This window comes from Ambystoma mexicanum, chromosome 7p (genome assembly GCF_040938575.1).
Source record: "Ambystoma mexicanum isolate Mex_15411 chromosome 7p, UKY_AmexF1_1, whole genome shotgun sequence".
Taxonomy (NCBI): domain Eukaryota; kingdom Metazoa; phylum Chordata; class Amphibia; order Caudata; family Ambystomatidae; genus Ambystoma; species Ambystoma mexicanum.
In genome coordinates this window covers 247,697,593-247,985,950 of record NC_090939.1, presented here as the reverse complement: position 1 = coordinate 247,985,950, position 288,358 = coordinate 247,697,593, and the positions used below count along the sequence as shown (strand labels likewise).

Below are 288,358 nucleotides of genomic sequence, written 5' to 3'. Positions count from 1 at the left end.
GGACTGACTTGACAACAAAATACATTAAATCTATCTAGAGAGGGGGAAGGAGGGTTTAGGGTTGAAGAAGGGGTTGAGTGTGTTGAAGCAGGGTCATACCACATTTTCTGATGATGGTCATCCCCAATCCCATGCAGGGATTCCTTCCCCATGTGATCCTCTCTCTGTGCACCACCCTCAGGGGAACTATTGTACTGTGGACTTAAGTGATTTCAATCTGGCACACACCCAAGTCTCGGACAGCATGTAGTGCACAAATGAAACCCTTATTTATTTTTATCTGTAAGTTCAATATTCTGAACGATGTACTACTCATATCACACCCTTCTCCTGAGAATCCCCCCACCCCCGGTCACACTGAACCAGGAATCAGACTAGTTTGCAAAGGTAAATACTTATTTATGTATTTAGAATTGAAATCACAATATATTTTAATAGGTAACAACAATCACCAATGCGGTGACAGAACATTGACTAATATCTTTAATGCACTAGGAATCAAATAATGAGCACAAAAACAAATGCAGCACAGAAACAGATACTTTTGGGTTGGTTTGGAACAGATAGCACTATGGTTAGGGGTTCCCCCTGCAACACCCCTCAACCCACCAATAGGCAATTTGAATAGATGTGAGGAGAGAGCAGGTACTCAGGAATAACACAGATCCAACAGAATATCACTCCCGCCTTCCCCCTTTAAAATAAGAGAAAAACGGAATTGACTTTTCAACTGTCAGGATGGCTTTGAAATTGGCTGAGCAAAAACACCAAATGTGGTCAAAAATGCTTAAATTATTATAAATTTCTACGGGAGCCGATTTGAACAGATGCAAGCAAGTACAAGCAATGATTTAATCAAAAGAAAACATTTGAAATCTTAAAGTCAGAGTAAGAAATTATTTAAAGCTAATTCACAAGTGTAAAACCTTTCAAAATGTCACTTCGCAGTAAACATTTCCTTATGCGATTTTTGATATAATGGGTGAATTGCAGTGTGGGAGCTGAAGTTTCGCTTCTATCTTAAAAATGGAGGGAGTTATAGAGGTTTTAGTGAGAGGTGTTTTTTCGAAAATAAAGACACGAATTTGGACAAGGACCTCAGTTTAGAATCGGAAAATATGGCTTACACTTTTACTCAAGGCTAGAGCATTTAGGCTAGGCACCCAAGTTGGGGCAAAATCAGCTCTGAGACTGATTCATGACTTCAGTAACAGATCCCCATCTCCTTCCCCGGCGGCACCATTCCAAAGACTCAAAGTGGGATTTATGGATCAGAGTTACATAATAAAGAAGACTATGTAAATGGCGCTTTAGCAACTAGACAGAATAAGCTAGCACTGCAGATTTTGACACTGTTACAGGTTATGAAAGTAGGGCTAGTTTAGAGATTAGAGTGGAACACGATAAGCAAGGTATACAATAATTCTCTAGCGTCCTATTAATACTCACAATCCACTGGGATTTAAGGTTTTTGGCCAGTCACAGTTCTGGTCAATGGATTGGGTCTATCAAGGAAGGACAGCACATCAGGCGTGGGACTGGATCAGCTAGGCCGGTCACCGGAATTGCACAGGATCTGCCCTTCTTGTTTCTGGGTATTTCAAATCAGCGGGATAGCGAGTTCATCAGGCAAGCCTTATGGTAGCAAGCCAGATAGTTTCAGGATGCTAGTTCAGGATGCTTTCCCACACCACAGCGCTCCAATGGATTGCGAGAATAAGTTTGAGGATTGAGGCCTTGCTAAAAATGGTTCGGCTCCTGCTTGGCAAGATTCCTGGCATCTGGATCTGGAAGGATGTTAAAGGCTGGATGTTGAATGCTGGAACAAAGTGCTTCGCTGGAATCAGAAGAGTCGGTGAGTGAGTGAGTTTTTTTATGTGTTGTCAGCTGTCTCTATTTATCCTTTCAAATGACATCACAAAATGGGTGTATGGGCCGGCTTGCCCCTGTGAATTGGGATTGAATCAGGACTGCATCTCCGCCTTGCATCTGAGTGATTGGATCAAGGACAGATGATGTCATATTTATGGTTTGGCTTTTACATTCCTTAGAAACCTCCCCTAGCAACTAGTATCAAAATCGAATTTTGTCTTAAATACATGTTTATACATTGGTAACCTCTACACAAATCACACAGAAAGATCTCATATGGTATGTAGTATCTTTTCATCAAAATCCCGCAGCTGTGCAACCTTGTTTCATCTTTTTGCAGAATTTTGTCCATTTCGCCATGAACACATTTTCCAAACTTTCTGCAAATGTCCACAAATGTGTGGGTTTACCATAGGGATGTGTGTGTAAAGTTTAACAATTCTAGCATTAATACAGTTCACATAAAACCACATAAATTGCCATTCCTGTCCAGGATATGTTATACAGTTCCACCGCCTCTTGAAACGTAAAGCCAAAAATCTGTCCTTTTAATCTTTTTCACCACTTTGCATAACAAGTTATGAGTCTGTAAAAATTGTTCATAATTTATTCTTAGCAGCAAATGGCCCACCTGTTGTCTCTCCCTAGAGTCAAGGAGCAGCCCCCACCTTTGGGGAATTCCTTCAAGGAGCAGTTTACGACCTTCCCACACATCCATTTCCTGGCCTGGAGGATCTGCCATTGTCCATTCTTTAGCTGTAGACAAAGGTCTGGCCTAACCCACGATTATCATATGTCAGTGAGTTTCTGCTGAGAGGATTTCCCTCCCCTTGGGAGAAACCTGTTTTTCCACTCCTTGCAGGCCCAGCCTGGCTAATTTATTCTTAAATCCTTGGCTTAAAATCCAGCGGAAACCAAACTTGTTGCATCAAATGTCATAGATCAATTACTTCTTAGCTTTAAACCTGTGGGATCAAAAACACAACTGAGATCTGTATTCTTTTCCACACAATCCTTTTATGTTTGCTAATCCAGCAGACATTTCGTTTAGATACTTTGAAGTTTCATCAATAGAACTCATCTGACAGGGCTGTCATTCACAGGTAGCCCAGTGTGCCGCACACAGATTTTGACAGGGCCTGTCATTTCACAGGCAATCCAGTTTTTCTGAGAAAATGTTTTGCTCTTCCCATTTTAGAACTTTGTACATTCACAATGCTTCATTAGATTAAATGAATTTTAGCGCCAAGCAAGATTTTGAATGTTGAGACGTCTTATGTACAGGCCTTTTGGAGTTTTGGCAGCAAAATAAATGTCATTTACAGGAACATTTTTGAGTTTAGTTTGCAAAGCGCTGCCTCTCCCTCTACACTCCATGTTTGCTTGTCATGGAGCCCACTTTCACATTTTCTGCAGTGTGTGCTCTATTCCACCACACATGCACCACGGGTGGCAGGTTGTGCATCCATCCTTCTGTATGTTGAAGAACGCGGTTTTGGCACGCACAAGAGTTTTGCAGCCCTTTTTGCTGTTTCATGTGCCATAAATAGCAGAGTGATGCTGCATAATATAGCAGAGTGGGTCAATACATCCCACAAATCGCACCGCCCTGGACCCATGAGAAAGGTCCACACCTAGGGAAGAAGGCACAACATCCTAAGATTTGTCACAACAGATACTCCTTCATAGTCCCAACACCCTCCAATGACATCATCCCAGACTGTGAATCGCTCGCTCTGACCTGCTCCATCGCCCTGACATTTAAACTAAGCTTCCTCTTAATCCACAGAGCTCCCTCCTAGAGCCCACACTTTGCTGACAAAGTTGCTGATGCCATCCTGTTTATAGATCGCCAACTACTAACTATTCTTGGATATTTCAACATCTAGCTCGAGAAATAAGAGAACACAATTACAAAGTCATGTGGAGCGTACCTTGCTGCATTGCACCTCAAACAGATGGTAACTGGTCCCACCCAAGTTGCAGGACACACTCTGAATGGCATTTTTTGAAATGAAAACATAATCACTGTCTGTTCCCCAGTGAGATCACTTATCTATCCCACTCAACAATATTCACATAGACACTACGCCTCTCCCGACCATCAAAAGAACCAGAGCCATAACCAGACCGTGAAAAGAAATAAATATCAGCTTGCTGCTGGAAAGAGTAGAAGCAACCAAATCTACTGTTTCAACAGATGGACAAACAAGCACACTTGATGCAAAACTCCACCACATTCACAACTGGATTATTTAAAAAGAAAGTTGCAAACTGGAGAAAAAATAATCTACACAACAGCAAAGTTGCCTACCGTCAACAGGTATGCCTTTACAGTGGTGAAGTACTCGAAGGAAAGAAAGTACACTACTCCAAATGCATTGATTTGGCAGATCACAGTGAAAGGGAAATGCATAAGATCTTCAGAGAATTTAAAATCCAGTCATCCTGCAATGCAACCCATACCCATAAACAAGAGCTCTTGGAGCAGATCGCTGTACTTCTCAATCAAAAGATGCTTGACATCCAGGATCACCTTGATAATAAAGAATGCTCCCTCCCACATGCTACCAACTCTCTATTGTCTTTCCACCTTCTGTCTGCAGAGGACCTACAAGCTACCATTGAGTCATGCAACCCATCAGGATCTCCTGGGGATGCATGTCCCCCCAATCTTTACAAATGAACCATGAAATCTCCAGGTTTGATGAGCATCTTCCTGTCCCTCCTCAATGACTCCATCAGCACCGCAAGAGTCCGAGTATAGATGAAATCTGCATAATCAGACCTTCGCTTAAAAAGCCCAGAGCTGATCCATATGACCCCGACAGCTATCAACCCCATCTCAAACACACCTTTCATTGCAAAACGTCTAGAGAAATTCATATATCGTCAACTCTGGGACCTTCTAGGAGTATAGAATCAGGTCTGTTCTCCATCTGGGATACACCTAAACAATGCAGATGAAAACCAGGGAGTATGCCCATCCTGCTAGACATCTCAGAAGCTTTTGACACCATCAGTCACAAGATCCTCCTTAAAGCATGAAGATATTGGTATTAAAGAAACAGCTCTACACTGGATCACCTCCTTCCTCATGGGTAGACCAGAAACTACTTCTTCTTGGACCCCTACAATTCCCAGCCTCGCCCACGTATCTGCTGTGCCCAAAGGATCCACACTCTCACCTCTACTTTTCAACATCTACATGACACCCTTACTGGACATCAACAATACATATGGTATCTCCTGCTACAACTAAGCTGATAACATGCAAATAATCTACACATTTGTGAATCATCTAGCACCAAATGCCTAGACATTAAAAACTGCCATGCATAGGTTGAAGCATGGATGACAGCAAACTGACTAAAACTCAACCCTAACAAAATAGAACTGATGCTGTGTAATCCTACAAGTTCTGAATCCACCATAACCCCTCGGCCTAACAAGATGGTCCCTTGCTCAAACCCATCAACTACAGTAAGGAATTTTGGAACAACAATGGACAACACTTTCACCCTTGATCCACAGGTCAAAGCCATCATCAGAAGCTGTTTCTCCCAGCTGTGAATGCTACGACGCATCTTCCCTTCCTTAACATTCACCCACAGGGCCATGGCTATAATTTTGCTAATACTGTACAAACTAGACTATGCAAACAGCCCCTATGTTGGACTACCATATTACCTAATGAGGGCACATCAAAGATTTAAAAATGCAGCGGCAAGACTGCTTCTCAGAACACAGCGATTTGAACAATTCATGCCGGCAATATGTAGTCTCTGCAGGCTACCCAAAAAAAGGGCCAATTTGAAAATCTTCTGCATCGCCCACTGTTCATACCACAGAGTGGGCCCTTTCTCCTTCAGAAGTAAGTTTTTAACACAACACTCCTTCTAGAACACTTAGGCCATCAATGCTGCATTAGTACTAGTCCCCAACTTCAACAAGAAACGACAAGGAGTATCCTCTTTTTCAGTTCTGGCCACAAAACCGTGGCACACCCTACCCAAACCTCTTCACCTGGAAGCGAAATATCTGACTTTCAGGAAATAGCCTAAGACTTGGCTTTACAACCAACCACCTTGAAAGAAATGAAAAATAATAGCAACTGACAAAAAACTGTCCACCAGAAACCTGGTCTACGGCACACAATTTTCAAAACTCTTGGCACCACCATCTGTGGGAAACAAATTTGATTCAAGGAACCTCTGCTTCATGATCCTGGTCAGCACCTTAATCTCAGTGAAATCTACAACCAAAAGCCAGGAACCACCAACACCCTCATTACACCTACCCTCACCCCCCTCCTACATCAACTAACTCCTCACTACTAACGTCTTGCATCATTACACCTCCCACACTCCTTCGGATGACCACCAGGTCTAGTGTATTTAACAGATACAAACCCTTTCCATCTTCTATCAACAACCATGCTGTCCATTATTGCACTCCACGATATGGGGGCTGCCCCTATGGCTAACCTGCCTGGTCGGTGCCAACCACAAACGATATTGGCATGCAGGTAACAGGTATTTCTGACCTGCATCCATCAACACCAAAGGTTTCTGCGTCTGCCTTCCTGCTATCTAACTAACACACTCTGCCTCATTTCTTACAGAGCCATGCGCAGCAAGGCCAACATTATTGGCAGAAGGTCGCCATATAAGACCAATTTACATTATAAGTGCTCATGTCATATACTTTACTGTGAATGCTTTTAACACTGTGCACATTTTACATTGAATATCTTCAAGGACTTTTGGACTTAGGCACTAGTGCCCTCAATAGAGTTTATGTGGAACACTTTCAATGGGCCTCATTACAAGTTTGTCAATGCAGGAAAAAAGTGGCGGTAATTATGCTACCCAGGTAAAATCACAACTATAAAAGGACACACACGGGGTAACAACATCTTGTTCAAATCCATCAATCAGGAAATCTATCATAATACAATCATCTGTCAACAATCCAACATTCATATTTTATACAAAACACTGAATAAAATTAGATATAATTTCATCTCAACATCAATAAACAACATGTGTATATTTTTTTATTCTTTATTCTGTCTTGGAGTGGATCGAAGTTGTTATCAAATGGAACACAATCACAATTCCAAGACTGCAACAGGACTGACTGGTTTCGACGTATATGTGTTGTTTCACCAAATCTTCATCAGTGGACAAAGGGACATTCTACAACAAAAATATATGTGATCAACCAATTACCAAATCCTGAAAGTGCCATACAGAAAGGCTATCTATTTAACCACATGAGTGACAAATACTGCCATACTAGAGTCACCACATGCAGGAGAAACCACTGTGACTACCAAGTGGTCCTCCAATAACTCTGGTGCCATGACCACCCATGCCTTCAGGAAGCCAATTATAGTACAAGATAGATGGAGTCCGACACCACAGCCTAGACATAGTGGAAGCTGGGAGGAAACAAGGAGATGTTCTACCTAGAATACTGGGCAATGTCTTCCTCTAAATCAATAGAGCATTGCAAATGGCATGCATTCACAACAGTAGCATGAGAGGTGCCCTGCTGCCATTGACACCTTCACCCGCAGCACACTGCACGCTGTGGATTACACAATATGGCAAACCTAATCCTGAGGAAAGGAAGGGTAGGTGATTAGAGTATGTGTGCATGTGCGCATATTTCAGTTATGCTTATAAAAGACCAATATGATTGATGGTAATAATAGACATGCCAGAAAAATCGAACTCACTTCAGTTATCATATTGCCGTTTCCCAACTGCTGCAGTCCTTGGAATTGGCGCAGCGCGTGTTGTGGAGTCAGCAATGTGACAGTCCTGCTCCTAAGGGAACAATAATGAGGGCAATGTAGGAATCTACATGATCCGGCTCAAGTGGTGCACAATATCAGTTATATTGTAAATAGGAATACCGCCCGTTCATAATAAATATCCTGGCTAGTGCGTGAAGAGGCATGTGCAAATGAGGACCCACCACGGGGTGAAGGTGGGGGAGCCAGAGGCCTCTTAGACCTATATAGTAAAAATACCAATGACAGGGCGGCCCCAGATGGGGCCCATATAATGAAAAAAGCTTCACATATGAATACTCTTCTACAAGAATTTCATTCTTGGATTTATCAATTTTTAATGACACAGGCCATCTTCAGGTTGAATTGTTTAGGAAATCAACGAAAGGAATACAACCTTACATTTAGAAAGTCAGCATCCAAAAAGTCTTCTTGAGAACTTACCCTATGGGATGTTCCTACGATTGTCCCGTAACTATACAGACATTGCAAGATTTAATGTACATGCAGACATCTTACAAACCAGACTGCTAGAACGGGGCTACCTGAAGAAACTAATCAAACGGTGTAGGAAGAGAGTGAGATTCACTAATCGGGACAGTTTACTTATCCTGAAAACAAAACCTGACTCAGGCGATCGCCTAGTTTGTGCATCCACTTTTGGTAAATATAGTGAAGCCTTCAAAGGGACCATTTAAAAAAATTGGAGAATCTTGAATACATCAAATGCGAAACTTGACAAACCACTATTTGCATTAAAAAAATGTAAACATTGAAAACAAAGACTTACCAGAGCCAGTCGTATTCAGGCCAAACGAATGATGACTCAAAATGTCTATCAGACTCCGGTGGTGGGCCATTATCCATGCATTTCATGCGTGGCATGCAAATATTCCAAAAAGACACAAGCCTTCAATCATGAGGGCAGAACTTGGAACTTGTGGACATTTACTACTTGTAAAAGCAAGAATGTAATGTACGCCATACAATGTCTGTGTGGAAAGCTATAAAATGGGAAGACCTCAAGGGAAGTTCATCTCAGGATCAATGAACATCGGTCCTAAATTCGAAACCGTATTTTGAATGCCCCAATGGTCCTACACTATCTGGAAATGGGGCACTCTCTGGAGGATCGTTCCTGGTTTTGTACAGAAAAAAATCTATGATTCCACAAGAATCCAGGAAGCCAATAAGATGTCCTATAAAGAACAGCTATGGATATTTAACCTCAAAACCTTTGAAAGAGGGTTTAATTCTATGGAACAATGGGACTTCAACTCATGAGGGCCGGTCCTGCTCTTATGTTATCAGCCTTTAGCTTCCCCTAGCTCCTCTGCATTGTCAGGCACCCCTTGAAGAGCTCCAATAGCTGGCCCACAGTTTGCCACCTGTGCCCTTCAATAAAACTGAGTGTTGGCAGTGCATTATTATGACCTAATTTTCAATTACGACCCATTTGTGCATTTTACAATGTGCATTGTCCACCTGGTTTAGCCTTCACAACTCATAGGCCCCAAACATTAATGGCTTCCAATTCAGCTTTTTTCCTTCGCGCATCTACATCACTTGTTGAATTAGCATCATGATCCGAGAGCATGCGAACATACTACACAATTCTTTATAATTAATTATAATGCCCCATACTTGCCAACTCTACAGATTTAGGCAGTAGGCTACTGCCTTTGAAGCAGTCCTACTGCCTACAGATTTCGGTGACAGATCTTACTGCTTTTTACAGTGGCAGGTAATTTATGTGTCTCTAAGGCAGGCTCCAGGGCAAAGCATGCAACACATTAGTCTGTCTGTACAGTGGGTTGGTAGGCGATTACTTTGATTGGGCTCAGACCAATCCACTGACCTGACAGCTACTTGACTCTGTCTTGCACTCTTGCTGGGACAACCCTTCAGTGAACCACCAGTGAAGGCAAGTGGCAGAGTGTAACACCATCACACAGCATCTGCTTATCAGACTCAGGGGGGGTATCAGTTGCCATGTCATTCAGTGTTCAACTTGCGATAAATATGTACTTGCTGGGCTGCTGGTACATAGCAGTGGCAACCGTTACCTACCAGCTCTGTGTGATTACCTTCTGTGAAGTTAGATCATTGAATTTGGTGTTAAGTTACCATTCTGAATTATACATTTTTTACATTTGAACATCTTTCCATGTTGTGCTGTTTGATGGGTTGTGCATTTTAGAATGCTTCAATGGTGCCAACAATGTATGTTTTGTATTTTCATGTGATGTCATTGTTATGGGAATTATTATTTTTGAAACTTCCTACATCTTTTTGATCACAGAATGTTGGCAAGTTTGATGTTCCCTTCTGCAGTCACACGGACACATTTGCATGCCCGGCCTCAACTGGGAGTTTGCCCGCACCTCCCCTCAGCAGGGTGTGTGTCACACTGATTGCAATTCTGGATGCTGGCTGTGGTGATGTCCCCGCCCACATGCGTGGCGTAACCTTGCACATGATTCCTTGAGGGTATTTAAATATTAGGGTTGTTTCCCTTCCGGGTTAGGATTTCCACCTGGCACTGCCGCCAGCACGCCTTAGAACGTCTTAACTCACTCAAAGCAAACTTCCATTCGGCTCCCCGGTAGGCTTTTTTCATTATCTGGGCCCCATCTGTGGCCGCCTTGTCATTGGCATTTTTACTATGTTGGTCTAAGCGGCCTCCTGTCCCCCCCACCTTACCCCTTGCGGTGGGTCCTCATTTGTACACACGTGTACCTATCCATGCACTAGCCGAGATATTTATTATGAATGGCCGGTATTCCTATTTACAATATAACTGATATTGTGTACCACTTGAGCCGGATCATGTAGATTCCTACATTGCCCTCCAAGGACTGCAGCGGTAGTGAGATACAGCAACATGATAACTGAAGTGAGTTTGATTTTTCTGGCTTGTCTATTTTTCCCATCCATCATATTGGTCTTTTATAAGCATAACTGAAATATGCGCACATGCACACATACTCCAATCACCTACCCTTCCATTCCTCAGGATTACGTCCGCCATATTGCGTAATCCACAACGTGCAGTGTGCTGCGGCTGAAGGTGTCAATGGCAGCAGGGCACCTCTCATGCTATTTTTGTGAATGCATGCCATTTGCAATGCTCTATTGATTTAGAGGAAGACAATGCCCAGTATTCTAGGTAGACCACTTCCTCGTTTCCTCCCACCTTCCACTATGACTAGGCTGTGGTGTCGGACTCCATCCATCTTGCACTATCATTGGCTTCCTGAAGGCACGGGTGGTCATTGCACCAGACTTATTGGGGGACCACTTGGTAGTCATAGGGGTTTCTCCTACATGCAGTGACTCTCGTATGGCAGTTTTTGTCACTCGCGTGGTTAAGTGGATAGCCTTTCTGTATAGCACTTGCAGGATTTGGTAATTGTTCACATATATTTTTGTTGTAGAATGTCCCTTGGTCCTCTGATGAAGATGTGGTGAAACAACACATATACGTCGAAACCGGTCGATCCTGTTACAGTCTTGGATTTGTGATTGTGTTCCATTTGACGACAACTTAGATCCACTCCAAGACAGAAAAAAGAAAAAAGAAAATATACACATGTTGTTTATTGATGTTGAGATGAAATTACATGTAATTTTATTCAGTGTTTTGTATAAAATATGAATGTTGAATTGTTGATGGATGATTGTATTAGGATAGATTTTCTGATTGATGGGTGTGAACGAAATTACTGGTGTTTTTTCCACACTGGAAAATTATAGGTTTTGGGATTTACCAGTGGCAGAATTAATGCGTGGCAAATCCCAAAATCCCAAGAAGTGCCATGGATTCCCGAAATGGGGCAATACACTGCCCTACCAACACTATTAATCCCATGGTAACTCCACAGGACCAAGTGGCAGTAACCGTAATCGAGTTTGGCAGTAATATGGTGGCTTTACCATCAAATTACCACAAAAGTCATAATGAGGCCCATTGTCATTTAGGCTTAGACAACTGAGCACTTAATTTATGGTGAAGGCTTTCAACGACTTGTGAAGTTTGTGTCCCAACATTCATCTGTCTTCCTAACTTGGCCTTGTCTAGCCCCATCATTATAGTGATTCAGCTCTCTCTCTGTTGGACAATGGACTACAATTGCCAATACGCATCAGTCTTTCTTTGCCTCAATGAGTATATGACTTTGCCTTGGCTTTGCCAGCGTTATATATATTCAAGGCTCTCTAATTGGAACCGCGGACGGCAGACATCAACGCGCATTATATTTCGTTCTCTTCCCATGGTTTGATCACTTGACTTGGTTGTTCCTGACATTACAATGATTCAAGAACTTTTAGCTGAACCATGGGCTACCTTAATCAATCTTTCTCTCTTTCAATGATTATATCACCTGGCATGGGCTTTCCCAATGTTATAAGGACCCAAGTCCAGGCACTAGCTGGCCATATGGGTCTTTGGCCAATGCCTGAAGTCGACAGGCCAGTGAGTGGACCTATTTGAAAATAAAGTGCACTACCACTGTGCAGCTTTTGATATTTTGCAGGATCCATGTTAGTGTTATGATGGTCCGCGGTAGCGGCCTGCTGGAGCACACACAATTTCGGAAAGCCAGGCTCACTGATATTCATGATCCCAGTCTGACAAGTATTTGCACCTTTGCTTTTGTGCGTGACCTGGGCTCCTAGGCCTGATGCTACCACTTATTTGCTGTGGTCTGTGGCAGAGACACAATAGCCCTATTGAAACAAAGGTAGTCATTTTGTGGCATCTGCATGGATCTTGTGGCGAGTTGACACTTTGTTTACATGACCTGCAGACTTCTGGGAGAGAGGGGGAGGGGCTGCTTTGGGAAATGAAGCCCTGAGGGCATGCCACTAGATCAGTGCGCAGTGAGCACCTGGTATCTGCAGACTCCCAAGGCTGACTCCTTCCATCCATCACCGCCTGAGGCCATAGGCTGTATTCAGGCCCCTTAATGTACATCATGGGGAGAAGGGAGATGGGTCTGCCCACCCAACAGACAGCAGTACTAGAAGCAGCAACCTTTGAGGGACTTTGGTTTAGGAGTGGGGGGGAGTAGGGACTTGTGGGCAAGTATGCAATTTCTTTTTCCAGTATCCAAATGTAAAAAGAAAAGCAAACCTCTATTGACATTATGTGATTTGGCACCCAGTGGTGCCACACTTGTCATTGATATCATCATAATTCATCAGTAGACTATTTGTGGGGGTGCGGGGAAGGCCGAGCAATTACACAAGCTACTTTAGTTTAGGCACATAGTTTTAAGTACTCATAAGTCAAGGGAGGGGTTGGAACACCTATAGTAAGTAGAGGAATCTGTACATTTAAAAAGAAAGTTCCTTTTAACAACAGAGTTAAGGATGGATCAACACAATTGGCCTCATCATGCGTTGGTCTTTAGCCCTTAGATGCGGCTGCAACGCTATTACCGTCGCATTTAAGGGTTGGCCCAATCATGGGTCATGCGGTAATTGGGATTTAACCTCCCTCTTTTTGCGGGAGGTAAAAATGTCCCCTTACTACCTGTTTTCATCGGTTTTCGGTGCTATTGGCCCCAAAGGGGAATGGAAAATTACTGCTATACAGCTACTGGCTAATAGCGCCCAAACGAGTAGCGGTAACTCTATTTTTGCTGGTGGAATACTGCCGGGATACCGCCAGACTCCTGATGAGGCCCAATGTGGGGTATTTCTCAGGTGTTCAAGACCTTCAGTGGAGTTCCTTCAAATATTACATCAGACTCCCTAGTCTACATTCTGGAAATCATGGACCATGAAGTGTGGGATCGTAGAGCTTGCTGCTGTAGAGTCTACCAATTTCACTTCTGGGTAGTGGGAGAACGTGCCCAGTACCACTAGAATGTGTTGTCAGTTGTAGAGTGAGCAAAGGCGGCACTGTTATTTTCCCACGGTTACCCCCCAGAGGACATACATCTCATCTGGGCCTGGGGTGCAGCAGCACCAGTTGCTTTGCAAAGGTTGCATCATGCTGTCAGAGTAACTTGTTCTAGTCACACCTATTTTCGGATGCACTGCTTATTATTCATACTCTTTGGTGTCCGATGTGAGGCAGGTGCATCACCTGGTTCATCAGGGAGGTGGGGATCACAATGCTACCGGTTTCCGAGGACGGCTTACTACTAAAGCGACCCATGTAGTAGTAAGTCGTCCTCGGAAACTGACAGCTCTTCCTTGCAACAAAGAAAAACTTTGCAGGCAATGTTTGCTGATTCGGCATGGTGTTGCTGGGCCTTCAGGAATCCTTTCCAATGGCTAAAGTTTTGTTTATGGCACTTAGGCATTTATCACAGAGTGTAGTCTCCCTAACTTCTTTCAGGGAGAGGCCCTGCGGGACATTCCTTGCAGCAACCGTGCTCACCTGTTTCTCCGGACGTGTGGCTGCTCACGCATCTCTAGCGGTAGCTTGTCTGGGGTGTCGGGACGAAGAGTCAGCTGGATTCTCGTGTAGCTGGTTGATATTTAATAATCAAGTCAGACTCTTGTAGTTAATGAGTCAATTTCTTTACCCTTAGAGGGTGTCGCAGGGACAACCCGTGGAAGATTGTGATGAGCGGTTTGTGGCCAGTGAGGATTTAGATTGACTGCCATAGAAGTATAAGTGGAAACGACAGCAGCCCCACACCACAACAATAGCTTTTTTCTCAATCTGTGAATTTCTTTTTTTGAGCAGTTAGCACAGGTCAAGGGGTTGATCTTGCCTGAGAGTGTGTGATGATCTTGCCTGAAGGCGTGCACTGCATCAACACTGCTCTGAGCCTGTTGGGGCTAGCGTTCACAACTAGTTTAGTGTAGTGCATGGGGCTGAAATAGGCTACTGTGGTGTCCTCTGACAGCATATTCTTTGTGTCCTCGAAGACCTTTGCTTGAACGTCCACCCACTCCCATGGGTCTGCTGCTTTGGTCAGCCTTCTGAAGGATTATGGGATGGTTTCAAGGCTAATCATGCAAAGGAAGCTCCAGACTTTGGATTGGTTTTTTGGGGTGGGCACCTCCTTAATGTCTTTGACTTTTTGTAGATCGGTGGGGAATCCTTCTTTTTAGAAAATAAATCTGAAAAATGTGAGCCGGTCATTGTGGAATTTACATTTGTTTTATTGAGTGTGAGGCCATGGTCCTTCAGTCTCTGCAGTATAGCACACAGCCAGCCGTGGTGCTCTGTGGGGTTTCTGTCAAATATGAAGATATCATCACTTACATTGATGACGCTGGGAATGCCTGCTATTACTGCTCTAATGGTGTTTTGAAATACCTTGACTGCCGAGGACATGTCAAAGCTCAACGGTTTATAGAGATTCAGCCCAATGTGTAATGATAAATTTAGATTCTTCATGTAGTGCGAGCTGATGGTACCCTGTTGTCGGGTCTAATTTTCAAAAGTGTTGTATATCAGCAAGTAGATCACCCATTGAGGGTGTTGAATGTCTTTCCCACTTAACTGCCTGGTTGGGGAGGTGCATATCCTTGTAGAATTCTGTCAGATTTCCTAGTTTCGGCGCCACTACTATGGGGGAACGCAGGGTATCAGGCCGATTGCTTTCTCGATTATTCAACCTCCTCAATCTTATGTACCTCCTCCTTGACTTTGGGTCGTAAGTGAAATGGTACCCATTGGTGCTTGAGGGCTACCGGTTGCACATCATCTATAGGTAGTAGTACCTCATTGACCGCAGGCAGCCAATTCTTTCTAACAGGTCTTGGAATTCCTCTAAAAGGTCTTCTTCTATCTCTTCTTCATGCATTCAGAATGTGGACGGTAAAGGTGTACCATCGATGTGTATATGGCACAGGGCTGTCGTCATCAACCGTTCTTGTAGTCTAAAGTTGATATCAGGAGACGGCATGTTTGTTGTCAGAGACATCCAGGTCTATCTATTGCACTGCATCTACATGCTGCACCTTTTGGTGGGTGGGTCTGCTGGATCTTGAAGGTGGTATGAAAGTTCCTGCGCGGTACAGCTTTGCGAAATGATTAAGCCTATTGTATTTTGAGCACTTCTCGCCTCGTGCCAGTCAGCGGGCGTTCTGAGGTAGGTTACCCCCAAAATAGTTGCACTCTTTTGTCACTTTAGTTGTCCTCTTTCGCTGCTCTCCTAACTGCCTTCTTCCCTCTTTCGTTGCTGTTCCTCTCAAGCCCTGGAATTTTCACAGCACTACATTCTGGATAGCCGCTTTCATCTTGTATGCTGTGACCTCCATCAGTATGTGAGAGCATCCAAGTTTGAGAATACCTTGCAGGGTAAGGCCTGACTCTCGCAGAATATGCTGACGTAATGTATGTGAATAGCACCACAGGATGTAAATCATCTTTTTCATCTACGATGGCGCATGTGGAGATGATGTAACACAGCCTGGCACAGATGTCTTTGATGGGTTCATGTTTGGCTTGCTTTGCTTGGTGGAGTTGAAATCACTTGAAATTCCTATTTGACCTGGGGTTGAAGAAAGCGGCCAGCGCCATTTTTGCTACTCTATATCAATTGTCTGTGGTTGCCAGAGTCTTAAAGATGTTATGTATGCCCATACCTGCATACAACACTCTTGCAGAATCTCTTGCGTCATTGGTGTGTTCCTTCATGGTAGGGAAGTAGAGATCTAACCTCTCTACCCACAGTACCCATTTGAGGCCCATGGCTGATAGCCCTCCTAGAGTCTCACGATCTTCGATCAGAATTGAGGTGGGGACAGCCCTGGGTGTGGGTGGAAACCTAGCAGTGCCTCTTACTCCTCTGAGTCCCTCATGCTGCATTGTTGCCAGATGTTCTATCCTACCTCAGCCTACACAGGCTTGCAGGAAGTTAGCTGCCTCCCTGTGGTGCAGTCCTATTCAAGGCATGAGGTCTGCTCGGAGCTGCTTCCTAACCCTAGTAGCAGACTGGAAGGAAGCCTGGAGCACAGCCTGCAATCGTACACAAGCGACTGGATGCTGAAGAGCTCCAACTTGATTCCCGCTCCTGCGCGTAGGGTCACCTATTTATTTGTGCGACGATGCTTCTCCACTCACTGAGTGTCTGCATGCGTGTGTGGCTGTCTGCACTCCGGCTGAGCGTCTAGCGTGTCAGCCATGCTACATCAATGTCCTCCAGAAACCATCACACAAAGAGAACAAAAAGGGTGGGCTCCACAGAGGGGGCAAAACAGTGGGCTTCATTCTAAGTCGGGTGGTCCGCTAAAAAATACCAGCACTTTACCAGACCCCCTCAAACTCCTCCCCCACTACAGGAGTGAATAAAAACAGCTGCATCAAGTACTGCAGGTGCTGTAGTTACGACTTGCGAGTGGGAGGCGCTATGACTCAAATGTAGTGGTCAAAGTGTACATAAAGAAGTAGTGGAACTATGTTCTCTGCCATTCCCCCAACCATGTGCATTCCAAGCCCCCAAGCAAACACACCTGCTGTTTAAGCGATTGTTCAGTGCATTGAAGTGCAAGTCTTAACTTCATCAAACACTTTTATTTTAAAATGAAACCATTCCAGAACATTTACATTTTACAGGAGCACCGCTCCCAACCGTTCCCGCCCACTACGACCGCTGCTCAAATGTGATTATTCGAAGTAACCACCTTAACCTCACTCCTAGCCACCCTTATTCCATAGTTACACGACATAATCCTTACCGTCATGGAAATAATGTCAACATGTGACTTTGAGCACCGCCATTGAAGAAACACGCGAATCTTTATTAGAAAAGCGAGCCAGCTGTCAGATGCGAAGTGCCACGTGCAGACTAAGACATAAAAGTCTTCAGGTTCTATCACCCTATTAAAAGTGGAGCTAGTTTTAGGCAGGTTTCCAAATTTGCAGTGTAGAAAAAGTCCTCCCACTGCATTAGTCACCTGCTGAATGTTTCCCCAAGTGTCAATTCTGGGTCCTTTAAAATGTCTTTTCGTACTGTCTGCCACGAATTAACCTACCGTCTTAAATGTCTTATTCTATTAATAACCCGTCCTGCTGCGTCTCTGACATTTTCAAGTTTGACACACATTCATTGAACACAAAAGGTAATAACCAAAATACAATTGTATTGTGAGTCGTTTAGATGTAAGCACATTCGCTTAAATTGCTTGCTTTTCTTGCATGACTGGGGCTTGAGGTACAGTTAGCACGAATGCTGCGTAATAATAACATTTGATATTACAGCACTTAGAAGCAGGGGGTCTCCAACATTAGGCTTTATATAAGAGCAATACACATTATTATCATTTTTATGGGAGTTAGGTTATGGTACGAAAGGATGTGCACAAAAAGAAAGGCCTCATTACAAGTTTGGCGTTGCCGAGAGAAAGTGATGGTTATTCCGTTAATGACACTTTTTTGCGTTTAGAGAATGACTGCAGTTTTCATACACCGCCGGAATAAAACTTTGGGGGTGAAGTGGAGGATTTACCTTCTTCCAGATCAGTATGGATCCATTGAGCTATGGTAAATTGGTGCTCATAGTGGATTCAATGGGCCTCATCAGGAGTTGGGCGGTATACCGGCACTAATTGCGCCCGGATACCGCCCAACGCAATTAGCGTTATCGCTACTCAGTCCGGCGCAATTTGTGCCGGATCACAAGTAGTGGTAAGGTGGTAAATCCCTACTGCCCATTGGACCAAATGGGGCGGGGGGCCTCTAATAGCACTGAAAATTCCCTTACTGCTGCAGAGCTGGAGGTGAATGCCCTGGGACACGTGATTGGGCGGGCAGTAAGCGCTGCGGTAATAGCGTTAAAGCTGCATTTTACCGCTCGGACCAACCCGTGATGAGGCCCTATGTCTAGATGTCCTTTGCAGATGGCAGAGGATTGGCCTTTTCCCAGAGAAATCTGCATAGGAATGAAAGAGGAGTAGGTGTTGTGGATGTTCAATGGATGTTTCACATAGATGCTCAAAAGTAAAGGTCAGAGGGGGGATCCCTGTGGCACTTTAATGCTATACCTTGGAGAGGTTATGGAATTGCCTAATGCCACACTCTTCCTTTTGTTTTCAAGGATGAAATTCAAAAATTGAACAGCTCTGCTAGAGACTCCTTGAATTGATTGAAATCTCTGCAGCAGGCTGGGTTGGTGGATGGTTTAGAAGACTGCAGAGGGGTTGAGTAGCTTCAACATAATTAAGTTACTAGAGTGAGATAGATGTAGAGCCTCATCGTATACCGAGACCAGAGCTGATTTGTACTGTGACGGCCGGAATCCAGACTACAATTGGCCAAGGATAGTTTTCTTTGACATATTTCTGGAGTTGGGCAGCAATGACATTTTCCTTAATTTTGGTTAGACAAGAGATGCCAGTGATGGGTTGGATATTTGCATGATCTTTCTGGTACAGGGAGAGTCGTTTTGAGCAGAGAGCCAACCAAGAAGCGTTTCGTGGATTGGCAAATGAGCCTAGAGATAAGGAGCTGTTGATGAAATTGGACATTGGAAGTGCCAGAACATCTCCAGAGATAGCCGCAATGGAAGAGGGCCAGGCGTCACTGAAGTCACAAGCAGGTTGAAGTACTCTGAGACACCTTTAGTTGTAGTCCGCAGTAAAATGTTACAAGTGTAGTGTCAAAGCTAAATGACACGGTGGGGATGGAGCAGTTGGTCTGCTGGAGGGGAGGAATGAGACAATAGCTTTTGTTATCATTCTTTTGGAAAAAGGAAGAGGATAGCTGGCCACAGAGCTTTTGAGTCTCTGTAATTGTCGAGGCAGTACAATCAGAAGAGATACATGACTGCAGAGATTCGAAGATCTCTCATGCAAGTTTGATCACAACTTTCACTTTAGAGTTGAGGTAGTCCCTTTTTGCTGCAAAGATGTCTTTTGGATGGGCAGGGCAAGCATCAGATATAGCTGGGGACTCTGTGTTTGTGCCATCCAGTTTCTAGTTTGCAGGAGTGCTTATGGAGAGATTTGAGTGAATCAGTGAGCAGGCGAGCCAGTTTGTGGAGTGCAGCCTAAATGAGGCTTTTCTGAGGGAGCACAAGAAGCCATGGTGTGATGATTTGGAAGAGAGAAATACGTAGGTTCACAGTTGCCGAAGAGTGGGTGGTGGAATGAGATGATAGGGCTTCAGAGAAGAGTTGGCTAAAGTTGGTTGAAGCACATTTTGTGCATGATCTAAAACAGGCAGGATTGTGCTTTGGCGTTGGTTTTTTGTAATGGTTGTGGCGATAGAAAGGCTGACTAGAGGATGGTCCCGTGACATGATGTGACTGATGGTAATGTATGAGGAGGTGATGCCTATTTGAAGTGTGGCATCGATATAATCTGCATGCTTGTGTGGAGGCATCAAAGATAAGATCTCGAGGTGTTGATGTCATGAACATTGAGTATGCTCTTGGATTCTGGGATAGCGTTGTCGTCTAGCCAATGGTTAAAGTCAGCCACAAACAGTAGATGATCGGAAGTCAAGAGGGGATTGGTGAGGATATTTGAGAAGTGATCCAAGAAGCTCTTGTGTGGATGGAAGGGGGGTCAAAGTAGAGGAGCATGAAGTTGAATGTGGGTGCCAATGAAGATTTCAAGGGCAAGGTAGCAGAGCTTTTTATAGTTCATTGCACAACTGGAATCATAGGATAACATCCGGAGAGGGGGACTCCTTTGTGTCATGGGTCTTCCTGGTGAAGCAACAATTGACCTTGAGACTTTGTTAGTGGACATGCTGAGAACACGCAATGAGTCAAGCTATCTATTCATCTCTCTATATAGGCTCCCTCCTAAGAGCCGCAGGCCAGGTGCCAAATCAGGAGGCACATCAATGGTGGTTCTGTGTTCTCATGAAATGAGAGACATGAGATTACAGGAGTTGGTTAAGTATAAAATTGCACTATTTAGCTGGGACCACATCCTGGTTTTTCCAAATCTGTACCCTGAGATGAGGTACTGGACTTGGGCCCTACTTGAAATACGAAAAGTGTTGATGGCGGTGCAGGGATCTCGGGGGTACCCAGTAAAGCTTAAGGTGTCCAAGTAGCAGGTGCCAGCATTTTTTCGGGGGGTGTCAGTGATGAGAGATCTGTTTTGATTATTCCTGTATTTTAGATAACAACAGGAATGTGGGCTTTCTGAATGTTGATAGGTAGATAGATGACTCTGGAACTCAGTAACCTAGTAATCTCCAAAGGGATGGGGCAGAGATGTCATTATACCAAAATGCCATGGGTAGCAGAAGTGACATCACATGACCCTTGACTCAAATGCCATCACAGGAAATGATGTCATTTGACCCAAACCCAAGTGATATCACAAGAAGTGATGGCTCACAATCTTCAGATACGTCTAACACCCGTGTTTCCACATTTGGAAAATAATCATTTGTCCAGCATGTAGAAAGCCTGCTTTTATCAATGATGGTCCCCACCCCAGTGATAGTCATGGCCCATCGATTCCTGTCCCTTTATGGCCCGAAGAACGAAAACAGACTGAGCAAACAAACAAAGCCTGCAAATGCGTGAGTAACGACAAGGTAAATAGAGCCTGCAAAGGCACAAATTAAACATGCAGATTAGGTCACCAAACCCATAGCTCTCAAACATTTGCGACACAAAGGCGGGTGAAATCACCCGATTTTGTTTTTGGCGGGTGAGGCGCCCATTGGAATGAATGGGTGTGCAGGAGACTTGGCGGGTGAGTCGGCCCTTTACAAGGCGGGTGACACCCGCCAAATGAGTGTGAGTTGAGAGCTATGCCAAACCCCTAGCTTCCCTCACCGAAGCTGGGGGCTCGGTAAAGCCTTTTCAGGACCCGTGCTGCACTTACCTGCCACAGGGACCCAATCACACTCAGTGCTCAGGCAGATGCCTCCTTGGATGGCGGGCTCAGCAGGGCACCCACAGAATGCTGCTGAAAAAGGCTCTGCTCTATGGCAGCAATAAGGAAAAGCTTCCAGTAGGGGGCATTTGCTTGATTATTGCCTCGAGAGCAGAGCTTAATTGAAGCAAACAAAACTGCTTCAGTTAAGAAAATGGATGCCCCCTAGTGGAAGAAAATCTGGACTTTTGCCGCTCATTTGCTGAAAACATTCCATTGCAACTTTTTTTTAAAAAATAAGCTAATATATATTTTATAATATGGGCAATCTTTTTAAAGATTAACATTTTTGAGTGAACTACCCCTTTAACTTCCCCCATAAGCTTGCTCATGAAAGTCAAGTCCTGATCTGTTAAGATCTCCTTCGGAAACCCCACCCTGGAGAAAAAGGGGAGTAGGTGTTTCAAGATCTGTTGTGTCATGTCGGCCCTCAGGGGAAATGCCTCCGGATAACGGGTGGCATAATCTACAATGACCAAGATATATTTATTCCCCTGTTTAGAAGTCCCCAGGGGTCCCACAATATCCATACAAATCCTGGAAAATGGAACCTCAATTATTGATAACAGATTCAAGGGAGCTGGTAGGGGTATATGTGTGCTAGTCTTCTGGCAGACTGTGCATGCTTGAATGGAGGCTTTAATGTCAGCGTAAATTCTGGCCCAATAAAACTTATTTGCAACATGTGCTTGAGTCTTCAAATGTCCCAGATGACCTCCCATCAGATGTGAATGGGCTATCTCTAATACCAACCGCTTATGACTCTTGGGGACCACCAAATGCGTTTTACTAGACCCCTTGCAAAGAGGTATCGCCTCTTTAAAGAAGTCCAGATTTAAAAAATAAGAAGGGTTTCTCTTTCTCACAACCCTTGGGTTCCGAAACTGCCTGCAAGAATTCCTCAGCCAACAAAGGGTCATTAATCTGAGCGAAAGCTAAAATCAGGAAGTGTCTCGGGCACTTCCTCGGTAGGTTTTCTAGTTTCAGTTTTGGGAGGGCCTTCAGTTTTCTCATTAGCCTCCCCAAAACCTTGAGTCCCCAGATTTGTCTTTAAGCCTAGGGAATACTGCCTTTTCAAGCACCCCTTGAGCAATCTTATCTCCTTGGTGGATCTTGAATGGATCCTTTCTGTGATTCTGTAGTAAAACCTTAACATCACTTCAGAAGTCTGGGTTTTTCCCCCTGCTAAGACACTAAATCTCCATGCTAACCCTGACTTGGGTGCTAGTCTGATGTATGTACATGCGGTGTAATCAATATTAAATCAGTAGCTATCAGTCTCCTTTCTCCTGAGGGAATTGTTTCATCCCTACTACAGATATCAAACCCGATAGAGCCATTTGTGGCTACTGAGGGGCTGATGTTCTGGTACTCAACTTCTGAAATGTTCTGGTCCCCCAACTTGTATCGGTTGCCCCGCATCCCACTCCTGACACCACCTGTGAAGGCATCATGAAGCAAGACACAGATTCAAAATTCAAAAGAAATACTTTTATTGGCTTAAATGTCAGGATGAACAAAGGCCTAACTTGCCCTATGCTAAGGTGGGATTTCCCTACTGTGAAGGCATTATGAAGAACAACACAGACAACAGACTTCAAATTTAAAGAAAAGATGTTTATTTGGCTGACATGCCAGAATGGTTGAAGGCCTAACTTGACCTATACTAATGTGGGGTTTCCCTATCTGAATGAAACTAAGGAAAGTCTGTGTCAAAGAGTTCAACTTAAAAGTCTGTCTGTGTCCAAAACCTACCCTTGCCCTTACAACTATAAGAAACCAATGTGTAGGGATGTCAAACCCACAAGAAACAGTGTTTAACTCACAGTTCTGAGCTTTCCCTCAGCTCCCCTTTCCCAAGCATAAGAAGGTTCCATGAAAGAAAAAGTCTCAAAGTTTACCTTCTCCAGTTCGGGGCAATATAGTTCATGACACATCCTTGGAGTTCCCTTCCCCAAGTTCTAAGTAGTACAATCCAAAATGAAAAGGGTCTCAGGACTCCGTTCCCAAGGTGACAAGTATAGTTCAAAAGTGTTTCAGTGGTTTTGCTCTAGGCACAGATGTCAGGCCACACAGTCCACCCATCGCAGGTCGCGCAACAAGGATCCCTGGACTCTCATTGGGGCTTGTTTCAGGGTGTCCTTAGCTTTCACCATTCAGTGCCCTCTGATCTAGGCATAGTTGCAAGACCATACGGTCTACCCATCAAAGGTCACGCAACCAGTGTCCCTGGACTTCTCGGCCCCATACACAAGTTCCTCAGCGCTTGTTCCTGTGCACCAAGTCACACTTACTTGACTCCTCTGTAATGGCTTCCAGGCTTTAGGGTACAATCCTAGATTTCTTTGTTTTCTCCTTGATTGCCTCAGGCCCCTGCCACCATTTATCACACCCCCTTCGCTGCATTCACTCATCAAAGTTCATAATTCATGCTTTCTTGAGCCTTTAATGTAATCAATTGTAAGGTTAGATGTATTTCATTGTGCAACATAGGTTTTCCATGATTTGAATTTCAGTTCACAGTTCAAAAGTGTTCCTATGTTGCTTAATTAGATTTAAGTTTTAAGGCTAACTCCCGCTGTCTTAATGTTAAAGCATTTTGGAGTTGGCTCTTCAATGTGCTTCTTTGCTTCAATGGGAAGTTTCCCTGTAATGCAGTATTCAACAGGCATTGGTTTTATTTCAGGGTAAAATTTCATATAGGTTGGTATTGCAATGTTATGTTTTCATATAGTTCAGTATTCAGTATACCTTGGTTTCTAGTAATGTTATGTTTTCATATAGTTCGGTATTCAACATACCTTGGTTTTTTGCAATGTCAAGTTTTCATGTAGTTCGGTATTTAATATACCTTGGTTTCTTGTAAAGTTACGTTTTCATATAGTTTGGTATTCAATATATGGACGGGCACTTGCCTGCGATCCAGTTCGGGGCTCTCCGGTGCTTGTGTGTCCCTCTGACACTCACCAGTGGTCTGCTCCTCTTGTCTGCGGATCTGTTCGGAGCTCCCTGGGGTCCGCGTGTCCCTCTGACACTCACCAGCAGCGTGCTCCTGTCAGCTTCTGATGCTGCCTCTTGTGGGGCGGAGAACACCGCCAATATGAGCCCTGTGACTTCCTAATGGGCGCAGAGAGTGTCCTCTGTACTTCAAATTAGCCGGCGTTCTAGTTTGGTGTCCAGTTCCACCAGGGCTGCTCCCTCGAAGTGGGGGTCCTCTGCTTCTCCTTCACGGTTCTCCTTGCGGGTTCCCTTTTGGCTTCTGTGCTGCAGGTATCTCTGCTCGGCTCTCTGTGGGTTCTCTCTTCAGGATTTTCTGCTCAGCTATCCACCGGATTCTCCTTTCTGCCTCTCACCTCTCATTTTATGTACCTGCAGCTTTCTAACAGGCTGCAGGTGTGCTTGGTCAATTGGATCTGCCTGACCATAGTTAGGTAGACATGCCTGACCTTTCCGGTGTTTGGGATGCAGCTTCCTCGTCCCAGTACCTAAGTGGTGAAGGGAGGTAATCTTCACTACTCTCAGTTGCCTCTTCTTCGTCTCAGTACTGTTAGTTGTTATGTGTTCTTCTCAACCCCCAAGGTCAGGATCCAAAAGCAATGGCCTTTCTCTGGCCACCTGCATAGAGGATCTAAGCGGAGTAGGAGTGAGAATACCCTCAGGTTTCTCACACTACCTAAACTATGGGAAGTCTGAGTCAAAGAGCTCAACCTGTGAATCTGTCTGTGTCCAAAACCTATATTTGCCCTCACAACTGAATACAGTGTGTACTGATGTCAGCAACCAAAATAAACAATGCCCAACATAAAGTTGTGAGCTTCTTCCAGCTCACAACTTACTTTCAGCTCCCTTCCCCAAGTATAAAATAGTTCCCAAAAAAAGTCTTAAAAGTTACATTTCTTAAGTTCAAGGTGATGTAGTTTTAACCAATACTCTGGATGCCCTTCCCCAAGTTCCAAGGAATATAGTTCCAAACACAAAAGCACCTTGAGGCCCAGTAGATGCTTCAGATCTCAGGGTTCCTTTCCCCAGGACTCAGCTTCAGTATCAATAAAATTATCCTTGATATTTTTTAAGAGTCCTTTATCACACTTGTGCCCTCTTTTATCAGTTGGTTTTCATGTATTGAAGTTTTCACACAATTTAGTATTCAATATGCCTTTCTAAAAGTTCCATTGATTTTAGAATGCAGCATACAATGGTTTTACTTGAATTTAAAGTTTCATTTATTTCTGAATTCAAGATATAACATTTCTGCTTATTGGTATTGTTTTCATTCAGTTTGGTATTCAATAAAGGTGGGTTGCATTCATAAAACACTTTTACTTCAACCTGTGGTTTAATAATGCTTCACTTTGCTTTAATTATAGAGCACAGGTCTCAGAGAGATAGTTTCCTTCAAAACGCGGCCACTCTGATACAAAATATTCAGAGTAATTTATTAGACTACTATGGTTCATACAGGAGACCTTCGAAATTGTGTTTCCTCCAACACACGACCACTCCGATACAAAGTATTTCACCAGAATGAAAAGAGTTCAAACTTTCGCGCACCAGGTTTATTACTTGTTAGAAAGTCACTGGTCACGTTCACAGCTTTCCCCAGCAGCATGGATCATACAGCCTTCTGCATGTGATGCCAGGCCCCCACTCCTGTCCGTCAGGCACTCCTGTGGCGACCTCCAGCCACAGGGGAATGAGTACCCTAACAACAAGGAAAAGGAACAGCCTATCCACACGGTTCCTTTTACAATGTTTGGTTTCTTCCATGGAGCCACAGCTCCTGCACAACGCTTCCATAGATTACCTCTCGTTGCAGATATCAGCGTCCCTGCATGTTTTCCAAATGAAGTTCCCTGCTGCTTACACCGTCCTTCCTGCTGCTGCTCGTATCGCTCTCTTTGCTGGTGAGCTGGTCTCCCTTTATACACCTGCAGCTCCTTGACAGGCTGCAGGTTTAGATGTCCAATCAGCCATGCCTGACTACAATTATGGGGACATGCCTGACCTTCACTGCTCTTAACAGGCATCTTCCTCTTCCTAGTACCAGAGTGGTGAAAGGATGTAGTCTTAATTGCTCTTAGTTGCCTCTTATTTGTCTCAGTACTGCCAGGGTTCATATGAGAGAAAACAAGGGGAGCGGACTCATAATAACCTACAAAGGTCGGGTAGGGGTTGGGTTGATCGTGAATAGGGAAAGAGGGATACCATGTCTCGCTCAAGGGCTCCCCACTCCCAGTCCCGAAGGACCCTCCACCTAGGTGATTCTCCCTCGCTTCTCTGCCCCGAGGGTTGGGATCCAATAGTGAAGGCCTTTCCCTGGCCACTTGCACAGAGGATCTAAGGGGTGTAGGAGTGAGAATACCCTCAGGTTTCTCACAATGCACACACACTCACATTCCTACTCACTCACCATTCGCTCACCGGTAGAGCTCTCACATCCACCTGCACTGCATTCTCCACAAAGGAACGCACCCACCCCCCAGAACATTCAAACACACACTATCACATTCCTACTCATTCGCCCACCACTCACTGACCCATATACCTCCTATCGCATCTACTTACACTGCATTCTCAGTGCACACAGACACGTACCCATCCAAAACATTGAAACACAATATCACATTCATACTCATTCACCCACCAGTCCCTCATTCATACACCTTCTCTTACAGCCACTCTCGCTGCATTCTCTACACAGGCACACACACACACACCCGGAACATCGAAACACATACTCATAGCAGATACATACTTCTGACATGCACTTCACACCTGCAAAATACACATCACATTACAAAAAAGCCTTCTTCCCTGTTTTTCCAGTTTCGGCCCGTCACTCCAGGCCACCCATGGCTCCTCTGTGCTGCTCACAAACAGGAACCAGGAAGCTACGGGAGCTTCCTGGTTTCTGTATATGAGCTGCGAGGAAGCCGGAGAAGGGGTTGGAGCTGAACGTGGCATCTGATAAGTGGCACATGTCACGGTGTTATGCTTGAGCTAAAACATGGCGCTGGTGCGCAGTGCATTCTGGGAGCGCTCGGAGCCATGATGGATATTTACTTCATGCCGCAGTGAAAAGCTGCACGCATTTTGCTGAGAGTTAGATTCACGATGCTGAAGAAAACATGCTTTCCAAACCTGGTATGCAGTCAAGGACATTTCTGCTGGGAAAGCTAACTTTGTTATGTCTCGTTATGAGCTATGGGATTGTTTTTCGTGGTGCTTGTTTTTAGAGGAGGGAGGCACTTTGCTCCTTGAGGGTACTGTCGGTTGACCCAGCTGGCAACCAACGGCTGCTCATCAATGCGCAAGTGCGTTGTCAGAAGGTTCGAGAAATCGCCACCCCTTTTGAAGGGTGCATATATGCGGAACCCCTGAGCGGTCAGGTGAGACTTCAGCCGGAGGGGGACGCTTTCGTCCGGCATACCTCTGGGTTGTTGTGCTCTCGGCCTGGCTGTTATCGGGGTCTTCCAGCCGCTTCTGGCGAGATGAGGAATCCAGTTCCGCTCACAGTGATGTATTTCCTTTTGAATTCTTTGGTTCTTCTGTGATTTATTTCTATGTTTCTTCTGTGATTTATTTCTATGTTATCACTGGTTGCTTCTAAGCTTTGAATAAATAGCCGTATAAGTGCTCATTATTTTCTAAGAGTGTGTGGTTGCAAGTTATTGGGCCTCATTACGACCCTGGCGGTAAGGGGTTAACGCCAGCGTTAGCTGCGCCGACCCCTTACCGCCAACTACGAGGTCCCTTAGCGCCATGGCGCTTTTAACACCTGCTTTTAGCAGGTGTTAAAATCCATGGCGCTAAGGGACCATGGAGTTAATTACGCCACCGTAATTTACGGTGGCGTAATTAACGCCTTCCCCACTTCCATTATGCCCTATGGGGCAAAAATGGGAATGGGGAAGGGTAAATGGGGATTGGGGACTTACCGCCCCGCCGACCTCGGAATGGGGCGGTAAGTCCGCCAACCACCATGGCGTAAACGTAGTTTACGCCATGGTGGTAAAGTCACTGCCCAGGCGGTAACTTACCGCCTGGGTCGTAATGAGGCCCATTGTGTCTTCCTGTGTTCAAAGTATTGGTTCTGTAATTGCATTGGTGATTTATGATTGTCCATGCATTCTGGAAGAGCAATACATTTTTGGCGTCACGAACAGGATATTTGTGATGAATTGTTCCAAATATTCAAGAATCTGTTTGAATGTAGATAGATTTCGGTTACCTTGCAAGCGAAAGTAATTTGGCAGTGAGTGTTGAACTGTGTTAAGCTGTTTTTTTTTCCTTTGCCTGTGTGTGCGTGCTCGTGGGAGTGATTGCAGTGTGGAAAGAAAAAAGATATATAGATATAAAGAGGTTTTGTTTTGTTTGCAGTAATGAGTAGTTTGTTCAGGAAAAAGAGCGTTAACGCTGGCGGTGAATGTTCTGATGTTATCATTCCAGGCTGGACTAAGAGTCCATATGATAAATTGGCCCAGGCGTGGGCATGCGGCGCAGGGCTAAGTGAAACATGGGATCAGGGATTGGGAGATGCTGATCCGTCTGATGTAATGGTGTGCTTGCAACAAGTTCCAGTGGAACGTGGCAGAGAATGCGCTGCATTAGGTGGGCGGGGTTGGGTTCTTTTGCATGCTTATAGTTAAATACATCAAAAGAATTTGGAAATGAAAAATGAGGTTTTGCGATTAGAAAGAGAGCTGGCTGCAGAAAGGCAGACTGCGTTAATGCAGCAGATTCAAATGAAACTTTTTAAAGATAAGGCTGACACATATCAGGCTGTGGCCGAGAGGGCAGCAGTCAGAGTAGCCCGGTATAAGTATAGAAAAAGACGGGGAGGGGTCAACAAAAGAAAGGTGGCAGCTGTAATCGCTACCGCCGGTGTGGACTGGGACCCGGATAAGTGGGATGGTGATGTTTTTGACTCCACCAGTCCAGAGAGTAGTTCAGCAAATTAGTCCGACCCCACGATGGAAATTAAGCAGAAAACAGTGGCGGCTAAACCCGTTAGACGACGGCGAGCCGGACCCCACCCGCAGAATCCAGCAGGCGGAGTGGAGGATTTAACCACGCTGGAGGATTACACCCAGCAGGAGGTTGCGGAAATTATTACCCGTTTGAGGCAAAAATCAGGGGAACCTTTATTGACATGGATGGTGAGATTGCTAGATGGGGGAGCTGCAGGGTTGTTGGTAGATTCCACGGACTCACCGCGTTTTCTACCCTTGTCAACTGACACCAATGTACAGGAGGTCCTAAGGGCAGGGCCGCCCCCTGATGACAACGGTCAAGATGCACAGGTGTCTTTGTTGCACCTAGCAGCCCAAGCATGTAACTGTAAATACCCATTACCACAGATTGGCCTAGTGAGGAAACAAAGTGGTATACTTTGAGAGAGGCAATTCAAAAAGTCAGAGAGCATGCTATGAAAGAGGCAATTCACGTAGATGCTCCAGGACACATGGGGGCCGTGCCGCTCTCAGTTTCAACTCGAAACATGGTGATTAGAACTGCGCCACCCGCATACAAAAGTGTCATTATGACTTTGCTCATAGGTATGACGGGCAAACCCACTGATGAGGTAGTGGATGCCATTCGGCAACTGGCAGATTTAGGGGAGTGGGACAAGAGTGATGACAAGCCACGGGAGAGAGAGGGGCATAGTGAGAGAAGAACTGAAGGCAGGAGGCAAGATAGTAGAGACTCCCAAGTGTCCCGAAAGGACATGTTTCTGGCTTTGTTAAAAGATGGTGTGCCATGAGAAGAAATTGATGGCATTGAAACCAGAGTAATGTATGAATTATACAAAAAAAGAGGACTTGCAGCCAAAGAGTGCTATAAACAGGTTAAGAAACAGGTAGTAACCAAGCCACAGGGGGACACCTCACCTTCCGCTCCTCCTGCTGAAGAACAAGAAGAAGGGTCTATGGGGACACCTTCCCCGTACCAGCCAACATACGCTGATTTGAGGAAGGTGGTGAGTGCAATGTTAGAGGCGGAGTCAAGTCGCACTCATTCGAAATTTGACTAGGGCTACGGCCAAGCTCTGGCAGCGTCTTCTCGCATAAAAGTTGATAGGCGGCCCCATGTTGATGTTAACATTTTTTGGGGGCCAGGAAATAAGCAAGGGGTACGAGCATTGATAGACACCGGGCGGAGGCCTCTCTGATTCATGGCAATCCAGCATGATTTAAAGGAAAACATTTTACTATTACAGGTCTTGGGGGAAAGGAGACCCCCGCAGTACAAACGAAAGTGGAGATGAAAATAGGCAATTTGAATAGGCAGAAATACCAAGTGTTGATTGTCCCGATACCTGAATATATAGTTGGCTTTGACATTCTGGAAGAGTTGACTTTGGGACTTGGAGCTAAAACGTACCAGTTTGGGGTGAGTGCATTGACCTGTACACCCATTGCCGTAGGCAAATTGAAGATGCCCCCAGCGCAAGTGCCTGTGGCAACCAAGCGGGTAGCAATGAAGCAATATCGCATTCCTGGGGGGCACAAGGAAATTTCAGACACCTTCAAAGAGTATGTGGAGGCGGGTGTGTTACGCCCTATCACCACCGCATGGAACAATCCTCTCTGGCCTATTAAAAAGGGGGATGGGTCGTGGAGGATGATGGTGGATTACCGTGAGTTGAATAAACACACTCCTCCCTTAGTGCCCGCGGTCCCAGATGCCATTACCTTGATTGAGAATGTCCAAAAGTTTGAGGGGACTTGGTATGCAGTGATCGATTTAGCCAATGCATTTTTCTCTGTGCCAATTGCTGACGAGTGTCAGGAGCAGTTTGCATTTTCTTGGAGCGGGCGTCAGTACACCTTTACAAGGTTACCTATGGGGTACATACATAGCCCGACTATCTGTCACCGGCTGGTGGCAGAGCACTCAGACAAGATACCGTGTAAACCTGACATACAAATCTCTCACTACATTGATGACATTTTGATTCAGGGCAAGGATGAGCACAGTGTGCAAAGTCAGTTAAATGTCATAATGGAAGGATTGAAGAAGGAAGGGTGGGAGATTAACCCGAATAAAATTCAAGGTCCAGCTGAAACAGTGATATTCCTAGGGATTCAGTGGCATCATGGGCATCGAGAAATGGTGCCAAAAGCCAGAGAGAAAATACTTGAATTCACCACTCCAATGACCAAAAAGCAAGCTCAGCAGTTTATAGGGCTGTTTGGGTTCTGGAGACAGCACATTCCCCATTTAGGGCAGATATTGGCCCCCCTCTACAAGGTGACACGCAAGAAATATGAGTTTCAGTGGGGGGAAGAGCAGCAGAAAGCATTTGAGTTGGCGAAAGACACAGTGCAGCAGGTGCTTGATTTATGGCCATTGAAGGAAGGCGAAGTGGAATTGAATGTGTCTGTACAAGACAATTATGTGGCAGAAACAGGACAGGAAACGTGTGCCATTGGGGTTTTGGAGTCGTAAGTTGCCCGATGCTGGTAACTCATACACTCCGTTTGAGAAGCAGTTGCTGGCATGTTATTGGGCCCTTGTTGATACCGAGCAAATGACGGTGGGCCATGATGTATTGATGAGGCCAGAAATACCAATCATGCAATAGGTACTGAGCTCTCCTAAAACACATAGAATAGGACATGCTCAAGAAGCCAGCATAATTAAATGGAAATGGTACATTCAAGACAGAGCCAAATCAGGGAAGGGTGGAGTTGCGAAATTACATGAGCAAGTAGCCAACATACCGCCCTCAGATTACATACCACTGGAAGTGCCTGAAAAACACGAGTCTCCCGTGAAATGGGGAGTCCCTTACAGCGATTTGACCGTGGCGCAAACAGAGCATGCCTGGTTCACGGATGGCTCAGCCCAATATGTGGGAACTGAGCGATACTGGAAAGCAGTGTCGTACAATCCCAAGACAAAAAAGATGTTGACAAAGTCAGGGAAAGGGAAGAGCAGTCAGTTTGCAGAGCTTTACGCAGTTTACCAAGCATTGAAACAAGAGACCCCTGGTCGATGTCATGTGTACACGGATTCATGGTCAGTGGCGAATGGATTGGCGGTGTGGTTGCCAACCTGGCAAAAGAATGGTTGGAAGATTCATTCAAAAGAGTTGTGGGGAAAAGAACTGTGGCAAGATATTGCAGAAATGTTATCACAAAGTGAAGTCACTGTGTATCATGTGGACGCGCATTGTGCCACAGACTCATTAGAACGTTGGTTTAATTCTGTTGCAGACGAACACACCAAGATTTCATCTGTGGATGCGGAGGCGCAGGAAGACGATTTGGGGGGTTTGGCCAAGTGGGCTCACCAGAAATGTGGGCACCTTGGAGAAAAGGCTACTATCAGGTGGGTACAAGCTCGAGGAATCAATCTTCCTTTAGAGGTAGTGAAAACGATCATTTTGCAATGTTCAGTGTGCCAACACCAACAGCATAGACCTATCCCTCAGATTGTTCGGGGTACATTGCGAAGAGGAAAACTACCAGGTCAAATTTGGCAGATTGATTATTGACATTATTTCGGTCCCATGCCAATCAGTAAAGGTTCGCAGTATGCATGCACTATTGTGGATACATACTCAGGATATCTGATGGTTTTGCCGTGCAAGCGTGCAACACATTGAACACCATCAGGTTGTTAGATCAGATCATATTACATTACGGAGTGCCTTTGCAGATTCAAAGTGACAATGGGTCACATTTCAAAGGCAAACTAATACAGGAGTATTGTCAGGAAAAGAGCATTGCGTGGCTCTACCATGTGCCTTATTACCCTGCTGCTTCAGGGCTGATTGAACGAATGAATGGGTTGTTGAAAGAACAGTTGCGCAAATCTGGAGATAGCAGTTTGGCAGGCTGGCGTGATCGTGTGTTTGATGCGCAGCAAGTATTAAACAATAGACCTGTGAATGAGCATGAAACTCCTTTGAGGCGGCTAATGACTCCTACTTTACAGATTCAACCCAATTCAGTCAGAGAAACCCTATTGTACTGGGAAATTACCCCAGGTTCTTTAGCTCCTTATCGGGCGACTCCAGAGTCAGCAGTGGTAGACTTGTATTCCCATGAAGAAATCAGGTTAGACCCAAGAGGGATTGTTGTAATTGAAACAGGGATTGGAGTACAAATTCCTCCAGAGCATGTGGGATGGATTGCCCCTAGATCTGGCCTAGCATTGAAGGGAGTTCAAGTTTTGGGAGGGGTAATTGATGCTGATTACCAAGGTGAGATCAAAGTCATCTTGATGAATAGTGGGGACCAATTGTTATCGATCCACAATGGTGATCGGGTGGCCCAATGATTATCATTCCCGTTAAGTTGTCCATGATTAAGAAGGGGGAGCCTCCTACAGCGTTAACTACCCGTGGAGATCCTGGTTTTGGCTCTTCAGACAGTATGGTACCGGGTGCGAAGGTGTGGGTGGAAAGGCCAAGTGGGCCACCAGTGCCTGCAGATGTCATTGCATCAGGCAAAGACCAAGTAGTTTTAGTAATGGAGCCCGGTAGAAAGAAATGGCAATATGTGCCTGCAGACAAATGTAAACTGAGAGAGTGATGTAGAACACTGATATCTCTTTTCTGGGTTTATCTTATAGATCCTGTGTCTGGCTGGTGTAATTGTGGTACTAAATGGACTCCATTTGGGAGAGTTAAACAGCATGCTGCTAAAAATGTCACATCTGTGCCAGTGATCAAGGGGATACTGATAGTGATGAGTAATGTTGTCCAAAAGCAGCCTTATGCCGATGCCGAAAAGCCAGCCCGAACGAAGACATGGATTCGTGAAATGCGGCAAACACGTCAGGAGGAAGTGAAAACAACTTTGATGCCAGTCATGCGAGAGGCATCTTCAGGACGGCGAAAAACATTCTCCTATGATTACACAAACAGAGAATATTTGGATATACCTGGCACAACAGGTGCTCAACATTAGGCACTTTTGCCTTACTAATGTGCCCAATGCTGAAGCCTTACTAACTACGTGCTTAGTAGCAGTGCTGATGCCAGTTCCGGTTTTAAACCATATTTTCGGCGTCACACACAATGATTCTTTGGTTCAAGATTTCGATATTAGGCAATCTTTTTCCGTCTATGAGTACTGCAGATTTTGCCAGGAAACCGATCGCAAATGGAGAAATTTGACACGTGTTATAACCTATAATATAACCCAAGGCGATGTGTGCAACCTTATGACATGCAATGCAAAAGAAATTGGCAAATGCCAACAGCTTGATTTAACCAAACAACAAAATCATACGAGGTTTGAGCAACGATTATGTGCGCGAGTGCCACGCACATGTACCAGTGTGAATAATACTATGTCTTGTAATCATACAGTGATAGCTGCCAGTCATTTGAATCATGTGAAACTTCCAACAGGATGGCTCTTTTCATGTGGGAACATCACATACACTTATATTCCAGCTAACATTTCCGGAGGTCCATGTGCCTTAACTCGATTAGGACTAATGATGTTTCCTTTACACCCAGCGATAACTCGAGGCAAAAGGTCAACTTTCGAGTCTGTGGGTCTATCTCCCGATTGTGATTCACATGTACATTTGTTATCAGAAGCTGAGGTTCTAGCATTAACCCTTTCATTAGTGGGAGTTTGGGGTTTAGCTGCTGGGGCTTACAAATCTTTGATTAAATTAGCATGTTTAGTAGTCAAAGGACTTAATCATACTTCTCAGGCATTAGAAGAATTACTCCTTGATAGTCAAGTTATTAGAAAAGCAACTTTGCAAAACAGAGCTGCTGTTGATTATCTATTGCTAAAGCATAATTTAGGGTGTAATGCAGTTGAAGGTATGTGTTGTTTCAATCTAAGTGACCATTCATGATCCACTGAAAGTCATATTCGAGGTTTGAGGGATCTCATTTCTCAAGTGTCCCAAGGGAATTGGTGGGATTGGTTATTTTCATGGATTCCTGATGTTGGGGGCACACTACGTTACGCTTTTGCTTGCATTTGCATTACATTAGCTATCATAATAGCTTGTTGTTGTTGTATTCAATGCATTCCTAATTTAGTTTTAATATTTCGTCGGTTTCAGAGACCGGCTCCTCTGCCACTGGGCTATGGAAGATAAATATCCAAGGGTGGAATTGTTATGCTTGAGCTAAAACATGGCGCTGGTGCGCAGTGCATTCTGGGAGCACTCGGAGCCATGATGGATATTTACTTCATGCTGCAGTGAAAAGCTGCACGCATTTTGCTGAGAGTTAGATTCACGATGCTGAAGAAAACATGCTTTCCAAACCTGGTATGCAGTCAAGGACATTTCTGCTGGGAAAGCTAACTTTGTTATGTCTCGTTATGAGCTATGGGACTGTTTTTCGTGGTGCTTGTTTTTAGAGGAGGGAGGCACTTTGCTCCTTGAGGGTACTGTCGGTTGACCCAGCTGGAAACCAACGGCTGCTCATTAATGCGCAAGTGCGTTGCCAGAAGGTTAGAGAAATCACCACCCCTTTTGAAGGGTGCATATATGCGGAACCCCTGAGCGGTCAAGTGAGACTTCAGCCGGAGGGGGACGCTTTCGTCCGGCGTACCTGTGGGTTGTTGTGCTCTCGGCCTGGCTGTTATCAGGGTCTTCCAGCTGCTTCTGGCGAGATGAGGAATCCAGTTACGCTCACGGTGATGTATTTCCTTTTGTATTCTTTGGTTCTTCTGTGATGTATTTCTATGTTTCTTCTGTGATTTATTTCTATGTTATCACTGGTTGCTTCTAAGCTTTGAATAAATAGCCATATAAGTGCTCATTATTTTCTAAGAGTGTGTGGTTGCAAGTTATTGTGTCTTCCTGCGTTCAAAGTATTGGTTCCGTAATTGCATTGGTGATTTATGATTGTCCGTGCATTCTGGGAGAGCAATACACACGGTCAGCTCCAAACCCTACTGAATACTTCCTTCTCGTGCTGCAAGCCCCAGTCCAGCCATCACTCTGATGGGTGAGAACTGGGCTGAGGCCCCGCAGACCTGGTGTGGCAGGGCCCCTATGGAAGCGCCTGGGCACTGTAGTAGGAGGGGGGCCCTGCTACTCCAGTGCCCACGATATTTCAGTTAAAAATAATAATACTGGGGTAGCAAAGGAGACTGCAGGGGTAGTAAGGGAGGCCACAGGGGTCGTGGCTGTGACCCCTGGTAACTCCCAAATGACATCCCTGGGATGGGGTTAGGACTCGAGAGACTAAGTTTCAGGGTTGATGTATTATGAGCTAGTCTTTAATATTATATAATTGCTTCATCTCCACCAAATTTTCGTCACGCGCTGATGAAAGAAATCAGGAAGACAGAAGGTGGCTAACCTGATATGCTGTGTCAGTAATAAAAGAAAGCACCACAATAAGGTTGGTGTTTGTGCCAGATGGAAAGGGAATGAATTACTTGCTTCTGGCATTTCTCTGCCACACCACTGAGAACAGGGAACTATCAGTGGTGATTTCAAAGCTGCTTCGGCCACGAGAGCCCTATTTCAGAAGCGACACAACAGATGAGCTAATTGTCAAAGATTAGACGCGATCTAATTCAGAGAGAAGTTCAGCCATGAGAGCTTTTACTTTGTAACAATGGCTTAGTAGTGTTCAGAGCCCGAGTTTTACAAAAGCCCAAGTTAAGAAATCAGATAAGTCCGTTGTATTGTCAATTCATGCAGTTCTTAGTGGGGGGATAGCTTGAGAGAAACAGGTTGGCCTTCTCCTTTGGATACATTGAAGGATTAGTCCTTCTTTTCTTTCGGCTGGTTAGGAAGAATGGTCCACCTGCTCTTGTAGTTGGAATAAGCCCATGATTACAGACCCGTAGTGGGAAACTAAGTGGTAGAAGGGTAGCGAAAAAAGTAGTGGAACTGTGGTCTCGGCAGGAGAGAGGGTAGGCGGAAGCATACTGCAACATGTTAAATGGTGTTGTGGCCGGGGCATTGCACTAGTCTAAGTGACTAGTAACTAAGGCTCCTATAACAACTTTACACATGCACAGGTACATGAATGCATAGATCGAATGGCAATGATGGTATTAAAAATTAGAGGAATGCAAAACAGGAACAACTGTTAAGGCCAAGAAAAAGCAGCATTCTGGGATGCTTTAAATGGTTCATTTACCAACGTTAATTCTTTCGATGGGTCTTTTACTGAATATCTCTTTTTGAAAAAAATTATTAAAAAATGTTTTCTTTCAGCCCCCAATCCCACCTTCCCATATCTATTTAACACTATTCCCTATCCCACACCCCTTATATACTCTTACCCACACCTCCCTATGGTTTGTGAGGAAAAAATAATTAGGTAAAAAACCCATCGAAAAAATTACTACCAGGAAAATGAACCTCATACCGCTTAAATACCCTGAGACTGTGAGGGAACTGAAGGATGCTTCCAGAGTGCGAACACCCTGTGATCTTATTGTTTACAGTCGGGACCTGGATATTGGACTAAAATATTAGGTCCTCAGGTTATTTTGGGTGTTTTTCTCAGAATCATGATTTGCTGTATACTACCACGTAGGCCACCCTTGTAGGCTTCTCACCTCCCCTTTACACCCGACCATCTTTCAACTAAGAATAAAGGTTTTACCCCCACACTGATATGTGCGCCAGGAATTCTGTTCTTTCTCAATGGTGTTACTGCACATATGTCAAAATGTTTGGCTTTGACAGTGCTTGTTTTTTCTTTCATCCCAGTATCCGAATCCTGCCTTAAGAAATGGAAATGGGGCGTTGTAGTTCCGCAACACTTGCTGCTCATTACCGAGGTGGCAAGCTTGCAGAGGCCCCGCCTTTCACAATATTGACATTGTGAACACTGACACGATTAAGTTACACTTTAACTTTTTAGGGGCTCGTGCACTGCGTCAGAAACCTTTTTAATTCATTTTTTTAAAAGAATATGTTCCTGGGAGATGATCTGTATGAAAGGCTACCAAAGAAGAGATTAACATATAGAAGTCTGACGTGACCTTTATTCATTTTGAATGTTGTCCTAACTTTTAAAGAGAAACCTGATGTCCTTTTAGGTTATGTTCAGAATCATTTCACAGTTATTTCCTTTAATAAGAACAAGTTTAGAAGCAGGGACTTATTATTAAGGTTGAGGGTTGTTGGTTTAATTTAAATGTGTTTAGGTTAATTATAACCATACAAGACATGCCTTCAAAGTATCATGCATTATACCTGCTATACATGCATACTCAATTTTCAACACATATACGATGCATGCCAAAATATGCTTGGAATCCTGTTTAAATACATTTCCTGTTAAACGTTCAAAACATCAAAAAAGGCACTTCTGTATGTCTTCTACTTTACAAGAAAGGCACCTCTTCGATGGGGTTCTCTTAACTATTCCATCATATACCTCGTTCTAAAACATGTATTCTATAATTAAGGAATACAGGCTGGACAAACAGATATACTCAAATGATTAATTGTCGGCTTTACATAAGCTATGTAATAGACTAGTTTTCGGAATCTTATGCCCTGCTGCCTTCTTGTAAGACTAACCTATACTTTGAAATATATATCATCATGGCAACACCATAAGTGTACTAATGAGGTGCACCTTTTCTCCAATGTGGCAATGGAGTCTTCATAATATCTTCCCAATTCTTATCTGGCCTCCCGCCTCCTTTAGATGGAATTTTATCTACAATTATAGCTTTATTTTTGAAAAAGACGATAACTAGAAAAAGGTAGACCAATCCCGGTACCCCACTGACCCCCCGCACCCCCATTTGTTGCAACCTGGGTACTCATTAACACTAAATCAGGGGTTTTAAAGAGGTTGATATGGGGATAAGCATTATATCAAACACTGTAATATACAGTAACCAGGTATACGAACCAACGTTTTTGTTCAACATTAAACAATGTATTTGTGCAATAACTGTGAATTACTTTTTATAATAGACGTAATGGGCCTCATCACGAGTTGGACAGTAAGCCCTAAAAGTGGCCTTAATGGAATTAGCGCTGGCAATTAGTGCAGCCAATACTGCTGCTCCGGATCATGAGCCGGCGCAAATACAGCTGACTGCAAAACAGATGGCGCTATTACAGCCGACGCATTTACAGCCGGCGGAATTGGTGCAGATACCATGATACGCAATCACAGCCACATCACAAGTTCCTGCATGGCAGTATTATCGCCGAAAAATGGATCTAATACGGCCAAAAACATGGCACAATTAGCCCCAACCTCCAGGTGGACGTAAATGAACACAGGTTGCAGAAATCAAGCCATAGTTGATCCCAATGCACTCCAGAGGGCTACTTAAGGCACACGCCTACCCCAAACACAGTTTCCAACACCATGCTGCCACTAGCCATTGTGAGATGGGATATGCAGCTATCTGCTCATGCTGCGCCTGGAAGTGCAGAGGCAGGACAACCAGCCCAGGGCACAAGGAGTACAGGGTGGGAGGAGGAGGAAAGGCCAAGGAAGGCATGCACCAATCCCCAGGGTCAGGCCTTCACCCAGGACCCTCACTGACAGCCAGTTGGTAACTGTGTACCACCTCAACAGGGCAACCATAAGTGAGCTGCTCACCACAGTCCAGGGTGACATAGGGAGCATGATCAACATCTGGACAGCTGTGCCCCCACTGCTCAAACTAGTGTCCGTCCTACAATTTCTAGGAACCAGCACTTTCCAGCACACTGTGGCCATGATGCACGGCATGGTACAGCCAACATTTTGTGCAGTGTTGGCCCAGGTGGTGGATGCTCTCCTGCGGCATGTTCCATGCCATATCTCATTGCCCACCACCCCAGCACAGGTGCATGCCATGAAGGCAAAGTTCTATGCCATTACTCAAATGTAAAATGTCATGGCAGACTTGGACTGTACCCATCTTGCGGTGGTGGCCCCCCAGGCCCACGAAGCAGTGTACCACAACAGGAAGCACTACCACTCATTGAATGTGCAGGTGACTTGCAATCCCAACCAGTATATCACTCACTGTGCCTGCTACCCTGGTTCCACCCACGATGCCATGGTGCTACGGAACAGTACACTGCCTTGATGCATGGGGAGGCACAGAGGACAATGGATGTGGATAGTGGGTTAGTACAACTGTCACCACACAGGTGCTGCAATGCACCTGACCACATGGGTGAGGTGGGCATGTGAAAAATTCCTCAAAGTATGGCATGACAAGTGAATGTAAAAGTCAGACCTGCCCATCTCCCACACCAAAGTCACAGTACGGCCTAGGGAACATGCATATGTCGGACATACCTGGATGGAGAACCTGATGTACACACACAATAGCAACTCCAAACACACACGACTACAGGTACCACAATGCAACATGCATAATCCGAACCAATGACAAAGTGCCACATCACATCACACAACATCAACCCTGCCACTACCACAGCCAAGTACCCATTTACACTCAGCCATCAATGCAGACCTGCTGCCCCCAGAAGCCAAGGGAGAGCTTATAGGAAACCCATAAAGCCACATGTACAAGTGCAATACACTGCCACAAGACAGCCACCATGTCAGTTTGACATGGCACCGACAGACACAAGATGTAACATCCACTGCAAGGGGACAGGGTGCATGTTAAGTAAATACAATGCAAGATCTGAGTGACACAACATGCACAAACATTGAAACGACAAATGCCATGCAATGAAGGCCCATATGCATGCACATGATGTCCATTGCTCTGATGCCGTGAAGGGCCACCCCCATGCAATACACTGTGATTCACTGCTGTGCCTCTCTCCATGCAGGTGGCTCCAGATACCCGTAGCTGCCCTGGCTCATGACACCTGTGCGTGATCGACAAACACCAAAGGATTTTGTCTACAACCATGCTCACAGCAGGACCCATGTGCCATGTGTGCATAGAGCGTATCTTTGGCCACCTGAAGGCCCGTTTCTGCTTTCTGGAACATACAGGAGGAGCCCTGATGTACACACCAGAAAAAGTTGGTAAAACAGTGATTGTGTGTGACATGCTGCACAATATCTGCCTCCTGCGGAATGTCCCTCTACCCCTTCATGTGGACATGCCACCCCCAGAGGATGAAGATGCAGTGCCTGTGGCAGAGGCGTCTGCACGCATTGCCAGAGACGACGTCAGGCATGGTCAACTGGCTTGCCAGGGACTGATAGACAATTATTTCTGAGACATTTACATGGCACATGGCATGCACCACTGTGTGACACTCACATCAATAAATAAACACAACCATGACACAATGAGGAATGTCCTTGCATTAATGAAGTTCAACTATTTTAATGTCATTAAGTGTGCTATCACCCCTCTTCCCTGCCACCACCAACACCCCCACACACTATTCCTCCTCCCCTTCCCACCACCAACACCCCCACACATTATCCCCATACCCCTTCCAACCACCAACACCCCCACACACTATCCTCCCTCACCCCATCCACCACCAACACCCCCACACACTATTCCTCTCCCCCTCCCACCACCAACACCCCAGCACGCCCACTGTGGGCAAAAGGTGTGTCACTGTCACTTCCGTGGCCTCTTCTCCCTCATGGCTTGCCCTAGTGATTTCAGCCCCAAATGACACTCAGACCAGTCCCTAGGAGTGTGGGGCTGTGACCCCTCAGTGGGTATGGCTGAACTGGAGGGTATGGACCCTGGCCCCCGGATGTGCTGCAGAGTGAGTTCAAGGCTCTGTTGTACGGACTCTGCAAATGCCGATATCCCCTCAGTCAGCTCCCTGACCCGCTGGCCACAGACCATCAGTGCAGCAGTACTAGGAGAACTGCCTGTGCCCGGTTCCTCTCCAGTGACCTCACGATCCTGCAGGTGTCTCCCTGCATACAATCACGTACGGCCTGGAGGTGCAGTGAGTGTGTGCGGGCAATGGCCTCCATCTCTCTTTGCCGCCTCTCCATATCGTACAGCCTCTGGTAGATGGAGGGGCTTGGTGGTGTGCGGTGAATGGTTTGAGGCTCTGCAAAGGGTCTGGGCTGAAGCTCGGTGAGCCATATGAGGGGTGTCCATGTCAGGCTTGGGTGTCTGAGCATGCTGGTGGTGGGGAATGCTCTCAGTGGTGTGGGTCCCTGCATCACCCTGTGGCACTTGGCTTGATTCCTCCTGGGTGCCAATGGAAGCCCTGCCAGCACATGTGTTCTTGGTGTCAGCCACTGCAGCTGGCAGTGTGGGTGCAGTGGGTGTGAAGGTGGTCCTGGTGGCACGTGGGGTTGGCGCAGGGCCTGCGGGGCCACCAGCAGGCTTGGCCTTGCCAGGTCCAGGTGTGGCATGGTGGTCCTTGAGCCTTTGTGTTGCATGTGGCCGCCCTTCAGGGGTGGTGGTGGACCTTGATGGCCTGGAGGTGCCACTTCCTGACGGCCCTGCCCCCTCATCCTCCTCAGGATCTCTGGAGCTGCGTGAGTGCCTCTAGGGGGCATATGAAATGTTGTTGGGTATGGTTCCTTCACATGGTTTGGCATGCAATGGTACAGAGTGACATCCCACATATTTGGCCAGAAGGGTATGTTTGTTCAGGGGATATTGCATGTGGGCACAGCATTGTTCTTTCCCTGGAGGGTAGGAGCCTTCCCCGCAGCACTCGAGGCCGCTTCAGGAGAAGTGGGCCGCTTTGCTGACGACATCCGCCTCTCTGGGTAACTGCACACAATAACCTCTGCTGAATCAGCTGAGCCACCCTTCGTCCCCAATATCTGCTGCCTACTTCATTTACCAACTGACGCCATTGAAATTTCATTTCCTTTGCCGTTGAAAACACATGCAGAGCTTTTACGATGGCCGCTGCCCTCTGCTGATGTTCAGTCGCTAAGCAACTGTGCGTGCGTGCCCCAGGATCAACCCGATTGGCTGATGCTTCCAATATCCAGCACAGGAAGTGACTGGATGGCTTTAGCCGACCTCTTCCTCTGAAGGCCTGCCTCTTAAGGCTAGAGCCTGTCTTCCGCCTGTCCGCGGCCTGCCCGGACCAAGGGGCCAGCCCCCCTTCACCTCGCAACACAGACCGACCTACTCATCAAAGGACTTCCCTCAGCGGTAACGTTACCCGTTTAATCGAACCCACCACATGTTCTGTCCATTACCCTGCCAACATGTTATAAGTTACGTATTGACACTAATGAACTCTTTATTATCTGCTACTCTGCCTGCCTGTAAGTAAATGTCAAGATGCCCGGTGGTTTTCAATAACCTGCCTGATTGCACTGTCGCCTCACATGCAAATTTGTCTGACCTGCCATACTGCAATCGCCCCCTCTTCTCGACTTTACTTGAAACTCCATATCGTTGCATTACTGTTTCTCTGTGTCCGCCTAGTACACTATACCTCAGATACCTAGATCCCTCATACGCCACGCCTATATATAATCCTTTCTACTCGCTGTATGCCGCCATTATTGCATCTTGAAAGCTGTTGCATTTGAGTCTCCTTCTTACTGTGACAATGTTGAACCTAGCCCAATACGCCCATATTGAACTCTGCTTAATATGCTCATGTTGTACTTAGCTAACTGGACCTATGTTGAACCCAGCCTGCTGTACCCATACTGATCCTAGATCTACTGTGCCTTTGCAGAATTTAGACTACTGTGCCCCCCTACTTGTAGGCAGGTTCAAACAATAATCTTTGACACTTGACACCATTATTGAATTGCCTCTAATACTAATGCTCTGAAGTGCTCTTAACTGAAACTGCGTTATACTCTTACTGCATTGATGCGTCACAACTGAACTACCCATCTGCTGACACTTCTGACTACGCTACCTACACTAGACTGCCTTGACCATTATTCCACCGAAGTGATACAACTGAAAAGCCCTGCCTGATGCGCTGTATTGCTAGGTCTGTATGACCAGACCTGCCGATACTTTTCTTAACAGAATGTATTTACCTGGCATTTACTCAGCCCTGGTGAAAGTAATCTTCCACCTAATCTACTTTTCCAGCCACTTAAGCCACACCCTCAGCTCTGTCTCCACAGACACCCTACCCCACAACACCATGACTTACACCCACCCACTGACACCACTCACCTACCTATCCACACTACCCAACATATCTATCCCCTGTAGCCCCTCTGCCAGAAACTCCAGACTACGGGCCAGGCTACCCAAACTATACAAGCCTCATGCCAGGGACCTCCCTCAGTCTAAACCAACTAACTGGACTCCACCTGAGTACATAGACACACCTACCATCCGACCAATAAGCAGACCAACGCACAACCTAATTAACACCGCTGACAAGCTCAAGCCTTACAATATAGCCACTCTACCAACACCTACTAAAACCATCGCCTCCCCATTAGAGGCTCCTTAATAAATGCACGCTCCTTAGTAGCCCACGTTACAGACACAGCAGACCTCATACTAGAAGAAAAGCTGGACCTTTTAGCCATCACTGAGTCCTGGCTCCATGGAGCCACTGGCCCAGCCCTTAGGCTAGCCATCCCGGATGACTACACTATCTTCAGAGTAGACAGAACAGAATTCAGAGGCGGAGGCCTCGCCATTATTGCCAAAACTCATCTTAACATGAGACTTGCAGCCTTAGACAACCACACATCTTGCAAATCGCTAATAGCTAAACTGCCCCTTGCCAACTCCCAAACCCTCACCATTCAACTCCTCTACAGATCCCCTGGCCCTCTAGGCATTTTTGAGGAGGACCTCATAACCATGCTCACTAACAACCTAAAAAACACATGGTTCTCCCCCATCTACAATCTCTCAGCCTCAAGAAACGTAAAAGAGAACAGGCCTGGAGACAATCACCCTCAGATAACAACAAGGTGAACCTCAATAAAACAACTGCACTTTACAAAAAAGAAATCTTAATCGCCAAACAAGAGTCCTATAATCTGAGAATATCACAAGCGAACTCCAGCATAAAAGAATTATTCACTATCATCAAAGAGCTGGAAACACCCACTCCAGTCCCTGACACCTCTGTGAAAGACAAACAATGGTGCAACAGTGTCCAAAACGCCCTCTCCAATAAAGTCGCAGGCCTACAAATCAAAATAAATAACAAAAAAGAATCTCTCACCTGCACAGCCCACGTATCCAACACCACCCCTCCTCCTCCACCACACAGCTTCACACCAAAACCTCCCTCTCGCTTCAGCTTCTCCAAAGTTTCCACGTTAGAGGTGGAAAAAATCATTCTTAGCCTCAAATCCTCGAACTGCCAGGGTGACCTTGCCCCGCACAAATCATCAAAGACGCTGCCAGAGACCTCTCACCCTTCATCACCAAGCTCATCAATGCCTCCCTCTCCTCAGGGACCATCCCCAGCAATCTCAAAGAGTCTTGGGTCCTCCCCTTACTCAAAAAACCCTCCTTAGACCCATCAATATCCACTAACTACAGACCGATCACCACCGTCCCCTTCCTGCTTAAAATATTAGATAAGTCAGCATATCTGCAAATACAACAATACCTAGAAATAAACCATCTCCTGGGAATCCGTCAGTCGGGCTTCAGACCCCAACACGGGACAGAGACCGCACTCATCGACCTCAAAGCTCAAATCAATACCCTCAGAGACAATGGTAAAACCGCGCTACTACTTCTACTTGACCTCTCAGAAGCATTTGATTTAGTAGAACACAAAATTCTTTGCAACCACCTAGACTCGACAGCCCACTTTTCGCAAGAGGCAATCGGCTGGATTGAATCTTTCCTCAACAACTGGTCTATGCGTGTCTTCTCTACTTCAGCCTCCGCTGACCCTATCCCCATCACCTGCGGGGTTCCCCAGGGGTCTTGCATCTCCCCTACTCTGTACAACGTGTTCACAAAGCCCCTGTTCGATGATCTTGATGGTCTGGGTATCACCTACACTAGCTATGCAGATGATACCCAGATCCTCATCCCGCTGATGGGAGATTACGACAAGGATTTGGCCTTGGTGAACAGGGTGTACCACATCATCCAGGCAGGGATGGCCTCCCATGGTCTATGCCTGAATGATGACAAGACCGAGCTCATCGTCCTTGGTTCCATCCCTAACTTAAATAAACTGAATCACAATTACGCCAGCTTTAGTATTGACGGCAATCCCATTCATGTAGCCAAAGAAGTCAAAACCCTAGGGTTCTATCTAGACGCCACGCTATCCTTCCGTAAACAGGTCAGCTCCATGGCCTCCTCTACAGTTTACACCTGTAAATTAATAAGAGCCACCAAACCCTTCCTTTTGACCCAGACCTGCACGACCTTAGCCAGAGCCTTATTCCTATCAAAACTTGATTATTGTAACACCCTATATGTAGGAGCCAATAAATATGTTACAAGCAAAATCCAGATTTTGCAAAATGATGCTCTCAGAGCAGCTCTGAGTATCTCCAAAAAAAGAACACATCTCCAACATTAGAAGAGCTTATAACTGGCTCACCAACACTGACAAAATCATGCTCAAGGTAGCCTCTCTGACGCAAATGCATCAACAATGCAGCTCCTCGCTACCTTGTCAATAGAGTCAAGAAATACACCCCACCCGATCTACTAGAACTGCTAAAGCGAACCTCCTTACAGTCCCTAGATTTAAACGCACTAAAAATGGTGATAATAGCTTCCAGGTGAAGGCAGCCCAACATTGGAACTCCTTGCCACCTACCTTAAGGACACCTCAAACCTACCATTATTTTAGGTGCAATTACATTCAGTGGATAAAGGAAAATGACTGCTAACCTCACCCATGCTTGCCCACCTTATGTACATTCTGTAAATTCCTTTCCTATGTTTTTGCCTTGTTCTTGTACCTGTACTGACCCATGTATACACCTTCAAAGTACTGTACAGCACTGTGACCAAGCTGAGAATAACCTTGTTGCTCCTGCGCCCTGATACCCTTGGGTCTGGCGCGCACTACAAATGAATAAAACAAACAAACAAACAAACATTGTGGGAATGGTGGCAGCCATGTGTGTTTGACCCATCGCCAGGTGGCCTTTCGCCTGTGTGCGGTGAAGGCGGGATATCCATGCAGGGGCAGTTGACATATTCTATGCATTCATTTGGCCCTGCAGGGTCATGCATGTTGTGGCATGCTCTTATGGCCAAGTGCTGGCATACAGGCACAGCCTTAGTAATAGCAGCACATGGGACGGTCATATGTGTTTATGCCCTCACATCCCGTCGCCTGGTGACGCACGCCTTGTGGGATTGGGTGTGGTGGCTTTGTCTTTGGCACTGCCATGGCCCTATGGGATGCTGCTGTGCAGCCAGCAGTGGTGCGCTGTGTTGTTTTGTGTTTGGCTTGCTGCACCCATGTTGGTGAAGGGGGACATGTACTTCCATGGGGCTCGTCTGCCATGCCAGCATGGGGCAGGCTAACTGGACCCGCAACATGTTGGTTTGACTGCTACGCAGTGTCATGGTTACTCACGTGCCACATTCCTGCTGGCACAGGGTGTACCAGTAGGGGTGTGGACTGCATTGCACTTGGATTGGTCTCTTGCCACACCTTCACACTGCAGTGCAGCTCAGGTGTGTACTTGGTGCCCTGCCCCGAGACTGCTGTGTAAGGTGGCTGATGTGGCAACCTGTCATTTCACCTTGATTGGCCAGGCCAGCTGCTGGGTCTGCTGGCATGTGTCCTGTCCACTACGGCATCTTGTGCTATGCTGACATTTATGCATGGTCATTTGCTGTGTGGAGGGGGTGGGGGTTTGGCTCACCTCCTGGCTGCTGGCACCCGCCTCCGCTCAACTAGCTCCATAACTCCCTCGATGCCCTCCATGTAGATGATGCTGCTACACTTTTTCTCCCATCCCATGGTGTCAGTACTAGGGGCTGTGTGGTACCGCCTCCTGTTGATAGGGCCTCCTGCGGTGTTGGGAGAGGAGACCCTGCACCCTGAACCTGAGGTTGTTTCACCTCTTGTGGCAGTCCTCTGCATCACGGGTAACACTGCTGACCGCAGTCATCATCGTGCTTTTTACTAACCAGATGGCAATTTTGCGCCAGCCTGTAGTTTTGCGCTGTCTGCTGCCATACAGCTGCTCACAGTGGGCTACTACCTCATCTGTGAGTACCAGTTCTCCCTCACTGAATTTGGGCTTGTCAGCTGTTTCTCTGACACCTTCCCTCGGGTCAGCTCCTGAGACTTGTTGCCAGTGTATTTCAGGTTCGGATGGCTGCAGGAAGTGGGTGATTCAGGTTGGATTCCGTTTTTAAAGATGCCGCCCCCATGCTTCCCCTTCCGGTGGTGATGCTGTTTTCCGCCGATGCTAATAGCACCGGAGGATATTGGCGGTAGCGCTATGAGTGCCTGGATTGAAGCAGAGTGCGGTGTTTCGGTGCTGTGTCCGCCTGGCAGTATTAGTGTTATCGCCGGAGTGGGGCGCTTTCACGCCAGGTTGTGATTAGTGCTGCTAATTCCACTGGGTAGAATTTCCGCTGGGATCCCGCCCAACTCGTGATGAGGCCCAATTTATTGACTGACCAGTGAATTCATTTGTGCACAAAAAATACCCAGATGTGTATTTTCTTTTGTAATGTGTAACACTGTAGAATCTAATTAACATTTCAAAGCAGGCGACCTATGAGCTTTAAAAATCATTCTTTTCATTTTCTTTTGATTTATTTCCGAATTATCGCTTTTGGAGATGTGATTGGTGGCTTTCAATACATTTTATAATCCCAATGGAGTTAGAATCTAAAACAACATATAATCACCAAGGAAAGATTTTTAATAGAATGCGTGCCTTGGAAAGTGTATTTCCACTGATACTCAAACTACTAAGTCTGTGGTATACGAAAAGAAAAATCATACGTATAAAAAAAATCCTTGTTTTAATCCATTATTAGAGGGAATTTTAAAAGTAAGCCCCGTGCTGTGGTGGTTTTCACACAGACACATGTATTAGGATCCAACATAATTATAGGGTCTAATAGCTTCAGAAGAAACCCCATGGTAGCAGTTTCTTCTTAAAGTTAGGCAATCCACGCACATGCATCTGGCAAGTCAATGAATGGATCATAAAAACGCATTTATTTTTATGTTACATATTTTTTAGGTATCCCATATTTAAAATAACTTTTCATCTTTGTAAATCTTTTCATAATTATTCACGGTTTTACTCGGGTTGAATGACAAGCTATAAATGGATTCTTAACATTTCTTTCTCACTCAGCCATCACCTAACACTTTCAATCCAGCATTCACAATTCGAAACTCTCCTCGTACTTAATTAATTATAAATGTTTTTGCTATAACACACTACACATCGAAGAGGACTCTAAGGGCGGACTCGAGACTCGAATCTGTGTTGCGCTGCGTCGTCCTGCTTCCAAGAGTGCGTTGCCACTGAGATATACTATCAATGCTGTAGTTTAACGATACATAGTGAGCTATTTCAGACACGTGTGTATGTATGCCCTGTACTTCTTTAGATTCTAGTATACTAGACCTTTTACTTTCTATTCTTTTCTTTTACAGTTTTTCTTTGATTTGAAAAAAACTGACTGTTTTCGACTGTGGGGGTCAAAGTTGATTGTGTTGAACCAGTCTTCATCTGGGGTAATTAGATTTCATGTGCAGGTCAAGTTCATGCTTTAACATGTTGCCAACTTTACCCATATACACATAAAGACAAGGCAAGAGACAAAGAGCCTGAACAAAATAGCTACTGAACGGCCAGTTCAATGTTCATCTTTACTACATTTCCTAGTTAGATAAGTCAAATAATTACCAATTCCCAACTCTTGTTCCAAATGTAGCCTCTGCTGGTTTGACTGTCAACAAAGATGAAACACATTTCTCTAGGTTAGAAAAACCATAATCCTCGTAGCTATGCTATTGCTTGCAGTTACTTAAAGCGATGCATATGCATTAGTAGCTTTAAAATGGTGTCCTTCTTTAGTACATGTTTGTGGAACTGACCTATGGCGTGATCAAGGTCTGACCAGGGCATCACCTCACCCTCTTGCCAGTAAGACTTAATTCATAGATGTGGCAACCTTAGCAATCATTGCTATGTCCTAGACTCAAGTCTTAATCGAAGCATTAGTTATATATACATATATCTAGAGGATGGGAGGATGTTGCTTGAATCTCAACTTTTGCAAAACTGCGGGAAAAATTACCTATTTTGGAACAATTTATAATAATGAAAAAGAGGATCTGAAAATGTAGCTTTAATTTATGGACAATTATTGCAAGCAACAAAGTTTGGAACAATACATTATCACAAAAACAAAATATAAACCTTGTTTTACAAAAATTCAATTTTCTCTCTTTACTATCCAAGTGACAATCAGCGAAGGGCGCAAACAATCAGGTTTCTGCTTTTTCCAAGCCCATATACTGATCTTTTCAAAAGTCTGATCAGCCCCGCGGAAAATCAAAAATCAACACAACAAATAATAAATATTATTTAAAATCACAAAGGCTCGACATAAGGTTATGTTAAGGCTGAAAACGGAAATTCTGATCCTTTATTATATAATATATACATATTTGCAATGATTTATTGTAGTAGCAAGCAAATCAAACCACATTACCCCATGGGGCATCCATCATCCTGCTTGCATGATGCTATTCTTGTGTTCATCACAAATGGCTCACTCTCACTTTGCCTCAGTTAATTGTCCTATGTGTCCTTGATGTACTGCATAAGACGGTACATTGCTGGAACCGGGGGCTGGTAGCTGTGGAAAAGATGGTGGGGAGCAGGCGGGCCATGGGCACCAGCGCACCGTAAGGGGTTGCCGGAGGTAACTGTCCATACTGCTGGGGATATGAGTCCGGACCTCCCTGAGGATCGGGGTACATCTGTTGTTGAGGGTATGCATATGCTTGTCTACTCCTACATTCCCTTGAAAAATGACCCATTTGCCCACACATCCAACACTGACCCACTCTTCCTCCTCACAGTCCCATACCTCCAAATCCTCTTTGCCCTCCTCGGGTACCCAAAAAAAACCCTCTTCTCCACGAAAAGCCCCAATGGGAACACACCTTGATACTGGGGTTGATACCCACCTGCCCAATCGTTTTCTCCTCCCCATGTAGGTACAGGTGCCGTGGACATGTCAGCCTGAATTACCCTCAAATCAACCGACCCTTCCGTCTGCACGGTCACTACGGCCATTTCAACACAACCTTTGGTAACTTCTATTAAAGCAGTTTAATTTCCTTTACTTGCGCTCGCTGCGCAGTTTGCTTCTCCTTTTCTTTCAACCATTTACAGTGATGGATAATAAAAGAGGACATTTCTGCCCATCGCTTCACCTCAATCCCTACTATCTTGTTGAGCACCGTCTGTACCTCTTCCAGAAGGCCTCTTTTGACCAAAAAAATTTAAAAATGTAATCGCTTGGTCCCATGACACTCCTGTTTCTGCCTGCCACATCTCTTGTATGTGCATTATGTATTGGGCAGGGTCCACATCATCATGCATCTTTCTTTGCATGATCGACTGTAGATCAGGTGTATCCGGGTACACACGCATTAGTGCTGCCCATATTTGAGGCCTGATGTTATTAAAATGTGACCCATCATGTTGATTGTCACCCATAAACAAACTTTTCAAATCTCCTACAGACAAGTAGTTCCTGCTGTATGCTTCTCAATTGCATATATCCAGCTACCTGCCCCCACTGTGAGGGAGAGGAGTGCCTTTATAAGGTTATTTATATCCATATGTGCCCATGATATGTACTGCGCTCTCCCCGGTCCCTTATGTAATAACGGAAACTGTGCTCCTACCGCCTTCCCAACCGTCTTCTTTTCCACCATTGATTTCTTATCTACTGCCATCCGTCCAAATCTAGTTCATAACATAGGTCCCCACAGACTTTCTACTCATGGGGAAATTGCAAGTGGCTGCTCTTCCCCTTCTAACTCATCTATCATATCCCACTCCTCTTCTTCTTTATGCATATAATCATACTCTTCCTCCGACCTCGCGGTGCCATAATCCACACTTGCCCTCGTCTCCTCCTATTTTCCCTTTCTTCCTCTATATGCACATCCTTGATAGCCGTGCTATCTATCCAAAATAATATATCTCCTGCCCTCTATTCAACTACCCCTACAGAAGTCTGCTGTACATCTCTCCTTTCTATTTTTAGTTACGCCAACTCACCCTCCACCTTCCTCAATGCATCGATGAACTCTTTTTGCGGCTTCATATAATTTCCTTCCGACCCCTTATCCCGCACAGTGATTGATGCCGTGGGGTTAGGGAGATTGTGGTATTGTACCATGTGGGTGGCGGGGGAGCCGTTGCGGGCAATGGAACATGCATAGGATTTGTTTATCCCGAAGCAGCACATGTAGGGGGAACATCCTAACAGGGGGCACTTATCTGTTTCAATAGGGGCCACAGGGGCGCTTGGGACAGCAGCCACAGTAGTCATTTTACTACTGTTACGCTCACCTGGTATCCACAGGGACGCCACCCAGCCGGGTTACTCGCTGGTATGCTTCTCAGCTTTTCCCAGATGTGGTCTGCGGGGAAGGTTCTGCCTGAATACAGGAGGACTGTGTTCAAGGCTGACCGACCGGGGTAAGTATCCTCCCTCCACCCCCGTATGATTTCAGCCCCTCTGGGACCCTCTCCTCACCTTGTGGTAGAGTTAGGCGTGCTCTCCGTCCTGCCTTCTTTGCAGGGGCGCATTGTCTTTCAAGGGCGTGTGCAGTCCAGTTACTTCACTGACGCCGGCCCGTTTGATATTATTCAGGTATGTCTTATTGCTGTTCTTTAGTTTTGTTGCTATCCTGCATGCCTTTCTTTGTTTAAAAATGTATCTTTTTTCTCCCTTAGGTATGCAGAGCTTCCATGCGAGGAACTGGCTTGGTTGAGGCCCGCTGGTAAATGATGGCGTATTAAGAGTGCTATGATGCGGTAGGTAAGCGCTATGCGCACCGCTGCGAAGTCTTGCCTTTGCTAACCTGTGTTTTCCTTCCTTGTAGGTCACTGTGTTCTTCAGCGCGAGTGCAATGTCCGGAATGGTGCCAGCCGAGAGGCGACCAGCCAGGTAAGCCTTTTGAGCAGTATGTATCTTGCAAATGTCTCTATCTTCCTCTTTCAGGTCGTTCTGTTCGGGAGGCGTGCAGATTCGAGGAAGCTGTTCTCAGTAGCTGCAAGTGGCTTAAGATGAAGACTGCAGGTAAGATGCTGCTGCTAATGATGTTCCTTTTGTCTCCTTGCAGGTTCTGCTTCTCCGAGGTTCGAGGGAATAGCTGGACACGGTGAGCGTCACGTTGCAAGCTGCAACGTAACGCGAACCGTGTTGTCTTGCTCGGGTGTGGTTTAAATAGCCCCAACAAAATAGTCCAGGTAAGGTAGTCCCTAGGCTGCTACACCCAAAACACTAGACCGCATAGCTTGGTTCTTTTGAACCAAGCTATTTGGAAGCCTCCATGTTGGCTGATAACACATTAAGTAGTTCCCAAACACATGTTTTTCATGGTGTTTGAGCCTGGCGCCAGGAGTGGCCCCAAGAGGGTTTTGGAAAAGGATGCCAGGTTCCAGAGGCCGAGTCCTGACTCCACCTGGCCAATGGGTTTGCCAGAGGAGGTTTTGGGCGAGGGTCGTGACAGCACTCCCCCCTAAGGTCCCTCTCATGGTGTTCCTTCTGTCTGGCCCAGGTTTGGTTGGGAAGTTCCGATGGACTTTTCTGATTAGACGTGATGCATGGATATTCTCACTGGGCTCCCAGGATCTATCTTGTGGTCCAAATCCTTTCCAATTGACGAGATAATATAGCTTGGTCCTAGAGTATTTAGAGTCCAAGATAGCTTTGACTTCAAATTCTGGTTCTCCGTCAACAAGTATGGGCTTAGGTGGTGTCCCAATCCGTGTGCCAGGCTGCACTGGTTTCAGGAGGGACACATGAAATACCGGGTGGATTTGTAGGTTAGGTGTTAAATCCAGTTTCACGGCTACTGGGTTGATAATTGCCTTAATGGTATAGGGTCCTAAGAATCTGGGAGGAAAGGTCCGGGTTCCCTTGATGGGTACGAATTTAGCGGCTAACCAAACTTTGTCTCCTACTTGATAATCAGGGGCCTTTTTCCGGTGTTGGTCGGCAAATCTCTTTTGTTATTCTTTGGCATGAATAAGGTGTTCCTTTGCCCTTTTGAAAGCCTGAGTAATGGTTGTGTGTAGAGTCTTTACCGCTGGCATTTCCAAGCTGGCTGGAAGGTCTAGTTCAGAGGTACGTGGATGTCTGCCATGAAGGGTATAGAAGGGCGTTTGTCCCGTGCTTGAATGCAAATTATTGTTATATGCATATTCGGCTATCCATAGTAGGTCTTTCCAATTCCTTTGTTCATGGTGCAGCATGCACTGTAAATATTCCTTGAGTGTCTGATTGGTTCTCTCGGTTTGGCCATCCGTTTGGGGATGGTGACTGGTAGATAGCCGAATGTCGATCTGCGCCATTGCACAACATTTTTTCCAGAAGTTTGAAACAAACTGGCTGCCTCGATCAGAGACCAGAACTGAAGGGAAGCCATGTAGCTTAACCACGCCCTCCAGGAACTCTTTTGCTAAAGTGGCTGCGTCTGGGAGGCCTTTGAGAGGAATAAAATGGGCTATCTTTGAGAATAAGTCCACAACTACAAGGATGGTGTTGAACCCTTGGCTTGGAGGTAGATCAGTGATGAAGTCAAGGGAAAAAGTGTGCCATGGAACTGGAGGAATGTCCAATGGTTGTAGGAGACCAGATGGTTTTTGTTTCTGAGATTTATTTTGTGCGCAGACACCGCAGGACTGAATATACTGAATGATGTCCTTACGCCAGGTAGGCCACCAAAAGTTCTCTTTCATCTTAGCTAGGGTTTTGGCGATCCCAGGATGCCCTTCGATCAGTGAATCGTGATAGTTTGAAATAATATGCTGTTGTAATTCCTTCTTGGGTACATATAGGCGATCCCTAGAAAAGGGTAGATGGTCCTTGATGGTATATTGTTCTCCTTGAGTTTGCCATGCGAGGAAGGCATCAGGACTCATTGTCCGTTAGATTTCTTTCCGTAGTTCTGCTTGTGTTAAGGCTGTTGTGATACACGAGAGTTTGTCTTCAGGTATAATAGGTACTGGGTCTGGGGTTGTATATACTATTTCATCTATGCCCATGCGAGATAAGGCATCCGCCTTTCCGTTTCTGACTCCTGCTCGAAATGTGATTACATAATCATATTCGGCGAAGAAAAGGGCCCACTGTAATTGGCGCGAGGACTGGGCCTTGGCTGTTTTGAGATATTGCAGGTTTCGGTGGTCTGTGATGACTGTAATGGTATGTCTGGCCCCCAGAAGGTAGTGCCTCCATGCTTTAAAGGCAGATTTGATAGCCAGGAGTTCCTTGTCCATGATGGCATAATTAATCTCTAGAGGTGAGAACTTTTTCGACCGGAAGACCACAGGATGTAGCTGGCCGGTTTCCGGGTCTCTCCGTGAAAGGACAGCCCCCATTGCGAGACTGGACGCATCAGTTTCAACGACATAAGGGAGGTCCGGACGAGGATGTCGCAGGATTGGAGCGGAGGTAAATCTTCGTTTAAGTTCCTGAAAGTCTTCTTCTGCTTCTTCGGTCCAAGTAAACTTTTTATTGTTTTTTCGTAATAGTACTGTGATTGGGTGCACAACCTGAGAGAAGTCTGGGTTGAACCGGCGGTAGAAGTTCGCAAAGCTCAGCATGCTTTGTACCCCTTTCAGAGACGTTGGTGAAGGCCATTTCAGAATGGCATCTACCTTGTGCACGTCCATTCTGATGCCTCCTGGAGTAAGGATAAAACCAAGAAACTCTACTTTGGTGATGTGAAAAAAGCATTTTTCAAGCTTTGCAAACAAGCGATGTTGACGGAGCTTGGTGAGGACTGAATGAACATGCCTTACATGATCTTGTTTCGAGGCTGAGTATACTAAGATGTCGTCTATGTACACTAAGGCGCACACATCAATGAACTCCCTTAAGATGTCATTCATGAGATATTGGAATTCCGCAGGAGTGTTGCATAACCCGAAGGGCATGACTTGATATTCAAACAAGCCGTACTTAGTACGGAAGGAGGTTTTCCATTCATCTCCTTTTCTGACTCGGACCAGGTGGTACTCTCCTCGAAGGTCCAATTTGGTATAAATCTGGGCATCTTTAACTTGGTCTAGCATCTCAGGGATAAGTGGCAAGGGGTAGCGGTTCTTCACGGTGATCTAGTTCAATGCGCGGTAGTCAATACAGGTTCTCAAGTCTCCTTCCTTTTTCGGTACGAAGAACAAAGGACTGGCTGTGGATGACTTCGAAGGACGGATAAATCCGTTTGCAAGGTACTGGTCTAAATAAGATTTCAAATGAAGGTTTTCTGGTTCTGTGAGAGCGTAGATCCTGCCGCAAGGGATTTGTGCACCAGGAACAAGGTCGATCTGACAGTCATAGGGCCTGTGCGGTGGCAATGTATTGGCTTGGTCCTTTCGGAAAACATCCTGGAAATCATGGTATTCACTGGGCAAGGTATTAGTTGCTCCCAGGGTTGATACTGTCGCTCCGGGAGTCATGGGGATACAGACGTCGGGTTTCTCCTCTTGATGATAGCAGGCAGGGGAGCAGTCACCGGGGAAGGTTAATTTTCGTGCCCGCCAATCTATCAAAGGGTTGTGAGCAACCAACCATGGCATCCCTAGTATTAGCCTGAACTGAGGTGCCCTGATGAGATCAAATGAAATAGACTCCCGATGTCCGTCCTGGCACAGCAAGGTTACCCTGGCTGTGCACTGGGTTAATGGTCCGGAAGCGATTTCTGTCCCATCCACGGTGGTTACCTTGTCCATAGTTGGCTTGGAACACACAGGAAGCCCCATCTCTGCTGCCAGTTCTTGATCAATATAATTTCCAACTGCTCCGCTTTCGATGCTTCAACGGCATGCATTCTTGATGACTGTTGGTGGTTAATTAAGATCACTGGTATTGCAAAGTGCGAGGTCTGCAACTCTTTCTTCTCACTTGACAAACTGACCTCTACGTTTGTTGAGCTTGGTAGTTTTCTGATTCCTTAGCTTCATCCTTCTCTGTGGCCCCAACTGTTCTTCTTGGGGGTTTTACTGGACAGTCCTTCAGGAAATGTCCTGGTTTCCCACAATACAAACAAAGCTGTTGTTGTCTTCTTTTGTCCCGCTCTTGTTTTGTTAATGGAGGCCGTATCCCTCCAATCTGCATGGGTTCTACAGCATTTTCAGGTACATGGGGTGTGTTTTCCCTTGGTCGAACATACACGGTCCGAGGGTCCGTCTTAGACCGGTCTGCCTTTCGGTCCTGCAACCGGTGGTATAGCTGCACAACCAGATTTATGAATTCTGCACAGCCTCTGGGTGGATCAACCATCTGGGCTAAGACGTCCTTTAATTTGCCTCATAAACCTCGATGGAATAACGTGGTTCTTTTGTTTTCTGGCCACCTAGCTTCGGCAACCAGTCTGCTGAAGGTAGCAATGTATGTTAACAAGTCCTGATTCCCCTGTCCGAGGGACAAGAGTTCATTGTCTACTGCTTGTTCCTGGGTATGACGAGCAAAAAGATTTTCCATTTCTCTCTGGAACCCCCCAAAGTCATGTAATAGAGGATCGTCATGGGTTACCAACGGCACCGACCAATCTGCTGCACTACCACTCAGGTATAAGACAAAAGCTACCCGAGCTTGGTCATTTGGAAAGGCTCCAGGCCTACAAAGAAAATGAAGGCGACACTGATTGATGAATGCTGCATACTTCCGTGGGTCACCTGAGAACCTTTCTGGTGGTGCCAGGGGAATTGTTCCAGGTAACGTGATCTGTACCGGAGTGGGTGGTATGGCGGGGTTTTGCATCGTTGGATTGCTTTCAGGTAGAGGCGTCTGTCCTGCCTGTGATTGCAAGTATTGCCTGCTAATCTCTTCAGTGCGTTCTTTGGTCACTATTAGGTCTCTCCGGAGGGCCTTAGTCTCTTGTCGGGCAGAATGAACCTCAGCACGAAGCTCTCCAAGTAATTGGGCCAATTGGTCCATTTCTGATGTCTCCATGGCGCCCAGGTGGATGTGTTATGGTAGGCTTCGCGTTCTGTTACGCTCACCTGGTATCCACAGGGACGCCACCCAGCCGGGTTACTCGCTGGTATGCTTCTCAGCTTTGCCCAGATGTGGTGTGCGGGGAAGGTTCTGCCTGAAAATACAGGAGGACTGTGTTCAAGGCTGACCGACCGGCGTAAGTATCCTCCCTCCACCCCCGTATGATTTCAGCCCCTCTGGGACCCTCTCCTCACCTTGTGGTAGAGTTAGGCGTGCTCTCCCTCCTGCCTTCTTTGCAGGGGCACGTTGTCTTTCATGGGCGTGTGCAGTCCAGTTACTTCACTGACGCCGACCCGTTTGATATTGTTCAGGTAGGTCTTATTGCTGTTCTTTAGTTTGTTGCTATCCTGCATGCCTTTCTTTGTTTAAAAATTTCTCTTTTTTCTCCCTTAGGTATGCAGAGCTTCAGCACGATGAACTGGCTTGGTTGAGGACCGCTGGGAAATGATGGCGTATTAAGAGCGCTATGATGCAGTAAGTAAGCGATATGCGCAGCACTGCGAAGTGTTGCCTTTGCTAACCTGTGTTTTCCTTCCTTGTAGGTCACGGTGTTCTTCAGCGCGAGTGGAATGTCCGGAATGGTGCTAGCCGAGAGGCGACCAGCCAGGTAAGCCTTTTGAGCAGTTCGTAACTTGCAAATCTCTCTATCTTCCTCTTTCAGGTCGTTCTGTCCGGGAGGCATGCAGTTTCGAGGAAGCTGTTCTCAGTAGCTGCGAGTGGCTAAAGATGAAGACTGTAGGTAAGATGCTGCTGCTAATGATGTTCCCTTTGTCTCCTTGCAGGTTCTGCTTCTCTGAGGTTCGAGGGAATAGCTGGTCACTGTGAGCGTCACGTTGCACGCTGCAAAGTAACGCGAAGCGTGTTGTCTTGCTCGGGTGTGGTTTAAATAGCCCCAACAAAATAGTCCAGGTAAGGTAGTCCCTAGGCTGCCACACCCAAAACACTAAACCACATAGCTTGGTTCTTTTGAACCAAGCTATGTGGAAGCCTCCATGTAGGCTGATAACACATTAAGTAGTTCCTAAGCACATGTTTTTCATGGTGTATGAGCCTGGCACCAGGAGTGGCCCCAAGAGGGTTTTGGAAAAGGATGCCAGGTTCTAGAGGCCCGAGTCCTGACTCCACCTGGCCAATGGGTTTGCCAGAAGGGGTTTTGGGCGAGGGTCGTGACAACTACACAGAGTAATCGCTTCACATACCGTCCTCAAAGAATCTGTGGACCCATCATCTAAATCTTCAACCATTTTCGGCAATTCTAATAATTCCTTTCTATTATTTAGATTTCTCCCCTAATATTTAGCTGTGAAAAACTGTACATGTGACTTAGTATCTCCCTATTATTTGTGCCCTGCTCTGGCCACAGCTTAAACATCCCGCCTTTGTTTCTGCAACCAATCCATTATGGTACTTGACAATTTTATCTCGGTACAGAGGAAGGGCTTTACACATGTAAGCCAACAGGGTTATTGGCTCCATTGTAGCGACCCCTCCTTGTCAGTGTTTTATGATATTATCAACACCTCTGTCACGCCCCAACAAATCGTTCCCCTCCCAAATACCCGGTTGTTATGTCCCACACTTAACCCTATTCACACTCCCCTTCATCCCCAATGCACAAAAATGCATAATCTGAGGACAGCTCCAAAGAAAAGACAGGAATTCTGATGACACAGCTCCTGTAAACCTTGCAAATGTTGTGCCCGAGGGAGACTGGTCGCTGCAGGTGGACGTGGACCCTCTAGATGTGCGGCCAGGAATCCTCCGTCCTTGGGGGGATATTGGGATCACGTCGGGGTCACCAATAATGTAGGTCAACTCCCAAGTGATCAGACCAAGAAAATACAACCCACTGGGGGAAAAGGCTAGGTGCACCCTTTTTTCAAGAAAGACAAGACCTTTTATTTTGTATACACGAAATAAAGTGACAGGGTACTATGAATCCACTGCCGTAGAGCTTTCTGCCGTCCTTGGTGCAGAACTCACATTCTAAACACTAAAATCATCACAGGTGACACACTCGATATACAGTATTAATCCCTACCCACATTGGCTGCCGCCTATAGACATGCTAATTATCATAAATGACCCATTCTACGATTGGTCCCGCTGTCTTCTCATCCCTCGTTGCCTCACATGGGCAACATTCTTGTCCATCTTGAATCACTGCAGAATAATGTATTACATCCGACTGGCACCACCCTGCCTTCAATCCTAGTCACGCGATGTACACCTGCTTATCTGCATGAACTCAGCGGTTGATTTCGAGGTTGTTCTGGTCCTTGCTAACAAAGCATTCCTTTTCTCTTCCCAGACACGTTAGTGCCGCCATCATGCCCTCCCCACTGTATGCGCATCACTTGTGGCTCTCCCTGGCACAAATCACAGATCATGTTGTTCTCTGCTTTTCCCTTTATCAGTTCTCCCTCCCAAGAGTAAACCAAGTGTCCACTAATCAATTCAGTTCGGGAAAGATTTAGGACCCATTTCCCTACACATCTGATAGTTCAAATTGAAAGACCATTGCCCTGGAAGGGAGCTAGTGTCTTAAATCTTAGTTCATCTTTTTGCCAACCTGGGACCTCTGCCTTGTTTGCCAAGAGTATGACCTAAGTGCTAGGGCGCAGCCCCTCGCCTGTTTAGCTGCACACATTCCTGCCCAATAGTTAAAAATTGACGTGGGCGTACGTGCGTGTTTCTTGCTGCATCTGGAAATTAAAATGCAATGGGTAAACAAGCCTCATTGTTCTGTGTCTTCGACACGGCCTGTAAGTATTCAGGCCTATACTCAAATGCAACACTGCTTTGTAAAAAAATTACTGTGCATATACTTTTGTACTGTATCTTACGCAATTCTTTTGCAACGCTAATTAGTTCCCCCTATGTAATTACCCACTCCCGCCAATGAGTCCAATCCACAACACACCCCTTACCTCCTGCACCGTCCTGCATCCATTCTAAATAGTGTTCATAAATTTTCTGCAATCTAAATCGTCTGGGAGGGGCGACAATCTGTACATGCATCCCAACACTCCCTCCAGGTCCATACTAAGGTGCCCCATCCCTCTCTCCAGATTTACACCCAGATGCCCCATCCATCCCTCCAGATCCATACCAAGAGGCCCCATCCCTGCCTCCATCCAGATCCACACATAGATGCCCCATCCCTCCCTCCAGATCCACGCCCAGGTGCCCCATCCCTCCCTCCAGATCCACACCTAGATGTCCCATCCCTCCCTCCAGATCCACACCCAGGTGCCCCATCCCTTCCTTCTGATCCACACCCAGATGCCCCATCCCTCCCTTATGATCTACATCCAGGTGTCCCATCCCAACCTCCAGATCCACACCCAGGTGCCCCATCCCTCCCTTCAGATCCACACCCAGGTGCCCCATCCCTGCCTCCATCCAGATCCACACATAGATGCCCCATCCCTCCCTCCAGATCCACGCCCAGGTGCCCCATCCCTCCCTCCAGATCCACACCTAGATGTCCCATCCCTCCCTCCAGATCCACACCCAGGTGCCCCATCCCTTCCTTCTGATCCACACCCAGGTGCCCCATCCCTCCCTTATGATCCACATCCAGGTGTCCCATCCCAACCTCCAGATCCACACCCAGGTGCCCCATCCCTCCCTTCAGATCCACACCCAGGTGCCCCATCCCTCCCTTCTGATCCAAACCCAGATGCCCCATCCCTCCCTCCAGATCTACATCCAGATGCCCCATCCCTCCCTCCAGATCCACACCCAGGTGCCCCATCCCTCCCTTCTGATCCACACCCAGGTGCCCCATGCCTCCCTTCTGATCCACACCCAGATGCCCCATCCCTCCTTTCTGACCCACACCCAGATTCCCCATCCCAACCTCCAGATCCACACCCAGGTGCCCCATCCCTCCCTTCTGATCCACACCCAGATGCCCCATCCCAACCTCCAGATCCACACCCAGGGACCCCATCCCTCCCTTCTGATCCACACCCAGATGCCCCATCCCTCCCTCTAGATCTACATCCAGATGCCTCATCCCTGCCTCCAGATCCACACCCAGATGCTCCCTCCCTCCCTCTAGATCCACACCCAGATGCCCCCTCCCTACCTCTAGATCCACACCCAGATGCCCCATCCCTCCCTCCAGATCCGCACCCAGATGCCCCATCCCTCCCTTCAGATCCACATCCAGGTGCCCCATCCCTCCAGATCTACATCCAGATGCCTCATCCCTGCCTCCAGATCCACACCCAGATGTCCCCCACCAGCCCCCTCTAGGGACCCCATTCTAGGCACCTGTTAGCCCACAAACCCCCATCCCACTTCGTTACATTACCATTCCACCACCCCTTCATGAATCATCAGATTCCCTTCTAGGTTAGCCCATATGCCCCATCTACTGTTTTTTTCTTGCCCTCGAATTAGCATTTTACAGAATGCACGATTCTCCTCCTGCCAGTTCCTTCCCCTCGAGGTGAGGAGATGACCTAAAACGTAATATGCTCAAATGCCACGTGACAAGGAGGCAGTGTAGAGTTCCAGTTCGATAAACAGAACGCAATGTTTTGCCTCCTTTGCGTTACGTGACTTGGAGTACAAATAAGCATACTTTCTGCACAATTCACACGTAGCCTCTTTGAGTGAATTGTGCAGAATGCATGCTATTCACAAGGACAACGGACCCTCTTGCCCTTGTCAATTGTGCAGAAAGTGTGCTTTTTATCCTTCGTACTTGCGACCAGACACTACCAAAGCATAATTAGCACTTGGGGTGGGGGGTGCAGCCAATCAGGTTCTGTGAATTGCAGGCTGAAACCTATAACTTCAGCCCGCATTCCCCAGAAAGCGCTGGCGGCCTCCCCTGCCCCCTTGGTGCCTCCCTCCATCCTGTTTCTTTTTTTTCGATTTCCCAATCCCTCCTCCCCTTCTCCAATTACCTGAGTGTTGCGCCACGCTGCATACCGTTCAATGGGCCTCATTACGACCCAGGCGGTAAGGGGTTAACGGCAGCGTTAACAGCGCCGACCCTTACCGCCTGAGTACGAGGTCCCTTAGCGCCATGGCGCTTTTAACACCTGCTTTTAGCAGGTGTTAAAATCCATGGCGCTAAGGGACCATGGAGTTAATTACGCCACCGTAATTTACGGTGGTGTAATTAACGCCTTCCCCACTCCCATTATACCCTATGGGGCAAAAATGGGAATGGGGAAGGGTAAATGGGGATTGGGGACTTACCGCCCCGCCAAGGTCGGAATGGGGCGGTAAGTCCGCCAACCACCATGGCGTAAACGTAGTTTACACCATGGTGGTAAAGTCACGGCCCAGGCGGTAACTTACCGCCTGGGTCGTAATGAGGCCCAATGACTGTAAATCCTTTTTTTACCACCCTGGGTTACCGCTGGGTTACCCCAGCGGTAACCCAGAATGCTGATGGCACTATCACCTCGTTCTAAGTACTGGAACAGGGGGTAAGATGATAGGCCCTTGATTCGGTCGGCCTATAAGGTGGGCTGCTGTGCAGTTACCCACTGTTCTAGCCCTTGGAGCGGGGTGACAATGCCATATTAGAACATTGGAATGCTAGAAAGCCTGTGTAAGAAATGGGTCAGCAGAGGGCCTTAACCACTGTCACAAAGCTTGATGTTTCTCCCCCAAGATTCTGCCTCAGTGCTCAGTGTCTCCCTTAGCCAGCATTCCAACAGGACAACACACACTGTAAATGTCTAAGAACCTTCTCCTACAGTTTTCTTTTGTTTCGAACCTGTCTTGAACTCTTTTTGTGATGTGATGTATCCATATTTTAAATGTGTTACAGCCCTGGGGGAAGGGGAGGGCTGTTACAAATGGTATGCACCCTCTGATTCACCTCAGGCCCATACCTCCAGATGTGGGTTATAGAATGATTTCATAGGCCCTCATTACGACCCTGGCGGAGATCGTGGTGCAAAATGCACCATGGAGCATGGCGGAAAGCTGCCGATACCGCCATGGGGGTTGGCGGATTTACCGCCCCATTCCGACCTTGGCGGGGCGGTAAATCCCCAATCCCCATTTTACCCTTCCCCATTCCCATTTTTGCCCCATAGGGTATAATGGGAGTGGGGAAGGCGTTAATTACGCCACCGTAAAATACGGTGGCGTAATTAACAACAAGGTCCCGTAGCGCCATGGATTTCTCCGCCCGGAAAAACCAGGCGGAAAACGGCTCCATGGCGCTACGGGAACTCGTAGTAGGGCGGAAGGGTCCGCCGCGAATACCGCTGGCGTAAACCCACTCCGCCAGGGTCGTAATGAGGCCCATAGTGTAGTAGAGCAACAAGGACACAACATTCAGAATAGTGGTGTGGCAGTCCTGATGTTGACTCTGCCTTCAATGACACTCGGCATCAACTGGATTGACAAAGGGATGGTAAGTTGTTTTCTGGTCGGCTCCCATGGAAAGGTTTGGGCAATCTGGACAGTGTGCCCATCTGTCGCCCCCCATCCCCCTGCCCTCTCCCCCTTTGAAGGTGCACAACATCTTACTCTGGGGTGTAATTCCACATTCTATTGCCCTACTGTATCCCTTGTATGTGTTTGGCTGCACCTGCATCTAGAAGTGATTCCGTCCACCTTATCGGTGGGGAGTTGCTAGGTCTGGAAAAGACCCGGGGCTAAGCTGATGTCGGCTAGTCTTTTGGCTGTAGCTCCTGATATTCTATCCTGGGCTACAACCAAAAGATCAGGGGCTATAGCCCCCTTAGACCTCCCCCCCTAGCAACGTCTGGGGCACTGGCATGTATTTTGACAAGTTTTCTCAACTCCTACTCATGCAGTACTCCCCATGCAGCATTTATCAAATGTGATACTACATGAGCTACCTTCCACATGTATCACTTACCATGTCCAGTGCATTCCTCCACTGCCTGCATGAGCGGAAACACAGGCAGCAGTTTACCACATGCTTGGCTCACTGCCACCAGGCTCATCACGAGGTTCCTAATGATAAAGCTCTGCATCGCCCACGCGCTGCCCTCTGGAAAGACCTAGAATAATATGTAAATGTGTCCCTCGGGTTTACGTTTGTGATCCTCTTCCTCAAGTCAGCCTAATGGGAAGTGTGGCCTGACGAGCTGAGGTAAGCTCCCACAGTGACTCATCACATTGTGAGCCGCCTTCATGGACTGATCAGAGAGAGGACTGCGTGGAAAATTCCACTGGCCTCCGTGCCATCGCGCCGACCCAGGGCAGCGCGACATTCCGTGGACCAAACAGATTGTCTTGCGTGTCACCTGTTTTCATTTATGTAGGTATGAGCCAATTCGAATGCCTAATCGAAAACTGGATTCATGTCTACGTGTCACTTTATTGTATCGAGCAAAACTGACTCAGTGGGGCAGCCTGTTGCCTAGCAACACGTTCAGCACCAAGTTACGGCTCTATAGTAGTACGAGCATGCTGATTTTCGTTCTGTTGAATAGAACGTATAGGTCAACAATAGATAATGTTCTGATCATTTGTGGGATTTCAAAAATAACTTGGGAGAATAGCTGTTGGTTTCGCTGGCAGCAGCAAGGGTCGATGCATTTTTAAACAAGGTTGGGCAAGGCCAATAGTTGCAGCTTTTGTATAGTGGAAATGCATGCGTTTCTGGGTGTGTACATCATACACACCCTTTTCTAGGTTCCAGAGCGGTATGCCCAGGTACTCACGCCAGTTACCAGCTATTGCCATAATGTCAAGACCGGAGGCTCGGATTATGCTTTCTCTACAACTTTACTGTTCAGCAGCAAAGAAACAGTACCAAAGAACATGAATACAAATCTAATAAAAAACTACAACAACCATGTTTTTCTGAGAATTTGTAGTTCATTTCGATTGGTCCTCAACTGACCATGTGATAGTTCCATAAACCAATAAACAAGTCCTCAATGCAACAAAACTCCTGTCCTCTTTCCCTTCCTCTCTTTCTTTGCTGCTCCGCAGCGAGTTAAGTACTTTTTCTTTATTATAATGGTGTGAGTGTTGGTGTACACGGATTGATAATATTTTCACTTGAAGTGTGACGAGCGTGTTATATTGTCTGAGGCGGAACATTCCGCTACGTGTAGGCGGTTCTAGGGAGTTGCGGCCGCGACGGGGCTGGTGCACCGGCAGCCGCAGCTCCTCCGATCCGTGAAAGAGGGCACTACATAACGGAAGGGAGAACGCAATGGGACTGCGTAGTTCCGGCGCTCTCTCCTTCGTTCTACATTTGGAATATATGCGTTTGTGAGAGTCACGGGTGAAATTGCTCGGAAGGAAAGAACGTTATTTCTTGATACGAGCTATCAACAGCACGCATCGCACAAGCGTAGCATCCTGTTTTACAGGCTCAACAGCGCCCCTGCAGGCAGCAACTGATACCGCACCTAATACGGGCACAGACCCAGCTAAAACCTGTGAGCTTAAAAGTATCATTATATCTAAGATATAAGCAGAACCAGGGAAGATATATAATCTTGCAATTTGATACACAATCTGACCCTCTGTACTGAGAGGACCCTGGTATTTATATATATTATATATATAATATTTATAACAAATACACCACTCCCCAGGGCCTGAGAATCATGAGTTCCTCCAGTGATGAGGGGAAGGCTGGGGTCAGCCAAAAGAGGGGCCATTCGGATATGACTGATGCCTTCCAGAAAGCCCTGGGGGCTTCACTGGGACATAATCCTCAGCAAATAGCGCTGATGGAGGACTGGCTCCGATTCTCTCAGGGCATGGAGGAGGTCAAGCGCCTTAAGGCACGCATGAAATCAAAAGGGGGCAGTAAATCAGACTGTGGGGCGGAAGAAGCCCACCCCCCCCCCGGGCTCCCCACCGAAAAAGAAAGGTGGTAAAAGGAAGAGAAAGGGTAAGACGGTGCCTAGCAGGGGACGTGAGTCATCCTCCGATTCCTCAGATGAGGGTGAGAATGATTTGGAGGAGGAATACCCCGAGGAAGAGGAAGTGTTATCAATATCCTCATCAGGGGATGAGAGCCATGAAGTGTCAAAGAAAAGGAAGAAGGAGGAGGAGGATGTTGCTGATGAGGGGGATTTCAATCTGGAAGCATTGATCCATCCCAGATCATCAGAATGGGAACCCCCCAGAAGAATTTCGGCATATTTAAAGAAACGCCTGAGGGCACCATTAGCCAAAGAGGCTAGAAGCAAGATGAGGGCGGAATGCCCCAGACCACTCCTCCCTGAAGGTGCGGCAGACACTCCTGTAATAGATGATAAAATGATAACTTTTATGAGCAAGTTTACTAAAGATGTGAGGAAGGGTCTTGATAGATCCTGGCGATCGTGTCAGGACAAGATGCTTGATATGACGGGACCCCTCACAAAGATTCTCCAGATGGGAGAAGAAGCAAAGGTAAAAGGGGAGCCGATAGACCCGGTAATCCTTAATCCGATGGGCGCAAAGGGCGACATGCATGTTAGGGAACGCTAATCATGCTATAACCACAGAAAGGAGGAGATCTTTGCTAGTAAAGATCGACCCTAAATTGAGTGAGTTAGCCTCCTCAGAATCCGCCACATCGGCGAAGGGAAAGTTGTTTGGGGACTCCTTTATCAAGGAGCTCACCAAATTTGTAAATTCCTATGCAGCTTTGGATAAGGCTCAAGCCTCTCTTAAGAGAGTTTTCGGAAGGCAGATTTTTGGACGGGCCAGCAGAGGAAGGGGTCGTTCGGCTGGCCGGTTCCAATGCAATCGATCCTACCAAGACAGAGCACAATGGAGAGATCATGAGGAGCGCAAACAAACACCTTTTTTCCCAACGAGAGGTAGAGGAAGAGGCAGAAACTGGTGAGGGGAACGTCAGCAAAATAACCCAGGTGAGAATACCAATCCCACATCTAAATATCCTAGAAGTAGGTGGGAGAACTGCTCAGTTTTTAAAGAATTGGTTGAACATATCAGGGGATTCCTGGGTGATTCAGACCGCTCAAGGCTTCTATATAGATTTTCTAGATACACCTCAGCAGGAGAAACCACCAAGAGGGATAGTATTGAACAGGGAAGACAAGATCTTACTGGAAAGAGAATTGAGAGGGCTGGAAAGCAAAAGAGCTATATGACCCGCATCAGATCAGTCAGGAGGTTACATAAGCAATATGTTCCAAGTAAAAGGGAAAGACAAGACAAGACCAATAATCAATTTAAGAGGCCTAAACGGTTACGTGGTGTACAGACACTTCAAAATGGAAGGGATACACCTACTAAGAGATACTCTAATTCAAGGAGACTGGCTAGCCAGGATAGATTTGAAAGATGCATACCTGACTATCCCCATAGCAGAGGAACACTGCAGATTTCTGAGATTCATCTGGGGGGAAGCGACATGGGAGTTTCGATGCCTACCCTTCGGCCTAGCATCGGCACCATGGTGTTTCACCAAGATGATGAAGCCAGTTGTATCACATCTCAGGGCTCAAGGGATAAGACTCATAATATATCTAGACGATATATGTCGGATGTGCCAAGAGAAGGAGACCTTGGTGGAACAGGTACAGTTAACAATAGACTTATTAGAAAGTCTTGGCTTTATTATAAATTGGGAGAAATCCAGCTCAGTACCAATTCAGACAATGGAATTCCTAGGCTTCATAGTGGACTCAAATCAGGGAACCCTCAGCCTGCCCATTCACAAGGTGAACGAGATCAAGAAACAGCTGAGACACACACTAGCGAAGGGAGAACTCTCGCTGAGGGATATTGGGAGATTAGTAGGGCGCCTAGCGGCATCAATCCAAGCAATATTTCCAGGACCGCTTCATTACAGAGCACTCCAGAGGTTGAAGATTTATCACCTCAGGAAGGGCGCATCATACAAATCAAAGGTGAATATTTCCCAAGAAGTGAGGGAAGAGTTGAAATGGTGGCTCATTCATATGGATGCATGGAACGGGAGAGACATATTTGGTTCATCCCCGGACCTGACCATCGAATCCGACGCCAGCAGATGGGGCTGGGGAGCCCGATGCGGAAACCTGTCGTCAGGGGGCAGGTGGTCGGATCAAGACATGAGTCTCCACATCAACTGCCTGGAATTACTGGCAGGGTCTTTTGCAGTGAAATGCTGGACCCAGGAGAAGGTCCAATGTTGAGTTGTGCTGAAAATGGACAATGTCTCGGCAGTCAGATATATCAACAGACTGGGAGGGACAAGATCCAGAATTCTAGCAGAACTGGCAAAGGAATTCTGGGAACTTTGTCTGGAAAGGAGAGTTTCAGTGAGGGCAGAGTACCTGCCGGGCCAACAGAACGAAGTGGCCAACTGGAACTCCAGATACCTCAGAGACGCCAGCGATTGGAAGCTGGACGAAGGGGTGTTCCAGGAACTAATGTCTCGGTGGGGTCCATGCCAGATCAACCTATTTGCATCGAGATTGAACAGGCAATTACCTCGGTTCTTCAGCTGGAGACCGGACCCGGAAGCAGAAGCGACGGATGCTTTTCTGCAATCCTGGGGCCATCAGAGGAACTACGCGTTTCCTCCGTTCTCCATGATAACGAGGACACTTGCTCAGGTGAGACGTCAGAGTGCATCCCTAATCATAGTTACACCGGATTGGAGAGGACAGGTGTGGTTTCCCAGTCTACTGGAATTGATTTATCAGAACCCACTGGCTTTACCCAACAGGGAATTAATCATTCGAGATCCCAGGGACCTCAGTCACCCTTTGGTGAGGTCAGGAGGACTCAATCTCTTAGCGTGGGCGATTTGAGGGGATCTTGGATTAGGCCAGGACTATCGGACGAAGCTGAAAACATCATTAACAAATCCTGGGCCCCAGGGACACATAAAGCTCCCACAGTGACTCATCACATTGTGAGCCGCCTTCATGGACTGATCAGAGAGAGGGCTGCGTGGAAAATTCCACTGACCTCCGTGCCATCGCGCTGACCCAGGGCAGCCTGACATTCCATGGACCAAACAGATTGTCTTGCGTGTCACCTGTTTTCATTTACGTAGGTATGAGCCAATTCGAATGCCTAATCGAAAACTGGATTCATGTCTACGTGTCACTTTATTGTATCGAGCAAAACTGACTCAGTGGGGCAGCCTGTTGCCTAGCAACACGTTCAGCACCAAGTTACGGCTCTATAGTACGAGCATGCTGATTTTCGTTCTGTTGAATAGAACTTATAGGTCAACAATAGATAATGTTCTGATCATTTGTGGGATTTCAAAAATAACTTGGGAGAATAGCTGTAGGTTTCGCTGGCAGCAGCAAGGGTCGATGCATTTTTAAACAAGGTTGGACAAGGCCAATAGTTGCAGCTTTTGTATAGTGGAAATGCATGCGTTTCTGGGTGTGTACATCATACACACCCTTTTCCAGGTTCCAGAGAGGTATGCCCAGGTACTCACGCCAGTTACCAGCTATTGCCATAATGTCAAGACCGGAGGCTCGGATTATGCTTTCTCTACAACTTTACTGTTCAGCAGCAAAGAAACAGTACCAAAGAACATGAATACAAATCTAATAAAAAACTACAACAACCATGTTTTTCTGAGAATTTGTAGTTCATTTCGATTGGTCCTCAACTGACCATGTGATAGTTCCATAAACCAATAAACAAGTCCTCAATGCAACAAAACTCCTGTCCTCTTTCCCCTCCTCTCTTTCTTTGCTGCTCCGCAGCGAGTTAAGTACTTTTTCTTTATTATAATGGTGTGAGTGTTGGTGTACACGGATTGATAATATTTTCACTTGAAGTGTGACGAGCGTGTTATATTGTCTGAGGCGGAACATTCCGCTACGTGTAGGCGGTTTTAGGGAGTTGCGGCCGCGACGGGGCTGGTGCACCGGCAGCCGCAGCTCCTCCGATCCGTCAAAGAGGGCACTACATAACGGAAGGGAGAGCGCAACGGGACCGCGTAGTTCCGGCGCTCTCTCCTTCGTTCTACATTCGGAATATATGCGTTTGTGAGAGTCACGGGTGAAATTGCTCGGGAGGAAAGAACGTTATTTCTTGATACGAGCTATCAACAGCACGCATCGCACAAGCGTAGCATCCTGTTTTACAGGCTCAACAGCGCCCCTGCAGGCAGCAACTGATACCGCACCTAATACGGGCACAGACCCAGGTAAAACATGTGAGCTTAAAAGTATCATTATATCTAAGATATAAGCAGAACCAGGGAAGATATATAATCTTGCAATTTGACACACAATCTGACCCTCTGTACTGAGAGGACCCTGGTATTTATATATATTATATATATAATATTCATAACAAATACACCACTCCCCAGGGCCTGAGAATCATGAGTTCCTCCAGTGATGAGGGGAAGGCTGGGGTCAGCCAAAAGAGGGGCCATTCGGATATGACTGATGCCTTCCAGAAAGCCCTGGGGGCTTCACTGGGACATAATCCTCAGAAAATAGCGCTGATGGAGGACTGGCTCGGATTCTCTCAGGGCATGGAGGAGGTCAAGTGCCTTAAGGCACGCATGAAATCAAAAGGGGGCAGTAAATCAGCCTGTAGGGCGGAAGAAGCCCACACCCCCCCCCGGGCTCCCCACCGAAGAAGAAAGGTGGTAAAAGGAAGAGAAAGGGTAAGACGGTGCCTAGCAGGGGACTTGAGTCATCCTCCAATTCCTCAGATGAGGGTGAGAATGATTTGGAGGAGGAATACCCCGAGGAAGAGGAAGTGTTATCAATATCCTCATCAGGGGATGAGAGCCATGAAGCGTCAAAGAAAAGGAAGAAGGAGGAGGAGGATGTTGCTGATGAGGGGGATTTCGATCCGGAAGCATTGATCCATCCCAGATCATCAGAATGGGAACCCCCCAGAAGAATTTCAGCATATTTAAAGAAACGCCTGAGGGCGCCATTAGCCAAAGAGGCTCGAAGCAAGATGAGGGCGGAATGCCCCAGACCACTCCTCCCTGAAGGTGCGGCAGACACTCCTGTAATAGATGATAAAATTATAACTTTTATGAGCAAGTTTACTAAAGATGTGAGGAAGGGTCTTGATAGATCCTGGCGATCGTGTCAGGACAAGATGCTTGATATGACGGGACCCCTCACAAAGATTCTCCAGATGGGAGAAGAAGCAAAGGTAAAAGGGGAGCCGATAGACCCGGTAATCCTGAATCCGATGGGCGCAAAGGGCGACATGCATGTTAGGGAACGCTAATCATGCTATAACCACAGAAAGGAGGAGATCTTTGCTAGTAAAGATCGACCCTAAATTGAGTGAGTTAGCCTCCTCAGAATCCGCCACATCGGCGAAGGGAAAGTTGTTTGGGGACTCCTTTATCAAGGAGCTCACCAAATTTGTAAATTCCTATGCAGCTTTGGATAAGGCTCAAGCCTCTCTTAAGAGAGTTTTCGGAAGGCAGATTTTTGGACGGGCCAGCAGAGGAAGGGGTCGTTCGGCTGGCCGGTTCCAATGCAATCGATCCTACCAAGACAGAGCACAATGGAGAGATCATGAGGAGCACAAACAAACACCTTTTTTCCCATCGAGAGGTAGAGGAAGAGGCAGAAACTGGTGAGGGGAACGTCAGCAAAATAACCCAGGTGAGAATACCAATCCCACATCTAAATATCCTAGAAGTAGGTGGGAGAACTGCTCAGTTTTTAAAGAATTGGTTGAACATATCAGGGGATTCCTGGGTGATTCAGACCGCTCAAGGCTTCTATATAGATTTTCTAGATACACCTCAGCAGGAGAAACCACCAAGAGGGATAGTATTGAACAGGGAAGACAAGATCTTACTGGAAAGAGAATTGAGAGGGCTGGAAAGCAAAAGAGCTATATGACCCGCATCAGATCAGTCAGGAGGTTACATAAGCAATATGTTCCAAGTAAAAGGGAAAGACAAGACAAGACCAATAATCAATTTAAGAGGCCTAAACGGTTACGTGGTGTACAGACACTTCAAAATGGAAGGGATACACCTACTAAGAGATACTCTAATTCAAGGAGACTGGCTAGCCAGGATAGATTTGAAAGATGCATACCTGACTATCCCCATAGCAGAGGAACACTGCAGATTTCTGAGATTCATCTGGGGGGAAGCGACATGGGAGTTTCGATGCCTACCCTTCGGTCTAGCATCGGCACCATGGTGTTTCACCAAGATGATGAAGCCAGTTGTATCACATCTCAGGGCTCAAGAATAAGACTCATAATATATCTAGACGATATATGTCGGATGTGCCAAGAGAAGGAGACCTTGGTGGAACAGGTACAGTTAACAATAGACTTATTAGAAAGCCTTGGCTTTATTATAAATTGGGAGAAATCCAGCTCAGTACCAATTCAGACAATGGAATTCCTAGGCTTCATAGTGGACTCAAATCAGGGAACCCTCAGCCTGCTCATTCACAAGGTGAACGAGATCAAGAAACAGCTGAGACACACACTAGCGAAGGGAGAACTCTCGCTGAGGGATATTGCGAGATTAGTAGGGTGCCTAGCGGCATCAATCCAAGCAATATTTCCAGGACCGCTTCATTACAGAGCACTCCAGAGGTTGAAGATTTATCACCTCAGGAAGGGCGCATCATACAAATCAAAGGTGAATATTTCCCAAGAAGTGAGGGAAGAGTTGAAATGGTGGCTCATTCATATGGATGCATGGAACGGGAGAGACATATTTGGTTCATCCCCGGACCTGACCATCGAATCCGACGCCAGCAGATGGGGCTGGGGAGCCCGATGCGGAAACCTGTCGTCAGGGGGCAGGTGGTCGGATCAAGACATGAGTCTCCACATCAACTGCCTGGAATTTCTGGCAGGGTCTTTTGCAGTGAAATGCTGGACCCAGGAGAAGGTCCAATGTTGCGTTCTGCTGAAAATGGACAATGTCTCGGCAGTCAGATATATCAACAGACTGGGAGGGACAAGATCCAGAATTCTAGCAGAACTGGCAAAGGAATTCTGGGAACTTTGTCTGGAAAGGAGAGTTTCAGTGAGGGCAGAGTACCTGCCGGGCCAACAGAACGAAGTGGCCAACTGGAAGTCCAGATACCTCAGAGACGCCAGCGATTGGAAGCTGGACGAAGGGGTGTTCCAGGAACTAATGTCTCGGTGGGGTCCATGCCAGATCGACCTATTTGCATCGAGATTGAACAGGCAATTACCTCGGTTCTTCAGCTGGAGACCGGACCCGGAAGCAGAAGCGACGGATGCTTTTCTGCAATCCTGGGGCCATCAGAGGAACTACGCGTTTCCTCCGTTCTCCATGATAACGAGGACACTTGCTCAGGTGAGACGTCAGAGTGCATCCCTAATCATAGTTACACCGGATTGGAGAGGACAGGTGTGGTTTCCCAGTCTACTGGAATTGATTTATCAGAACCCACTGGCTTTACCCAACAGGGAATTAATCATTCGAGATCCCAGGGACCTCAGTCACCCTTTGGTGAGGTCAGGAGGACTCAATCTCTTAGCGTGGGCGATTTCAGGGGATCTTGGATTAGGCCAGGACTATCGGACGAAGCTGAAAACATCATTAACAAATCCTGGGCCCCAGGGACACATAAAGCTTATAGATCAGCATGGGTTAGATGGAGTAGCTGGTGTTTGGAGAGGAACATACATCCCGATAGAACGGATGTAGTTCATGTAGCAAATTTTTTAGCTCAGATGGCAGTATAGGACCATTAATACTGCCAGGTCTGCGATATCGGCAGGGCATCCTAGAGTTGAAGGCTTAGCGATTGGAGAACACCCATTAATTTGTAGACTTCTAAGAGGAGTAAAAATGCTTAAACCTCCTAGCGAAAAATATAGCCAATTATGGGATGTAGACAAGGTCTTGAGATTATTTTTGACATGGCCAGATAATCAGGATTTGACTCGTAAAGCAATTTCAGGCAAGTTAGCCATGCGCTTATGTCTTTTAGCATGTAAGAGATCTTCTGATGTTACAGCTCTGGAGGTTAACAGGAAAAGTATTTCCTCTAACTGAGTGACATTTCTCATTTCAAAGAGGACCAAAACAGGATTGAGATCTCTTTCATATGAATCTTTTCCAAACCAACCAAAATTATGTCCAGTCAGATGCCTAGCGGCATACGAAGATATGACGAGGGAAGTAAGGCCTCAAGGGATAACTCAATTATTGATAGCAATTTGTAAACCTTTTAAAGCGGTTAGACCGGCTACCATAGCCAGATGGCTTAGGTGGGTGATGGCAGAAGCGGGCATAGATATTGAGAGGTATGGCGCTCATTCAGCTAGAGGAGCGATGGCTACTAAAGCTTATAACATAGGTGCTAGAGCGGAAGACATTATGAGGTCTGCGGATTGGTCGAATTAATCGACTTTTAAAACTTTCTATTTTAAACCCATGGAAAGTGCAACATCGTTAGTGGTAAGTAAGCTTTGAACAAGCATAATCCGAGCTTCCGGTCTTGACATAGAATTCTGATTTTCCACACATTCTTTACAGAAAGTCATAATTCTATTAAAGACACGGAGGCGAAGGATTATCCACCCCGATCAATCGTAAGAATGAGATATTTACATGTCATGTACTGTTGATATTTATGTAATGAATCATACAGGATGTATAATAATTATGAAGATGTTGTTAATGATCAATGAGTATACAGGTTATTCCTTGATGTGGAGTTTACGATTGACCCACCCTGTTTCGGTTTATAGTCACCTTTTTAATTTATGTTTCTTTAGTGACGACGTCAGACAGCAAACAAGCAGGAATTTGAGAATGGAAGAGGATATCAAAGACGTACAGAACTCATCCTCGCAAGGACAAAGAAAGAGGAGGAAGGGAAAGAGGACAGGAGTTTTGTTGCATTGAGGACTTGTTTATTGGTTTATGGAACTATCACATGGTCAGTTGAGGACCAATCGAAATGAACTACAAATTCTCAGAAAAACATGTTTTTTTTTTTTTTTTTTTTTTTTTTTTGTAACGGAATGTATTGACTGACCAGGGCACCTGGAGCACCGGCAGCCGCTCCGTGGGAACACCCCTATAGCAGCCCAGCGGGAAAATGTACGATTTCTGGGGGTTGACCGCTATGCCCGACAACCTCGCATATCTCCCCATCACGTCCAGGATATATTGTAAATTCTCCTCCGGATGACTCAAGTACAATAACAAGTCATCCGCATACAGGGATATCAGATGGTTTTCTCCCCCCACCTCAATGCCCACGGTATCATACTGCTGCCGCAAGTACAGTGCCAGAGGCTCCAGGGCCAAGATATACAACATCGGGGACCAGGGACACCCCTGTCTAGTGCCTCTACTAAGCTGCCATCTCTCGGATATAATCATGCCCGTCCGAACTCTAGCCAGCGGAGCGCTGTACAGCAGCTCCGCCCATCTAATATATCCTGGTCCCAGTCCGTATTCTCTCAAGGCCGCCAGCAGCCACTTCCAATTAACCGAGTCGAAGGCTTTAACAGCGTCCAACGACACTATCGCCATTTCCCCATCACTGTTAGATCCCATTTCAATCACCCGGTGGAGTCGTCTATGGTTTTGGGCAATGTTTCTCCCTGGGACATATCCCGTTTGGTCCGGGTGTACCAGTTTGCCTATCACCCTCCGCAGTCTGTTGGCCAGGACAGCCGTTAGTATTTTGCTGTCCTGATTCAGCATAGATATTGGTCTGTACGACCCACAACTATGCCCGGGTTTATTAGGCTTAGGGAGCGGTATAATAATCGCTTCCCTGAGCGATTCCGGCAACCTCCCCTTCTCGAACGCCTCATTAAGCATATCAAGCATCGGGGGGAGTACTTCCGCTCCAAAAGTTTTATAAAATTCACTGGGCAGGCCGTCCGTTCCTGGGGTCTTGCTAGTGGGTAGCAGCCGGACGACCGCCTCCAGCTCCCCTAGTGTTATTGGGGCATCTAGTTCCTCTCTCTCCTCCGTGCTCATCCTGGGCAGCCCGATATCTTGCAGGGTCTCCAACATTTCCTCCCGGTCGCCGCCCCCCGGATCCCCATACAATGCTTTATAGTAATTTACGAATTCCTCATTGACACCCTCCTGGGTATCTATCTGCTCCCCATCCTCTCTAATTATTGTCCTAATCGGGGGCCTCAGGGTTTCTCTTTTATATAACCATGCCAAAAGACGACCCGTTTTATCTCCTCCCGCATGTTGCCTTTCAATATACTTTTTGTAATTTAGATTACAGAGCCTCCCCCAATGTTCTGTACACTGCTGCTGCAGTTTAAGCACCAGTTCGTTATCTATATGCTCGCTCTTCAGCACCTTTTCCAGCTCTCTCTCCGCCTTCTGTAAATCGACCAGGGCCCCATTCTGCAAACCTTTCGATTTAGCAATCGCCACCCCCCGTACCACAACCTTAAAGGCCTCCCACAGAGTTCCCGCCGAGTCAACGCTGCCAGTGTTGGTATCGAAATAGCTAACTATTTCCTCCCGCATGTCTTCCCTAAAAGCCTGGTCTTTAAGCGCCTCTGCGCGCAGGCGCCACGTCGGGATCCGCGCTCTGGGGCGGCCATATTGCCATCCCACCACCATAGGCGAGTGGTCCGAGAGGACCCTCGCTCTATATTCCGCACTAGACACATCCCCCAAGACGTCCGACGTGGCAAAAATATAGTCTAGCCTAGTGTGCAACCGCTGCGGGGCCGAGTAATGCGAGTACTGTCTCTCATTGGGGTGCTTGGTCCTCCACACGTCATCGAGCTCAAAGTCCCGCAGCAGCGTCCGCAGCACCCGGGCTGCCGGGGCGGGCCTAATCACCTTATCGTCGGATCTGTCCATCCCCGGGTCCAACACACAGTTAAAATCCCCTCCCCAGAACACCGCACTCCCCACACTCCAACTCAAGTTAGTACTCATGGTCCGGAAGTACTCTGCCGTGCCCTGGTTCGGGGCATACGTGTTCACTACACACATCTCTCTGTTCTCGACTACCCCTCTCACCATAGCCAGACGCCCCTCAGTATCCACACGTTCCTGCTGCAGTTGAAACGGGACATGCGGCACCACCCAGATCAGCACGCCTCTAGCATAAGCTGAGTACGCGGATCCTACCACCGTTCCACCCCACTTTTTCTTCACCAGCTCTAATTTGTCTCGGGTCAAATGCGTCTCTTGCAGTAATGCGACGTCTATCTTTTGTCGCCTCAAGTACAACATAACTTTGTTCCGTTTAAGATAGCTATTGAGGCCCCTGACGTTCCATGTTAACAATTTTAGCTCCCCCATGATGTACTGATATCTTGCACTCTCCCCCCCGACCATCCCTGCTCGTTCATGCTATCCAGAAGTCTCATCCGAAATCTTCCCTCAGGGCTCGCGATCCCATTCAAACCTCCCAACACTATGTACACCCCAACTATCCCCACACCCCCCATTCCCTTTGCCCATCCCCTCCCCCCCAACTCCCTCCCCAACTGTTGCCCAGCTCCATCCCGGGAACTCAGGCCCCCCCACATCTAGTTCCGGCTGTTACACACAGAGCCCAGTAGGGTAAAGTCGCCCTAACGGCCACTTAACTAAGAAATACTAAACGGGGGTGAATGGACCAGCCCCGAAAGGCTCCCATGTACGACAACAATTACAGTGCAAACAGTGCATTTAACATCCAGTTCCAGGCCCGACCTCCCCAGGCCATAGCAATAACTATATCAAGTCCCATAGTCTCCGGCAACACCCTCTCTCGTCGTAGAGCACTTATCTCTCATTGCCACCTTCATCCGCCCGGACCTCCGACTCCTGGGGGCTGCCCTGCATGTCCAGCCAACCCATGGCTTCCTCCGGTGACTCAAAAAACAGGGATCTATTATTGTGGATCACCTTTAATTTGGCCGGGTAGAGGAGCATATATTTCTTCCCTGCCTCTCTCAATCTTCTCTTGACCGCCCCGAAGTTCATCCGACTCCTCTGCACCATCATGGTGTAGTCTGGGTAGGCCGTTATAGTGGCCTCCCCCCTTTTGATGGTTCCTCCTTTACGAAAATGCTCTAAAATCCTTTCCCGGTCACGGTAGTTAAGGATTTTGGCTATCATTGGCCTGGGCGAACCGCCCGGTGGAGGCCTCCTAGCCAATGCTCTATGTGCTCGCTCCACCGCAAAACCCTGCGACAGCGCACCCCCGGTGATCTCTTGGAGCAACATATTTTCAATGAAGTCCGTGGGGTTATGACCCTCCAATCCTTCCGGGATGCCCACAACACGGATATTGTTCCTTCGGGCGCGCCCCTCCGCTTCTTCGGCCCTGTTCTCCAAGTTGCGTACTTTCTGTTCCAAAATATGCAGGTCGGCCTTGTGTGAGGCACAATCTGCCGTGTTGGCGCTGCCCTCCTTTTCCAGACTCTCTGTGCGCTCCGATAGGGCCTTCACATCCTGTCGAAGTAGGTTCACCTCCTCCCGAACTTCTCCGACTTTGAGGTCGAGCGCTGTTTTCAGGTCCGCCACCACCATTTCAAGCTTGGCCTCCCAAGCGCTTTTCAAGTCCGCTTTCAGTTCAGCGAGAGCAGCTAGCACGTCCTGATTTGGGCTAGCCGCGGCCATGGGTGGCTTCTCCTTGGTCCGAGCACTCTCTGGGCCCGTCGGTGTCTTGGTAAACTCGTCCAATGTGGGCTGTTTTGCTCTCTGTCTGACGGCCTTATTCGCCATTCCACAGCCGCTGTAAACCGTGGGCCCGTACACGCGACCCCGTCGTAGGATCAGCCACTATCCGAGTGTCCCCCAAAGGTCAGGGCCAAAGCACGTAGTCCGTTGCACCAGTCAGCTCAGGCGGGTCCTAGTGCCGACCGTCGCCGACCGTTTCCCAGGCCCGCGTTAGGTCATCGGTGCCCACAGAGACGCGCTGACGCTCTCCCAAAGGCTTATCTGTATCTCCACGTCGCCGCCGATCACCGCGAGGGTGTTCCTTTCAACGCGTTTGTGTCCCCTCCATTGTCCGGTGTGGCCGCCATTTTCCCTCCGTCCGGTCCGCGACTCCAGGAACTTCGATGGCATTTATGCCGGGCTTGTGGAGGTTTCAGCTCTTCCATAGTTGTGCAGCTCACATTCATGGACAGGTACTCTCGTTTCTGGCCTGCGGGAGTTAGTGCCAATGCACTATTGCACAGGATGAATGTAGGATCTCCGGGAGCTCTCCCAAGAGCGCGTCCTCTCACATGGCTTCCAAACCACGCCCCCCCTCAGAAAAACATGGTTATTGTAGTTTTTTATTAGATTTGTATTCATGTTCTTTGGTACTGTTTCTTTGCTGCTGAACAGTAAAGTTGTTGAGAAAGCATAATCCTTCGCCTCCATGTCTTTAATAGAATTATGACTTTCTGTAACGAATGTGTGGAAAAACTGAATTTTATTGCAGAATATTCATCACACACATTTTTCAGCGCTGAATATTCATTGCCAAGAAATTTGCCTACAATATGTAATTTACAAAAAGGTACAAAAGGTAATTTTGGGAAAGGGGATTTTTTTGAGGGGGTGGAAGTGGGGTTGGGGTTTAATGTGAGGGCTGCAGTGTGCTCCCCCCACATTTTCCTGCTCCTCTGAATTTAAAAAGCAATTAAAATTGAAAAATGAAACATTTGGGGGATGATAAAACGGGTAAAAACGCATGGAACAGTACTTACATCATTTGACATTTATTGCATTAATATGTCTGCGTTGTTCCACAATGCGTAACGTATTGCGGCTATGATGTGCTCCGGGACTTATAAGACTGCTATACCTGCCATACAATGTAACAGATACAGCCAGCATATGCCTAGAGAATCACACAATTTCCAGGTCCTTCCATCACATGCCCAGGTGCTGCTCATATGATTTCATAAGCACTACCACCTTATACCCAGATAGGCCTACTCCCATTATATGCCAAATGTTAGCCTTGTACATCGGGCTTTTACACCATGTGCCTGATTTTGTCATTAACTGCATAGGCATCCCTTTCATTTTCCAGGCTATGCCATCTTATACCGGTTACCCCCATTGTGTGGCAGATAATGCCATTATAGGCGCAGGTATTTGCATCCATCAGGTATTGCCGTCATGTGACAGGTGCTCATTCCACTGTAAAAAAAAAACATTTAAAGTCCTTCATTTGGGGAATTGCAGGGTTTGGGAAGAAATGATGTTGAGATGGTAAATGCTCTGCTTTTACCTTCTCAGAATAACTTCTGTGGAACGCCCTGCCTCTACACCTATGGACCGAGCCTTCCTACTGGCCATTCAGGGAGCAATTAAAAACCAGTCTTTTCAACCCACTGCAGTCTGATACTAAAACCTTCTTGTTGTGATGTGAGTTAGTCTTCTTCTGTGTCACTGGCCAGGAATGCATGCTGATAGAATGTTGGTGTATGTAGGATAGACAGCTCAGGAGAATGTTGGGTGAGTGTTGTGTGTGAGTCTTCCATGAATGTCAGTTGGGGGCCTGAACTGTATGTGAGAGGATGGACGGTGGGTCTGTCCCTTAGCTATCTTGATCGTGTCTACCTGTCATGTACATACCTGCAAGTAACTGGAGTTGTACATATGTACCTATGTATAATGAAGTATCCTGGTTCAATCTACATGGTTCCACAGCTGGTCTGTGTATTATACAAGAGAGCCCTACACCCCATCATAACACTTATATGCCCTACTCCCTACTTCCCCACGCAGCCCCATCTCTTCCACCCTCCTCCCCCACTCCCCCCATTCCTGTAACCAGCGCATTGGTGCCTGCCGGGTTTTGTACGCTCTATAAATGTGAACATAAATAAATAAACTTCTAATTTTAATACAATTCCTAAAAGGTTGTTGCTCCACCTACAGTATAATTAAATTGCCCCAAAATGTAGGGCAATATGCTTTTACTGCATTATAGCATTATACATGGCAGCCATGCTTTTGAGGTAATTTAAGAAGTGATGACACTTAATACAAGGGGGAAAAATCAATGCCCTGTTCATGCCAATGTTACAACAAAACACCCGACATACATATTCTACACTCCAGATGCAATCCATGACCAGGCATGCAGCATGAATGGAATGCCATCCACACACCCGCAGTAACATAGGTAACAGAGCAACTGATCAGAGATAACAAATACATACAGCTATCTTAAAAAAACAGTTGTCTTAAAAAATACAAAATAATCAGTGTTGTAGGCTTCCAGTTAATTCCAGAATCCAATTAAACATTGGCATTTTAATTTCCCCTTCTGATTCATTCCTCACAAGGCTCAGTTTAAGAACCGGTCTAAACATCTCTAGGCCCTGGCATAGCACAACAGTTGTCTCCATTTGATGCTTCTTGGAATCAGAGCTGATTTCATGCCAGCTGATTTCATTTGGGTTTCTGTGGGTTCAGAACGCTCAAATGTGTGTCTCAGTACACTGTAGAAGAGCACTCTGCCTTCTACATGCGATCCCGTAGCCGTTGACAAAGCGAATCGCATGTGGCCAACAGTTCAGGGAGGCATGTCAAGCCTCTGCGTTCTTTACAGAATTTAGAATTATAATGACTTCCACTCCACTTGGAAACTCTGCCGGAATTCTGTCTTTTATTTTGAACTTCAGTCTGTTTGGAGGACTTTGCTTTTCCCTTCCAATATTGGCCTCCTACTTTAATTTTACCGAAATCTCCCACATGTACTTTATTTTTATGGAACACAGGCAGGGTCGGACTAGGGCAAGAAATAGGCCTGGACACCCCAGCAAAAAGTGGCCCACCCCTCGCCTCAAAAAAGTGGCCCTCAAAACATTATCCATGAATTGCATCAATTCACGACTTTACAGGAAATGCTACGTATGGAGGGTTCATGTGTCTGTTGCATGTTATGTTTTGTGTAAACGCTTGAGAAAGTGATAACCTTTTGGTCTTTTTAAAAAAAATAACATCATCACATAACTAAATACTTATTTTGCAGAACCAGACTCAAGGCATGTCTACTCGTTGCCACCAGTAATGAAAATAGAGTTCCATTTAATAAGCAGTACAGCCAAATGAGGACACTGGAAAGTACCAGTTGCCAGTTGTATTTATGCTCAAATATTACATTACAACACAACTCATAAAATAACATTACTTTGCATTCAGTTCTGTGACAGGGTCCGCCCACAGCTCTGAGGCGCAGGAGTGGCATGAACCAACCACCCCCACTGCGGTTTTAGGACCTGCTGCAAGTCAATGCTTATACAGGGCTCCGCAACCCCAGCAGGGACGGAGGGTTATGGTGACGATAGTTGGATAGGAAGGGGGGAAGTAGGAAAACCGGAATGAGGTTTAGGGAGAGGTTATGGATAGGTTGGGGATGTTAGGGTAAGGTTTTGATCACTGCGCACGCTTCCAGCAAGCTATTACACACTAAGGAACACACGTCCCTGCTTCTGACTCTACACACATATACAATACCACTATAGCAGTATACAAAGGCACAACAAAATAATAAACACACATGAGGTAGTGAAACACTTCGCTTAGGTTAATTGTCACCAGAGTGTCCCTTGTTGTCTCCTGCGTTTTCGTTGTTCCAGGATGTGTCGTAGTAGCTGTTCAAATCAAATGCTGCAAGAGAGTGCTACAATTAGTGCATATCAAACACTGCCACATGTGTCTGTTCACATACATGTACACATGCAAGAGATTTAGAGAGGCCACACGTGGCTACTAAACATACATAGCACGGGCTGAACATTGCTGAAAGCTGCAATCCCAGATCGAATTCCACCCCATGGCTGCCATTGTGCTGCCCCATATGAAATTTAATGGAAACTTGTTCCACTAAAACACGTGCATTACAAATACAGGCTATTACTTCTATGTATGCAAGTATGTTCGTGGGTAGCAACAACATTACATGCTAATCCCATATGTGAATGTTCCAACTTAACTGTAAAGTATTTATCCTTCTGTGTGGATTCATATGAAGATGCTAGCTAGGGAACAAGGAGGTTTTGCACAGTTTCTGGCTTGAATGATGATGCTCTAGCAATCATGCAACAGTAAGCATGCAACAACCTTTCCACACAGGCACAGCGCAGTACTCACTGCACCTGTGCAGACTCCTCCATCCCCTCACGGCCTCCCTCCCCTTACACACGAGGGGGGCACTGGTTTAGGAACTAGAAGTACCAGAATGAAAACAACCCCTCATTAGCAGGTCAACACGCTGCCTGCCTCCTCCATTTTGTTGTCGAGTATGCCATCACTGCTCAACTTGATAATTTTGTGCTCAGAAAAGTTAACATTGCTCCTTGGGGTTCTCCGAGTTTGAAGTGGTATTTTGCAGGCATATCAACTCACAAGCAAATGTATAGAAGCATATTTTCCAAACGAAAACGTGAATTATGGGAACACATTCAAAATGACCACAGGTGACCCACTAAATTGCCTTCTGGCCACATCCCACGATATCGTTTTCCATTCTATCTCTTCCAGCGAACCTATGGGCACAAGACGTAAATGGCTTAGCAAAAAGCTGGGGTACATTAAAACCGCAGAGGCCCAGTCTATTCCTTGTAAACAGCAATGGCACCTTTTTGCTAAATACATTGAGTGCTTAATCCCTGGCCTCATTTAGAGATGGCTCATTAACATTCGACAGCCCCCCATGTCTCCCAAAAAACTGCATGCCCATATAAACCAGTCGGGCTTCTGGGGGCAGGGGAAGGAGCATGTTTAACTTCATGCAATCTGCTCTGAAACTTTTCATTCACATCTTGTAGTCCACCCTTTTTGTGTTCTTTTTGAGAGTGTATTTAACATGCAATTAAGCTGAGTTCACATACGTGCAATTTTGTGTGCGAGAACTTCTTTTTAATTATATCTTGGCGTTCCATGTTATTTCTATCGCAGGGAGAATGTGATGAATTATTCGTTTTGAGTGTAATAACATGTTGGCATACAATGACTTGGATTCACCTAATAATAGTGAACATTGATGTGTGCTGGGTGTTTGGGATGTACCTGAAATAAGCCCGCACTGTCAAAGCCAACAGTTTTGGCATGGAATATGCATTTGCCAGGCATTGCCATAATGGTACTACCTTGGAATATGATGTCAGTGCCTGGCAAATGCCTCACCAATACACAAGCCAGCACTGTTGGCTTTGACATTTCTTGTTTTTAACAGGACTTCAGAGCAAGGAACCACTGCAGGGACAAACATTTTACTTATATCAGGTAGCTAAAGGCACACCTGGTTAAGACATTTGTATTACAACAGAGGATCTTTTACAGCAGAAATGGAGTCATTAACTCTCGGAAGACTGCTTAGATATAACACTAGCCAGTGAAAGTTTGATGTTATTGCTCGAAAGAGCTAGCTCAAAGTCAGATCCCAGGATTGTGTGTTTTGGGCAGACAGGGACGGGTAGTTGGTGGGAATGTACATTAGCATGGCTTTGTGCAATCAATGGGTGGGTACATAACCAAACAACAACCACAGGCGTCCTCCATCACATCTCACTCTGACATGTACCACAATGCAATACTTTCGGCTAACAGCTGGCACTCAAGCACCACCTATCAACAAAAATTAAACATTAAATGAAAGGGCTGTTAGATTAATGCGCAAAAGTTGGCCTTTCCAGTACCCTCTACATCCAAACCGTTAACATTGTGCTAACCAGCAAACACATTTGCTAAATTAGGAAAAAAAGACATTTAAATTCACACATCTACTCAGATTTTAGAAGTGCTATGTCTCCATGTTATGACTCCACTCCCAAGTGAAACACAGAAACACCACACACATAAATTATACAATTTCAGAAAGAATCATATAAGGTGTGATTTAATTAAAACAAAGTTATCTAGGCAGCCTTACAATTCCTTACCGTACCAATAGGGGGAAATTGGAAAAATACTAAAACCAACATATTTTTGGCACATTCGAGAAAGGAGGTCCCTGCCTTTCAAATCACAGGCCATTGAGATCGCCTGAAGCACTGCACATTTCAGAAAATTGGACCTTCTAGTGAATTCACTTGTCTTTGTCCCTTAAGTTTTTTTTAAACTCGTGTAAGAAGATACTTGCGCTTCTATTTCTCTAGCACAAGCTACCCAGCTCCCAGGTTTATGGAAAGGGCCAGGCCACAACTGTTCAGTCTTACCTCCTCCTCTCCGCTGCTGGCGTCTGTGCTGGTGGGCCGGGCAGGTTGACTGCTGCACTGGCTGCTGCTGCTGCTGTGAGGGCGGCCTGAGCGGAAGCACGAGGTTTCAGGTGCGGTGCCCAAGCAAAAACCTGGCATGGCGGGGGTGGGCCAGGTGCTTTTACTGCGGTCTGCTGCACTGTGCACACTCAGACTGCCTGCTGCTGCTGCCTCACACTCTGTGTGCGGCTGTCGGCTGACCGTGCGCCTATAATCATGCCCCGGCCCAATATCCTCTCCCCAGAGTCGTCACGTCATGGAATTGACCTGACCTCTCCTGGCACAGGCGGCGCAGAGTCTGTGTCCTGCAGGCTGTATTTTCAATGGCCCGCAGCGCTGTCGTTCTCCGGCAGTCCCCAGGCCCAGGTACAAGATGCTTTCAACTTTGCAAGGGCAACAAATTTGTTGTTGTTACATGGCACCTGCAAAGTTGAAAGCAACTTAAATGGAGAGTGAACTTGTGTGCCACGTGTGCAGTGGCCCAGCCCTGCAGGCTGCAGCCCAGTCGGACTAGAGCCCAGCCCAGCAGGCAGTGACAGCCAGCGTAACAATTAGCACTTGTCTCTCTGCTCGCACAGGAGCGCGGTCTGACTGGTGCCAGCCACGCCGTCACTGGATGCCCAGGCCACTGTCGTAAATCTCCCCCCGTCTCACCTGTGATCGGGATCTCCCTTGTTCGGCCGCAGGTCTCTTCCTGTGGATGGTTCGGGTCTTGAATAGGCTCGCCCGAGCCTCGTCAGGTTGCAGGACGCGTTCAGAGTTCCGGGAAGTTCATGGTTCCAGGGTATCCAGGATTAGCGAAGAACGAGTAAGTAGGGGGGGAAATCCGGGAAAAGGATAAAGGCAAGGAAGGAAGCAAGAGGATCAAGGAAATCAATGTAGAGAGTAAGCACACGTCGGGTCACTACCGAAGATAGAGTTGAGACGCGCGGACACGCAGGGGCATGACCAATTTATAGTACGTGCCACGACGTGAAAGCTAGTGCGTAGCACGGAGCTTGGTCCGGCCATGTTGGGAGGAAGAAGGAGTACAAGCCCTTCGTGACAATGACCATGAGGTCCAGAAGGGGCAATTTCGCCGGGTCATGACAGCCACACTGAGGCAGGCAGAGCGAGCACCGCACGGTGGCCCCTGGAGTGGCGGCCCCTCTATGCATGATGATGCATGCATCATAAAAATCATCAAAGCAAGGTAACAACGTGTGTGTGTTACCTTGCTTTGATGAATGCTGCCCCTGCCAGTTCCATCACGGCCGCTGCCTGCTGCTGGCGAGCAGCGCGGGCTGCGGCCCGCAGCAGCAGCCAGAAAGTTTCAACAAACATAATTTCATTTATAAAAAACACCTAATAAAACGGCCCATGGGTGGCTTGGTGAAAAACCAGTCCCCAGGTCCTCATGGTGTATGAGTGATAGCCCAGTCCGACCCTGAACACAGGCTTTTCTATTGATACCTCTGGTATCCAACTCCCACATTTCTATTGAGGTTCATTTTCGTTAGCCTTATGGACTGTTCCAGCGTTCCTGGTATGTCTATTGACCTATGCTGCAGGACGTTTTCTGTTTGGAGACCTACACCTCACCAAAAGAAAAGGAGAGTAACCAGTCAATGGTTTCCAACCAATCAAGATCATTCTGAATAGAACATTGACAGGGTAATTCATAGAATTTCGCTGAAAAGTGTCGCAAGCGGCTGGCGCAGAGTGTCCGCGTGCGATTGACTGCGCCAGGCACGTGCGCTAAAACCGATTTCCGCGCACAGCGTATTCATGGATTTCATGCTCCCAAACCAGCCGTGGCGCAGAGTATCGCAGCGACCCTGCAGCAGCGCCAGTAACGCCCCCAAGAACGCCCTCGCGCAAGGAAAAGCCATCAAAATCGCTAAATCATCGCAAAGGGCTGCGCTAACCCTGGACCAGTTTACAGGGCTGCCAAACAAGGAACGCAAAGCGGGTAACGTGCATATCAGGGGTACGCGTGAAGTCATACACGCGATTAGCCAGGGTACGTGTATTACAGGGGTAAGCGGGAAGTTTAACACGCGATTGGCCAGGGTACGTGTATTACAGGGGTACGCGGGAAGTTTAACACGCGATTAGCCAGGGTAAGTGTATTACAGGGGTACGCGGGAAGTTTAACACGCGATTAGCCAGGGTACGTGTATTACAGGGGTACGCGGGAAGTTTAACACGCGATTGGCCAGGGTACGTGTATTACAGGGGTACGCGGGAAGTTATACACGCGATTAGCCAGGGTACGTGTATTACAGGGGTACGCGGGAAGTTTAACACGCGATTAGCCAGGGTACGTGTATTACAGGGGTACGCGGGAAGTTTAACACGCGATTAGCCAGGGTACGTGTATTACAGGGGTACGCGGGAAGTTTAACACGCGATTGGCCAGGGTACGTGTATTACAGGGGTACGCGGGAAGTTATACACGCGATTAGCCAGGGTACGTGTATTACAGGGGTACGCGGGAAGTTTAACACGCGATTGGCCAGGGTACGTGTATTACAGGGGTACGCGGGAAGTTTAACACGCGATTAGGCAGGGTACGTGTATTACAGGGGTACGCGGGAAGTTTAACACGCGATTGGCCAGGGTACGTGTATAACAGGGGTATGCGGGAAGTTTAACACGCGATTAGCCAGGGTACGTGTATTACAGGGGTACGCGGGAAGTTTAACACGCGATTGGCCAGGGTACGTGTATTACAGGGGTATTCGGGAAGTTTAACACGCGATTGGCCAGGGTACGTGTATTACAGGGGTACGCGGGAAGTTTAACACGCGATTAGCCAGGGTAAGTGTATTACAGGGGTACGCGGGAAGTTTAACACGCGATTAGCCAGGGTACGTGTATTACAGGGGTACGCGGGAAGTTTAACACGCGATTGGCCAGGGTACGTGTATTACAGGGGTACGCGGGAAGTTTAACACGCGATTAGCCAGGGTACGTGTATTACAGGGGTACGCGGGAAGTTTAACACGCGATTAGCCAGGGTACGTGTATTACAGGGGTACGCGGGAAGTTCAACACGCGATTGGCCAGGGTACGTGTATTACAGGGGTACGCGGGAAGTTCAACACGCGATTGGCCAGGGTACGTGTATTACAGGGGTACGCGGGAAGTTTAACACGCGATTGGGCAGGGTACGTGTATTACAGGGGTACGCGTGAAGTTATACACGCGATTAGCCAGGGTACGTGTATTACAGGGGTACGCGGGAAGTTCAACACGCGATTGGCCAGGGTACGTGTATTACAGGGGTGCGTGGGAATCATCACACGCGATTAGGCTGGGTGGGTCCTCACAGGTGTTCCCTGTACACCCTCCACGGCCCCTGCAGGCAGCCTACAAAACAGGGGACTACCCTGCACACCTGCTCATGTCCCCCTGCACCCCCACCCCCCAGCAGTGCAGGGGCAGCCTCCACCAGGCCCCCACTCATGTCTCCCACCACCCCCACCCTCCCGCCACCAGGGGCAGCCTCCACCAGGCCCCCACCCATGTCTCCCACCACCCCCACCAGTGCAGGGGCACCCTCCACCAGGCCCCCACCCATGTCTCCCAACACCCCCACCCACCAGCACTGTGGGGCACGTGGCCAGCAGGCAGTCAGGCAGCAGCAGATGGCAGGTGGGAGCGTGCTCAGGGCTCTGGGGGGCAGTAATTTGGCCTCCTGGCCAGGAGGCTGGTCTCTCGTGTGTGAACGCGTGGACAGCCTGATAGGGAGTGAAATCCCACACGTCAGCAAAGGCCCTTAGCGCGTAAACCCGTCAACAGCATATGCGCGCCTATAGTCACCTGCACGTGCAGGAAATTGTTGCGTGACACGTCCCAGTGTCAAAGCGTGTGATTGGTGAAAATGGATGTACACGTAGAAGTGACAAAGCGTGTGATTGGTGAAAATGGATCTACACGCAGAAGTGACAAAGCGTGTGAATGGTGAAAATGGATCTACACGCAGAAGTGACAAAGCGTGTGATTGGTGAAAATGGATCTACACGCAGGAGTGACAAAGCGTGTGATTGGTGAACGTACACGCCGCGTAAGTGACGCTGTACGTGTGGGCCTGTATATAAGGTACATGTAGAACACCATTTCCTTGTACGTGCTTTTCGTGGAGAGCGAGTGGGTGAATTCTGTACTTCTTGTCGTTTCACACGCGATTTACTTCACGGCGTTTCCAGTTCGTATTCCCTGTTACCTCTGACAGCTTTTTCTCTTTTTCCTCTTTTACTGGTTTACCTGGGCCTGTTCCCTCAAACAGTGTCCCCTTCTACTGTTGTCCTGTCTTCTCAGACAGCGTACACATCTTCTTTTGGCGGGGGTTCAGCCAGCCAAACGCGCTCATTCTTCACGCTCTTTTACCTGGCAGACGGTGAGTCACGCACGTATCCAACTTCTGTGCTTGCCCCGTGTGTAGCCTACCCCTTCAGAGGTCATTCTAGGCTGCGTGTGACACGCATACGTTCATTCTTGTGTTACTGGGTGCCACAGCGTAGTGCAGGTTTTTCTTTCTGCACACGTGGTCTAGGAGGGGTTGCGTGCACGTCATCTCCCTTTTTTGGGCCTCCTGTGCGTTGCGTGACCCGTCATCTTTCCCCAGGGGTTACAATCAGCCGTGCTAGAGCACTAGGGTACAATTACCATTTGGTACCCAACCCCTTTGACCCCCAATTGCCCAGGACAATTGTCTACAGCCACTCCCATACGCACATTAATATCAGTGCCATGGCTGGGAGGCGAGGATTCCGTAAGGGTGGCAAAGGTGGAAGAGCCACAAGTGGTGGCCGTTGTGGATCCGGTAGGGGACGTGGTCGTAACTTGCAGGGTGAGCCTGTCCCCCCATGTGTGGAGGACCAGTCAAGGGCACCCATCACCCCCCCCTCCTTCCTCTCCCCCCCTCCCGTTGAGGCTGAAGTGGCTGACACCATCCATGCTCAGCCCTTGTTGGACCAGCCCATTGTGGCACCAGACCTGGCTGACTCCATGGCTGACTTCCAGGTCAGCAGGGCTACGACACGTGCGCTGGTGCACGTTGATGCCATCATGCCACGTGGATCTGGGGCAGCAAGGTCATCTGCTGCACCAAGGAGGCAGGGCGGAGTGGCTGCAGGGGCAGCTGCGGCTCCATCCACCCCAGCCCTCACACACCCAGCCAGGACAGTGTCGGTCCTAGTCCATGCTGCTGACATTCCCCCTGACACCATCACACTAGAGCCAATGCCTGCACCAACTCCCATGCTGAGTGTGCAATCCCACACTCCTGATACAGAGTCCACCAGGGCTCCTGCCCCTAGTGTCCAGAGCGGCGCAGGACACTCAGGATCACCACCACCTTCCAAGCGGAAGAGGAAGAGTGCTCGTCCGGCACAGGCTGATGCCCCAGACACGGCTACACAGTCCGGCCCGTCCAGGAAGCCCAGCTTCACGAATGACGAACTGAATGCACTTGTCGAGTATGTGTCCGGACATGACAACGAGATGGTCATTGTTGCAGGATCCAAGACCACACCTGCACAACGCCAGGCACACTGGCAGACCGTTGCAGACATCGTAAGTGCCCTTGGAATCGTGAGGCGCACAGCCAATGATTGCTATAAGCGCTGGAATGACCTAAAGCGCAGGGCAAAGAGTAAGCTGGCCTCAAGTCATGCCGCAACTCTAGTGACTGGAGGTGGGTCTCCAGTAGTAGACATGGAACTCACTCCACATGAGTCAGTCGCTGGGACCTACGTCACGGAGGAACAGATCCAAGGCGTGGGAGATCTGGCTGATTACGAGGCATTGTCCGGTGAGTGCACATGCATGTGTGTGTCATCCATGTGCATGGTGTGTGTGTGAGGGCTTCTGTTTGGGTGCCAGGTGAGAGTGTGTGCGCCTCAGTCGTATGGGTCAGCCATGTGCTTCATGCAATACTTCCTGCGCAGCTGCATTTGGCCATAGCAGTATCCCTTCTGCCAACAGTAGACATCTAGCACAACTGCACGCCAGTTGCCCTTGAAGTGTCACCTTGACACAACATATTTGCTTATTTTTCACTGTTCATTCAGTCAGTTTGTTTGCATTCCACCACTTTCACTAGGCATGTCGCTGTCCACTAGTCACATGTCTGACATGGGTATGGTAAAGTGGAGTGACTTTGTTACCTGGATATCATTTGTACACACATGTCCCTGTGCAATTTGACCATTTCAGACTGGCAGCTCCAGGTGAAAAATCTGACCTGTTAGAATCAGAAAAGCTATTACATACGGGAACTGGACTGAATGAATAGGTGCTGCCCTCCTCTCCATCTTCACTCAATAGCAATGGTACATGCCATCTGTGTGATGGCATGTGTGTTTCACCTGCCAATCACAGGCCAATGTGTGATGCCACTGCCAGGCAGCATGCAGAAAATGTGTTCATCTTCCATCTTGGTGTCATCAGTGTGTGCCATTTGCCTGCACTTCATACGCAGTGAGGGTGCATGCATGGGAGGGTTTTAGTCATGTGGGACATGTGTCAATCAAGTACTGGTTCTCTTGCTTCTCAGCCCTCAATGTGTGCCATGGTGCTAATGCCTGTTTCCATTACTTTGTTTTCATGTCTTTGCAGGGGAAGACGCACCTGATACTGCTGGGGTTGTGGAGATGGTGCAGACCCAGGAGGTGTCCCAGGGCCGACCAACCACCAGTGAGGGACGTGGTGTGGTGGTGGGGGAGGACCCACAAGTGCTGCAGGTCGTGCTCTCAAGGGGTGTCTCTGGCTGCACCTCCCCCGAGCTGTACTCAGGTGTTGATTCGGATGAGACCTACGTGCCGTCGCTGGTGAGTGTTCCAGGGAGGGATTCTGTTCTGTCTCACCCACCTGCACCAGGGTCAGTACCCTCCATGGGGATGTCAGTGTTGGCAGCTACGCCTTCGGTGGTTACGGATGCAGGGTCACACTCCGCGACATCTGATCCTGTTCCTGGGCCAGCAGATCAGAGGGGGAATGCAGTCCTGCAGCCTCAGGCAGTGCCGGCACAGCAAGGCGCAGTTCGCCTTGCCCCAGACAGGTGTGGTGCCCGCCGACGTGGTGGCCGTACGCCACCCGGCAATACCGCATGGGAGCAATCCATTTACGGTATGGCTACCCAACAGGCTGCATCATCCGAGATGATGGCTCAGGCCATGGATAGGGTGGCCACTTCCATTGTCCCCCCAGAAAGGCTGATGGAGCGACTAGAGCAGGCAACCGACTCCATCTGCCAGTCACCCAGGGAGGACATGTTGGGGTCCAACAGGGACAGGCGGGCGGCACTGGCGACTCTGCAGGAGGCCATCTCCATTGAGTCCCAGGGCCACAGGGAAGCCCTGAGGCAGGAGCTCCTACACCTCAGGACGACTCTTGTTGAGCTTGAGGCTTCAACACACCAAAGGACAGAACAGCAGCTGGAGCGTCTCACCCGTACGCTCTCAGCTGAGATGCAGGCAACGAGGGCGGAGGTCCGGGCATCCCGTGAGTTGTTGCATGGGGACCTCCGCACACTCATCCTCCAGAACCAGACCTACCACACCCGCATGCTTGCAGCCATGGAGGAGCAGACTAGGGCCTTGCGTGGGCTGCCTCCCATAGTGCAACCACCTCCGGATGCAGCTGCACAGGGTGATAATAGCGACAGCAGTGATACTCCCACAATAGGGTAGCCGTGTGGGCCATGAGCCCATGGAGGTGTTTTATCTTCCCAGGATCCACGCAGGTGGGTTCTGGTGTGCATCCTGTCCTCGGACCTCCTGGGTGGCCTCCCCAACCCCCCCGGGCCCATCAATGGCCATTTTTGATTGTTTCTTATTTTTATTTTTATTTTGATTTCTTTTATTCCCAATTTTTTTGGGACGATCTGTTGGCTCCGATCTGTTGGCTCCGATCTGTTGGCTCCGATCTGTTGGCTCCGATCTGTTGGCTCCGATGTGTTGGCTTCCGTGGTTCCTGTGGGCATACGCTGCATTGTGGCTGGGCACATGCAGGCTTGTAATGTATTTGGTTCAGATGCTTGGGTTTGAGTCACACACACCCCTCATGCTTCCCGTTTCCATGGGCTTGCAAAGGGTGTGCCCAAGTGACAGTGAATTACACAGTGACGTTGGACTCCCATGAGCTGTGTGGCCAGTCTGTAGTCAATACTGTGTATACATTCATAGTGCATATTGCTGTTGTGTTGTACACTGCATGTTGCATTGATGTGTAACTCTTCTTCTGTGTCTACCTCCCAATTTGCAGGTCCCTTCCTCAAGTCCACACAAGGACCTCTAGTCTGGCGATGGGGACCATGTTGGCAGCAGTGCACCTACAACTCTACATGGCGCCAACACTGCACAGTTGGTAGTGGTGGGAGTGCAGGCATTTCCAGGTGGTGAGACTACTAATATGTAACATTTTTGATGTCATGTTAATGGTACTACGTGCTCAAGTATGTTGTTGGTCCGGCATTGCTGTGAGCATTTCAGGTGTTGCAGGTTTCTAATAGTGCCACTGTACATAGTGAGAGTGATGTCATGTTGTGGGGATTACTTTGTTTACCTGCAATTAGCATGACATGGCATGGTGTGTCGTGTGGCAGTGCTGGGGTTGGGTTGGCTGACATGGCACTGTCCTCTTGTTGCATTTTGCAAGTGGGTATTCATTTTAGCTGCTTCAATGTGTAACTTCACAAAACTGCATTGGTGGTGTCTGTGTGGGTAGGGATGCACACATTGTGACACTTCCAGGTGAACAATCTCAGGCTGACATGGAATTCCCAGTTCATTCTCCACACATTCAGGATCAGTGTCAGGTTGAGTCATCATTGATTGTCAGATGGAATGTGCCAGGGCAGTGTGCACTCCACAGGGGTGTGATTTCTATGTGAAGTAATTAGCCACTAGCTGTGTACGGGCTGCCTCCCCCCGTGCCCTTTCCCCTCCCATGCGCAGCGGCTGTGCATGTGGTTGGGGATGTGGGGCCACCACCATGTCCACGGCCAGGCCCCGGCGTGTTGCAACGTTGTGCAGGACACATGCTGCCACTATGATCCTGCACACTACTGGGGGAGCGTATAACAGCTGCCCGCCAGAACGGTCAAGGGAGCGAAAGCGTGACTTCAGCACTCCGAATGTGCGCTCCACTATGCCCCTGGTTGTAATGTGGGCTGTGTTAAATCTTACCTGGGGTGGCGTGGTGGGGTTCCGAATTGGCGTCATCATGTGGGGGCTGAGAGGGTAGGCACTGTCCCCTGTGGAGGTGGGGATTGGTATCATTGGTGAGGTTGTGACCTTGCTCAGTATCCAACATGCATGCATGTGCAGTGGCATACATACTCACCAAGCAGCCATGTATCGCCATGCCGCCCAGCTTCTAGGTCCCGGCTTAGGGTGGACATTCGGTAAATGAAGCTGTCGTGGGTGGAGCCGGGATAGTTGGCATATACTGAGGTGATGATTCCCTTGGCATTACATGCTACCTGCACGTTGATGGAATGCCAGTGCTTGCGGTTCCTATAGATGTGCTCAGATGCCCTGGGGGGACGTAGAGCCACATGGGTGCAGTCGATGGCACCTAGCACTTTGGGGAATCGTGCCACTGCGTAAAAATCCAGGGCGGCAGCATGCCTTTCTGCAGGTGTTCTGGGCAGGTATATGTGCCTGCGGACTGATGGGCGTGCAGTCATGATGTTCAAGACCTGGTGTAGGCAGCGTGACTGGGTGGCCTGTGACACCCCACCCACTATGGCACTTGTCCGCTGAAATGATCCAGTGGCTAAGAAGTGCAGTACATTGAGGACCTTCTCCAGGGGGCTGAGTGCTTGGGAGCACAGGGTGGGTGATGTGAGGTCATCCTCCCACTCACTCACCAGGTCCAGTATGATGTGTGGTGGAAACCTGTACCTCCCATACACCTGGTCATCAGGCATCCCGAAAAGGCTGGTTCTGGGTGTGAATATTCTGGCCCTGACTATCCTCCTCCTCCTCCTTTGGTAGCCCACTGCCACTGCTGCTAGGAACGGTATGTTCATCCTGGCGTCTGAGCTTGTTATTGTTAAAGTCCGCAATTTATGCTTAGCGCGTGTTCTAGGCGAGCGTGTGACCCGCGCACCCCTGGAATCCAGTTCCCAGTCCAATAGCGTGTGGAAATTCACACGCACCACGGGATACAGCGTGTGACCCGCGCACCCCTGGAATCCAGTTCCCAGTCCAATAGCGTGTGGAAATTCACACGCACCACGGGATACAGCGTGTGACCCGCGCACCCCTGGAATCCAGTTCCCAGTCCAATAGCGTGCGGAAATTCACACGCACCACGTGATACAGGTTCGCTGACGTACTTGCGTGTGTAAGTGGCCGCGCACCCATTAAATACACGTACATAGGCCAATCGCGTGTACGCGCACTTTTGTCCAATTACACGCGATGACACTCTGACGTGCAGTATCTCCACGTGTGCCCCGTCATCACGTGCTGAGTGGGGAACACCCGTGCGGGTCACGTCACAGACGCGCTTACGCGCTGAGGGACTCTGGTCCAATAGAATCGCGTATGCGTGCTGACGCGCTTACGCGCTAAGGGCCTTTCCTCGGATTTCACACTGACGTGCAGGATTGTCACGTGCCAAATCACTCCGTATCAAGCTGGCCACGCGAAAACACACGGAAGCCCACGCTCCTGCCCAGAAGGCCGAGTTACTGCCCCCCAGTGCCCCGAGCAGCCTCCCACGTGCCATCTGCTGCTGCCTGCCTGCCTGCCTGCCTGCTGCCACCGTGCCCTGCCATTTGGTGCCTGCACATCAGCCATCTGCAGGGGTCCAGTTGCTGTGTCCACCCCTGCTGGAACTGAAGACTCCCGACTGGTATTACATCGCTCCACAGCCCAGCCCCAGGACCCAGTTGCCCACCCACACCTGCCTCTGGGGTTGCCATGTCGGGCACTTCCACATCTGGCACCAGTGGCAACCCCAGGCCAGAGGGGCAGAGGGGCACCAGCTTCACTGTCACCGAAGTTGGTGTCCTGGTGGAGCATGTCCTGGGGCAGTATGATGCCCTCTTTGGATCGTCCCGCGCCAGCAAGGAAGGACGGCAGAGGATCTGGGCCGACTGTGTGGTTGCCATCAACGCGGAGGGGGTGGCAACCCGCGACGTCCTGAAGATCAAGAAGCGCTGGGAGGACTTGAGGTCCAGGACCCTTGTGAAGGCCCGGCGCCTCGTGGAGGGGGGCCGGGGCCGCATGAGTTCCATCCAGATGAGGGTCCTGGAACGCGTACGCCCAGCGCTCCACGCCCAGATCCTTGAGAGGGAGGCCCGTCTGGAGTTGAGCGGTAAGTGTCCATGCATTACTGTGTGAGACAGGGCATGTTGCGGTGTGCTGGTTCTATGATACTTGCCTGTATGTGTGCCATAGGCCATGTATGCATGTATGTGTGCAGGGACATCATGGTAATGCATGTGCGACCAGTGATGTGTGATGCACATGGTTGTTGCATGTGTTGAAATGCCGCATGGGGAGCCCTATTCAGATTTTGAACATGAGAGCATGCCAGTCTCTGTACCTGGACATGGGTGGGGGTGAGGGATGGGTGCTGATGCCAGGTACATATATGGTAGCCATGTCTGTGTGCCTGACCTGCGTGTCTGTGACTTGTGCATGCCATGGATGCATGACACATGTGTGTGACAATGCACAGATTCAGTAAAGCAGCCAAATTACCCTTGTAACCGCTGTGTTTGGTGTGTTTGGGGCCAGATGGATGTGACTGAGGTGAAGTGTGTGCATGTGATGGGCATGAGGCATGATGCATGTGAGTTACATATCATTGAATGTTTCAAGAGTCCATTGGACATGCATGGAAATGTCCATGGCATGCACCATGCCTGTTACTGTGTGTGTTTTGCCTGGACTGACCCATGTGTTGTGGAGGGACATGATGGAAGTGTACTTTGACAGTGGTGCTCATCTGCTATTGCTTCCTGTCTAGGGGACCATTGTACAGTGCCCTGATGCTTGTGTTCTTTGTCTCCCTCTACGCAGCGGCTAGTGAAGAAGAGGGCGGAGACGGCGCTGTGGAGCAAGGCGGCGGGGATGCCCCCACGGCTGCAGCGGAAGGGGTGGGTGAGCCCCCACAGGGGCCTGCTACGGTGGGAGACGGTGAGGAGCCATCCAGGTTGGTGGTTTGCACAGAGGAGGAGGAGGCCGCCACTGGGGCACACATGGGGCCTGGTGGGGGCATCCCTGCTGGTGCAAGTGGTGCAGTCCAGGGACAGGGGCAGGAGGCAGCACAGGTCACCGTGGAGGGGCCTGTGCATGTCGCTGTCCCTGACCCTGTGAGTGCACCACCATGCACCAGCAGGGATGCCCCGTCCCAGGCCTGTCCGCAGGTAGAGGGGATGTCCATGTCACCTGACTCCCCTCCACCTGCGGACGTGGGAACCCCTGGCCGTGCGGAGAAGGTCCTGATTGGGGTCGCGATGCGCACGGCTGTGATTCGTGATGCCGTGCGTGCTTCCCGGGAGGAGCACGCACGTCATCACGAAGTGCACCGTGTCGACGTGGCCCAATTGGGATCGGCCATGTTCGGGGGTTTCCTGCATGTGTTGGCCAATGTGGCGGCCCTCTCCTCCTCTGTGCAGGCTATCCACCAGTCGTTCTCCTTGCCGTCTTCCAGCCCAGATGCCACCAGGGCCCCCTGTGGACCTGCCCCGACCAATGCAGCCAGCTCGGTGGGGATCCCATCCCTGCCACAGTCGGGAGTCAGAGATCCAGCAGGGGTGGACACCAGACCAACTGGACCCCAGCAGATGGAGGATGTGACGGCATCATCGGGCAGGGCACGTGCACGACGGCCTCGGTGGTTTCCATCAGCCTGGATGCCGTCGTGCTGGCACAGGCAGTTGCGTCGGAGGCAGCAGCAGGCTCAACGTGGGAGGCATCATGGCTCGGGGCCATCAACATCAGGGGTGCAGGCATCGGCCGGAGGGCAGGAGAACCCTGGAATGGGAGTGGCTTCCGTGTGGGAGAGGTTGTGCCAGCGGATAGGTGCGGAGCGGCAGGGGGCAGAGGAGGAACGGCTCACGATGGTCAGGGCGGAGGACTCCATGCGGAGGGCGCTGAGGCGGGCTGAGTGCCTCGAGGGTCTTCGCAGGGAGTTTGAGCTGGACACTGCGTTATCCCTGCGGGACCTCGGGGCCAGGGAACATGCCCGCCTCCAAGCCATTGACCAGGAGTTCGATGATGCCCTGGCCCATGACAACAACCAGTGAGCCGTCCGAATAGCCCGCTGCCTTTGTATATAGTTGTATAGTTAGGGTTAGGTTTCCTTTGTTTTTTTGATTTCTTTTTTGTATATAGTTCACTTTTTAGTTAGTAGTCAGTTAGGTTTAATTTGGTAGGGCTCATGGACCCAGGATGATCTTCTTAATTGGCTTATTTTAATTTTTCAGAATTTTTTCTTGGACATTCATCTTGTTTTGTTTGATTTGCTTTGTGTTTTTTCTTATTTGCTGTTCAATACATATTATTTTTTTAATCTTCAATGTGTCGTATCATCTCATTGCTTTCAGGCATGTCATGTTGGGTGTTTTGTCATTCACTTGCAGCCATTGTGTGTGACAGACATGTGTTAAATTGCATTATTTACATTGGGGGTGTAACATGTAATTGCCTTTGATATGTGGGTGGGTGTGATAGTTGGTTGGCCCTTTTGGCAGGGGAGGATGGGCATTACGGACATGATTGGGGAATGTTGGGACCCAGGTGCAGGGGGGCATGGATTGGACATGGGTGGGGGCCTGCTGGCAGGTCCCACACAGTGCTGGGGGGTGGGGGTGGTGGGAGACATGAGTGGGGGCCTGGTGGAGGGTGACCCTGCACTGCTGGGGGGTGGGGGTGGTGGGTGACATGAGTGGGGGCCTGGTGGAGGGTGACCCTGGTGGCTGGGGGGTGGGGGTGGTGGGAGACATGAGTGGGGGCCTGGTGGAGGGTGACCCTGGTGGCTGGGGGTGGGGGTGGTGGGAGACATGAGTGGGGGCCTGGTGGAGGGTGACCCTGGTGGGTGGGGGGTGGGGGTGGTGGGAGACATGAGTTGGACATGGGTGGGGGCCTGCTGGCAGGTGCCCCACAGTGCTGGGGGGTGGGGGTGGTGGGAGACATGAGTGGGGGCCTGGTGGAGGGTGACCCTGCACTGCTGGGGGGTGGGGGTGGTGGGTGACATGAGTGGGGGCCTGGTGGAGGGTGCCCCTGGTGGCTGGGGGGTGGGGGTGGTGGTAGACATGAGTGGGGGCCTGGTGGAGGGTGACCCTGCACTGCTGGGGGGTGGGGGTGGTGGGTGACATGAGTGGGGGCCTGGTGGAGGGTGACCCTGCACTGCTGGGGTGTGGGGGTGGTGGGTGACATGAGTTGGACATGGGTGGGGGCCTGCTGGCAGGTGCCCCACAGTGCTGGGGGGTGGGGGGGTGGGGGACATGAGTTGGACATGGGTGGGGGCCTGCTGGCAGGTGCCCCACAGTGCTGGGGGGTGGGGGTGCAAGGGGACATGAGTTGGTGTTCATTAGTTCAAGGTGACATGTGCCTTTGCTGGGGGGCATTCCCATGGTGGGTGGGCTGCCTGCGGGACATGACCAGGGATGCAGGGTAGTCCCCTGTGGTGTGGGCTGCCTGCAGGGGCCGTGGAGGGTGTACAGGGTACACCTGGGAGGACCCACACTGTCAAATCACATGTGGAACTTCCCGCGCACCCCTGAAATACACGCGCCCAGGCTGTTCGCGTGTGGAACTTCCCGCGCACCCCTGAAATACACGCGCCCAGGCTGTTCGCGTGTGGAACTTCCCGCGCACCCCTGAAATACACGCGCCCAGGCTGTTCGCGCGTGGAACTTCCCGCGCACCCCTGGAATACACGCGCCCAGGCTATTCGCGTGTGGAACTTCCCGCGCACCCCTGGAATACACGCGCCCAGGCTATTCGCGTGTGGAACTGCCCGCGCACCCCTGAAATACACGCGCCCAGGCTATTCGCGTGTGGAACTGCCCGCGCACCCCTGGAATACACGCGCCCAGGCTATTCGCGTGTGGAACTTCCCGCGCACCCCTGAAATACACGCGCCCAGGCTATTCGCGTGTGGAACTTCCCGCGCACCCCTGGAATACACGCGCCCAGGCTATTCGCGTGTGGAACTTCCCGCGCACCCCTGGAATACACGCGCCCAGGCTATTCGCGTGTGGAACTTCCCGCGCACCCCTGAAATACACGCGCCCAGGCTATTCGCGTGTGGAACTTCCCGCGCACCCCTGAAATACACGCGCCCAGGCTATTCGCGTGTGGAACTTCCCGCGCACCCCTGAAATACACGCGCCCAGGCTATTCGCGTGTGGAACTTCCCGCGCACCCCTGGAATACACGCGCCCAGGCTATTCGCGTGTGGAACTTCCCGCGCACCCCTGAAATACACGCGCCCAGGCTATTCGCGTGTGGAACTTCCCGCGCACCCCTGAAATACACGCGCCCAGGCTATTCGCGTGTGGAACTTCCCGCGCACCCCTGAAATACACGCGCCCAGGCTATTCGCGTGTGGAACTTCCCGCGCACCCCTGGAATACACGCGCCCAGGCTATTCGCGTGTGGAACTTCCCGCGCACCCCTGAAATACACGCGCCCAGGCTATTCGCGTGTGGAACTTCCCGCGCACCCCTGGAATACACGCGCCCAGGCTATTCGCGTGTGGAACTTCCCGCGCACCCCTGAAATACACGTAGCCCGCTCCCCCAGACCCGATCGCGTGTGAAACTTCACGCGAACCCCTGTGATGCACGTACCCTGCTGAAATTGCGTGTTAGACTTCCCGCGCACCCCGGTATACACGCACACGTATTTTTTGTCAGCGGGTGTCCGTGTTTGTGGGTACCCCTTTGCACGTCTTTTTTCCTGGAGGGCCACAGTATGGGACATTCATCATGGCAGTATATAGGTGCGATTTGTTGGCGCACCTTTTGGCGCACATTTCTTACAGCCGCAGAGACGCTACCGCCTGCTTTCTTGTGGCGGTCGTGTTTGTGCCTGTGCGCTGGTTTGAGCGTGCGCTTTTTTCCCCTATTCTATTCCATGAATACGTGTTGTAGGCGAGCGTGTGGGCGTTCCGCGCACTTGTGCCCTGTACTTCCCCCGTGACGCCCACGTTTTGGCAAGTTGTTCCCCATTCCGAGTGTTACGCCCGTGTTCCGCCTACTTTTGTTGCGTGCGCCGCGCTATGTGCGATTTTCGCTGTGGCCTGTGCGATTTTCACAGTGACCTGGCGCACGCTGTTAGATGGCCTGTGCGCCAACGTGCGCCGCGCACTTTTTATCGCACATCCGCTAGTTTTCTCGCGCACGGCCTTCCATGAATCGACGTGCGCTGCTTTTCGTGCGATTTTCGCAATTGCACTGCGATTTTCGCTATTCCACTGCGAATCACACGTTTTTGCCCACTTGCGCCGCGCTAATTATTCCATGAATCGGCCTGTGAATGTTCTCTTTTATAGATGTAGTCATCCCCGTGACTAAGGTTTGGCTTTTTTGGATGATATGAAGAGATGCACTCCCATGGGAAATCGTGTCTGGTGAATAAACTTTTTGCTATTTTTTCGGTTACAGTATCCATTCCTGTTCCCTGGTAGTTATTTCTTAGCCTTAACTTAGTTCATGAAATACCTGTTTTTTTTTTCTTGGCCTCTTTGTGCGAGAGATTCCTAAAACTATTAGGGGAAATTAACTTATACCCCCATGAAACACTCACACACTGATTCTTCAATAGTCATCCTCTTTCAAAATCTGCTCCCCAATTCTCTTTCAAGATTGCGCAGTACCTGGTGAAATAATGTTGGCATTTACAGATTCTTCTGTCTCCTTGAACTTAGATTCTACTTTAAGGGCAACCTGCAAAGACCATCTGTCACATTGTTGCTCTTACCTGAAAGATAGTCAATAAATATTCCAAAATGTAATGGACAGGTGGTAATCATGGGTGTGGCTTTGGAAATATGCTTCACTGCGAGGACGTCGTAGTGGTTTGTCAGCCACAGAAGACACAGGACCCGCGCTCCATTATAAGTAGTTTTAAAGTCTGTTAGCCGACACAAGGTAAGTTACATACAGGTAAGTAAGACAACTCCTTAAACAGGCATATTGGCCAACCACACCCAGGCACCTCCCAGATGTAACTGTCACTCTCAGAACACTCCTGCAGTCACACACACAAAATATTCCACACTGACCTGGCAACATTACAAAGCCTCAGCATTGCAAACCCCAACATGACATCATAACACCTCTCCCTCCGCCATACAATCAACTCGTCCATTTCAAAACATGTAAGACGCAGGCTGAGGCACCAGAGATAGAGTCAAGTGCTGGAGACAGCCGGCGGTGAGGATCGATCAGAGTGTGTGGCTTGAGTGGACTGAGTCCTTCTGCACAGCTTCTGGTTTGTGCAGTTGGCCACTTGCAGATCCTTCAGTTTGCTCATCGGACCTCACATCTAGGGTGGCCAACCATCCTGTATGGTGAGGGACTTACCCGCATTGATGGGTTTTGTCCCGCAATTTACAGGCACCCTCTGCGGGATGCCAAAGGTTTCGACTTTGCCTCGACCCATGGCCTGATCAAAGCCTTTTCTGCCCTGAGCTCACACTCCTGTGTGATAGTTGAACCCAGGGCAAAAGAGCTGCTTTCCCAGGATGCACAGCATCTTAACATGATGATCTGTGTCAGCAGAGCATCACACTGGCAGCAATTAGACATCAATAGGGAGAGGGGGAATATTAGCAGGGACTTTTATCCCTTAAAGAAATGTGAATTGGGGGTGATTTGAAATGGCAAGGGTGCATAATGCAGCGTGCTGTGTTTGAAATAAGACTATGGTTTTAAAACCAAAGTGAGAATGTTTTGTCTCACATTGGTGTGCCTGGTGCTACTGTGACGTTTCATGCGGGTTAGGGAAAATAAAGCTAAAGTCATACTCATTTTGCTCAACATGTTTCTGTCACAATTTATATAGTGTAAGGAAATTATTGTGAGATGCTAGTTTTTTTTATATTGTATGCGTGTTTTCCAAAGCATTTCTATAAACAGAGCCTTAATAAATATCTATATCAAGTAAACCTTGAAAGATATGTGGTCAATTGCAATTGTCTACATCCCATGTTCACTCCCTAACCAAAGTGTGTAATCGGTGGAACATCATTTAATCTCAGTGTTTTATCTGGAGTCCCTGTAAGTGATTTAGTTCATAGCTTATATTATTATAGCATTATGTTATTATAAGCTGTTATAAAAAATAAATCCTCACTCATGGCTTTAATAGCTATACAGATGCTACTTATATCTTAATAATAATAGTGCCATTTGTGCATTTCACACCACAAAGTTATTTGACACTCAGTTTACTCATGGCAACTTATTGTAATGCCACTTCCCTTGGTGTCTCTAAGTAGCAAAGACTGGTGATGCCCTTTGTAGTGCTCTATCTGTGGAGTCAGTTATGCTGTCAACCCGTTTGCAAATTTGGATGCTTGCATATATTTTGTCCCACAGGGCCTGGACCGAGGTCTAACAGATGAGTGTCCTGCATGTATAATGGTCCTACTATTGTGTTGTGCTGTGTATGTGTTAAAATGGCATCTGCCACTGCCACTAATGTTACCAAAAAGTGGATTGGGGACGCAGCAGGGGGCGTGTATTACACCATATGGAACTGCGCGCACTGCAGGCCGCTTCAGATGCGCTACCACGTCTAATGTGTCCTACAAAGCCATTATGTAAAGTTGGCCACCATATTCACATCGCCTCGTAGGAGCTCCGAAGTGGGAGCAAAATCGTAGCAGCTCAGTTTTTGAGAGCACAGCACAACGCAACACAGCAGGTCTCAGGATGTGCTCGTTGTATAGTCTGAAATCCCTGGAAGCTGTCAGAAGTGGCCGTTGAGCATTGACCATGCTTTAAATTATTAACATAACTGCTGAGTAAATCCTTTTTCTTGACGAATGCGCAACTATGTGTAACAAGCACGGGTGGTGTATGGCTCGGTGCGAGATAGAGCGTGGAGAGCTCCGTGTTGCTGCTGTGGATTCGGCTGTTGCCAATCCACGCTTGTGCTCCCTGGGCTCCCCTGGAGGTGTGGGCGGGGGCGATTAGACCTTTGAGTTGGCAGCTGCAAGTTGGCATAAGTACCTTCAAGGCTAGGTCCAGTTCGTAAAACCAAACCCAAAGACGGTTTTTTACTGTGGGGTGGACTCAAATCTATTCATGAAGAAAAAGAATAGAACAAGGTTGTGGCTGAAGACAGAAGGATAGAGCGAAACAAGGGTACTATCCCTGCCTAATGTGCACTCTTAGCTAGGTTGCGGTGTTACAACGCCTTTCTAATAGTGACAGAATGAGAATGAAATTACCACTTCTATGATGTGTAATACGTTCAACCTTGAGAGTCCCAACCCACTCTCTTCCAGATTAGCTTAAATCGGAAGAGACTGCCAGTAAAAACAAGGGACTGGAAAAGAGAGTAAGCCCAGGAAAGCAAAGAGAATCAATTTTTCAATCAGATTGGAGCCCTTTTAGATGTAACAAACGCCACAACGGTGTTTGTTACATCTAAAAGGGCTCCAATCTGCCCCCATTTTAGTTTGAGCAAACATTTTTACATTGTCCCACTTTCCATGAGTAAAAAGTTGATTCCACATGGGAAGTGGTGATTGTATTGTCTTTGTTTGTGTTTTTGGGAATGGGTATCTATCCTATTTCCCTAAGTTGTGTCATTTTTAAACCTGAGTACCCCAGGTTCAGTGTGACAATCAATGGGCCATTAAAAACCGTTTATCCCATTAGATGACACATGGTTAGTTTTGAAGAGAAAAAATTGATTCTCTTTGCTTTCCTGGGCTTACTCTCTTTTCCAGTCCCTTGTTTTTACTGGCAGTCTCTTCCGTTTTAAGCTAATCTGGAAGAGAGTGGGTTGGGACTCTCAAGGTTGAACGTATTACACATCATAGAAGTGGTATTTTCATTATTATTCTGTCACTATTAGACAGGCGTTGTAACACCGCAACCTAGCTAAGAGTGCACATTCGGCAGGGATAGCACCCTTGTTTGACTCTATCCTTCTGTCTTCAGCCACAACCTTGTTCTATTCTTTTTCTTCATGAATAGATTTGAGTCCACCCCACAGTAAAAAACCGTCTTCGGGTTTGGTTTTACGAACTGGACCTAGCCTTGGGTTCTCTGGTAGCTGCTAGTAGCCTTTACACAGTTGTGTGTTGCCTAATCTTTTGTGTGAACATTACTTACTTAGGGCAATACCCTGTCAATTTATAGAAATTGCCCCATTGTTTGTTTGTAAGTACCTTCAAACCAAATGTAGAGCGCTCGTAATTCGGAGCACTTGCTTTGTGCTGGGAGAGCCGTAGCTATCACGTAATAATGGGCAGACCCCTTGGATAATCTAGGATTGCTTGTTTTTGTTTAAGAAGGTGGAATACAATAATAGGGTCCTTTTGAACTGTCTTCGCAAGTTCGCCTCCTGTGCAGGCAGGGTTGAACTGGGAATCAAAAGAGGCCCTGGAAATAACTTTCAAAGTGGCCAACCCTTTTCCTATGAGAAAAGTTGGAAATACCACACAAAAGAGGCTACCGGGCATCCCCAGAGTTCACTACAGGTCAGTCCACCCCTGCACATGGTGTGCCTTCCGCTCTTGATACTTTCCCCGCGACTGGAGTCTTTTCTCACCTGGTCATCCCTCCTCGTCACCACTATTGAAGTAATTGATGATGCAGATTGTAGTAGCTGAAAGGAAGTTTATTCCATAACAAATATAGTATGATACAATATAAGACCCCAGTCAGCAATGGCAGGGTCGCCTTAATGACCGTTGTCATAGCCAGTGACATTTGGTGACCTCTGACTCTTTACCACGTAATAGCCTCGGGTACGCGAGGTGAGATGGTGACGTCAGCCTCAAGCACTCGAGGCATGCAATAGGATACAACACACATACAGCACCAATAGTGCTTGAAGAAGTTATCCAATATATTGATCTAACCGACACAGGTGTTATCAATGTGCCAATGTTAGTGTATCAAGACTCCCTCAAATGATATTGTTGACACCAAAATTGACACTAACACATTGGGAGCCAGTAGGTTTCGTGAACCCCTAATCAATGTTGTTGCCACCAACCATGCAACAAATACCTAGGTGCCCACAGACGTTCAGAGCACCCTTGTCACAGTTAGTGATGCCATTCCATAACAGTCACAGAGGGGCATTGTTGACACCAGTCTCAAAGATACTTCTGCAGTCTCTCTCATGGGTTATTCAGTCTCAACCTCCCCCCCCTAGGCGTTGTTTGGCTTTCTCTCTGCCAAAGGTCTTCCTGTTTCTCGTTTTCTCATCACATCGTGGGGATTTGTCTCTTCCTTTGCCACTTCTCCTGCTTCCAGAGGATCTCTGCCAATGCTGGGGCTCTCTATCTGCCTCATGTTGGATTTCTACAACACCCTCAGAACTGCTGGGGTAAGCCTGATGCATTGCGCTTAGCGCACGTGGCGCGGCATAACCTTTGCCAAAAATGCATTTGAATTTGAATTTATCACTGCGCCCGTTGTGGATTGACTTTGTTGGAGCTTTTGGGGCATTCTATTTTTAGTGCTTTTAGTGACTTTTTCCTTTGTATCATGCAGCCCTGCCTCATTGTGCCTTTGCCTTCCAACATGGCTGCACGTTTTTCTACAATCTGAACTGCAACCTTCGGTTGGCCCTGCTCCCCCTCCCATTGGTTGCACTTGGCTTGTTAAGCCAATGAGAGCAACCAGGAGGTGGGAGCCAGCCTTTTGTTCTTCTCCTTCCCCTCCCCTCCAGCAATACTCTGAGGGGAGGGGAAGGAGAAGCCTAGTCTGGCCTAGTACGCTGGTCGCTTGTTTTGTGCTTCTCCTCCTGCCTCTCCCCATTCCCTCTTCCCCACTCCTCCCTTTCTCTTGTTAAAGTCTGGCACTACCTCAATTGGCGACAGGCATAGTAATTGAAGCTGCCTGTCTTTCTCATCCACCTGCCCTCCCCTCCTCCTTACCCTCCTACCCCCTTTTCCTGTTAAAGTCTGGTACTACCTCTATTGCCGTCAGGCATAGTAATTATAGCCGCCTGTCTTTCTCTCCCTCCCCTCCTTCTTATTGTCCATGAGCACTTACTCTATCATTTTGTCTCCTGACCTCTGTGATAGCAGCATGTTTGTCTCTCCCCCTTCACTCCTTGTTTTCTTCCCCCTCTTCCCCTTCCAGCACTATTCTGAATCATCGTCAGAACTAGTATGTTAGTCGCTTGTTTTGATCCTCTACTTCTTCCTCACTCCACACCCACCCTCCTCCTCCCTCCCACTTTTTGTTAAGATGTATGACTGAAACAAGGAACACAAGTTTGAGTGTTTTATTAAGCCAGAGACGTATGACAGCAGGCACTGCCCACAGAGGCAGACTCAAACTGACCAGTTTAGAATCCTACATAAAGAAAAACACTCCAATGTAGAATAGTGACATCATAAGCAAAACAGCACATAGATAGAAAAAGTATGTGAGTAATCCCACGAGTTCAGAACATTCATAGCTTACCATTCTATGACTAACCTATTACATGAATATGTAAATTAAATATAAATGAATGAACACCCCAACACATCTCCTCCCTTACAATATTGACAGAATCACTCAACACAGTAATCCTTCAACCATAGAGGTTTGTTCCTTTATTCTCTCTGAATTTGCATTCATATTATTATCTTCCTGTACACCTTTGTTCACCCCTGACTTATTCAACTGCTCATTGTCATTGCTATTTTCACCTGCCCCATGGTCCTCTGCCTCACCATTATTGTTGCACTTTACCAATCTTGACGTGGACCAACATTCTCCCCTCTCCAGGATAACTACATTGCCTCTTACCACGGCAATTCTCTTTGGGCCAATAAATTTACACTCAATGCATTTGGGAGACAATCTGGTATTCTTGACATAAACCCAGTCACCTTCCTGCCATATCACTTCCTTGGATTTCCTTTCAGAATTAAACCTCTCCTTGTATTCATTCTGGGCTTCTCTGATGAGTGCCATGATCTTATCTCTGTCCACATTCACACTCTTCGCCAGGTCTAACCAACCCGGACATAGTTTAGTGCCCGGTTGCCTACCCTTGAGGGACATAAAGGGAGAGACTTTAGTAACAATATGTGGAGTCGTGCAATAATTCCAAATCATCTCCCTCAATACTCTCTGCCAGTTTAAACCCGCTGCCATCGCTAACTGTAGACCCCCTTTAACAAATCTGTTCGCCCTCTCTAGCAGACCATTGGCCCTGGGTTGGTAGAGAGCCGTCCAGAATGTTTTATGCCAAACTTTCTGAAGAAATCTACCATCCTATCAGAACAGAACTGCACGCCATTATCCGAAATTAGTTCTGTAGGGAAACCCTCTCCATAAAATACTTCCTACCTATAACATGAATATGTAAATTAAATATAAATGAATGAACACCCCAACCCATCTCCTCCCTTACAATATTGACAAAATCACTCAAGATAGTAATCCTTCAACCAGAGAGGTTTGTTCCTTATCCTCTCTGAATTTGCATTTATATTTTTATCTTCCTGTACACCTTTGTTCACCCCTGACTTATACAACTGCTCATTGTCATTGCTATTTTCACCTGCCCCATGGTCCTCTGCCTCACCATTATTGTTGCAATTTACCAATCTTGACGTGGACCAACATTCTCTGATTGCTCCTGTATTCGCTGGAAAACCTTGTGCCTTTCAAAACTAACCTTTTTCTTTGGCTCAAAATGGTCTTGTAGTTGCTTGAGAGTCAAAGCATAATCATCCACATCACCAACTTCTTGCACTTGGTTCCTAGTTAGACCATCAAAGATTCTATGCCCCTCCACACCTAGATTGTGAATCAGAAGGGCTTTCTTGCGTGCAGAAGAAAATCTGTCACCCCCCATCGCCACAAGGTAATTTTCAAAGATGTCCTTCCACCTGTCCCACCTGATGGGGGGACGGCCCGGTTCGTTCAAGAAGGACAGGGGGTGGGAATAGATGCAGCCATGGTGAAAATAAACCAAGTAAATGAAAGCGAAAGAGAAAACGGACTGAAAAATGTTATTCCTTTCCTCTTTCCCTTTTCTGTTCCTATGTGAGTTCCGTTGAACAGAATAACATTATATGAATGGGGCCTGCAAAGTCACACAAGCAAGCCAGAACCAGTGTCCAGTGTGTTAACTGCTGCAAAAGTTAAACGTTCCAGGAGGAATACAGCAATGAATATCTCCTCCCAACCATGTGAAGCAGAATGTGCAGAGAAAACAAGCCCTTCGATCCTCCAGCAAGAATGGGCCACGAACGAATTAATGTCATAAAAGCTGTACGTTCTGAAACAATTAAACAATAGTCGGTGTTCTCCCACGCCGTTCCCAGCCGTGGAAGATGAGTTGGCAGGCAACACATGTCACAAAGGGAGACCGGGGCCTGCAGGGGCCGACACACCCCCAATGATGTGCATGTCTCTGCACGTCAGGACGCGGGGCGGGGCCAAGGGTCCGCGGGGCGGCGCTCGCGCACAGCACAGGCCAAAAGCCGTTGCGCTCCCCTTTCACAGGGATTTAAGAGCAGCGCTACGGCATGCGCAGCACACCTGCGGTACCCCTCCTTGTCTGAACTGGCACCCTCAACTTGCCTGGGGGCCTGACGACGATCCGCTGACTTCCTCCAACTTCTGCTGATCCGCCTGCTGTCACACACGCAGAAGGAGGCAGGCATCAGCTGATGCAGGCACGGAGGTCCGGACAGCACAGACGATCCCAGGGCGGCTCAAAAATGGGTCCGTGAAGCAAATCCTCGTCGCCAGTGTTAAGATGTATGACTCAAACAAGGAACACAAGTTTTAGTGTTTTATTAAGTCAGAGACGTATGACAGCAGGCACTGCCCACAGAGGCAGACACAAACTGACCAGTTTAGAATCCTACATAAAGAAAAACACTCCAATGTAGAAGAGTGACATCATAAGCAATTCAGCACACAGATAGAAAAAAGTATGTGAGTAATCCCACGAGTTCAGAACATTCATAGCTTACCATTACCTCCATGTCCACTCCTCCTCGTCCTAGTACTTACTTCATGAGGCCCCTGCCTCCGACACAGGACCTTCTTCTATTTCTTTAAATTCCTATAACTCCTCCCCCACATCCTCTTCACTCAGTTTAATTTTTCCTGCCTCCGGCAGGTTGGACTTTTTCTTCCCAGTGAGGGGGACTGGGGAGCACCGATTGCTGGCCCCCTGGGGGGGCTGTGCGGCGGGGCCCTCGGCTCCCTCAGGTGAGGCGCTGCTGCTGGGCCACCTGCGGGGCTTGGGGTCACAGTTGAGCAGGATTGCCTCGCTCGGTTCTTTGCTGGGCTCCGGACCGCAGCAGGAGCATTGTGTCCCGGGTCCTGCACAGCCCGGGGAAGGTAAGGAGAGGGGAGGACTGGGCTTGATGTTTTTCCCCTCTCCTCCTGTTTTTGGCCATCTTGATTCAACAGGCCTTTTCCTCGTGCTCTGTGTACACATCTTTATTGGAAATGATGGCAAGCACTTGGCAGTATGAGCTAGCCTTCCCTTTTGTTGTGTGGCCTCTCTGCTTCTTGTCGTGGGGTGACAGTGGCAGAGAATCTTTGAAAGTGCGGGGGCTCTGTTCTGTCGCAGGCATGTCACATACCACCCGCTCCTCAGACACACACAGCACAGGATGTTCCGGATGTTAGCTGCATTCTCTGGGGGAAGGTAAGGTGAGGGGAGGACTGTGCTTGATATTTTACCCCTCTCCTGCTGGTATGGCCATCTTGACTCCTTCAACATGCCGTTTCCTCGTGCTTTGTGTACACATCTTTATTGGAAATGATGGCAAGCACTTGGCAGTATGGGCTAAGTCTTCCCTTTTGTTGTGAGGCCTCTCTGGTTCTTGTCGTGGGGTGACTGTGGCAGAGAGTATTTGAAAGTACGGGGGCTCTGTTCTGTCGCAGGCATGTCACATACCACCTGCTCCTCACACATACACAGCCCAGGATACACCGGATGTTAGCTGCATTGTCTGGGGGAAGGTAAGAAGAGGGGAGGACTGTGCTTGATATTTTTCCCCTCTCCTGCTGGTATGGCCATCTTGACTCCTTCAACATGCCGTTTCCTCGTGCTCTGTGTACACATCTTTATTGGAAATAATGGCAAGCACTTGGCAGTATGGGCTAGCCTTCCCTTTTTGTTGTGAGGCCTCTCTACTTCTTGTCGTGGGGTGACGGTGGCAGCGAGTTTTTGAAAGTGCGGGGGCTCTGTACTGTCACAGGCATGTCACATACCACCCGCTCCTCAGACACACGCAGCCCAGGATGCACCGGATGTTGGCTGCATTCTTTGCGTGCAGCCTGTGAAAACGGTGTGGATTTGGACACGTCTGCAAGCGGCCGGAAAGGTACCGGCCTGGCAGAGTCTACACTTCGGGTTCGAGTCTCTATGGTGCTGACTCGCCCCTTCATCCTTCCTAGACCGACGCATTGGAACGATTTAGAGCTTGGGGCTACCAGCTACTGGATACAGGGCTCAAGCCACCTCTCAGTCATGTGGCGAGTTAGTGGTGTGTTTGGGTCTGTGCTAGCTATGGACGCAGACTCCTTGTCCTGTCCTCTTCCTCTGAACTGCACGAGGGAAGGTCAAAGGAGATGATTTTCTTTTCCCTTGTCCGGCATGGAATTATAGAAAATGCATCATGGAAGTAATGGCCATTCAGAGGGTTCCCAGTGTCTCTTATTTTAGGGCCTAGGTCCTCCGGTGACGACGTGTTGCTTTTACGCCTCCTCTCAGACTTGTGGGAAGTGATATGGCACATGGTGGCACATGTCTGTGCTTAGAGGGGTTCTCAGAGCCCCTGGTGCTGGTGGAGGGGGATGTCACTTCAGTGGGTTTTTCCAGTGTAGTCATACCCCAGGTGGGGGTTGCCTTTGATGTCTGCTATCTGGGATGGATTGCTTTGCCCCGCTTTGTGACAGTACTCTGCCCTTTTGACGCCAGCCTGGTGGCTCCTCTTTCGGCTGGGGGGGGCAGTGGAGTAACTTTGCTGAAAATGTTGGGGGGGACATGACAACTGAAGGAAAGGGGTGGGGTGAAAGGAGGGTGGATGGTGGCTCTGAGGGATCGTTTCGGCCAAATTGTTAAAATAAATGTGGAAAAGGGACACTGCAGTGTCAGATCCGACCTGCATTAAAGGGATGGCTCTGACACTGCAGGTTACAGGAGAGGCAGCGGATGGAGAAAAGGTAAGTGGGGGGGGGCGTGTATGGGTGTACTGGTGGTTTGAGGGGACATGGGCTTGGTTTTTTGTACCAAGGTAAAAACGTATTCTCAGCGAAAATGACTACGGTTAATTCCGCCGTGATTTTGTACCTTGGTCAAACAACCTAAATCCCTGAGGGATAATACTAAACTACTACATCACAAGAGTCCATTGCTGACGCTCTGTTATAACTTTCATAAGACTGGTGGCGTATCTTTAAAATTCAATTGGGACCTCACAGATATTCAGCCAGCCTGCCATGCACACAGTGACACAACCTAACATTTCAAAACTTAATTCCACTAGAACATAAAAACAATGCATTATTTATCATTCATTCAGACACAAAAGTCAACACACATATGCTTGCACACACTCTTGCTCACACACAAATGCACCCAGCACCTCCACTGACATACACTGTGTGCACACAACAGTTATATGTACATTTACAATAACATATGGAAACAGTGGCGCAACGTCCATTGAGCAGACCAGACTTTACCACCCCCTGATACCTGAAACTTTGGGCTACGTTAACTTGACCTAGCTCAACTATAAAGCAATGGATGAAAGGACACGATTCACTGGAATGTCAGCAATTTGCCTGATTTTTCCTTTCCTTCAAAGGTTGAAACCATTGGTTAATGCAGTGAAGTGGGTGACCAAGTATAATTAGTATAGATTTTTCAATGCTGTATATCTCCAAACTTGAGTTCTGCACAGCACCTTATATGTCTATGTGCTGATAGATTTTTTTCTACAAGATTCTGACTGATTAAAATTAAGGTATGTTTTTCTGTGTGCAAATGGCTCCAAGCAGTGGAGTACTGAGCGGGAGAGTCGCAAGGGGGTGGTCAAGATACCCCCCGTAGCTCTTTTAAGAGCCAGACCGGGACATTTGTCATTGGGACACCTCTCCCATTCGGCACCTCAAAGAGGGTGCCCAATGGCAAACATGTTCTGCTGGCAGGACAATGTGTGCTGAGCAATTCCTGCTCAGCACGCTCATTGTCCTGGCAGCAGGACACCTTACCCATTCCGAATGGTAGAGGTGTCCCACTGCCAGGACAATGTCCCGAGGAGCCAAGGGCAGCAGAGGGTCCTCACGCTGCTCTGTATTAACAGAGCATTACAATGTGAGCCATTAGGCACTGAACGGAGGGAGGGGGGTACTATTAGCAGACACTCTTGTCCCTTTAGAAATGGGAGTGATCAGAAGTGAGAAGGGTGCATAATCTTGCATGCTTTATGAAATAATGACTATGGCTTTAAAACCCAAGGAGGATTTGTTAGGCTCATAGTAATCTGCATGATGCTATTGTGACTTTGCATGCAGAATGGGGAGAATGAAACTAAAGCCATACTCCCATTGCTCAACATATTTCTATGACAATGTATATAGTGTATGGTAACTTTACTATGAAAGGCTAGTTTATTATGTAATGTGGTTTGCTTCCAATGCATTGCTATAAATAATTATGTTATATGTATTATGTAAATAATAAGCACATGAAATGTAAAGCAAAACCTTAATAAATATCTATATCAACTAAGCCTGGAAAGATGTGCACGGTCGCTTAAATTGTCCACATCCCAGTCTCACCATTTAACCAAGTGTGTGATTCTGAGCAAATTATTTAATCACATTTTGCCGTATCTGCAGCTCTGTAAGTGATTCTGATTCACTTCAAAGCGTATGTTATGTTAATGTATCATGCTATTATAATGGAAAAGCCTAATGACTATAGAGTCGCTCCATATATAACAATAGTGCAATTTAGGTATTTTGCACCACTTGGATTATTTATGGCAACTTATTCTAAAGTCACTTCCATGGTGCCTCCAATTATCAAAGACTGATGATGCGCCTGGCAATGTCCTTTTCTGTGAAGTCACTTCTGTTGGTGCAATCCATATGCTAATTAGGAAGTTTGCATGTATTTTGCCTCAGAGGACTTTGCCAGAGCTCCCCAACAAACATACACAAACACAATGAAAACATTTTTTTTTAAAGAACCTCTGCTCTACTTTCAAATGCCGCCCGGGCCACGTCTCATGTTACACCGACCTAACCTCTTTGCACTCACGCGCCTCCACGCAGAAACCCGGAAACGGAATGAGCTTCCTAGTTCCTGTCTGTGTGTCGCAGGAACACAAACCCGGAAAGCGATGCTCTGTGCCGCTAGCCCCCGGAAGTGCTGCTGCTAGCATGACAGCACAGGCGCCAGGCCCTGCAGCACCCAGTTCAGCACCCTGGCTGCTGACATTGAGTCAGGCCAGCCAGGGTGAGGGACTGAGCCACGCAGGGCATCCCAGCCCTGAATGTGTTGCAACGCAGCTGCCAGGCATCTTTGCATTATGTAATGAGACGGTGCAAGCCTTGCTGAGCACCCCAGCTGTCCAATTACATAATTGATGATTGCAGCCCCCCTTCCCTCCCTCCAAAAGATGGGGGGGACAAAAAGGCATGCCACAGAAGTTGGGGGGGACAAAACCCTCTGTCCCCCCCTATAATTACACCCATGTGGGGGGGCCATGGTCTGCTGGACTTCTGGGCTGTCCTATATCTTCCTTTTGATAAGTCGGATCTTTTTGTGGGCTGACAAGCATGCTGTTATATTGTGGCACAGGCATGCTTCAAAGTCCTGTGATTTTCCTCTGGTGCAAGTACAGTGACTGGCGGTTTTCCCTGGCTCCTCGTCTCTATCTTCTTGGAGGTGTATGGAACCGGTGGGGTTCGGCTTCCTGGGTCATGGGCTCCTTCCGGAGGGGGGTATCAGTTGCCGTTCCTGTCTCCTCCTGTCCAGGTTTGCATGGTTAGGACTTTGGTACCCAGCTCACGGTCCAAGTAGTTGGCCATGGGATCCGTTCTCTCCGAACGGATGTTGTGGGTTACCGTCTTGCCCGTTCCTCTCTCTGTTCAGGGTCAAGTTTTCTACTTGCGGGTGTTCCTGGTCCCTGTGCCTTCTAGGATGTGTCACCTGCTTATGGGTCTCAAGACCCTGCACTGCTTGTCCGGACGTCTGGGGAGAGCGTACTCTGGATGTTGTGCAGGGGGGGCGCTTGCTGGCTGGTCTGGGGTGGGTTCTCAGAAGGCAGTATGTCTCGGCTCGCCTGTTGCTGAAGTTACAGGGCACGTGGCGTCTTGCGTGTTTTCCGGTTCCTTGAGCCCGTCTTCAGTTACGTCCCCTGGAGTCTTATACTCTCTCCCACTGGCTCCTGACGTCTCAGCTTTCGTAGTTTTGTTTTCAGTGTCCCCAGAGCTACGAGTCTCCCTGCTATGGTGGCGGGGGGTTTCAGGTCTACAGGCTGAGGTGTGCATGGTCCTTCCTCCTGTGGCCTCTCTTATTACCGACACCAGCAGAAAGGGTCGACATTGGGGGTCCTCTCAGCTCAAGGGTTGTGAGATCTGGGGAGAACCGGCGATCATCCAATTGGCAAGAGTTGTGCCATTGTCTAAGCTCTGGTGTACTACGAGGAGTTGCTGGACGGTCGGCGGTTTTAATCCGATCGGACAATACAACGGCCTTTGCATATGTCAACTGCTAAAGGGGTTTCGGCCGCTCCTTGAATGCTCTGGCAGCGCTGATAGGCACCTGGGAGGAATCTCATCTGGTGTCTCTGGTGGCCTCACATATCAGAAGGGTGGACAATGTTCAAGCGGATCTTCTCAGATGCCGGTTTTCACTCCTCTGCGGAACTGGTCCTGTTGGCCCAGGTCTTTGCGGTGACCTGTGTCAGATTGGAGTCCCCGGTTCTAAACCTGTTTGCATCCCCGGCCTCAGCAGAAGTTCCCCTCTTCTGCTCTCGGTTTCAGGCCAGGGGGATTAGGGGATGGACGCCCTTTCTGTACAGTGGCCATCGGGTTTTCCTTTATGCCTTTCCGCCTATTCCCCTTCTGCCCTGGTTGGTTTGGCGCATCAGAGTGTCCAGGGTGACTGTGTTGTTGTTAGCTCAGTTCTGGTCCCGCCGGAGTTGGCTCCCCTCTCTGTTGGAGCTTCGGTCCTAGGAACCTTTGCTGGTTCCGAGGTGGCCATGTCCCCTTCAAGGGGATCTGTGGTTAGAATTCCACCGTGTGCAATGGGCAGTGTGGCTATTGCTCAGTCTAGGTTGATATCTCAGCTGTTCTCAGATCCTGTAGTTGAGTACATAATGGATGCTCTTAGACCCTCCACTTTGAAGGTGTTCGGCAGGCATCGGAGCCATTTCCGAGACTGGTATGGGCGGTCTGGGATCCCTCTCCTGCGTTCTGGCCTCTCTGCTATCCTTCAATTCCGACAGAAGGACTTTTGACAGGGGCCTGGCAGTTTTTTTTTCCAGACTTCGCTCTCAGTGGGCCTCCATGAAATTCCTTTTGGGGGACTCTGATGGTCACTTGGATGGGGAGGTGTTGGTGGGGAAGTTGCTCCAGGGTTTTTCTTCTTCCCGTCCTTGTGCTGATAAAGGGGTTCCCTCTTGGGATCTCCCTCTTGTATTACGGTTCCTTCAAGGGCCTCCTTTTGAGCCCTTTTTTCCGAGATTGATATCAAACATCTTACACTGAAATCTGCTTTTCTTATTGCCCTCGCTTCTGCCCGTAGGCTGGGGGAGATTGGGGCTCTCTTATGTCGCCCTCCTTTCCTGAGGGTGCTGCCAGACTCGGTGGTGCTGAGGTGTGGTCCGAAGTTCCTCCCTTAGGTTGTATCTCAGTTTTCACACCTCTCCGAATCTGGTTCTCCCTGACTTCTTTCATGATCCGAGAATGCATGAGGAGGTGGCTTGGTTTAAAGGAGAGTTCCGGGACTTTTTTTTTATTGTCCCTACGGTTCGGCCATGTGTTTTTAAGCATAACTCGGTAGATCGTAGAAAACTTTCCTATGGACCTTACCCGACTTTTCGTCCATTAACGCACTCGAAATCAGCCGCCATTTTCTGATAATCCTATCACTTGCCGCATCGCCCTGGCTCACCTGCTTTTGCGGCACTAAATCAAATCCCCCGCCCCTGAAACAGACTTTATCAAAACATTCATATTCCCCGCCTCTATCCGTGACGTGACTGTGCTGCGTAGGCAAACGCGCCCAGGCGTCTTCTACGCGACTCCACACAGAACCCGGAAATCAACACAGATCAGCTCACACAACACAGCGCGCCACAATTCGCAATATGAAACTGTACTTTTAAATCAAACCGCAAGATTGTAAATTTGGTAAAGTACATTTATTTGACATCAAATGTTTAGAGAATATTCAGCGATTTTCTTTTTTATTTGCTCTCGATCCAAAATAGTTCGTTTTGAGGCACGCGATGTTCCTTTGCTGTACACAGGGTCTTAGATCATCTCACAATACAGCGCCACAATTCGGAATATCAAACTGTGGTTTAAAAGCAAACTGCAAGATTGTACATTTGGCAAAGTACATTTATTGGACATCAAATGTTTATAGAATATTCAGCGATTTTCATTTTTATTTGCTCTCGATCCAAAATAGTTCGTCTTGAGGCAAGCGATGTTCGTGTGCAGTAAACAGGGTGTTGGTTTACGATAAAATAAGCTCTTCGGTCGCACTGATAATCGCATGGCTGTTCCAACAACGAGGCACTAGGCCACCACAACGGTCTGTATGTTGCATCTAGCCGTTAGTACCGCGTAAGGGCATACTTGTACTTGGCGATCGTCCCATAAAATGGTCAGGGTGGTAACGTTGTTCACGCGGAGAAGCAACTGGCGGTTAAAGAAGCCGTCCGCCGGTGTCTGGTACTCGTGACACATGCAGTAATGCATGATGTACCCGTTTGAAAAACATAAACAATGAAATTAGTCTCACCATCAGATCTTTATTAAAATTATTCATTTTATATATTCGGTCGGTAAATTATTTCATAGCTAGGACAGTGCAACTGGGTTTTAAACGTCAAGGGGGGGCTGTAGGATACTGAGACAGTCCCTCAGTGCAGGGGTTGACAGGGAGTGCAGGTGGAGAGTGGAAGGGCCCAGGACCGAGATCGCAGACAGTGGACCAGTTGTTGCAGGGGAGAGGGAGAGAGAAAGCAGAAGCAAAGGTTTTGAGGTGCTTCCGTAAAAGTAGACGGTTCTCCCCAAGATAGTGCGCGGTACAAAACAACATGCCACATAGAACGAACAAGTACAACTTAACCCGTCTTTAAAGCAACTGTATAGTAATTAAATTGCGGTATAAACTCATCTAAAGAGTTACTTACATTATATTTGCATTTTCCATTGCGTCTTTGCGTAGGGCAGCCCCGAAATACCACTCCTTCTATGCCGACGTTATTTCTTCTAATGAACGAACATGAAATGGCTTTCGTTTCTAAAATTATATTCATTATCGTTTCTTACGTGGTCCCGGCCTGTCAAGGTCAAAATACAATAGAACCTTATACTGAGTCGTGTGCCATTCTGGCACCCGAGAAAAAATCAAAGCAGCTGACCTTCACTTTGAACGAGCACACATTCCTAGTTAGCTACATTCAGTGTAAGGCATTCTCACAGGACTTGAAATTTACACTCCATCTTTGCATTTTGTCTGCGTGCTTTGCAGCCACACAGAACCATAAATACGGAGACATTCTATATTTTTTGAAAAATGATTTATATTACTGTTTGGTTTAATTTAATGCGCAAATGAACAAGGTTGGATAGATACACATATTCAATGGGCCTGCGACATGAGGAGACTTGAGAGAACAGACAATGAAATTACAATCATTTAAACCGTGATGTGTATTTCTCAATGAGTTCTTCTTTAGGTGGACATGGAACAGATGCAATGTTGGGTGGCAATGCAGTTGTCCCCTGCACAGGTTCGTTCACAACTCCATTTATGTGCCTATCTAGGACGTCAACAATAAGTTTCTCAATAAACTCATATTGCATATCCTCAAACACTGGTTTGATCACCCATTGTTTACTTCTTTTAGTGAAGGCCTTATTGTAGCGAAGCGTCCCTAAAGTTCCGGTCGTCCTACTTTGTTGACGGCCAACATTATGGTTATGTGCCAAGACCGCTAAAAGAGTCCGATTTATCATGCCCTCCATGCCAAAATGCAATCGTTTTGGCCTGTACTTGAGGCACATATTGTGGAACACCTCCAAATCTCCTGTGTGGCAGAATTCCGTGAGTCCCCTCAAAGCTTTTGTTATAGTTTTATCAAATACAATCTTTTCAATGGCTTTGTGAGTGGGTGATGAAGGAATCAACCACTTCTTCTTCCGTGCCTCCTCTGTGGACAAATGGCCATGTTCACAATTGTGGAAATGTTGGTTCGTGTTCCATCGGTGAACGTTTGTACAGTGTGGCATTACTGACCGCCATTTTTCCAGTAGAATTTCCAACGACCCTCCACATGTTTTTGAGCTCCACCAAAGATGGTTGCTGATTGACTTCGACCACTGTGAAATACCTTGCAATTCTTTTTTTTTACCTGCAGCCGACAATTTTTTATTGATTGATTTTGCAAGATGCCAAACGTCAAATTGGTGATTTATATTTTTGTACTGTTCTCTCATTGTCTTGGCAATTGAAACGTGTCTGTCCGTGGCTATCAGGTCGATCACCATTCCCCGCGATTGTAGTTCTTGCAATGATGCTACAAAGCCAACTTTCTCCATGGCCACTGAGGATGTACTTTGTGACACCTGCACGACCACCGAACTCACAATTTTCTTACTTTCCATGTCCTGAAAGTGGTAGGTGCAGTACTTGGCTGAAAATCCTGGGCTGTCGCACTGTCCATCACCGGCTAGCCTGAACCGTTTGCCCGCGAATGTACTATCAATAGACATTTTTTCCATTCTCCAAGCTTCGCTAATGGCTGGAAATAGATAATCGGTTTGGTATTTGTAGAACTGAGTTTTCGCAATGAAATGGATTCCCACAAACTGAAAGAAAGACTCTAATTTTTTAAAACTTGAACCACTAAAAAGTGCAGCCGCTGCACAAAGTAGATTGCCTGCTGGCAGTTGTCCCAGCATAGGTTGTGCAGACCATGTGAAAGGATGATATTTTGTACAGGTGGCATGTATTTTAAGGTTAGTGCCTCGAATTGCACGAGTCACATTAATCAATGGCTCCCCACATACTTCCCCACCAACCAAATGCCCACATTTCATCCGAATAATAATATCAATCAAACAACTATCGAATACAATGAATTTGGCCTCTTTCCTTATACTGTCACTCTGCATCCCAGCTGGTTCGGCCTGTAACGTTGAGGACATGTCACTCACATGAAAGGTAGAATCTCTGATATCGTCTTCCGCTATGTTCAGTGATATTGATGGTGTTTCATTGTCGCCTACTTCATTCTCTTCCATTGCAACATCTGTTCCTTCTCCGGCGATGGGTGAATAAAACAATTTCTTCAACTTTCTCGCGGTCTTAGTTTTTGCGGGTGTGGATTCTGTGAATTGATCTCCGACTGCATCCGAACTACCAGGAGGACATTCACTATCAATGGCTGGTGGTGGTATAGCTCCGTTGTCAATCACTTCATATTCTTCCCATTGGCACGATGCTTCTCCAGTCTCAAGTCCCTGCCAAAAGGTTTGACAAGCAACATCTCTCGTTCGCTTCACTGTCTGTGTAGATCTAGTTCGTACACCCACTCGCAACTAGAGGACAGATTGGAAAAGGGGTGTTCAGTTTAAACACAACTTACAGTATTGAACTATTAACAGTGAAAAACAACATAATATAGTGACCAGGACACTAACCTTCTTTTGCTTTCTTTTCTTTGAAACTTTCTTGCCTCGAACTTCAACATCAGGACGCTGTTGCTCCGACTCGTGTGTATATGTCTCCACTTCCTCTTGCGCTGCAACGACTATGTTTTCCTGATAAGCACATCCATCACGCACTGACGCTCCATCGACTCCCTGAAACATAGAACTTTCATTAGTATGTATAATAATATCGAAAACACAAAATGTACTTGGGGACCAATACCCACGTACATCTCAATAGCAAAACACGAATGAACGCTTTGTGTAGAACATTCAAACGACAATTATTCACGCATTGTTGATCTAGTTAGATGGAACTGTCAAGATCCATACCTTGGGCTCCTCATAGACTTCCATTGATGATATTATTGAAGATGATGCTTCAGTGACTCCCTGAAACACAGTAATTGCATTAGTATGGTTTTCTATTTTGATAAAAAGAACATAAAGTTTGTGCAGGCGTCAACGGCTCATCTAAATAGACCTGCACAAATGATCAGTTGTCAAAAATAAATAATGGATATCTAAATATGATTCGATTTGCTCGATCGTTGGAAGTGTCACCACCCAGAAATCTGCATCAACTACTAGGGGTGATGTTCTTGTAGAAGAAGCTCCGTCATCTCCCTGAAACATAGTACTTGCGTTAATAAAGAAGGAAGTATAGCGGATGTAATCACGTCATATGATCTCGCTTGATCGAGCTGTCAGTATCCATACCTCGAAATGCATAAGAACATCAAGGGACGATGTAACTGCGGTGCACACTTCTGCAAGCTGTTGCGCCGACCCGTAACTGCACGCTCCCCCTTCTTCTTGGACTAATGCTCCATCGACTCCCTGAAACATAGGACTTTCATTAGTAATGAACACAATATTGAAAAAAGAAGACACATACGAGGGCGACGACAGAAGGACATATCAATGGCTAAAAACGAAAGAAACATTGTGTGTAACAATCACGCTACAAGAATGCAAGATGGAACTGTCCTGAAACGTACCTCGAGCATCTGAGTGACATCAACGGTAGTCGTCAATACGTTGGACTCCTCAGCATCTCCTTGAAAGACAGTACTTGAATTATTTTGGATAACAATAATTATAACTGAAAACAAAGACTAGAGGACGAGTACAAGGGTGTACCATTAGGTAAAATAATTACACGATAAATTAAAACTGTTGATTTACATGCCTAAAACAAGTCAATGGCAGAATAGCTAAGTAAGATTACCCGATAGGCGCTTGAAGTGGCTGATGACTGCAATAACGACACGGATGGAGAATCTTCCGCCTTCATATTGAGTGGATACATAAATGGGGAAATTATTGTTAGCTAATGCTACACACTACCGCAAGGCCGAGAGATAAATACGTAAACTTGACTCACCAGTGGAGGGATGTGGACGAATAGAGTGGGAATAGCGGTGGAGAGCAATTTTCGCCTCGCTCGCGGTGTGTTCTTCTTTATTAGCAATGATGTGGAGTACATGTCAGAGGTAAAGTGCCTGCTGCAGATGCGGTATCGATCACCCCTCTTGTCCGCAAAGACTTCTAGGACTCTACTTTCAAGCTCAGAGGGTGGATATCCGCAATATCGGACCCATTCTCTTATCTGATCTATTGTCTTAGGGAAAACATGCATTATAGTACCTTCAGATTTATTATGGGTCTTCGAAGGGCAACCGCCAATGGAACAGGCAGGCATTGTGGAAAGTTCTGAAAAGTAAAGATCAACAATTCTCTATGAATACCAATGTGTTAAAAAATTAAATGACACATAAAAGGTTCAATGCAAGGTATGTTTTGGTTCTTGGAACTATACACGTTATTCACATGCGGATAAGTATTTGAATAACTTTAAAAAAATAGAAAAATAATTTGACTAAACTCAGAACATATGACTAGTTCCTTGCATGTACTGTCTTGAACGAAAAGAAATTGGACGCAAAATGAGTATGGTACATGGCCTTACCTTGACGAGCAAACAGTTAGATGCAGGGATCAGAGTAGTTTCTTGTCGAAGAACAGGGAGCAGTTCACAGGTTGCAAACTGACGAGTTTCCTCGAAGTGGTCACGGAAGTTCACAGAGACGAAGAGCAGATAACCAGCACCTTCACGGGTTGACTAGCAAAGTGCAAAGAAGTTCTCATTATAAATATGAAGTGGGTTATAAAGAATTCGAAACAGGGGTGTGTTTGTGAATGAATGACGTGTATGAATCACGTCCAGCGTGAGGGGGGATGCTTGGCAGGAGACACGGGGTCTGGCGGTAGACATGGGAACAACAACCCATGCGCTATAGACCACTTTGAAGTGTACATGGTCTTTGGCACCTCTTGGCCTTTATCGCTCCCTGACAGCTCCACTTGCCAGCGCAAGTACCCCGGTGCGAACTGCCTTTGATAGGGCGGGGGGTGGATTGGGGCGGTGGTCGTGCAGACAAGACACAGGAAGACTCGTGAATGGAGACACACTTATGTGGATTGCAGGGGGCCGTCCAGTGTGAGGGGGATGCTTGGCAGGAGACACGGGGTCTGGAGGTAGACATGGGAACAACAACCCATGCGCTATAGACCACTTTGAAGTGTACATGGTCTTTGGCACCTCTTGGCCTTTATCGCTCCCTGACAGCACCACTTGCCAGCGCAAGTACCCCGGTGCGAACTGCCTTTGATAGGGCGGGGGGTGGATTGGGGCGGTGGTCGTGCAGACAAGACACAGGAAGACTCGTGAATGGAGACACACTTATGTGGATTGCAGGGGGCCGTCCAGCGTGAGGGGGATGCTTGGCAGGAGACACGGGGTCTGGAGGTAGACATGGGAACAACAACCCATGCGCTATAGACCACTTTGAAGTGTACATGGTCTTTGGCACCTCTTGGCCTTTATCGCTCCCTGACAGCTCCACTTGCCAGCGCAAGTACCCCGGTGCGAACTGCCTTTGATAGGGCGGGGGGTGGATTGGGGCGGTGGTCGTGCAGACAAGACACAGGAAGACTCCTGAATGGAGACACACTTATGTGGATTGCAGGGGGCCGTCCAGCGTGAGGGGGATGCTTGGCAGGAGACACGGGGTCTGGAGGTAGACATGGGAACAACAACCCATGCGCTATAGACCACTTTGAAGTGTACATGGTCTTTGGCACCTCTTGGCCTTTATCGCTCCCTTACAGCTCCACTTGCCAGCGCAAGTACCCCGGTGCGAACTGCCTTTGATAGGGCGGGGGGTGGATTGGGGCGGTGGTCGTGCAGACAAGACACAGGAAGACTCGTGAATGGAGACACACTTATGTGGATTGCAGGGGGCCGTCCAGCGTGAGGGGGATGCTTGGCAGGAGACACGGGGTCTGGAGGTAGACATGGGAACAACAACCCATGCTCTATAGACCACTTTGAAGTGTACATGGTCTTTGGCACCTCTTGGCCTTTATCGCTCCCTGACAGCTCCACTTGCCAGCACAAGTACCCCGGTGCGAACTGCCTTTGATAGGGCGGGGGGTGGATTGGGGCGGTGGCCGTGCAGACAAGACTCGTTTGCCGCAGGGCCTCACCAAGGAGAGGCCATCTAACTGCATGTAAGAGGCAGGCTGCAGGATCTAGTACATGGAAGGCAGGGGGGTGAGTTTATAAATACCTCACCGTCCCAGGAGAATATATGGGTGCAGTTCACCATGGAGACCCTGGATGCCTAGGCTTGATGCCAACCCGCAAAATAACATATGTATGTCTGCTGCATATGGGTTCAACGGTTATGTGGATTGAAGGTGGGCGGCCAGCGTGAGGGAGGATGCTGGCCGGAGACATGTGGTGTGACAAGACAAGGCACAGGAAGACTATTCAATGGAGACACACTAGATTCATTTAAAAAATCAAAACAACCATTGTTAAAATATATATTGGGTTTTATTTTAGATCTTAATTTCAATTGAACATAAATAATAAACATTACACATTGTAAAGTTGCGGTTGCAGCACATCCCGGGAAAATCCGCGGTATTGTCCACTGTCGCTGGGGAAATGTTGTCTAATGGCAAGTACCGCACAGGCAGGTATTACTCTCCGAACGCGGTGTCCGAGCCTCCCGTGAAGCCACCAAGTGAAGCAACGATAGGCCACCAGCCTGTACCACCTGTGAAAATGAAAGATGCAAACTGTATTAAAATGACAACTTTCTTATCACTGTCGATTCAGGTAAAAAATGTCATTCTGCTTTGAAAAAAATTCTATCTAGAAAATGCACAACATGGAACCAATTTACATGCATTCGAATGATATGTAGATGTAGTTTTATATGTGGGAGACGACCATGAAATAGTAGTGGCATCACTGACATCACAACCAGAGTATACTTACTCGTTACTCGGATTACGCGGACGAACAGTGCCGCAAAGTTCGTGCATAAGCACCATCATCATCCTCAACACGGTCCGTGAGAGGCAGGCTTCCCTGAACTCTGGCAGCTCGGTGATGCATTGCGGACTTGGCTCGCCTTCCGAAATGTAGGCCAAGCACCCGGAATTTTCACGGCAGCAGCAGTTCTCCTCCTCAGTTGGCATTAGCTCGCACCGATTGCACGTGCACCAGGTGGAGACGCCGTCCATGCGACATGGTCCAGGCTCTTCATCCGTTGACTGGTCCTCCCAACTGCCGTCCGAATCCCCATCGTTTTCGCGTGCTTGCCTTTCCAGTAGTTCTTCCTCGGTGTACTCGGGCTCGTACATATACGGCATTATTGTAGCCATTGTGTGGTAAAGAAAGTAAAATAATTTACAGAGATGGTACAGGTGTTCACAAGGCCTAGAAGCGGCGAAGGTAGCTGACCAGAGCACAGAAACGAGTCACAGAATACTCAAAGTAACACAGAGAGAGTAATGGAATCGAAAATCTGCTGCTGTGTGTTGTGAAACGGTGTGTTTATACTTATTGAGGAAAGAGGTGTCCTGCCATTTCCATGGCGACACTTCATTAGCTGAGGCGCAGCGATTGTTGACACGAAACGTGCTTTGGCGTTGGGAAATGGGCGGTACGCGTCTGCTGATGTCAGGCTCAGGGGCGGGGGATTTGATTTAGTGCCGCAAAAGCAGGTGAGCCAGGGCGATGCGGCAAGTGATAGGATTATCAGAAAATGGCGGCTGATTTCGAGTGCGTTAATGGACGAAAAGTCGGGTAAGGTCCATAGGAAAGTTTTCTACGATCTACCGAGTTATGCTTAAAAACACATGGCCGAACCGTAGGGACAATAAAAAAAAAGTCCCGGAACTCTCCTTTAACATTATGTCCGGCCGGACGTGTTGGAGTATTTGGCTAGGTTTGCTTTTTTCCACCAATCTGATAGTCTTCTGATTGCTTGTGGTCCGGCTGGGGCTGGGCATAACGCATCTGTGGTTTCCATTTTCCGGTGGTTCCGGGTGGTGATCTTCAGGGCCTATCTGGCTTCTAGCCTGCCTGTGCCTGCGCACGATCAGGGGCGGTCCGCCAGGGGTTTGGCGGCTTCCTGGGCCGATGCAAGGAGGGTTTTTATCTGCAAGAGATTTGTATGGATGCCGCCTTGGCTGGTCTAGGCATTTTCATCAACCGCTATGGGTTGAGTTTCTCCCACTCGGGCGGTTGGATCCTTCGTGGTTGGTGTTTTGTCTGTGGGAATGTGAATTAAGAGTTATTGTGGGTGTGTTTGCTGCACTGTTTTTAGCTCTGTGTCTCATTGGGACCTTTGCCCCGTTGCTGCTTTGGTATACCTCATGAAGTAAGTACTGGGAAGAGGAAGAGTGGACGTGGAGGTAATGCTCGGATTACTTACTGGTAATCTTCATTACTCCTAGTCCTACTCTTCCTCTTCACAGTACTGACAACCCTCCTCACCCTTCCTGCGGGGAAGGTCCCATGCTCCGGCTTGGTAATATGAAACTGAGTGACGTGGATGTGGGGGAGGAGTTATAGGAATTTAAAGAAATAGAAGAAGGTCCTGTGTTGGAGGCAGGGGCCTCATGAAGTAAGTACTGTGACCATGGAAGAGTAGGACTAGGAGTAATGAAGATTACCGGTAAGTAATCAGAGCATTCTATGACTAACCTATTACATGAATATGTAAATTAAATATAAATGAATGAACACCCCAACACTTCTCTTGTTAATTTTCCGGCACTACATCAATTGTCATCTGGCATAGTAATGTAACCGCCTGTTTTTGTCTCATTCCAGCGCCCCCCCCCCCCATTGTTTCAAGGACTTGTAAGAAAGTAACTGTATTTTCCCATGTTCCCTCCCTCCTTCAAGCGCTTTGAAACACATTGTGTATAGACGCTATACAAATAAACAATTCAATTATGAGGTTGTTTGGCATTCACTCTGCCAATGGCAGCACATGTATTCCATAGCTCCCAACCTTTTTTGTCACCAAGGCGGGTGAAAACACCCGATTTTCTTTTTGGCGGGTGAGAGGCCCATAGAAGTAAATGGGCGTATGAGGGGCTTGGCGGGTGATTCATCCGCTTTCAAGGCGGGTGACACCCGCCAAAAGCGGGTGAGTTGAGAGCTATGGTATTCTGAGCATGCGCAGTTGGGTATCAGTCATTTGTATTCTGATGTCACCAGTAACCATTACTGTTTCAGTTGTTTACAATGCATCACGTCTGTGATGTCACCACGTACTCGGTAACATGCATATTTTAAGAATGAACAGTTAGGTCCACGGTTTGCTCCCGTTAGCATCCGGCTCCCAGCCTGCTGAATTGTAAGTATATCTGGTCCCTCGGCGTAGCCATTTATTATTGATTTTGTATGTAATAGAACATTGGTATGACATGATACTACTATACATTATGTTTCCCAGCAGAGTGCGAAGTTACACGGCTCTAAGCGGCTTTTCCATGAGAATGACTGCGTTGCTGCTGACACAGTTAGATGAGTAAACACAACGTGAGTAACTAACTATCACATTCCTCATTACGTTCACGTTTGCATACCAGGGTCAACCAGTAATTCTAATTTACCTATGTTTTCTAGAACATTCGACCGCAATTGCATGATCTTACCTAAAGTCGCAGAAGTGACTTAAGACTACCACCAACCCATTAGCAGTCACTTGCATAAGGCTCTGCACATTTTATTTTAATATGTTTAAACTGAGTGTTGCAGGGCTAGCATGTTAATGTTCAGACCACACTTCTCGTTGTAGGTGGTCATCCCGAGCTTTGCACAGGTGATAACCGTGCCAAACACCCATGTAGAATAGTATTAGGTACCATCACAGTGAATTAGGTGAGGTAATTTGATTTCACGTTAAGGTTACTAAGGTTCAAATAACTGAATGCGTTTTTGGGACAGGAATGTTCTGACTTACTGTCATATACTTATTTGTAGAATTGGGAAAGGCAGAGGGGGTCATTACGACCTGGGCGCAAAGGGATACCGGGCACCGGTAATGACACCGGTGCCAGTAATCCCTTTGCGCCCTATTCCGAGGTCCCTTTGCAGGTTCTCCCTTAACGCCTGGTTTTACCAAGGCATTATGGACGGGACCCGCAAAGGGATACCGGGGTCAATAACGGTACCGCAATTTGCGGTACCGTTATTGCCGCCTTCCCCCTTCCCATTGAGCCCTATGGGGGCTCAAATGGGAATGGGGAATTGCTCTGGTGAATGGGTAATTACCGGTCCCGCCGACCTCAGACTGGACCAGTAATTACTCCCTTCACCAGACCGGAGTCGGACCGATTTTGGAGGCAGCCATGGCGCTAAAAGCGCCATGGCTGCCTTCAAACTCGGAATGAGGGCCAGAGGCTTAAGTACATCAATCAGCCAAAGCAACAAATTCTACTCCTGATGAAGGAATGGATATCCCGAAACGCATAGAGCAAATGTTTTCCTTGTAAAAATACATTTTGTTTGTATAAATATGATTTATGTTTGAATTGATAAATTGTAACACATTAAAAACTGACGAAGCTTAGTGCAATCAATACGTTTTTGGTGTATAAATTGAATGTGCAATGGATTTCAAGACATATTGATATATCTGAAATGTTGACTGAGGTTATCCACAGTTTGATAGGTGTGCATGGGACAGGAGTGTCCTAGAGTCTTGGACAGTACTTCTTTCTGCCATTTACTTGGTTTGTCACCCAGCCATGGGGTATCCAACCTGGCAAAGGTCTTTCTGTTTCTCTCACCCGCTGTACTGCCTATAATTATTGAACTATTCCCAAACACCCACACCCCATCTATATATTTTTTTAACCCCCCCTACAAAATTCGATGAGTTTTCACTTTGAAATAGCAACAGAGAAAAAACCCAGCGTCCTTTCATCCCACGATGAAAGGACGTTGTACTGTATCTAGACGCATGTAGCCTCCTTTCTGTCACACCCGATCCTTCTGTGGGTATGTCACCAAGTTCCTGAACCAAATAAGGGCTTATTTGTCTATCAGTAACAGATCTCTACCAGCCACCGCCCTGGTTTAATACCAGGCTTGGCTATTGTAATAGTCTTCTTATCGGAATATCTCAAAACAACTTACATTCCCTTCAAACCACACAAAATGGTGCAGTGCGTGCTATTAATGGCCTAGCCAAACAAAACAATGGGCCTCATCAGGAGTTGGGCAGAGTGGAAAAATGCGGCGGTAACGCCATTATCGCCGCATTTACTGTTCCACCCAATCACGAATATGGCCCTACATGGACGACGTCACCTCCAGCTATAAGCCAGGTGTATCAGAATTTTCAGCGCTTTTACAACCAGCGGTATTTACGCCGGTGGTAATTGCGCCACCCATCCTCATTTGGTCCAACCAATGGGGAATGGGGATTTACCGCCTTGCCACTACTTGTAATCCAGCGCAAATTGCGCCGGACCGAGTAGCTGTAACGCTAATTGAGTTGGGCAGTATCCCAGTATTACCACCCAACTTGTCATGAAGCCCTATGTGACTCCATCCAGAAGGGCCCTACATTGGCTACCCATGAAATACAGAATCACACATAAACTGTTGGCACTTAGATACAAATGCTGGACAACTTCTGCTCCTCAATATTTGACTTGATCACTTGATCGTTAATCAACCCAGGCTGCTCTAATGACAACTATAAATTGGTGCAACCACGCTTTCAGCTAACAGAATTTAGGGGAGCAAGCTTTGATGTGCAAGCACCCAGGGAATGGAATGCCTTTTCTCTCTCTTTGAGAGCATCCCTGTCCCTGGTAGAATTCAAGAGATGCATTAAAACCTGCCTGTTCAACCAAACACCAGGCTGAGGAGATCTTTCTCTACTGTCTTACTGACCTCTTTTGTCTGACCATCTGGCTCCCTGTCCTTACTTGTTATGTGTGCGCTGTGAGAAACCTGAGGGTATTCTCGGGAATCCCTTATTCAGGTTGCCAAGGAAGGGCTGGCGCTCTCAGATCCCAAACCTGGGGGTGGACGAGTGAAGGAGGATCACCTGGGTAGGGGAGCCTGGGGTTGTGCTCAGGGAAATACCCAAGGAGAGACGCAGTACTATACCGTGTAAGAAGGAGAGGACGAGATACCTGAGACCTTTGTAGGCTGTACCACATCTGCCTCCCTTCGTCCCACTAAATCGTTCAATCCCAAATCCAACAACCCCTCTCAATATGAAAAAATTCCTGTTACTGTAGGAAACAACCTTTCTCAGAATCCTTGGTTTTCTGTTGCCTACCCAAATACTCCTGGTCATTCTTTTTCATGTCCTTCTGATTATTAATTCCCGAAACGCCAGTATACTGCATTTGCAACACGCTACCGTTCCCAGAATCCCCTCTGTTCATTTCACGAGAATAAACCTGGTCATTCCCGTTTGTTTCACAAACCCTACCAAACTCACCCTTCTGAGTCTGTTAACCCCTCTTCCCTATCCCACTACATAGGACACTCAACCTCTCTAGCCGCCCCTTTTCTATCTCGAACACTTTCGCACACCACAAAAGACAACAGACTAACGTTAGGGCTTGTTACCTGACATGTCCCAACACGAAGGTCAGGCAATGTAAGGCAATTGACCAGAATTACTCACACCTGATGGCCCTTTCCCTTACCCACATGGATAAATGGTGGAGCACGAGAGCACATTATGTGCAAGGCAGACAGCACGACGACATAGCTATCCCAGGGCAGCAGTTCAAGAGAAGGAGAAAGGCATTGAGAACCGAGAGGGTGCCAGGGAGAGAAGAGACCTTGCCCTTCCCGACCTAGATCTGCGATTCCTCTGTAGAAGAAATCGTAAAACCGCGAACAAAGGCTAAAGTGTGTTGCAGCAGATGTCAATGGTAGATGGAGCGCGCCTACGCATAAGGTGCTTGCTACCGAGGTACCATCCTTGACTCCTGATACAAGGAAAAGCAAGCGGTTTATCATTGCCGGTGGGTCGAGGGGAGAATCGATAAGAAGCCGAACTGTGTTGAATGAAAGTTGCAAGCTAAAGAAGGTTTAAAGAACTGTGAAGGTCGTAGGGGAAAGCCAGCGAAAAGGGGCCTGACACCACATGGGTTTTCGGTGAGAGACTCTAGCTTGGTTCCCCATCTTTGTTGACACTACCAATTCCAGAAGGCCATGTGAAGGTCGTGAGAACAGTGTCCAAGTGGTCATATACAGGTCTAGCAAAGTCCCCTGTACAGACAAAAGTCTTTGACCAACAAGTAAAGGAAAGCTAAGGGTAACGAATCCTGCATGGTGAGAGAAAAGATTGGCAAGAGTGAACTTGAAGGAGGAATGCCGATTAAAAGGGGTGAAGCCTGATGCCTCAAGTAACATTTTTGTGTTGACAAGAGTGAATCCGTGAAAGGGAGGTTCACAGTGAATTGTTTAAAAAGACATTAAAAATTGTGAATGTGACAGAGAAGATCCTTTTGAGATACAAGCCACAGTGAACCTGGCGGGGGGAAGCCAACATTCAAAAGGAAGGTCTGCGCCCGGAAGAAGGGGACCCAGGGGTGAAGCCAGTATCACCCAAAGAGGAAAGCAAACATAACAAAGGAGGGTCTGAACCCGGAAGAGGGGGGACCCAGGGATGAAAAATCATCACCCAAGTGTAATCACCAGAAGGAACTTTTGTTTTGTTATTTGGAAAACATCAGCCCATATTGCTAGGAATTCTTTGTGGATCTGAGCCCAGAAGGGGGGTAGGGGTGGAAAGATTGTCACCTGAAGTGCCTATGAAAAGAAACTCTTTGTTTATTATTTTGTATGCAGCAGGTCCTGGAAGGCAGGACACTTTTTGTAGAAAAGAGACTTAATCACCATAGGTCTTGGTACCTGAGAATGGAACTGCAGGCTTGTGTCTACAGAAGCTCGAGTGTGTGCTGTGCTCTGGAATCCCACCTTGTCCTGTGCTAAAAACGTGGGGAAGGGAGACCCAGGGCTACTACATCCTAACCTATCATTTACGAACACTTCTTTCTTTCTCAAGAACCTTATCCCACACTCTTTCTGTATGTTGTTGTACGGATTGGCAATAGTTTTTTTTAGCATAGGCCCTTTTATCTGACAAGACGCCACTAGGACTGTCTTATTTTTATTTTGATGGTCGTAGCTTGCTCCCATGTTTGATTTAGGTTTAGATTAGGGGTTTTTCCAACCCATTTATACAGTTTCACTTGTATCTGTCTTTATTGTGCCACCATGAGTTCCTTACAGCGCCCTGAGGCCTATGGGCATGCAGCGCATAATAATAAATAATAATAATCAGTGCCGAGGACTATGAGTGCCAGTTAACCACCTCTGCTCTAGTCATTGCTCTTCTGGTTGCTCGGTCGAGTGCGACTGACTCCAGACTGGTCGTGTATGAACAGCATTGCTCAGGCTTCTCCGTTCCTGTGAACCAGCTGCCGACTGCGTCGAGCACCTGCATGTCCACACACTAAAGGATGAGGATCCCTCTGACAGCTCACTCCATGGTGAATTACAGGCAGGGGAACTATTACCAATCTCTCCAACTACATGCAAGATGAACTGGGCTGAGGAAATCGCCTGCACCAAAAAATGGAAGATCCAGCCATAGGACAAAGTGTTAGTGCCTTTATTGAAAACTCAATGACAGGGATTGAAGTATGGGCAATGCAGATTTACATGGCCGCCCATGTTAGTTGCATTTAGATGTCAGCAAGCAATTCAGATGTATTATTGTGCATCTTATGATTTCCACTGGCAAAGGTGTACATGTTTCAGTTCTCTAACTATGTGAATCATAAGCATGTCCGTCGTGTCTGCCATCAATAAATTGAAGTCTCTGCATAGCTTCATGCAGCGATGCCTATGTGCTTCATGTTTAATGCATCTATGTCATGGAGCCTCATTACGGGCCGGCGATAACCCTGCCGGTGCTACTGGTGGGTTGCCGCTGGACCCGTAATATTTTACCGACGCCTGACTTCCCGGTGCCACTGGCTCATTATGAGTCCGGTGGCCCGGAAAGTCAGGCGCCGGCAAATTGTAAGTCCCCATTCCCATAGAGTCCTGTGGGTCTCTATGGGAGTGGGGACACGGAAGCACCGGCACCATTAGCAATGGTGCCGGTGCTTCCGTTACCAGTCTGCCTACCATGGCCGCAACACCCGGCAGGGTCATGCCTGTCGGGCACAGCAACCTCGGCAGGCAGACTCAGAGTTTGCTGATTCGGAAACAAGGGTGCCAGGGAGCTTACTGGCACCCTTGTTGTCGAACCAGCAAACTCGTAATGAAGCCCATGGTGTCAGTTGTAATGTCATCAGCTTTCTTCGAGGTCACAGTCAGTTGACGTGTTCCATTGATTGCAACTGTGTCTCTTCAAAACTGTCATCAGGATGGGGTCTGAATGATTGTCTGAGTGTGTCAACATTTCTTACACCTTTGATATATTGATGATGGGGCGGATGGGCCCAAGAACGATATACACCTCTAATTTCTCTGTTGCCGGGATGAGAGTGGGGTAGGTGCAATGATGGCCACATTTAGGTCTCCCTCTTCAATTCCCCTTTGGTCGATAAGTCAACCACACTTCCTTGACAACCTTCTCTGTTCATGTGCGACTTTGGAATCCATACTTTCGCCACTCCTCCCATGTGTCCATGATATTTCACTTGTTCATCTAAACTTCAGTTCATATAGCATCAGTCTCCATCAGGCTTGCATCATACCCATCTTCCACAATAGTTACGTGGATTTGGGGGAAATGAGAACCTTGTGCCTGGTGGGAACAGAGGACACTGCTTCAGGTGTGATTGCAATACGTCAAAAGTCTGTGTGTTTCCATCTGTTATTGTCTCTATGTCCAGTAATATTTTCATACCTATTGTCTTTTCGGTAGTCTTCTTGCATTGTGCTATAGCTACTCTAATAATGCAGAAAGTGAATAATACTAGCACTAAGGCAGCTATGAGTACCTTCCGTCTGCTAGCCATCCATGATGGTATCCAGGAAAAGATGTACGTCAGCCAATCTTCTTCTCCTCCTATTGGGTTTGTCATTGCCTCCATTTTGGCGGGCAGGTCTGATAATTGCATGATTGCCTCTGTGAGTGTCCCATTCTCTCCATCGTGGGAGGGTACCTACATGCAGCAAGAAGGCCTGATCTTGTTGCACACACCTCCTTCCATAGCTGTGAGGAGATCCAGAACATATTGGTTCTGTAGGGTCATCATTCTGACAGCTCTCAGCTCTTCTTTAATAACATTGAACCCCTTGACGGTCAAATTCATCGTTTGCAACAGTTCCCATCTGGATCCATTTGGCATTCATGTTGGCCTGATCTCCAGGAACTACTGACGCAAAGAAAATGTAGGTTCTGCTGAACAGTCTGTGCTCTGGTGGTATCGCGTCCAAATGTGTCTTCCATCCTTGTTGACACATAGTTTTGTCTCTTTCCTCTTGTCAGCTCCACAGATCTCTTCTTCCGTTGGTGTGCATTCATTTTGGGGAACCCATCTACTTGTATGTTTTTTGAGGCACAACTAATGCTGGTGTGTTCTGTTGTACTAGAGAGCATATTCCTCCCTAGTTTCACAGTAGTTGCATGTATGTCTTGGACCCAAAGGCCCAGCAGTGATCCATTAGTACTGCAGTACCGACCTTCATGCCTGGTATCTTCGATATTAATTTGTATCCTTTGTTCTCTCCAATCTTCACCGAACCGTCATTCTGGAAACACAAGGAAGCATTCTCGACCTTTATGATTGGCATAGGACCTGCTTCATTTTCCACCCAGGTGAGCATTTTTGCACTTGCTGCCCATTCCTTGAGGAAATCATCATTTTCCTTCTGCACCACTACTACTGGAACTGTCAAGAGTGCATGTGCCTTGCACACTACCATCCTTTCCTTCTCCTGTGAATATTTGTCTGTACAACAGCAGGTGAAGTCTCTCCCGGCATCCTTTCTATCTCCTTTTGGTCATTGTAACTCCTTTTGTGTAACTATACTGGCTTCTCCTTTGTTTGAGCCGTCAGGAACATATTCTATTTTCTGGTTTGTGCTCCAACAGTCAACTATCATTTCTTGAGCCTTAATGTGGATATCTTTATATGGTAATGTCTTCTGTGACATCCACCTCAGTGTGGCCCATCTTCTTTGAAATCAGCCTCTTGTTGTGCAGAGCAATAGGTGCATGAGGGATTGTTGGAATTTCTGTCGCTATTAATGTTCTGGAAGCGCTCATGAAATAGGGGAAGAGAGAGCACACATAGCAGCTCTCCTTTGTTGTCTCTCTCCCTGCCTTGGTCATGTGCTGATACCACACGTTGTTAGACACGTGAGCCGAATCAGCTAAATATGAATTTATGTGTTCAAAATCTATGGCTCCGCTTCGCCTGAGCCTTTTTACCACTCGGGCAGCGCTAGTTATTTGCCCAGACAGGGCTTCAATAAATAGCAGGAATAGTGGTTGCATTAACAGGGACTATAGTGTATACGTAAGACAATACAATCTTTTGTAATGCAAAGATGGTAAAGAGGTAGAGACAGCAGAGTGCAGAAAATATCACCACAAATGTTATCGACGGAAATTCCATATCTTGTAAGGCTGTATGCACCCTGTTTTATCCATAAATTCCACAAAACTGCTTGCAAAAACTTTTGATATTCATTGTTATTATTTGTTGGACAATCAGGCTCTTCTGCGGTAATACTGTGCCAATGCAGCAAGAAACAGTCATGTGTCGCCCTGTGTCAGTATTGGCTAGGGCCATGTAGAGAAGAAAAGCATAAAAGAACACCTTATGTGGTATCATTTGCACAGATGTGGCTACAGGTTTGTAAAAGAGCTCTTCTACATCTGTGCAGGTATAGAATTATTCGTAAAAATCTGTCCAAACATTCACAAAGATTACCTAGTGTGAGGAAAAGACAGTGTACCTAATATAGCTTGTCATTTTGTTCTTGTCTAGCACTAGTTCTTGATTGTGTCTGTATTTGCAGCTGTGTTTCTTCTTCTTCTTCTTGCATCAAATCTTCTATGCGTTGGGTCGAATTGGGTCTCACCTGTGCAATGCTTGACATCTCCAAGGTAGTTGTAGGTTTTTTTTCCCACTAACTTTACAGCATTGTCAGTAGCTTGCTTTACGGTGAAAGGGCCATCGACCTGGGTTTATACCAGGACCGGATGACATTTCTGAGGAGCACTCGATCTCCCGGGTAAAGAGGCGGTTGCCTAAGCAGTTCAGATTGTTCCACTGGTGCGTTATCTTCCTCATTCATCTTCGGCCTCCCCCGATAGGTCTTGAACTGTTGAGAGATTAAAGAAGTACTAGCCATCATTGAAGCGAGGTATTCATGCATTTCATCACCCAGAACAGTGGCTGTACTTTGGGCGTCTGTCAATGCTCTGTTGGGAGGAGCATGCGTAATCCTGTCACCACCTCATGAGGGATTAAATGGTGGTCGGATCCAGGTTGATTATGCAATGCAAACAATGCTAATGGCAGGCGATGTAGCCATCCCATTTTTAGTGGTGCTTTTGTTTTGGCAATCTTTTCTTTGCGCAGCCCATTCAGACATTCACAAATCCCATTTGCTTGTGATAAGCGCAGGAAAATGTATGCTTAATCCGCAGCAGGACTGTGATGTGCTAAAAAACGTTGTTTACGAAGTGAGATCCATAGTCTGAACACAGGACCTTGCACACACCCCCATCATGGGAACACCTCTCTGACAAGGAATTTTGCCACACTGAGGGCATTGGGGTGTGAGCATGGACCAGCTTTGATCCAGCGAGAAAATGGGCATACTACAACGATCTGTAGTAGCTGTAGCCCTTGCACACTTGGATCATATCCACACAATCTATGTGGAGATGTTGGAAAGGCCCATTAGGGCACGGTTTTGCACCTCACACTATGCGCAACATGTGACCCGAGTTGAATTTTTGACATCCTATGCAAGAACTCATAAAAGTGGCGATATATTCTGCCAAGTTGGATAAAAACAATCTTCAACAATATGTGCTCCAAGAACATCTTACTAAGGTGGGTAGGGTAGTGCAGCTGCGTCAGCACAATCTTCAACAATGCTGAGGGAATCGCCAGCTTTCCTGTTTTCCTGTCTCCGCAGAGCATCTGTGGGCGATATTGAACACCCTCTCTTTATCCTTAGCTTTTGTTACTCTGCTGGTGCTCGTCCCTGAAATTCCACTATTTGGGTAATATGTAAAGAGCTGTATCGCTCTCGCAATAGCGTACTAAGAGCGCATATGCGTAGATTAGGTGGCGTGTCAAACCACTGGCATAACGAAGGGGGGGGGGAGACGCCACCACATGTCCTGGGAGAGAGCCCCACTTGGAGTAAAAAAAATGCAAACACATTTTTTTTTTTTTAAATCGCACATTTTTTTCTTTTTGTATTCACTCTGCATTCATAAAGAAATAATTTCTGTAACAGAAAGTCTGAAGGCTCCCCCGACCCCATGACATGGAAGACGCTAGACTGGAGGCCTCCATGTCCTGTGGTGTGGGGAGCCCTTTGACTTTAAAAATTAAATAGATTATTTTTGAAGACACTCTGCCTTAATAAAGAAATTATTTCCGTTATGGTTCGGTCCTTAACTAAAATATTTTCTTTATGAAGTCAGAGTGACTTAAAAAAGACAGTCTCTTTTTGAAGTGATAGGGCTCCCATCAACCCCATGACGTGTGTGTGTGTGTGGGTGTGTGTGTGTGTGTGGGTGAGTGTATGGTGAAAGGGTGCACACTTAAATGAATAGATGGCTGCCTGTGTGAGTGTATAGTGAAAGGGTGTACACAAATGTATGGGGGGCTGGGTGTGTGTGTGTGCATGCACAGTGAAAGGGTGCACATTTAAATGCATACGTGGCTGCCTGTGTGAGTGTATGGTCAAAGGGTACACACTTAAATGTATGGGTGGGTGCCTGTATGGTGAAAGGGTGCACACGTAAATGTATGGGTGGCTGCCTGGATGTGCCTGTATGGTGAAATAGTGCACACTTAAATGTATGGTTGACTGGGTATGCGTGTGTGTGTGTATATGGTGAATGGTGTGTGTGCTTGTGTTCAGGGGTGCAACAAAACCTCAATTTCGGGGGGCTAACCCTTCAAATGGTGGGAGAGGTGCTAACTTCACAGGCATAGGGCCAAACTTATTTTTGTGGGGGCATCTAACTTCTTTACGCATTTCAATGAGACTCTTCTAGCAAAGCTTCAATGTTACAAGCAGTTAGCTCTCTCCTTTAAGCCTGAAAGCGCCCACTTATGGACTGCTGTGAGAATGTTCCTTCTCTACCCTTCCAATCACTCCCCTGGCATGCAAGTACTGAACCCACATCACGATTTCAATTGCCTACAAAATTTGGCATTTGAATGCAGGTACTAACAGTGAAATGCTTTAAGTTAGTAATTGCAGGTCCCTTGTTAACCGCGAAACCCAGGTGCCGTTTAACAACTGTGTCCTGTTCTGTCCGGCAACGGCTCTGTGGGTCAGCCAGATCGAGTCAACATAGCCCAAAATTTCAGGGATGTTGGAGTGCTGAATCAGCTCAATGGTGTTGCACCACTACTTGTGTTCAATGCCTTGATTACTTATTGGTAATCTTCATTAGTCCTATATTCTTCCTCATCCCCATACTTGTGAATAAGTTAGTAGTTGTGTATTAGGCACTCTGCCTCATATACAAGTACTGGGATGAGGTAGAAGTACAAGGAGGTAATGCCTGACTTACCTACCTGTAATCTTCATTACTCATCCCAGTACATACCTATGAGGCAAGGAGCCTCATACGTAAGCACTGGGACAAGGAAGAGGGACATGGAGGTAATTCTGGGCGAAGGAGCTGATTTTGGAGGTTGTGGTAGGAAGTGGGAGGGAGAACAGATGTGTGGGGGGCGGGATTGTGCGATTAACCATACTGGTCGTCCTTGTCCAGGCCAAGCAGGAATGATATGTGGTATTAGTGGCTAGAGAGGCATTTTGGTGTAGCCAGTCTAGTCATTCCTCAGTTTGGTGTGACTTTTTTTAACTGGGCATTTCTGATATAGCAGTAATGCAATGTGTAATTACCTGGCTATACTGGCATTTGGGTGCTGCCAGTCTATCCGTTTCTTACTGCGAATTGTATATTTTTCTGGGCATCTGTGATCAAATGATATATTATATGATAAATCATTTATAACGCGCCTGTACACAAGTGTTTCTGGGCTCGATAAGACAAGGGACGGAAGACAGAGGGAGGACAAGACAACCTATCTTACTAGGCCTTGTGTCATTCAGATTGTGCAAGTACGAGAACGAGAAGTGCAAGGGGAAAGGAAGGGGGATGTACAAGTGAGAGGTGAGAGGAAAACGGGGAAGCAATGCTCTGAGTAAGTGCAGCCGGGGCAGCGTAGCTCTGTGTAATGCAAAGAGAACAAGGGACTATAGGGTTACAGTTACAGCCCCTAAGTGCGTGGTAGGCCCGGAGGCAGTGCAAGGGTGAATGATTGAGAAAGAGCCTGGACTCGGTGAGACTCTGCTAGTAGCCAAGCAGCCATTCGTTACAGCAGACAGGTAGGTCAGGTAGGTCAGCAGGGGAGGGAGAGAGAGAAAGCAGAGGAGAAGAGGAAAGTTTTGAGCTGCTTCCGGAATTTGAGGTGGTCCGGCTCAAGTCTGAGAAGGGCAGGGTGGCCATTCCAGAGTGAGGCACCTGCATAGAAGAGGGATCTTTCCCCCACTCTCTGCCTGGAGAAGCGTCTATCAGAGAGTTGGAGATAGCTGAGAGAAGGGCTTGAGAAGGAAGGTATTTTTGAAGAGAGCATTGGATGTAGTGCGGGCCTCGGCCCCAGAAAGCCTTTTGGACAATGCAAAGGGCCTTGAACTTGATCCTTGCAGCCACCGGGAGCCAGTGGAGAGATTTCAGGGCTGGACAGATAGTCCTTGGGCTTGAGGACAATGCTATGTCTTGCAGTCCTGTTCTGAATTGGTTGCAGAGGGCGGAGAGTAGTAGAAGGCAGATTGACAAAGAGGATGGTGCAGTAGTCCAGCCTAGAGAGAACCAGGGTTCTGGAGACAGTTAGCTTCTGGGGGGAAGTGAGAAAGGCAAGAGTCCCTTTGAGGAGGTGCAGCTGGTTGTTACGCTCACCTGGTATCCACGGTGGTGCCACGCGATACTGGATGGAGGTCCAAGCGCTATCCCAGACCCCTCTTTGCTTGGTTATGTGCCAGACGTTGGGTAGCGCCTATAACAGGAGAATGGAAGGTTAAGATACTGGTTCTATGATGGGTGGACTCCTACCTCCCTCTGGTCCAAATCCCCTTGCTTGGGGTTGTTGCTCACCTTAGGTTTTAGTGCGTTGAACTCTCCATCCTGCGTCTCTGTGCAAGGGCGCGTGGTTGGTGCGGGCGTTCTGTGGACCTAGTTGCATCACTAGTCCGTGTGCCCTTATGTCGGGTCCAGACCGGCTGTGACTCTGACTCTGCTTACTGTCTTCCAGGTGAGTTATAATGTCTTTTCCGTCTTTATTCTGTCTCTTTCCCTCCATTTTCTCTGTCTTCTCGGCGTCTTGCTCCACTATGCTGTTCCCTAAGAATGTCTCATTTGTCTTCACAAGGATGGTTGCGATCTCGGAGTTGCTGCGCCGATTGTGAAGACCACGGTGAATTATTGATGCGCGGAGCGCTGCGCTGTTTATTGGTGTTAATTGCTAACCTGTGTTCTCTTCTCTTCTTTGTACAGGTTGCAGTGATGTTCCGGAGTGATGATCGATCGAAGCGCTGCTTGCCCAGGTAAGTGCTTTGTTAATGCTGACCTTGTTCCTTCTCCCTTGCAGGTTGCAGTGAAACCCGGAGATGGGCGAGGTAAGAGAAGCGCAGGGTGCTGCCAGGACTCGCTGCTTACCCAGGTAAGAATTGTTGTTAATGCTGTCCTTGTTTCTTTACCTTTGCAGGTTGCGGCGAACTCCGGAGATGGGCGAGGTAAGCGAAGTGCAGGATGGATTCAAGGCCGGTTACTTCACAGGTAAGTGTTCTTGCTTGCTAATGCTGTTCTTGGTCTTCCAGGTTATTAATGGAATCCGGATCTAGGGCTTCAGGATCGGGCCGCCGGAGAAGCAGATGAGCAGGAGCTGGACACAGTGAGTGTTACGTTGCAGGAGTGCAGAATAACGCGAAGCGTGTTTTGCTGTTTGGGTATGGTTTGAATAGCCCAGGTAAAGTAGTTCCAGGCCAAGTAGTTCCAGGCCCAGCCATACCCAAAACACTAGACCCATGGCTTGGTTCTAAAGAACAGAGCTGTGTAATAGGCCTCCATGTTAGATTAAGGTCCAAAAGTGGTATTACTTTATTCCTGATAATGAGCCTGGCGCCAAAGGCACCAGGACTGACTCCATGTATGTTTCTGATGGAGTTTTAAGGCCCTTGGGGCCAGTGTGAAGGGCTTTAGCCCCACTGCTGCCAGGGGGCTGTTATACCTGAGGGGATCAGGGGCATGGATTTTTTTTTTGCAATATATTTTTATTTTATTTTTTAAGGTCAAACAAACACACTACAACTGTTTCAAAACATAGAAAGCATCAGATTTCAACACATTTTCAAACTCCCCAACTCCCCCCTCCCCCTTTAAACTAGAGCCGGTTCTCACATATCGTTTACGGGAACATCACTGGGTGGCACACTACCTAGACAGGGTCCTCTGTTCCGTTGTCACCCTGGTGAGGGTTTGCCAACGAGGCCACCAATTGCCGCCAGGCCAGCAAGGGCCCTACTTCTTCTTCGCCCCCCCCCCGGTGACCGCTTCAAACCATTCTACTGATTCAGCTTCCACCCACCTCAAGAGGTCTGTCCACCATAACTCCACCCTAGGTCTGTGGGCCGCCTTCCAGCCCATGGCGATTCTACGTTTGGCCAAGACATAGGCCAGGTCCTTCATCTTGCTTATGTGTTTCAAATGCCGGGGTCTAGGGAATAGTCCAAGCAAGCATGACCAGGCCGATTCCACATCCAGCACCACCCCCCCCGCCAGCCAGTTTCGTCTTGACTTCGTTCCAAAATCTATGCACCTCCGGGCAAGCCCAAAACATATGTAGCAGTCCCGCGTTCACCTCCCCACACCTGGGGCATTGCTGTATAGCTGATCCCCCAAACTTTGCAATCTTCCCGGGGGTTAAATAAGCCCTGTGGGTAACATACAATTGAAGCTGTTGGAATCTCGCGTTACGGGACACCTTTTTATGGTACCTCTGGGCCCGTTCCCACTGCCCATCCGTCATGGGTCCTCCCACCTCCTCCTCCCAATCTTGTCTCAATTGGAGCAACTCCTTCCCTGCCCTTGCTCGCAGGAGCTCATATATCCTCGATATTTCGTGCTCGCCCTCCGATACATCATACATGGTTTCCAGGGAGGCATCTGGATCCCCCGCGAGCACTGTCTCCGGCCATCTTTCTCTAGTCTTTTTCACCAGCCTGGTGTAGGTTATATATTGGCCACCATGTACTCCCGTCTCTTCCTGCAGCCGCTGAAAGTCCATCGCCTTCCCTTCCTGCCATATGTCCCCAAGGGTGGCTAGGCCTACCTGTTCCCAGTATCTGCGGACCGATTCAAGTAGTTGAGTCGCTCCCTCACAGAGCCGCCAAAGGGGCCTGCTGGGAGTATGGTTCTGAGGCCCCCCCCAGTCTTCCATGTCCTGTGCCAGATCTCCCAGCCCAACCTCAGTAACCGCCCCTTGCCCACCAGTTTATCTCTGCCCAACCACACCACTTCCATCAGAAAGTATGGGGCTGTATCTTCGCGCAGGAGCCTGGCTTCCGCCGAATCTTCAGCCGAGAGCCACCTGGCCACGTACTGCAGCTGCCCCGCCAGGTAATAGAGTTCGAAGTTAGGCAGGCCTATCCCCCCCTCCCGTCGCACGGGTTCTGGAGCTTCCACAGAGCCACCCTATTCCTAGAGCTTCCCCACACAAAACCCCTACACACGCTGTGAAGTTTCGCGAATAGGCTCCTGGGTATCAGAAACGGGACGTTTATAAAAAAGTGCAAGAGTCTAGGTAGGACCACCATCTTGAGCAAGGCTGCCCTCCCCATCCTGGTCAGGGGCAGTCTGGACCAAAATACCATACTGCTCTTAATCCCCTCTATCGCCTTTTCCGTGTTGTGCTTGTGTTCTGTCTCGATCTTGTGGTAAATGTTTATCCCCAAATACCTAAATGTTACAGGCTGCCATGGTATTGGCAAAACAGGCAGCCTCTGCACCGGGACATTCCTATATCTACCCAAAGGGAACAGGCTGGACTTTCCAGGGTTCACCGATATACCGGAGAGGATGGCGTACCGTTCTATCACCTCTAGGACGTACTGTAGGTTTTCTTCTGGGTAGCGTAAATAAAGGAGCATATCATCAGCATATAATGATATCAGATGCTCTCCACTGGCCGTGTTTATGCCCACCTCCCCATATTGTTGGCGCAGGCATATTGCCAGCGGCTCCAATGCCAGTATATATAGCATAGGTGACCAGGGACATCCCTGTCTGGTCCCCCTGCCCAGTTGCCAAGAATCTGAGACCGTGGACCCTGTCTTGACCCATCGGGGTGCTGTAAAATAACTGTACCCATCTGAGGTGTCCGGGTCCCACTCCATACCCCTTCAGGACCGCTTTCAGCCAGGGCCATCGTACCGAGTCGAAGGCCTTGACCGCGTCTAACGACACTATAGCCAGCTAGCCCGTGTCCTCCTCAGTTTGGTCTATGACATGGTGTAGCCTCCGGTGGTTATCGGTGATGTTCCTTCCCGGAACATATCCCGTCTGATCTGGGTGTATCAGTTTCTTAATCACCCTCTTCATTCTATTAGCCAGCACCGCCGTGAGTATTTTGCTGTCCTGGTTGAGCATGGACAACGGTCTGTAAGACCCGCACTCCACGGCCGGCTTACCTGGTTTCAGGAGTGGGATGATTACAGCCTCACGGAGGGACAACGGGAGTTCTCCCTTCTCATAGGCTTCGTTGAAAGTGGCAAGCAGTGGCTGGAGCAACTCTTGCTGGTATGTTTTGTAGAACTCGCTGGGCAGCCCATCCGAACCCGGCGCCTTGCAAGTGGGCAAGTTCCGAATCACTACCTCCAGCTCATCCGAGGGGACGGGTGCGCCCAACTCAAAACATTCTAGATCATCTAAGGTGGGCAGCTCAATGTCCCCCAATGTGTCTAATATGTCTGGCCCATATCCGCCCCCGAGTCCTCATACAAGTGTCTGTAAAACTTAAGGAATTCCTCATTTACCTCTTTCTGGGTTTTGCATATGCTACCTCCTTCGCCCTGAATCTCACTAATCACCGAGCGGGGGGTCTCACTCTTATACAGCCAGGCCAACAGTCTGCTGGCTTGTCGCCCCCTGCGTGTATCCTCTCCGTATATTTCCTGTAGCTGAGTCTGCACAGTCTATCCCAGAGTGCACTACGCTCCTCTACTCTGGTTCTGTTATCATGAGAGGTGCTCACGCAACGCGTGATCTCCTCTAGCTCCCTTTCCACCTCCCAGAGCTCCCTTTCGACCCCCCCCCCTGTAGCCCCTTAACTTGGGAAATAGCTACCCCACGCACCACCACCTTAAACGCTTCCCACAGTGAGCCCACAGAGCTTACGCTTCCCGTGTTAGTATCAAAATATTCTGCAATGGCGTCCCTCAGGCCCTCCCGAAACCCCTCATCCTGCAGAGTCTCGGTCCTAAGTCTCCATGTAGGGATCTGCGGGCGTGGGGGCTGGTGTCTCCAGTCAACCACCAAGGGCGAGTGGTCCGACAGCACTAGGGCTTTGTATTCTGCTCCTTCTATTTCTCTCACTATCCCGGCTGTTACAAACATGTAGTCTAACCTTGTGTACAAATCATGTGGTGCTGTGTAGTGTGAGTACTGTCTATCCGTGGGATGCAGCCTTCTCCACGCAACCTCTAGGCCTAGGTCTTTCAGTAGGGTACTCGGCGCTTTAGCCGCCGGTGCCGTTTTTCCTGCCCTGTCCTTGGACCTATCCATACTGGGGTCTACGGTACAGTTAAAGTCCCCCCCCCACACTACGGTACCCCCCGCCAGGGGGCCAAGTTTACCGTAGAGTGTCCTAAAGTAAGCTGCTGTATCGTTATTGGGGGCGTACAAATTTATGTGTATTTCTCTGTTTTCCAAGAGACCCGTTACCACCACCATTCTACCCTCCGGGTCCACCGTAGAATGAAGCACTCGAAACGGCACGTGGGGCGCCACCCAAGTGACAACCCCTCTGGCATACGCTGAGTACGTCGCCCCCACAACGGTGCCCTTCCATTTCCTCCCGACCACCTCCAGCCTTTCCCTAGTGAGGTGGGTCTCTTGCAGCAGGGCTATGTCTACGCGCATCCTCTTTAAATACATCATCACTTTGTTGCGTTTAAGGTAGCTGTTGAGGCCCCGTACATTCCAGGTCACAATTCTGAGATTACCCGATGCCATCTGGTCGGTCTATCTCCGCCCCATCCCTCCCCATAATGTTCCCCATGTAGGGTAGTTTCCTGGCTCCTTCCCTTCTGTTAACGAACCGTGCCCCCCTCCCCCTTCCCCAACCTCACACCACTGCACACAACTCCCCCTCTCCCTCCCCACCAACCCCCAACAATAGCCCAGCTCCATCCCTGGATCTCAGGCCTACCCACGTCTGGACCCGTCTCGTGACCAAGAACAAGGACCCCGCGGGGTGTCACCAATCTAACAGTGACCTAACTAAGTGTACTACTATCGGGTGCAGAGGTTGCTCCCCAGGAGCTCCCAGTCATCTATTTAGGAGAAGTGAATTCAACGGGCCCCGCCGGCCGATGCCGTGACTTCCCCCACACAAGCACAATATCAGACTATATTCTAGTCCCAATGTCATAGCTATGGCCTCACGGGTGCCTCTGCAGCGTGCTACTTATCTCCATCCGCTTCTGTCTGGGCATCCGATTCCTGTGGTCGACCTTGCATATCCAGCCATTCCAACGCGTCGCTCGGCGTCTCAAAGAAGAGGGATCTGTTTTATGAATCACCTTTAACCTAGCGGGGTAAAGCAACATGTAGCGGTGGCCTGCCTCTCTGAGCCTCCTCTTCACCGTTCCAAAGTTCATTCGACTCCGTTGTACAAGCAGCGTGTAATCCGGATACGCTGTTATATTCGCTGACCCCCTTTCTATCGTGCCCCCTTTCCAGAAAAATTCGAGAATCTTCTCGCGGTCACGATAGTTCAAGATCTTTGCAATCAACGGCCGCGGGGGGGCTCCTGGGGCCGGTCTCCTGGTCAGGGCCCTATGCGCCCTTTCGACCGCGAACCCCTGGGTCAGCTCTCCGCCTGTAATCTCCTGCAAAAGCATGGTTTCAACGAAATCCGTGGGGTTCGATCCTTCCATTCCCTCCGGTACCCCCAATATGCGAATGTTATTGCGCCTGGCGCGCCCCTCCGCCTGCTCTGCTCTGTCCTCCAAATTTCCCACTCGCTGCACGAGGGCATGAAGTTCCTTGGCGTGTGTATTGCACGCCTCCACGGTCGGGGCCAACTCCTCCAGTTCCCCAGTGCGCTCCGCGATCGTTCGCACATCCTGGCGCAACAGGTTCACTTCTTCTCGGACCGCTCCTATCTTGAGGTTTAGGCCCTCTTGCAACTCTTTCATGGCCAGGCCCAGCTTCGTCTCCCAGGCCACCTTTAGGTCAGCAATTGCTGCCAGCACCTCCTGGATGGTACCCGGTGGGTCCGTCGCCGCCGCAGGGGTTCTTTGCTCTTGCCCCCTTCCGCGCCCGAGGGCGACCTAGCATAGGTCTCCATCGTAGGCTGCTTGATCCGGGGTCGCACCACCTTGGAAGACATCCTGTTGCGTCGATTGGGCCCACACGCCCAGCTGTATCCTCTGCAGTGGGGGCTCGCCCTTATGTTCTTGCTTCCAGCCCGAGGGGCATGCGACCCGTCTATCTGGTTGGGCTCGCCCACGTTCCGACCAACCTTGTCTTCCTCAGCTCGTCGGACCTTTTATGGCCTTTGTCCACGGGCGGCCATCTTGGGTGCTCCCCTTCCTTCGCGCGACCGCCACCTTCTTCGGGGTCTAGTTCTGTGAATATGCAGTCTCGCCGTTGGGGAGGGCACGCACCGTATGCCCCCCACTTTCATACGCCTTTAGATGCACCGTGGGCTCAAAAGTCCGCCAAAAACCATCACTTTTTTCCCAGGATCGGATCATCGGGAGCTCCTCCAAGGAACGTCCTCTCACGTAGCCATCAAGCCACGCCCCTCATCAGGGGCATGGATTGTGACAATGGTAATGGGACTTCTTGGCGACGTCCAAGATGTGAGGAGAGAAAAAGAGAGTGGAGTTGAAGATGACACCAAGGTTTTTTGCCTCGCTGGAAGGTAACGCAAGAGAGCCCAAGGTGGGCGGCGAGAGAGGGAAAGCAGGGTCAGCGGTCCTGTTGAAAAGGATCTCCATGTTACTGGTATTAAGGCAGAGATCGTTGGAGGCATACTAATCCTGAATCCCAGATAGACAGTCAGGAATGAGCGAGAGAGGAGAGGAGGCTGCAGAGAGCCTGAAGGAAAGCTGAGTGTCATCCGCATAAAACTGAAAGAGGAGATGGTATAGATCAGGTGAGCCAAAGGGGCCAAGTAGAGGTTGAAAAACCAGGGTGAGAGGATAGAGGCCTGGGGAACGCTACAGGTAGAGAGAAGTGGCAGAGAGAAAGGGACCAAATTGGTCTCAGAGGGGCATAACAAGAGGAACGAGGTCAGCCACTCCAGGGCCTGATCAGTGATGCCCAGGTTCTCACAGAGTCGATTGATCAGGATGGCGTGGTTGACCTTGTCGAAAGCAGAGCAGTTTCCGTGCCTCTGGCAGCTCTGAAGCCAGACTGATGGTCATAGAGACAACCAACAGATTCAGTGTGGAGAATAAGCTGGGAGATGCCCAGCTTTTCCAAGAGTTTGCCCAGGAAAGGGGTGATGGAGAATGGGCTATAGTTTGGCAGACAGCTAGAATGGGCAGATGGCTTCTTGAGGAGTGGGTGCACAAGGGAGTGCTTAAGGGGAGAGGGGAAAGTTGCAATGGTGAAAGAGTGATTACAGAAATCATCCAAGGCTGGAGCGAGGGTGTAAATATGGTCCTCGATGGTTCTAGAGGAGCAGGGGAGCACCTGTTTGGATGATACTTTCAAAGATCAGACTTGTCTAGAAACCTTGTTGTCAGAGAGAAAGAGGAGAAAGGAGGAGGAGAGGGAGCGATGGCCAAAGGGGGGCCGAGAGAGGAAGAGGAAGAGGAGATAGCGGGCAGGATGTCCTGAGTTCTAGCAGAGAAGTGAGAGGCCAGAGCCAAACAGAAGGCCTGGGAGGGAACAGCAAAGGTAGAGACCGCAACAGGATTGGCCAGTTCTTTGCAGATTTTAAAGAGTTTGGCCGTGTTGTTAGAGGCCGCAGAGACGTGGGCTTGAATGTGTGCTCTCTTTTTGATGAGTGTTATTGCTTCTACTGGCATTTTGGTGCAACCAGTCTAAGTATGTCTGAATGTGGCCTTGCATGCTTTACAGTAATGTTATTACATCTCTACACTGGTCTACATTGTGCAGCCAGTTGGACATGTTTTCATTGTGGCATGGCATTTTTATTAGCAAAGCATTAATGTTCCTGTGCACTGTTGGTGTCTTGCATGTATTGGATTGGTGTTACCCTACAATACAATTGCAAACACTCTGGCTTTTTAGACAATTTTTCTCAGAAAATGTACTGTATATTGCATTAAGACACATATTTATATCTTTCTCTTAGTGCATTGTGCGGAATACCCCTTCAGCAGCACGTTTGTGCGTATTGCGCAAGCATGGTAATCCAGGCCGGCCCAGAGTGTGGCGCGACCTGTGATTTGTTGCGGAGTTGGGAGGGCCCCCTCAGCATGGCTCGCAAGGGGGCCCCACATTTTGTGTTATGCCACTGTGTGTAGTGGATACCAATAAACTGATAATTGAGATTTAACAGCAGGCCAGTTCATCTGCAGGTCTGGTACAAATTTGGCCACATGTCAAGCCTGCGTGGATCCACTTTTCAGGCTTCAGAGGTTGGCAAACTACATACCATTGGGAGGGTTCATAACTGTGTATTAAGGAATTTAGAGTAGCACAGTGGCATCCTCTGGACATGTGTGCTTTTCCTGCACAAAAGCACGTTGGCCTTTCTTCATTACATGAAACACCAATAAAGTTATGGTGGGTTTAAAACAAACCTTTCCCTTGAAATGTGAAAGTAGGATAGTCAATTTGATCAAAGTCACATATTCCACAATGCCACCTAATAGTCATTGCTGGATGCTCACCACCAGTTCTAAGCCACATCATCAAGGCATTGTGGGTATGCAAAGTAGCGCACATGCAGGCTTTTTTCTCTGGGGAAATGGTCTTTGTTTTACAGGGCAGTGCTACTTTATATATTGCATAATGAACCCAAGACAGATATGTTGCATACCTGGTTTCCCCCTCATTATGGATCATCAGTGCAGTATCGGCCTGACAGCCTTGTGTTTGGAGCATTGGGACATGTATATAGAACACCAGTAAAGTTATGGTGGGTTTAGAAAAGGCTTGAAAAAACCTTCCACCTGACATGTGAAAGCAGAGTAGTCTAGTCACCTGGGAAAACGTTGTGGCACACTTAACAATGTTTTACCTACACCTCTTGGGAAGCAGTAATCATTTCAGTAAAAATAGATGAGGTATTTCAACTCATAATATTTCAGTGTTTACAGCAAGTGGGAAACGCTGCATAGGCCATAATATTGGGGATGGTAAAAATTATTTGCAAATGCTGCCGGTTTAACCGCAACCTTCGAAATGAGGTCCGTGTAATGTTTTGTTACTTCATGTACCCGGTCTGTTTACTTTGGCAACGCCTGTCTGATTGTTCATGTCAGCTAAGTACACGTATGGCCTTGTATAACAAAGGGCATTGGCAGAAAGGCATGCAAACGTCGTATACTTTCTATAGTTAAACTTTGAACTTCCGCATGCAAATTTTGTATCCGGCTCATGGAACTTGTATTGTGGAGTTCTAAAAATAAATAACTGGTGCAATATACTGAAAAAGGCCTGTCTGTAAAGTCTAGAGAAGCATCAGGGGTTCACACAATGGAGCGAGGTGGGTAACAGTTTAGGACATTGATGAAGTATTTCCAGCAACCTAAATGGCGGATAGCCTCCTCCTCGCTTGCAGTCACGCTGGGCAGTTGCAAGCCAAGGCCCATATGTTTGGCTCGGAAGTAAAAGGGATGCTCTCCTGCATCCGAACATTCTGGAACAAAAAGTTGTCTTAAGCAGGAGGAAACACATATTTGGCCTCCTCCTTTTGGGTTGAAGTACAATCATAGGGAAATATCCGAGCTTTTCATGCAACTTTTACAAAATGCAACATTGAGAACATACTACATGAAACAAATCCCTGCAATGCTCACGATGAAGCAGTATGAGGTGAGTGGTGCTCCCATCAGGAACACTGCCACAGTAATTAATTTGATCTCCGCACCCATTATGACAGTGCCATCCCTAATAGTGGTAAAGTAAATCCCAAAATGCAGTATTTCAGAAAACCCCAAACGCAACCCATGCCAGTTTTTAAAAGAAATGTAATTCATTTCCTGCACATGGGACAGCAGCGGTTAATGCCTCTGCTGTCCCATGAGGAAACATGCACACACGGGTTAATGGTCCTTCTGTGCATTGTGCATGACTATGTGGGTCCCTAACATATTGTTAACCTTATCGTTGCACTAGCTCAACCCAAAATGATCATTCCACTTTTGGGTGACAGTAGAATTATAGGGTAATACTTTCAAAATCCGTTCCAAAATGGAGCGGATGCATCAAAAGCCATGGGAAGATTATTTCTGCAGGTTTTCCAATATCTGCACTATTTAGCACACATCACAGTGAGTGGTAATGTAGGGTAAATCCGGAAACAACAGGTGTATGTGTGGATCGGAACATATAGTTTGCACTAATTGAAGTAATATTTTTAGGAATGCCTTTGGTAAGCATTTTGACTCTTTCGTCTAGAGTTGGAATAACATGTCGCCGGGGCAATGTTGCAGAAACCTGGCACGGGTGCAGTATGTGGACGATGCAAAAATTGCCTTGGTGCAAAAATGCAATGAAACAATACATGGCAAACATACTGGCACATGGCCAGAAGCTGGTGTGTTTGGTGTCAAAAGTACAGATTAACAAATATTGCGCCTGATACAATACGCGAGCGGAAAGAAAACATGGTTTATTGTATTGATTTATAGAACGTTTGGTCCCAGAGTTTTAGGAGCATGGGCATGCATGGAGTGTATTGCTCAATGCACACATTGTGGACATGCTATCCGAGGGATGCATTATTTTTAGGGCACATAGCCCTGCAGGGATTGGGAGAGAAGTTATTGATACATGCTCGCAAAGGCTATTCTGGAATTTCAGCTACCAAGATGTTAAGAGATGAGTGAGGGGTGGTTTGTGTGTAGGAATGGTGACAGCATAGGTAGAACGTCAACATGCCCTGCTATTAGAATGATCATGGGACAAGATGGTTGGGCTTTTCATTGTTTGCTTACTGAAAAGTCCCTAGAGCAGGAAGCGATGAAAGAATTTATTTTGGGTGCGTAGACACCCCACAATGATGGACATCAGAGACAGTACCACCTGAGCAAAGATGACAGATCTCCACAGATGATGTCACACATAGACTACATGGACTAACCGCCCACACAAACCCTAACTCAATCCCATTTAACACCTGCCGATAGGAGGTGGGCCCTAGTTTGAGTTGACATTTATTTGATGTGACTGGAGGACAAATGAATAGTCCTGTCGCTTGCAGAGAAAGTAATTACATTTCTAAAAAAAATGTGTTAGTGAGAGAGGAGTTTGCAGAATCCATAGACATTTATAATTTGGTGCACTGTGTCTCCAGTAATTAAGCCTGATAGACCCAAGGATAGAGCTAAGGAGGTTATTGCCTTAGGCAAAACAAAAGGCTATACGTTGGGGAAGGGCCACTTTTCCAATCATCATCATCATCATCATTAACTTTATTCAGAAAATAAATATTTATTAAAGTACAATTTTCAAAATGCAAAACATGAAATACAAAAATTACATTGATAACCACATCTTTCTTAATTTCATAAAATCATTACACACAAAGTATATGTACAATTATAAACCAGTGTAGACTTGTGTAAACCCCATCGATAATATTGCACACATATACACACACATCCTGACCCATCCTAATACTCTGGCAAACTAGTGAATTTGCGAAATTCTAACATTCTCTCGGTAAATACAGATCTTAAGAAATGTGAAACTTCTAACACATATACAGGCTGAGTGCAACATTTCAAGGCTTGGATAGCTGACGGGATTGAAAGCTGGTCTAGGTGACTCCAAACCGGGGTGAGTCAACGCACACTTGCCCAGCAATGAGCCCAGCAGAAAAAGAAAAGATGCGCCTCGTCCTCACGCCCCTTGCCACAAAGAGGGCTTAGGGTTAAGGAACAGGACCCATTCTTCCACTTGGCAGACTCGTGAGCCAACAGGAGTGTGCCTAATCAAAACTTTGCAAACCAGCTTTTTAATTTCACTGGCATTTGGAGATCCAGATATAGCTCCGAACCCCAGACATCCTTAAACTGCAAATAAGCCCCATCTGTTTTCCCCATTAGGCAATTATCGATCATCATAATCCACAACCACTCTCTAAATGTATTTAGCCACCACTTTGTAAACTCTACCTAACCTTGTGGGATCACTCCATAGATCCCCAGGCCCAATGTTAAAAAGCATGGTTCTTATATGCATAAACCAAGAAAGTTTCCTACCACCTGGTATTGATAGCAGCTCCTCCAAACCTTCCCTAAACAAAACTAAAGCATTATTGTTCCAGATCCGCAGCCAGTATAACACTGGCTGGATAATAGCATATCGGATCTTAATGAGGCCAAATTCGCATGCCACTGGCGTGGACGGCACATTAGGGGGTAAATCAAGCAAAGATTTCAAAAATCTATTTTCGGCTATCTGAATAGGGATACAATCATTTGCACACCATAGTTCAGATTGTCTGTACCTGGTAGATCTTAAGAGGTACAGAGGTACAGAAAGAACCTTGCCATCTAGTCTTGTTATTAAATACCCAATGATGCCACACTGACGCAAGTGGGATAACAAACACTTTACTATCTGGTTCTGCCATTTTACTTTGTTCTAGAAAATCAACTCCAAATACGTATACGAATCCACAGACTCCAGAAGCTGGCAATTTAACTGGAAATTCGCCTGTACTTGGGCCTTTTTCCCAACTTATTAAAAAACGTCTAATTGGTTCTGCAGGTGAACCAGGGTTTTTGACAGCAAAACTGCGTCATCTGCAAAAACCAATAGGCTCCATTTTCTGTTACCCAAAGTTGGAGCGTCCCTTGCAGCTTATAAAAATGCAGGGACTACGCTATTAATATATAGTAAGAATAACAAAGGCGCTGCAACGCAGCCCCGCATAACCCCAACATCAATAGATGCTGGATGGGTTAACTCGCCAGACGGCCCCCAACATATCCATGATGAGTTGCCAGAATATAAAGATTTGATGCTATTAACCAACGATGAGGGGATGCCTAGTTCCTCTAGAACAGACCACAAAGAATCCCTCGGCACTGTATCAATGGGCGATTTTACTTCGACAAACGCCAAATACAAGCATTGTGAATTGAGAATCGCGTATTTCTGGCATAAGGGATCAAGCCTCATAGCCTGGTCTAACGTGGAGATACCCGCTCTAAATCCTGCTTGCACAATGGAAAGAATTCCTTCACTGGTAACCCAATCCTCCAAGCAGTGCAAACGCACCCTGGAATAAAGTTTTGCCAATGATACAATCAACGAAATTTGCCTATAATTACAAGGCGAATCCCAATTGCCTTTTTTATATAGTGGGATGATGATTGCCTCCCTCCAACTGCTCTGGGGAGGTTGCTAGAAAAACACCATTAAAATATTTCATGAAAAAAGGTACTCGTAACATAGGTTCACTTTTAAAAAGATCAATGGGAATGTAGTCTGGGCCAGGGGCCTTACCCTTTTTTGCTTTAGACAGCACCTGGCCTACTTCTAGGGCTGTAATCGGATCAACCCTACCCTCATTGGGGGGGAAAAAAGGATACCACTGCCTGTCCCGTCTTCTCCCCACTGGCCAGCACAGACCGCCCTGCAGCATATACGGCAGTAAAATGATCATGCCAGGCATCCAAGGAGAAATTGCTTACCACACCAGGCTGCTACGGTTTAAGTTTATAGTCATATCTACGTTTTTTACCCACCTGCGGGGGAAAAGCCTCCCCCCACTTAAGCGTGTTAACCAAGACCATCTTGGCCGCCCGACATTCAGGATCATACCAACCCACAGACTTTCCATTAGCCAACGCTTGAGAATGTCTTTCCTTGGTAATGAACGGGAACAGTCTCTCTATCAACAGTCTGTAAAAATCAACGTATGATAAAGGAGAATATGTCTCGATATAAGCCCCCAAGATTGGCAATAAAGCCTCGTAAATTCTGTCCTGAAAAACAGCTGTTGGTGATTGTGGCCACCTACAGAAAATTCATGACTAGGAAGAGGTGCTATCTGGTGGAGGGGAAGGTCTACCGTGGCCACTGGTGTTGGAAGAGACCAAAAAAAGAAACCAGTAAAGGATCATGGTCACTCTCGGCTCTCTCCAAAACCTTAAATGAGACCAACCCGTCCCAGTGGGAAACAAGAGCAAGAATATAATCAATGTGGCTCCCTTTGGTCTGTGTGAAAGGTAATGTGTGCCGGAGAATCTTCCAAAAACCTCCCATTACAAGCCCTCAGACCATGCGCATAAAACATCGACTAAAACTTGCCCGCTAAGGAGAAACAACGCATGCTCGGGGGGACCACCGGTCACGGGATACCCCATAGTCCATCTTCAACGGCATGTTTCCACATGGACTGGCTTGGCTCCTCCAACTGGCTGTTTAAATCACCCTGCAAAAATAACTGGCAGTTAGGGGAAGCGGTAGTGGGTAGGGCGGGCTTGTTCAAAGCCAGCTGCAATGGCACTCTGGTTTTGCCTCAGCTGTACATTTAAGAAAGACAGTCGGGCCATTCCTGAAGTTGCACGCCGCACAAAGCAGGTAAGGTGAGCCCACGCCCAGAACCTTACATGTTACCTTAATGCTTCCATGAATTCAAATCAATAACCCCCCCCTTAGGGCGCCCCCTGGTGGACTGAACAGCTGGTGAGAAAAAGGCCCGATAATTAGGCATGTGCATCTGGGCAAGTGACCACATCTCCTGCAAACATATCACCCTGAAGTTATTTATCAGGGCATGCCAATCAGGATCTAATACTTTATTGGAAAGCCCATTGATGTTCTACGATAGAACTGTAATACTATGAACTACACTCTGGGTCCTAGAGCTGTCAACTAAGGGCCTATGCATGGCCGGCACTTCATCTGACCTTGTGCCAGCAGTAGAATGCCAGCCCAGACTCAATACCATTTCCTAAACCCTCCCTAGGATCCCCCCGATAGACGGAGTTAGCAGTGGCCCCCATGCATTGATATACAGTGTCTAAAGCACCCCGGGAAATGGCTATAGATGGGTCCTTTAAAGCAACTTCCAGGAATTCACGCAAACAGTCCAAAAGCAGCCCACTTGCCGTCAAGTTTTGCACCTGGGCCCCAGCAGCTTGGTCCTTTTGAGGACGAAAAATCTGGCAACCCCCCATTCCCCAGGTGGACTCAAGCCAGGCATTATGCAAGTGACAGGTTTGAAAGATGGTATCAAAACAAACCATAATCACCTTGTAAGCCAAGGCTTCTTTGCAATTCCAAAGAAATGTCCTCACATTTGGTAGGGTGGGCTTGTTCAAAGCCAGCAGGTTTTTGGAAGATTCTCCGGGAGATAGATTAGTAGGTGTCACATGCTGAAGCTGCTATTTTTAGCCTGTTTGTTTTTATAAGTACGCTTGTTTTTAAATATCTGAATTATTCCATTTACCTCTGTGAAAGCTACACGATTTTACTGTTCTTTTAAAATTCTGTAAACACAGCTAGATTTGATTCGTGCGAATTTTCTTGAGTAACGTACTTTCATTTGTTGAAATGACTGATCTGTTGCAACAAACTCGAGTGATTTGAATCCGAGTTTCTCGGCACACACGTGTTAGGGAGTTAAACTACAGTTCCCAGAAGGACTGTAGTCCTTGTGCAGTACTTTTTCCGTCTGAAGGAGCGAACGCGCCGGCGTGAACAGAACTAGCGAGTCTGTGCGGATCCGTGCGCAGATGTGCAGACTTGCCCCAACATCTTGGTACCACGATCCCTGTCGGGAACATGGAAAATGCCGGTAAGGATAATGGGATACCCCATGATTGTGAACTGCAGATGGAATATATATCACAGACCACTGGAGCCACTCCTCAATAAGGAGTTATACGTGGAATCTCCAACATCACATCAGACCAAAACAGTATTACCTGTAGAAATGATACTACATTTTACAACACCGACAAAACAAAATCTTTACTGGGGATAGAGACTTCACCATCTGAACTTACCATATTTCTATTGAATATTCGCTCCTTAGTAAAACATACTTTAGATATAGATGACTATATTCAGGAACAAGGACTCGATGTTATGCGCCTCACGGAAACATGGCTCACTGAAGCCCATGGATCCACCATAGAACAGGTGACCCCTCCGGGTTATGTGTTCTTTGGAAAGGATCGAGGATAGTATTGGGGGTGGAGTGGCCATTACATGCAAAATACAGTTGGGGTTTCATGAAGTCAAAATTTAGTTCATGGGTAGTGATATCATCCATGTTAAATTGATCTCTAATCCCAATTACAGTATGAAACCAGTGGTCGAAGTGAGCGGGAGCGGTTGGGAGTGGTGCTCCTCTACTTTTTAAAATTAAGTTGTACAGTTCCTGTACTATAATATTTTATTAAAACCGTTCCGGAATGGTTTCGTTTTAAATTAAAAGTGTAGGAAGCAGATGAAACTTGCACTTCAGGGCCCTGCACTGAACATTCCCTTGAACAGCAGGTGCATTTGTTTGGGGGTTTGTATTGTGCGTGGGAGGGGAGGGTGACAATGGGGTTTGTGTGGCGCGGGGTAGGCCAGTAGGGAACATAGTTCCACTATTTCTTTTCATGCACTTCGATCACTGCATGAATCTGGTATTACTCTGCCAGCCACCTGGGGAATCAAACAGTTTTAACAGCGATATTGTTAACATTGTCACACCCATGATGACCACCAATTCAGGTTTGGTTATCTTGGGTGATTTTAATCGCTGGATAAACAGGAAAAAAAGCGTTGCAATTGGAGAAAATGCTAAAAACCCACCATATTACAGTTCATAACACAGAACCCACACATAACAATGGTCATATATTAGACTGGATTGGTAGTGGAAATATTCAGATTGGAAATATCACGACCAGACCTTGCATTTGGTTGGACCATTCCTTTGTTTCATGCCTGTTGAAACTTCCGGCCAAAGCACTTAGATTACATGTGCCTGCATATACAGTCAAAGCCTTAAACTTTAAAGGCGTTACTGCCCCCATTTTAGCGGCCTGTATGCAATCCCTCATGACTAAAACTAATGATCTTGATGGTCCAGAGACCCTTATTAATAGATATAATGAGGAGCTGCTAGAAATGCTAGCTAAACATGCCCCTTATGAAGGACAAAATTGTTAAAGATCTACCAAATTGCCATAAATGGTTTTCCCCAGCCCTAGCTGAACTCAGAGCTAACAAAAGACAGGCAGAACACGCTTGGCATAAGGATAACTCCACAAAGAACTTGTTGGCCTGGAAATTCATAGAGAAGCATTATAAGAATAAGATCATTGAAGCAAAAAAACTTTCTACAATAATCAAATAAACCTGTCCGGGGACCAGACGAAAGAACTCTTTCGACTTTTCAGAACATGGGAAAAACCTATTGTTTGTAGTCCTCTAATCAAACCCACAGTCGATGACTGTAACAGAGTACAGAAGTCATTTGTTGACAAATTATTGAAAGCGCAACATAAAATTAAGAAGGAAGCACAGACAGCCTCATTTCTGGTTCTCATATCTAATGAAAGCCAGACCGAGGCACTAGCAACTTGTGCAAACCCCTCAAATGACTTGTTAAGTCAGGAAACTGAAGCTGTAACCCAACTAGACCAGTTAGTAGACCCAATAGGATTTAGCTTCAAGGAATCGTCTACAGTTGAAATGCTTGACATACTTAAAACTATGCATCCTACCAAATGTCTGGGAGAATTACTTCAGTCAAAATATATATTAGAACACAGGGACTTGTTTGCACCTTTTCTCTGCAGATTTGTGAATTTATCTTTTCGAACTGGTGTCATCCACCAGTCAATTAAAGGTGTAGCAGTTACACCTCTGCTAAAAAAAAGTAGGACTGGATCCCACGGATGCAGCAAATCTAAGGCCCATTACCAACACCCTGTTTTTTTCTCAAACGTATTGATAAAACAGCTACGATACAACTGCAATCCCATATTCAGACCTCCGGCAGAATACATGTGAAACAATCAGGGTTCAGGAGCCATCATGGCACTGAAAGTGCACTCCTGGACTTACAGACACACATGCTTTCAAAGCTGGAACATAGCAAGTCAGGGCTGCTGATGTTGTTGGATTTATCGTCAGCCTTTGACTTGCTAGATCAAAAAATATTGCTTGATCGGATGATTGCTGTCGGAGGCCTTTCCAGGGATGCCACCACCTGGCTCAGATTTTTTTTTAGAGGGCCGCCAGTTGCGAGTAAATTGGGTTGACTGTGCTTCTGAATCACAGATCATAACATGCGGAGTCCCCCAGGGGGCGTGTCTTTCTTCCTTGTTGTTCAATATTTACATTCTCCCCCTGTGTGGTGATCTAGAACTACTGGAAATATGTTTCTGCAATTATGCAGATGATTTCCAATTGGTCTTAGATATTACTGGAACCCATGAAAAGGACCAACTGACGCTTGACGCAGTATATTACATCATAAAATGCTAGATGTCCACTAATTGGCTCTGTTTGAATGCGGCCAAGACCGAACTGATGTTATTCGGTCCTCGGCAGGCTCAAACCAATTTAGATCAGAGGTATGCTAGCTTTATTATCAACGGTAGACAAATCAAGGTAGTGCAGAAGGTAAAGACACTAGTTTGTTTGTTTATTACATTTATAAGGCGCACCAGACCCAAGAGTATGAGTATCACTTGGCACCTATATAGAGGAAAGCTTGGACTGTGAAGCCCATGTAACAGCTATTACCACTAGTACCAATTATCACCTTAAGGTACTCAGGCAAGTAGCACCATTGGTCTCAATAGAGAATCGCATCAAACTTGCAAGAGCAGTGATCCTCCCACGTGTAGATTGTTGCAACGCACTATTGGGAGGTGCAAATAAAGCCAACATCCAACAACTACAGAAAATTCTGAATGCTGCGATATGTATCATCTTTCAGAACATTCAGAGCCAATAACTGCAGCAAGAAAAAAATTACACTGGCTCCCAGTGGCAGCGCGCCTCCAGTTCAAACTGCTAACCACATGCCATGAGTGCATTTGTGGTAACGCTACAGCATATTTGAAGGATACGGTTAATATTTATCACCCTAAGAAAAACCTACGGTCAGCGGAGGGCTTTCTACTGGAACTACACCGGGTAAAACGAGCCTGCGGCCTTGGCCGAGATTTTCATGTTCAGGGAGCCAGGGCATGGAATTCCTTACCACTACAGCTACAGAAAACAGAGAACCATCTTGCTTTCCAGAAGCAGCTAAAAACGATCCTCTTTAATTAGAATGAATCGTTTATCGAGCAACTCTAGTCATCCATTCATCTGTCTCTCGGCGCCTGGATGCCCATGGGCTTTGGCGCGGTATAAGTACAATAACATTACATAACGTAACATATGGGTTAATGAAACCAAACCTGACCCTGCAGCCACCACAAAACATGCAATCCGACAGGATAAGACCAGTTGTAAAAATGCTACTCGTCATATCTTTAAACCCCAAAATATCTGAAAGTGCTTTAACAAGGGTATGTTTGTAAGCATTCTTACTCTCATGCGTTCCCCCTCTGAAGGTACATATCAAGTTCATAAACCGCCACCCCACCAAAGGATCACCGGCACTGGATAGAGAGGCCATGCACCTAACAGGGGCGTCAATCACAGCAGAGGGTGCCTGGGAAACAACCAAACCTGTTTGCAACCCTTGGCGGTCCACACAACCCACCGAACACACTTTTGCAAGAGCCACACTTGGAACAGAGGGGAGGGTGGCAGCAATAGAAGGACCGGAGGCCGTCGCCTTACGGGCACAACCCAAAGACACCATAGCAGGTGGCAAAATAGGGGGCACATTAGTTCGAGACAAAGGTGCTGCCACCGGTGCTATAGGATGGCATAGACCCTATTCCTCGCTGGTATGTGTAGCACCATCCACGACCCGCAACCCAGTTGCTTCTCCTCCTGACTCCATTGTCACCGCTGTGCATGTTTTCAGGTGGGATTTAAACAATCTTACAAGAATCTCCAGACATTTATCCATACGACCAGCATCAGCCCTCATTGGTTTGCTCAAATCTCGCACGGCTGCTGCCAGGTCCAATAGTCTCTGATCCAAGCATGCCAATAACGATGTAAAAGGGGAAAATGTCATAAATGAGTCTTCAGACTTGAGGAAACCCGGCCAGTAACGCCAGTGCCATCTGCACCTGTGTTTGCCTCTCCCTCAGCACTTGGTGCAGAGAACTGAGGGCCAGCGGAACAACTCACATTCCGGTCCAACATAAATGAACCCTCCCCAACAGCAGAGCTACAGCACTCCTCCGTGATGATATCAGCTACTGCAGGGATTGCTGTGAAGGGCCTGGGCTGAATCAACACCAGAACTGGCTGGCTAGTTACCAGAGTTATGTTTCTTCCGGGGCCAAACAGTCCACGATTCCATAATCCTCTGGATTCTCTGAACCCACAAGCTCCCCACTCATGGCTACACTGGGCCGTGTCTGTGCCTGCCCAACACCAGCATCTGCGGCAGCGTTCAAATGCACGGCTGCAGGATCCAAACAATTTTCCACATACAAGTGATCAATAGAACGCTCGAGGGCCTCCAAAATAGAGTGATCTGTCCTGGGAGGAGCATTGGTCTGGCGCATCTCTGGCTGGGACACTTCCAGCGAGGGCAAAGAACAGGAACGAGGCACAAGGGAACCAAATGGCAAAGAACAGGAACGAGGCACAAGGGAACCAAAGGGAACACGGGGTGTGTAGGGAACACAGGCACCTTGGTGGAAAATAGACACCATGCTCCTGGGCCTTTGTGCAGGAACCTAGCACACCTTGGAGGGGAGGGGCACTACAGTGCATGAAGTGCATGAAACATGCCTCACCCCTCCCAAAGTCAGCTCGCCCACAGCTCCACCCACAGCACTCCCCATCAGAGGCACCCGTTTGCACACAAATTCCTCCTTCCCGCCTATCTGGAGGCCAGGATGTGCCTCCAGTGCAACAGCTGTGGTTGAGGCTAAGGCTGTGGCAGTTTCTGTATCCGTGGCTATAGCAGTGGTTCTATGCTTCTCAAGGTCCACCTGATAGTGGACTGCATCAGTTTATCCCACCCCACTTGATATTTGCACCAGATCTCATGGTTGCCACTCTCTTTGTCCTGGGTTTCAGCGCCATCAAAGAGAGAAAGGGAGAAAGCACATGCCATACTTCGACCGGTGGAGGTCTGAAAAATCGAAGCCACTTTTGGCTAATCATTTTTCCAGCATCCTTAAACACTATTCCTCCCTGTGCAATAGTCCGGACCGCCTCCAAACAAGCGACTAGCCAGCAGATGACTCTGGCTGTGGTGCCCCTATGAGTTTTTTCCCCCAAGTAGTCAGTCCATGCAGGGTGCGGAAATGCACTCCATGCTTTCAGAGACCACTCAGGAAGCAGGGCCCAATACCTTACAGCCAGCCACCAGTAACCATACCAGTAGCCAATGCCAATGCCAGCAAAAACCAGTGCTGGAGCCAATTTTCTTTTTACCTGGGCAATTTCGCAATCCAGATTAAATCCGGAAAGAAAAATCCAAACAAACAACCTCAACGTCCTCAGGCTGCTGTATCCATCCCACGGATTGTGGAGCTTGGAGCTTGGGATACAGCAGGGCACAGCAGCAGAGCAGCAGAGGCACTGGGAATGCCGGAAACGAGGACCAGGGAGCTGTGAGGAGGAAAGAGGAAAGGACCTAGCAGCGTGCAGGGAAACATGTCAAGCCACACAACTGCTATACAGAATCCGCCTCCGACACGTCAAATTGAATGTGACTGAATCATAGAACAATGTTTATGGGAGATGAAATTTAATTATAAGCAATACTATATTGAAATGTTTTGAATTTTCACATACATTTTGACTCAACCTGTTATAAGGGGCTAGAGAGAGCGCTTAGGTTCAGGGGCAACTTCGAACCTTTTTGTGTGTATTACTGATATCCTTGTGCCAAGGGTTTTATTTACCAAGGTGCTCCATAAATATAATTTACACTACAGAATGTTTTATTAGCTGAGATATTAAAGCATTTTAACAACTGAGTGGTGCCCCACTCTACCAATGTTTGCTAACTTTGCGCTGTCATGCATACTACCAATAAAGTGGGGTGGTATGTTGTTCGAGCTCAGGTTCTGAGTCTCTCCCTTGGCCTTCCCCCGGCTGTCTATCCATGGGTCACTATAGCCAGCTCTGCCTCCCCTTCACTCTGCCTTGACGGAAAGCTCCTTCGCCACCGTCCGCTCCACGGCCCTGCCGTCCACTGTCCCAGGCTGGAAATGGCGCCAAACCTGGGTCCTCAGTTTTAAGTCGAGAACACATGGAATCCGGTCCCGATTCTTAAGGGAGTTGTCACAGGGCGACTCCCTACTGCCAAGAGCTCCCTTATTACATCACTAGAAGCAGGATATCTAGACAGGATTTTGGAGACCCTGGCGACGCTCTCATCCAATCCTCGTGCAACCTAATTTTTCTCTAGCTGTCCATCTCGACAAAGCAGGATCAGGCCTTCTGTACAGAGTGTTAATGGAGTGGATGTCAGTTGTGTCCCATTCACCGCCACTACATTTATCTGCCACAGCCTTGGTGCGGGTTGGCAAACCCAACCAGGTGGCAAATGCCAGATCCATAGCACCCCAATCTAGCTTTTGCTGCTGTCATGGATTCACTAACACTATTGGGATTGCGAAGGGGGAGACCGGAATTCCTTTTATCAAGTTCGACAAGCAGGCCTGTACGCGTTCCAGACTCTTTTGTTTTCCATCTTAGCTCCAGCAGGGTTTATTTCAGCGCTCCCAATGGTTTTCATGAAGGCTTGGCTGGGCAGTCTTGTAGGAAATGACCCAGTTTACCACAGTATAGGCATAGTTGTTGTTAGCGTTGTTTCTTTTCTTCTCTCATTAAGGTGCCCCAAATCCCACCAAGCTGCATAGGTTCCAGTGTTGTCTCAACGATGCGTGGACCATTATCTCTGGGCGTTGTTCTGACTGGGAGTGATCTGCTCTTTTTTCAATTAACCAGTGATTGAGTTGTACCACCAGGTCTATATACTTTGGGCAACGATCTGGGGGGTTCACTCCCTGAGCAAGTATGTCTCTTAATTCCCATCGAAAGCCTCAATGAAACAAGTTTCGCCCACTATTCGATTAATGGTGGAAATGTATGCGAGCAGATCTTGAGAACCTTGCTGTAATGAAAGCAATTAGTTGTCAAGTGCTTGGGCCTGTTTTTATTAGCAAAAAGCTTCTCTGTCTCCCTTTGAAACCCTTGGAAATCACACAGAAGCGGGTCGCCCACTCCACCAGAGGGATAGGCCAGTTGGCTGTGCCCCTTGAGGTAGGATATTGGGAAGGTCACTTTAGTTTGATCATTCAGAAACGCCCCTTGCCTACATAAAAAGTGGCGTTTAAATTGGTTAAGGAACACATCATATTTCTGTGGGTCACCCAGGAAACGTTTGGGAGGGGCCAGACAAACCGGAGCAGGGGGTGATAACTTGGACAGGAATGGGTTGTGGCACTACTCGCCCTTGGGCTTGTCTCCCTGGCAATGAAATTTGACTGGCTTGGGCTTGTGTGAAGCTCATGGCAAGGTCATTAGTTTGCTCTCTGTTAACCACTAATTCCCCTCTGAGAGCATTAGTCTCGGATCGGGCTGCGTGTACCCCATCTCTAAGTTCTCTCAATAGTTGTGCAAGCGGCTCTACCTCTGAGGTGTCCATGGCACCAGGCAAGACAGGAAACGTGGGCTCAGTGTTCTGTAATGCTCACTTGAGGTCTTGCAGTGACCACTTCCGACTCTAATCACCTGCGAAAGCTCAATTGGCAGGCAGGTGTGGCCAGAGTAGAAGGGATGGGGATGACGTTAGAATAAAGCTGTACTTCTTGGGTTGGTGTCTGGTGTTAGGAGCAGGATAACCTAGGGTGCGAGAAACAGATGTTAGAGACTAACAGGTTATCACCCACCCCCTGCTCGTGTTGCTGCTCTTCCTTTTTATACTGGACTTACTGCAATGTATAATGGCCCTTGAGGTACTTCTCATAACCAAGTTACTTCACTGGGTGTAGCGGTCCAGTCCAGCTGCGACCGCAGATTTCCTAGTTTTTGGTGAAAACCGTTCCGCTGAATCTGCAGAATGCTTTTCTGTTTGTTAGTTCTGCTGCTGTGGATCGTGTTAATCTTGCAATTTCCTTTTATGTTGCAGGTTTTGTCGATAGTCATCCTGTTTCCAGACTTCCTGGAATTCGTATCAACCGGTAAGTTCTTTAGAGCGGACTCTGAGTATCACACTGCATGCCGACTCTCACCTGTGCTCTTTTCTCTCTTTTTGCAGATCTTCCGAGAACATTGCTGCAAGGTGGATCACTGCAGGAGGATTGATGGAAGCCAGAACTAGGCAGATGTAGAAGGTAAGTATCAAGGAGGTGTGGGATCCCTCAGCTACGTGCAAGCTTGATGCAGGAAGAACACTTCAGATGGGTGTATGCCTGGGCCGGGCTTCTTTAGCCATGAGGGCCAAAATGGCCTCTCTGATTACGTGGTGATCATGTGGGAAGTCGTGTTCTTTGCTTTTCTGATGCAATGAGATGGCCATCTGGGAGTGGTGTTTAAGGAGCCAATTGTGCACTACGGTGGTCCAGTGTGCCCCCATGCAATGGTGATGTGTTAGTGGTCATGACAGAAGCTTTGTTAGTTTTTACTTTCTCTCATGTATGGTGCGTTGGACTTGTATCCCAACACCTCAAGTCAGCAAAATGCATGTTATAATCACTATAGGTTGTCACTATTACTTTGAAGAACTTGCGTATCTCAACCATAGAAAAATAGAGCCTAATATAATCTATAGTTGAGAAGAATGCTACATTTTTCCAAGTCAGCCTGCCTTCTAAATCGCCCTCAAAGTTCCCATTGACAACACTCAAATTCCAGTAATTGAAGAAGTTTCTCCACATCGTCCCTTTCTTAAACCAGAGTCAATTCTCAGACCCAACAGGGATATCCAACAAGCATGCGAATGTAAATCTCCCTCTAGAATATTACTAAAATCCTAGGCCATCATGAAATCAGCCAATATTTCACGTACACTAGGTAAAAAATCCTCACATTTTGAACACACAGAGTTCCAGTAAAGGTTCACTAAAAAGTAAGATGGAGGTTTGCAAGTCCTCCTTTAGATGGACTTTTAGAGCCAAGATGCCTTGTTCATCTAATGATGCTACCTCTCAAAACCCTCAGCTGACCCCTCTTGCCTAGGTAACTATCGCCTGATCTCCATCACTCCTTTCCTGAGCAAACTCCTGGAAAAGCTGGCCATCTCCCAGCTTAATCTTCACACTGAATCTGTTGGTTGTCTCCATGACCATCAGCCTGTCTTCAGAGCAGCCAGAAGCACAGAACCTGCTCTCCTGAACATCCATGAGGACCTGCTCTCTAACCTTGATGCTAATCTCCACTTGTCCTCATCTTACTCAATCTCTCTTCTGGCTTTGACATGGTCAACCATGCCATCCTGCTCAGTCGTTTCCGTCATGACCTGGGTATCACAGATCAGGCTCTGGCCTGGTTGACCTCACTCCTTTCTGATCGATCCTCCCGGATCCAACATGGGTCCTTCCTTTCCTCTATCTCACTTTCTACCTGTGGTGTTCCCCAGGGGTCTAACCTCTCTCCATGGCTGTTCAACCAATACCTGGCACCTCTCGCCCACTGCATTGCCACTCTCTGCTCTGACTTTCAGTGCTATGCGGATGACACTCGGCTCATTTTCAGGCTCCCTTCTGCCGCCTCTTCTCCTTGTCCCATCTCAGACTGTCTGTCTTCTGCTATCCAGGAGTGGTGTGCCACCAATGATCTCTGCCTAAATGGCAGCAAAACAGAGATTCTCCTCATCGCACACCTGCACCCTCCTTTCCTGTCACTCTCTGGCCAGCCTCCCTTGGCCCTCATCCTGCTGCCACCTGTGAGGCTAACAACCTCGGGTCATCTTCGACTCCACACTCCTTTTCTACTCACATCTTTGATGTCTCTAAGAAGTCAAACTACCAGCTGCACCTCCTCAGAGGTATTCTTCCTTTCCTCGCCTTCCCCCAGAAGCTCACTGTCTCTAGAGCGCTGGTTCTCTCTAGCTTGGACTACTGAAACAGCCTCTTTCTAAATCTGCCTGCTTCTACTCTACGCCCTCTGCAACTCATCCAGAACAGGACTGCAAGACTTTTCCTTGGCCTCAAGCCCAGGGATCATATTATTCCAGCACTGAAAACTCTGCCTTGGCTCCCAGTGGCTGCAAGGATTAGGTTCATGGCCCTCTGCATTGTCCACAAGGCCTTCTGCAGCCTGGGTCCTCAATACCTGCAACACTCTCTTCATAAATACCTTCCTACTTGAGCTCTTCGCTCCTCCACCTCCAACTCCCTCAGGGTCTGTCGATTCTCCAAGCAACGAGTTGGTGGTAGTAGATCTCTTTCTTTAGTTGGGGCCTCCCTCTGCAACAGCCTTCCCTTCCTCTCTGAAACTCGAGGAGATCCATCTCCGGTTCCCGAAACACTCAAGACCTTCTTTGCTTCTGCATTCTCTCTTCCTCTCCCCTGCTGATTTCCTGTCTGATACTGCACTGGTCACCTGGCTACCCTCTAATTTCGGGCCTAGGTCCCTACCCGCCCAGTTGCACACCCGCACTGCCTCCCAGCAACCCTTACACTTGGGTCTGTATCTGTAACCCTACAGTCCCCCTACCTGCACGTTTGGACACCTGCTGTCTGCACTTACGCTTGCACCTGCCACCTGCTGGCCGCACTTCTTGTAATTTGTTTGATCCCATGTACAGCACACCCCCTCCCCTTTCCCCTGGCACTTTTCCCCTCCTGCTCCCTTGCACTTGTGCGACCTCAATGTCACTTGGCCTAGTAAGATCGTTGTCTCTGTCCTCCCTCTGTTCCCCCTTCCTTGCCTTGTCGCAACTTGAAACACTTGTGCATTGGCGCGTTACAAATGCCATATCATATCATACCTCCACACTCTTGATTATCAGGCTTGGTCCCAACCCAAAAGGGACAGTCCAGCCGAATAACCTGGTTGCATCCCTTCTGCATGAGACCACAAGCATCCCCAAACATGTTTCAGTCTTGTTGGGCCTCATCAGTGAGGAGCAGCTTGGGTCTCTAGGGTCAACAGGCACGGCACCCACATCTGGGGATACCCGTCCCACTCGGGATGACTACGGCAAACCTAAAGAGGTGATGGCTAGAAGTTTTAGAATTATTCTTAACCTCTGTCATTGCTCTGGGCAACCCTCCAGACCATAGTTCTTCTCTGGCCAATACATTACAAAAGTGGAAAGACCATATGCACATCAGGTTTGGTCCCACCCCAAAAGCATGCCCGCAACTACTTCCTGCTCCTTCTAAATATTACCAACATGAGCCTTCTTAGGTAGCCTTGGAGAGAGTACAGTTGAGAGATCTTTCAACAGCTTGGGAGCCTTCTCTGGTGGCCTTGAAGATGGTACAACTGTCCTTGGAAGCATTTCTTTATTACCTTGGTTACCTTGAACTTGGGGCTCATTTCTCATGTCTTGAAACACAATATCTGTAGTGTGATTCACTAAGCTGTAGAGTGTGTGAAGATAATTTTAGCTTGATGTTGTCATACAGACTTATAAAGAGCTCAGCACCAGGTTCCAGGCAGAGATGGAAGGAGACGTTAATTTAACTCTATCGTCAAGCTCTGAGAGTATGAGGTGCTGGATGTTCTGTAATAAACAAAGGAACACAGGCGTGGCCAGCCTCAGATGCCAACGATGCTCCTGCAGTGAGCTCCTGCGACCATACCTGTTCCATGGGCCCGGGTCCCCTCTAGAAGGTCGGAATCGCCTTCAAACCGGTGTAGACGGCATTGCAATGAGCAGTGGTGGTTCTTGGAAATTGTGATCCCAATCGCTACATGAGAATCCCAGAAATTACTACCTGATATGGGACCCTGCAGGGAATCCAAGATGGCGGCAGTGAGTGGTACCTGGTGGCTGACGGACAACCGTAGCCAAGACTAACAGAGATGGACCTGCTTTCACACCTACAGTAAACTGCTCGGTCCCATTGCAGCAAGAGTGGAGACCGGGACTTGAAGCCGCACAGAGGCTGGGTCCGCGTAAGGTCTTTATGGAGAGCGGGACCCGGCCTGACAGCGTGGTGTGGGATCCATCGCCAGAGCGGCATGGGCGGCCTGTCATGCTCCGTGGGTGCGCGACCCTACGGGGCATGTGTGAGCTTGCAGGCGCCCGGAATTGAAGGCAGTGTTGGCTGCACTCACGCGCACCCTGGGGCAATCAGAGCATGCAGTAATCCCATGGAGTCAGGCCGTTGGTGGCGCAAGGGTGAGCGTGCACCCAGCACTTTCGAATGGCAGGGCCAATCATACACCATCACTAAGCTGGAAGAAGCTGCGGAACTGATGGAGAGGGATGAGCAACCACGGCCCATGGAACCCGCGGATGACCCGGAGGATGGCAGGAGCGTCGTACAACAGCCTAGGAGAGAGAGATGGAAGATGGGTCACCCGCATTCTAAGGAGAGGGAATGGGGAGCTCGGGGCATGGCCCTGTAAAGATACTGGTGGGGGGTGCCTGTACTTCTGCTCTCTATATGGTAGAGGAGAGGCACATAGGACCCCAGCCAAGATTCTCTATTCTGTAGCAATGGACAAGCAATCAAGGCCTAGCTTCTCAGGAGGTGATGCAGGCTGGTTCTTAAGTACAGTGTAGTCCCAAGCCCCCACAAAGGAATGTCCACACACTGTATTACTGAAAACAGTCTTTATATAATTAATATTAAAAGATATGTACACTATCACAATAACGCACTTTGTACTCGGAAATCAACAATGGTAAATATATACAATTCTAAAGTGGTACCACCAATATTATCAAATCTTATTAAAGTACATCAACTATACTGTTAGAATGTCACACAGATCAATAACAAGGAAACCAGCAATAGAGATAGGAAGGAAAGCAAGATGGTTGACACAATTGGCAGATTACTGGCCTCTACCTTTAAGCGCAGTTCTGTGTGGAGATCCCCCCACCTTGGCAACCTGTAAAATAAAGATATAGCACAAGCCCAGTCCATATATTGATTAATAAGTCTTACTTTCTCCTATAATGTTTTTACCCCCCCAATGTGCCTGGTGGAGCAGAGTTCTTCGAAGAAGCGTCAATGGATCCTTCTTGAGTGACCCCCTTTCAAGCAGGAGTCACGGATCATCGAGAGGCGTCGAAGAAGGTGAACTTGGCTTCGATGAGAAGTTTGATTGTTCCGAGACCACGGCGTCGATCCAGGCGGTGCTCGTCAGCGACGTCCTGCGAGGATGAGGTGTGCGGGGCACCTCGGCGATTGATTGTTCAGGACCGCAAAGAGTTTCGGAGGAACTGTGGCCCAGCAAGGGCGTAAAGTCGTCAAAGTCTTTGTGGTCTCTGGGTGGCGAGAAACCCACCGGCGGATTCTCCTCGGCGCGTCAGCGGCCTTGACTTTCTCCGGCAGGACAAAGCGGTTGATGTTGCGGACAAGGGAGTCCTTCGATTCAAATGTTCTTAGGCAAAGGAGTGGGAGGCTCCGGTCGTCGGCGGCATGGCGTCAAGCGGTCCCCTCTTCTGGGGCAACACGACTTCGACGGGCCTCCAGCGGTTACACAAACCTGCGAACCCTGGTCGACGGCAATGGACTTCGATAGCGGCGAAGTCCTGGTGCTTCACTTCGTTCTCCTCAGCGGTCCTGTCTCGGGTCGGCAGCCTTTCGAGGGTCTGACTTCCAGGGAGCTTCGGCGAAGGTTAGAAGTGCTCGATGGTCCCTCAGAGCACGGGAAGAGGGCGCCTTACCAGGTCCTCTCTCGGATCAGTCTTCGACGAATTCGGCAGCTTTCAGATCAGGTCGAAGCAAATGCAACAGCAAGTCTTCTTCTTCCAGCTGGGCGTCGAGGATCAGCAGTTACAGTTACTCTTCAAGTGTAGACACAGCTTCTGAACAATTTCCAGTGGTGAGAGGTCCCCAGATATACTATCCTGTCTCTCATCCACACTGCTGGGTCACACTCAGCAGCCAATCATACAGAAGGGCATTCATGCAGTCAGTCAGCCAATCAGGCACACAGTGCATTCAGGGCATCCTCCTCCCTCTCAGACACTCACAACAAGGAATGTGGATTGGGTACCCAGCCATTCAACACTACACACTGCATTCAGGCCAGTTTCGGGCAGGGCTGTCTCAGTCTTTGTCTCTCATACCAGAAACCAGACAGCCACAACAAGAAGTGCATATTGGTCACACACTCCATTCACCCAGGTCCCACACACAGGGAGTACCCACAACATGCAGTCACTGGGAAGGCTCCATCCAGTCTGGACTGGACTTCACAACAACCCCATATATGGAACTTCCCCCCAACAGCCAGTCAGCGGGAAGGGACAGAGTCAGGGCTTCCCAGGACTTTGGGAAAACAACGTAACGGGCAATAGAAAGCAAGAGGCCACAGGGGCCATCTTGTTTTCCATCAGGAATCAACTGATTCCAATGGCAGGGCCTGGGTATCCCAAAATGGAGGATACTCAGAGCACCTGTCAAATTCAGCATGGAGCTGCCACCAGCCCATACCCTGCTCTGTGGGCCACCCACAGGTGCCCAAAAACATACACTAGGGGCACAGGGTTGCACCCCCCAACTCATGGGTGCCGTAAGGGTATCCCATGGGTCTGTTCACCAAACCAAAAGAGAGAGCTGCACCGCCAGGAGTCTCAGATGAACTCCTGCGCGGAAAATACGACAGAACACACAATAAAAAGGCAGTAAAGGACAAGGATACGGAGGCCCTGTCCTTCCAATGCATTTCCAGCGTCACTGCCCCTACCTGACTGCGAATTTTCGAAGCTCCTGACTGGTCCACCAAGGACAGATGGGCATCTTGGATCTGTGGTCTCTGAGGCCAATCCAGCCACATAATAGAATACGGTTCACATCGTTTTTGAGGGTGTCATGAGTAATACCGGGGAGAGTATCCTAGTGAGAGGTATACCTTCAAAGGGGGTCAGAGGGGACGGACAGGACATCAGAAATCAGCTATATTAATCCTAGGTTTTAGAACCCTGTGGCGGGAGAGGGAAGTTGGGGGGGGTTTACTTTGTTTTACATTACTAATGGTATGGTGGTGGTGCATGAGAATTCTAAAAGTCACTTAGGGCAGGGGTTACAGCGGGTCTCCATGGGACACGACATGCAGTGGTTAGATGATGGTTGAGATGTACATGGTTTCCTTGAGAGTTCAGGGCCTAAACTCACCAGTCAAGAGATGCTCAATCCTGAGGCGCCTGACTGATCTGCGGGCCTCCGTGGCCTGGCTGCAGGAGGCACACCTGCTCCCCAAGGACAAGCCCCATATGAGGCATAGATTGTTCCCCTTACAACTCTTTGCTTCTAGTGGCTCCAAAAAGAAAGGGGTGGTGATTTTGATTGCAAAGGGCATGGGTTTCACCCAAATAATTGTACACAAAGACCCAGAGGGACGTTATTTGGTTCTTTGGGGAGTCTTGCTGGGACCCTGGAAGCGATACACACACCTAATGAGAAGCAGGAACACTTTTTGGCAGGATTTCTGGCAAAGTTGACAGGGTGGTGTGCAGGACAGGTGATGGCAAGGGGGTCCATAACAAAATTAAAGTGTGTTATGGACCCGAATCTGGACAAAACCCTTCTGCTCACCCCCAGCGATGGTAGGCACCGACAGACGCTGGCGAGCTTCCTGAGGGAACCTGGCCTAATTGAAACATGGCGATTCTTTTATCAGCAGGAACAGGAATAAACACACTATTCTGCAGCACACAGAGGCTTTTCGCGAATAGACATGATTCTGGTATCAGACACCTTTATACCACACGTACTAGAGATAGCAATTGGGGTGCGATATCTGACAGACCATGCTCCTGTTATCCTTCAGGTTGAACAATTTACACCTCCCTTAGCAAAACGTAAACCCTGTAGACTCAACAAATTGATATATTAAGAGTCTCAGCATTGGGAACACACATCGAAATGGCAATGTGCAACTTCTTCAAAGAAAACAACACAGGGGCTGTGGACTGGTAATGAACTGGGATGCCAGTAAGGCTGTGATGCGAAGGGAGCTCATTGCCCAGACAGCAGCCTTTTTGAGGGAATAGGAACTTCTCCGGGTAGCTCTGGAGCGGGGGGTGTCAGAAGCTGCGGGCGTACACAAATCTCAGGGGTCTCAGAAAGCATGGCAGACTCTGATGAAAGCAAGGGCAAAATTAGAAGCCCATTTGGCAGATAGTTCGGCACAGCTCCAAATCCAAACCAAACAATTTTATTATATAAGGCAGGCCGGGGGACAAAGGGGAGGACAAAGCTAACCGGTTCCTAGTGGCAAAATGGAGGAAGCAAAAGGCCCAAAATGGTATAACCCAATTGAAAAACTCTGAGGGAAAGCTACAAAAAGGGAAATCATGCATGCGTTTCATACCAGACTCCTTCAGGGAGAAGATCAATATCCTACTACCCAGCAGCCCTTTCTGGGGAAACTAGTGTTGCCTCGAATAACAGCAGAAGACAGCCAGCTTTCAGAGGACCCTATTACAGAGGAAGAGGTGGGACTGGCTATAGTAGTCCTTCCCAGGAATAAAACGCCGGGACCAGATGGCTTGGGGAACGGCCATTATAAAAGATCTCGAAACATATGGGTTGGCCCTCTAACAAAACTATTCAATCGTATTAGGGAGACAGGTCTGATCTCTGAGGATATTGGCCGCTCCACGACAACCTTAATATTAAAACCGGGGAAGGACCCGACTGAATGCACTAGTTATCATCTTTTTTCACTACTTAATGGGGACGCCAAACTCTATGCGAACATTTTGACTCAACTACTAATGGGGGTCTTACCCAAGATCATACATCCAGATCAAGCAGGCTTCCTTATGTGGAGGCATAACCAAGACAACAGCCGAAGGGCGGTGAATGTGGCATTATGGGGACAGTGGATGACTCCAAAATTTTCTATTTTTTATTTACTTATTACATTTATTATACGCCCAAACCCTTGAGTGTCACGGCGTAGTTACATACATTTTGGCATAATTAAGAACAATAGCACTTAGCTGACATTACATTAGTTGGCAAATGTTAGTTAGAATCTTACTTTACATACACTAACATACCATTACCTTTTGTACCAATTCATACAGTTATAATGGTGATTTACAATTGGCATCAGTGTGGTACAATACGGGCAGGATAGTGGTGGAGCGGGCGCTAGAGACCTGTGCCTAGTATTTATTAAAAAGCCAGGTTTTTAAGGCCTTTTTGAAGCATTGGTGGGATGGCTCATTTCTGGTGAGTAAAGGGAGTTTATTGCAGGTTTTTGGAGCCATTACTGGATAACTGTCGCCCCCGGCTCTGACATATTTGTAACGTGGGCCTGACAGGTGAGCGTATTTATTGGACCTGGGCGTTCTTGCTGATTTGTTCAAGGAGACATTATTGTTGAGGTAAGTGGGTGCCTTTTTAGCGAGACACTTATGAGTGATGCAAAGGGCTTTGAATAAGATTCTGGCTTTTATTGGGAGCCAATGGGCTTCCTTTCTGATGATGGAGATGTGGTCTGATTTTTTTTGTCCTAATGCTGCTCGCAAGGCTTTATTTTGCAGCAGTTGCATTTTTTCCAAATTGATGATTGAGGTGCCTAGAGAAGGACATTAAAGTAATCGAGCTTCGATACAATGAGTGCCTGGGCTAGGGTGAACAGTTCTGTGATGTAAGGAATTGCCGACTTAAGGCGATCAGTTTGGCTGTGTAAGAGGTGACTGAGGAAAGAGCATTGATGTGCTTGGACATTGTTAGGTTGGTGTCTAGGTACACGCCTAGCATTTTGACCTGTTTTAGGACTGGTATGAGGGTGCCGTCAATGTTGATGGCTGAGTAGTCTGCGTGGAGGGTGTTGATTCCCGCTGGAGAGCCTACTATGAGAATCTCTGTCTTCTCATCATTAATGCAGAGGCTGTTTAACGCCATCCAGTTTTGGATGATAGCGTAGATTTTGTTGATCATGATTGTGTCTTGGTCATAGTTTCCTGTGATGGGGATAAGAATTTGCGTGTCTTCGGCGAAGTTTGTGTAGATAACACCCATAGCATCTAGTGCAGCAAATAACAACTTGGTATAGGCATTGTATACTGTGGGCGAAAAGCAAGATCCTATACTTGCACTTGACGCTACAAGAACCTTCGATAGTCTGGACTGGGGCTTCCTGAGGTTAGCCCTGGAGAAGTTCGGCTGTGGGCCGGTATTCACATGCATGGTATTGGCCAACTTCCAGATTCCTTCCATGAAACTGCAGATCAATGGGGGACTCTCAATTAAGGTGAGAAGGGGAATACGTCAGGGCTGCCCAATGTGACCATTACTTTTCGCTATGGCCATGGATCCGCTGGCGCAGGCAATCAAGGCGGATGGGGAAATCCATGGGGTCACTGTCAAGGAGGTCATGCATAAAATAGGTGACTTAAAGAGATGGGATATGCAAAAACTCTCTTGGCTCGCACGCATAGCTGCGGTCAAGATGACCCTATTGTCCAGAATATGTGGCCAGCGCTCTTCCGGTCCGGATCCCGGTTTCAATGGTAAAGAATCTGCAGAGGGAGGTCCTCACCTTTATTTGGGGAAAGAAGCTATGGGTGCCTAGGAGGATCCTGTTTCGCCTACCGGTCTTGGGGGTTTCGGGGGTTCCCTTAGATAGCCCGCTATCTGTTGGCTGCACAATTGGCCCCAATATTGCAATGGTCCCCGTCCGTACACCATAAATACTGGTGCAAACTTGAGGAAAGTGCTACTGATATCCCATTTGGATTATCTTAGGTTTCTGGAACACCTGGCGCGTGGGGACGACAACTTTAAACCACCAAATGTTCATTAGCTTGTTGGGATCGGGCACTACGAGGAAAGGGGTTGAAGCCGGGGCAGAGACCATACACCCCAATGGGACATAATGTCAGTTTTGGGCCGGGTAGGTTCCTTAACTTCTGGGCGAATTGGCCAGGCCAAGCTGCATTAACTCCATCCGACTTTTATCAAGCAGGCGATCCACTGTAATTCAAAGAGATGGAAGGCAAAATTCCTTGTGACCGAACAAGAACAGTTCCGATATATACAGATCAGACACTGGGTCTCGCATAGGGTGGTTAGAGGAGCGGCCAAAAGATCACCCACAGGCCTAGAAACCACAGTCAGAGAGGGGCTGCCTCAGAACGAGGTTGCGAGACTCTACCGTCTATTAGATGGTTGTGCCATATATTGCAAAATGGGAGCAAGATTTGGGGTTCACTATAACCAAAGAGGAATGGAGCCAGTTCTAGAATAGAGCCCATAAAGCTTTCAAATGCACGGCCATCAAAGAATCGGGATATAAAATATGCTTTCATTGGTACATGACCCCACACCGATTACATAGCATCAACTCCCGGGTGTCGCCTCTCGGTTGGCGGAACTGTGGGAAAGTGGAGGACGTAGGCCATATGTGGTGGTCTTGTCCAAAGGCACAAGTCTTGTGGAAAGAAATCTGGAGCCATATAAAGGACATACTGGGAACAGAGTTGCCTTACAACCCAGACAGTAGTGATACTGGGCGCAGAGGCCGAGACTCTGTATGACACTAGTGGGAAGCGGGCTGCCCTCATCACACACATGCTGACAATGGCAAGGATTACGCTGGCCCATGCCTGAAAACTGGAACAGGGACCAATAGTGGGCATATGGTGGGTTAGAATATGGGGAATCATGGCAATGGAGAAAGTGTGTTCCCTGGCCAATGGTACGTACCAGAGGTTTCTCTGGGTATGGCTCCCATTTTATGAACATCTCTCAGGTAGAGAACAGAACTACTTCAGGCCCAGCCTGCTTCGCAACTTCTCGGTTCTCTAGATGGCCCAATGTTACCCCGCCGTGGGAAAGGAGAGACTGATCGGGGTGCGGGAGGAGGCGGGAGTTATAACCATTCAAAACGGCTGGGATCTCTACCATACACAAGCTGGTTCTATGTAATTGGTTAAAGGTAATGGCGCCTATGAGCATGTTGCCGGATGTACTGCATTAATCGTTGTGAGATTGCAACAAATTAAAATAAAGCTGAACATTTTTTTAAATAAACAAAGGAACACCATCCAGGTCTAAGGGATCGCCATCCAATAGCAGTGCCCATCCTCCTGACTTACTGCCCCCTCAGATATAAAAACAGCCTCACTTGTATTTAAGTCAATTTCAAGCACATGAAATGTAGCTCTCCATGGGCAATAGGTCGGCAGTTGGTATGTGCACGAGAATCACTGCTCATGCCCACCTGTTGCAAATAAAATCACTCTTCTTTTTTTGTCATTTGCGTGGGAGTTTAGCAGGCTTAGAATCCTTTTGGAACAATGTGGCTGTTCCGCAAACACAGGCCCATCAGCCAAGGGCATTACAGCTGGATCAGTGGAAACGTCATGGAACTGTTAATTTGTGCCACCATAGATCTTATGTGTTCATCCATAACATTGAGTACCACAGTATTCACTTCCAAGATATCTGATTAAGATGATTAAATTGAGAGCATGAAGGCGGGGTGACCTCTGCAACAGAGATCACTTGAATCAGTAACATCTCTGGATATTGAGCAGTTCTGGGGAGTTCATCCTACACCTGTCGATTTTCTAAAATAGCCCATTCAGATGGTGGCGACCCTTCTTCCATCGAATGACGGGAAACGTATACCATGTCTGGCACCAGTTTAGTTATTAAATTATACATATAGTATACTGGATCTGTAAGCAAGTAAGATGAAGAAATCAGCATGTTAGAATAGGGCTTATGGCACACGGCCAGACACAGAATGCAGACCTAGTCACAGCCATTAGCCACGGGACCACATATCTGCAAGACTGCCTCTGCACACTGCAGCACACTTTCATATAACAGCCACCGGTATTTAGTATTACAACGATACGCCACCTCCGAGAGGGATGTCCCCCACACAGCACCGCCGGGTGCTTCTCACGGTCTCACCTTCACACCTCCTCATCTCTGAGATGAGAACGGGCTGTCAATTTCCTGGTAGCCCCGAATAGCCCCCTCGGTACGGCAGACAGGACACGCTGCATCACCCTATGAGACACTGCAGAGAGACCGCCAAAAAACACCCACTGGTCACTCTGTGAAAGCAGCCAAGGAAAGGACCTAGCGATGGGTCTTGGGTGAATCAAGCACCAGGAACTGAAACAGAATCATCAAGCCGCACCAGCAGAGCTAGCCGCTTCCGACAATCCTATGACCCTTACTCTTTTGCATTCAGCCTGCAACAGCTTGTCATTGAGAAATTATTCTGTAATATTGTGATGAACAAATATATACAGAGACTCAGAGTTAAAGGTATTTTCAGGCAGGTGTCTCCTGATTGAATTCCTCCACAATTATCTCATATTTTTCTCGCTGCACTTAATTCTAGTATTACTTGGATTGACCACCAAACTGGTGGGGCCAACTCCCCGACTAGTAGTTGTCTTTATATCAACCTGCATGATAACATATTGTGATCACTCAAGTTTGTTTCACAGACTTCAAAATGTGTCACACAAAGAGTAAAGATCTTTACTAACAAAAATGTAATCCATGATTGAACCTAACTGTCCCCCTATGCCAAGTATTTCTCATAGGGATATCCCCTGTTACATTCCCATTCAACATATGCATTCCAAATTATCTATCTACATATGCCCATTTGTCATTTTGTGTGAAGTAGCAGAAGCATCCCGAGTGAATTCCAAATTGTCATCAGTGCATTCCACATTACAACCTAGGGAATTAAGGTGACCGGCCATAATTAAATGACCATTAACAGATTGACTCAAGCAATCACTTAAAAAATCTGAGACATGATCCAAATAAGGCTTTAATTCACATATTGCCATATTCCAATAAATATTGATAAACACCAAATAGCTACGTTGAAGACTCATTGACAATTCTATGGTAGTAATCAGCACTCCCCTAATATTATGACTTTCTCTCCCTTCTCCCCTAGGGGGAGACCTTTCCCATGGGGCTAGGGCTATGCGTCCACAGTACAATAATCGCCCTGAGGGGGGTGATCCGTGGGAGGATCACATGGGAGAGGAACCCCCTTATTAAGTTAGGGACCATCTTCAGAGATTGTGGTATGTTCCCACAGTGGTATCCCTTAACTCTACTCCAGTGTATAACCTTGCCCTCCCTCTTTGACAAAGCCAATATTTGTTACAGTCGGGTTAGTCCATCTAATGTACAGAGGGGTAACCAGGATTGTGTAACAAGTGGGGCCTGGAGCTAGTGTAGTAGGACCCGCCCTGAGGGGAGCCTGCAGAGGGATGTGCATGTGTTCTAAACGCACAGGAGCGAAAAAGCATAGATAGGGAGTCCAAACCATTAAAGGGGGATTTATTAGAAGAGCAATGCATTTTCATAGTATATTACCGCCCCCTACACAAACCTCTCCTTCAAATAATAACACTCAATTTATCTACATAAATACACACAGACACACAGACACACAGACACACAGACTCATGTACATGGATACACATTCATCCACCAGTCACATACCCATACAGTTTCTCTGTCATTCACAAAAGCACCCAAAACATTTATACTGCATTCTCATTCGCATCCGTTCTCGCACCAATGTACACCGTTCACAATGTATTAATTCATACGAATGCACCTACACACACCCTCGCAAGCATGCACACATACATTCATACCTACATACAATCCTCGCACACATGCACACACACAAACAAAAACACTTTTTCTTCCATTACCTGTTTCCTCTCCAGATCCGCCACACCGTCGCCTCCTCAGCTGCTACGTAGGCCTCCGGCTCCTGCACCGACAGAAACCAGGAAGCAAAGATAGCTTCCTGGTTCCTGACATGCACGCAGCAGAGTCTGTTCTTCGGCTCATTTGCGCAATGCACAGATTTCTCGGAGAGTGAACCCTGCTGCTCAGACTGCACAGTGGCAGTTGTAAATACCCACTCAGCAATGCTGAGTGGGTATTTACACATTTTGGGTGAGCCTTGCCCCTCAGGCCCTACCCTGTCAACGCCTCTGCTAATGTACCTGATAAAGTTCAAATCCTAGAAAATACCAAGCCTCTTAGATCTGACTCTCTGGCATGTACTGGCAAGAAGATGGTCAACAGTCCAAGCATTACTACTGGGAAACAGAACGAGCATTCTAGCTTTTCAAGGACTGAGACAAAGAAGATTATCAGGAGTCCCAAGATCATTTTTTGACAAACAGAATGATTGTTCTAGTTTTCCAAGGCACGTGATTGGCTCAAGGCAGCGCCCTTTCCCAACGCAGGAGTTTAAATCACACACAGCTGAGATGCTAGAGGGAGACCATGCTCCAAGGAGAAAACAGGCAAGCCAAGCTGCGGCCAGAAGGACGAGAGCTAGCTGGAGGAAAGCTGAGAGCGGAGGAGGAGGAGAACTCGAGCAAGGTCTCAGAAGGCAGGACTGCTTGCGCCATTGCCGTCTGGATCCTCTTGGCCTCCCGAGCTCCGGCAAAGTGCCCAGCAAAGTGGGCACACCGCCAGTAAGAAGCAGATGTCTGGGAAGGCGCTGCCTGCTGCAAGGAAGCCCCGAATGTGACCGGAGCCTCCAGAGAAGATGTCACCGCTTGGGAATCACTGGTACCTTCCAGTTGGTAGTGAACAGGTACGTGGGTTCCTGAGTGTGGCAGGAGGTCTGGGGGTGCGAAGGGCTGAAGGCAGAGGCCACAGAAAGGAGGTCTGGGACCCTGAGAATCGAGTGCAAGTCTGGGACATGCACTCATTGCAAGTACAAAAGCAAAAGACAAGGCGAATTTTGCGAGTCTGGGACTCACATTCATATGAGAATTTGAAACCAAACCAAACATTTGGAGTCTGGGACCCGCACTCAAATAGAGATTACATACATTGGAAGTGTTACTTGGCAGGAGCGTAAACCAAGTAATTGTGATCATTACAAGTCTTGTGTGAGTTTCTTTATTTCTGTAACTTTTTGTCCAAGATACTGGGAATCTTTCTGTTCTTTGGAATCAGAAGGAACATTGTTATTGTAGCAAGAGATAAGAAGAACCCTAGAGGAAAGGTCCAGAGCCCTAGTCATTGGAACCTTATCATTTTGAACATACCTTTCTTTGTTGTCTTTACAACTTGTGATTACCCATGAGACTGTGAAATTGTTATGTTTATATCCACACAGAAAACTACAAAAGAGGAGTCTAGGGGAAAGGATATCAGATCCTGACCATGGAATCCATCATTTGGGAATATTTCTTTATTGGCACCTGTTTGTATTGTCCCAGAGATTAGGAACATTTCTGTTTAAGAACCAGAAGGAACATTTATACTTTAGGCAGGAATTTTGCCTTCACAGTTGATTTATGTTATTATTGTTAGGGACAGAAGTAGGCTTTTGAGACACAGCACAAACATATTTTATAATTTGGACATTCTGTCAGTTTCATTTGTTTTCTTAGAGGTAGTGCTTCCCCTCTTAGGTTTAGAGACAGAGAGGCATTTCTCAAACCCTTTTTCAAATAATAAAAGTTTCTCACTACAAATATATCACCAATGCCTCAGAGCCTTACTTCTGATACCTCACATTTCTTTTCTGAAAGTTTCGCCCATGATAGATTATACAGCAGGACCTAAGCCACCTGAGGGGCAACCCAACTTTCCTTGGGTGGATGGTTGAAATGCAATCACATAACCGTCCAATATGCCACAATTCCTGTTGTAAACCCACCTTTCCTGTGGGGTTCAGTATGCATGGGTTGTGTCCCGTTCTGTTGACAGTCTTGGTTGTTTGTAGTCCTTCCTTGTTGTCCATTCTTCCTAATGGGGTGTGTTTTGAGCGTGCAAAATGTTTGAGAGCCAGTAGATGGTAGGCTCCATCAGCAGGGGCAGCAGCGCTGCCCGTGAGTTGATTTCACCTCAGGGGTTGCGCGGGCTCCCCTGCTGGCGAGCGCTAATGGGAACTGCTGGTAGGTCATAAGAGCCTGAGGGGGTTCACCTTGATGGAGAGTGCCAGCGGAGATGAGAGGAGGCGGAAGCTCCTGACTTTCACAGAGGGCACAGAGGCCCTCTGCCGAGTCAGGGACCCCTTGCCCGATCCATAGGCTGTCTGCCTATCGGGCAGTTGGCAGTTCTCTCCCCCACCCAGGGTCGACAGAGAGTAATCCGGGTGAGAGCAAATGAAGCACTTGGCAGGCGTTGCCTCCGGCCCACCCCTGCTAGTAAGAGCCAGGGAGAACAGTGTCATGTGTGGCGCTGCCTAGTCCCGTCAGATAGGAGAGAGAAGAAGTGAATCGGGGATACTGCACCTGGCGTGTGCCAACCCTGGTTAACACACAACCAATTATTTTTATGCGAATACTTGAAGTAATGTTCCCCGCTCCGGGCGGGTGGCTCTGTGGAGTTGGGTTGTTTCATTACAGTAGCACAGTGGAAGTGGGTTTGAACGATCACGGTGGACACTGCGCGTGAAGACCCATGAGTGCCCTCTAGGTGTTGATCCACTGTGAGTGGCCCATGTCCGGCCATTCTCCCGGAGCCTGCGTCGACCTGTTGGTTGTGAGGAGTGCCATTCTGCCTTTTTCAGTTGCGCCCGCTCGGGGGCAAGATCTTATCCCGTCGGAGACTGGCACTCGTCCTGCTCTGTGAGGCAGTAAGATTCCCACAGGGTAGAGGAGCATACAGGACTGGTGGCATCACTGTTGAGTGAGGCGTTTGTGATACTCAATAGATACCTCTGACAGGAATGGTTAGTTATTTATCAAATGTGAAAGCGTTCATTTTCAAGAGGTACCTGTGACAGGAGTGGTTAATTATTTATCAAATGTGAAAACGCTCATACCCAAGATATACCTGTGAAAGGAATGGTTAGTTATTTATCAAATGTGAAAGCATTCATTCTCAGGAGATACCTTTGGCAGGAATGTTTATGTACTTATCAAATGTGAAAGCGATCATTCTGAAGAGGTACCTGTGACAGGAATGGTTAGTTATTTATTAAATGTGAAAGCGTTCATTCGCAGGAGATACCTGTGACAGGAATGTTTATGTATTTATCAAATGTGAAAGCGCTCATTCTCAAGAGGTATCTATGGCAGGAATGGTTAGTTATTTATCAAATGTGAAAGTGTTCATTCTCAGGAGATACCTGTGACAGGAATGTTGATGTACTTATCAAATGTGAAAGCGCTCACTCTCAGGAGATACCTGTGATAGGAGTGGTTATTTATTTATCAAAGGTGAAAGCGTTCATTCTCAGGAAATACCTGTGACAGAAAGGGTTATTTATTTATCAAATGGGAAAGTGTTTATGCTCTTAGGAGAGCCCATTGCAAGGATTGTATTATTTATTAATTACATGTAAAGCACTATTCCCTCAGGTGATCCTCAAGAATCCATGTGATATGCTAATGAACCAATGTGAAGCCTATGCTATGTGATGGGAGCCAATGACAACTGTAAAGGATGGTTTCTTTCTTGTACTAGCAGGGAGCAACTCTGTTAGGAGTTTAAAGTATAATACGGTTCCTGTGTATGTATCATTTATTTAACATAGTTCAGTACTTAAAACGAAAGCGGATCACGCTAAAACGAATAAGACTGTGTCTGTTTATTGGGTCAAAGCAACCAGAGTGGCAGCCTTCCTCGAAGGCAAACCCACGGATAACCCTCACTAGGCCTCAGAGACATTGCAGCCACCCCCCCCCCCTTGGGCTACTAATTTTTCATGCACACATGTGCACTAAGGTGTTATACTCCTATACTCAGTTCTCCTACAGGTAGCTAGCTACTCACTCATCCCTAAAGAGAAGGATAACATTACAGGGAGAAACACCTTACACTGTAATAAACTGATATAATGTTCCTTTAATTTACTACATAAGACAGTGTTATTGAAAAGTTGAGTATGTCCACAGGAGTTCTGATATAGCAGTTTCAAGGTAGCCCTTTAATACAGATGGTTGTTAACTGCTGCTGTAGAATCTTTAGCCTCAATTAAAGTCCTATCAATCCAAAACCAATCCGGATCATTTAGAGGACAGCCCTGATTGGCAAAGCATACAGCTCTTTATTGCCAACCACACTACCCTATAGATAGAACAATCTCAGCAGGATTAACAGAATTATTAGTATTTAAACGATCACCCCCACGTTTAACATACTATGGGCCTCATCACGAGTTCGACTGTATTCCCGGCTGTAATACCACCGACTGTAATAGCCCTAACACCGGCCGGTCCGGTGGTATTACCACCGGATCACGAGTTGGGCCTTAATGGTAAATCCCCATTCCTGAATGGGTCCATTGGATCCAATGGGGAATTTTCGTTGCTAATATTGCGGGCTAATACAGCCGGCTGTAATACAGCCGTAAGCAGGGATTTTCACCTCCCGAAAAAAGCTGGAAAAAAGCTGGAGGTAAAACAGCCGATTTAGCGCCCAACTCATGATAGGGCCAGCCCTTAAATGCGGTGGTAATACCGTTACCACCGCATTTAAGGGCTACAGTAAACTCGTGATGAGGCCCTATGTGTGAAAAGGAGTGATGTCATATCCCAACTGCCTTAGTGGAGTAGACTCCCTTAAAATTATATCATAAACAATTTTTGATGGGATGTCCAGAGTTACTATATCGGTTCTAATCCTGTCAATAAAATCAACAAGCTCAATATCTCTTCTCGAAATAAAGCGACGGTTTGGTACCTCAGAGAACAGAGCCAATACATTAGACCTATTCAGAATTATTGATGCACCACCTCTAAAAACACATTCCAATGAAAGCTGTGATGGTCTTTTATAATCAATAGACACCTGTGAAGGTAGCGCCAATCTCCCATCAACATTTGTCTGATGGGATAATGATCCCTTCAAGTGAATCAAACTTGGATTAGGTGCCGTTCCTTTCAGGACACTATACACTAGAGTTTTCTCCGCTGAATTCCGTGATATAACATCGGATGTCTCAATACCCACAAACTGTTTACTACGATAATCCTAATTCACTACAGGTATCATTACAGTAGAGCCAGTAATTAGAGTTTGGCACCCTATTATTTGTCCTGATGGCAGGCTAGAAGAATGTGTATTGACTACAAACGGGCCACTGTCAGAATTATCTTCATTTAGATCTACAACTTGTTCCAACACTGATAGCTTCTTTTTTTTTAGCTTTTGGCTTCCTTGTTTCGAAGATTGGTGACATGGGGGATCAACAAATGCTGTTTTGTTAGTTAATGTAATGTTTCTTAAAAATGCTCTTGAATATCTTCTGTTGCTTTTCTTGGATTTAAAATGTTTTGACTTTTTAGTTTGAGTCTATGCACAGTTCTTCCATTGCTGTTTTTTCTGTTTGCCAGAGGAAAAAATAATAATCTGTGATTCAGCATGCTGTGGCGTGCTGGAGTAAGGAGTCGGACAAGGGGTGGTATGTTTGCAATAATTTTTATTTAAATAATAATGAAAAAGGTGTTATTCTCCTATCTGTAAACCTTTTTCCCTATGTGAGAGTCATAAATGCGAGACCATTGCTGTGATAAGGTATTGTTTTGGCATTTATTAAACGCCAAACTAAAACTAAAGAAAGACGAACTAGTGTCCTAAAAGTCTCTCACCCTCCCACTTATTCATACAACACAAGTATACAAGGAATATTTAGCTTTCTTCAGTACAACAAAACAGTGTAAAAGTTCAACATAAAGGTTTTAGGAAGTACTCCTTATGACCAGGGTTGGGCTCTGTAAGAAAGGCATGGTAGACACAGACACAATGGATGCAAGTTTCGAAAACCTGTATTTTGGTTGGGTTGGTAGAATTCATAACTGGCCATAGCTCTAGAAGGGGAGTAATCTCAACCATTAAACAAATAACACACAAGTCCAAGTCAGTCTAGTCAAAATAAAAAGGCCTATACTAAAAGAGCCTAACCTTGCCCTCCTTCTTAAATGACAAATGTGTCAAAGGGAATACAAAAGGAAAAATAGTGTCTTAAAAATAATGTCAGAATGGCTTAGGTAACAACTCCCTTCCCCACCTTCAGCAGCACAGGGTCTCGAGAGTTTCTTAAAAAAGATAGGTGGATGGCACAGTTCTAGCAGTGTTGCACATGTTGGTTTAGTGGTGCAATTCAACAGTTCAGGCTTGGGCGCCAAGCTTTTGGCAGTTCAATCAGTTCTTTAGGCTCCGTCCACCTTGCCACAAATACACAGTTCTTCTCTTAACTTTTACTTTGTCACAATCCAACACAGGATTCCCTCCGCCTGGCTCGAGCCTGCCTCTCTTTCCCACAATTACATTTTCACTTTCTCACAGTTCAGCATAGGCTTCTCTTTGCCGGGCTTGAGCCTGTGTTTCACTTTGTGGGGTTCCCTGCCCCACATATTATCCTTAAATCTTTTTACTGTTGAAGACTTTCAAAACTACAAAGATTTTCCATAGACCTCTGCATGACCATTTGGACCTCTCTGTAAACACTTCAACAATCAATAATCTTCATCACCTCTCAGCACCAATACTTCTTGGTACCTGTAGTTTCTTGTTCTCTTCACTTTTGCCCTCTTGGCATCTTTCAAAGTTCATGTGCAACACCAATACTTCTTGGTACCTGTAGTTTCTTATTCTCTTCACATTTGCCCTCTTGGCATCTTTCAAATTTCATATGCAACACCAATACTTGGTCATTGTAGGTTCTTCTTTTCTTTTACTTTTGCCCTCTTGGCATCTTTCAAAGTTCATATGCAACACCAATACTTCTTGGTCATTGTAGGTTCTTATCTTCTTTGCTGTTGCCCTCTTGGCCTCTTTCAAAGTTCATATACTTTGCTCTCTTGGAATCGTCAGAGTTCACATACTTTGCTTTCCACTTATTCAACTTTCATTCAGGATTGCAGTTACTTTCTTGCTTTTGGTTCCCGTTATGCGACACTTCAACTCAGAACATTTCACAGAGACTTCCAAATGTGTGATTCCACCTCGCAGGACCACTCTGTTACTTTGTATACTTTCCCCACAGTTCAACAATTGTCCTTTCTATTACACGTTCTGTCGGCACACACGCAACCTTCGACTTTCGGTTACAGTTACTTTTGCTTTTAACACATACCAGGCTTTTGGCGCCTTTGATAACTCCCTGGTCGTGTTAATTGGTCATCTTCCATCAACGTCTTTCATGTAGCAGTCAAGGCCGTTGATGCCGTGTCCGGCGAGGACACAGTTAATGGAGCTAGGCTCTTGATGTCACTAATACCGGCGGCCTATAGGAGGCCCTGTGTGTAGCACATGCGCAGAGGGCTTCATGCACGTGGGGGCATTTACTGTGCAAATAATAAAGAAAGCAATCGCGCATTACTCGGCTCTGCGCATTCATTTATTCACATCTGCACACGTCTACATTACTGCATGCAGACACAACAATGCTGATGAAGGTGGGATAGGCTTGCGTGAACGCCTTCCGCTTTCCTGCATTTAAAACATAAATAAGGGTTCTCCCTCTCTTCTCGCTCCTGGGAGTGCGCAAAAAATAAAAAAATAAAAAACCTTCCCACTACACCTGCAAAATGTCAGAGGGAGGACAGGAACAATGGGACAATCAGGAGGATGAGATGCCAGGCGCAAGAGCCTTCCGCAGACATGCACCACTTGACATGCAAGATCAACAGTCTCTTGGACCAAGATGGGAGAGATGGCTGCAACGGTTCGAAAATTATTTACCGGTTCATGATGAACAGGCACCTGATCGCTTTGCAAGAAGACTGCTCATAAACCTCGTGGGAGACGACGTAGAGGACCTCATCACTACTTTCCTGCCAGAAGAGGTGAAAAGATTCACTGGGCTGAAAGAAGCATTGTGTCCCTACTTTGATTCACAATGAAATATTGACCACGAAAGACACACTTTCAATACTGCCTGCCAACTCACAGGTGAGAGCATGGACGCATTTGCGACTAGCCTCTGGAAGCTGGTAGCCCATTGTGAATTTCACACATTTTCAAACGAAGAAGCAATACGCCTCAGGATCATTGGTGGATGCCTGTCATCCTTGTTCAGAAAGAAGCTACTACGAGAGACACTCTCGCTGACCACAATTCTGCAGATGGCTAGGACAGAGGCTTGTGCTGACACGCATGCAACTCAAATCGAAAGCAAAAAAGGACATACTAAGGAACATATATATCAGGTGATGCCAAGAGGACGTATTCGATACCCGGGTGGCAACCAAACACAAAGTCATGTCTCCACAAGCAGATGCTATCTTTGTGGATTGACATTTCCACATGTGCCCGGCGTGAAATGCCTGGCGTTCAGACAGATATGCACTATCTGCAGGTGAGAAAACCACTTGGCCGTTGCATGTAATGCACCACTGTGTCAACCTCAGGGGTCTGTCTACGCTGCAGTGAGGCAGGAACCAACAACACGTAACATGATGCAGAGGAGAGACACAACTACTTGGCGAGATGTCGTGAGGCATGTAGGTCAAATTACAGCAAGGTCGCCCTCGCCCACGTCAGTGGCATAGAGGGAAACTTGCAACTGCGCATACATGATGAAGACAGCGACAATACTGGGTGAGAGTGATGTCAACATGAAGATAGGGAATCACCCGGTGTTACACTCACCTGGTATCCACAGGGATGCCACCCAGCCTGGTTACTCGCTGGTATACTTCTCCGTGGTGCCCAGATGTGGTCTGCGGGAAAGGTTTTGCCTGAAAATACAGGAGGACTCTGTTCAAGACTGGCCGACCGGGGTAAGTATCCTCCCTCCACCCCGTATGATTTCAGCCCCTCTGGGGCCCTCTCCTCACCCTGTGGTAGAGTTAGGCTTGCTCTCCGTCCTGCCTTCTTTGCAGGGGCGCGTTGTCTTTCATGGGCGTGTGCGGTCCAGTTACTTCACTGATGCCGGCCTGTTTGATATCATTCAGGTAGGTCTTATTGCTGTTCTTTAGTATTGTTGCTATCCTGCATGCCTTTCTTTGTTTAATAATGTCTCTTTTTCTCCCTCAGGTATGCAGAGCTTCAGCGCGGCGAACTGGTTTGGTTGAGCCTCGCTGGTAAATGATGGCGCATTTAGAGCGCTATGATGCGGTAAGTAAGCGCTATGCACAGCGCTGCGATGTCTTTCCTTTGCTAACCTGTTTTTTCCTTCTTTCCTTGTAGGTCACGGTGTTCTTCAGCGCGTGTGGAATTTCCGGAGTGGTGCCAGCCGAGAGGCGACCAGCCAGGTAAGCCTTTAGAGCAGTTCGTAATTTGCAATGTCTCTTATGCTTTCTGTAATGTTGCCTCTATCAGTTTGTTCAGTCCGGGAGGCATGCAGATTCAAGGAAGCTGTTCTCAGGAGTTGCGAGTATCTAAAGATGAAGACTGCAGGTAAGATGCTGCTGCTAACAATGTTCCTTTTGTCTCCTTCCAGGTTCTGCTCCTCCGAGGTTCGTGGGTGTAGCTGGACACGGTGAGCATCACGTTGCAAACTGCAATGTAACGTGAAGCGTGTTGTCTTGCTCGGTTGTGGTTTAAATAGCCCCAACAAAATAATCCAGGTGAAGTAGTCCCTAGGCTACCACACCCAAAACACTAGACCGCATAGCTTGGTTCCTAGGAACCAAGTTATGTGGATGCCTCCATGTTGGCTGACAAACACAATAAAGTAGTTCCAAAGCACATGTTTTTCATGGTGTATGAGCCTGGCGCCATAGGCTCCAGGACTGTCCCCAGGAGGGCTTTTGAAGAGGATGCCAGGCTCTAGAGGCCCGAATCCTGACTATACCTGGCCAATGGGTTTGCCAGAGGGGGTTTTGGGCGAGGGACGTGAAAGCACTCCCCCCTAAGGCCCCTCCCACGGTGTTCCTTCTGTCTGGCCCAGGTTTAGTTGGGAAGTTCCGATGGAATTTCCTGATTAGACGTGGTGCGTGGATGTTCTCACTGGACTCCCAGGATCTATCTTGTAGTCCAAATCCTTTCCAATCGACGAGATAATATAATTTGGACCTAGAGTATTCAGAGTCCAGGATATCTTTGACTTCGAATTCTGGTTCTCCGTCACCAAGTATGGGTTTAGGCGGTGTCCCAATCCGTGTACCGGGTTGCATTGGTTTCAAGAGGGACACATGAAATACCGGGTGGATTTGTAGATTAGGTGGTAAATCCAGTTTCATGGCTACTGGGTTGATAATTGCCTTAATGGCATAGGGTCCTAAGTATCTGGTATGAAAGGTCTGGGTTCCCTTGATGGGTACGAATTTAGCGGCTAACCAAACTTTGTCTCCTACTTGATAATCAGGGGCCTTATTTCGGTGTTGGTCGGCGAATCTCTTTTGTTTTTCTTTGGCATGAATAAGATGTTCCTTCGCCTTTTTGAAAGCCTGAGTAATGGTTGTGTGAAGAGTCTTTACCGCTGGCATTTCCAAGCTGGCTGGAAGGTCTAGTTCAGAGGTACATGGATGTCTGCCACAAAAGGTACAGAAGGGTGTTTGTCCCGTGCTTGAATGCAAGAAATTGTTATATGCATATTCGGCTATCCATAGTAAGTCTTTCCAATTCCTTTGTTCGTGGTGCAGCATGCATCGTAAATATTGCTCGAGCGTCTGATTGGTTCTCTCGGTTTTGCCGTCCGTTTGGGGATGGTTACTGGTAGATAACCGAACGTCGATCTGCGCCATAGCACAACATTTTTTCCAGAAGTTGGATACAAACTGGCTGCCTCGATCAGAGACCAGAACTGAAGGGAAGCCATGTAGCTTAACAACGCCCTCCAGGAATACTTTTGCTAACGTGCATGCGTCTGGGAGGCCTTTGAGAGGAATAAAGTGTGCCATCTTTGAGAATAAATCCACAACTACAAGGATGGTGTTGAACCCTTGGCTGTGAGGTAGTTCAGTGATGAAGTCAAGGGAAAGAGTGTGCCATGGAACTGGAGGAATGTCCAATGGTTGTAGGTGACCAGAGGGTTTTTGTTTCTGTGATTTATTTTGTGCGCCGACACTGCAGGACTGAATATACTGAATGATGTCCTTACGCCAGGTAGGCCACCAAAAGTTCTCTTTCACCTTAGCTAGGGATTTGGCGATCCCAGGATGCCCTTTGATCAGTGAATCATGATAACTTGAAATAATATGCTGTTGTAATTCCTTCTTGGGTACGTATAGGCGATCCCTAAAAAAGGGTAGATGGTCCTTGATGGAATATTGTTCTCCTTGAGTTTGCCATGCGAGGAAAGCATCAGGATTCATTGTCCGTTGAATTTCTTTTCATAGTTCTGCTTGTGTTAAGTCTGTCGTGATCCCCAAGAGTTTGTCTTCAGGTATAATAGGTACTGGGTCTGGAGTTGTATATACCATTTCATCTATGCCCATATGAGATAAGGCATCCGGCTTTCCGTTTCTGACCCCTGGTCGAAACGTGATTACATGATCATATTCGGCGAAGAAAAGGGCCCACCGTAACAGGCGCGAGGACTGGGCTTTGGCTGTTTTGAGATATTGCAGGTTTCGATGGTCTCTGATGACTCTAATGGTGTGTCTGGCCCCCAGAAGGTAGTGCCGCCAGGCTTTAAAGGCGGATTTGATAGCCAGGAGTTCCTTGTCCGTGATGGCATAATTAATCTCTGGAGGTGAGAACTTTTTTGACCAGAAGGCCACAGGATGTAGTTGGCCGGTTTCCGGGTCTCTCTGTGAATGGACAGCCCCCATTGCTAGACTGGACGCATCAGTTTCAACAACATAAGGGAGGTCTGGACGAGGATGTCGCAGGATTGGAGTGGAGGTAAACCTTTGTTTAAGTTCCTGAAAGGCTTCTTCTGCTTCTTCGGTCCAAGCAAACTTTTTATTGTTTTTTCGTAATGGTACTGTGATTGGGTGCACAAACTGAGAGAAGTCTGGAATGAACCGGCAGTAGAAGTTCACAAAGCCCAGCATGCTTTGTACCCCTTTCAGAGACGTCGGTGAAGGCCATTTCAGAATGGCATCTACCATGTGCACGTCCATTCTGATGCCTCCTGGAGTAAGGATAAAACCAAGAAACTCTACTTCGGTGACGTGAAAAAAGCATTTTTCAAGCTTTGCAAACAAGCGATGTTGACAGCGCTTGTTGAGGACTGAACTAACGTGCCTGACATGATCTTGTTTCGAGGCTGAGTACACTAAGATGTCGTCTATGTACACTAAAGCGCACACATCAATGAACTCCCTCAATACGTCATTCATGAAATATTGGAATGCCGCAGTAGCGTTGCATAACCCGAAGGGCATGACTTGATATTCAAACAAGCCGTACTTAGTACAGAAGGCGGTTTTCCATTCATCTCTGTTTCTGACTCGGTCCAAGTGGTACGCACCTCGAAGGTCCAATTTGGTATAAATCTGGGCATCTTTCACTTGGTCTAGCATCTCAGGGATAAGTGGCAAGGGGTAGCGGTTCTTCATGGTGATCTGGTTCAATGCGCGGTAGTCAATACAGGTTCTCAAGTCCCCTTCCTTCTTCGGTAGGAAGAACAAAGGACTGGCTGTGGGGGACTTCGAAGGACGGATAAATCCGTTTGCAAGGTACTGGTCTAAATAGGAGTTCAAATGAAGGTTTTCCGGTTCTGTGAGAGCGTAGATCCTGCCGCAAGGGATTTGTGCACCAGGAACAAGGTCGATCTGACAGTCATAGGGCCTGTGCGGCGGCAATGTATTGGCTTGGTCCTTTCGGAATACATCCTGGAAATCATGGTATTCACTTGGCAAGGTATTAGTTACTCCCAGGGTTGATACTGTCGCTCCGGGAGTCATAGGGATACAGACGTCGGGTTTCTCCTCTTGATGATAGCAGGCAGGGGAGCAGTCACCGGGGAAGGTTAATTTTCGTGCCCGCCAGTCTATCAAAGGGTTGTGAGCAACCAACCATGGCATCCCTAGTATTAGCCTGAACTGAGGTGCCCTGATGAGACCAAACGAAATAGACTCCCGATGTCCGTCCTGGCACAGCAAGGTTACCCTGGCTGTGCACTGAGTTACTGGTCCGGAAGCGATTTCTGTCCCATCCACGGTGGTTACCTTGTCCATAGTTGGCTTGGAACACACAGGAAGGCCCATCTCTGCTGCCAGTTCTTGATCAATATAATTTCCAACTGCTCCGCTGTCGATGTATGCTTCAACGGCATGCATTCTTGATGACCGTTGGTGGTTAATTAAGATCACTGGTATTGCAAAGTGCGAGGTCAGCAACTCTTTCTTCTCACTCGACAAACTGACCTCTACGTTTGTCGAGCTTGGCAGTTTTCCGATTCCTTAACTTCATCCTTCTCTGTGGCCCTGACTGTTCTTGGAGGTTTTACTAGACAGTCCTTCAGGAAATGTCCTGGTTTCCCACAATACAAACAAAGTTGTTGTTGTCTTCTTTTGTCCCGCTCTGGTTTTGTTAATGGAGGCCGTATCCCTCCGATCTGCACGGGTTGTACATCGTTTTCAGGTACACGGGATGTGCTTTCCCTTGGTCGAACATACACGGTCCGAGGGTCCGTCTTAGACCGGTCTGCTTTTCGGTCCTGCAACCGGTGGTCTAGCTGCACGACCAGATTTATGGATTCGGCACAGTCTCTGGGCAGATCAACCACCTGGGCTAAGCCGTCCTTTAATCCGCCTCGTAAGCCTCGATGGAATAACGTGGTTCTTTTGTTTTCTGGCCACCTGACTTCGGCAACCAGTCTGTTCAAGGTAGCAATGTACGTTAACAAGTCCTGATTCCCCTGTCGGAGGGATAAGAGTTCATTGTCTACTGCTTGTTCCTGGGTATGGCGACCAAAATGTTTTTCCATTTCTCTCTGTAACCCCCCAAAGTCATGTAATAGAGGATCGTCCTGGGTCACCAATGGCACCGACCAATCTGCTGCACTACCATTCAGGTGTCATGATGCCTACCCCTGGGCATCCGGATCGTGTCCATCAGCCCCGGGAGCAGGCATCCAGATACTCAGATACTCATTAAAACCCCAACAGCCCTGGCGGGGGGCTGTTTGGATTCATTCCTGCTGCCTTAGGCGCCAGGCACATCATAGAAAACAGTCCTGGCGCCGTAGGCGCCAGGCTCATAGACTTTACTTACCTTGCGCAGACCATGCTGCAAATGAGTCCAAGCCAACGTGAGGCCTGGATGGGACTATTTTATTACAGGGACTATTTTTCACTCGGGTGTGGTTCTGGGGAACTTCTTACCTGGGACTACTTTGCAGGCTATTTAAACCACACCCGAACAGCAGCTCATGCTTCGCGTTATTCTGCATCCAGCAGCGTGACGCTCACTGTGTCTGCAAGTCAGCATCCAGTCTTCTGCCACGCCTGCCTCGAATCCGGAGCTCCTAGAAAAAAGGAAAAGAAAGGAGAAGAGGTGAGATCACGGACATTATTTGATTCCTTGCCTGATTCCGGACCCAGCACATCTCCGAGCCTGGAAAGGACATTATTTCAGCACGCGTCGCTTCGCCAGCAGCAGCGCCGCGTTATACTCACCAGTCCACCGCATCTTTCGACTCGGCGCTGCCTCCATCCTTTTCTTCATCGAAATCCAGCACCTGGGGGGAAAACAAAAGGAATAACAAGGTGAGCTGAGAAAACCGACAAAGACAATCTCTTTGCCACCATAGGCTTACCTGCTTTACCACCAGATGTATTATTCTTTAATTCGCCGCATCTTCCTATGCCGCACCTATAAAGGGAGAGAAAACAGCAAGTTAAACTCATGCAACTTTTACCGGACAGTGTTTGGTAATACAGACTCTTACCTGAACGCCATCAGCTGCCTCCAGGCAATATTCTTTTGGACCCCAGCTGCAACCTAACGAGGGAATGGAACACGAGTGAACATCGGACATATTGAACTCTTTGAACTTTATAGACACTGGAGTTAATAGTCCTCCGGAACTCCTCCAGTACATTCAACCCAATGAAGTAACTGGTATCTACGCGCCCCTGCATGCCATGCAGGATGGAGAACTCCTCATTTAAAAACATATGGTGAGATTACCAAAAGGGGATATCGGAGGTGATTAGTGGGGAGAACGAGAACTGTTGGGGGGCCATCACTAAAGTCCACGGGTGGCTAAATCCCTTTCTCCACTTGCAGGAGAATACTTCTACGAGTCCAGCAGACAAGATTAGGTGGGCCAGTCCAGACTGTCATCTCTTCACTACGCATCACGTTGGTGGAGACCGCAGCTGTCCGGGTCCGATCGACGCCCCTGTGGGAACCAGGTGAGCGTAACAGAACGCAAAGCCTATCTACAAATCCCCACCCAGGCGTAATGGAGACCTCAGAAACCGACCAACTAGCCCATTTGTTAGGAGAACTTAGGGCAGAAGTGCACTGCGCGCACCAAGAAACTAATGCACTCAGGAGAGAACTGATTGTGTCAAAGGAGCGCACTGATGATCTTGCCAGGCAACTGCTGCAAAACCAAGCCGGGCAAACGCCACTACCTGGACTTGGGGGGAATTCAACCCCCGTTTCATCGAGCAGCCCTGTGCAAGTGGTTCTACCAGGGAGCATTCCTTTAGCTCCACCCGAACGCTTTGCTGGGGACCCGAAAAGGTTTGCCGTGTTCATGAACCAATGCCGCTTGCACTTTTTATGCAGACCAGGAGCTTTTCCAAACGACCAAGCCAAAGTAGCCTTTGTACTGTCATACCTTAGTGGCAGCGCAGCGGATTGGTCAATTCCATTAGTCAACCAGGATGACCCTCTTCTTCGGGATGTTCAGGGTTTTCAATTGAACATGGAAAGATTATTCGCCAGACATTCACAGGGACAGGCCCTGTATAACAAACTTCTATCCCTACGACAAGGAAACCAGGACCTGCTAACTTATATCGCAACCTTCAATAGGTTGGTGGTGGAAACCGGATGGCCAGAGGTAAAGCGAATTACATTATTTCATCGTGGACTTCGGGTTGAACTCAAAGATGTTTTGGCCCAAGTTGTGAACCCACCTCAGGATTGCACAGAATATATAGACTTAGTGGTCCAGCTAGACCACCGACTTCAGAATAGAAAAGCTGATCGAGCTAAGTTCGAGAATCGGGTATTGGTTAAACCCACTGTTACTCCCAAAGGAACAGATGCATCAGAACCAATGCAGATCGGGGGGGTTAAGGGACCCTTAACTCAAAAAGAAAGAGAAAGGAGACGACAGATGCAGTTGTGTCTGTACTGTGAGCCCTCAGGACATTTTCTACGGGATTGCCCTATAAAACCATCCAAGAAAGTAGTCGGAGTTGCTGATAGAAATCAAACGGAGCCTGATTCGGGAAACGACCACGCCCGACAAGCGTAGAGGTCCGCTTGCCGAGCTTAAAGAAGGACACTCAGACCTCGCACCTAATCATACCAATGGTCCTTATTTATCCAAGGCAGCCATCACGTGTGCACGCAGTTAGGGCATACATTGATAGCGGGGCCCTAGGAAACTACGTGGACCACAAATTGGCTTTTATGATGAATCTACCTCTCTGCAAACAGACCACTTCGGATGTTATCACCACAGTCGATGGAACTGAAATTGCCTCTGGGCCTGTAACTCATTCCACCATAGAGATGACACTGTTGGGTCAAGATGGGCATCGAGAGACTATTGTGTTTGACTTAATCAAAGCCCTGCAGTTCCAAATAATACTGGGGATACCTTGGTTGGAAACACATAATCCTTGTATTGATTGGCGAGAGAAGAGAATAACCTTCCCGGATTGTGCGCACACCTGTTCCCCGGAAAAAACCTTGAACAAAGGCCTGGCCACAGTCGCTAATCCAGTCATGCAGTTACCTAAGGAAAATCAAGAATTCCAGGATGTTTTCCAAAAAGAACAGGCAAACACCTTACCACCTCATAGATCATACGATTGTCAAATCGACCTCATACCCGGTGCACAACCTCCATGCAGTAGAATCTACGCCCTTACGGAACCCGAAAACCATCACCTACGACAATACTTGGACCAATACCTTGCTAATGGCTTAATTCATCCATCTATGTCCCCTGCATCTTCAGCTTTATTCTTCGTGCCCAAAAAGGAAGGTGACCTCAGAACGTGCATAGACTACCGGGCATTAAACCAGATCACGGTGAAGAACCAATATCCATTGCCTCTGATCCCCGAACTACTAGACCAAGTAAAGGATGCTTGCATCTACACTAAATTCGATCTCCGAGGGGCATATCATCTGGTACGTGTAAAGAAGGGCGACGAATGGGAGACTGATTTTCGCACCAAGTATGGATTATTCGAATATCAGGAGATGCCCTTCGGGTTGTGCAATGCACCAGCAGCCCTCCAGTATTTTATGAACGATGTCCTTCGTGAACTCATTGACGTGTGTGTTGTCGTATGCATAGACGATATTCTAGTGTACTCCTCCTCAGAATCAGACCATGTTAAGCATGTTCTTGCAGTCCTTGAGAAACTACGCCAGTACAAGTTATATGCAAAATTGGAAAAATGTGTTTTTCATGCTACAGAAGTTGAATTCCTTGGATTTATCCTGACTCCAAAAGGAGTCCGAATGGACTCTCGAAAGGTGGACGCAATTCTCAAGTGGCCATCACCCAGTTCAGTTAAAGGGGTGCAAAGCATGCTTGCGGTTGCTAATTTCTACTGCAGATTTATTCCTGACTTCTCATATGTTGTACACCCCATCACAGCACTTTTGCAAAAAAACAAACACTTCTTGTGGACCGAAGAGGCTGAAAAAGCCTTCCAAGAACTGAAATTGAAATTCACGTCGGCACCTGTCTTAAAGCATCCATGCCCCGAACTCCCATACATAGTTGAAACCGATGCATCCAGTTTAGCCATGGAGGCTGTCCTGTCCCAGAAGGATCCAGAAACCGGTCAACTTCATCCAGTAGCATTTTGGTCCAGAAAATTCTCGGCCCCCGAATTAAACTATGCGGTTACCGATAAAGAGTTGTTAGCCATCAAATCCGCCTTCAAGGCTTGGCGGCATTATCTTCTCGGTGCCAGGCATACCATTACTGTAATCACCGACCACAGGAACTTGCAGTATTTAAAAACAGCTAAGGCCCAACTTCGCGTCAACTTCGATGGGCCTTATTCCTTGCCGAATTCAATTTCGTGATCACTTATCGACCAGGTTGTAAGAATGGTAAGGCAGAAGCTTTGTCCCGAATTGGGATGGGAGAAGCATATTCGAACCCAGAACCGGTGCCTATAATTCCTGAACAAAGAATTCTTGGGATAACTACTCTACAGACCTTAGAAGATATTCATTTAAAGATCCAACAACATTTCGATTCAGCAGCCCTGCAGGACTCGGTGAAAAAGGGCCAAGATTATTCAGTTGTCAATGACCTACCTTACTATCAAGGGCGTCTATTTCTACCACACAAGGAACTACAAGAACAATCCTCTCCAATTACCATGAAGCTCTGATGGAAGGGCACCCAGGTATTGCAAAAACTGAAGCTAAAATTAAAAGACAATTCTGGTGGCCCACTTGGCGAAAAGATGTAAAGTCATTTGTACTGTCTTGTGGCATCTGCGCCCAGAACAAAAGTCAAAAGAAGAAACCAGCTGGTCTTTTAAAACCTTTAGATATTCCACCCGCACCATGGCACACTTTGTCTTTAGACTTTATTACAGATCTACCGCCATATAATGGATTCAACACCATTCTAGTTATTGTGGATCTTTTTTCCAAGATGGCCCACTTCATTCCTTTAAAAGGATTACCTTCTGCTTCAATCTTGGCCAAGGAATTTCTTGAAAATATTGTTCGAATACATGGATTTCCTTCCGTATTGATCTCTGACCGAGGTAGTCAGTTCATTTCGCAATTTTGGCAGAAGTGTTGTCAATTGGCACAAATCGACGTAAGGTTATCAACCAGTCACCATCCCCAAACCGATGGTCAGACGGAGAGAACCAACCAGACTCTTGAACAATACCTACGTTGTATGCTCCACCAAACCGAAAGTAATTGGAAGGACATTTTTCTGGATTTCTGACTACGCATACAACAACTCTGTACATTCAGGAACCGGACAAAGCCCCTTTTATACCATATATGGACATCATCCTCGAACCTCAGAACTCGATTCGTCCCAGCATTTAGAAATGCCGGTAGGAACTCATCTGCATTCTACTATTACACAAGCCTTTAAAGAGGCAACAAAACATTTGAAACAAGCAAAAGAGAAATACAAGAAAAATGCTGATCAACATAGAAGTGAGACCCCACCATATCGAATCGGAGATCAAGTTTGGCTGGCTACAAGACATATACCTCTGAAAGGAACTCAGACTTTTAATCCTAAATATTTGGGACCTTACACCATTAAGGCCATTATCAACCCGGTGGCCGTCAAATTAGAACTACCCTCTAATATGCGGATTCATCCTGTCATTCATGTTTCACTTCTAAAACCAGTTCAACCCGGGACAAGATTAACCAAATCACCTGACCCCATCCTAATTGATGGAGAACCTGAATTCGAAGTAAAAAACATCCTGGACTCTAAAATGGTTAAATAAAGACTTTTTTATTTAATCGATTGGAAGGGTTACGGACCACAAGAAAGGTCATGGGAACCTAGTGACCACAATCATGCTCCTCGATTGGTGATAAAATTCCATCGGGACTTCCCAGACAAGCCAGGGCCAAGGGGAAGAACAACTTTAGGAGGGGTCTTGGGGGAGGGGGGGGAGTGCTGTCATGATGCCTACCCCCGGGCATCCGGATCGTGTCCATCAGCCACGGGAGCAGGCATCCAGATACTCATTAAAACCCCAACAGCCCCGGCTGGGGGCTGTTTGGATTCAGTCCTGCCGCCTTAGGCGCCAGGCTCATCATAGAAAACAGTCCTGGTGCCATAGGCGCCAGGCTCATAGACTTTACTTACCTTATGCAGACCATGCTGCAAATGAGTTCAAGCCAACGTGAGGCCTGGATGGGACTATTTTATTACAGGGACTATTTTTCACTCGGGTGTGGTTCTGGGGAACTTCTTACCTGGGACTACTTTTCAGGCTATTTAAACCACGCCCGAACAGCAGCCCATGCTTCGCGTTATTCTGCATCCAGCAGCGTGACGCTCACCGTGTCTGCAAGTCAGCATCCAGTCTTCTGCCACGCCCCCCTCGAATCCGGAGCTCCTGGACAAAAAGAGAAGAGGTTAGATCACGGACATTATTTGATTCCTTACCTGATTCCGGACCCAGCACATCTCTGAGCCTGGAAAGGACATTATTTCAGCACGCGTCGCTTCGCCAGCAGCAGCGTTGCGTTATACTCACCAGTCCACCGCATCTTTCGACTCGGCGCTGCCTCCATCATTTTCTTCATCGAAATCCAGCACCTGGGGGGAAAACAAAAGGAATAACAAGGTGAGCTGAGAAAACCGACAAAGACAATCTCTTTGCCACCATAGGCTTACCTGCTTTACCACCGGAGGTATTATTCTTTAATTCGCCGCATCTTCCTATGCCGCACCTATAAAGGGAGAGAAAACAGCAAGTTAAACTCATGCAACTTTTACCGGACAGTGTTTGGTAATACAGACTCTTACCTGAACGCCATCAGCTGCCTCCAGGCAATATTCTTTTGGACCCAGCTGCAACCTAACGAGGGAATGGAACAAGAGTGAACATCGGACATATTGAACTCTTTGAACTTTATAGACACTGTAGTTAATATTCCTCCGGAACTCCTCCAGTACCTTCAACCCAGTGAAGTAAGTGGTATCTACGCGCCCCTGCATGCCATGCAGGATGGAGAGCTCATCATTTAAAAACATAAGGTGAGATTACCAAAAGGGGATATCGGAGGTGATTAGTGGGGAGAACGAGAACTGTGGGGGGCCATCACTAAAGTCCACGGGTGGCTAAATCCCTTTCTCCACTTGCAGGAGACTACTTCTACGAGTCCAGCAGACAAGATTAGGCGGGCCAGTCCAGACATCTCTTCACTACGCATCACGTTGGTGGAGACCACAGCTGTCCGGGTCCGATCGACGCCCCTGTGGGAACACGGTGAGCGTAACATCCGGTATGATAAGACCAAGGCTACCCGAGCTTGGTCGTTTGGAAATGCTCCAGGCCTACAAAGAAAATGAAGGCGACACTGATTGATGAATGCCGCATACTTCCGTGGGTCGCCTGAGAACCTTTCTGGTGGTGCCGGGGGAACTGTTCCAGGTAACGTGATCTGTACTGGAGTGGGGGTAGTAGATGGTAAGGTGGGTTTTGCATTAGTGGATTGCTCCAAGGGAGAGGAGTCTGCCCTGCCTGTGATTGCAGAATCTGCCTACTGATCTCCGTACGATCTTTGGTCACTAGCAAGTCCCTCCGGAGAGCATTAGTCTCTTGTCGGGCAGAATGAACCTCAGCACGAAGCTCTCCTAGTAATTGGGCCAATTGGTCAATTTCTGATCTCTCCATGGCGCCCAGGTGGATTTGTTATGGTAGGCTTCGCGTTCTGTTACGCTCACCTGGTATCCACAGGGACGCCACCCAGCCGGGTTACTCCTGGTATACTTCTCAGTGGTGCCCAGATGTGGTCTGCGGGAAAGGTTCTGCCTGAAAATACAGGAGCACTGTGTTCAAGACTGGCCGACCGGGGTAAGTATCCTCCCTCTACCCACGTATGATTTCAGCCCCTCTGTGTCCTCTCCTCACCTTGTGGTAGAGTAAGGCGTGCTCTCCGTCCTGCCTTCTTTGCAGGGGCACGTTGTCTTTCATGGGCGTGTGCAGTCCAGTCACTTCACTGACGCCGGCCGGTTTGATATCATTCAGGTAGGTCTTATTGCTGTTCTTTAGTATTGTTTTTATCCTGCATGCCTTTCTTTGTTTAATAATGTCTCTTTTTCTCCCTTAGGTATGCAGAGCTGAGCCTCGCTGGTAAATGATGGCGCAGTAAGTAAGCGCTATGCGCAGCGCTGCGATGTCTTGCCTTTGCTGACCTGTTTTTTCCTTATTTCCTTGTAGGTCGCGATGTTCTTCAGAGCGTGTGGAATTTCCGGAGTGGTGCCAGCCAAGAGGCGTCCAGCCAGGTAAGCCTTTAGAGCAGTTCGTAATTTGCAATGTCTCTTATGCTTTCTTTAATGTTGCGTCTATCTTCCTCTTTCAGGTCGTTCAGTCCGGGATGCGTGCAGATTCAAGGAAGCTGTTTTCAGGAGCTGCGAATAGCTAAAGATGAAGACTGCAGGTAAGATGCTGCTGCTAACAATGTTCCTTTTGTCTCCTTGAGGGTTCTGCTACTCCAAGGTTTGTGGGTATAGCTGGACACGGTGAGCGTCACGTTGTAAACTGCACAGTAACGCAAAGCGTGTTGTCTTGCTCGGGTGTGGTTTAAATAGCCCTGACAAAATAGTCCAGGTAAAGTAGGCCCTAGGCTACCACACCCAAAACACTAGACCGCATAGCTTGGTTCCAGGAACCAAGCTATGTGGATGCCTCCATGTTGGCTGATAAACACAATAAAGTAGTTCCAAAGCACATGTTTTTCATGGTGTATGAGTCTGGCGCCATAGGCGCCAGGACTGGCCCCAGGAAGGCTTTTGAAGAGGATGCCACGCTCTAGAGGCCCGAGTCCTGACTCCACCTGGCCAAGGGGTTTGCCAGAGGGGGTTTTGGGAGAGGGTCGTGACACCCAGCAAGCTTCATGATTGATACTGGAGCCACACTTAACATTATATGCATATCTGAGTATCGGAAAAATGTCAAACCCTCCACGCCTGGTTCCGTCTGAACTCAAGATATTTCAGTGGGGAGCAAAGGGCCCTGTACGCAATCAGGGAAATTCTCCACAACTTTCTGGTGCAAGGGCAGATATGCTGACACGGTGCTACATGTATTAAGGATGAAGTCCTCAGGAGCAATCTACTAGGCTGCCCTACTGCTCTCAAAATGGAGATTACAGCTGTAATTTACCACATGCGGCAAGATGACTCCTTCACACAGACCTTCCCAGCACTATTTACTGGACTAGGGTGCTCCTGGTCGAAGGAAATCCCATAACACTACACATCGATGAGTCAGTCACTCCTGTCGCTCAACACCCCAGGAGGATACCTTTTCCGTTCCAAGCACAGGTGGAAAAAGAAATACACAGCCTCCTCGAAATAAAACAATATTGAGCCTGCCAGTGGCCCTACCCCATGGGTGTCTCACATAGTGGTGGTTCCAAAAACAGACACACCTGATGCAATACGCATATGCATTGATATGAGGCAGGCAAACAGAGCAATTGGATGAGAGGCATCCAGGAATGCACCTGGATGACATGATCAGCCTACTGAACGGGTCTCGTATCTTCTCAATCGCAACAAGGGATACCACCAGATAAAGATAGCTAAGCAATCGAGATGCATTACCACCTTTGCCACTCACGTTGGGCTTTTCAGGTACAAAAGCCTCAGCTTTGGAATCTCAACGTTGGCAAAGATATTTCAGGGGAGCATATGAAGGGTCATTTGACACATTAAAAACTGTTTCAATTACATTGATGATATCCTGGTATTTTGAACCACGGTGGAAAATGATGACGTGCTACACAAAGTATGTACTGCACTGATGGAAGTAGGGCTAACTCTAAATCGGGAAAAGTGCGCATTTCGCAAGGAACTCCTCAAATTCTTCGGGCATACATTTTTGCGAAGAGGGATACGTCCAGATCCAAGCAAGGTTGCTGCCATAACAAGAATCTCACGACCGGAAGGGATGGCAAGCTATTGCAGCAGACATCTACACAACTTTGCCACTGTCAGCGCCCCATTCACAGAACTTACCAAACAGGAGCATATTTTTCAGTGGACCTCGGAGTGTCAGAAAGCAGGACATAGTGTCTGAGGAGCGCATAGCTTACTTTAATCCTGAACTATGCACAGAATTGTCAGTGGATGCCAGTCCGGTAGGATTACGAGCCATTCTGGCGCAGCACCGACCTGGACGAGAAATGCTGAGACGGGTGGTTGCATGTGCCAGTAAAAAGCTGTCGGAGGTGGAAATTAAATACTCTCAGCCAGAAAAGGAAGGGCCAGCAGTTATGTGGGCTTGTGAGCACTTCCAAATGTTTCTCAATGGGGAAGTATTCACTGTTGTCACTGATCATCAGGCACTCGTGACCATCTATGGAAATCTGCACTGCAAAATGCATCCTTGCATAGAAAGATGGGGCCTACATTGACGGGATTTTGACTTTACCATAATCCACAAGCCAGGCAAAGAGTACAATTCGGCGGACTTCATGTCACGGCACCCGTTGCCTGACAACACTCCAGAAACATCAATGGCAGAAGAAAACGTTAACTTTCTCACACAACAAGGAACTCCAGAAGTAGTCACATCCGAAACACTACGAAAACACACTCGGTAAGACTGGCTGCTACACAAATTAAAGGACATTATCTGTTCCGGGAGGTGGAGAGAAGTAGAGGGCGGAAATACCCCAGAGATAGCTTTGGTCAAGCAGGTACCTAGGGAGCTTCGATATCAGCAGACGGGCTGGTGATGCGAGGACATCGCATAATCATCCCTGAGAGCCTGCGGAAACAGATCATCGATTTAGCTCTTGAGGGGCACAGATGTGTCGTGGCCACCAAATAGATTAGAGACACCATGCGGTTCCCAGGACTTGATGAAATGGTGGAACGCGTTGTCAACAAATGCCACATATGCCAAAGCACCTTGACTGCGAACCACTTAGAAATCTGAACTGTCACAACGCCCTGGATACATCTTGCCATTTTTTGACCATTTGGCAAGAACAAATATTGGATGGTCATCATAGACGAATTTTCACAATTCCCTCTTGTCCAGCTGCTGACCTCTACCGCAGCCAGTTCAGTAAACCAGAGATAGATAATATATTTTCAGCATGGGGCATTCCAGAAATGCTAAAATTGGACAATGGACCACCGTTCAGCAGTTTCGAGTTTGCACGATTAATGGAACACATGGGCATACAGCACAGGAAGATCATGCCAGCATGGCCTCAAGCAGAGAGAGATTCGAGAATCTAGAGATTCATGGGGAGCCTAAAGAAAGTACTGCAACAAAATGAATTATGCTCCATGTCAATCAATCAGACTGTCTGCAACATGTTCAGTGACTACAGAAACTCCCCACATGAGACGACAGGACGGTGCCCACCGGAATTAATGTTTGGCCCAAGGACACGAACCAGACTGCCACAAAATACCGATGTGCCAGTGAGAGGACAAGGTGAGCTACGAATAGAGGACGCAGCAAAGAAAAGGACCATGAAAGAATACGCCAATGTCCGGCGTCATGTTGCCAAGTCAAATCTTCAGTGCAGTGACAAAGTACTGGTGCACCAGAGGCAAAGCAAGAAAACTGACTGAGTTTGATCCCGCACCTATGGTAAATCACTTACGTTAAGGGTCCAATGATCACTGCAAGATCCCCACCATTATGTCATCCTGAGAAACACATCACATTTCAAATTGTGCAAAGAAGGTGAGCAGCATAGCGAGGAGGAAGAAAGTGAAGTGCCTTTGCGAGAGGATGATGGAGTGGAACAAGCAGCAGAAGCAAGGCCAGCGGTGTCCACGAGATGTGGGAGACGCGTCACACGTCCACTCCGTCTCATTGAAGAAATGTGACCATGGAACTGTGAGTGAACATTTTGTCAATTTGTCAGAGAGGGAAGATGTTGTGTCTGGCGAGGACACAGTTAATGGAGCTAGGCTCCTGATGTCACTAATGCCCACGGCCTATAGGAGGCCCAGTTTGTAGCACATGCACAGAGGGATTCATGCCCGAGGGGGCATTCACTGCACAAATGATAAAGAAAGCAAACAGAACCAATTGGGCAAAAAAGACTGGAACCCTAAGCGCTTGTCGAGGAAATGGCCAATTAATATGTATCAGGTTTGAACTAGTTGATAACCAAATGTGTAGCTGCTGCGCATGGTTGTGTGAAGAAGGAACCTTTGCCCAGGATATCCCAAAGATAATGAACTACAACAAGTGACACAACCACACATGTTTCGAGCTCAGGTATTCTTCCACGATAGTATCCACAAATTAACATAACCAAATAAATAAAAAATCATTACATATGTGCATCGTACATGAGTTAACAAGATTAAATGAATTCATAATGTTAAGATGGTGCATATATTTTGTATATCATGAAACAGTCAAGCATAACGCAGGAGAAAAGGGTAAAAGGTCACAGTTTTAAATATATTAAATCCAAATATGAGTAGTGCAGGCACTTAGTTATAAGCAGAAGGCATCGATTGATGCAAAAGGATACAAGAATGTCGTCCAGATCATATAGAGAAGGCAACAAAGTCAAAAAGACAAACCCCATTATAATAGCATATTGAATTTGGTTACATCTCATAAAAAGGGAGTATATTACTCACAAATTTCACAAAGGCAATGAACTTGCCAGATACATGCGTTACCATTGTGTAACACTAGAGCCAACCTTGTGAAGGTACTGTGTTAGTGCTCCCATAAATCACCAGATTACACCATTGTAGGGACTGATTTGGTCAGATAACCGTTGTGCACACCCCAATGTTTTGTGATCTGAGTATTGACCCATTAATTTGTACATACCTGTGGATATTCTTGTTAGACCCACTCAATCGGGGTAAAGGCTAAGTTCACACAGAGAGATAAAAATAAAAGTAAGGTTTGCATTTCATTAAACTATCGCCATATTGCTCTTTATAATCTAATCTTCCATTAGTTGTCACCAATCTGATAAATATTTAAGGGGTGGAATTGCTTACCTAGTTTAATTGAAAATGTCTGCAAGTGCGCCAAAGTAACCTGAAATGTCGATAACAGTAAGAATTCTCAACATAAAATCCTCAAAATTGATAATGTATGACTAGACTCTTTTAATTTATTTGGTTATGTTAATTTGTGGATACTAGCCTGGGATCGAAACATGTGTCGGCTGTATTCAACATATCAAACTGATCATAAATTGAAATTTGTAATTGCGTAGTGTGGTTGTGTCACTTCTTGTAATAAAGAAAGCAGTCGCGCAATATCCACGCATTCATTATCCACATCTGCACACAGTCTACATTACTGCGCGCAGACACAACAGTTACCAATGCCTTCTCTGCTCCTCCCCAACTCTGTTGTTCACCGGGAGGGTAGCGGCCCGCTCTGAAGCACCTTGAAGGTTTCGCCTTTCCGCTAACTGGGTTTCATTATTGGAACGCTTGCGGCTTCCCGAAAGTGTGGAATTCTCACCTGTCTCTCTCTCGTTATTTGCAAATGCCGATCAGCCCCTTGGCCTTCCAACTTCCACAGCCTGGTTCGCATCAGCCCTGAAAGAGCTGCTTCTTCTCGTATCCAGCATCGCTCCGAGTGTTCCTGTGCGCGTCACATTTTATCCTGACAGGGAGTGTTAACAAGTGGCGGGTGTTTATAATTAGGATTACGTGCCTGACTCTGCCTGGTCTCATTCAAGGGACAGAGCCATTTCAAGTCAATAGAGGTAATCTTCCTGACCTCATTACTCATCTTCCTCGGCTCAGTACTGTTGTCAATGGAAGTGTGAAGGAATTATGGGAGCTGTAGTTTCCTTTTCTTTTTTCACGGATCTGCGTGAAAAGGGCGAATGCAAAAGTCTGACTACCAAAAGTCTGACTCCCCCCCCCCCCCTTTGTTCGCAAATATATATGTGGGGGGAGACGCTTCCACAGCCCCCTCCACCTTACCCATATACATTTTTGTTAACTCTACCCCAACCCCACATACATATCTGCGAAGAAATAGGGGTCTGACTTTTGGGCCTCTGACTTTTTGCCCTTGGTCATTTTGTCCTATTCCTTTTTTCACATTCACTACATTAATACAAGATGTTCCACCATAGCTCTCTCAAGGTAACAGAGAGGAGATCTAGGTTTTGGAGAGGCTGACGAAAGACCTAATACCAATACTAGCCATGATTATGAACCAGCTGTTCCCCAGGACATGGCTTTTATCTCAGAGAGCAGATGCTTTTTTACAAGTAATCCGAGAGTCTGAAAGCAATGATAAAGGAGGTTCATTATTTTTTCTCAAACAGGGACTGTTATATCGAAGGGAAACCTCAGGGGAAGGAATATGTAAAACCCAGTTGGTAATACCCAAAACCCATCGGAAAATAGTTCTGGAAATCACCCACTCACATTTAACAGGGGGACATCTAGGACAAATTAAAACCCAAGCTCATATCGGTGGAAAGTTTTGTTGGCCAGGAAAGTATGCCAACATTAAAAACCTTGTGCAGACATGTAAGATATGTCAGAAGACCAGTACCAATGTTCCTTCACCTGCCCCTTTGAATCCACTACCTTACAATAGAGGTCCCATTCTCCCGAATCGGGATGGACATAATTGGACCCCTCAAAATCTCTAAACTTGGCAATACATTTGTTTTAGTGATTGTTGATTATGTGTCATGATTCGGTGTGGTCTGGTGGTCCGGTACTGGTCATTATGGCAACGGTGGTGCTGTGTTCACCCCTTCCAAGCTGAAGGAACGCATACACCTCTCACATAACCTAACGCTGTGACGTCATGTACCTGGAACAGCCTGCATTCAATTCCATATGAAAGCTCCCTGGCCGGCGTTCGGTGCGTTCCAACTTCTCTGTGTTGCAGTACCGCTTGTTGTCCCCAGTAAGCCCTACTGGAGATATTCCTCTCTTCTTCCCTTTTTCTTGCCTTTTCCTGGTCCTCTTGCTTGCTCTTTTTTCGCTTCGTTTGCCATATTCATTCCTGGATCCTCCATCAAACACCACATTGATCAGTGTCACCTTACCGCTGCTGGAACTGCAAGGACCTACTTGGCTGTTGATTCATACGTGTGTGTTTTTTCACCAACAAGGGTTTTTTTACCCGCCGATTGGCTCTGCATTCCCTGAGTAGAGACAAGCACTTAGTTCAATCTCCTGGGTCACGGTGGCTGCCCAAAGGATTGGATGCCGTAAGCAACTCACTGATCCGCCTGCTGACCACAAGATAAGGCAAGATCTTGATAGAGTGCAACACCTGAAAGAAAAAGAAAGGTTGGGCCAATTACAGGAGTTGGTAAATACAGTAGAAAAGAAAATGAGTCAAAGCGACCCTAACCAAAAGCGTGACATAGGGTCACCAGGTTTGCAGTGGATCTAGATGACTGCTAGTTCAATAGAGAAAAAACACCTGAAGATGCAGGAATGACAAAAAAAGATGTTTTTTTTTTTAATTTACACAAACAGTGTTTATTTCATGTATTGTTTTAAATGGCAATACATTTAACATTGTCAAGACAATGTTAAATGTATTGTCATTTAAAACAATACATGAAATAAACACTGTTTGTCACTCTGCCTACTAACTCACAAATATGCAGACCATAATGTGCTCAATAATGCATATCTTCAGCGCCACGGCGCAGTTTGTAAAATTGTTTTGTTCTCGGTTAGTGTAAATTAAAAAAACCCTCTTTTTTGTCATTCCTGCATCTTCAGGTGTTTTTTGTCTATTGAGCTAGCAGTCATCTAGCTCCACTGCAAACCTGGTGCCCCATGTCACGCTTTTGGTTAGGGTAGCTTTGACTCATTTTCTTTTCTTTTCTACTGTACCTCTTACCCTCTTGAGTCAAGCCCTCTTATAAAAAAAGAGGGTGCGCCCATTTATCTCTCATCGTTGGTAAATACAGTCCAGGGACTCACCCATGAAGTGCAACAATTGAAACTAGATAACTCACAACTGCGTCAAGTATTAATGTTCCATGAAGCTACTCCTGTAGTCCTACCCAGCCCGTCTACGATGGATAAATATCGGGGAGAACCAAAAGAGCTTAAAAGAATTCCTGGATGCATGTTTAGTGGCCTTTTCCTTCCGCCAACACGCTTTTCCCACTGACTGTTCCAAAGTTGGCTTTGTGGTATCACATCTCTCTGGCAGTGCTTTGGCTTGAGTAACCCCTCTTGTTGTGACCCGTGATCCCATCTTGGATAGTTATGTGGGATTCATTGCGGGATTCATTGCTGCCTTTAGAGGAATGTTTGACCATCCTGAATTGACTTACACTAGTCAAGAGTCCTTAATGGATTTTGTTCAAGGCGCCATGGATACACTGACCTATGTCACTCAATTTAAGCAAATTGCGCAGACTACCAGATTACCTTGTCTCAATGATGATGATCTTAATGATGAAATAGCCTGCATGCCACATCCTTAGACCTTTGATGAGCTCATGAAACTTACCCTACAAATCGACTTTAAATTGCATGAACGCAGGTCCGAAAGGAGAAAGAATAAGAACCCTATTTGAGCTCCGTCAATACCCATTCCAAAAGAAAACGAGACTTCAGAACCTATGTACATAGGTACTACGAGGGGTCCCTTAACAGATGAAAAAAAGGGATGCGCAGAAGAACAATTGTTCTATGCATGTATTGTGGTTCTGATGACCATCTGTCATGTCTTTGTCCTATGGCTCCCCTGAGGTGTTTGGGAAACGCCAGCTCCCGACCTTAGGAAGGATGTCATTTCGGAAGTATACTCAAGATCCTGTAGCTAAAAGTGAACCTGCTAGGTCCTCTGCCTTACTGGTTTTGCATGGTATCCTTGTTTTTCCCTGAGCAGATAAAATAGATACCATTGCCTTAGTGGATTCCGGGGCTTCTGGTATTTTCATGGATCTTTCTTGGGCAAAGTCTAGAGGAATACCATTCCAGGCTAAGCCTATTGCCATGCCTGTTTCAGGGGTAGACGGTCATCCTCTAGAAGGTGGTCCCATAGTGACTAATACAGAACCTATACGACTACAAATCCATCATCATCATGAATTCAAATCTTTTGATCTGATCGAGACTCTTATTTATTCTATCATACTGGGTATGCTCTGTTTGGAGGAACACAACCCCTATATCAATTGGAGGGCACACAGTGTTTTTGGGTTCGGAACACTGTGTTTTAACCTGTCTTCTGAAGCTGCTGCCATAGGTTTTTCAATTCCATCCTCCGATGACATGCTTGTTTCCTTGATACATTCCTTGATACCCACAGAATATCAGGAATTCACCTCAGTTTTCGAGAACAATAAGGTAAAGAAATTCCCCCCACATAGTTCTGAAGACTGTTCTATCGATTTACTACCAAACACCGAGGTACCTTTCAAACGCATGTTCATCCTGTCTCCAAAAGAAAAGGATGTGTTATGGTTTTATTTGCAGGAGAAGCGTGCCAATGGTCTAATAACTGAATCTAAATCGTCATTCGGGGCTTCTCTTTTTGTTGTATCTAAAAAAGATACTTCAGAGCTTAGACCATGTATAGACTATCGAGGCCTCAACAAAATAACGAAGAAGGATAAATATCCCCTGCCTCTTATTCAAGACATGCTGGAGGCAGTGAAGACCATCAAAATATTTACCAAACTGGATCTTAGGGGAGCTTACCACCTTGTGCAACTTAAGAATGGGGACCAGTGGAAAACCGCTTTTCACACCCCATTATCAGTACAGCATCATGCCATTTGGGTTGGCAAACGCCCCAGCAGTTTTCAGAGATTTGTTGACCATCTATTTTCCGACCTGCTACTCCATTCTGTGATTCTATATATCTTGAATACATCCTGGTATATTCGCAAAGGATTGAAGGCCATCATGCACATGTCACTGAAGTTGTACAAGATCTGCAATTGAACCAATTAAAGGCCAAACCTGAAAAATGTATATTTGGTGTTACCAAGGTGGCATACCTGGGTTACATCCTTTCTGATAAAGGAATTTCCGTAGATCCCAGGAAAATCAAGGCAGTGATCAACTGGTTAATTCCTCATTCTGTAAAAATAAATAAATAAATGGTTTCTAGGCTTGACCAACTTCTATTGCAATTTCATCCCATCCTTTTCAGAAGTGGTCCTTCCGATTACATCTCTATTGAAGACGAAGACACCATCCAGGTTTATTGAAGAGACCGCCTCTGCATTCCAATGGCTAAATTCACTCTTTACCTCAGCACCCATCCCTTCTCAACCCAAGTCCTCTTCTGCGTACATACTTGAAGTCGATGCCTCTGATCACGCCATTGGAGCTATACTCAAAAAAATTGCATGAAGACCAACAGGAACATCCGATAGCTTATTACTCTAAAACGCTATCGCCATCCGAAAGGAATTACACAGTCCTGGAGAAGAAACTCATTGCCATAAAATTGGCATGCTGAGTGTTGTTGTGGGTGCATGCTGAGTGATTTTTTCACTCCTATTACTTGACATCTTAGTTTCTCGCACAGGGGATCCATGTACGTTCACCATTTCTCTTACCCTTGAGGTAGTTGTCCCTCATGGAGTATCGCTTCTTTTACTGTTCTAAGATGGCTGTCCTCTTATCGCGCATCTTCTTTTTCCACTCTATAGACATAGCTATAGGACTTAGGCCGTCTCCATGATGACGCCTATACTTTTACTCACCTCGCGCGGACAGCCTCTCTCCAGTGCTATTTGCAGCATTAAGAGGCACTTTCCGACGCCGGACTACGACATACAGGTATGCACCCTTTGATGATAGTCGGAATGCTGACTCATCTCTAGATCAGCACGGCAGACTGACTTGTGTTTTCCACCTTTTTACAGTGTCGTGCACGGGATATATCCCGCATCCTATTAACTCGGGAGCGTAATAGACCACGGTTAAGTGCTGTTGGAGATTTTGTTAGAAACACGTGTGACTTATGGACTTTGGCTGTTACAAGCGGCAGGTATGTAACCTTGGAATCCTGTGGGTTGACTGCCTCGGCTACTTGCGAGGTGATTTTTTTGATTTTTCTGGTTATGGATTGCCACTGTTCTAAGGGTGTTGCTTTTCTGATCTTACTCATTGCGCAATGCAATTGCCTTTTCCATTCACTCTTGTTCTCGGACCGATGGCCACTCTGATGGGGCGTTTTATTCAACTTTGGGTCATTTACACCGCTCTGTGACTTATGCCACGCTGGCCCAGTCTGACTTTACTTCGCGCTGCCCCGGTTATTTATGATTAGGGACCTTCTTCCCATTCTTCTTAATGGGTCACTTACCGGGACTCTAAGGCTCTCCCCTACATTTAGAATAGCTCCTCTGACTCTGATTGGATCTCCACTTTATTGTGATATGTTTCTTTGGCATTTGCCACTGGCTTCTTTTTGCAGGTTCCCTTTTGGGGTTCCTCTTGTCATGTGGTTATGTGGTTATGAACTGCATTTTCGTGGATTGAAGTACCGGTCTAGTGACGCCATTGTTGCCTGCCCTCCACCTATCTAGGCAGGTGAGCATTACACCCTCAGCATTACTTTTAGTAATTCTTCTACTTGTATATTGGCCCTTCTGGGTTTGTCTATTGATCTAATATGTGTGTTGTGAGCACTGATACTGCTATGTGTAAAAGCTCATATTAGAAGCTTTTCTTGTATTATATACCTTGTAGGACTGATTCTTCCTCCTACTCCAATTTATCCATTGAAGTTGAGAGCCCCCACGAGCACCAGATAAGGTAAATTATCCCTTTGTGGTCCTCCAGTTCAATTATTTAGAACTTTCCGAAGTATTTAAGCTATTCACCAGCTGGCCCTTTGTTTTTATATGTTTTAACTTTACAGGTGCTATGAGACTGACCCAGATCAAGTCTGTGATTCTATAGGAACTAGGTTTTTCGTTGTAATTACTTGTTATTTGTGTTTATTAACAGAAACATGTCGAGACAGCTCGCTGGATTAAAAACAGAGATATGAAAATATGATATACTAATCCAAATGGAGTTTGGTACACAGCAGGTTGTCCTAGATGTATCCTGTTTTTTCTTGAATTTGTTTTAGCTAGCATTTTTTGGCTATTACGTAATCCTTTGTTTTTTTTATATCTTTTGCTTAATTTTGTACTGTAGACCTGTGAATTTAATCATGTTTTTTAATTATTTGATTTGTTATTAAAAATGATGCTAATTTTTAGATGTGTCTGGTCCTCCCTTCTCTTTTAGAGGTCTAGACTCTAGCACCTGTGTTACTATCTCTGTCTTCTACTATATGTTGATATTGATCCACCTGGATATAGACAGAGTAGACACTGCAAACAAGTTTGAACAGTTGTCTACCGGGTTTCCTCTTTTGATAATAATGCCAAGAGTGGTGCCATCTAGTTATTGGGACTCCTTTTCCGACATTGGTTCGCACTGGTCACCGTAACCCACAAAACCTACTTCACTTTGAATGCAAGAATAGCGATCAGGCTAGGTGGGCACATTTATTTTACCATTTTGATCTGGTTTTCACCCACATACCTGGTTACAAAAATAGCTTAGCAGATGCCTTGTCTCGCAGTCTACAGTCTACTAAGGAACCTTCTGCTATGAGATCTAAAATGTTTGGTTCTGATGTTCTTATTGCCTATGTGGACTCTTTCCTGCACTGCATCAAAACACACGTACTCCAGCTGCCCAACAATACGCTTGATTATATTCATGGTCTCACTAATAGAAATGGTTACAGAAACAAGGTTTGCAAATATGTGATGATTCTTATGTAGCTGGACAAGAGGGACACATGCCACCAAGGAGCTACTCACATTTTTGTTCTGCTGGCCATCTCTGGAAAAGGACATCGTACAATATGTTTCCTCTTGTCCCATCTGTGCACAATCCAAATATGCTCCTGGAAAACCCTTCGGTAAGCTCACGCAACCTGAAATATCTGCACGGCCAAGGCATACCATTTGGGCAGATTTTATCGTGGATCTGCCACCTTCCAAGGGGAATACAGTGATTATGGTTACCATCGATATGTTTACCAGATTGCGACATTTGAGCGAGATCTTCATAACCAATGTGTTTCGACTTCATGGTATTCCCTACAACATCATTTCTAATAGAGGTTCTCGATATACCTCAAACTTCTGGGCTGCCTTCTGCAAAACCCTTGGAATCAACCATTCTCTCTCCTCTGGATTTCATCCAAAAACCAATGGTATGACTGAGAGAACTAATCAAACTATTGATCAATAACTCTGGTGTTTTGATTCGGCCTCTTGTGACAACTGGGCCTCTCTATTGCCCACAGCCGAATTTTTATTTAATAATCCCTACCATTCTTCATTATCCAAGAGTCCTTTGTTTTGTACATTTGGTTTCCATCCTCGGTGGTTACCTGTATCTGATGCTATACATAGCACCAACGTACCGTGCTCTCAAGGGTACACAAATAATTGCTTTGGACAACCTAAAAAAGGCACAAGCCTCTTTTAAGCATTTTGTAGATTGCAAACACCTGGAAATTCCCAGCTAGAAGAAGGGAGATCAAGTGTGGCTTTCTTCTCGACATTTGCCAATACGTCTACGTGCTACCAAGTTTTCTACCCAGTACTAAGGACCATTTGAGATTGTTAAAATAATACATCCTGTGGATTTCAACCTGGCCCTACCTAACAGCTGGAAGCGGATACATCTGGTGTTTCATTCATAATTGCTTAAACCATATATAGAATCACCTGATCTTCAAGACAGCAGACAACCACCTCCACCTGTCGATATAGAGAATGCTTTGGAGGATGCATCTGTGATTCTCATTTGCATCGTGGCCGTCTACAATACTTCATCCATTGGAAAGAATACTCAGCCAGTGAAAGAACCGGAGAACCTATTCAGTATGTTCACTCCCCCTTCATTGTGAGACGCTTTCATCGGGCCTACCTTTGTAACCCAGGTGGTACACGGCTTGGACAGGGGCATGATGTCATGATTCACCATGGCCCGGTGGTCCAGAACTGGTCACTATGTCAATGTTGGCACCAAGTTCACCTCTTCCAAGATGGAGGAATGCGTACGCCACTCATGTAACTTGATGCCGTGACGTTACAGATCCAGAACAACCTGCATTCAATTCCAGATGAAGGCTTCCTAGCTAGTGTTTGGTGCTTTGCAACTTCTCTCCATTGCAGTAATGCTTGTTGTCCCCGGTAAGCCCTACTGGAAATATTCCTCTCTTCTTCCCTTGTCCTTGCCTTTTCCTCCTTCCTTGCTTTTTCCTGGTCCTCTGGCTTGCTCGTTTTTCTCCTCGTTTGCCAGATTTGTTCCTGAATCCTCCTTCAAACACCACCTTGATCAGTGTCATCTTACCTGCTGCTGGAACTGCAAGGATCTACTTGGCTGTTGATTTGTAGGTGCAGGTTTTTTCACCAACAAAGGTTTTTTACTCCAACCGATTGGTTCTACATTTCCTGGGTAGAGCCAAGCACCTAGTTCAATCTCCTGGGTCACGGTGGCTGCCCAGGGGATCAGACGCCTGAAGCAACTCACTGATCTGCCTGCTGACCACAAGGTAGGCCTTGCTCTTGATACTATGCTACCAGGTATTGTGGGGCCTCCCCCAGAAGAAATAGTACAACCAAGCAAATCTTAAAACATCTGCTACCATTTAATTCCCAGGTCAGGTTCCATAAAGAAATTCAAACAGATCAAGGAATGAATTTCATGAGTAAACTCATGGGAGAAGTTAAAGAATTACTTCATATCACTACATTAAGAACCTGAGTTTATCATCCTCAAACAGATGGATTGGTAGAACGTTTTAATAAGACCCTGAACACCATTCTAAGAAAACTAGTTGATGAAGCCGGGAAAGATTGGGATTGCATGATTCCATGGGCCTTATTTTCTGTGAGAAACACTCCCCCAGGCATCTACCGGAATTTCACCTCTTGAGCTACTGTATGGCAGAGAGCCAAGGGATGTCTTGGACATGCTCAGGAACACCTAGACAGAAAGCGAGGAGGCCCCGATACCACTGTCTCAACCCATAAATTGGTTATGAGAACACATGAACCTAGTAAGATCTTTAGTTCATACCCACATGGAGAAAGCTCAATACAAACAGAATCTTTCATATGATAAAAAAGTAAACTTAAGAACATTTTCAGTGGGTCAAAAAGTTCTGGTTCTCTTGCCCACTTCAGAGAATAAATTAATCTCAAAGTGGCACAGACCTCATGAGGTATTGGAACAGATGGGAACATGCAACTACAAAGTAGCCCAACCAGACAGATGCCAAAAGACTAATGTCTACCATGTCAACCTTCTAAAGGGGTGAAAGAAAAATCCAACATCCCCCCACACTGCTAGGCTTTCTTGTTTGGTAGCCCAAAAAAATGGCAATGTAGAGCTTGTACCCCAGGAACTCCCCAATGATAAGAAAGAAAGTTTGAATGATCTTGTTTTCGCATTTCCTGATGTATTTTGCGACACACCATGGAGGGTAAACAGACCTTACCACTATATACCAACACCGCCAGGGAAAGTAGTTCATTTAAAACCTTATAGACTCCCAGAAGCAAGGAAAAAGATCATTATTGATGAGGTAGAAAGTATGCTCAAAGCTAACGCTATCAAACCTTCTTTAAGTCTCTGGTCATCTCTCATTGTGTTGGTGACCATCACCAGACCAAACTTGGAGATTTTTCATAGATTTTCGGCAAGTTAACACCATTTCATCCTTTTATGCATATCTCGTGCCTATTATAGATGACCTGATAGACAAATTGGGGAATTTAGTTTTCTTGTCAACATTAGATTTAACTACGGGATACTGGCAGGTTCCCTTACATGATCCAGACAAAGAAAAAACCGCCTATGCAACACTGATAGGACTCTTCCAATTCAAGGTCTTACCCTTTGGTATACACAGTGCGCCAGCGACTTTCCAAAGGCTAATGAATGGGATTTTACAGCGCTATTCTGATTTCTGTGGGGCGTATATTGCTGACATTATTTATAGACCATCTCTGTCATCTCTACACCATTATGAGAGCCCTATGACAAGCCTGGCTAACAGCTAACACTAGAAAATGTACACTAGCTCAATTGGCTGTAAACGATCTAGGCTTTTTTTGTAGGAAATGGTAGCATACAGCCTCAACAAGAGAAAGTAAAGATTGTTCTAAATGCACCAACACCCAAGACCAAACAAGACCTTAAAGCATTTTTGGGTCGAATTTGGTATTACCGCAGGTTTGTCCCTAATCTCTCTGAAAAAACATCTCAACTGACTGACAAGCTAAAAAAACACTGAACCTCAAAAGATGTGTTGGACTGATGAGGATGAAGTCTGTTATGACAGTTTAAAACAGACTTTATATCAAAATCCAATATTGAAAGTGGCAGACTTCTCAAAAGAGTTTATACTCCAAACTGATGCCCCTTTGACTGGACTGGGGGCTGTATTATCCCAGGTACACAACGGCTTAAAACATTCTATATTATTTGCCAGTCGCAAATTATGTCCCAGAGTGAAGAATTACTCCGTGTTAAAATTGGAAGCCTTGGCCATCAAATTGGCCATCCTTTATCTCACATATGGCCTCTTGGGAAGACAATTCATCCTAGTCATTGACCATTCTCCCCTTGTCTGGATAAGTCAGCAAAAGGAATCCAAGCCACGTGTTATGCGATGGTTTCTGGACTTAAAACCGTAGAACATCGGAAAGGTAAAGGTCAAAGCAACATGGATTTCCTTTCACGGTTCCCGTGTGAAAGACTCGTCTACATCGCATAGGGGAAGTGTACGTGAAAAAGTAGAGGGTGTTTCGCAGCCTAGTCCCTGGGGATCCCGTACTCAGGTGGCCAGGGAAGGGCCATCATTTTTCGATCCCGACCCTGGGGGTGAACAAGCGCGGGAGGGTCAACTGGGTGGGGGGTCCTCAGGGAGTGGGGGTGAAGCACCTGGTGGTGAGACATGGTATCCCTCTTTTTTCCCTAATCCATCTGTTAAGGATACCGATCGGACATCACACACTGGACCAGGACACTTGGCCTTAGCCTGGGATGTGGCGCTCAATAGGAATGCTTTTTCTTTAATTTCAATGAATTCAAATTGAGCCGATACCTGACCTGTCTCACACCCCCTTTTACAAATACCCCAGGTCACAATGGACCAGGAACCAGGCCAGTTGGTGAAAAATACAATATTTATTTCTTTTTAAAGCTCACAAAAATCACACATTTTAATATTGGGCAGCAATCACCAATGGGGTGATAATTACAATGGGAATGGAAGCAATGCACTTGGTTAACCTTCTACATGAACATAACCAAAGCACAGTGGAATAGGAGCACTTTTTGAATTAGGATAGATAGCACCCAAGTTAAGGTTTCCTCATGCAATGCTCCCTCTACCCACAAATAATCGAATTCTGAGTGGATAGAAAAAGAAGCAGCAGGTAGTCAGGGATACGAGACAGAAAACAGAATCAAAATCCGACCTTCCCTCACAAAATAAGGATTTTAAACCCTTTGCAAAGGCCTGAAATGTCACTTGGATTTGGATAAATAATTAATGATACGTGTGTTTAAATAATGTTATGCATATGTTTTATCACAGTATCAGGGATGTTATATCACTAGCAACCATCAGGCAAAGTATCCTAGAAGCATACAGTTCACCAAGCAAGTTAAAATTGAAATCCCAGTGCAGTCAAATCACATGTTAGAAAGTTGCATTTTTACACAGAAGCAGTTTTAAATGCAAAAATGTTTTTTAAAAGAAAACGGGTGAAAAACACTAAATTGGGATGCGGTTTTTGGGCTGGGGGTAGATATATATCACAGGGACAATATAGAGGTGAAAGAAAGGGTATAGGTGGTGAATTGAGAGAGATTTGGAAGGTAGAATGAGGTTTGTTTTTTAGGAAAATAGAGCAGTTAAAATTAAGAAAATCAGTTTTTAAATGAAAGGCAAATTTTACTTAAACTAGATTTAATGGCTAAGAAAAGAGGAACGCCACCAGTGAATATCAAAGTTACGCTGCAGTTGTAACCCTTTACGCAGTGTACCCCTTTTCTTTAGGGAAAATTAATTTATTTCATCGAAATATTGCTAAAGACCTATGATCTATGAAAGACAGAATTAATAGAGAAATGGCGCTAGTACTTAGAAAGTCAAGGACAGGGTGCACAGAAAATTCTAACAGTTTTAACAAGTTACCAGGGAAAGATAGGATTGCTTAGAGAGTAGGATAGAGATAAAAGGGCCAAGATAAGGGAGGCTATGTGCTTCTATGGGGTGGGGATTTTCACTCACAGTCCATGCTTAAGTCTAGGGATTTTGGACAGTCAACCGGTTCTGGTCATAAAAGATTCTGGTCACCTGGTGCGGACTCTCCTGGCAAAAGACAGCTGGGTAAGATCTTGTTCGCCGGATGCTAAGGGTCAGCAGGCATGCAGGTAGTGGCAAGAAGCCAGTCTGGCTTCAGGATGCTTAAGGTACCACAGCTTTCCCCTTTTCAATGGGATTCAGTGGGTTTTTCTGGATCAATGGCCTTGCTGGGAGAAAATCAGCTATGCTTTGGCCTTGCTGGAGTAGGGTCAACAATGCTTTGGCTTTGTAGGGAAATCTGGGATCAGCAATATGATGGAGCAGATCAGGAACAGAGCCGCAGGAAATTCAGGAGAGAGTCCCTGGAGTCCTGTCAGGGATTCTTATTTATAATGCATAGTGACATCATAGAGGTATATGGTAGGGCAGGCTTAGCTTAGCACGCCTCTAAACCACTGGATTGGTTAGGGGTGATAGTCCCGCCTCGCTCTCATCTGGTTGGATTTCAAGATCAGGATGTCAGATTTATGATGTGAGTTTTACAATGCTCAAAACCTCCCACAGTTACTTTAGGTAAAGTCCAGTTTTGCCATATATGACCCATTTCTACAGTTGAAGCATCTTAACACATGATATAAGCAGGTTACATATTTTATGCAGACCATACCAGTCCTACTCTGCAATCTGTAAGACATTGTTTCACCCGTTTAACAGTTTTTGTCGTTTTTAGTGAGAAATCTTCGGCCTAAAATTGCATAAATTTATACATGGGTGTGGATTATCATTAGGCATGTAAGTATTAAAATTAGCAATGGCATCATGGATACTTTCCTTATATACCCAATTCTCTGCTATTTCTATTCCCCATGTGTCAGTGAAGTTTATGACGTCTTAAATGAAAACCCATTAAATTAAAGATGCAAATTTTTTTACATTTCTGCAAAGTCCAGTTGCAAAGATAAAAATCTTACAAGTTTTATTTATAAAGTCTTTGGAAACAAATGTTCGATATTGTTCCCCATATACGGGCATAGCTTCCAAGCTACCCCCTCAATCCAGGGTTGTCACAGAGATTTCCTTTGAAGCTTCCTGTAGAAGTCACGAGTAGGTTTGATTTTTCACTTCGCACATGCATGTCCTAGAAGTTCCATTGTAAGATGGTTCAGACCAGACCCAAGTCTGATTAGTATGTGAAGTGTTTTTGTCCTGGTCAGTCAAAGTTTTCCAACCTAGCAATTATCACTTTCCTGTCCTGGAAGTTTATGGTGGCTCCATTTGGGGGAAGTCTTAGCTCTTACCAACAGGAAAAACCTGTTTGTGTAGCTTGCAAAATCCAGCCCATGCAGTTTAGCCGTTTTCTTTTCTTTTCTTTTGTCCTGGATAAAAATAAACCTGTTGGATAAAACATCCCCTATATATTTCACAGCAACAAACCCCTTTATAGGCACAGACAAGTTTTTGTTCAACATGGCACTTTTTAAAACAGGCATTTCTTTTTTTTTTATTTGCAAAAGCCCATTTTTCCATGTGTAAATGTTGATGGGATTTCTCTTCCATCTACTTCCCAATGTTGTTCTGTAGCTGTAGCCAGCTTATTTTACACAACAGTCTTTACAAGGCAAAGGTCTCCTGAAATTGACATGTGCACAGAAAGCTATGATTTTCTTTTCAAGCAGTGTTTTTGGCATTTTATAGCAAAATGTAAGCGTTTCCCGTGTAGCTGAAGGAACGCTTTTGTTGATTTTCTCAGGTTTGGCTGGCACAGCCTGTCATTCAGGAAAAAGGCTCTTTTCTGCTGAAGCACTGTGGGGATATGAATGGGCATGGCAGGGCCTTATTAATAACAGTAGTTTGATTAGGAATTGGAGGAAAATAGCATCAAAACAGCATCAGTTTTAACTGGAAATATTTACCTTTTTCAAATCGGAACTTTGGCTTGCAGCAAAGCAGCGCTGCCTTTTCACTCCCTTCCTTTGGTACATGTCAGAACATAATGGCAGGCTTTCTCAGTGTGCCCCCTTGTTCCATCCTGCCCCATATGTGCTTGTCAAGATGGTGCAGCCATCTTTTTGTTGTTGCAAAACGCAGTTTTGCCATGAGGCAATGGTGTTCACAGGAGCCAGTGCAGCCATTTTGCTGCTTCTGCTGAAGTGCAACTTTATTATGGATGGGAGTACTGCTGAGTGGGACAAAGTAGCCCACACATCTAACCCCTAGCCCTGCTTATTTTATAGGAAGCTACAACCATAATTCCTCCCACTTCACATTTACGACACTACTAAACCGAGGAATATGAGGAATGAGGCCAGGAGGATTCCCTCTACTGACTTGTAACGGCTCTGTCTTCGAAGGGCAACCGCTAATCGAACAGGCAGGCATTGTTGATAAATCTGAAAAGTAAATATCGACATTATTATACAATCTTCATGAATAAAGATTTGATACAAAAGTAAATGAATCATACAATTATCAATGCAAGGTTTGTTTTGGTCGCCAGAACTATACCAGTTCATTATGTGCGGCTTAGTATTTGCATAAGTTGCAGAAATGTATGAATGATGTGACTAAAATCTGAACATGTGACTCGTCCCTTGGATGTTCTGTCTTGCACGAGAAGGAAACATGCTTACATTATAGACTGGACCCCCGAAGGATGCAATTCGATGACAATAGACAAAGATGAAAATAAATAGATCTATTGATAGGATAGCAATGGAAACTCAAGTCAATAGCAATGAGACCAATGAACATAGCACTATTGTGTACTCTACTCGCAAATAGATAGAAATTTAAAAATCTGCGACATATGACTAGGATACATGGCCTTACCTTGACCAACAAACAGTAGGATTCAGCAAGCAGAGCAGTATGTTGCAGGAGAATAGGTGGGTGGCCACAGGTAGCACAATGATGGGTTTGCTCTAAGCGGTCACAGAAGTTCACGGATAGCATGACGACGAGCAGATTAGCGTAGATCTCAGTGTTGCCAGGTAGCACGTTCAGGAGTTGACTTGCAAAGCACAAAGATGTTCTCATGAGACGTATCAAGTGGTTTATAAAGTATTAGAAACAGGGGTGTGTTTGTGAATGAATGACCTATGTATGTCGTGGTTTTAGGGGGGAGGCCTGCTTGAAGGGGAGGCCTGGCTGGAGACACGGGGTCTGAGGAGGCCATGTGAGCGATGGCCCCTGGGCGTGGGATACCTTTTGAAGTGTACATGCTGTTTGGCACCTTAGCCGTTTGCGCCTGTGACAGCCCCCCATGCCAGCGCTCGTCCCCGGGTGCGAACCGCCTTTGATAGAGGGGGTGGGATGGACATAAGGCACAGGAAGACTGCTGAATGGAGGCACACTTATGTGGACTGCAGGGGGGCGGCCTGCTTCAAGGGGAGGCCTGGCTGGAGACACAGGGTCTGAGGAGGCCATGTGACCGATGGCCCCTTGGCGTGGGATACCTTTTGAAGTGTACATGTAGTTTGGCACCTTGGCCTTTCGCGCCCCTGACAGCGCGCATCCACTGGCGCGAACTGCCTTTGATAGAGGGTGGGTGGGATGGAGGGGCCTGGGCGTGCAGATAAGGCACAGGAAGACTGCTGAATGGAGACACACTTATGTGGATTGCAGGGGAGCGGCCTGCTTCAAGGGGAGGCCTGGCTGGAGACACGGGGTCTGAGGAGGCCATGTGACCGATGGCCCCTTGGCGTGGGATACCTTTTGAAGTGTACATGTTGTTTGGCACCTTGGCCGTTCGCGCCCCAGACAGCCCCACATGCCAGCACTCATCCACGGGTGCGAACTGCCTTTGATAGTATATCGTTGCTTATCAATAACAAATGCCACATACCGGAGATTCTTGTGAGCACAGACCCACACTTCAACCGGTGTATTATAGTGGTCAAGACCCTAAGGCCTGTATAATCCAATGGTAATTGTTAGTATAGATATATGTGTGACTTTTATAGAGACATAACCTACTGAAAGACTTTGAACAAGTGTTATCTAGTGCATGCATATTCGAGAATATTTTATGTTAGCTTAGATAGATAGTGACCACCCTGCTTCACAGCGACCAGACCTTCACCCATTCGGAGCACAGATGTCTGACGTCCATCCTTGAATGGAGACACACTTGATTCATTTAAAAAATCGAAACAACCGTTGTTAAAATATATGTGGTGTTTTATTTTCTATCTTATTTTCATGACACAAAAATACAAGACTTTAAAGATTATACAAGTCAGGTTGTAGCACAGCAAGAGAAAATCCCCTGTACTGACCGCTGTCACTCAGGAACGTTTCTCTTATGGCACGAACGGCACAGGCGGGTATCACTCTTCGAACGCGGTGTCCAAGCCTCCCGTGGAGCCACCATGTAAAGGAACGATAGGCCACCAGCCTGTACCACCTGTGAAAAGGAATGAAACAAACTGTTTTTAAATGACCAAGATAAGTTTAATAAACCTTTGTTGTCGATGGCAAATCTTGTAACTAATGGCATTCTGCACGGACAAATGCTATCTAGACAATGCACACTATTGAACGACTTTCATGCGTTACTATGATATGAATATATAATTTTGGATATAGTAGAAGAACATGAAATAGGAGTGGCATGACAAGCAGAGTATACTTACTCGGATTACGAGGACGAACAGTTGCGCGAAGTTCGTGCATAAGCACCATCATTATTCTCAACACGGCCCGTGTGAGGCAGGCTGCCCTGAAGTCTGGCAGCTCGGTGGTGCATTGCGGTCGTGGCTCGCCTTCTGAAATGTAGGCCAGGCATCCCGTGTTTTCTCGGCAGCAGCAGTTCAAGTCCTCGGTTGGCATTTGGTCGCACCGATTGCATGTACACCAGGTGGAGACGCCATTCATGCGACTAGGCCCAGGCTCTTCATCTGTTGAATCGTCCTCCCAACTGCCGTCCGAATCCCCATCGTTTTCGCGTGCTTCCCTTTCCAGTAGTTCCTCCTCGGTATACTCGGGCTCGTACATGTAGGGCATTATTGTAGCCATTGTGTGGTATACAAAGTAAAATAATTTACAGAGATGGTACAGGTGTTCACACAGGCTACAAGCGGCGAAGGTAGCTGACCAGAGCACAGAAACGAGTCACAGAATACTCAAAGTAACACAGAGAGAGGAATGAAATCGAAAATCTGCTGCTGTGTGTTGGGAAACGGTCTGTTTATACTTATTGAGGAAAGAGGCGTCCTGCCATTTCCATGGCGACACGTCATTAGCTGAGGTGCAGCGATTGTTGACACGAGACGTGCTTTGGTGTTGGGAAATGGGCGGTACGAGTCTGCTGATGACAGGCTCAGGGGTGGGGGATTTGATTTAGTGCTGCAGAAGCAGGTCAGCCAGGGCGATGCGGCAAGTGATAGGATTATCACAAAATGGCGGCTCCCTGGTGCCTGTTTTCGCGTGCGTTTAATGGACGAAAACTCGGGTAAGGTCCATAGGAAAGTTTTCTAAAATCGAGCCACTTAGGCTTAAAAAAACATGGCCGACCCGTAGGGACAATAAACATTTTTACTGGACCATGCCTTTAAACGTGGGATGCCAGATGGGCCTCGATCCACATTCCGGAACTGTATTTGTGTTGGAAGCCGAACCAGAGTATGTAATTCTGCCTACAGGGACAGCCTTAATCCGTGAGGTCTAACACGGGGAGGAGAGCTGGTTCAACCACATTTATTCATTTGAACACTGATCTTTCCTTTTGCATACATTTATCCTATATTCCTTTTTTTTGTACAAGAGATAGGGCAGGCATTGGATTTTGTTAGCATAGGCCATTTTTATTTGACAGACTACACTAGGACTGCGTTATTTATTATTTGATGGCCGAGACTACTTTCATCTTAGTTACAGGGCAGTCTAGGAGTTTCTCCAACCCCAACCATTTCAATAAAGGTTTTACAAATTGTACCCATTGTGTCAGTGTCATACTTGCGATACCATACCTCCCCTATAATGGAATCTTCTTTCTGATTCTTGGGGCAGTTTCTAGCTATGTGGCCAACTTCTTTACATGAATAATAGGTAGGCAGTTGGACCTTAGATACCATGGACTTATCTTTCTTTCCCTCTTCTTTGATTTTAATTTCTGGTCTTCTAAACTCAGAGGTTTCTTGAGAGGATTTCCCCCCTCGTTCAAATACGAATGGTGTTAGACGTGAGGAACTTTTATGATCCTGTCTCTCATCCAATTTATGTAGAGAGTGAAAATGTTTATTTACATCTGAGTGGTTTTGAGCTGTCTCAATGGCTAAAGTAAGGGTAGGCTTGATCAATTTTAAGACTGCTTTCTATAAGGAGGGAGGTAGAGAGTTAATTAATTGTTCTATAGTTAACATCTCTATTAGTTCAGGTAAAGTTTGTTTAGCGGTCCATAGAGAAACAGTGCTTTTGATTTGTTCCCCCAACTCTAAGGGAGTTTCTCCAGGTTTCAGTCTGATGTTTAGTTTAGTTTCTGCCTATAAAAAAATACTAGTTTGTCCTACTCTTTGCAGGAGACCTTCCTTAATATATGCAAAAGTAATGTCCCCTTGGAGATTCAGTAATTGGTACGATGTTTGTAATTTACCTTTGGGCAATGGCGCTAGCTAACAGATTTTTAAATTGTCGAACCACCCAAACTGTACTGCCAATCGTTCGAAATTGAGAAGAAAAATCCCAAGTCCTCACCTTCTTGGTATGGTTGAAGAATACCTTGAGGCAACATAGGTTTAGCATGAATGGCAATCAATTGTTCCAAGCCTGAGTAAAGGCGGGTTTCTGCTTGTATCTGATGGGTCACTAATTGGGCTAATGAGTCTTCAATAGATGCCATACATATATGGGGTATGAATGTTTTGTCTGATTTTTCTCCTGACTCGGCGGTGTGGGGGGAGAAAGATGGATCCACCTTCTCCTTATCCAGTATTGATTTAAAAATGTTTTAATTCTTCGGTATCCTAACCAGATTGGGATAGAGGGGACTGAAGGTTTGGGGCTGCTATTGGTAATGCAGAGGTGGATGGGGACCTGCGAGGAAGGGTTTCCCTTTAAGGACAGATTCCATAGCACTAGGTCTAATGAAGGTATGAGGTGATCTTATCTTTACAATTATATGGTCCCATTGTTCCAGGTGGTAATGGGAAATAGGTAAGGTATCAATTAATAGTTGGAACAAAAAAAATAAATGTTGGTCTCTAATGGGGATGTGGGCTTGTAAGAAAAGGGCCTTCATTATGGTAAGTATTCGGTCTCAAGCTTCAACATCGACAATTAGTTTCTCCCCAACTGCTGGTAAAACAATAATCAACATGGGGTCTTCAACTTTTATCATCAATTGAATTGCATCCCACTGTATGTAAGAAAGGCATGGTATTAACAGTAGACACGGACACAATAGATGCATTTTTCGAAAACCTTTATTTTGGTATTTTGGTTGGGTTGGTAGAATTTCTAACTAGCCCTAGCTCTAGAATGGGAGTAGTGTAGACCATTAAACAAGTAACAAACAAGTCCAAGTCAATCTAGTAAAAATAAAAAGGCATACAGTAAACAACCTAACCTTGCCTTCCTTCTTAAATGACAAATGTGTAAAGGGAATACAAAAGGAAAAATAGTGTCTTAAAAGAAATGTCAGGACTGCGCATGCGCGAGCCGCGCATGAAGAACTAATCGCGTCGGCTCCCGGTGGCCGCGATTAAATATCCTACATTTATTCCGCTCTGGGAATTCGCCCGACCTCCTGAAGCAGCACAACAGTGGCGGACCCATCCAGGCACTGCCTGCTAGAACCCCGAGCAGAATCGGACCGGGGCGCGTGAGAAACGTCCCTGTGTCCGCCGACGCGAGACCCGCCGCCATTGCTGGGCGGTTAACTGCGGCTCCTTCGCCCCTCCCCCCATGAGCTGCGGCGGCCACTGAGGCCCACGGGGAGCGGACGAGCCGGGGGGGGCCGAGGACGCCGGCCCGAGGCATCGCTCCGGTTCCTCCTGGCTGCCGCCTGGGGCCCCTCCACCCTGCTGAGCCCCCTGCTTGAGACGGCCATCGGAGTGTCCGAACTGCGGGCACGGCCGACGCTCGGCACTGAAGCCGCGACGACCCTGGACACCAGCACTGCACGGACAGCAGGGGATCTCTACGCTGTGCTACCAGACCCGGCGGCATAAACAGAGGCGAGCAGAACGCCTTTCTGCCCCCACCCCCCTCTCCCTCATTCTGCGGGACTGCCACGCCTGGGGTTGAGCCGCGACACGGGAACCGGTGGCGCGGTGTTGCGCTCCCCCATCAGCATTAACGAGGTAAGTGCAAACCCCCCCACCCCTGCCCTCCCTCACCCTGCGGTCCAGGGAACTGGCAATAAGTTAACGACTGTGGGCAGTGACCCTGAGAAGGACGGAGGCCTCCCGTTGTAAAGGCCACGACTTCACAAGCACAAGGAGCGGGGCAGATACCCCACTGGGGGGGGCAGCCTGGTGTTAGACCACGCATTGGGGCAAACCCCCGAAATTCACCAGACCAACCCCGACCAGGGACCCTTGGAACCGCCAACGACAAAGGGATCTGCCCCTCAATCGACACAATTAACGGCCTCCAGGGGCAGCACAAGGTGGCGCGCACAGCGGAGGGCCGCGGCTATCGCCTTCCACACGCCACTCATGAACTGAACATAATACGGGCTCGGGGTGGGCGTATATGCGGATGCCATCTCTGTGGGCCCGCGACCCTCCAATAGACACAACGGACCAACCATAGCAGGGGTCTGCTTCCAGCGGCCAAGCAATCCCGCCCGCACACCTGAACAGGGACACAATAGTGAAGGAACGTCGCCCGACAAACCCACCCCAATTCAGACTTTACAACAACCCCCTGGGGGGCACCAATACGTCCCACCCGGACTCACCGCCTCACGCGAATACCGGACTCCGCCATGGGCAAAGATAAGGCTAAGAGGCAGACCCTACAAAGCAAAATGGACCTCTATACCGTGGAAGCCCCCCCCGCCTGGAAATGCAACCCCCAGCTGAAGCGGATGGTGGGGAAGCAGCTCAGGACCCCCAACTCTCCCTGAGAGACTTAATGAAGGCAATTGGGGACTCGAGAACATCGCTGGAACTCAAAATTGGCGGAGTCTGCACGGAAGTATCTCTCCTACATCAGGATCTCCGCAATCTATCGTCCAGAGTAGGAGAAGCGGAGCATAGAGTGTCGGACACAGAAGATAATGTCCGCCAGTTGGAACAACAACTCGCCATAATTGCCCAGAAGGTTAACCAACTAGAATACCGAGCTGAAGACAGTGAGGGCAGGGCACGGCGCAATAACCTCAGGATTCTTGGGATCCCGGAGAAAGAGGAGGGCCCCAGTGTCGAACTTTTCCTAGAAGACTGGCTGACCCACATCTTTGCCCCCAAGAAACTGTCGAAATTCTTCTCTATCGAAAGAGCACATAGGGTACCCACAGGGCGACCTACCCCAGGAGCCCCCCCCAGAACTATAATTGCACGCCTCCTGAACTACCGAGACCGAGACGCCATCCTCCAGATGGCACGGGCCTCTGGCCCAATCACATACAACGGCTATAAAGTAGGGCTCTACCCGGACTACACTAAGGAGGTTCAGCGGGCCCGCCAGTCGTTTGACTCGGTTAAGAAAAAGCTTCACTCTCTATCAATTAAGTTCGCCCTCTTCTTCCCGGCGTTGCTCAAAGTCCACCACGAGGGAACGACACACCTATTCCACAGCCCCAAAGAAGCATGGGACTGGCTCGAAACACAGATCCTTAATGGGCCGACGACTCGGCGCTCGCCCTCTGGGCCGCCAGCTCGCAAACCCGGGCCCGGGCAGGACTCGCCGCCTCTTACTCCGATGGGCCCCGAAACAGAAACACCAAGACGCCCCCTCAGGAATACCACTGAGAACGGATGAGGCCTGGGCATCACAGTACTGAGGTCACCAAGGGACACCATGGAAATTACACCACCGCGGCCACCACCACCTCGACACCGCAGTTCCAAGCACAGTCAGGGCGTCTCCACTGGAGCCACCACCCTAGGTCGGGTCATTCCGACGAAGTTTATGTTCAACAAGTTATAAGTTTGATGTTAGGGCGACAGGTGCTCCCAGTTGGAAGGGAAGTGCAGGGTGGGGGGAGTTTTGGGAATTTGAAGAAGCAAAATCACGAGAAAAGAAAGCTGGAAACCGATGAAAGCAGGCAAGTCAGACAAACACTACATTGGGCCAGGTTCAGAGACGCAGGCACCTGCCAGTCTTCAGGCACTCCGATGCGAGGCGGCCGCTGGGGGTCCCCCCCACCCCGAGAAGAAAACAACTTATGCCCCCGGGGGGAAACTGCAAAGGCCACTAATCCTCTCAGATACCCCAACAAATAGTCTCACGCTGACAGGATGAACTCCAACAAAGTGAAGATACTGTCCTGGAACGTCAATGGCCTCTGCTCCAGCATAAAGCGAAGACTGGTACTCCAGTACCTAAACCGACACTCGCCAGACATTGCCCTCTTAAATGAAACACATCTGACAGGCACCAACACCATCTTTTTCAAAAGATCCAACTACTCGAAGGTCTACCATGCCAGATTCACGAAAGGGGCGAGGGGCACAATGATACTCGTCCACAAGAGAGTTCCTCTCCATGTTAGGAAGATCAGGACGGACCCCCGGGGCCGCTATGTGCTGTTGCTGGCGGACATCTGGGGTGAGAGATGGGGCCTGGCAGCGCTCTATGCCCCCCCCCCACACTGATGAAGGAACTGCTCGCTGACTTACAGAACTTACTCCTGGAGGAGGAGGCGGATGTGTGGGTGCTTGGAGGGGACTTTAACGAGGTAATGGACATCACAATCGACAGAACCTATAGGAGAGCTGGAACACGTCCCACCTTTACGCCACTCACCACGTTTGCGGAAACCTCAGGAATGGTGGACACCTGGCGCACACTCCATTGCGACGAGGCAGGGTTCTCCTTCTATTCAGGGGTCCACAAATCATTCTCCAGGATCGACTACGCCTTCATCCCTCGCAATATAACCCACAGGCTCCTCGATGCTGTATTCCTCGCAAGAGGGATTTCGGACCACTCCCCGCTGCTCTTGACCCTCAAGAATTCTTCCTGCCGCTCAGACCGTAACTGGCGCCTAAATACATACCATCTCCGTCTTCCCGAGATTGCAGAAGAGCTAGAGAAGACGACAGCGGAATATTTCGAACACAATGTGGGCTCGGTGGACTGCCCGATCTCGATCTGGGAGGCATACAAAACAGTCCTACGAGGGGAAGCTATCTCCAAGGTCTCCGCCTACCAACAACGCCAAGTCCAGAAGGTCAGGGATGCAGAGACACGCGTCCTGGAGTGTGAGTGACAGACCCTTATACAGAACACCCAAGAAGCAAAGGAGGCGATGCTCACGGCGCAGGACGCCCTCAGTAACCTGTCCCTAGACAATGCACGAAATGCTCACCAGTTAGTCCGAAGCCAAATATATGAAAGGGGCGACAAAGCTAACAAGACACTGGCCTGGTTGGAGAGACGCGTGCAGAGCAGGGGACACGTTAGGGCAATCAGATCTCCGGATGGGACACTATTGACGGAAGATTCAGATATCGTCGAGGCATTCGCCACCTACTACAAAAATCTTTACACCCCGCCCACGGGGAACCCATCAGTCGAACCCTCCCGATACCTCGACCACATCGAAATCCCGACACTCCTGCAGCACCAATCAGACCTCCTGAATGCTGATATTACTGACACTGAGATGCAGGATGCACTGGCACAACTCCAGCCCGGTAAAACTCCGGGCCCCAATGGGTTCCCAACAGAAACGTGGAAGTGCCTTGGTAGCATGCTTCCCAACCACATGTACCGCATGTTCCTACGCAGCAGGGAACTAGGAGCACTTCCCCCAGACCTCAGGAAGGCATGCATAGTGGTCATACATAAGCCGGGAAAACCCCCGGAGGAATGTGCCTCCTATCGCCCGATATCCCTGATTAATGGCGAAGCGAAGGTCCTCGCCAAAACACTCGCCAACAGACTACTGCAAGTGATTGAGACCCTAATCCACCCGGACCAATGCGGTTTTATGCCCAATAAGTCGACTCGAATGAACTTGCACAGGGTCCAATTGGCGCTATCCAGGGCAAAGGAGATACCGGCCCCACTCGCCCTCCTGGCGGTGGACTTCGAGAAGGCGTTTGACTCAGTGGGGTGGGATGCCTTGTGGGAGATCATGGCCAGGATGAACTTGGGGCAGACATTTATATCGTGGGTAAAACTGTTATATGCATCCCCGGAGACCACGGTGAGGGTGAACGGCATGTGCTCCAAACCATTCCCCCTGGGTCGGGGCACGAGGCAGGGGTGCCCGCTGTCTCCACTCCTCTTCCTCCTGGCCATCGAGCCACTAGCGATTGAGCTTAGAGCTAACACCAACTGGAATGGTTTCGTCTGGCCGGGAGGGGGGGGAAGACCGCCTTTCGCTCTATGCGGACGACCTGCTCATATACCTTAGTAACCCAAGTATCTCGTGCCCGGTGGTCTCCCGCATACTCGGGGAATATCAGTCCTTTGCAGGCCTAAAGGTTAATGAGGCCAAAACCATCTTCTTCCCGATTCAGGGTGGCGAGTCTGCGATCCCGGAGACCTGCCCATATCACGTTTCTATCAGGGAATTCAAATACCTGGGTATACGGCTTGACCCGACGCTCGATGGGTTCCCCCGACTTAATATACAACCAGTAATAGAGCGGTTCATCAGAGACATCCCCCACTGGCAATCTCTTCCCCTGTCTCTAATGGGCCGGGCCGCACTATTCAAAATGATGACCCTTCCCAGACTGTTGTATGTCCTCCAGAACGCCCCGTTCCCCATCCCCCGAGAAACCTTCGCACTCATCGACAAGAATCTGCGCACATTGCTTTGGGGAGGGAAACAATCCAGGATTGCCCTTGACACGCTCCAGAGATCGGTGTGGGAGGGAGGCATCGGGTTACCTTGCATGCGCACCTATTACTTGGCCACACAAATAGGAGTAGTGAATGACTGGATGCATGCAGACCCCACACAGCCACACAACCGTATAGAGCTGGAGACCATGTCCCCACTAACACCGCTCCAGATCCTCTACGCAACCCGCGACCAACTCCCGGCGCTGCCCAAAATGTCCCATCACATCCGGAGAGCTTGGCGGGCCGCTCACAAGCTAATCGGCTGGGAAGGCCAGCCAACACTGTCGCAACCCATATGGCACAATGCGCTCCTCCCGGAACTGGTAAAAATGGGCCCCTTCGGTCACTGGCTGACCAAAGGAATACACACATTAGCACAAATTATACAAGAGGGCCGCCTCTTGAGCTTTGAGACCATGCGCGAACAATTCAACCTTTCTCCCATGGATCGGTTTCGGCATGCGCAATTGTCCCACGCAATCCGCGCCCAATTCCCCGACACGACGGTCCTACCCCCTTGCTCCCCCATCGAGACCAATATTCTCCCGCAGTACATCTCTTCTAGGGTCACTTCCACCCTCTATCAGGCCCTTAGCGCATTCGGGACTCCACAACTCGACGGACTAAAGGCAAAGTGGGAAGGGGACCTGGGCCCCCTGGAACCTGAAGACTGGGTAGAAGCGTTAATGTCCCCCAGAGAAATTGGGATAGAATCCAAGCTTAGGCTCATACAGTTGAGGATCCTACATCGTTCATATCACTCGCGCACTGCAATGGCCAGATGGGGTGGAATAGAAGACGAGACATGTGTCCGATGCAAAACTGAACCCGCCACCTTCTACCATATGATATGGGACTGTCAGGTGATACAGGCCTTCTGGGCGGAATGCGTTAATACAATCTCAGCCGCTCTGGGGACACCAATTCCCAGGGACCCCAAGATGGTACTATTGGGCATTGGAGGGGAAGTAGACCTGTCCAAATATGAAAAAATGTTCTTGGCAACGGCGCTGGGGGCGAGCAAAAGGCTTATAGCGGCCAATTGGGGGTCGGACGAACCATTGAGCCTGACTCGATGGAGTAACGAGCTGGACAGAGGTGCTACCTTAGAGCGCCGAATCTATAATGCAAGGGGCTGCCCCCGTAAATTCGAGAAAATATGGGGCAAATGGCTAGATGCTCAATAAGCTCTGTGGGTGGGGGTGCACCGGTAGTGATGCTTGCCTTGTTTGCCTGCCTGGTCCTATTGTTGTCTTGTTGTCTTCTGGTCCTCGGCCCTACGGGCCCCGTTGATATGCACGACTGCCTTCAACATGTATACTGCTGAGATTGCCTTCCACATGTATACTGCTGACTCATGTCTTATTCTTATATGTCTCTTATGTTTTGTTGTTTAAATTCAATAAACAGAGTTATTAAAAAAAAAAACAAATGTCAGAATGGCCTAGATAACAACTCCCACCCATTCAGCAGCACGGGGTCTCGAGAGATTCTTAAAAAAGATAGGTCGATGGCACAGTTCTATCAGTCTTGCACACTTTGGCTTAATGCTGCAATTCAACAGTTCAGGGTTGGGCCCCAAGCTTTTGGCAGCTCAATAAGTTCTTTAGGCTTCGTCCACCTTACCACAAATACACAGTGCTTCTATTGACTTTTACTTTGCCAAAATTCAACGCAGGCTTCCCTCCGCTGGGCTCGAGCCTGCCTCTCTTTTCCACAATTAACTTTTCAGTTTCTCACAGTTCAGCATAGGCTTCCCTCTGCTGGGCTCAAGCCTGTCTTTCACTTTGAGGGTGGTTCCCTTCCCCAAGTTTTATCCTTAAATCTTTTTACTGTCAAAGACTTTCTAAACTGCACGGATTCTTCACAGACCTCTGCATGACCACTTCGACCTCTCTTTAAACACTTCAACAATCAACAACCTTCATCACCTCTCAACACCAATACTTCTTGATACCTGTATTTTCGGGTTCCCTTCACTTTTGCCCTCTTGGCCTCTTTCAAAGTTCATATACCTTGCTCTCTTGGCATATTCAGAGTTCACATGCTTTGTTTTCCACTTAATTAACTTTCCTTCAGGAATGCGGTTACTTTCTTGCTTTTGGTTCCCGTTTTAATGCACTTGAACTCAGAACATTTCACAGGGACTTTTGAATGTGCAATTCTGCCTCGCAGGACAACTCTGTTACTTTGTATACTTTCCACACAGTTCAAAAATTGTCCTTTCTCTTGCGCTTTCTATCAGAGCATGCGCAACATTCAACTTTCGGTTACAGTTACTTTTGCTTTTAACACAAACCAGGTTTTTGGTGCATTCGAAAACTCACCAGTCGTGTTAATTGGGCTCCTTTCATCAACGTCTTTTATGTAGCAGTCAAGGCTGTTACCAACACCTCCTCTGCTCCTCCCCAACTCTGCTGTTTACCCAGGAGGGTAGTGGGTTGCTCCGAAGCACCTTGAAGGTTTCTCCTTTCCGCTCACTCGGTTTCAGTCTTGGCAGGCTTATGGCTTCCTGAAAGTGTGGAATTCTCGCCTGGCTCTCTCTGGTTCTTCACAGCTGTCGATCAGCCGCTTGGCCTTCCAACTTCCACAGCCTGGTTCGCACCAGCCCAGAAAGAGCTGCTCTTCTTGTTCCCAGCCGCACTCCAACTGTGCCTGTGCGCGCTACCTTTTATCCTCACAGGAAGTGTTAACAAGTGGCAGGTGTGTATGGTTAGGATTACGTGCCCGACTCTGCCTGGTCTCATTAAAGGGACAGAGCCATTGCAAGTAAGTAGAGGAAATCTTCCTGGCCTCATTCCTCATCTTCCTCGGCTCAGTAGTGTTGTCAATGTGAAGTGGGGAGGATTTATAGGAGTTGTAGTTTCCCATAATATAAGCAGGGATAGGGGTTAGATGGGTTGTGGAAAAAGGGGATGCCATGTCTCACCATCAGGTGCTTCTCCCCCATTTCTCAAGGGCCCTCTACCTAGGTGATCCTCCCTCGCTTGTCCAGCCCCAGGGTCGGGATCCAAAAGCGATGACCTTTCCCTGGCCACCTGAGTACAGGATGCCCGGGGACTAGCTTATGAAACACCCTCTGGTTTTTCACAGGCTCTCTTCCTCTGGATCAATTCAGGACTACCCATGGAAATGTTCTGATTGAACGAAGTTCTGTTCAGTTCCAAACAAAGGGCCTCATCATGAGTTTGGCCGAAGCCTTTAAATGCATCGGTAATCATATTACTGCTGCATTAAAGGGCTGGCTAAGTCACGAGTTGTGTGGAAAATGGCGTTTTAACCTGCAGCTTTTGCTGGAGGTAAAAATTTCAATTTTGGGGGTGTTTCTGGTCATTTTATGCTGTTTTATGCTATTACCGCTGATGCAATTACCACCTGCGGCAATAGTGCTCCCCAACACCATTGGGTCCTATATTGGGGAATGGGGATTTATGCCCCCCCCGCAACTCATGATCCGGCGTGAATTGCGCCGGATCGAGTTGCGGTAGCACTATTAGCGTTGGGCGGTATTACCACCGGGATACCACCCAACTCGTGATGAGGCCCTAAATGTCTTTTCCCTCCACTGCATCCTTCCACTTGGTAAAGTAGATGTCTCTTTCACAAACACTCAAAAAAAATCAAAGCAACTGTTGTCTTCCACAGTATCCTTCTTGGTAAGGCAAATGTCTCTCTCACAAAACACAAGTTCATAAACCAAGGCAATTATTTCCCTCAGGATGTAACGTAATTACTAGCATATCACACTTATTCTTCCAATGGAATACATTTGTCAGGATAGCACAGCAACTGCCTTTGGTGATGCAACAGTTTGTCAAAATGATAATAGAGTTAATAGGTTCTTTCCACCACACTTTTCTGCCACAACCACACTTCTTCAAAACATCTTCTTCTTTCTTGGTATACTCATCTGACAGGACTAAATACTATTGATCCCTTTCCTGATTTACTCGCCTGCCAGAAGAAAACTCCTACAACTGCAATTTGTCTTAGTGGCAATATTTGTTCCAGGGTTCTCCACAACAGTATCCCATGTGAGGGGGGCTGACAAATGGCTGCCTCTTTTTATGGTCTCTTGACTCTTGGCAATGTGAGTTACAGGTTTCTCCAAGTTGGTATCTCATAAAAGGAGAATTGCGCCCTTGTCGACTCTCTACTTTATTTCTTCAGTATTCAAAATGATTGGTTACTGCCAAATGTCCTGCTCGGAGCACCCCAGGGTCCCCTTAACTCTAGGCCAACTCACTGGTCTCCTTTGGCAACTCTGCTTCACTTTCTGCTGCTTCTGATGACCTTCTGCGTTTCTCCCACTCCATTGCCAGCTCCCACGTAACTTCAGAGTTCTGCACGGCTCTTCCCTAGAGCTCTGCCAGCTCAGTTGGGCCTCTGCATCCTTCCACACACTGAAGCAACACACGTTGGTTGGAAGCATGTCTCCCCTATGGCTGGGCTTCTCTTCCTGTTGCCGTCCACGATGCTGCTACCTGCTGCATGCCCTCTGTAATATTGCATGCCTTCTCTTCCTGTGTTGGCTTCAGCTGGCGCGCGTCCTTCTGCAGTAATCCCAGAACTCGGGACTGCTTCTGCCTTTACTACTTCTCCTGTGTCTCTCCCCATCTGAAGCTCATTCTTGAGTTTAAATGTCCAGCTCGGGTGTCTTGCTCTACAACAACTAGACTGCACATACTGTTCAATAGTACCTCTGATCCTCATTGACTCTTGGTCCTTCTTCCTCATCCCAGTACCACAGGCATTATGGATCTTGAATTCCATTATGGATTGCATAGCAGTTACATTGGTTTGCTTTACTTTACACTATGCCATAAATGCTTCAGTGAGAATGAGGGGAATCATGAGTTAAAGAGGTCACTGATTCCCTCTGATATGAGTCTCCTCCCATTTGATCCTCCCACATAATACTGCCATCAGGGTCAGGATCAGGTAGCGAATGCTTTCCCCTCGCCACATGAGAGGAGGTCCATACTGGGGTTTTCGTGATGATCTCACTAGATTCATCACACGTACCTAACTAAAGAAGAACTTGGGTGCTCATTGTCAGGGTGGTTGTCAAACTCAAAATGTCCATCCTCTGTCCAAACTAACCTAGTCTAGCCCTACCACTAACACAAGAGATTAACATGAACGGCTCCAGGAGAATGACTCCTTTCTCCTGGTGCAATGGGATCAGCCCTAGGGGTGTGTTTCTATGAGTTGATGATAATAGTTCAAGTTCCACACTTAAAGAGGATACCGGGAGCATGACTCCCTTCTCCTGGTACCACAGTTCAACAACTGTTTTCTCCTCCCAGTCGACTCGGTCAGCCTCCATGCTGCTGTTTAGTAATCTTTTGTCTTAGTTTCTGATTCAATAATTTAGGTGAAAGAACCAGGAGACTAGCTCCCTTCTCCTGGTTCGGTTGGTTCAGCTGGTCGCTAACTCTGGATATTTTCCTGCAACAGTTTTTATCAATCTTTGCACTTCTTTCCAGGCCTTTCTTAGGCTTTCTTTAAAAGTTAAGCAATGCTGTTGTTTCCAACACACAGTTATTTCTTGTCTTTCTCTCCCCTCCGCTTATCGGTAAAAACAAGGAAACTTTTGCCATAGTGTCCTTGACTTCTCCTAGTACTTTGACATGGGAGATTGTTCTTGTGGGGCTTTCTAGCCTGAATGTCTCTTTTGATGATAGAGTGTTGATGGATATTACTCCCGTGTTGATTGATATTACTCCCAATATGTTATTTTCTATCAGTCTCTTTGGCACTACTGGGACAAGGAAGATCAATAATGGTGTAAACTTCACACTTGATACTTCTATCCCAACTCTAGAGATGAGGGAGATTACTCCTGAGGCTTTCTTTCCTTTCAATACTCTTGATACAATTACTGAGATGAGGGAGATTACTCCCAAGGCTTTCTTTCCTTTCAATACTCTTGATGCAATTACTGAGACGAGGGAAATCACTCCCGATGCCTACTTCCCATTTGGTACTTCTGAGACAATTACTAAGATATGGGAGATTTCTCCTGATGTTTTCTTCCCATTTGATGTACAGTTACCGAGATGATGGAGATTACTCCCGAAGTCTTCTTTAGCTTTCAAACCCTTCCCCAATACCCTACAGGGTCTCCTGTGACTCAAGTTACCTCTTCTTTATTGGAGCCAGGTTGCCAGGTCTTCCTTGGGTGTTGGGTCGATGTGTTCCGTCCTCTCTGCTTCTCTTTCAGCTGCCCGCTGCCGGGGTTTGGCTCCACAGGGTCCCCGGCCAGATGGTGTTGGCACAGTTAATGGACCGCTCAGTCCACCTCCTCGAAGTCACGCCACTTTCAGTGATTTTCCAGCTTCCAGTCAGGCCTGCTCTGCGTCGGCCTGCCAAAGACTCTTGCAATTGCATGTGGGTGTCCTCCCGACTGGAGGTTCTCTTCCCCGATTTAGCTTCTTGCTCTCAGGTTTGAATTTCCTGGGTCTGCCAGGCTTCATGCCTACTTCACTTCTCATTGTATCCTTCTTATATTTGTATTCTATTTAGCTGGTTCCTTCCCAGTGGAGTGTCAGGGTCATTTGTTAGTATTCATTGGGCATCCTTCATGCCTCCTTGAGGCCACCTCTTCCCAGTACCTTCTGTACTTGCCAAAGGAGTAGTTTGTATAACTCCAGCAATCTTCTTCTTCACAGTACTCCTGAAGAGGACTTGAGAACAGACTGTCTGTCCATTTTAGTCATCCTGATCTTGGTGGTATCAATATTTACAGGAAGAAAGGAAGGAGTATTACAATAGCATACAGTACTGCTTTCAGACTGTTTCTCAGCAGACTTTATGGACTTCATAGATTGACCCCCTAAGTGCCAAGGACAGTAAAAGGGTTAGAGAGTTCCAGCACGGAACAAGAGTCCTTGTCTCCATTCTGCCACCCCTAGGGGGTATGTTGCGTGGTGGGCTTGCCTCCCTAGCCTCACAGGGAAGGATTCCCCCTTGGGAAAAAGTTACGTGATCCCATGAATTGTCACAATGCTCAAAACGACACAAGGGCACTTCTTTCTCCTCTGCGGATTTTAAGTCATCTTCCATTACACCTGTAGGGATAGAAAATCCATGCATACACCCAATCAATTGTACTTCCTTGCTCGTTGGAGTGTTAATAGCCTTTATCTGAGAATTGATTTGAAGGTAATTTATCGGGAATATGAGAAACAGCCTTTCCTTAAGAGATGTTAGTAATACTGAATTTTCTTATACTTCAACGTTAATATTTCAATATAATCTAACAAATGGGGACAGTACGCAATTTAGAACTGACAGCATTACGGCTCAATACAGTGTCATTGTTTTTTTTCAACACTGAGGCAAAGTCGCTTCTTTGCAAATGGAGAGGTGATAGAGAGAAGGTAATTGAATTCCGACTTTAATAATCAGAAAAAATAGGAGGGCTATTCAGATACTAATCTTCATTTCTGGAATGTGCACATTCACCAATTATGCCTTCCTTATCATGCTCCTGGTAACTGTCCTCCACCTCCTCATCCACATAGCGAACGTCAATCTGTGTTTTCATTTGCAACGACCATCAGGAAGAAGCTAGTGATTTCATACATTTAGCTGCAATGTTACAAACAAAGGAGACTTTTGTCTTGTTTGGTTAATAATTTCCACCGGAGAGTCAGGCAGATGCAATGCCAGTGCTAGCTCAGTAAGTGCTTTTTTGGCAATCATATTTGAGCACAAATGTACAAGAAAGATGACTGTAATGCTGTTGGGCACTCACCCACTCGATAATAACTGTAGTCCAACAACAGTACTTGGCTGCACTCCGCACAGCTTCAATGGTTTTGAAGAAACAGCGTGTTGCAGCAATGAGGTCCGACCTGAAACTAGGGGCTTGCCACAAAGTATCCAATACAACAGTACTCGGCTGTACATTTTTACATGGTAATGCAATAGAAACGCAATTAAAGGGGGCGTGGCTAGCAGCGCCACCGTTGTGGCTGCTCTGTTAATGGCCTCCATGTGAAGCCCCAGCAATGGGGTTCTGAAGGTGTGAGGTGAGTTTTGGCTGTTTTTGGGGCACTGAGGCCCACAACCCTGCGACAGTAACAATGCACTCTCAAGATAGCACCGCAGTGCCTTCTGCAAAGCCCGCCGAGGAAACCCAGGCACAGAGAGCTGTGAAGTAGGCCGACTCCCAGCCAACGGAGAGACACATCTGAGATAGCGATCGCGGAATGCCCCTCTCGCCTTCTTCCTCACTGGACCTTATTGCAGTGAGTTCACAGCCCCTGGGGGAGGGCACTTGCCTTTCTCCTGTGTGGAGCACTTTCCACAGGTGGGACTGGCAACGCGCGCCGTAAAGGAATTCTTCTAGAATGCCTAAACGTAAAGTGGCAACACCGGCTCCTTCCCCCCGTGAAAGACATCACACAAGCACATTGAAGGATTGAGAGATTTCCCCCTAATCTGCTGTTCCCAGCAGGGTCCATCTAGTTCTGTGCTCTGCAGCCTACTGCCCATGGGACCAGGCAGTGACGGGGCGGCCTCCTACTCCCCCGAGGCACCTAAGGAGCGATCCATCTGGAGAACCCCAACAGATCAGATGCAAGGATAACTCCAGCAAAGTGAGACCCCTGCTTTGTGGAACATCATTATGTCGTAACATCCCAAGGCCCAGAAAAACACGGACATCTCTACTATGTAACTCAGTGGTCTCCTTTGGCATCTCCACTTCAATTTCTTCTGCTGCGACAGACCTTCTGCATTTTGCCCACTCAGTTGCCAGCTGGTATGTAACTTCAGCGGTTTGCACGCTCTTCTCCGGAGCTCTGCAAACTCTGTTGGGCTTCCTCCCGCACACCAAAGCAACAAACGTTTAGTTGAGAGCACATCTCGCCTATGTCTGGTCTTCTTTTCCCATTGACGTCCACGACAGAGCTTCTGCTATGCGCACTCTGCAATATCGCATGCCTCCTCTTCCCATGTCGGCTTCAGCCGGCGCTCTTCCTTCTGCTTCTGCAGTAATACCAGAGCTTCAGACTGCTTCTGCCTCTACTACTCCTTCCGCGTAGTTAGCTCATTCTTGAGTTTAAATGTCCCACTCAGGTATTTTGCTCTACAACAACTAGACCACATATACTGTTCAATAGCACCTCTGATCCTCATTGACGCTTGTCCCTTCTTCCTCGTCCCATTACCACAGGCATTATGGATTGCATAGCAGTTACATTGGTTTTCTCTACTGTACAATATGCCCTCAATACTTAAGGGAGAATAGGGAACTCATGAGTTAAAGAGGTCACCCCCCCCCCCCGATAGGAGTCTCTCCATTGGGAACACCATTCTGTTGTATAGGCGCCTAACAAATATTCTATATATCAAATCAAATCAGATGTGATCCTCCTACACAATACCACCATGAGGATCAGGTAGCAGCTGCCTTCCCCTTGCCACATGAGAGGGAGCCCATACCAGAGTTTTAGTGATGATCTCACTAGATTCATCACACATCCTTCTTCTAATGTCACTGGTTTTCACATCTTCCATTTGAATTTTGAATCGAGAAAGGAAATCTACATTACTCAGTTCTTTCCCTTTCCGATGTTTGACAGAAAACCAACAGGGCTCTAAATCCAAAAACCAGAGCATGACTCTGGTGTTAGTGTCCCTTCGAAGGCTTAGCCAGTTAAGGGGGGCATGATCTGTAACAAGTCGGAACTTTCTATCTGTTATATAGTATTTTAAATAGGTCATGGACCACTTGATAGCTAAGGATTCAAGTTCACTAGTAGCATAGTTTTCTCTCAAGGAAATAGCTAACTACTGATATAGAGAATAGGATGCTCTATACCATCATGGCGTTGTGGGAGAACGGCCCCAAGACCAGTATGTGATGCATCAGTCTGTAGAATAAATTCTCTGTTGAAGTCTGCCACCTTCAAGATGATTTCAGTACACAGGATTTGCTTCAATTGATCAAAAACACTTGATTCTCAGGGCTCCAATTACGTTTCTGGGGCTCTGCAGTCCTAATCTTGTCTCTTAGGAGGGACGTGATGAATGCAAAGTTAGGAATGAATCGCCTATAATAGCCAACTAATGTAACGCTCACCTGATTCCCGTAGAGGCGCCGGTCTTGACTGGGCGTATACCGTATCTTCAAAGGTGATGTGTAACACACGGCTGGCTCTTTGGGCTGGACCTCTGTGCACTGTATGTCTGACTCGAAGGGTAAGATGTCTGCAGATAGAAAATATGGGATTAAGGAACTGGGTTATTGAATGTCTCTCTCTTCTTCCCTTTCTCTTCTCCTGTAGAACCCCAAAGGTTAACGCTCTCACCTTAGGTAAGTGAACGCCATGCTCTCCATTTGCCTCGGGGAAGGGTGCTGTAACCAGTTTCTTCACTGGATAAGGGGAGCAGGCCTCTTGACTTCAGAGGACTGCTGTCCGTCGTTTACTGCACGAACGGTAAGTTTCGAGTAATTCTAATGTCTTTAAAGTCTTTAGTAATGATGTTTCTTGTTTTGCAGGGTTCCGGCGATGGCGGATGACGGGCTGGAGTGAGTTGAAGATGGAGCCCGTGTGATGAATAGAAGCGCCTGGAAGCACGTAAGTAAGCGCTTGTTGCCTGCTTCACGATGCGCTCTAACTGTCTTTTTATTTTGCAGGTACAAGTTCGGAGCGGCTGCAGGGTGCCGGAATACCCACTGGGTTAGATGTGGAAAGGAGTAATGGCACGTGAGTATTAAAGTTCCCCAATGTCTTTAAACGCACCTTGTTTTGTCTTTCAGATGCGGGATGCAGCGCCGAAGGCCTCCGGAGCGTGCGAAGAGTTGGTAAGCTTTTGTCTTTCAGATGCCGGAATGCAGTGTGAAGACCTCCGGAGCGCACGAAGAGTAGGTAAGCCTTTGTCTTTCAGATGCCGGAATGCAGCGCGAGGCGTTGGTGACAGCCGATGGACCAGGTAAGTGAAGAGCTGTCACTGAAGACCGTAATGCTAACCTGTTCTTTCTTGTCTTTATAGGTGTTGCTGAAGACTGGATTCAGGATGGTAAGCCTTTTTCCTTAGGCCCAGGTTCAGATGCAGAAGACACGATGAGCGTTCTGCTGCAGAGGATGCAGAATAACGCAAAGCAAGATTCATCCATCGGGTGTGGTTTAAATAGCCTCCTGTAGTGCTTAGGTGTCTCCTTCCACAGCCACGCCTAGGTAAGAAAAGAGTTCCTGCTTTCCAGAAGAGTTCCAGTGTTCTGAATCTAGGGAGTGGCTCCTGCCCCACCCAACAGGAAAAGTAGTTCCAAACAGAAGAGGATCAGAGGCTCAACTGGCAGGCAAGTAAGCAGCATGGTCTGCTGCAGGTAAGTCCACCCAAGCATTATGAGCCCGGCGCTTCCAGCGCTGGGACTGGGCATATTTATGAGCCTGGTGCCACTGGCGCCAGTACTGGGTCCAAAAGGTCCCAATTGGGACTGGTTGGCACTCGGAACCTGGGTTATGGATCTGCTTCCAAGGGAGTTGGGAAAACCCTGACCTTTTGGAAGCAGAGATCATGACAACTAAGCCCAGAAAGGCTCTTAGTTCTATCTTTGTCACAGGGGCCTGGGTTTCTTCAACAGGTCAAACATTTTCAGTTTGGGGCTGAACCAACCCATTCCCTACAAAGAAGCCTAGATATTTCACTGCAGACCTGTCTAGATGACATTTCTTTGAATTGGCAGTAAGCGCAATTTTTCTTAGAGCTCGAGCTACCATATATAAATGGTACATATGTTCTGCCACGATTTACTGTGGATAATAATATCAACATAAGCTCCACATAAAGAAGCATATGATCGAAGAACTTGATTCATCAGTCTTTAGAAAGTGGCCGGGGCCCCATGTAAACCAAACGGTAAAACCTTGAATTGAAATAGACCTATAGGAGTGGAATAGGCAATTTTTTGTTTATCGGCTGGACTGAAGTCAATACAAAATCTCCATGATTGGTTAGGTTTAGCAACCAACGCAAAAGGAGAGGACCAACGGCTTTGTGGCGGCTCGATAATATCAGCGTTTAACATGGCTTTTTACTCTTCTTGAATAATTCTCTTCCTACTCTCAGGAATTCCGTAAGGCTTTAGATGTGCAACCTTCACTGGAGGGGTGCGCGAATATATTGGTACACTCCCTTAACTCTCGCTGGTTAAGTTCTAATTATGTCAGGGAATTGTTATAGGAGGTCCATTAAATCTTGTTTTTGATTTTGTGCCAGAAATTAACTAGTTAGTGTCGTTTTCATCAGTTAACAGACTGGTTAACAATACTGAAGTGTGATGAATAGCATTTTCTCTCCACTCTTTAAAAAGGTTAATATGCTAGATGTGAGTTTTAATTGTTCAATCAGGTTGTGAGAGTAAATAGTTAGAAGTTCCTGTTTGCTCTATGACCCCTTGACACCTGGAGTGCATTTTGTTTTTGGAGGGAAGTACAACGAATATCTTGTGGCCCACAGAAAAGAATCTTCTCTCTGCTTTCTTATCATAGTATTCTTTCTGGCGTTCTTGGATTTTGGCCATATTAGTCTGTACTTAGCTCAAACTGCTGCCATATATTCCTTCAATCGCTGAGCGTTTTAAGATAAGGGCAGGGTAGATTTTTCTCTCTTCCCAGGTTTCCCATAAAATATCCAGTACATCTCTTGGTTCTCTACCATACAAGAGCTCTAATGGGGAGGCTTCAGTAGAAGACTGAGGTGTTTTCCTATTGGGAAATAGAGCTTATGGTATCATAATCTCCCAATTCTTTGCATCTGCTTCTACTAACTTTTTTAAGATGGGTTTCAAAGTTTGATTGGATCTTTCCACCAAACCATTAGTTTGGGTGTGGTAAATGGAGGTACATAAACTTTTAATCTGGAGGATCTCCTTAACCTCTGCAATAAGTTTACTCAAAAACTTGGATGCCTCCGGACAGCTTCAGATCCACCGTTCAAGCACTGGTCCTTTCCCACCTGGATTGGGGCAATGCACTCCTCAAGGCCTCCAGTCGTCCTCCCTTGGGTGCCTGAGAAGTGTCCTACATGCGGCTGAATGCCTCATCAAAGGTCTACACAGATACAACCACATCACGCAGACCCTCATCGACCTTCACTGGCTCCCAATGCATGCACAAATCACCTTCAAGTCTTGCTGCATCATCTATAAGGCAGTCACCCTCAAGTCACACAGTGACCTCGCAGAGAAACTCCGGTGGACAGCGCACCACCAGAAGCCAGGACATGTGCAGACTTAGAATCCGCTGCTGCAAAAAGAAAGGGGCCAGAAAACAAGCCTTCTCTGCCTACACCCCAAGACTATGGCACCTCCTCCACATCAGCATCAGACTCACCCCCACACACCTACAATTCAGAAAAGAACTCAGGACCCACCTCTTCAAGGGATCTCTCCTCCTCAACACCTAGGCCATCATGTCACCCCTCATGCCACCTGACTCGCTAGACACCACCCATCCCTCTCCTCCTCACCAGCCGGTACAGCTATACCCTCCTCTCTGCCTCTCAATACTCTACCCCCTGCTGTATATATGTTCTGTTGTTACATCTGAAAAGTGCTCTGTTAAGCATCTGTACTGTTGTATACCTCTGAAAAGCGCTCCGTTATGTATCCGTTGCCTCTCGAAGCTGGTTACGCGTTCAATAAATACCATACTAATAATAATAATCCCTTCTCTGTCAAAATCTCTTTTGGAAGCCCAATTCCAGAGAAGAAAGAAGGGAAGTAGGTGTTTTAAGATCTGCTGTGAAGAATTCAGGGATCGAAATTTGGATTTGTTGACCAGGGGCATCTCCTGGGTACTGGGCATAACCAGTTTGGCAGGTGAACCAGGAGCTAGTACACAGTGCAGAGCAAATAAAACTTTATCGCCAGATGCAAACTCTAACTTTCTGTCCATTTCATACTATCCAATATTCTCTAACTGTCCCTTAGGTATGTTCTTTATTCTCCTTTATAACATTCCCAAACATACGCAGTTAATGTCGCATAGCTAGGTTTGTATGGTACAGCTTGTCACAGGAGTAAAAAATAGCTCACGGCAGCTGTTGGTTTCAAGCTAGCCAGGCTCCCACTGGCTATAAATAGGAGCTAAATATCTCCCAGCTCCTGGCAATTTCCAAACCAGAGTATTATGCCATAAGAGAAAAGTCTCATGGTAACAGGTTGCATAATCTAAGATCACCAGTACATATCGATTCCCTCGTTTTGAGGTCTCTAGAGGACCCACTATCTCCATTCCTATACAGGAAAAGTGTACATCTATAATTGGCAGAGATTGTAAGGGAACTGGAGGAGGAATTTGAGTGCTGGTTTTCTGGCATAAAGCACAAGTACTGATACAATGATTTATATAAGCATAAATTCCTGGCCAGTAAACTCGGTCCACAATTTACGTCTCAGTTTTTTCAGTTCCCAGATGTCCTCTTGTTAAATCAGAGTGCGCAATCTCCAGAGCAATATTCTTAATGCTTTTAGGTACCATAACATGCAACCTAGGCATACCCTCCGGTCCAACATCTCTCCTATATAAAAGTCCAGACTTTAGAGAATAAAAATGGCCCACTCTTTTCCCTTCCTTCCTTTTCTGGAAATACCTGAAGAAATGACTTTGCTAGCAAGGGATCATTTCTTTGTGGAAAAGCTAAATGTGGAATAACCACAGCCTCTTCTTCGAATATGGGGATAGATTTTGCTACTGGATCAGGAGGAAGTTCTTTATCTGCTTCTCCAAAACACAGAGTCCCTCTCTGTTTAATCACTGCTCAGAATTTCTTGAGGTTTTGGAAACGGAGCCTTCTCCAATATTCCCTTTGCTATTCTTTTCCCTGCTTTAATTTGGTAGGGATTTTTGCTGTTATTTTGCATCAGTACTTTGATATCCCGCTATATAATCAGGTTCAATCACTCCAGCCAATACATCCAAGCCATAGCATCAGGCGCGCCTGACTTAGAGGCGAGTCTGTTGTAAGTGCCGGGGGGAAACAAGAACCAAGTCTGAGGATATCAATTCTATGTCTCCTGGTTGAAGTAATTCACCTCTACTATTATATATATAAAATGCTATAGATTGTTCTGTAGCAATGGTGGGATAAGAGGCTCTTTTACTAAGTTTCTCAAATGTAAGGGTTCCCCGATTTGTATCAATTGAGTCCGATCCGACTGCTGCCACCATATCTGAGGGGTCAGTAATGCGAGACGGACACAAAGATATAGTTTTCTCAATGTTTGCCATTTATTGAATTGAAAAGGGGTGAATTAAACTGCTATCTTTTCCTATCCTAATAAGGATGTCCCTACCTAGCAAACTAAAACTAAAGAAAGATGACATAGTGTCAAAAACGTCTTTGACCCTCATGCTCATACATACAACAAAAGTATACAAGGACTAGTTGGCTGTCTTATGTTCAACAAAACAGTGTAAACATTCAAACTTAGAGGTTTTAGAAAGTACTCCTTGTGACCAGGTTTTGGTTCCCTTCCCCTAGATAAATTCAGGAATACCCTTGCAAACGTTCTGATTCAATTATGTTCTGTTCAGTTCAATACAAAATGTCTTTTCCCTCCACTGTGTCCTTCCACTTGCTTAAGTAAATGTCTCTTTCACAAACACTTGTTCAAAAATGAAAGAAATGAAAGCGACTGTTGTCTTCCACAGTATCCTTCTTGGTAAGGCAAATGTCTCTTTCACAAAATACAAGTTCATAAACCAAGGCAATTCTTTTCCTAAGGATGTAAAGACATTACTAGCATATCACACTTATTCTTCCAATGGAATACTTTTGTCAATATAGCACAGCAACTGCCTTTGGTGATGCAACAGTTTGTCAAAATGATAAGAGAGTTAATATGTTCTTTCCATCATACCTTTTTTCCGCAACTACACTTCTTCAAAACATCTTCTTTCCTGGCATACTCGCCTGCCAGGACTAATTACTAGTGATCCCTTTCCTGGTTTACTTGCTGCCAGGAAGAAAACTCTTACAACTACAATTTGTTCTAGTGCCAATATTTGTTCCAAAGTTCTCCACACCAGTTGCCATGTGAGGAGGGCAGAACAATGTCTGCCTCTTTTTATAGTGTCTTGACTCTTGGCAAGGTGGGTTACAGGTTTCCCCAAACTGTAAACTCAAGAAAGGAGAATTGCGCCATTATCACCTCTTTACTTTATTTCTTCAGTATTCAAAATGATTGGTTACTGCCAAACGTCCTGCTCGAGCACCTCAGGGTCACCTTTAACTCTAGGCCAAGTCACTGGTCTCCTTTGGCATCTCTGCTAAACTTTCTGCTGCCTCTCGGACCATCTGTGTTTTCCCCACTCCATTACCAGCTCCCGCGTAACTTCAGCAGTCTGTACGACTCCTCGCTAGAGCTCTGCCAGCTCAGTTGGGCCTCTGCATCCTCCCGCACACTGAAGCAACACACGTCGGGTTGGGAACATGTCTCCCCTATGGCTGGGCTTTTCTTCCTGTTGCCGTCCACGAAGCTGCTTCCTGCTGCATACACTCTGCCATATGGCATGCCTTCCCTTCCTATGTCGGTTTCAGCTAGCGCTCTTCCTTCTGCTTCTGCAGTAATCCCAGAACTTCGGACCGCTTCTGCCTCTACTATTCCTCCTGCGTCTCTTCCCAGCTGAAGCTCTTTCTTGAGCTTAATGTCCTGCTCAAGTATCCTGCTCTACAACAACTACACTACACATACTGTTCAATGGCACCTCTGATCCTCATTGACTCTTGGTCCTTCTTCCTCACCCCAGTAACAGAGGCATTATGGATCTTGAATTCCATAATGGATTGCATAGCAGTTATATTGGTTTGCTCTACTTTACACTGCACCATCAATGCTGAAGGGAATCATGGGTTAAAGAGGTCACTGATTTCCTCTGATATGAGTCTCCTCCCATTTGATCCTCCTACATAATAATTGCTCCAGGGTCAGGATCAGGTAGTGGATGCCTTCCCCTGGCCGCATGAGAGGAGGCCCATACTGGGGTTTTCATGATGATCTCACTAGATTCATCACACCTACCTAACTAAGGAAGAACTTGGGTGCTCATCATCAGGGTGGTTGTCAAATTCAAAATGTCCATCCACTGTCCAAATTAACCTAATCTAGCCCTACAACTAACACAAGAGATTAACATGAGCTGCTCCTGGAGAACGACTCCCTTCTCCTGGTGCAATGGGATCAGCCCTAGGGGCGTATTTCTATGAGTTGCTAATAATAGTTCAAGTTCCACACTTATAGAGGATACGGGGAGAATGACTCCCTTCTCCTGGTCCCACAGTTCAACAACTATTGTCTCCTCCCAGTCGACTTGGTCAGCCTCCATGCTGCTGTTTAGTAATCTTTTGTCTTAGTTTCTGATTCAATAATTAAGGTGAAAGATCTGGGAGAATGACTCCCTTTTCCTGGTTCAGTTGGTTCAGCTGATGGCTAACTTTGGACATTTTCCTGCAACAGTTTTTATCAACCTTTGCACTTCTTTCCAGGCCTTTCTTAGGCTGTCTTTAAAAGTTAAGCAATGCTGTTGTTTCCAACACACAGTTATTTCTTGTCTTTCTTTCCCCTCCACTTGTCGGTAAAAACAAGGGAAACTATTGCCATAGTGTTTTTACTTCTCCTAATACTCTGACAAAGGATATTGTTCTTGTGGCGCTCTCTAGCCTGAATGTCTCTTTTGATGATAGAGTCTTGATGGAGATTACTCCCAATATGTTCGTTCCTATCAGTCTCTTCGGCACTACTGAGACAAGGACGATCAATAATGGTTTAACCTTCACACTTGATACTTCTATCCCAACTCTGGAGATGAGGGATATTACTCCTGAGGCTTTCTTTCCTTCCAATACTCTTGATACAATTACTGAGACAAGGGAAATAACTCCTGATGTCTATTTCCCATTTGGTACTTCTGATACAATTACTAAGATAAAGGAAATTTCTCCCGATGTTTTCTTCCCATTCGATATACAGTTACCGAGATGAGGGAGATTACTCCTGATGTCGTCTTTAGCTTTAGCACCCTTCCCCAATCCCCTACCGGGTCTCCTGTGACTCCTGTTACCTCTTCTTTGTTGGAGCCAGGTTGCCAGTTCTTCCTGGGGTGTTGGGTCGATGCGTTCCCATGGAATGTCCTCTCTGCTTCTCTTTCCGCTTCCTGCTTCTGAGCTTTGGCTCCATGGGGTCCCCGGCCAGATGGTGCCTGCACAGTTAATGGACAGCTCAGTCCACCTCCACGAGGTCACGCCACCATCAGTAATTTTCCAGCTTCCAGTCAGGCCTGCCAAAGACCCATGCAATCGGCTGTGGGCGTCCTCACGACTGGAGGTTCTCTTCCCCATTTAGCTTCTTGCTCTCAGATTTAAACTTACCGGCTATGCCAGGCTTCATGCCTACTTCGCTTCTTATTGCGTCCTTTCTATATTTGTATTCTATTTAGCTGGTTCCTCCCTAGTGGAGTGTCACAGTCCTTTGGTAGTGTTCATTGGGTATTTTTCATGCATCCTTGAGGCCACCTCTTCCCAGTACCTTCTGTACTTGCCAAAGGAGTAGTTTGTATAACTCCAGTAATCTTCTTCTTCACAGTACTCCTGAAGAGGACTTGAGAACAGACTGTCCATTTTAGTCATCCTGATCTTGGTGGTATCAATATTTACAGGAAGAAAGGAAGGAGTATTACAATAGCATACAGTACTGCTTTCAGACTGTTTTTCAGCAGACTGTATGAACTTCATAGATTGACCCCATAATTGCCAAGGACAGTAAAAGGGTTAGGGAGTTCCAGCACGGAACGAGAGTCCTTTTCCTCATTCTGCCACTCCTAGGGGATATGTTGGGTGGTGGGTTTGCCTGCCTAGCCTCACAGTGAATGTTTCCACTTCGGGGAAAAGGTACGTGATCCCATGACTTGTCACAATGCTCAATACGACCCAGGGGCACTTCTTTCTCCTCTGCAGATTTTAAGTCATCTTCCAATACACCCGAAGGCATAAAAATTCCACGTGTACACTCAATCACTTGCACTTTCTAGCTCGTTTGAGTGTTAATAGCCTTTTTCTGAGAATTGATTTGAATGTCATTTATCAGGAATATGAGATACAGCCTTTCTTTAAGAGAAGTTAGTAAGACTGCATTTTCTTATACTTTGCCATTAATATTTTCATATAATCTAACAAATGGGGACAGTGCACAATTTAGAACTGACAGCAATTTGGCTCAATACACTGTCATTGTTTTCTTTCAACACTGAGGCAAAGTCGCTTCTTTGCAAATGGAGAGGTTATAGGGAGGAGGTATCTAAATTCCCACTTTAATAATGTGGGCTTCATTGACCCACTGAACAGAATTTCGCCATAACCAAGCTGCGCTTCAGCAGAAACAGCAAAATGGCTGCGCTGGCTCCTGTGACCACCATTGCACCAAAACTGTGTTTTGCAGCAACAAAAAGATGGCTGCACTGTTTTGCCAAGCGCCATGGGGCAAGATGGAACAGTAAGCACCCCGAGAAAGACTACTAGGATGTGTTCTTGTTTGCCTTAAAGAAATGGGGTGAAAAGGCAGCGATGCTTTGCTGCAAGCCCAAAATTCCCATTGAAAAAGGGAATATGTCACCTCTAAAATTATGCCGCTCTGATGCTATTTTTCCCTGTTTTCACCAAAGTGCATTTATCATAAAGACCCTGTCATGCCCACCCATATTCACATTGTGCTCCAACAGAAAAGAGCATTACTCCTGAATGACAGGCTATACCAGCCAAACCTGAGAAAATCAACAAAATCTTTCCTTCAGCTACACGGGAAACACTTAAATTGTGCTACAAAATGTCAAAAATCACTGCTTGAAGAGAAAATCAGAGCTTTCTGTGCATTTGTCAATTCCAGGAGACCTTTGCCTTGTACAGACTGTTGTGTAAAATAAATTAACTATGCCTGCAAAACAATGTGGGAATCTAGATAGAAAAACCGGATTTGCAAGAAAAATGCAACTTTCAGTCACCACATGTTTAATGTACTTTTGCAAAATAAAGGAACGTATTTGTTTTAAAAGGACATGTTGGATAAGGCCCTGCCCTTCTCTAACAATGTGAAAGGGGATTGTGCTGTGACAATGCATGTATGTGGTAGTTCTATTCAGTGGGTTTTCTTCCAATTCAGAGTAAAAATAAATACAATTGAATCGAACTGCAATGGCTGCCTGTGGGGGAAGTCAGCCCAAAAATAGGGGGAAGAATGGGGGTAGAACCAGCCAAACAGGTCTACTGGGAGGATGCTAGCAACATAAGGACCTCCACAGTAAACTCCTTGAACACACAAGTGATAATTGCTCGGTTGGACAGACTGTTGTCTGTGCTCCAGCCTCATACAATAGAATTCTAGGACACTAAAGTGCGAAGTGAAAACTCACACCTCCTCGTGATTTCCACCAGAAGCTTCAAAAGAAATCTCTGTGACAACCTGGGGTGAGGGGGTATAGATGGAGAACAATACTGACATTTGTTTCCAAAGACTATTTATTAGTAAAAATGTTAAAGACTTTTATCTCTGCAGCAGGACTTTGTAAAAATGTGACAGTGACACTGTTTAAATGTGATTTTGTGGTTTATAATTTAAGACATTGGGCCTCATTACGACCCTGGCATTAACCATGGCGCTATTAGCACCATGGTTGACGTCGGTATTCTAAACCAGCCGTTAAGGTCGGGACCCACAAAGGGACCTCGTAATTAGGCAGTAAGGGTTTAACGCCACTGACACCTTTTACGGCACCGTTAACCCCTTACCGCTTGGGTCGTAATGAGGCCCATTGTAGCATTCACTGACCCCTTGGGAATAGAAATGGCAGAGAATTGGGTATTATAAGGAAAGTATTCATGATGCCATTGCAAATTTTAACACTGATATGCCTAATAGCAATCAATACACGTGTGTAAAGTTATAGAATTTTAAGTAATATAATTCTCCCTGAAAAGCGTGGAAAACTGGTAGAAGGGCAAAACAAGGTCCCACAATCGTGAGGATTGAACTGCTATGCTCTACATACAATATGTAATCTGCCCATGTGATTTGTTAAAATTCCACGCATGTATAAATGTGTAAGGTAGGTTATGACTGATTTGGGCAAAAAGGACTGTGGGATGGGCTTTTTACCTCATAAAATGAAACCTCATAAACTGGGACTCCTCCCCGAGGAGGCAACCAACATTGATATGCCTCCTATTTTGTGAGGCAAGGTCGGATTTTGATTCTGTTTTCTCCTCCTTATCCCTGACTACCTGCTGCTTCCTTCTATCCGAACATTACAGCGGGAAACCTTAACTTGGGTGAGATCTATCCTCATCCAAAAAGTGCTCCTATTCATTGTGCTTTGTATATATTCTAGGAGAAGGTTAACAAAGTGCATTGCTTCCATTTACATTGTAAATATCACCCCATTGGTGATTGTGATTGCTGCCCCATATTAAAAATTGTATTTCTTTTGATTTTTAAAAATAAATAAATAAATATTGTATTTTGACCAACCGGCCTGGTTCATGGTCCATTGTGACCCAGGGTATTTGAAAAAGGGGGTGTGATACGAGTTGTGTACCATCTCAAATTGAATTTGCTTAAAATAGAGAAAAAGGCATATCAATTGAGCGCTACATCCTAGTCTGAGACCAAGGTGTGCTTTGCCTGATTGAAATCCTTAAAAAACTTGGCGGCTCGTTGCTCGGATTTGGGTTTTGGTTGCCACATGTGGCAATCTAACACAGCAAACTGACCTGCAAGGTAGTGATACTTTGTGTGGTTAAGGTAGTGATACTTTGTGTGGTTGGAATAGTGGGTTACACTGCACAAGCGCCTCCCCAAAACAAATACTCCAAGTACCAGGCCTGTGTCTAAAAGTAAAACTAAATAAACCCCAAAATAGACAAAAAGCAACAGAATACAGGTTACCCTTACTCAAATAAATAAATTAATATAGAAAGAAAACTTTTCAAAATGGCCACAGTAGAGATCAACATAGCTAGGGAGCACCCCCTGCACAAACTATTTGTCAGGGGGGAATGGCCAGAACAAGATGAAAAAGTCTGGCTGGAAGAAATAATGCAACAGGTCACCGCCATAGACATGGATATGTGGCAGGACAGTGGCCTATTACACCAAGCATTGAGTGAGTGATATATGACCCCAAAAATGAAAGAGCAAATAAAAATTGTTAGAATCGCGGCCTACATGTATCTCCACATGGGAGTGATGCGGGAAAAGCATGACTAAAATACAACTCTTGCTCAGAATCAATCTGAACTATTAAATAAAATCCAGACGGAACTGAAATTAGCATAACAAAAACTACAAAAGAGCCAAGAGTTTGAGGCATAAGCTGGAGATTACATAAAAAATAAATTAAAAGAGGACTTAGTCCTCCAATAACAGAATAATGTAGACCAAGAGGTCCAATTAGACGCATTAAGACTAGAGTGTCAGGAAAAGGTTGACTCCCTGGAAGAGAGTCAACAGAAACGGACTCAACATTTAACGTATAACAGGAGCTGCTCAGGACAAATAACCATGCTGCAAGATCAGGTCAAAAGGTTGGAAGAGGAGAATAGCAAATACATTATTAAAGAACTCCACTCCCAAGCAGAATTCTATCAAGAGTGCCAAAAATTAAATACCATCAAGCAACAAAGGGATGACCTGGCTGCACAGAGAGACACCCTAAATCAGGAGAAAGATGCCCTATGTCAGGAAGTAAGCAAATTAAAAACAGAGTTACAGGGAAGTGAGTTAGGCCTCCAGAAACTAAATGAACTCAAGACAGAACATGGGAATCTACTGGAGCACGCCAGACGGATAGAAGGTGCTCTGGAAGAGAATACCCAAACCAAAAATGCATAAACTCAGGAGTTTGGCTCAGGGTGCCCAAACTATACAGGCAGCACAAAGAGATAACAAGGCCCTTTGTGAAGAGAATGATGGGCTCCACAAACAAATGGCAGCGCAAGAGCGGGTCATAGAGGCCGGTAAGTTCAAAACTGAGAGCAAGAAGCTAAATAGGGAAGAGAACCTCCAGTTGTGAGGACGCCCACAGCTGATTGCATGGGTCTTTGGCAGGCCTAGGCAGAGCATAGATGATCATGAGGGGACCTCAAGTAGCAACGCCTCTGAGTCTGAGGGCGAGTGGACTCGGGTGACTAAGCCAAAGAAGGCAAATAAACTCAAGAGAGTTATGACAAAAGACCCCATTAGGCAGATTAAGGCCATTAGGAGTTTCATAACCCCATACCACAGAAACGCAAAATATTATGTCTGGGAACACTTGGAACTCTATGAGCAGATGATGGACACTTTTCATCTGAAAGACAACAAGAACTGCACAGAGTATGTTAAAGGGGTCTTCTCTCCTGAGTACTCCAGCTTCTTTGCTGGACTCGAGGACCAGAACCATTTAAGATGGTCCACCTACAGGGCGGCCATCTTGAAACACTTTTCCGCCCACAAAAAACCCCCAAGAGGCTCTCAAAGCGGCCTACAACCTGCAGTGTGGGGAAGATCAGGCCCCACAAGAATTTGTTCAGGAGCTAAAATGCACCTTTGCACAAACCACTAGGAGGGTGCGCACGGATAGCAGGGAGTTTATAACTACCTTCTTTCATGCTCTCCCAAAGTATATTATGACCCAGCTGGTGAGGGACTTCCACGATAAAAGATCTCTGGACTGGGTCATAGAGCAGGCGACACGCATTTATGAAGTCCAAAAACCTGCCGAAAATAAAAATCTGGCCAAAAACCCCAAACCAGCCAACACCCCTGCTGCTGTTAAGGTGACGAAGGTGAAGGTTGCCCCCATTCTAGACCTAGAGAGGGCAGAGCCTAAAAATGTACCTACACAAAATCAGCAAAATCAGAGACCCAGAGGGCCTTCAGGCCAATCACAAACAGGTGGAAGTCAGGGAGGTAATCCCACCAATGGGACCCCTAACTCCCCTGATTATATAAATCAAAAATACAAGGGCAACCAACCAATCTTGGGGTATGTATGGACTCCACCAGCCCAAGGGGGGGATCCAATCAGGTAAGTACTGCCACAGGAAACTTCCCTCCTAACTTCCCCCAAGAGGGCAGTAATCACCCAAATGCTGGGTTACGTTTCTTCCCACGGTACTCACAAAACCCCAACCTGCAGGACAACCCTCCTTTCTTTTCCCGCTTTCAGGAAACCAGACAACCCAATCCGGGAGAGGGGAGGCCAAGGGTGGAGGGTTACCAAAATTCACAATATTGAGGGTACTATGGGAGAAGGGATAGTTATCTTTCCCGTCCGTGACCCACCTACATTTGAACAGAGATCCCCTTATCAGCCGGACGTGTGTCCCAACTGGAGTGCCAGGTCCAGAACCTTACCCAGGATCTGGGTCGCATGTTGAGTGCTCAACAGAACCCTCAGATGAACATGGCCGCTCAGAACCCCACAAACCAAGGGTCTGGCACCCCAGAACAATGATGGGAGAAAACCCTGGCAACTCATCGGTTCCAGAGGAGGAGGCACCGGGGGAAGGGGGGTGTGAAACCCTAGAGGAAGCTTCCTTCCTTACTTGTTAAAAGCCCCTGGACACCTAGGGACCAGAACAAAAATCTCTTGCCCCGAAAATCTGCAACCCAGGGAACAGAGGATGGGTAGGAGAAATAAAGACAGCAAAAAGGCCCATTTTGTGGAGGAAGTTAGTGTCCTCCAATGTGAAGGGGAAGAATCTTTAGAGCATTCTGGGAAAAAAATCTTCTCCTTCAGGGAAAAGAAAAGTACGTCCCAAGAGATCTCAATGATGACCGTGTGGATGTGGGAACTGATTCAGAACAGCCCATCCTGGAACCCCAGAATGAGCATCCAGGGAATCAAGCATTAAAAGAGGATTCCCAAACTCCCCAAATCAATTCTGATGACTGCCTCCAAAAAGGGGGAGGGGGGCAGCCCAGAATCAGAAAAGAAGGGTCCCGAAACTCCCCAAATATCAGAATGTAAAATTTAGCTTTCGGATTCCCAAACTCCAACGCAGAATTATGGACAAACTACCCCTGTGTCAGAGTCTAAAATAAAGAAATTGACCACCCAGCGTGCCCAGAATTCACATTACCTTTTCCCATTGGAGGAGAAAGAGGGTAGATGTTATGCCCCAGTACAAGTGCAAAGGCAACGTATATTTGCAGCACTGGTGGACACTGGATCCCAAGCCACTCTTCTGTTAAAAAGGGCCTTTGATCAGCTAAATTCAGGAAGGGGGGAAAGATACCAGATCCCTCTCACCCCTCTTCCTGGACAACTCCAAAACTTTGACGGGAATGAAATTCCTGTTGAGGGGAGAGTGGATTTATAAATAAAAATTGGGAGATACAAAGTGAAACAAAAGTGAAACGCCCGGTCATAGTCGTGACTCCAGAGGGCACACCCTGTCTACTAGGGAATGACATCCTGCGCGGGTTGTGCCCCGAATAGACTGTGTGAACAAGGTCCTCTGGACTCAGACTAACTGGCCAATAAAATTGAAACGGAGTGTCAACCATGTTAGTTTAAATGGCACATGCCACATGGTTGAACAAAAACCTGATAATATTGAGTTTAATTTCCAGAACAATCAAATACCTGACGTGACCGTAATTGTTGTAGGACAACAAACTGGTGATGGGAACACCTCTCCATTCTTGAAAATCAACCTTCTTTCTAGTTTTAAGTGCGCTTTCCACAATGGAAGGAAATACTTTGAAATTTGATACTGATTCACAATCTGAAAACCCCAGTTCTATAGCCAAAAGTGATGAGGAACCAGCTCAAAGTTTAGCTGATATTCAGAAAATTAGAGAACAGTTGTTCATCCCTTTTCAGTTAAATGAGGGGAAGGAGTCTGTTCTCGCCTGAGTGTGCGTGATCAATGGTAAGAGCTTCATCAGCAAAGCCACGTTCAGGCAGCTCTCAAAAGATCCAGCCATTCCCACATTTAAATTGCTCACAATGAACTCTCAACTGCCCAGTGCAGTAAGGAGATCCCAGATGCTGATTTATTCATGGCACAAAAAGAGGATCCGATTATCGGGAAATTTTATCAACACATTGAGGACCCTGAGAACTTTTCCCTGTCGGATACCAATTACATTGGGAAAAAGGTCCTCAGAGTGTTGATGAAATGTCCAAAAATGTTCCGAATTCAAGACGGTTTGTTGGTAAGGAGATCCATATCTGGATGTGACCAGTGGGTGGTCCCTACCTCATTCCGAAGCCTGATGCTAAGTCACACCCAGGATGCAGCCACAGCCGGTCATTGGGGGTTTCACACTACTTTAGAAATCTTGCGAGAGGTTGCATACTGGCCACAAATGGGGCAGGACCTCGACTAATACTTGAAGGGATGTCTTGTGTGTGCACAAGACTTAGACTTCGAAGAAATTGTACTGAGACTGCTGACTATTACATACACGCTAATAAACTAGCCAGTGACTTAAAAAAACGAGGCTACCCGAAGAAATTGATATCTCATGCTCTCAAAAGAGCAAGATTCATGCCCCAAGAAAATCTGTTGGAACCCAGCCTGAGGACGCAAAACCAGGAACGCATAACATGTGCTACTACTTACAGTTCACAATCATTTGCTATCGAGAAGACACTTTTGAAATATTGGCCAATGGTGAGCGATTGTCTCCAAGATAAAGGCAAACCACTGTTTGCATTTAAAAGATCGAGAAACCTGAGAGACAAATTGGTGCACTCAACTAGCCATGGAAAGCCCAACACAAGTCACAGAATTCTTAGACCATTGGTGGGACATTTCCCCTGTGGAAATTGCGGGGCTTCTAAATACACAAAGAAAATGTCCAATTTCAAAATTCAGGAGAGAACATGGGACATATGCTTTCTATCTAATTGCAAAACAGCGAATGCCATTTATTGTATCCAATGTCCATGCAGACTGAGATATGTGGGCCAGACCACAAGACCAGTCCACATAGGGATTAACGAACATCGATCCAGGATCAAATGTAAGAATCACCAAGTGCCAATGGTGTCTCATTATGTGGCCTTTGCCCATACTTCTGAGGATATCCACTGGTGGGTGTTGGATATTGTAAAAAATAGCTCTAATCCAAAGAGATCATTGAATGACGAAGAATCTAGATGGATTCATCGTCCGCAAACCCTTGACAAACAGAAAGGACTTAATGAAGAAACTCCCTCTCATCAACCTTTTATATTGATTTTGGGAACCTTTAAAGTTTAGTGCCTTTCTTGCTGTGAGCCATCACGGAGTACGGCCCCATTTCTCCATATCCACCCTGGCTCCTGTCACCTCTTCTCTAGTTCACTGCCCTCTAGCTGAGCTCCGGAATTCTATCTGACTCAAAGTGGCCCCTGTAGCATCCTCGCTAGTTCCATTGACTATATGTTCCGTTAGTCACATTTCCAAAGCATTTTAGATTGGATATGAAATTGCCAATTGGCATTGCAGTTTGGGCATGTCTTGGTGAGCTTCAGCTCCCCCATTTTCTGCTAAAGTTTACACGGTGCAGGCTTTGGTACAGATTCCCTCCCCCCAGTCTTGTTGAGCCATTTGATAGCTCAGTAACTTCTTTTGATCCCCTAGGGTTTATGCCATCATGAGACTAGGCCAGGCCCGTTACACACGCTATTTTCCCTCTGTTGGGTTAGTAACATGATTACTCAGTGCATGGAGAGGCCTTTGTGACACATTAGCACTATTTTATCTGTGCATATATACTACAGATTACATCTTTAATAGCCCTGGATGCTATGTATTTCCATTCGGATGAATGGGTCTATTTGAACTTAAGGGAATTATTCCATGTATGGTGCAATTCCCTTTTTTGGCCACTACCATAATAATGGCGCACTTCCGCTAACTCGGACTGTGCCATAAGCTTTGAATCACGTGAGTAACGTGGACATTCTGCCGCACGTTACACAACTCGATGATCTTTCATGAATACGATCCCAACGAGGGCGCATTCCACCTCATCAGGGTTGCGTTACTTATTGTCGGGTATGATTATTACACAGGCTTTTAGCCGCACGTAATTTAACTGTGTTAATTGTGCGAGACCACGCGATGACGGCACAAGCCGTTTCATAATTTCGGTAGACTCGCACGCCTACCTCACAGCTGATATTTGAATTTTCACTTTCCGCAATAGTCTGGTAAGTAGGGGTTTATTGTTCTCCTTGTTTATAGCCCACACTTTAGCCACGGACAGAACATAGTGAGGACGTGGCCATAATATGCCCTTCTGACATCTATTTTTGCTTATTTCTAGATGTATAAATTTTAGTGAAGCAGCCGGTGATTTTTTCAGCCATGTGCTAATATGAGAACACGCAATCTTCTACGGCCAGCCTAGCTCACAGCTTCAGATACAGCCTTTCTTCTACTATCTTTACCGTCCGGTTGTAATACAATGTTTACTATTTGGATGTAGGAAACCAGAGGTAGAGAGAGACGTACAAGCAGTGGTTTGATTTCTTTGTTTTTCTTTAGGCAAGTGGAGTGTATACACACTCCAGTGAGCGCATTGCACTTTGGTGTCCCCCAGCTAGCCTATACAACAGTATTCCATTTTGGCACTGCTGGTTTTTGGCTCCAGGTATTTCTCTTACAACCCCATTTGAGGTAAAGTAACCCTCCTGGCTTCGGGCACATTACTCAAGCTTGTTGTTTTTACATCATCTAACCCTCACAGCTTCTTATGCCCGTCCCTATCTAGATGATCTGGATCTCACATGGAACTTGTCTCTCTGCCGATCCGTAAATGTGGCTTCTCTCTTTTTTCTAATTAACCATTCACATGTCTATGCGCTTTTTCTCTTTTTGGACTATGTGCCACATATCTCATTTTCACATGAGCAAGGCACTTCAGAGCACGGCTTCTTACTATTCACTGAGTCTGGGTGTTCATTCTGGTTCCTCTACATTTTTTCCAGTTGTTATATTGAGTACTCTGTTCACAATTTGTCACGTTTCTTCTGCATTAACCTTGGGGTAGGAACTGGTATGTTTTTAGTCTCTTTCTAGCCATTATTGGGTGGCATTTTTAACTCTAATTTTTGCCCCCCACCCTTTTTCTCTGTTTGTTTCCCTAGGGGTTAATATCTTACACATCTGACCTTTGGTCCTGAGGAAGACGTTTTCTGTTTAGATCTCCACGCCAAAACGTATCTGACCACACCTGACTGACCTTCTTTGGCTGACAGTGGTGGCCACTGTGCCTATACTAGTTAGGCCAGATTCTATATACGTAGACCTGAGCAGCACTGTAAGAAGTGGTTGGCAAGTGTGAATTTATAAAGTAAGTCGACACTAGCCATATATTCTCAAACCCCACAAGAAATAATAATTGTTTTTGTTCCCTTGGAATGCACATTTGTGGACTTCCATAACTAAAATAGGGTGTCAACTGAGTAATCCTATGACACCTTTGACATAGGAGAAGAATCCAAGTCCTGTGACACTCAGTATCCTTGTTTAAATGGAAAACTTTTACTCTTCGATTTGTTGTTTTTAAAAAAATGTTTAACTCTTATTGTGTTTGTTTCATTTGTTTTCAATTATTATTGGTTTCTGTGGTGCATGATTCATTCAGATGCTGTCAATTTGACTGTAATATGTTATGTATTCAAAGCTGAGCCCGCTTTAAGAAAACCTTGTAAAATGTTATTGAGGCTCAAGTATAAAAGATTGTTTTATGTTTTTCATTAAAATAACGAGAAATATCGTTTTGTTTATGATTAGATTTTGCATCCAGTCAAGTGTAAAAATTGAAGTAATGATTTTTTTTGACAACACTAATAATATGATTACATGCAAGTAAGATGGTAATGTAAATAGACAGAGAAAACGAGGACACCGTCTGGAAATAGGAAGTAGCATATCCAGACAGGTTTGATTTTCTTCTCTGCAATAGTTTTGTGTAAAACTTGCCAGGATACCACCTGGAACTAAAGAGTAATATATCCAGACTGTGGTAATCCCTGTTTGGAACAGTTTTGTGCAAAAATTGCCCGTTTTTTGAGCTTAGAGACAACGAGGTGAGCATCGGTAATAGGTATACCGCATCACCATTACTTTATATCCTGTGGGGACATTATTTGCTGATTCTTGTTCAATTTCAGCCAACTTCACTCACACACTGAGCTCCCCTCCAGAAGATGGGGGATGACACTGCCTTGGCCAGATTTACAAGTAGATTTCATCGGGCCCGTGATTCGCCCCTCTAGGGGGAACAAATACATGTTAACCGTAACATGCTTGCTTACCAAATAGGTGGACTGTCTCCCGGCCCCAAATTGCACAGCAGAAACAGCAGCTGCCCAGATGATCAATCACATCTTCTCGCATTTTGGCTTACCCCAAAGGATTTAGTCAGACCGGGCTAGTCACTTCACCAGCAAAGTGATGACAAAGATGTGGGAGATACTTGGGCTAAAAAAAAACTTCACATTGCATACCGCCGAGCCTCTAGTGGTGGAGTTGAGAGGTACAATAATACCATTGTGAGCATTCTAAAAAAGTTTGTGACACTCTGGGACAAGTTGGGACATCCAATTACTGCTTGTCCTGATGGCCATCAAATCTACACCTTCTGCGACCAAGATGTCTCAATTTGAGCTGATGACTGGACGAAGGATGGTGCTACCTCAGCATCTGCTCTATTGAACACAAGAGCAGACACTGATAAACGCCTCCACAACTCATGAGTATGTTGAGAATCTAAGAAAACACCTTCAACATGCTTTTGCGTACGCTCAGCGGAATCTGGAAAGATCTGCAGAGGGTATGAAGACTCAATATGATTTAAAAACAACCAACAATGACTACCAAGTAGGAGACAGGGTCAACTTGTGAAATTTCCAAAGAAACCAGACCAAAGAGCATACATTTTTGCCAAGCTGGCAGGATCCTTTTGAAATTGTAGATAAAATTTCACCTGTCGCCTACAGAATCTGCATCCCCAAAGGAGAACTGACAGAAGAGAAATGGGTCCATATTAATCAGCTAAAGAGTTGTCACCCTAGGCACACTTTGCAGCAAATTGAGGAGCCAAGAGAGAATCAAATAGAGGAGACATCTGAAGCATGAGAATAAGAAAAAGAAGAATCAGAAGGGAACAATGGATTAATAAGTATAATTTTGTAATAGGGAGTATTTTTTTCCACTATCAATTGTCATTTTTGAATGCATGCATGTCCCACTGCTGTCATCCTTCCAGATGAGGGGGTAGTTAGTGGGAAAATGTAGTAACCGGTTTGTGTTTATTTCATAGATTTGTACTGGTTACACCTGCATCACCAAGGAGGACCTCCCCAGGGACCGGGAAAGGAAAGAGCCAAGGAAAAGCCAGGGGTTGTCGCTCAACACCACAAAGGAAGACCTCAGGGAAATCTGTGGGGGTTGTTCCACACTCCAACAAGAGACAGCGGGAGGATTGTGTCGTACCGCTCCCTGATGGGAGAAGGACTCCTAACTGATGAAGCCCACTTTGCCCTACTCTCCCCCGACAAGGATCTCAGAAGAGTCGGGGGTGGGATTTGTGGGCTGTATTGACCCACTGAACAGAATTTCTCCATAACCAAGCTGTGCTTCAGCAGAAAGAACAAAGTGGCTGCGCTTGCTCCAATAATCACCATTGCACCAAAACTGCGTTTTGCAGCAACAAAAAGATGGCTGCACTGTTTTGCAAAGTGCCATGGGGAAAGATGGAACAGGAAGCACCCTCAGAAAGGCTACTAGGATGTGTTCTTGTTTGTCTTAAAGAAATGGAGTGAAAAAGCAGCGCTGCTTTGCTGCAAATCCAAAATTCCCATTGAAAAAGGGAATATGTCACCTCTAAAATTATGCTGCTCTGATGCTATTATTCCCTGTTTTCACCAAACTGCTTTTATCAAAAAGACCCTGTCATGCCCAGCCCTATTCACATTGTGCTCCATCAGAAAAGAGCATTATTCCTGAATGACAGGCTATACCAGCCAAACCTGAGAAAATCAACAAAAGCTTTCCTTCAGCTACACGAGAAATGCTTAAATTGTGCTGCAAAATGTCAAAAATCACTGCTTGAAAAGAAAATCAGAGCTTTCTGTGCAGTTGTCAATTCCAGGAGACATTTGCCTTGTACAGACTGTTGTGTACAAGAAACTAACTATGGCTGCAAAACAATGTGGGACTCTAGATAGAAAAAACGGATTTGCAAGAAAAATGCAACTTTCAGTCATTACATGTTAAATGTACTTTTTCAAAATAAAGGAAAATATCTTTTTTAAAAGGACATGTTGAATAAGGCCCTGCACTTATCTAACAATGGGAAAGGGGATTGTGCCGTGACAATACATGGATGAGATGGTTCTGTTCAGCAGGTTTTCTTCCAATTTAGAGCAAAAATAAATACAATTGAATCAAACGGCAATCACTGCCTCGGGTGGAAGTCAGCCCAAAAATAGGTTTCTGCAGTGGCTACATGGGGGAGAACCAGCCAAGCAGGTTTACTGGGAGGATGCTAACAACATAAGGACCCCCACAGTAAACTCCTTGAACACACAAGTGATAATTGCTAGGTTGTACAGACTGTTGTCTGTGCTCCAGCCTCGTACAATAGAATTCTAGGACACTAAAGTGCGAAGTGAAAATTCACCCCTCATCGTGATTCCCACCAGAAGCTTCAAAGGAAATCTCTGTGACAACCTGGAGTGAGGGGGGTAGCCTTGGAAAGGCATGCCCATACATGGAGAACAATACTGACATCTGTTCACAAAGACTATTTATTCATAAAAAATGTTAAAGACTTTTATCTCTGCAGCAGGACTTTGCATAAATGTGAAAGTGTCACTGTTTAAATGTGATTTTGTGGTTTATAATTTAAGACATTGTAGCATTCACTGACCCCTTGGGAATAGAAATGGCAGATAATTGGGTATCATAAGGAAAGTATCCATGATGCCATTGCGACTTTTAACACTGATATGCCTAATAATAATCTATACACATGTGTAAAGTTATAGAATTTTAAGTAATATAATTCTCCCTGAAAAGCACGGAAAACTGGTAGAAGGGCGAAACAAGGTCCCACAATCATGAAGATTGGACTGTTATGCTCTACATACAATATGTAATCTGCCCATGTGATTTGTTAAAATGCCACACATGTATAAATGTGTAAATTAGGTTATGACTGATTTTGGGCAAAAAGGACTGTGGGATGGGCTTTTTACCTCGTAAAATGCAACCTCATAAACTGGGACTCTTCCCCTAGGAGGCAACCAACATTGATTGTCCTATCCGCTTCTTGGAGGGAGGCCTTGCTCAGTTCTGCCCACCAATAATTCTGTGATGTCACCATGCTCTATATAAAGAGTAGCTGACAGAACTACACATTCTTCCTGCAGTTCCTGCGTTGCGTTCCTGATCTGCTCCATTCATCTTGCTGATTCCAACTACAAGGCCAAAGCATTGCTGACCCTACTCCAGAGCCCTCTGCAAAGCCCAAGCATAGCTGCTTCCTACTCCAGCAAGGCCATTGATCCAGAAAAATCCACTAGACTCCCATTAAAAAGGGGATATTTGCATTAAACCAGTTAGGCATGGAACCTCCAGAGCCCTGCCCATACAAAATAGCCCCCGACCACTTTCAGTACCTGGGTATTAAGATCACAAGAAACCTTAACGATTACACGTCTAACAATTTGCAACCCATTACAGATCAGTTTGGGGGAGATGTGCAACATTGGAAATCTCTGCCACTGACCCTGTTAGGTCGCGCAGCCTTGTTTAAAATGCTAACACTCCCTAGATACCTGTAAATACTCCAGAATGCCCCACTCCACATACCGGAAAAGACGTTCCAAAAAATAGACTGCATCATCCCCCCTGAAGATATATGCTGCAACACTCAGAGCAGGTCCCAGCAAAATGGCAACACAGACACCCCGCATCTGGAGGGAGTCGCACGCTTTTATAGGGTGGGAAGACAAGGTCACACCACTACAGCCCCTATGGAATAATGGGAACCTCCCCGAGGTAACCAAACTGCCAGAATGGCCCACATGGGTGAGATGTGGTATAGGAAAGGTGGAGGACATCACAGAGAACGACAACATTAGATCCTATGAGGATCTGGCCCTGTCCTTTAACCTCCCAGAGTCGAAACGATACCACTATACACAACTCTGACATGCACTACAACAACATCTCCCTGCCCTCTCCAACATGCCAGATAGTACCCCACTGGAACGAAATGTAATCACAGATCATATCCAGGCGAAGGTCACCACAGTGATGTACAACGTTATAACCTCCTTTGCCACACCAGAACTGACACGGCTGAAGACAAAGTGGGAAGAGGAGGTTGGGGAGATTATGCCAGAGGACTGGGTCCAGATCCTATTGTACCCCGGGAAACTGCCATCTCGACCAGACTAAGGCTAGTTCAGCTTAAAATATTGCATAGGATCTACTACCCGAGAGTGGCCTTATACCGCTGGGGTAAAATAACGGAACCCAACTGTTTACGCTGCCGTGGAGAGAAGAGAACCTTCTTCCATATACTGTGGGAGTGCCCACATATCAGTCACTACTGGCAGCAATGCTGTGATATCCTGCCGAAGGTCCTACGGCAAACAATCCCCAGGGACCCTAAACTATTGCTACTGGGAGCAGACAGCGAAATAGACTTGTCCAGATATGAAAAGCTTTGCTTGATGACCGCAACTGCGATAATCAGAAGAAATATAGCCCAATTCTGGGGAGCGGCACAACTGCCACATGTAAACCAGTGGATCACAGATGTACAAATCTGCATAGCCATTGAGAGGAGAGTGTATAGAGCCAGGGGATGTCCTGAAAAAGCAGATAAGATCTGGCAACGCTGGGAAGACACTATATGAACTTTCGAATCTCAATGCCTTGATAGCATGAGATACGGGATATGAACAGTGCAGCGGAGACCCGCCATGAGAAATGCTATGCAATGTATGCAATCTGTATGAGCACGTATACCATTGAATGTTATTGTTATTATGGTAATGTGAGCTGGCCCGGTAAGGACCAGCAGTTGTATGTTATAAAAACCAATAAAATATGATATTAAAAAAAAGAATAAGTGGGAAAAAAAATGTCTTGGGGAAAAACGATCATTGGATATTTTATTGTGTGATTGTGTATTTTTGTTAACGTGTGGGATGTGAAAAATCTATTCTGTTATTATGGCCTCTTTATTTAAAAAAAAAAAAGAGTAGCTCTGCTGGTGGAGATTTCCCAGATACAATGATCCCGGGATGGTCAAACAACCCTTATGATAAAATCACACAGACTTGGGCATGTGGTGCAGGATTGAGTGAAACATGGGATACTAGCATAGGAGAAGCAAGTCCGGACAAACTGATTAACTGTTTACAATCGGTCCCGGTAGAGAAGGGTGAACTCAGGAGACCTCTGGCCGGCCCAGAGAGCCGAGGTTTGCTCCAAAGTACTTTAAAACGAGATAGCTGCACCTTGAGATGGATGGGGGTGCAGATTTAAAACTCCAACACCAATCAATAAGGACAACTCAATGGTTTTGCAAAGGGAGTCCGTTTAATGACAAGTACAAAAAACGGGGAGTCATGGCAATCAGCAGTGATTTGATAGTCCGTCTCGCTTCAACTCCAATGAACTTCATACAAATCATAACTTTTATACTCAAAACGCATCATAATTGACGTGCAACAGTCAAAAGTTAACATGCAATTTTATTGGTTAGGAAAAGGTAACTTTAATATAGGTACTATATCTGTATATGGTATCGGAGTGAGGGGATTGGATAAACACTGTCAGGTGGGCATCTAAGCCCTTCCTTCAAAAATGACTACTGTAGACGTCACTAAAAGTATGACGTCCCATTGGTTCTACTAACTATAGGACCCTAGATTATTTGGTCCATTATGATTGGGTTGGCACCAAACCCATTCATACATTTCCACTTTACTTAGCAGCACGCAGAACGGTGAGCCAGGTGCAGGGTGCCCCCTCAGCTACCCGGCCTTCCTCCAATTAATGTTGCAATTAATCATCGCTTCAGCAACTTTGTGTCTATTATTTTACTGTGGTTGGCCTCGAAACTGCATCTTCTGTCTGGAAAACTTCTGATATCTCTGTCTGGGCGGATGCCTAGCGTAGGTGTGAACACGTGCTCCTTCTCGTTCGGCTGGTCACGTGCTACCCACACCGTGAATTTGTCTAGTTTTTCTCAATTTGTGCATTTAATTCTTATTCGGCTTGCCACCTGCGTACGCCTCCTTATCTCGACCTTTCAAAGACAGGATATTCTGTTCTTAAGTTTCAATTATATGTAGCTACTGTTCGTTACTTCCATTGGTATGATCTTGGCTCTCCTGGCACGAGGTGCATCTGCTGAGTTTTGATTCAGCCGTCTCTTCTCCTTTTGCTTAGAATATGAATCTTGTCTTGCTTGGCCTCTAGTAACCTGAGTTGATTCTGCTTTTCGTGCAAAGTGGAATCGCACTTATAACATTGTGCTTTATTTTGAGGTAGATTATGTATAATGGCGCTTGCCGCGCTATTCTTCTACTTAGCATAGCAAACACCACTGTTTTCTTAGCTATCTTGCGGTTCCAAGGATATGTACAGGCGTTAGCAGGTTGAATATCTTCATCCTTCTTACAGCTTAAGCATCTTTTTCTTTCAACACCGTTCTCTTCATTTGGGTTCACAATATCTTTATTCATGGTGTTTCGTCTCTGTGTGTCATTTTTTGGTTGTCATTTCTTCTATATGTGAGTCGGTCTGGGCTCTCGTGACATCCCCATTCGTCTTCCATTAAGGCCTTTTTGGTTTCTTCCGGGACGGTACTTAGGCAATCTTCATTTCGTCTCATTAGTTGGTAGGGGTTTCTGAATGGATACCTTACTGTCCATGGTTGGCTGGGTATTGGTACTTCAATAGGTGTTGCTCTTCTGATGGGTACTGGGCAGAGCCCTACTGCGGCTCTCTGCTGGTTTATTTGCTCATCATATGTCACATATATTGGTGTGAACGTTCCTGGTACTTCAAAATGGGCGATTGGATTGCAGGCTTTATTTGGGACCTCCTCTACAAGGGGAAAGAATGTTCAGCTCTCAGGAGAAGGGGATGGATTTTACTGCATGCGTTCAGAAAGATGCACCAAGTGAATCTGGAATTGCAATCTTCGTTTCAAAAGTAAGAAAAAAATTGGCTGCTGAAAAACAAATTGCTTTAATGTAACAACTTCAATTGAAGTTATGTCATGACAAAGTTGATAAATATCAAGCTGTAGCTGAACGTGCTGTGGTAAGAGTCGCACGATATAAATATCGAAAAAGAAGAGGAAAGGTTAATTCACATAAGGTAGTGACGGTAATTGCTGCCGAAGATGTGAATTGGGATCCTGATCATTGGGATGGCGATGTTTTTGATAGTATTACTACGAGCAGTGATTCTGATACATCTGATTCTATAACAAAGGCGAAACCCGAATGTAAAGAGGTGACGATTAATCCCGTCATTCGCAGAAAGATGGGTCGCCATCCATTGAATCTAGGAGGCAGTGTTATAGATATGACAGCCCTTGAAGATTATTCGCAACAAGAAGTTGGTGAAATAATCAATAGACTAACACAAAAAACTGGTGAATCATTGCTGGCTTGGATGGTTAGATTATTTGATGGAGGGGCTGCGGGTTTGTTGGTTGACACGACAGATTCTGCTAGATTTTTGCCTTTGACTAATGATGTTGAAATTCAGGAGACATTGCGTGCAGGTCCTCCTCATCATCAAAATGGTGATGATGGACAATTATCTCTTTTACAATTGGCTGCACAGGGATGTAATCACAAGTATCTGATTACGTCGGACTGGCCGACAAATGATAAAAATTGGTATACATTAAAGAAGACGATTCCAAGGATAAGAGAGCATGCTATGAATGAAGCTATTCATCTTGATACTCCGGAAAATATGGGAATGGTACATTTGTCTGTCTCAGCTAGAAATTCGCTTATACGTACGGCCCCTCCTGCATATAAAAACGTTATAATGACCTTATTGGTGGGAATGACAGGAAAAGTCACTGATGAGGTCGTGGAGGCAATTAGACAACTGTCAGATTTGGGTGAATGGGACAAATCCCAAGAACAATTTCATGAGAGAGTCGATCAGAAAAGCGTACTCCTGGTAAGAGATTTGATAGCAGAGATTCCCCCTTATCCAGGAAGGATATGTTTTCGGCTTTACTGAAAGATGGTGTCCCTAGGCAATAAATAGATGGAATTCCAACATGTGAGATGTATTTGTTGTATAGAAAACAAGGTTTGGATGGAAAAGAGCGCTATAAACAAGTCAAACGACAAGATTTGCATAAACCAAAGATTAATTAGATCCTTTTGGATCGTCACAGGAGGGGGGTGATGAAGAACTCTTTCATATTTTGATACCCTCCCAGCCAACATATGCTGATTTGAGAAAAATGGTGAGTGCATTAGTAGACAGAGAATCGAAAAGCACTAATTCTAAAGATGAATAGGGTATTGGTGAAGCTTCGGTGTCAACAACCCATGTTAAAATAGACAGACGACCTCATGATAAAGTAAAATTGTTCTGGCATTCCGGTAATATACAGGAGGTTTGTGCTTTAATTGAAACTGGAGTGGAGGCCTCTGATTCACTGAAATCCTTCCAGATTCAAAGGTAAACATTTTGTGATTACTGGATTGGGTGGTGAAGAAATCCCAGCGGTGCAAACTAAAATTGACATGAAAATCGGGCAGTTGAAGAGAGACACTTATCAGGTATTGATCGTTCCCTTGGCGGAATACATTATTGGATTTGATATTCTAAAGGGGCTGACCCTAGGATTAGGAGGTAAAATATATCAATTTGGCATAAATGCTTTTATTTGTTCACCTGTTGTAGTGGGTCAATTAAAAATACCCCCTGTGCAAGTTCCAATAGCAACTAAACAAGTTGAGTTCCGGGTGGGCAAAAGGAGATTTCAAATACTATCAAAGATTATGTGGAAGCAGGCGTGTTACATTCCGTGACTACTGCCTGGAACAATCCGATCTGGTTTGTCAAAAAACCTGATGGCAGTTACAGGATGGCAATTGATTACCGTGAATTGAATAAATATACTTCTCCATTGGTGCCTGCGGTACCTGATGCTGTAACCTTGATTGAGAATATACAAAAGTTGAAGGCACCTGGTACGCGGTGTTGGATTTGGCTAATGCCTTTTTCACAATACCGATTGCAACTGAGTCCCAAGATCAATTTGCATTTTCTTGGAACGGGAGACAATACACGTTTAATCGTTTGCCTATGGGCTACATGCATAGTCCGACTATTTGTCTCCGGCTGGTGGCTGAGCATTTGGATAAAATTCCATGTAAACCTGATGTGCAAATTGTGCACTGCATTGATGACATACTGATTCAAGGCAAAGATGAGCAAAGTGTGCGCATGCATTTGAACCTTATTATGGAAGGTTTGGGCAGAGAAGGGTGGGAAATAAATGAAGCAAAGACGCAACGTTCAGCTGAGACCGTTATTTTTCTAGGAATATGATGGCATAACGGACATTGTGAAATGGTGCCTAAAGCTAAGCAGAAAATTCTTGAATTTCCCACTCCAAAGACTAAAAAACAAGCACAACAGTTTATTGGTTTATTCAGTTTTTGGAGGCAGCACATCCCACATTTGGGACAAATTTTGGCGCCCCTTTACAAAGTTACCCGTAAAAAATGTGAGTTTTTATGGGGTGAGGTACAAGACAGGTCATTTCGATTGGCTAAAAGTACTGTTCAAAAAGTGCTTGATTTATCGCCATTGAGGGAAGATGAAGTTGAACTGAACGTCTCTACTCAAGATTCCTACGTGAATTGGAGTCTATGGCAAAAGCAGGACAGAAAACGAGTACCTTTGGGGTTTTGGAGTAGGAAATTACCTGATGCAGGTAATAGATATAGCCTTCTTGAGAAGCAATTATTAGCCTGTTATTGGGCTTTAATAGACACTGAACAGATGACAGTGGGTCATGACATCATTATACGACCTGAAATACCTATCATGCAGTGGGACCTTAGTTCTCCAAAGACACACAGGCATGCTCAGGAAGCTAGGCATGCTCAGGAAGCTAGTGTTATTAAATGGAATACAAGACCATGCCAAGCCTGGTAAAATGAACAAGTGGCAGATGTGCTGCTAATTGATCTCGAACCGGGGGGTGACATAATGATTGAACACTCTCCAGTTAATGGGGGAATCCCATTTGGAGAATTATCTGTTGAGCAAACTGAACATGCCTGGTTTACTGATGGCACAGCTAAATATATAGGGATTGAGCGATATTGGAAAGCAGTTGCATACAATCCCAAAACAAAAAAGGTACTTACTACCTCAGGAAAAGGAAGGAGTAGTCAGTTTTCACAATGATATTCTGTATATCAAGCATTAAAACAAGAATCACCTGGTACATGTCATATTTATACTGATTCATGGTCTGTTGCTAATGGTCTGGTAGTTTGGCTGCTGACTTGGAAAAAGAATGGTTGGAAAATTCATAATAAAGAATTGTGAGGAAAAGAAATATGGCAAGATATTGCTGATATGCTGATGCATACTGCTGTTACAGTAATCAGGTGGATGCACATTGTGCAACAGATTCATTGGAACAATGGTTCAATTCTGTTGCAGATGGAATTGCAAGAATTCAAATTATGGACTCAAAAGCTGAAGAGGAAGACTTGGAGGGAATTGCTAAATGGGCCCACCAGAAAAGTGGACATCTCGGAGAGAAGGCTACTATCAGGTGGGTGCAAGATAGGGGTATTAACATCCCATTAGAAGTTGTACAAACTGTGATTTTGCAATGCCCTGTATGCCATTATCAAAAACATTGGTCTATTCCTCACATAATTCATGGCACGTTGAAACGTGGAAAATTACCAGGTCAAATTTGGCAAATTGATTATATTGGCCCTATGCCTATAAGTAAAGGTTGCCAGTATGCATGTACGATTGTGGACACATATTCAGGCTATCTAATGGCGTTGCCATGCAAGAGAGCTACCCAATTGAATACAATTAAATTACTTGATCAGGTGGCTGTATATTATGGAAGCCCATTAGAAATTCAGAGTGACAATGTCTCCCATTTTAAAGGTAAAATGGTAATTGATTATTGCATTGAGAAAGGGAAAGAATGGATTTTAGACGTCCCTTATCACCCGTAAGCATCTGGTCTGATTGAACGCATGAACGGTTTAGTGAAACAACATATTGCGCAAAATTGGAGATGGTACTTTGCGAGGCTGGCGCAACCATTTATCTGAAGCTGTCCAAATTTTAAACAACCGTCCTATTGCTAATGGTGAAACTCCATTAATGTGTATGTTAACGCCAGCTTTGCAAATGAATCCACCCCGTGCACATGAAACTTTGCTTTATTGGGAAACATCTACTGGTGCTTTGGCTCTTTATCGCAGCACTCTGGAGTCTGCAGGGGTGGATTTACATGCTAGAGAGGAGATCTGCTTGCAACCTAAAGGTATTGCTGTTATCGATACTGGCTTTGGTGTACATATCCCTTCTGCACACATGGGTTTAATTGCTCCAAGATCAGGATTGGCCCTAAAAGGTATCCAAGTATTGGGCAGTATAGTTGACGTGGATTATCAAGGTGTCATTAAAGTTATTCTTTTGAACAGTGGTGAAAATATGCTACCGATTCACAATGGAGATCGAATTGCACAGTGAATTGTGGTACCTGTTAAAATATCCATGATAACTAAAGGTGAACCTCCCACTGCATTGACTATTCGTGGGAATAGAGGGTTTGGCTCATCTGACACAATGGTTCCTGGTGCAAAGGTATGGGTAGAGAAACCTACTGGTCCGCCCGTGCCTGCTAATGTAATAGCATCCGGAAATGATCAACTAGTTTTAGTTATGGAACCTGGTTAAAAAAAATGGACGCATATTCCTGCTGATAAGTGTTATTTGCGTGAATAATGTTCTTCACTGATATCTTTCTATTCTGAAACTATGTTTTAGATCCTGAGTGTGCTGAGTGCCTGTGTCTGGCACGTTAGAGTCCTTTCGGGAGAGTCCGGGTTCATGTCCGAGGATGTGGCAGACTTCTCCATTCTGCAAGTGGAACGTGGCATCTGGATGGATAATGATTCACTGCCTACTACTTACACTTCCGAGGATGCATCTATTGCTTCTTATCGGATTGCATTCAGAAAACGACGTGAGCACAAAAACAGAGTTTTACCTTTGTCTCCTCCAGGAGTTACTACTTCCTTTTCCCATCACACATATTCTGCTCTAGTCAAACAACCTGGAAATGTTTCGGTCTATTTGGCCCAAAGAGTGTTTAACATTTTGCACTTTTGGCTGTCGGATGTGCACAGTTCTATGGACCTTATTTCTACTTGTTTAGTGGCCATTCCAACACCCACATTTGTTTTGAAAAGCTTATTTGGCACGTTGCACGATGATTCTTTGGTGCAACATTCGGACATTCAAAATTCGATTTCATTATAAGAATATGTGAAATTTTGCAAGGGCACGATTCATAAATATAATAATATGACGTTTGTTATCACACACGACATTGCTCCTGCTGATGTTTGGATATATCATGACATGCGATGCTACATATATCAAAAAATGTCAACAATTGAAATTGGAAAAACTATTGAAAAGTACTGATTTTAAAAAACAATTGTGTACAAGATCTATTGAAATGTGCACTGATGTTTATAACAATATGATATGCAACTTTTCTATCATCACTGCTAGCCACTTGAAGCATGTTACACTTCCACCTGGTTGGTTATTTTCTTGTGGTAATTTTTCCTATTCCTATATTCCTGCTAATATTTCAGGTGGCCCCTGTGCTTTGACGAGGCTTGGTTTAATGATGTACCCATTGACACCTGCAATTAGAGGTTCTGTACGTGCTGCTTCTTATCATACCTTATCTCCTGATTGCATTTCTGATGTACATTTGTTTGCGGAGGTTGAGGTGTTAGCCCTAACTATTTCTATTATTGGTGTTTGGGGTTTAGCTTGGGATACTTATACAACCATGATTAAGCTTGCTTGTTTAGTAGTCAAAGGTCTTAATGAAACCACACAAGCATTACCTGAATTGTTATTAGAAAATAGACATTTTAGAAAAGTTATTCTTTAGAATAGAGCTGCTATTGATTACTTATTTTTGAAACATAACTTCGGTTGTAACGCAATAGAAGACATGTGTTGTTTTGATTTAGGTGATCATTCCCGCTATATTGAAAAGCATATTAAGAACACAAAGGGTCTAGTTGCGAAAGTAATGCAGGATCGATATGAAAACTGGTGGGAATATTTATTATCCTGGATTCCTGAATCATTGCGTTCTGCTTTGCTTTGGCTTTTTGGTATTGCTATAGTTTTAATTGGCCTTTGTTGTTGTGTTTCGTGTATTCCTAATATATGGAAAATGATTTATGGATTTTGTGCTTCTCATAAACAACATACCGGTTATGGTAGTTGAGTGTTCAAGGGGTGGAGTGTAATGCTAGTATGTAATATGCGAGCCAGAATAAAATGGCGTTGATACGCAGCCATTTTGAACACTCATCTCCCATTGCAGTAATAAAGTCTGTGTTTCCGCAAGCCTCACAGAATGAACATGTAGCAGGGAAAACAGTGCAAGGTCACATAGATATTTTGCAGGTGGACTGACTACTGAGAATAGTTATTGTATTGTCCAGTGAAGGACGAATATATAAGGGGAGTTGGAGTGCGCTGCAGCTGCACGATAAGGGGTCTGGGAATGCATGCAAGTAGAGGAGCGCAGGATTTTTCCACTTCCAACTGGATTTTTCTACCCTTTGTCTCTTCAACTTGTGATCTGCCTTTCAGCCGAGGGCAGAACGTAGTTGAAGGGGGGGTATGCCCCATAAAGGAGATGGCATCACGGAAAGGTCAGAGTTGGATGTTGAACCCCGGGTGTTGCAGTCTCGCTGAAAGGGAGGACGCTCCGCTTAAACCCCCGTTGCCCACAATAATCTCTTCGCCCCCATCCTGCTGAGGGACTAAGCAGTGTTATCTGGTGGCCAGGATTAAGTTTTCCCCTGCCTCATGTTTAACGGTGATGCAATTTATATTCTAATCTATATCTATTTATCTATATCTATTTGTATATGATTGTATGTATTGGTGTACTATTTGCTCATTATATAGTCATTTGGCATGAATAAAAGGCCTGTAACGTGCCATTTTTATAACCTAATATGATGTATGCATGTTTCTTCTAATCTGAGTCCAATTACTTATTATTGCGAAGAGGGGCGGGGGAGACGTAAGTGTTTGGGTTCTTCCGCTAGGGCCAAATAGACGCAATACAATTGCTAAGCAGTTTAAGATAAGGGCAGGGTAGCTTTTTCTCTCTCTTCCCAGGTTTCCCGTAACATATCCAGTACATGTCTTGGTTCTCTCTCATACAAGAGCTCGAATAGGGAGGCTCCAGTAGAAGACTGAGGTGTTTTCCTATTGGTAAAGACGCTTATGGTATCATAATGTCCCAATTCTTCCCATCTGCTTCTGCTAACTTTGTAAAGATATGTTTCAAAGTTTGATTGAATCTTTCCACCAAACCATTATTTTTGGGGTGGTAAATGGAGGTACATAAACTTTTAATCTGGAGGATCTCCTTAACCTCTGCCATAAGTTTACTCATAAACTTGGATGCCTCCGGACAGCTTCAGATCCACCATTCAAGCACTGGTCCTATCCCACCTGCATGGGGGCAATGCACTCCTCAAAGTCCTCCCCTCGTCCTCCCTCGGGTCCCTGAGAAGTCTCCTACATGCGGGTGCATGCCTCATCAAATGTCTACACACGACCACATCACCCAGGCCCTCATCGACCTTCACTGGCTCCCAGTGCATGCACAAATCACCTTCAAGTCTTGCTGCATCATCTATAAGGCAGTCACCCTCAAGTCACCCAGCGACCTCACCAAGAAACTCCGCTCGACAGCGCACTACCAGAAGCCTGGACATGTGCAGACTTGTAATCCACTGCTGCAAAAAGGAAGGGACCAGAAAACAATCCTTCTCTGCCTACACCCCAAGACTATGGAACCTCCTCCCCATCAGCATCAGACTCACCCCCACACACCACCAATTCAGAAAAGAACTCAGAACCCAACTCTTCAAGGGGTCTCTCCTCCTCAACACCTAGGCCATCATGTCACCCCTCATGCCACCTGACTCGCTAGACACCGCCCACCCCTCTCCTCCTCACCAGCCGGTACAGCTATACCCTCCTATCTGCCTCTCTGTATCCTACCCCCCGCTGTATATCTGTTCTGTTGTTACATCTGAAAAGTGCTCCGTTATGCATCTGTACTGTTGTATACATCTGAAAAGCGCTCTTTTATGTATCCGTTGCTTCTCGAAGCTAGGTACACATTCAATAAATACCATACTAATAATAATAACCCCTGATCTGTCCAAATCTCTTTTGGAAGCTCAATTCTAGAGAAGAAGGGAAGTAGGTGTTTTAAGATCTGCTGTGAAATATTCAGGGATCGAAATTTGCATTTGTTGACCAAGAGCAAAACGCAGCTCCTGGGTACTGGGCATAACCAGTTTGGCAGGCAAACTAGCAGCTAGTACACCGTGCACAGCAAATCAAACTTTATCCCCAGATTGAAATTCTAACTTTTTGTCCATGTTATACTATCTAATATTCTCTAACTGTCCCTTAGGTGTGTTATTTATTCTCCTTTATATACATTCCCAAACATACACAGTTAATATCGCATAGCAAGGTTTGTATGACACAACTTGTCACAGGAGTAAAAAATAGCTCACGGCAGCTGTTGTTTTCAAGCTAACCAGGCTCCCCTTGGCTATAAGTAGGAGCTAAATATCTCCCAGTTCCTGGCAATTTCGAACCCAGAGTATTATTCCATAAGTGAATAGACTCAAGGTAACAGGTTGCATAATCTAAGATCACCAGTACATGTCGATTCCCTAGTTTTTAGGTTTCTAAAGGACCACCATATCCTTTCCTATCTGGGAAAAGGGTATATCTATAATTGGCAAGGATTACAAGGGAACTGGAGGAGGAATTTGAGTGCTGATTTTCTGGCATAAGGCACAACTACTGATACAATTATTTATATCAGCATAAATTCCTGGCCAGTAAACTTGGTTCGCAATTTGCGTCTGAGTTTTTCAGTTCCCAGATGTCCTCTTATTAAATGAGAGTCAGCAATCTCCAGAGCAATATTCTTATGGCTTTTAGGTACCATGAACTGCAACCTAGGCATACACTCCGGTCCAACATCTCTCCCATATAACAGTCCAGACTTTAGAGAAAGAAAATGGCCCAGTCTTTTCCCTTCCTTCCTTTTCTGGAAATACCTGAAGAAATCACTCTGCTAGCAAGGAATCATTTCTTTGAGCAAAAGCTAAATGTGGAATAACCATAGCCTCTTCTTTGAATATGGGGATAGGTTTTACTACTGGATCAGGAGGAAGTTCTTTATCTGCTTCTCCAAAACACAAAAGCACAGAGTCCCTCTCTCAGTTTAATCACTGCTCGGAATTTCTTGAGGTTTTGGAAACAGAGCTTTCTCCAATATTCCTTGGACTATTTATTCCCCTGATTTAATTTGGTAGGGCTTTTTCCTGTTATTTTGCATCAGTACTTTGATATCCCCCTATATAATCAGGGTCAATCACTCCAGCCAATACATCTAAGCCATAGCACCAGGCCTGCCTGACTTAGAGGCGAGTCTGTTGTAAGTGCCGCAGGGGGGGAACAAGAGCCAAGTCTGAGGATATCAATGCTACGTCTCCTGGTTGAAGTAATTCACCTCTACTATTACATATATAGAATCTTAAAGATTGCTCAGTAACAATAGTGGGATCAGAGGCTCTTTTACTAAGTTTCTCAAATGTAAGGGTTCCCTGATTTGTATCAATTGAGTCCGATCCGACTGCTGCCACCATATCTGATGGGTCAGAAATGGGAGACGGAAAAAAAGATATAGATTTCTCAATGTTTCCCATTTATTAAATTGAAAAGGGGTGAGATACACACTTGTCTTTCCCTATCCTAATGAGGATGTCCCTACCTAGCAAACTAAAACCAAAGAAAGATGACCTAGTGTTCAAAATGTCTCTGACCCTCACACTAATACATAAAATAAAAGTATACAAGGAATAGTTGGCAGTCTTGTGTTCAACAAAATAGTGTAAAAGCTCAAACTTAGAGGTTTTAGAAAGTACTCCTTGTGACCAGGTTTGGGTTCCCTTCCCCTAGATCAATTCAGGAATACCCTTGCAAAAGTTCTGATTCAACGATGTTCTGTTCATTTCAATACAAAATGTCTTTTCCCTCCACTGTGTCCTTCCACTTGCTTAAGTAAATGTCTCTTTCACAAACACTTGTTAAAAAATGAAAGCGACTGTTGTCTTCCACAGTATTCGTCTTGGTAAGGCAAATGCCTCTTTCACAAAATACAAGTTCATAAACAAAGGCAATTGTTTTCCTCAGGATGTAAAGTAATTACTAGCCTATCACACTTATTCTTCTAATGGAATACTTTTGTCAATATAGCACAGCAACTACCTTTGGTGATGCAACAGTTTATCAAAATGATAATAGGGTTAATATGTTCTTTCCACCACACCTTTTTTCCACAACTATACTTCTTCAAAACATCTTCTTCTTTTCTGGCATACTCGCCTGCCAGGACTAATTACTAGTGATCCCTTTCCTGGTTAACTCCCTGCCAGGAAGAAAACACCTACAACTTCAATTTGTCTTAGTGGCAATGTTTGTTCCAAAGTTGTCCAAACCAGTATGCCATGTGGGGAGGGCTGAACAATGTCTTCCTTTTTTTTTTATAGTCTCTTGACTCTTGGCAATGTGGGTTCCAGGTTTCCCCAAACTAAAAACTCAAGCAAGGACAATTGTGCCCTTGTCGCCTCTCTACGTCAGTATTCAAAATTATTGGTTACTGCCAAATGTCCTGCTCAGAGTACTCCAGGGTAACCTTTAACTCTAGATCAACTCACCGGTCTCATTTGGCATCTCTGCTTCACTTCCTGCTGCTTCTGCAGACCTTCTGTGTTTTGCCCACTCCATTGGCAGCTAACGCGTAACTTCAGCGGTCTGCACTGCTCTTCCCTAGACCTCTGCCAGCTCAGTTGGGCCTCTGCGTCCTCACGCACACCGAAGCAACACACGTTGGGTTGGGAGCATGTCTCCCCTATGGCTGGGATTCTCTTCCTGTTGCCGTCCACGATCCTCCTTCCTGCTGCATGCACTCTGCAACACTGCACGCCTTCTCTTCTTGTGTCAGCTTCAGCTGGCACTCTTCCTTCTGCTTCTTCAGTAATCCCAGAACTCCGGACTGCTTCTGCCTCTACTACTCCTACTGCGTCTCTCTCCAGCTGAAGCTCATTCTCTAGCTTAAATGTCCCGCCCAGGTGTCTTGCTCTACAACAACTAGACTGCACATACTGTTCAATAGCACCTCTGGTCCTCATTGACTCTTGGGTCTTCTTCCTCGTCTCAGTACCACAGACATTATGGATCTTCAATTCCATAATGGATTGCATAGCAGTTACATTGGTTTGCTCTACTTTAGGCTATGCCATCAATGCTTCAGGGAGAATGAAGGGAATCATGAGTTAAAGAGATCACTGATTCCCTCTGATATGAGTCTCCTCCCATTTGATCCTCCCACATAATACTGCCCCCAGGGTCAGAATCAGGTAGCGAATGCTTTCCCCTCGCCACATGAGAGGAGGCCCATACTGGGGTTTTCGTGATGATCTCAATAGATTCATCACACGTACCTAACTAAAGAAAAACTTGGGTGCTCATCGTCAGGGTGGTTGTCAAACTCAAAATGTCCATCCTCTGTCCAAACTAACCTAGTCTAGCCCTACCACTAACACAAGAGATTAACACAAACGGCTCCAGGAGAATGACTCCCTTCTCCTGTGCAATGGGATCAGCCCTAGGGGCGTATTTCTATGAGTTGTTGATAATAGTTCAAGGTGCACACTTATAGAGGATTCCAGGCGAATGCCTCCCTTCTCCTGGTCCCACAGTTCAACAACTGTTGTCTCCTTCCAGTCGACTAGGTCAGCCTCCATGCTGATGTTTAGTAATCTTTTGTCTTAGTTTCTGATTCAATAATTTAGGCGAAAGAACACAGAGAATGACTCCCTTCTACTGGTTCGGTTGGTTCAGCTGGTGGCTAACTTTGGATATTTTCCTGCAACAGTTTTTATCAACCTTTGCACTTTTTTCCAAGCCTTCCTTGGGCTGCCTTTAAAAGTTATGCACTGCTGTTGTTTCCCGCACACAGTTATTTCTTGTCTTATTTCTTGTCTTTTTTTCCACTCCTCTTGTCAGTAAAAACAAGGTAAACAATTGCCATAGTGTCTTTGACTTCTCCTAATACTCTGATACAGGAGATTGTTCTTGTGGCGCTCTCTATCCTTAATGTCTCTTTTGACGATAGAGTGTTGATGGATATTACTCCCAATATGTTCTTTTCTATCAGTCTCTTTGGCACTACTGAGACAAGGAATATCAATAATGGTGTAACCTTCACACTTGATACTTCTATCCCAACTCTGGAGATGAGAGAGATTACTCCTGAGGCGTTCTTTCCTTTCAGTACTCTTGATACAATTACTGAGATGAGGGAGATTACTCCCACTCTTTTCTTTCCTTTCAATACTCTTGATACAATTACTGAGACGAGGGAAATCACTCCCGATGTCTACTTCCCATTTGGTACTTCTGAGACAATTACTAAGATATGGGAGATTTCTCCCTATGTTTTCTTCCCATTCGGTATACAGTTACCGAGATGAGGGAGATTACTCCTGATGTCTTCTTTAGCTTTAGCACCCTTTCCCAATCCCCTAACAGGTCTCATCTCCTGTGACTCCTGTTACCTCTTCTTTGTTGGAGCCAGGTTGCCTTTTCTTCCTGAGGTGTTGGGTTGATGCGTTCCCATGGAACGTCCTCTTTTCCTCTCTTTTGGCTGCCCACTGCCAGGCTTTGGCTCCACAGGGTCCCCAGCCAGACGGTGTCGGCACAGTTAATGGACCGCTCAGTTCACCTCCTCGAGGTCATGCCTCCGTTGGTCATTTTCCAGCTTCCAGTCAGGCCTGCTCTGCGTCGGGCTGCCAAATACTCATGCACTCTGCTGTGGGTGTCCTCCCGACTGGAGGTTCTCTTCCTCGACTTAGCTTCTTGCTCTCAGGTTTGAACTTTCCGGATCTGCCAAGCTTCATGCCTACTTTGCTTCTCATTGCTTCCTTTCTATATTTGTATTCTATTTAGATGGTTCCGCCCCAGTGGAGTGTCACAGTCCTTTGTTTGTGTTCATTGGGTATTCTTCATGCCTCCTTGAGGCCACCTCTACCCTGTACTTGCCAAAGGAGTCGTTTGTATAACTCCAGCAATCTTCTTCTTAACAGCACTCCTGAAGAGGACTTGAGAACAGACTGTCTGTCCATTTTAGTCATCCTGATCTTGGTTGTATCAATATTTGCAGGAAGAAAGGAAGGAGTATTACAATAGCATACAGTACTGCTTTCAGACGGTTTCTCAGCAGACTTTGATGGACTTCATAGATTAAAGGGTAAAAGGGTTAGGGAGTTCCAGCACGGAACGAGAGTCTTTGACTCCATTCCGCCACCTAAGATTTTAAGTCGTCTTCCATTACACCCGAAGGCATAAAAACTCCACGCGTACACTCAATCACTCACACTTCCTTGCTCATTTGAGTGTTAATAGCCTTTACCTGAGAATTGATTTGAAGGTCATTTAACAGGAATATGAGATACAGCCTTTCTATAAGAGATGTTAGTAAGACTATATTTTCTTTTACCTCAACGTTAATATTTTCATATCTAACAAATGGGGACAGTACACAATTTAGAGCTGAAAGCATTATGGCTCAATAAACCGTAATTTGCTTGTTTCAACACTGAGGCAAAGTCACTTCTTTGCAAATGGAGAGGTGATAGGGAGAAGGTATCTGAATTCCCACTTTAATAATCAGAAAGAATAAGGGCGCTATTCAGGTACGAATCTTCATTTCTGGCTTGTACACGTTCACCAATTATGCCTTCCTTATCATGCTCCTGGTAATTGTCCTCCGCCTCCACCTCTTCATCCACGTAGCGACAATCAATCTGTGTTTTCATTTGCAACAACCATCGGGACGAAGCTTGTGATTTCATACATTTAACTGCAATGTTGCAAACAAAGGAGACTTTGTCTTGTTTGGTTAATCATTTCCACCAGAGAGTCAGGCAGATGCAATGCCTGTGCTAGCTCAGTAAGCATTATTTTTGGCAATCATGTTTGAGCTCTCCACTCTGTTTCTTAAGTCATACATGTACAACAGAGATGACTGTAATGCTGTTGCAGACTCCCCCACTCGCTGATAACAGTAGTCCAATAGCAATACTGTACAACAGTACTCGGCTGCACTTCGCACAGCTTCAATGGATTTGAACAAGCAGCGTGTTGCAGCAATGAGGTCCGACCTGAAGCTAGGGCCTTGCAACAAAGTATCCAATACAACAGTACGCGGCTGTACATTTTTACATGGTAATACAATAGAAGCACAATTTAAGGGGGCATGGCTAGCAGCACCACTCATGTGGCTGCTCTGTTCATGGCCTCCGTGTGAAGCCTGTTGTGAACGGAGAAAATATTGAACTTCCCGCTTGATGTTATGGAGCGGACCCCGAGCAATGGGGTTCTGAAGGTGTGAGGCGAGTTTTCACTGTTTTCCGGGGGCTGGACTGGCCCGGAGACCGGAGCAGGCACTGAGGCCCGCAACCCTGCAGCGTCAACAACACACTCTCAAGATGGTGCTGCTGTGCCTTCTGCAAAGCCTGCCGAGGAAACACAGTAACTGTTGTACCCATATACAGCAGCCATACCTATGGTGTTGTACGGGATGGGCGCCATGCCTCAAGACCCTTGCTCCCTACCCCCTGAAAGATTTCACCTCAACAATTTGGTCAAGTGTTGGCATTAAAAGGCCGTATGTTTTTATTGATTCAAGTATGGTTATAGGAAACATAAACAATACACGTAATCATGAGAAAGCATCCTTTTGGGCACCAGGTCCAGAGGTGACCCCTTCTGGCCCGTGCCGCCTTTCTTGTCCCACGACTTGTTGTGGCCACCGTACGGTGTCCTGAGTTTTTTTCCGTTGTTCTTCTCCCCTTTTTCTGTGGTGGGAGGGTTTTGTGGCAAAGAAAAAGAGCTGGAAGATGCTGAGTCAACAGCGAACTTCCAGATACTGTTTGGGTCCCCGTGCAGGGTTGACAAACAGTTTGTGTTTTAGGACTGTTCATGGCTCATTATATAAGCCCCAGAGAGGCCCCGAGCCTTTGTAATGTGTGGGGGGCTGCGCACCAAACCCCTCCAGGCCAGCCTGCGGCTGACTAATTGAGCCCCCTCCTCCGCCCAGGGAGGAGTGGGATCCCCCCCTGTACTACCGTGCCTGAGATCCAGGGTCTCCAAGGTCCACCGCACCCATATATTCTCCTGGAAGGGTGAGGCATTTATTACCTCACCATTCCGTGCTTTGATGTGCCAGACCTTGCTGGCTGTCTCCCTTATCTGAGAGACCGAGAGGGGCACTGACCTTGGAGGAGGGCTGCTGCCCCTCTCTCAAGCCTGCTGCCATGTAACAATAGTTACCTGGCCTCGCCTTGGGCAGCCAGGCGGTATTACCCATAACTGTTGAACCCATATACAGCAGCCATACCTATGTTGTTGTACAGGATGGGTGTCATGCCTCAAGGCCCTTGCCCCCCCCCCTGAAAGATTTCACCACAACAATTTGGTCAAGTGTTGGCAATAAAAGGCTGTAGGTTTTTACACAAGTATGGTTATAGGAAACATAAACAATACACGTAATCATGATAAATCATCCTTTTGGGCACCGGGTCCAGAGGTGACCCCCTCTGGCCCGTGCCGCCTTTCTTGTCCCACGACTTGTTGTGGCCACCGTACGGTGTCCTGAGTTTCTTTCCGTTGTTCTTCTCCCCTTTTTCTGTGGTGGGAGGGTTTTGTGGCAAAGAAAAAGAGCTGGAAGATGCTGAGTCAACAGCGAACTTCCAGATACTGTTTGAGTCCCCGTGCAGGGTCGACAAACATTTTGTGTTTTAGGACTGTTCATGGCTCATTATATAAGCCCCAGAGAGGCCCTGAGCCTTTGTACTGTGTGGGGGGCTGCGCACCAACCCCCTCCAGGCCAGCCTGCGGCTGACTAATTGAGCTCCCTCCTCTGCCCAGGGAGGAGTGGGATCCCCCCCTGTA

The 288,358-nt window shown here is 46.6% G+C and overlaps 1 long non-coding RNA gene across 1 annotated transcript; it reads left to right on the top strand.

The window, feature by feature from the left end:
• The first annotated feature begins 129,357 nt into the window (after positions 1-129,357).
• LOC138526558 (uncharacterized) lies at positions 129,358-277,583 on the top strand. Its single transcript, XR_011283620.1, has 6 exons — positions 129,358-129,414; positions 129,517-129,599; positions 166,955-167,006; positions 167,084-167,159; positions 275,663-275,777; positions 277,022-277,583. It is a non-coding gene; the product is annotated as an uncharacterized lncRNA (long non-coding RNA).
• Positions 277,584-288,358: the final 10,775 nt, after the last annotated feature.